This window comes from Aotus nancymaae, unplaced genomic scaffold, assembly GCF_030222135.1.
Source record: "Aotus nancymaae isolate 86718 unplaced genomic scaffold, 86718_ANA_hifiasm-v0.15.2.pri h1tg000032l_0, whole genome shotgun sequence".
NCBI lineage: Eukaryota > Metazoa > Chordata > Mammalia > Primates > Aotidae > Aotus > Aotus nancymaae.
In genome coordinates, this window is record NW_026988445.1 from 11,047,361 (window position 1) to 11,335,718 (window position 288,358).

General features: G+C 43.6%; 2 protein-coding genes and 1 non-coding gene across 7 annotated transcripts; 2 read left to right on the top strand and 1 right to left on the bottom strand.

Moving 5' to 3' along the window:
* Nucleotides 1-67,544: 67,544 nt before the first annotated feature.
* Nucleotides 67,545-218,090, bottom strand: SUSD4 (sushi domain containing 4). 5 transcript variants are annotated; one of them, XM_012459746.3, is made up of 9 exons: nt 217,970-218,090; nt 217,173-217,358; nt 145,744-145,956; nt 124,918-125,091; nt 121,108-121,296; nt 76,076-76,267; nt 74,473-74,617; nt 69,784-70,166; nt 67,545-68,748 (listed from the first exon to the last, which is right to left on the bottom strand). In XM_012459746.3, the coding sequence occupies exons 2-9, from the start codon at nt 217,321-217,323 to the stop codon at nt 68,720-68,722; spliced, it is 1,476 nt and encodes a 491-aa protein (XP_012315169.2). In that variant the 5' UTR covers nt 217,324-217,358; nt 217,970-218,090; the 3' UTR covers nt 67,545-68,719. The 5 variants fall into 5 exon arrangements, with proteins under 5 accessions (XP_012315169.2, XP_012315167.2, XP_012315168.2 ...); XM_012459744.3 differs by having other exon boundaries at nt 76,076-76,273; nt 217,970-218,044; XM_012459745.2 differs by lacking the exon at nt 217,970-218,090 and adding an exon at nt 217,745-217,829 and having other exon boundaries at nt 76,076-76,273.
* Nucleotides 218,091-221,551: 3,461 nt separating this feature from the next.
* Nucleotides 221,552-221,689, top strand: LOC135277625 (U4 spliceosomal RNA). The gene has a single exon (XR_010345236.1). It is a non-coding gene; the product is annotated as a U4 spliceosomal RNA (small nuclear RNA).
* Nucleotides 221,690-236,379: 14,690 nt separating this feature from the next.
* Nucleotides 236,380-238,422, top strand: CCDC185 (coiled-coil domain containing 185). Its single transcript, XM_012459748.2, has one exon. The coding sequence runs from the start codon at nt 236,440-236,442 to the stop codon at nt 238,303-238,305; it is 1,866 nt and encodes a 621-aa protein (XP_012315171.2). The 5' UTR covers nt 236,380-236,439; the 3' UTR covers nt 238,306-238,422.
* Nucleotides 238,423-288,358: the final 49,936 nt, after the last annotated feature.

A 288,358-nucleotide genomic window follows, 5' to 3' on the forward strand; every position in this document is an offset into this window, starting at 1 on the left:
CTTCACGAGATCCAGAAATACCATTTTCTCTCTGAAATTAACTCCGCTGCTCACTTCCATGACCTGGAGGTCCCTGTGTGCTTCCAGTCTTAAGGGGAGGCCATGTTGAGGCTGTCTTGGATGACTGCTCACTGCCCACAGTTAATAGACACAAAGGTTTATCCAGGCTTTCCTTCGAGCTTTCTCTTGTATCCAGTTCTTTATCTCTGGTCTCATCCACCTTGCCCTAGTCCAGGTCCTCATCTCTTCATTTGTTCACTTAACACCTGCTTATTGAAACCCAGCTTCGATAAATCTCAACAGTGATCTGAGCTCGAGAGCCTGCTAGACCTGCACTCAAAGCCCATGCTTATCTGTGTGACACTGATGGATTTTTCCATTTCTCTAAACCTCAGTTTTTGATCTGTAAAGTGGAAAGAATAATGCTCATGTGGTTTGGATATTTGTCTCCACTCAAATCTCATGCTGAATTATAATCCACAAATCTGGAGGTGGGGCCTGGTGAGAGGTGTTTGGGTCATGGGGGCTGATCTCTCACGGCTTGATGTTGTCCTCATGATAGTGAGTGAGTTCTCTTGAGATACAGTTGTTGTCAAGTGTGGCACCCCCTCTCTACTCTGGCTCCTGCTCCTGCTTTTGCCATGTGAAGTACCTGCTCCTGCTTCTCTTCCACCATGAGTAAAAGTTCTCGGAGGCTGTACAGCTTGCAGAAGTGGGGGTCAATGAAACCTTTTCTTTATAAGTTACCCAGTCTCAAGTATTTCTTTATAGCAATGCAAGAATGGCCTAATACAGAAAATTGGTACAAAGGAGGAGGACATTGCTATAAAAATACCCAAAAATATGGAAGCCACCTTGGAATTGGGTAACAGGCAAAGACTGAAAGAGTTTGGAGGGCTCAGAAGAAGAGGGATAAGGGGAAGTTTGGAAGTTCTTAGAAACTGTTCAAATGGTTGTGACCAAAATGCTGATAGTGATATAGACAGGAAAGTCGAGGCTGCTGAGGTCTCAGATGGAAATGAGGAACTTATTGGGGGGTGGAGCAAAGGCCAGTGCCATGCTTCCTGTGTGACTTGCAGAACTGTGAGACAATTAAAACTATTGTCTTTATAAATTACACAGTTTCAGGTATTTCTTTATAGCAATGCAAAAATGGCCTAATACAAATACCTACCTTATCATGCTGTTAACAGGATTAAAATAATATAATAAATGTGTATTAGTCGGGGTTCTCCAGAGAAACAGAACCCATAGGATAAACAGAGAGATAAAGAGATAGGCAGTTATGCAGATGAGAGAGAATTTATTAGCGGAACTGGCTCACACAATTATGGAGACTGAGAAGGCCTCACAATATGCTGTCTGTGAGCTAGAGACCCAGGGAAGCCCAAAGGGCAATAGTCTAACTCTCAGTCCCAGGCCAAAGGCCTGAAACCTGGAGGGCTGCTGCTGCAATTCTTGGAGCCTGATGTCCAAGGGCAGAAGAAGGGCGTCCCAGCTCCAGAAGAGAGAGAGCAAGAATTTGCCTTCCTCTGCCTTTTTGTTCTATCCAGCCCTCAATGGGTTGGATGGTGCCTGGCCACAGTGGGTGAGGGCAGATCTTCCTCACTCAGTCCACTGATTCAAATGTCAATCTCCTCCAGAAACACCCTCACAGACACACCCGGAAACAATGCTTTGCCAGCTATCTGGGTATCCCTTAGCCCAGTCAAGTTGACACTTAAAATTAACCATCACAGTATGTAAATTGCCTAGTGGGAGTCCGACAGGTTATAGGCACTCAATACCCTAGTTGTTGCTTATTGCTAAGGGCCAGCTACTGTGCTAGGCATCAGTTAGAAGTTTAAGGAGTCTGACCATCTATAAGGATGAGACGGACATGCATGCAGTGAGTGCTATACGGTGCTATAGTCAAAACAGTAGGTGATCCCTGGTGTCACAAAGCTCCCTGGGGAGGGTCAGGAAAAGCCTCAGGCAGGAGGTAACTGCTGAAGAGGTTCTTGAACAACAGGAAGCTGAGTCACATTTTCCAGAGCCTGCCATAGTCAAGCCTCATCATGTGTCACCAGAAATCGTGCTGAACTCCCAACTGCTATCTGCAGAACTTCTCTTTGTCCTCTTCAACTGATTCTCCGTGAGCAATCAGAGTGACCTTTTACAGCATAATTCAGATTGTGTCATTCCATTATGTAAAACCTCCCAATGGCTTCTACTTGCACTTTGAATACAATAAGACTCTTTTGCCTGGCCTGCAAGACCATATGTGACTGTCTCCTGCTCAATTCCCATCCCACTCTTGTCCTTTCTGTTCCTCTTCCCAGCCTTTGTCCCTGCAGCGTGTACTGCCCGGAATGCCTGGGCAGCTCCTTCTCATCCTTCAGCCTTCAGCTAAAACCTTCATTCCCTGTGGAGACCTTCTCTGTGCCTCTTCTCTAATGCAAAACCCTCCTTCACCAGTTCCCCATACCTATTTCTGGTCAGTGTCTTATTTATTCCACTTCATCTGAAATTAGCTGTATATTCATTGGTTTACTTGTTTAATGCTTATCTTCCCTACTCAGTCTAAACTCCTTCTTGTTTCCTGTGCCTGGTCCATGGTTGGCCCAAGGTTGGTGTTCAATAATCATTTGCTGAATACATCAATTAGCCATGGATATCCCTTTGTGGCTAGAAAGCTGACAAGGCTGGAAGGGTGGGACCTTTGCTTTCTCAGTCATTGGCTTCTCGCCTTGTTCTGGTCAATTCTGGAACCATCAGAGAAAGTTTTCTAGTGCCCACTGTCTTTATGGCACTTCACTTTGATAATATCCCATTGCTTACTGCATCTAAAATTATTCTTCTTGATTTTATTTAAAATTATGTTTTTTTCATTTCAAAATTGACATCTGATCATTATAAAAAGGTTAGAGAATTTAATAAAGCAAGGAAAGTGAAGAAATCACCCCTAGTTTCTCATCTAGTTATAACCATTTTTATGAGTTTCGTTCCAGGTTATTTGCTATGAACATTTTAAATGCAATCATCATATGGCAAATACAAAATTCAATACATTTATTTTTAAGAAATTTTTTTTCTGATTGTAAAAGTATACATTCAGCCATTGAATATTACAGAAAATGAAAATGCAAAGGAGAAAAAAAAATTACACATATTCAACTGCATTCTCACATTTTGTTTGTATACACACACACACACCCACACACACACCATACTTGGCATTTTACTGTAACCCGCAAAACAAATTCAGCTTTACAGCATATGAAGGACGCCCGAACATTTTATGAAAGATTTTATTGCAAGAAATGAAAGAGAATCCATTTCACATCCTATCCATCAGAAACATCACATTCTCCTCACTGTCTCACCCCTAGCTCTCTTTCCTGGGCACTGGAGTGTCGTGGGCAGTATAGTGATGGCTGTGAACACAGATTCATTTGCCAGAATTGCTTGGTTTGATCCCCAAGTTCTACTACTTATTAGCTATCAGAGTTTGGATGAGCGATTTAACTTCTCTGTGCCTCCGTTTCCTCATCTGCCAAGTGGGGATAATAATGGCACCTACCTTGCAGAATTGTTAGTACTCAAACAATGCTTAGGGCAGTGTCTGGCACATAAGGCATATTAGCTATTGTAATATTACTCTCCTCTTTTGCCTCCCTAATTTTTTCTATGTTTTGGAGCAATTCAACTGCCACGTCATGTTGTATCCCCCACTCAGCAAAGCAAAAGCTACATGGTTGGAAAAATTGCAACTACCAATTGCACTGTCACTAAATCACCTTAAGGCTCATCAAGGTAAACTTATACAAAGAGGAAATATCTCTCTAGAGAGAATTTCTGCTGCTTGGAAAATAAGATTCATGCTTGTCTCACTTTCTCAGCTCCTATAACATCCATGCATTAGTATGTGTATGTATAAATTACATAGCCAGGATCACATAACATACATTCTTTTTAAAGAAAAGGAATAATTAACATAAGAATGTACACATGTCTTAGATGGAAGATTATATTAACAGAGGCTAATGACATCGTAATTGCTTCTTGATATTTTATTACTTTTTAAAAAACAGGCTGGGGGCGGTGGCTCACGCCTGTAATCCCAACACCTTGGGAGGCCGAGGTTGGTGAATTATTTGAGCTCAGGAGTTTGAGAACAGCCTGGGCAACATGGCAAAACCCCATTTCTACAAAAAATACACAAATTAGCTGGGCTTGGTTGCAGAGGCTTCTAGTCCCAGCTAATCGGGAGGCTGAGGTGGGAGGATCACCGAAATCTGGGAAGTGGAGGTTGTAGTGAGCTGAGACCATGCCACTGCACTCCAGCCTGGCAACAGAGCAAGACTCTGTCTCAAATAAATAAATAAAAGTAAAAAACAGAGACAAAAATTTTATAGAACCCAAAATATACAAAAATCACCAGTCAAGTTCCTTATTATTATGTGGTCCTATGTAACATCCTTTATTAATGAAAGACCAAAAAAAAAAAAAAAGGATCCTAAGTTCAGTAATTCTCCTGACATAGCATTGTACAATGTTAATCATTTTTTATTGTTTGCAACTGCTGGAACAGAACAGCAGCAGTCATTGTGCCTATCAAGCATGACAAGAGATATCCTCACAATTATGGGGTGATACATGTGGCTCAAAACCATACCTCCTAGTGCTGGAAAAGGTGCATTAGCAGGAGAGAAAGTGGTTAGATGACTGCATGGTTGCTCTAGGTAGACATATAATTGGGCTGAGTTACTATGATTGGGATCTAAATCCAGCAATAAAGGACCCACAAATACTTTTAGATGTGATTTCGCCAGTCTTGTGTTTTAAATTTATCACTCGGTTTAATGGAACATATGTTCATGTAATTTTCTTCTGTAAAAGTTATGTTTTCCATGCCCATATATAAGAATATCTTTATGCTGCTTCCACATATTACAAATAATTTGGCCAGGAATAAAATTATTGAATCCTTACTTTCTTCACTCAAGTTGCTCTGAGTGTGACTTTTAAAAAAATATCTAGCATTGCTGAGAAGTCTGCCACGTAAAACCTGTTCCTTCCCTTATAATGCAAATACAAACATTTTCCTTGCATGAATACTTATAGTACTTTCTTGCGTTCCTTATAATTAGAAGCTATTTTCAAAAGGTTTCTCGAAATGAGTCAAATTATTGATTTTGCCTGAAATCCAGACCATGCTTTTATTCTTACTCAGGCCTATTATCATTTCTACAACATGTTCTTTAATTATGTTGAGTTATTTCCTCTATTTGTTCTAACGCATTCTTTAGGAACACCCATAATTCCTTCTCTTCCATTTCTGCTGCTTGGAAATAAGATTCATTTTTGTCTTTCTTTCTCATTCACACTCTCCCAAGCTCTCTTGATGTCTGTCTACATATCTGTCACCTTCTTTCTCGTAGAATTTCATCTTTGTTCTTTTCTTCTGCTCCCTAGGAGTGCTTCTTGAGTTTGTCTTCTATGTGACAGACAGGCTTTTCTACTAAGAGCAGTGGGTCCCCAAACTTTTCGGCACCAGGGACCAGTTTCATGGAAGAAAATTTTTCCATGGACCGGGGGGCCTGGGGTGGAGTGGTTTGGGGATGAAACTGTTCATCAGGATTCTCATTAGGAGCGTGCAACCTGGAGCCCGTGCTTGTGCTGTTCCAGTAGGGTGTGTGCTCCTGTCTGAATCTAAAGCCACTGCTGATCTGAGCGTGGCTGTACATACAGATGCGCCTCCCTCGCCTGCGGCTCACCTGCTGCGTGGCCCCGTTCCTAACAGGCCATGGTAAGGGTCCGTGGCCTGGGGGTTGGGGACGCCTGTAGTAGAACATAGTTCTGCTCTTTACTAATGCAACGTGAATAATTCAAGGATCATCACATAATTTCAATAAATTTTAATATTTCACCATCTGTTATTTATTTGCATATGTGGGCATGTTTAAAGTGCCAAACCGTTTGAAAATAAGTTGCAAATATTATAACATGTCTCCTTTAAGTACTTCAGGATGTATCTCTTAAAAGCAAGGACACTCTTGTTTTATATATCATGCTCACACCTGAGAAACTGAATTCCTTGATATTAAATGCAGACCATACTCAGGTTGCCTCAACTGTCCCCAGAATGTCTTCCTCACCCCCAAATCAGCATACAAGCAAGGTTAACCTGTTCCTCTTTGTTGTTTTGCCTCTTTAGTCTCTTAACCTAGAATGATCTTTTCCACCCCTGCTACTGTCACTGTATTCATTTATTAATTTTAGACTCTCCCACCTTCTGGATTAGTCTGATGTTTCCATTTGGTGTATTTAGTTTGTTGCTCCATCCCAGTATGTACTATAAAGTAGAAGCTAGGTTTGAAGGTGTGATTAGATTCTGCTTAACATTTTTGGCAAGAATGGTTCACAGTGCTACTGTATTTTTTATCAATTGTCCCATGTCCTATCATTAACGCTGATCAGTTTCATTGTATGGCTAAGGTGGCAGCAATCATGGCTCTCTGTTATAAAGCTCTACTTGCCTTTTGGAAATTAGGAGGTAGATGATCTGTGGGGTGATTATTTGGCACTGATGCGGATTTTAAATCTGCTGGTGCATGTTTCACTTTCCTGTAGGATTTTCTTATCTTCCTCTTCCCACAATAATACCTGCTGTCTTTTCATCACAGATCATGAAAGCCCTATCTTTTAGTAGCCTTTAGATACTGCCAAGTCTTGTACTCAATTTCCCCTTCGGTTTCTGTAAAAAATTACTTCCAGAGCTGGGGATGTCATCTAGGTCTTCATGATGATGGCTCTCCTCCCATATTCGATAGGAGGCCTTCATAGGTCCTGTTCTGGGTTTTGGTTACTCCTCTTCCCAGCAGTAGAGACTCCCCAGGCCTGGTGTACATCCACAGATGGGTGTGTGGCTCACCGTGGCAATTCTCTTTTTGTCCACTTAGCTACTTGCCAAATTACCCGTCCAGATCCATCTCTGGACAAGTCAGGGAGCAGAGCTCCCAGCCCAATCCCCACATCCCTCCACTAGAGGCCGCTGGACCAATGGCCTCTTCTCCAGCCCCTCCTGCCTGGTTCTCTGATATACCCAATTCAGTCTTCTAAGTTCATGGGCACCAGGGACCTTCCTGGAGGTGCCCCCTCTTTCTCCCTCCTCTCACTGTCTGCCTCACTGGTTTTAGAAATAGAACTCTCAAAAACAGATGCATAAAGAGAGGTGCAGAGAGGGGCAAGGGAAGGAGGGAAGGTGGAGAAGGCACAGCCTTTGTTTCCTTCTGTAAGAAGCTGCTCTGTGGTCTGACTGCCTGGTTTTCTGCTCCATACAGATTTTGTGTTTTGGAATCAAGGTCAGGCAGCGGAGGAAGGGATGAGGGTCCTATCTATGTTGAAATAGACTTCCTCATGTCTGCCTCTGATTGGGCTTCTCAATCCAGTTCTATAAACATGGCCAGTAACTGGAGGTAGAGGATAGTTAGACTTAGCATTTAGTGCTGCCCATCTGCCTGCCCACCTTCATCAGTGACAGTGGGAAGCTGGAATGTTGTATCTGCAGCTGGCATTGGACTGTGCAGATTACATCCATCTGACCATGAAGGCCCTTGGGATTCCAGCCCTGTTTCTCATCCATTTCCACTACACCCAGGACCTTCCACTCCAGTCAGGGTGACATGGTCATTGCATTACAAACACCAGGCTCATGCCTCGTTCCGGCTGTTGGTGCCTTTCCCCTAGAATCCCTTTTCCTCTACCAGCCTAAATCCTTAAGAAATCATTCTCCAGAATGTTTCCTTGAGTGTTTACTCCCTCAAGGGTCTCTCTTTCTTCTGAATTCCTAGAACACATTTTGTCTGAGCCACGCATTTCAGCCCCTGTTCAAGGTCCACTTTGCCTCTTTGCTTCATGGTGTCAGCTCTGTCACCTGAACTAGACTGAAACTCCCTGAGGGCAAGGACTGGGCTCTTCAAGTCCTCCTGGCCCCTCTGGAGCAGGAAGGAGGCTGCAACCCAGGATGGAGTGTTTGCGCCTGAATCACCTGGGAGGGGAAAGAGCAACGATTCACTGAACTTAGGATGGAACGGGTCCTGAATGCTGATGATGCTCCTTCTGGGACCCACATGCTGTCCCCTACAGCCGCCACTTACTCTGTGCTCCTGATCTTCTACCCAGCTGACCCCAAACACCCTCCTTAGGCACACAGCTGAGAGTCAGGCAAGGCTCGCTTTCTTTTTCTTTTCTTTTCTTTTATAGCTTCCAACTCCTAGGCTCAAGTGATCCTCCCACCTCAGCCTCCTGAATACCTGGGACTACAGGCACCTGCCACCACGCCCAGCTAGTCAAAAGAAAATTTGTTTGTTTGGTTTTTGGTAGAAAGGAGGTCTCACTATGTTGCCCAGACTGTTCTCAAACTCCTGGCCTCAAGCGATCCTCTCACCTTGGCGTGCCAAACTGCTGGGATTACAGATGTGATCCACCATGTCCAAAGCCTCTATTTATTAAAGCTTTGGTTTAAGTATCTGGAAAGCAAAATAAATAATGCCTTACCACCCAAGGTTGATATGAGCATTAAATGAGTTCAGGCATGTGGATGTTTTACTCAGTGCCTCACACACATGAAGCACTTGAAAGTATTTGAATCTAACCCGACATTAATATCAACTAATGCATTGTCTGTCCTGGAGTTAGTTACATAAACTGCTGTTTGCTTTCCTGTATTTTCATATCCTGTCTTTATGCCACCTTTATGCTCCCCCTATTCTTATGCTTCTTTTTTTTTTGTTATTTCAGATACTCTATATTGCTGAACTGAAATGGCATAATTTTTGGCTCCTACAGACTGTTTCTTTGACATTCTGAACAACTAGGGTCTATTTAAAAATTCTAGTGTTTTGGTATTCACTGCTGCTAAGTGCCTGCCTGTCAACAGTCTTCCCTTTGTCCTCATTCATTCATTCATTTGTTCATTTACTCATTCATTCATTCATTTGTTCACTTATTCATTCATTTATTTGGTCACTTACTCATACATCTGTTCATCGAATACTCATTCGCTTACTTTTGGCAACTTTGTAAATGAAAATGAATACATTGGAGTGTGTGTGTGTGTGTGTGTGTGTGCGCGCGCGCATACATATAAGTACTACAGCCACCCACTGGTCACCATGACAAACTACAGGATAAAGATGGGAGAAGAAGGATGAAGCAGGGAAGGCAGAACCCCTGTGGGCATTTCTGTATGAAAACAACACACACAATTACACACTACAAAAATACACTCTTATTTTACATATATATATATATATATATATATATATATATATATATATATAATTTTTTTTTTTGAGATGGAGTTTCGCTCTTGTTGCCCAGGCTGGAGTGCAATGGCATGATCTCAGCTCCCCGCAACCTCTGCCTCCTCGGTTTAAGAGATTCTTCTGCCTCAGCCTCCTGAGTAGCTGGGATTACAGGCATGTGCCACCACACCCAGGTAATTTTGTATTTTTAGTAGAGATGGAGTTTCTCCATGTTGGTCAGGCTGGTCTCGAACTCCTGACCTCAAGTGATCTGCCTGCCTCAGCCTCCCAAAGTTCTAGGATTACAGGCATGAGCCACCGCTCCTGGCCCACTCTTGTTATATTAAACTGTGTTCTTAGTTCTGAGGAAAGTGGGCTACATAGCCAGGTAGGAGCAGATGAGAGATGAGACTGTTGCTTACTTGGGGAAATAATGACACCAGCAGTCTGCTAAATGCAGCAAATAACTGTTTGAGTTGTGATGTAAATTAGAAAAAGTTTGGTGGGGGAGAAGGGCTAGGAAGAGAAAGCCTACAAGCTGTTGTGGTTTACGCACAGAGGGTGAGACTACAAGAAGAGACTAGAGAGCAGCAGAGAACTGTCCTTGGAGGTGGGTGGTGAGCCCATGCTGGGGGAAGAAGGCACCCAAAGACTGTCCTCACTCATCCCAAGATTCGAGTCTGCTGAGCTGCTGGCTGAGCTTGCCCTGGTGTTGGAGAAAGGGAGGCGACACAGCCCGGGAGCTGTAGGTGCCAGGTGACTTCAGGACAGAAGCTGCGGATAAGAGAGAAGGATAATCTCATTAAAGGCACCTCAGGGAATGTGTGAGCAGAAGCGATGATTTGAAGAAAATTGCCCTCCAGATGTAAGCTCAGCACATCATTCCTTATTGCACCCGATTCTAGGGACAGCTTGTCCCTGCAGCCGCCGCAACTCATCAGCCCTACATCCACAGACCCACCTGGGTCTCTTTGGGCCTCTTCTTACCTGGATGGACCCAGGACCTGTCCAGTCTCAGCTGTCCTGCTCCCCAAACCTCTCAGAGGAGGCCATGGGAAGACAATCCCCAGTGTGGATGTGCTATGATCTGAATGTTTGTGGCCCCCAAATTCATATGTTGAAATCACCAATGCAACAGTATAAGCATTAGTATTAAGAGGTGATGCCTTTGGGAGATGATTAGCTTGTAAGGGATCTGCTCTTATGAATGAGATTATCGCCCTTACAAATGAGGCTTGAGGGAGACTTTTAAAAAATTTTTTTGCCCTTCCACCACGTAACAGCTCAGCAAAAAGGCACTGTAGTTGGGGAATAGCTCCTCACCCAACAGAATCCTGGGCACTGCGATCTGGGACTTCCCAGTCTCCATAACGGTGAGCAATAAATTTCATTTGTTTATAAATTACCCAGTTTAGGTATTTTGTTATGGCAGTCTGAAAAATAAAAGAAGAGCCATCTTGAAGAAAGATTCAGAGTGCCCCCCAGCATGTCCAGACCTTCTTTTGTGGGCGGTCCTCACCATGCTCCACCTGAATCCTTGAACTTTCTGTCTTGAGAGATTCCTCACTGCCTGAGTCCAGAAGTCTTCCTCGGTCTGTTGGTTGCTGTGGCTGGAGGAGCTCCATTATCCCAGGGCTCAGGGCTGCCACCTGATAGTCAGAAGTTGCATGCAGGGTCTGAGCCTAGTGGAACCCTAGAAGGTTGTGCTGTTTAGGACTAGCCAGGGTGTGGGGGCTGGCAGTCTGCCAGCTGTCTTCCTCTCCTTCCATGCCCCCACCTTATCACCAGTTTAGTGCTAAAAACTTTCATACCCTTCCTTGGGATGTGGCCCAGGCAGTTTAGTACATACATATCCTGAAACTCTTGCTACTCCCAGACTACAAGATAGCAAAGAATTTCTCAAACGAGATGCCAGGCGCGATGGCTCACGCCTGTAATCCCAGCACTTTGGGAGGCTGAGGCAGGCAGATCACCCGAGGTCAGGAGTTGAAGACTAGCCTGATCAACACAGAGAAACCCCATCTCTACTAAAAATACAAAATTAGTTGGGTGTGGTGGTGCATGCCTGTAATCCCAGCTACTCAGGAGGCCGAGGCAGAATCACTTGAACCAGGGAGGCGGAGGTTGCCGTGAGCTGAGATTGTGCCATTACACTCCAGCCTGAGCAACAAGAGTGAAACTCCATCTCAAAAAAAAAAAGCCAAAACCATGAACTTTAGAGGGGAGAATTAATAAAGGATTTGAAGGCATTAAAAATCTTCAGTTTTCCTATGTTTCTATTTCATTGTAAATAAGTGAAAATACAACTCAAAGACTGAAGAATATATTAGTAATGTATATTGTTGACACAAGTATGGCATTCACAATATGTAAACAATGCCCACAAACCTGTGAGGTAAAGACAAAGAATGCAATAGAATAATGGGCAAATAATATGAATATTCAATGGAAAGTGTCAATAGCTAATAACTCATGAAAACTTGCTTAACCTCAGTAGTAATCAGAGAAATGCAACTAAAAGCAATGAGATGCTATTTCATAGTGGCTAGAAGAAAAATATTTCTTCCCTACTCCTGATGTTTTCTTCAGGAAAAGAGATTACACTTGACTCATGACTTCTTGTCTGACCCTTTCTCCTCCCCATGGAGATGGGACAAATTCCCTGGCTGGGGGGACTTTTGATTCACGTTTTTCTCTTGGGAGGAATTTATCTGAAAAAGATCCTTCATGTAAGGAGTTTGGTCTGTTTCTGCCTCTCCACCTTGACCAGGGAGTAAGTGTGATTATGCTGCAGATTCAGTCTTCCTGTGAGTAGGCTGTCCCAAAGTCAAGCAAGCCCTTTCTTGCTCTTACATTAACCCAGCTTTATTGCTGGTAAAGGCGATGTTTGCTTCTCCATCTCCTAAGTCCTCTGTCTTATTTCCCAACTGGCTCAAAACTTGGCCAAGGAAAGGTAGTCCTGTGAGTTAGGTTTCCCCAAAGCCTACCCACCAATGGACAAAAATGGAAAAAAAGAATCTAATGATGTCAAGTGTTCTCAAGAAATTAGAGCAAAAAGGCCTCTCAGTGCTGCTGGTGCAAGAGTAAACCGATTCACTATTTTGGAGAGTAACTAAGCACTACTGAACTCGACGATGTGGATTCCCTAGAGTCCAGCATTTCGCCTTTCAGGAAGACACCCTCACCCACATACACATGAGTGTTCAGTCAGCACTGTTTGTAAAAATGGAAAACTGAACACATCCTAGATGTTCGTCAACAGGCAATATGAATAAATAATTCATGATAAAGTCATGGACGGTAGAGTGTTACACAGTTACATTTATTGATAGGAAAAAACTTAAGAAAATATTGAGTGAATAAAAACAAGTTGCTAAAGGAAACATTTTGTATAAACATTTAAATAAAAGTTGAAAATCATATAGGTCCATGCTGTACACATACACACGATGACAGTGGTACTATGTGGTTTGTATGTGTAATGAAGAGTCATAATCTTCATCCTAAACCCTGGGGGCCAGGGTTGCTGCTGGTTGCTGTGGCTGGAGGAGATCCATTATCCAAAATATGTTTTGATATTTGGAGTTGTTCACATTTTAGAAAGGCCACGTGGGGCTGCATAGAACATCGCTAACAGGATATGGGGCACCAACCCAGGTTCAAATACATCAGTATCTCTTCAGTGAAATCTATGAGCAACCACTTAAAATGAGCCATAGAAAGTCCATAAATAAATACATGTTGGTTCAAGTTTTACTGCCAAATGAGTTTGTCACAAATTTATATAAAAAACGGTTCCTTGCAGCTTTTCGGATTTCAGAATTGTGGATAAGAGAGTATTGATCTTAGTATGAAAACATTCATGGGAATAAAAAACAGAAAATTCAAGTTATACTTGCCTTCAGGAAGGGAAGGAAGGGATAGGAATTAGTTGCTCTTCCATGACACCCCCTCCACGGTATTACGGGGCTGATGACAGAAGAATGTACACACAGCTCCTGGCATTACAAAAAGACATTTGTAATGTCTTTTTATAAGCAAGCAAATATGGCAAGATACTGATATTTGATAAAGCCTCATGGTGGGCACATGAGTACATATTATTCTCTTTTTTATTCTTTTTTCTGAGACAGATTCTCGCTCTGTTGCCCAGGCTGAAGTGCAGTGGCCTGGTCTTGGCTCACTGCAACCTCCGCCTCCCAGTTCAAGTGATTCTCGTGCCTCAATCTCCTGAGTAGCTGGGATTACAGACATCTGCCACCTCACCCAGGTAATTCTTATATTTTTAGTAGAGATGGGGTTTTGCCATGTTGGCCAGGATGGTCTCAAACTCCTGACCTCAAGTGATCCGCCCGCTTTGGTCTCCCAAAGTGTTGGGATTACTGGCGTGAGCCACCATGCCTGGCCTTATTATCCTCTACAAAGCTGTATTTTACAAAATGTGTCTTAATAAGAAATACTGAATATTCACATCCTCCCCTCTCATCAGGCTCAGAGAGATGAAGTGAGTTTTCCAGTTACTCAGGTAGTTGAGGTACAGCTGGAATTCAAATTCTATTTCTTTACTTGACTCTTTCCAGTAAAAGGATTGAGTAATACCTCTCTTAAATAAATGACTTTATGAATCAGTGAATTAAAGACAAGTTACTTTCTCTGAAAAATCTAAAGGGTAAAAGACACAAAGAGAAACCAGCACAGATTGGGAAGATGGCAGAGCGAAGAGGCATCAGGGACATGTGGACACCCTCCCCAAATTCCCAGTGGCAGAGAATTTACAATGCTCCCTCCCCATTTTCTTCTCTCTAGCGTCACCTCACTTCATTCCTCTGAGCTTCAGTTAAGCACTGTCTTTGCTCTCCTCTCTGGGGACAGCGAGTCTCTGAGTCGACCTTTCCAGTCTTTGGGAGTTGCCTTGAACTTCTTTCTTTTATTCACCAGAGCTGTTCTTAGGGTCACGGAGCTGGCAGGAAAAGGCATGCTGTGGGAAACCCCCTTTACCACAGTCCCACATTTTCCTCCAGGTGACAGGTGGATAAAATGAACATTCAGGACCTCAAAGGCAGAAGGATAATTCAATACGTCGAGACTACCTGATGTGCAAGGCTCTGAGCCAGGCACTGTGTGTACACTCTTCCATGTCATTAGCCCCATACTATTGTGGAGAAGGTGTCATTATGGATGAGCAACTAGGGGACACATGGCTTGTAAAGGGTAGAAAGAAGAGCAGGACTTGGATCTACAGCACCCAAAAGCTCACAGCTTCCTAGAAGACTTCACAAGGGCAGCTGGAGGAGCTGAGAAGGTGGATCAAGAGGAGTCACATGTTGGCTGCGTGTGATGGCTCATGCCTGTAATCCCAGTACTTTGGGAGGCTGAAGTGGGTGGATTGCTAGAGCCGAGGAGTCTAAGACCAGCCTGCACAAAAAGGTGAGACATCTTCCACTGTCCCCCTTCTTTACAAAAAATACAAAAATTAGCTGGGCATGGTGGTGGTGCCTGTAGTCCTAGCTACTCGGAGGCTGAGGGGGAGGATCACTGGAGCCTGGAAGGTGGAGGTTGAGGTGAGCTGAGATTGCGCCACTGCACGCCAGCCTAGGTGACCTGCCAGCCTGAGTGAGACCCTCTCTCAATAAATAAATCATAATAATATTAAAAGTAGTCACATGCATTTGAGCTTTCTCACGGGCAGGAGGCCTCAGGTCTTTGTTCTTAGCTCCAGCTGATGGTTCTGTCTCCTTCCCAGCCCTCAGCATGTCCTCCTCCCTTCAGCACCCTGAGTCAGGGACTCCCTTGGGAAGCATGATGAGACGAGAAGACTCAGAATTTGGCAATGACACTTTTGTAGAAGGTACAAAATGGAAAGAAGTAAAAGTTCATAGAAAACTGAGGAATACTGAAAATAAAAGAACCACAATCAGATGTAACAGAAACTTGAAAAACTGTCTTTTAGATGAATTAGGACTTTTATTTTTCTTTTGGTATAAGAATTTCAGAGATGAAAGAGCCACATGAAGGTATGATTCAAAGACTCACAGACGTCAGGGCCAAGCCCTGGTTAGTTCTTGGCATTTTCTTCATGGTTTTCCTGTGGTCACTTCCAAGCAGGAAGAAGGGTCAAGGCAAAGAGGAGGCTTCACTAAACCCACCCACCTCTCAGGAGTGCTCTGTGGCGTGCCTGGTGATTTCCACTTAGAGCTCACTGGCTAGAACAGGCACTTGCCCACTCCCTATTCAAGGAGAGCTGGGAAAGGTAATTTTATTTTTCAACTGGGACGTCCAACAAAATTGGATTCTGTTAGGAAAGAAGAAAGTGAGTATAGTCTCAAGTGCTCCATACAATTAGATTTTTTTTGAGACAAGGTCTCACTCCATTGCCCAGCCTGGAGTGCAGTGGCATGGTCACAACTCGCTGCAACTTTGACCTCCCAGGCTCAAGTGATCCTCTCACCACAGCCTCCCACATAGCTGAGACCACAGGCACGTGCCACCATGCCTGGCTAATTTTTTAATTACTTGTAGAGGTGGGTCTTGTTTTGCTGCACAGGCTGGTCTTGAACTCCTGGGCTTAAGCGATCTTCCTGCCTTGACTCCCCAAAGTGCTGGGATTAGTGCAGTGAGACACTGCGCCTGGCCCACAATTAGACTTTTTAATTTTAAAAATGAATTCGAATTTTACATTCAATTCCATATCTGCTTGTTTTAAAATAAAACCAATGTTTCAAATTATGTTTCATTTAAAGTATTTAACTCTTTATCCCAGAAACTTTTAAGTAGGATTTATACTTCATGAAGATGTCTCAATATTGCAGCACTGCTTATAGTTTCAAAGAAATGGGGGAAGGTGAGTTATTTAATAATGGGGAATTGGCTAAATAAATTCTGATACGTTTACTTCTTGGAATACATGCAGCCATTAAATATCATGTTCTTGAGGCACATTTAAGGTATATATAATGTACATATTTGCAAACATTTTATATTTTATACTCTAGAGCTGCCCGTAGAGAAATGTAACTATTCTAAAAGCAGAGTCAAGTGTACTCGACAGGAGGACTTTTTGTCTGTAAATTATTGATCTTTAGTGTCAATATATACAGGAAGCAACCACCCTCAGTTGTAGTAAGCGGATCTTGTGCAGGTCTGACTGCAGGATTATCATCTACAGCAAAACAGCATGTCACTGACACTTTTAAAAACCTAAAAACTTTATCTTCCTTCTTGCTTTGAAAAATCAACCAACCAGTAATGCTGTGAACACCAAGTTTTGAGGAAAAATGAACTCAGGAAACATTATATGAAAAAAAAAATCACGTGAGAGTTTGCATAGTGAGATCTCAATTTTATTTAAAAAACAAAACCTATATTCCTGTGTTTGAAGACATATGCATATGAAAAAACTGTCTGAAAAGAAATTCCTGTGTGTATTCCACAGCATACCCCTCTTGTCACTGTTGATGACATCTCTGTTATTGGGGACTTATGGTGGATGGGAAGACCAGAAAAACACATATGAAGAGCCAGACCATGACCTAGGGAGGAGTTAAACAGAGGACAGGGGTACTGGCCTTTGGTGGCTAGGCACACTGCTTTCAATCCTAATAGTCCTGGGTTCAAATCCAGATACTGTCACTTGCCAGATGAAACCTTGGGCACGTTACTTCTCTAAGCCTACATTTCTTCATCTGTAAGTATCATCTGAGCACAAATGTCTTAATATTGTAAAGTGCTTGGTAAAATGTTTCAGATCAGCTGGCTACAAATTCGGGAGTATCCAAAAACAGGGATCTTATAGCAAGAGCTCAGTAAATGGCATTTTTTAAATAAAAAATCTACTGCGTTGAGGTCTTCAGGGGTGCACACAATAAAATGTACTGGGCCCCACAAATTATGTAGCTGTAGCTGGTTCTACCATCACCGTAGTTTAGATTTGCCTTTTCTATAGTTTCAATAAATGGGATAATAAGTACTATTATTCCTTCTTCACTTGACCTAATAGCTTTGAGATTCACCTAGGTTGTTGCATTTACCATCAGCTTTATTCCTAATAGCCAAAACCTGGTAACAGTCCAAATGTCCATCAGCAGGTGAATGGCGTGTAGTGCAGAATTAACCAAATAGAGGTCTAGGCTTTGTCTCTGACCACTGGCAGATGATCTCTAGGCCTCTGTAGTGTTCTGCAATAGGAGTGTCATTGTTTGCCTGGGGGCTTTGGCCAGCAAACAGTCTAATAATGTGATTTATGACGGGCCTTTGGAACACACGGTATTAGCTCTGGCCTCTGGGAGGAGCCGCAGAATAAAGGTCAGGTGCTTGGGCAGTAGTAAAATCTCTGGACATCAGAGCTCAGCTGAGCTTCCAAGACCGATGGTACTCCGTGAGCATTGCCACATACTAACGACGGGAAACTGACATGCTCCTGGGGGTGTGGAAGCTTCATATTTGAAACTCTCCCAGGTTCTGCCCTACGCAGTGGAAGCTTTGGCTATTTCCAATTTGTAGTCTTTTCACTGTAACGAAACTGTAATTGTAAGTATAGTGTTTTCCCAAGTTCTGTTAGTTGTTCTAACAACAAAATCTGAACCAGCTGATCTGAAGTGAGGGTAACCCTGGGGACCCCCACACTTAGCATCTGAGGAGAGGACAGTCTTGTGGGGACAGTTCACCCAGGCTTTGCAGTTTAGCAAACTCATTGCAAATGGCTAAGCAAATTTTATCCATGGAATACAATGAAGGATTACTTAGAGACTGAAAAAAGAGGAAGAGCCTACTGATGCGTATGACACGGAGATGAATCTCAAAAGCATTGTGCTGAGGGAGTGTGATTTTTAACGCAGCAACTCGGCAACATGTGACAAGGGACCCCGTGAACTTATTGCACAAAAACCGCTGTTTTCACAGGAAATTGGAGTCACTATGGCCTGCCAAGCAGACGAGTATCAGACGGAAGTGAAACTTGCTTAGGGCCTGAGGGATAGAGATGGGGAGGGCAAGGGGGTGCTTTCCTCTTAGGCAGACAGAAGTTACCTTGGGAAAACAAGGCAGTAACACAGGTGCTCAGGAGCTGTGGAAGAGACGGCTGGAAAGGTGGAACATTGGGAGCTAATGGAAATTTTGATTTCCCCTGTAGGGCATGTGGAAGCCTGTGTTTTCAGAGCTGGAAGGGGGTTTCCCTACGACAAAAATAGGTTTGGATGAATTTGTTTTATAACATTGTACCAGACTGAAAAAAATTTCAGAAAAAATCTGCTGATTCTTTAATGGAGAGTAATTAGGGTGGTCAGAAAAAAAGTACATTAGCTCTGGTTATAGCAATAAACAATAAAACAATAAAGTGTATTTTGAACTTTTCCTGACAGCGACCCAATCAAAAAGTACATTTTATATCAATATTCAGTACACATGCATATCAACACATACACGTGAAACAAATTTCGTGAAACAATATTTCCTCTTCTTAGGTACAATGCACTAAAATGTTCTGTTTTGTTCCGCTGTGTTCTATTCTATTATGTTCTATTCTATTTCTCTTTTAAACAATGCTAGTCATGGGTGACTAAACGCATTCCCTGTCCTAATATGGCCACCCCTCCAGGAGACTGGGGGCACTCTCATTTCTGCAGAGGCATGGGTGTGGCAGAGAGCCAGGGATGGGGGTGGGAGAGCAGGTGTGTAGGGACTGGCTCTGTCTTCCGGGTTACGTGGCCTCAGGCATAGCTTATCACCTCTGACCTCTGACCCCTGTTATAGGCCCAATGCCTGTGTCCTTCTCCAAATTAATGTGTTGACACCCAATCCCCAGTGTGATGGTGTTAGGAGGTAGGGCCTTTGGAAAGTGATTTGGTTATAAGGGCAGAGCCCTCATGAATGGAATTTGTATCTTTATAAAAAAGGCCCCAGAAAACAGCCTCCCTGCTTCCTCCATGGGAGGACAGAGTGAGAAAACGCCATCTGTGAACCAGGAAGTGGACCCTTACTAGATACTGAACCTGCTGGCACCTTGATCTTGGACTTCCCAGCTTCCAGAACTGTGAGCAATAAGTGTTTGCTGTTTATAGGGCATCCAGTCTATGGCAGTTAGTGGTAGAATCCCAAAAGAACTAAGACAACCTCTTTGCCCACTCCTCGGAGGGGCTGACAATGTTGCTGAGACTCAGAGCGGCTCGGTGCCTTTGAGGGTAAGACATGTGCGTGAAAGGATCTTGGGAATGGCTATGTGATATTTCAGGGAAAGAGACTGTGTCCCTGTTTTTGCTCCTCTCCCTGCTGCCAGTTTCCTCAGAGGTCTGGCACCTACTGCAAGTGATGCTTATCACAAAGTGGGCAAGTTGATGTCACCACCTAAATAATTTCAAAAGTTCTGAGCATGCATTCTGAGCCAGATGATGTTACATGTTTAGATGCCTGGTCTTTAAACCTCACTAAAATATTCTTAAACTGGAAATTATTATCTTTATTGTATGGGTGAGGAAACAGAAGTTCAGAGAGGGGGGCTGCCTGTGGTCACAAGAGTGAGACAGATTTTGGAGCCCCATCTGTCTGCTTTTTATCCCAGCTCCCCTGCCCACACCTGCCTCCACCATGTAGCCTCTCAGGCTCCAAAGGCCAGGCTCATGGTATTTAGGGGTGGATTTTGGCACAGGTGTTCTTGTGGTGCTCTCACTCTGGGTCCTAGAGGCCCCATAAGACTATATCTTTTGCATGTGAAGGTCTTGCTCTGGTACTGGAAGCTTACTTTCCAAAATTATAATAACGACAATTACTAACATTTAGGGAGCAGCTCTGGCCCCCAGTGAGGCTTTATGCATGCATTGCCTCGACCCCGTGAGGCAGGCACTGTCTTCATGCCTGCAGGGCCAGAGGTGAGAGAACTCACCCGAGGTCACACAGTGAACACACAGCACACCTGGAACTTGAACTTGGCATGTCCCTAACCCCACCAGTGCTGTCAACCACTGAATTTTGGGAATTTGAGGAATAAGGAATGTGGAAGTGGCAGAGAGAAGACAGATGCTCAAGTCTGGGGACATTCTGAACATTTTCAAGCCCAAGAAGAAAAAAGAAATGCAGAGAAATGAAATAAAGCAAAGGCTGGCAAGCCAACGCTCACGACACGACCAAGACCCCAAGTTCCCAAAGAAAGGGCTTTATTATTTTCAAAATAGCAACATGTAAAGACGGCTTTTGCAAACAAGAAGACAAAAAGGCTAACCTTTACTGCTCCCCCAATAATGCCGATTCCCCAGCCCTAGCCCTGCAGAACCGTGGGAAAGCAGCCTTTGCTCTATGTAGGCTTTCACTCAGGACAGGTAGGTTTTTCATAAAGACTTTGTTTTTAATCCAGGGAAGAGTGTTAAATTGCACAGCCTGTGTTGGGGACTCTGACAGCCCAGGGGACCAGGAAGGAATCTCCATCCATCTCATCTCAGAGTCTCCAGAGCCACAGGCAGCCTGCAAGCCAACGGGAGACTGGGGAGGAGAGGGAGCGGCTGGAGAGATTTATATATAACGCTGTCCTCCCTCTGCCTTGGAGTCACAGCACCGCGAGAGGCTGTGAGATTAAATGAAGAGCAGGCAGGGCTGCTCCTGGAGAAGCTAAAGCATCAGTGGGAACTGTGGGTGCAGCAGGTGATAAGCGGGAGGTGCAGGTTAATGATGATGCCGGTACACAGGTGGCCCCAGGAGGAGGGCAGAAGCCCTGGGGCGGGTGCGTGTGTGAGTGTGTGAGTGCATGAGTGTGTGTGTGTGTGTGTGTGAGAGAGAGAGAGAGAGAGAGAGAGAGAGAGAAACCCATGATATCTATTTGTATTTTGGCCCCTTTTCTTTTGCTTTCTTTAAAAAAAAAACTAATGAAATTGATTCTCCTCTCCTACATAGAGGCTTGCATGGGCCCTGCTCTCTCCTTGCCAATTCATCAATCCCCTCATCCTCAAAATTTATCTAAACTACTTTAGAGAAAAGATTTCTTTACCTTTAACCCCCTGCACCCCACTGGCCAGGTATGGAAGGATGATTAGACAGCCTGATCCTAAAGAACGGGCACCAGCCATGACTAGACCAGCTCTTCCGGGGAGAGGAACATCTCTGAGCTCTGCAGAGCTTGGGAGTCCCTCTCTCATCTGTCTCAGTAAGTCAAGAAGATATGATGCAAATCCACTCCCTCCCAGTGTGGCTGTGAGCGAGAAGACAACTCCAGGCACTGTCTGGTGTAGGGAGCCCTCTTTGAGGGAGGGGTTCTTTTTCTTTCAGTGAGTTTAAGCATTTCCTTCACTAGCTTGATTCTGTAGCTGGTTCTTGGATCCAGCCACCTCAGAGGTCCCCTTCTCTGCTGAAACATCTCAGAGCTTCCTGCTCCCTCTGCCCTCAGCTCCTCCCTGGCTCAAGTTGACCATAGGAACTACTATGCGTGTTTGTCAAGCCCTTTCTATTTTTAAATTTTTTCTCGTTTACTTATAAATTACCCCAGATGAGTTTTCTATCGAACACCGTTTTTGTTATTTTTGGCTTCTGTGTCTCATTTCTTTCTTTTCTTTCTTTCTTTTTTTTTTTTTAAGATGGGATTTTGCCATGTGGCCCAGGCTGGTCTCCAACGCCTAGGCTCAAGTGATCCTCCTGCCTCAGCCTCCCGCAGCACTGGAGTTGCAGGCATGAGCCACTGTGCCTAGCCTCTGTCAGGCCCTCTCAAGTCAATGTAGCATTTATTGAGCTGCACTGCATTAGGTGCCAGGGAACGTCTATGTCTGAGATGCCGTGCCTGCCTTCAAGAGATTGCAGTTTGGTTAATGATACAAGAATGACCACGAGGGAAAGAGAGACATATATCTAATAAGGTTCCTGAATGGGAGCAAGTCTCTGAGCAGATCACTGTATTCTGAGCACATCTGCCCAAGGACCTCTATTACCAAATTCATGCAGCAGCAACCCCAGCCTCACACCACACACTTTCCTTACTCCAGTCCCTTGTAGCTAAGCTGTGTGACCACAGTGGTGTGAAGTAAAACCCTGCAGTCTAGGTGGCTTTTCCTAAGAGCTTGCCATGTGACCTTGATGAATGGCATCACACGAGTGAAGGTCACAAAATAAACCAATGACTCTTGCCCAGTGTCCACTGCAGCCGCATGGGGAGGACACGGCCTGGTCCAGGACCTTTCTATCAGTTTCATTCCAGTTGGATCCAGCCTCTTTCTCTGTGTGATTTGAAGGTAGAGTTGGTTTTGTCTTCTTGCTTACTGTCTCCTTTCGCTTGTCTAAATATTTACCTTACATTTTCCCTACTCTGACTAGTGGAGGCATTTTGCTAACTTAAAATAGCTGAGCAACATTGTCCTCCACAGTCCCTTCCAGAGATGTGAGTTTCCTTCGAACCCCTGAGATTGGGGTTTAAGCCATCTCTTCTGGAATTCTCTCTTGGGGAGAGAATTAAGTTCAACTGTTCCTTCATACCAGCACCAGGTGCCAGTTGTTATAGAATTAAGGAAAGTTATTCCAGAGAACATGTTGCCCACTTCTAGAAATCTGCCTGAACTACACAGATTTAGCCAGAGTCCATTTATGTAATGCTAAATGAGAGTTTCCCACATACAGGGAACTCTAACATCCCCAGATAAATAGCTCTGCAAGGAGAAAATGCAAATTATGACTTAAAGTCAGCTTCTACTTTTGTGCAGTGCATACCAATGTGGCTTTACCCTTTAGCTAGGGCAATGTAGCTACTACTTCTTTTACACAGATAGATGCCCTGCATGAATTTGTTTCCCGAGACTGTTGGAAAAATAAATAGACTATTAGCTACTTGGTTTCGTCTTTAGAAACCCAGCAGGCACAACAGGGAGAGACATTAGTCTTTAAGCACCAGATCCACGGGACAACCACACCATAGAGCACTCGTAGCAGGACCAAAAAAGGTTAAAATAAGTCCAGAGAAAGGCTGTGGGCAGTCAGATGGTTTAGCAGGTGCTAAGCTTGTGCCAGAGACTTTTATAATTGAGGCTTTTGCAATCACGATTTTGTAACAAGAATCCACACGCATGAGGAGGAAGTGCAAGAAATCAATGAAAACTTCAGAGAATGAAACGTGGAAGGCATAAATCACCACACGCTTAGGATACAAGGGGAAGTATTAGGCACGGAAATTAATCATGTGGAAAGTGCAATTGCAGGATCATAAGAGCTGAGGATGCCTAAAGGGATCACTGGATGTCTGTGGGCTGTAAGGGCAGGTGGATTCCCGCAGGGCTCAGCAAGCCCAGCTGGGCCTCGTGTGCAGAGGTGTGGGGTGAGACCATGTGGGAGGTGAGACTGAATGAGGTGAAATGAAAGGATTGATGGGTTTTAAGTAGTTGCCAAATAATTCTGCTGCATCCAACAGACTCTTCCTCAGTCTTAGAAGAAAACAAGGAGGGAGGCTAGAAAAGGGAGCACAGGAAATATAAGAGTGCGGGGCAGAGGGAGGGAGAGAAAAATGGCACTTAATGGGGAGTGCAAAGGAGAAAGTGAAGGAAGAATGAACATTAAGTCCTGAGAGCTGATATTAACATAAATGCGGTGTGTGTATGGGGGTGTGTGTATATACACATTTCCAGAATGATGGGATAGATGGACTTTTCCCTTTTCCTCATGCTAAAGACAACTAGAAACTCTGGCTTTGTTTATATAAATAAAAATAAGAAGATTCGGAAAGGCAGAGAAAAGGAGGTGAACCAGCCGGGAATTGTGGGACCTGAGAAATGACACAGTGATGAGATTCCTGTTTCTTTCTTTCTTTCTTTCTTTCTTTCTTTCTTTCTTTCTTTCTTTCTTTCTTTCTTTCTTTCTTTCTTTCTTCTTTCTTTCTTTCTTTCCTTCTTTCTTTCTTTCCTTTCTTTCTTCTTTCTTTCTTTTCTTCTTTCTTCTTTCTTTTTCTCTCTCTCTTTCTTCTTTCTTTCTTTCTTTTGCTCATATGCCCTGGGCCTGAAGCTGAAGAAGCCAGGAACAGGTGCAGAGAATGACAAAAAACATCAACAAAACACTATTCTCTCTAGCTAAAGGACAAGAAAAGAGGCAGCCTAGTAAGGCAGAAGACTTTTAGACAATAACCATTACCCTCCAAACACTACAGTAAAAACTGCAGCCTCATCCCTATCCATGCTAGCGAAGACCTGGTAGGGATCAGAGACTTCCACCGTCATGAGAATATGATGAAGTACTTCAACAACCCCTCCCAGGGTGGTGTCAGAAAAGACCAAATAGCAAGCCAGGGCTTTCATCTCCAGTAGCTGGTAACAAAAATTCTCCTACTGCGGTGTAAGTAGAGACCATATGGAAATCTGAAACCCTAACCTTCACTCATTAGTAACAAGGAGCCTCTCCCAGCTTGAATGTCAACAGGTGATGATTGAAGAACCTTGACGTCTACCCCACGTGGCAGTATCAAGGCAGTGCCTTCCTTCTCCTCTTCCAGGTTGGTGACACAGAAAGCCAGCTAAAACAGAAGACTTAAGGAAGATTTAGTTGCACAACATAATACAAAAACATCCAGGTTTCAATAAAAAAATCAACCTTCATGCCAAGAACCAGGAAGATCTCAAACTGAATGAAAAAAGACAATCAACAGAGGCCAACACTGAGATGACAGAGATGTTAGGATTATCTGATGAAGATTTTAATGCAGGCATAATAAAAATACTTTAGTCAACAATTAGGAACACATTTTAAACAAATGAAAAAATAGCCTCAGAAAAGAAATAGAAGATATAGAGAACAAACAAATAAGAATTTTAGAACTGAAAAATGCCGCAACTAAAACAAAACAACAAAAAGACCACAGAACTGAGTAGATGTTCTAGAAGAATGGAGGGAACAGGGGAAAGTGAACTGGAAGATAAGACACGAGAAATTATACAATCTGAATAGCAAAAAGAAAATAGACTCGGGGAAAAAAAAGAACAGAACCTCATAAACCTAAATTTATCTCACAGGAGTACCAGAAAGAGGATGGGACTGAAAATATTGTCAAAAAATAATAACTTAAAACTTTCTATATTTGGAAAGCAATATAAACCTACAGATTCAATAAGCTGAGGAAACCCCAAACAAGATAAAAAAAAATTTACACTGAGAAACATTATAATTCACTTTCAGAAAACTAACACCAAAGAAAAAACCTTGAAAGCAGCCTGTGAAGACAGCTGCTTTACCTAGAGGGGAGGAAAAATTCAATGACAGCAGATTCCTCCTAAAAAAATGTGGAGGCCATAAAGAAGCAGGACGATATTTTTAAAGCACTGAAAGAAAACAGTTGTCAGTTCAGAATTCTATACTCAGCAAAAATATTCTTTAGTATTGAACGGGAAATCAAGACATTCTCAAATGGAGAAAAACCAGGAGAATTTGTCACTGGCAGACATAGCCTAAAATAACAACAAAAGGAAATTTTGATTTTGACTTGAAATCAATGTATAAAAATGGTAATTAATATGACATTGAAACATTCTTTTTTTGTGACATCAGAACAATGTCTATTAATTTTTAAATCGGCTCTAAATCATGCCTAGATATGATCCAGTTGTGGCACTGTGTGGTCAAGTCCTTAATCATAAGAAATGTATTTGCTGGCCAGGCGTGGTGGCGCACGCCTGTAATCCCAGCACTTTGGGAGGCTGAGGCGGGTGGATCACGAGGTCAAGAAATCGAGACCATCCTGGCCAACATGATGAAACCCCGTCTCTACTAAAAATACAAAAAATTAGCCAGGTGTTTGGCACATGCCTGTGGTCCCAGCTGCTTGGGAGACTGAGGTGGAAGAATCGCTTGAACCCAGGAGGCGGAGGTTGCAGTGAGCCAAGACTGCGCCACTGCACTCCAGCCTGGCAACAGAGCAGGAGTCCGTCTCAAAATAAAAAAAAAAAAGAAAGAAAGAAAAAAGAAATGTATTTGCTTAATTTATAATCTCATTCTTTATCAGGGAATATGACTATTCCCTTTCTCTTATGCAAAATTTTAAACATAGCCAGAAGTACAGAGAACACTCTAATCAGCTCTCATGTACCCATCACCCAGCTTTTATATGCAGCAACATATGACCTGTCTCAATTTATTAGGTTGGTGCAAATATAATTGCGGTTTTGGACCGTGAATTCGAAATCATTATAACTAGGCTCAAACATATCTTTACTAATCGAAATAGAAACCATTACAATCAACATATTTTTGCCAACAAGAAATCAATTTGTTTCTTCCTGTAACATAAAAATCTGTTCTTCAGGATTCAACAAACTCTTGGAAAGCATTTTCTGCATCCTGCTGGTTGTGGAAATGTTTTCTCTGCAAAAAGTTACTGAGATGCTCGAAGAATAGTAGTCAGTTGGCGAGAGGTCAGGTGAATATTGCGGATGGGGCAAAACTTCATAGCCCAATTCGTTCAACTTTTGAAGCATTGGTTGTGCGACATGCAGTTGTGATTGTCATGGAGAAGAACTGGACCCTTTCTGTTGACCAATGCCAGCTGTAGGCATTACCGTTTTTGGTGCATCTCATCGATTTGCTGAGCGTACTTCTCAGATGTAACGGTTTCACCAGGATTCAGAAAGCGGTAGTGGATCAGACCGGCAGCAGAGCACCAGACAGTGACTATGGCCTTTTTTTGGTGCAACTTTGGCTTTGGGAAGTCCTTTGGAGCTTCTTCTCTGTCCAACTACTGAACTGGTCGGTGCTGGTTGTCCACTTTTCATCTCATGTAACAATCTGATCGAGGAATGGTTCATTGTTGTTGCACAGAATAAAAGATGACACCTCAAAATGACCATTTTTTTTTTTTAATTTTTGGTCAACTCATGAGGCACTCACTCACTGAGCTTTTTCACCTTTCGAATTTGCTTCAAATGCTGAACCACTGTAGAACGGTCGATGCTGAGTTCTTAGGCAACTTCTCCTGTAGTTGTAAGGGGATCAGCTTCGATGACTGCTCTCGGTTGGTCATCGTCCACTTCCTATGACCAGCCGCTATGCTCCTCATCTTCAAGGCTCTCGTCTCCTTTGCAAAATCTCTTGAACCATCACTGCACTGTACATGTACGTTCATTAGCAGCTCCTGGGCCAAATGCGTTGTTGATGATGCAAGTTGTGTCTACTGCTTTACAGCTCATTTTGAACTTGAATAAGAAAATTGCTTGAATTTGCTTTTTGTCTAACATTATTTCCATAGTCTAAAATAAACATACAATTAACAGCAGGTAATAAATCATTAGCAAAAATCTTAATGCGAGAAATGCCCACATAACCACATTTATTTAAGAACGTATTCCAGTGTCAGACAGCAAATTCCAACAATGCAAAAACCGCATTTACTTTTGCACTCACCTAATACTTGTTGACCCACACAGTTTAGCCAGAGCATTTCAAAGCAAATCTCATACGTCGGGGTGTTTCCACTGCAAACACTTGGTGTGCTCCTCTGAGAGACTTTTAAAATCATCATCACACTTTGAAAGTCAATAATATCTTAATACGATACATTTTGTTTACTTAGTTTATTTGAATCTGCATCCCTCACCGCCTATATACCACATGAAGCTGTGTCTTCTAAGCCTCCTTTGTTTTATAACCGTTGCTCCTCATCTTATTTATTCCACTGACATGTACAATCAAACGTCCCACAATCTGTGCTTGATTGATCACGCCCTCGTAGTGTACATACAAACTTTCCTCCATCCCCTGTATGTCCTATAAACCGGTAGGTTCAGAGGACTTACTAAAGTCAGGCTCAAGTATTTTGACAAATATACTTCATATGTGATGTTTCTCACTTCCTATTGCTTCCCATGAGACATCATGATATCCGGTTGCCTCATATTTAAGTATAAGATTTATCAGTGGGTTCAGGTGACGTTAACCTGATCCTCATTATAAAATGTCCAATCACACTTTCTCCTGATGATTTTAGGATGCATTGGTGATCGTTGCCTAGACCTATTGTTTTATTCAGAGTTGTAAAATGTGATTTTAGAATTCTATTATCAGTCTTTCATCTGTGTGCTTATTAGCTAAATTCTTTTCTTTTTTTTTTTTTTTTGAGACAGAGTTTCACTCTGTCACCCAGGCTAGAGTGCAGTGGCACAATCACAGCTTACTGATCTTAGCTGAATTTTTATAAATAACTTTCCTTCTTTCAACTAGCTGTGTTCCATTAAAACATTTTTACTGAGATAAAATATACATATATAATTTACCATCTTTACCAGTATATACTTTAGTGGTAATGAATACATTTATATTATTTTTTGCCTTTATCTCCCAACTTCCTGGCCTCTGGTAACTATCATTCTACTTTCTCTCTTCATGAAGTCCACTTTTTAATCTCCTGCATGTAAGAATATGCAATATTTGTCTTTTGGTGCTTGGTTTATTTCACTTAACATAATGGCTTCCAATTGCCACAAATGACAGGATTTCATTCTTTTTATGGCCAAATAATATTTCACTGTGTATATGTACCACGTTTCATTTATTCATTCATCACTGAAGGGCACTTAGGTTGATTCCATATGTTCACAAATGTGAGTACTGCTTCAGTAAACATGAAGGTGAGGTGAAGAAATTTTTTGATATGTTTATTTCTTTTTCTTTCTTTCTTTTTTTTCTTTTTGAGACAGGTCTTACTATTTTGCCCAGGCTGGAAGGCAATGGCATGCTCTTAGCTGAGTACAACCTCAAATTCCTGGAGTCAAGTGATTCTCCTGCCTCAGTCTCCCGAGTAGCTAGGACTACAGGCAGGCACACACCACAATGCCCAGCTAATTTTTCCAATTTTTTGTAGAGATGGGGTCTTGCTATGTTGCCCAGGCTGGTCTCAAACTCCCAGGAGGGAGGTTCAAGCAATCCTCCTGCCTTGGTCTCCCAAAGTGCTGGGGTTACAGGCATGAGTCACTGCACCCCACAAATTTCCTTTCTTTTGGATATATACTCAGTAGTGAAATTGCTGGATCGTATGAAAGTTCTACTCAAAGAAAATTTTTTAAACATAAAAAAAGTGATAAAAGAAACCTTAGAACTTTCAGAAGAAAGCAAAAATATGGGTAAATACCATAACATTTTCTTTTCTTACTGAGTTTTAAAAATTATGTTTGATAGTTGAAACAAAATTATAACATTGATGTGGTTCTAAATGTATGTAGAGAAATATTTAAGACAATTATATGATGAATAGGAGGGGAGGGAGAAGGGATACACGAGGATGTGAGATTTCTATATGCTTTTTGAATCAGTAAAATGAAGATACCAGCAGACTGGTTAGTTATGAATATATAATACAATGCCCAGAGCAATCACTAAAAATGCTATACAAAGACACTATAAATATAAAGACAAATACAAATGCAAATACAAATACAAATACAAATACACTATAAATATAAAAACACTGTAAATAAACTAAAATGGAATTCCAAACAATGTTTATGTGCCTGTAATCCCAGCTACTCAGGAAGCTGAGGCACGAGAATTGCTTGAACCCAGGAGGTGGAGGTTGCAGTGAGCTAAGATCATGTCACTGCACTCCAGCTTGGGAGACACAGTGCGACTCTGTCTCAAAAAAAAAAAAAAAAAAGTTTATGTAACCCACAGAAAAACAGGAAAAGGAAAAAACAAATGAGAAACAGAGAACAAACAGAAAACAAAGAATAAAATGGCAGATTCAAGCCCTAAGACATCAATAAATACGTTAGATACTTAAGGTTTAAACATACCAATTAAAGACAGAGATTGGCACAGCATTAAAAAATATTACCTACTACCCAACTCTCTGCTTCTATGAGAAACTCATGTCAAATATAATAATATAGGCAAGCTGAAAGTAAAAAGATAAAAAAATGTATAATGCAAACATTGATTAAAAGGAAGCAGGAGTGGTTATATAAATTTCAGATAAAGTATGCTTTAGAGCAAAGAAAATTACCAGAGACAGAGTGACTATTTAATGTCAAGAGGGTTAACCTCCAAGGAGACATAGTGATCCTAGGTGTGTATGCGCCGAACATCAGACCTGCAAACATATGATATAAAAATGGAAAGAATTGAAAAGAAAAATAGATAGATCAATAATAATAGTTGGAGACGTAACATACCTCTCTCAACAACTGAAAGAATGATTAGACAGAAATCAACAGGACTGCAGAAGAACTAACAACACTGCCGAGTCAACAAGATTTAATGGACACAGTAGAACATTCCACCCTCCAACAACAGAGTACACATTCTTTTCAAGATAGGCTGTAAAACAAACCTCAACAAATTAATTTTTTTATTAGAATTTTTTTTTTTTCAGAGATAGGGTCTTGCTATGTTTCCCAGGCTGGGGTGCAGGGACAATTGACAGGCGTGATCACAGCACACTATAACCTCAAACTCCCAGGCTCAAGGATCCTGAGTAGCTGGGACTACGGGTGTGTGTTACTGTGCCTGACCCTCATCAAATTAAAAAGAAATTGATATCATACACAGTGTGATCTCTGACCACAATGAAATCAAAGTAGAAATCAGGAACAGAAATAAAAGAGGAAGATTCCCAAATACTTGAAAATAAAACAACGTATTTCTAAATAATCCATGCATCGAAGAGGAAATCTCAAGGGAAATAAAAAATACATTAAACTGAATGAAAATGAAAATACAACAAATCCATTGTGGGACACATCTAAGCAGTGCTGAAAGGAAAATTTATAGCACTAAGCACACATTAGAAAAGAGGAAAAGTCTATCAATAATTTAAGCCCCACCTCAAGAACCTAGAGAAAGAAAAGGAAAATAATCCCAAAAGAAGCAAAAGTAAGGACATAATAAAGATAAGGGTAGGCCAGGCACGGTGGCTCACACCTGTCATCCCAGCAATTTGGTAGGGTGGAGCTGGAGGAGCACTTGAAGCCAGGTGTTCGAGACCAGCCTGGGCAACATAGGAAGGCCCTGTCTCTACTAAAAATTTTTAAAAAAGAAAAATTAGCCAGGTGTGGTGGCACTTACCTGTAGTCCCAGTTACTTCGGAGGCTGAGACAGGAAGATTACTTGAATCCAGAAGTTCAGGGTTACAGCGAGCTATGATCACACCACCGCACTCTAGCCTAGGCGACAGAGAGAGACCTTGTCTCTTAAAAAAAAAAAAAAAAGCTAAGAGCAGAAATTAATAAAATTGAAAACATAAAACAATCAAGATTGCTGTGGTCTTGGTGGAGGAACCGTCACATAGAACAGAACAGATAAGCCAAAAATAGACCCACACAAATGTGGCAGCTGATTTGCAACAAAGGTGCAAAAGTAATTCAGTGGAGGAAAGACAGCCTTTCAACAAATGGTGCTGGAGCGATCGGACATCCATAGGCAAAATACATGCACCCCAACCTAATTCTCACACCTTATACAAAAATGAACATAAAATGGGTCACAGACTTACACGTAATATTATGAAACAGAAAAAACAACAGAAAGAAAATCTTTGGGCCCTAGGGCTAGTCAGGCAGTTAGCCTTAAATGAAAAGCATGATCCATAAAAGGAAAAACTGATAAATTGGACTTCATCAAGATTAGAAACTTTGCTCTATGAAAGACGCATTAAGATCATAAAAAGATAAGCTAGGGAGGCCGAGGTGGGTGGATCACGAGGTCAAGAGATCAAGACCATCCTGGTCAACATGGTGAAACCCCGTCTCTATTAAAAATACAAAAATTAGCTGGGCATGGTGGCGTTCGCCTGTGGTCTCAGCTACTCGGGAGGCTGAGGCAGGAGAATTGCTTGAACCCGGGAGGCGGAGGTTGCGGTGAGCCGAGATCGCGCCACTGCACTCCAGCCTGGGTAACAAGAGTGAAACTCTGTCTCCAAAAAAAAAAAAAAAAAAGGGAACAATTCAAACAGAACGTGAGTATAGTAGGCTGCATCTCGGCCTGAAAGGTATTCAGGTACTAACCCGTGGGACCTGCGAATGTTACCTTATATAGCAAAATGAACTTTGCATACGCGACTCTGTTAAAGATCTTGAGATGGAGAGATTATCTCGGATTATCAGGCGGCCCCTAAATGTAATCCCAAGTGTTCGAATAAAACAAAGGAAGAGGGAGATTTGACTCGGAAGGCAGAAAGCGATGTGATGATGAAAGCACAGAGAAAATTTGAGGTTGCTGTGATGGCTGGATGAAAGACGGAGGAAGGGCTATAGGCCAAGGAATGCAGCTCTAGAGGCTGGAAAAATGAAGTGGATTCTCCCCTGGAGCTTCTAGAGGGAGAGCAGGTTGGTGGTCAGCAGGAGTTAAGGAGGAGGAGAGAACGTTGGCAAGAGGAAGGAAATGGGTATGTCTATAAAGAGGCAACTCGAGGACCCCTTGAGATGATGGATAGATCTGTTTCTTAGCTGTATCAATATCAGTGTCTTAGCTGTGATGCTGTACTGTAGTTTTGCAAGATGTTACTCGGGAGAAATTAGGTAAAGGTGCATGGAACTTCTCTGCATTATTTCTTACAACTGCATGTGAATCCATGATTATTTCAAAATAGGAAGTTTAAAAACGTGAGTGTGGGGAGGAGAGAGGCAGAGGTGTTTGAAAAGGCTAGAAATTGTTAAACAACAATTTTTAAATTTGACTCATAAACAAAGTAGAATTATTTAATTTCCCATTGTAACTAGAAAATGTGATGTTATATGCCCAGCACAATATATGTGCTTAATAAATATTTGTTGGAAAGATGCGGGGTGGAGAAAATCGCTGCAAATCCTGTCAGCAGGCAGTGTAGGGGCAGAGGATGAAGCAAAAAGAAAAGACAAAGAGAAAAAGAAGGAGGAGGAAGGAGGAAAAAGAGCAGAAGAAGAGAAGGAAGAAGAGAGAAGAGGAGAGGAGGAGGAAGAACGGGAGGAAGGAAGAGTAGGAAGAAGAGAAAGAGAAGTCAGACGAGAAGCACAGTGCTTTGTGGCATGTTGATGGTGGGCAAGGCTGTGGGTTTTCCTGAGCAGCCCTTGTGTGAAGAAAGGACATTCCAGGGTGCATGGCGCCTGCAGACACCCTGGCTTGGCTGCCCCCTAGTTGGGTGGAACTGCTCCCTCCCTCAGTGCTGGGCACTTCCTTTGTCCCCTGGTGGGTGGCTCCCATATGCATGCGGTATTCCAGCTCTCTGGGCCCTTTCCTGCTCACCTTGTACCTGCATAGCTCCAGCACCAGGCCATGGTCACAGACACTCAGAATGGATTGATGGAATCTTCCTGTTGATTTAAGCCAGTGAGACCTTGTTTGTCGTGGAAAAACTGCACATAAGAGAGGCAGAGGGAAGAGGAATTGCTTGCCAAGAATCTCTCTGATATGGGGTGCTCTGCAGGCCTCCTTTGTCATCCACTTCTCCTTGGGAAGGGGTTCCTGGAAAGGTGCTGGTGCAGGTGGGCATTGATGCAGCTAGGGGCTGGTGCAGGTGGGGGCTGGTGCGTGTAGGGCCTGGTACAGGTAGGGACTGGGGCAGGTGGGGGCTGGTGCAGGTGGGGGTTGGTGCAGGTGGGGGCTGGTGCAGGTGGGGGCTGGTGCAGGTAGGGACTGGGGCAGGTGGGGGCTGGTGCAGGTGGGGGTTGGTGCAGGTGGGGGCTGGTGCAGGTGGGGGCTGGTGCAGGTAGGGACTGGGGCAGGTGGGGGCTGGTGCAGGTGGGGGTTGGTGCAGGTGGGAGCTGGTGCATGTAGGAGCTGGTACAGGTGGGGGCTGGTGCAGGTGGGGGCTGCGGCAGGTAGGAGCTGGGGCAGGTAGGGGCTGGTACACATGGGCACTGGTGCAGGTGGAGGCAGATGCAGCTGGGGGCTGGTGTAGGTGGACACTGGTGCAGGTGGAGGCTGGTACAGGTAAGCACTGGGGCAGGTGGGGGCTGGGGCAGGTAGGGGCTGGTGCACGCGGGCACTGGTGCAGGTGGAGGCAGTTGCAGCTGGGGGCTGGTATAGGTGGACACTGGTACAGGTGGAGGCTGGTGCAGGTAAGCACTGGGGCAGGTGGGGGCTGGTGCAGGTGGACACTGGGGCAGGTGGGGGCTGGTGCAGGTAAGCACTGGGACAGGTAGGGGCTGGTGCAGGTGGACACTAGGGCAGGTGGGGGCTGGTGCAAGTGGACCTGCCAACTGGGACTAGGGGTCAGCCACAGCCAAGTGAGAAGGAAGGGCAGGAGCTGTCCTGGCGGGGGGCTGAGGGTGCCAATTTGCAGGTGAATCAGAAGCCCCAAGACCAAACATTTGGTTGTGTGCATCACCTTTGTGTCACCTTTCTGTGCTGGACTTGTGTTCCCCAGAGAGAGGCCATGATCCTCTCCCCATGTGTCAAATCAGACAATGGACACGGAAACACTGTGCTGGGGCCTCAGGAGGAGAATGAGGAACAGGAGAAGGGACACCCACCTCTCTGCCCAGGAAGACTCAGGGGTGTGCCTCCTAGCAGCTGTGAAAACGCTAAAGGATTTTGCAAGGTTCTTGCGTATGTGGGATTCGGAATCATTTCCACAGCTCTACCTGTGAGTAAGAGAATCTATTTAGCAACATAACATCATGGGATGGCAAGAGTGACAGCTGCAGAGGTGCCAGGTGTGGTCCCATTTCTGTCTCATTGTGCTCTGGCCTTCTCTGGCCTCTCTTTTCTAACCCACCAACCCCGTCTGGCTGGGATGTAGGCCTGGTTCATAGGTCCCCTCTGCTATACTCCACCCTTGTCTTAGGTCTCTTCCCTTACCCTTCCGCCCACCACCCACCTGGATTGGAAGCCCACCATGGGGGGGTTGTCTCTTGGCCTCCGAGCTCTCAGCAGGGCCCCTGTGGTCAGCAAATGCGCGGTGTGGGAGTGCAGATGACACACCCTGGTTGGGCTCTTTCTGTGAGAAAGTGGCATTGGGTATTTCTAAAAGGACCCTAATTTTCTATTCTAAGTGTCCTAACCACAAAAAATTTTATGAGTTTCTCACTGTGGCAGATCAAATAGAAATATGATTCATGCTTCACAATTTATGTAGCCAATATCATAGATATTTGGTAGTTCTATTATGTGTCTGACAGGTACATACATTTTTTTTCCTCTAAGAGATTGTTCCATGTGAATAGATAGAAACTGCTTAATAAAGCCTATTTATTACAGACCAAGAGCAAACAGTTTACGAAAGGGAAAAATGCTGAAGTCATTTCTATTAATTCGAGAACAAGACAGAGTGCCTGTTACCATCACCATTGATCTCCACAATAACAAATAACAATAAGACGAAAATGAATTGATTGGAATAAGCACTGGAAATGAAGACAGAAATGTCTTTATTTGCAGATGATTGAGCGTATACCCAGACAACCTACAGATCCTAATAAAATAATATTCAAATTAGTAAGATAATTTAGTAAGGTAGATAGGTGGATAAATACATAAATATAAAGATTTGATCTATGGTAGCAATAAACATCTGAGAAGGGAAATGAAAAAAAAAATAGCCCATTCATAATAACAGCAAGCACTATACAATTCCTAAGGATGCATTTAACAAGAAAAGGTAAACTATTTACAGAAGTCAAATGATAAAATTGTATTGAAGGACATTAAAAAAAAAAAGCTCAGCAAATGGATATGCACAACCCATGTTTCTGTGTGAAAAGACTTAACATCAAAAAATGCCAGTTCTTGAAAAACTAATAATACAAATTCAACACATTATAAATTTAAGGCAATCGTAGTTAGAATTTCACTTCTAAGAACTGGATAAATTAATTTTAGATTCTATGTAGATAAAATGATTATAAAAGAAATGTAAAATGACGGTACATTTCAAATGTGCAGAGAATAATAGTGAAGAAAATGCAAATGCACGGGGATCAGTTCTAGCAGACAATAAAACTCGGACTCAAGCAACCAATACCAAAACAGCATGATACTGACACTGGATCCAGCCAATGTATTAAGAAAACAGATCTGAGAGCCCAGAAATAGATAAGCAGAGAAACCTAAAATATAGTGGCAGCATTTTCAGTCAGAGACAAAGGGTGGTTCCATCAACTGTTCAGGTACAACTGGCTATCCAACTTTAAGAAAAACAAAACGAGATTCTACTTTAACTGTAGGTAGAAACAAATTCTAGGTGAATTAAAGATTTACATGTCAAAATAAGACATTAATATATGAGGATAGAATTTAGGGGCCTATTTATATAACCGTAGAGGGAGGGAGCACTTTCTAAACAAGCTAGAAATCTCAGAAGCCATCAACAAAGAGGGAGATATATGTTGGCTACATGAAAATCAAACATTTTATAAGAGAAGAAAAATCCAAGAGCAAAATCCAAGAGCAAACAATAGACTAGGAAATGTATTTCCACCACACAAAGATCTCTTAAACCATTGAAAGACTATGAAAAGGTAAATTTAAAATGTAGTAAGAAAATGATAAAGGACTATGAACTGCCAATTTGCAGAAGAGGTAATCCAAGCACCCAGAAAACACATGAAAGGAGACTCGGAGAATACAAATTAAATGCATGAGGGAATAGGGCCACCTAAGGTTTCAGGGTGACCAACTTGTCCTTGTTTGCCCAGGACTCTCCTAGTTTTGAAACTCCTTAGTCCCAGGCAAACTGAGATGCTTGGTCTTGAGAGAAGAAAGAAAAGCCAGAAACAGGAATTTGAACTTTGAATGGACCAAGAATGTACTCAATGAGATTGAGTTAACCCCCAACTTGAAGACTTAAACCCCAGAAAGAGACTAAGTGGCCTTCAAAGAGCAGCTTTGCATTTTCTTACTATTAAGGGATTAGGAGCTTCAGGGCAAGGCAGCAGCAATTCTAAGCGGAAAGGAAATTTACTGACATGACTGGAAAGTTAGTGTACAAAGGTGGTTTAGGGTCACATGGGGGCTGAAACCCAGCTCATGCTCTGCTTGTCGAGCCGTGTGTCCTGGTGTGGGACTGAGCCTGGCTGGACAAAGGGGTGCCCTTGAGTCTGCCCACAGGTGTGCATGGGTTAGAGGGACCCTGGTGATGGCCATCCTGCCACCTGGGCTGGGTAAAGCCCAGGCCCAAAGCATGGTGACACTCAGAGGACACACTCCTGCATCGTCCAAAGCAATGTTTCCGGGAAGCACCTCTCTGGGTGGAGGCCTAGCGGGCTGTAGGGCTTGAAGGTGTCTGTGAGGATGCCCTGCAGCCTCTGACCTCCCTGGAGATTGTACTGAGTGAGTGCCAGTCCTCCTGGTTGTCTGACTGGCTGTGCCTCATAGTTCTGCAGACCAGAAGTCCAAGATCAAGGGATCAGCAGTGTTGTTCCTCCTGAGGGTTAGGAGGAGGAATTTGTTCTATGCCTCTCCCCTGGTTTCTGGTGGTTGCCAGCAATCTTTGCCATTTCTTGGTTTGTAAAGGCATCATCACCTGATTTCTGCCTTGGTCTTCAAATGTTCTCCCTGTCTGCATGTTTGTGTCTAAATTTCCCCTTTTTATAAGGGCATCAGTCATATTGGATTAGAGCTCACCCTTCTCCAGTATTACTTCTTCTTAATGTGATTACTTCTGTAAAGGTCTTATCTACAAGTGAAGTCACATTCTGAGGTACTGGTTAGGACTCTAACATATGGCTTTTGGAGGCACACGATTCACCCCATAATGGGAGATGATAATGTCAACCACGCACCTAGTTCTAGACTTGACTTCTTTATCCCAGGTGATATGCTTGACGACTCTGTGATAAAAATGCTATATAATTTTTTCTAATTCTTCATTATAAAATTTTAAAAACATACAGTGAAGCCGAAAGAGTTTTACAGTGAGCACCTTTCCCATATGCCCACTAGCTACATTCTACTATTGACATTTTACCATATTTGCTTTGTCACATAATCTATCCATCTATTCATCCTCAATCCACCCATTAATCCACCTTATTTTCTGGTACATTTCAGAGTAAATTGCCAACATCAATACGTTTTCCCCTAAATTCAGCAGTCCATCATTAACTAGAGTTCAATATTTTCTTTACAGATTTTTCTTTTGAGGTACAATGAAATGCTCAAATCTTAAGTACACATTTATTGAGTTTTAAGAAAAGCAAACAGCTGTGTAGTCCAAATCCCTAACGAGATATAGAACATTACCATCACCACAGAAATTTCCCTCGTGCCCTTTCTTAATCTCTGCTTCCACCCCATGGAGGCAACTACCATTCTGATTTTTCCACTGTAGCTTAGTTCTGCCTCTTCTAGAACTTCATAAAAAATGGAATCAGATGCAATACACTCTCTCATTTCAGGCTTCTTCCACGGAGTGTAAGGTTGTCAAGCTTCATCTGTGTTCAATGAATGTCGTAGCATGTATCAGTAATTCATTCTTTCTTATTGCTGAGTAGTATATCATTGTATGGATGTGCCACACTTCTCCTGAAGAGCCCCTGGGCTGTTTCCAGCTCTCAGCTACTAGGAGTAATAATGTATTTGCACCTGCATTTTAGGCATAAGGAAGTGATGCTCAGGGAGTTTAAGTGGCTTGTTGAAGGTCATAGGTCATGAGGGGCTGAACCAAGATTTGAACTCAGCCAGATCTGTCAGATGCCAAAGCCTAAAGAATTTTCTTTTTAATTCCTCTGTGATATTTTTGCTTTCCTTGATGTGGGGTGGCTTAGGAAGTAAAGTATTCTATGGAATGTGTATTCTACCTTCATTTGACTGATTTGCATTATAGTCAGGCAGTCTGCAGAGTGGCTTCGAGTCCCTGCTTCACCATTTACCAGCCGTGTGACCATGAGACTAAACTTGCTTCTGTCTCTGCTTCCTAATCTGTAAAATGGGAAGATAACAGGATACAGAGGGTTGTTGTGAGGATTAAATAATGAATTAATATATGAAAGCCAAGTGACTGTGCCAGGCATATGGTAAGTGCCATATGAATATGAGATATTTGACAAAGATCTCTTGAGCATTTTCTCCAGGCCACATGCGTGTGCTTAGTATACAAGAATGATTAACGCATTGTATTGGGCCCCCCTTGTCTGTACCTCCCATCCTCTGGCTGGACCTTTCTTTTCCTGTGGCCATTGGTGAGACCATTAGCTTCAAGCAGGTGTACCTGTCGGCATCTTGCCTTGCGCTGTCCTTTCTATGAGGAACTGCCAAACCCTTCTCCACTGCGGCTGCACTACTTCACATCCCAGCAACAGTGCACAGGGGTTCCAGTATCTCCACATCCTTGCCAACATCCCTCTCTCCCTCCCTTTCTTCTTTCCTTCCCTCACTGCCTTCATCTTTCTTTCTCTTTCTTTTCTTTCTTTCCTTCTTTCTTTCTTTTCTTCTTTCTTTCTCTTTTTCCCTCCCTCCCTTCTTTCCTCCCTCCCTCCCTCCTCCTCTTCCTTCTCCTCCTCCCCTTCCTCCTCTTCTTCTTCTTCCTTGCTTTGTCATTTTTAATATTAAACTTTTAGCTATGGAAAACAGTATGGCTATTTCTCAAAAAATTAAAAATAAAGTTTCCACATGATCTAGTAATACTTCTTTTTGGGCATATATCCAAAAGAATTGAAAGCAGGGTCTTGATATACTTGTACACCATGTTTATAGCAGCTTTATTCACAAAAGCCCAAAGTTGGTAGCAATCCAAGTGTCCGTTGATGGATGACTAAATCAGAAAAATGTGGTCTATCCATACAAAGGAATATTATTCGACCTTAAAAGGCAAGGAAATTCTGACACAAACTACAACTTGTGTCACGCTACAACTTCCTAGATGAACCCTGAGGACACTATGCTAAGTGAAATCAGCTAGACACAAAAGGACAAGCACCACATGCTTCCATTGACTCAGGGTATGTGGAATCGTCAAAGTCACAGGGACAGAAAGTAGAATATGGTGGCTACCAGGACTAGGGGCAGCAGGGAAGGGGAAAGTATAGTTTCATGGGTATAGGGTTTCACTTTTGCCAGAGGGAGAGTTCTAGAAATGGATGGTGCTGATGGTTGTACAACAATGTGAATGTATCTAATGCTGATGAAATATACATTTAAAAATAGTTAAGATGGTTTTGTTACAAAATACAAATTTTATCAAAATTTTTTAAAATTTAATACTTTCAGAAAATTTTAAAATTGGAAAAATATTGTGCAAATTGTTTCCTTATTTACTATTGAAGTCAAAATAAAAATGTAGAGATGAACCAAAATAAAAACAGAGAGATGAATCTCTAAATGCAGAATTTAATTTGGGAAGAAAGAATTGCAATTCAGGCTGTACACACAGACGGAGTGGTCTTCTGAAGACAGTACATCTGAAGAACAAAGAGAAGGTTGGGGGTTTTATAAAAAAGAGGAACGTTACATGTGTTCTTGGGAGAAAGTTCACTGGTATTAACAAAGCCCTGGGAACTGGCAAGCTCTGACTGGTGAGCCATGAAGGTGAGCAAAAGCCATGAAGGTAGTCCCAGAGCTGTGGCAAATTAGCTCAGCAGCTATGTATAAAACTGTCCTCAGGTTACAGCAGGCAGCTTCAGCAGCCAGACTTGCAGAGATGTATGTTCTTGGAGCAATGTTATGTGTCCTGAGTGCTTTCCCCCACTAGTTTCTTGTGGTTTTTTTTTGTTTGTTTTGTTTTGTTTTGTTTTGTTTTTGAGACAGAATCTTGCTCTGTCATCCAGGCTGGAGTGCAGTGGTGCAATCTTGGTTCACTGCAATCTCCACTTCCAGGTTTAAACAATTCTCCTGCTTCAGCCTCTCAAGTAGCTGGGACTGCAGGTGTGTGCCAGCACATCTGGCTAATTTTTGTATTTTTTTGTAGAGATGGCTTTCACCATGTTGGCCAGGCTGGTCTTGAACTCCTGGCTTCAAGTGATCCGCCTGTCTTGGCATCCCAAAGTTCTGGGATTACAGGTGTGAGCCACAGTGCCCGGCCTCCCCTACACCTTGAGTTTCTTGACTATTTTAGTTGGGTATTACAGGAACGACCTTCTTCCTGTGAGCTGCTTTCACACAGCTGACACCTGCTTGTTGACCTAAATGATGCTCTTACTCTGCAAAACGTAGGCAGCAGCCAGGAGGTATTTCTGGGCGAGAGGGAACATCATATAGTCCACTTTGCCTGTGGGTCTGGATGGCCCTGCAGGGGGAGGAATGTGTGCGGCTTCCCAGGCCCTTCTCGGCAGTGGTGGGGAGAGGACCCACCTGGCAGGAAAATGTAGCCCCACATTTCCAGGATAGGCAGGAGGTCCAGGCCACCTTTTTTCATTCCCTCTTTCACCTGCTTGCTGTGTACTCCTTGGCTCAACATTCAACAGCCCATCCTTTTCATGCCTGTCAGGGGAGAAGCAGAAAAGCTCAGCACCATGGCCTAAGTCACACAGGCTGGATGGCTGGTGCAGCCTCCTTATTTGAGGGAGAATGGGAGGGTAACCCCTTTCTGGAGAGGACAGACAGATCTTGGAATTGTTTGATGTGGTTATCTGAAATCTGACTCAGTCCCCAGACACCATCTATGACAATTTCCACAGGCATCTTGCTATTTGTAATAGATTCCTGGAAGCACACAATTGCTCATTTATTCATTCAAAGAGCATAAACTGGGCATCCCACAAGTATAGATCTGGTGGAAACTGACCTGGCCTTGCCTTCCAGCAGCTTCCAGTCCAGAGGGGGAAACCAACATGGACAAACAGTGACACACAGCAGGGAGTGCTCCAGGGACAGAGGGCAGGAAAGACATTCAGTGATGTGTAAAAAATTGAGACCTGAAGACTGAGCAAAGTTCGCTAGGTGAACGGGTAAGTGGGGCAAGAGGATTCCAGGCAGAGGGACAGCACGTGCAATGCCCAGGGGTCTCCAGGGAAGGGGGCATTTGAGGATCCTAGAGAGAGATGTGGCGTTTTGGCGGAGTGTGGAGTGTGAGGGATCCAGCTGTGCCTGGCTAGGGAGGGCCTGTTGTGTGAAGTTTGGTGTATTCTTTGGGCGATGGGAAGGCCCTGCAGGGTCTGAGGGAGGGAACCGTAAGGCTGCTCTGCAACCAGTTTGGAGGTTTCATTCAGTGAGGGGACGCAGCCACAGCTGGCTGCCATGTGGCAGGCTGGCAGCCTGGGCTCTCAGCATCACCTAGCAGGCACCTATCCAGCCTTGCTGCCTCCCTGTGCTGCCTCACTTCCCCATCCAGCCAGTCTGGGGAGGCAGAGGACATTTGAATTGCTTCATCATCCAAGGGCCTCTGAGCCTAGAGCCAGACTGTGACCTCAGCACCTGCCGTATGGAAGCACGTGGAATTCCAAAGGATTCTGACTTTGCTGAAATCTGATTGCTTTGAGCAAGTCCACCTGGGGCAGCATCTCTATTACCTGGTGTGGCAAAGTGTTCCTCAGGACAGTGTTCCTTTATGCTTTTGATTGAGGACTGACGAAGACACAAGGTCAGTGTGATTATGCTGGAGCCACTCCGCAGCCCACCATCCTCACGACGCACACACTCAAGATCCGGTCCATCTCAGAAGGTGGGTTTGGCTGCCATACTCTAAGGGCTAAGAGGTTCTGCTTCTGTAAACAGCAAATGGTCCTTTGATGGGACATGCAGAAACGGCTTAGAGAGGGGAGTGCTGGGTCCAGGAGGGGCAGCAAAGCTCATCTGTCTACTCCAGTGGTTCCCAGATGTCACTCATTCACCATGCCCACATCTTTGAATAGGCTATTTTGCTGATTTTTTCTTTACTTGATTCACTTAAAGTTGTTTGAGATAATGGATATATTAATAACCCTGATCTGATCACTATATATTATATGGATCAAAACATCATCATGTACCCTTATAAATGTGTACAATTATGTGTCGATTTTAAAGATATTAAATTAAATGTACTCATTTAAAAAACAGATTGTGTTATTATCTATAATGAAAAACGTTTCTTTTCTGGAGAAGCTGGCAGAAGGGCCACAAGGAACAAGGGACCTGGGAGCCCCGGGGTCTGACCTTAGTCCCAGGGGATGGGAAACCCAGGATGGGTTTGGGTTTGGTGTGTTTGCCTCTTGGAAGGATTATTCTGATGATTCTGATGAGGGATGGGAATCAAGGGAGATGATCACTCTGGTCAGATCCAGCTGAGGGCTGAGAGGGTGAAGGTGGGGGTCACAGGACCCGCTCTGAGTAAGTGGGTCCAAGAGGGAGGGATGCTAGATCTCCTGGCTCCCACCCAAGCAGCAGGGCTGAGAGGCCAGTCATAAGAGCAGACAGGGCATGGTGGAGGGAACCCTTTATTCGGGCAATACCTGTAGGAACAAGTTATACTGTAGTTTCAGAAACTTCACAGAAATGACCTCTGCTATACCAGATATGATTACAAGCGGTGGCTCTTCCTCTGTGGCTGTCTACACTACGGGCTCCTCCTCCACCTACCGCTGCCTCTGCCAGGCGGCCCCCCAGGTTCTTCTCCACCTTCTGAGCACTCCCACCTTCTGAGCACTCCCTCTAGTCCCTGGACTGGATGCTGCTCCTCAGGGCTCAGCGCTGCTGTCTGCTCCTCTCAATCCCCACATGCTGGCTGGGTCCTCCTGCCCGTCACCAGGCTCAGAATGGCTTGCCGATGACATGCTCTAAGGGCTAAGTGGCCTGAGCAGTGGTTCTAAACCTTTCTTCCAAGGAAAATATATAATTGTACAATACTTAGCATACAATTTCAGAGCTATCATATAGCTCCTGAATCTAGCCATAGGACTCAAATTATGGATCACCCAGAGCTAACAGCTTGCTCCTAGTGTAATGCAGGCGTTCAGAGGCTCAGAAATTATACTGAGTCACTTGGGCCATGTTATGATTCTTGCGCTCATATGGAGCACACACTGAATGAAGTAGAAGCAGAGAATATCAGAGCCAGAGGGACCCTAGGAGCCATCAATGTCCACTCCTCTTCTCCTGATGGGGAAACTGAGGCCCAGACAGCTGAACCAGCGTGGGAGTCGTTTACCTGACTCCCCCTCCCATGCTATTCTTGCACCCAGGCTGCCTTCCCAGCTCCTTTATGAGGCACCAGACTGCCCTGGCCTATGGGGTTGGGGAGAAGGGAAATCAATAGAGACAATATCGGGCCAGGCTCTATCTGACCTCTGAGGAGTCCAGTAGGAGAGGGCTGTGTCTCTCCTTCCAGCAAATCAGCATTCAGAGGGGACTTGGCAGGGATCAGCCTCCCAGCCACGCCGTCTGAGTCAAGGAGCACGGTGCTGCCTTGGTGATCATGCTTGGGAGGTGGGATTGACCAGCATGCCGAGGGCGAGGTGGGAGTCAGGGCACCTGTCTGTCCACTGTGAGAGTGCCAGGTTGCAGGCCGGCCCTGGGGTGGCTGGGGCTCTTTCTCCTGCCAGGTTCCACTTCTTCTGTCTACCTCCCCTCCCTTTTTCCCTCTTTCTCTAGCTTTTCCCTCTCCCTTCCTCCCCCTTCCTCCCCCTCTGATCCCTCATTCTCCTTTCCTACTGCCTCCAGCCTGGGCTGTCCAGGCCATATGGAATCACCTTTACAAGCCGCTGTCCTTCGGGGATTCCTCTGATACTGCTCTGGAGCGAGCATCTGCTCCTTTCTCCTGGGTGCGGGCTGTGCGCTGGCCTCTGCCTCCTCCATAGTCTGAATGAGGAGCTTCAGATGCTGCAGGCTGTATCCCATTCCCCTGCGTGGTTGGGGGCTGTCTGAGTCCTGGGCAGAGGCAGGGATGGGGAGGGGAGGGTGACCGGGAGCCTTCAGGAGTTGAAACTAAGGGAAGGAGGGGGAGCAGGGCAAGGCGAAGGCGGTGATCCAGGAGGGAAGTGGGCTGGCTGGGACCATGGTCAGGCCCTGGCCAGCGGGTAGGTGTGAGTGGGCACTCTGTGGTTGTGCATGTGGGGAGGGTGGGAGCCAGACGGGCACAGGCAGTCAGAAGCCCAGCTCCTAGCTCAGGGCTCTGTCCATTCCCAGCAGCTCTGAGCTCCCCAGGGCTGGCTCTATGGTGCAGATCTGCCTGGCCCGTCATCTTTGAAACCATCCTATAGCCCCTCATCGGCCCCCTGCCCGGGAGAGGGAGGAGAGAGCTTGGTCAGTCTGTTCATGCTGCCGTTGGCATTTCCAGAGCAAGCCATGCAGGCATCTGTGTCTCCTGGAGTCAGTTCACAGACCCCGCTGTCTCTGCCGAGGGAGAGTAGAGGGCCACTCGCTGCACCCTCCGTGCTAACTGTGGCCCCGTGCCCGGTTCAGTCTGGCTCTGGACGCTTTCTCTCTGGGGTGTGTCTTACCCACTGAGCACACAGCAGAACTGGCAGGCAGGTCCTGCTCCCGGTGAGCTGGTGTGTGGCACCTTCTGAGGGCAGAGTGAGCTCAGGCCCTGAAACATCCGCAGAGAGGGAGTTAAGAACCCTCACCCATGTGGCTGTTGCAGCTGGAAGTTATCCAGTCTTCTAACCGGCTCATCTAGTGGGCCTGGGAGAGTGAGGGCAGTGAGGGTGGGGGTCGGGGAGAGGAGTGAGAGAAGATTTAGGGAGAGACCTGCTCAGGGTCATGCACTGCGTGACAGACCAAGGCCCAGAAACCAGGTCTCCTGGCCTCCCCAGAGAATGCCCTTTGTCTAGTAAATAAACAAACTAGAGAAATGGCATCAACGCCTAACTGAGCATAAGGTGCCCTCGAGGCCATCATGGGGGCCCAGAGGAGCCCAGGCTGAAAGGGGAGCGTGGGGATGGCACTAGCAAAGGCCAGAGGGACAGGTCATGCCATGGAGAAAATGCTAAAGTGTAACGGCATGCTGATTTTATTACTCTCTCCCTTCCTTTTTTTTAATGACTTTTATTCAGGCCCACGGCATATTTACCATTTACAGACCTACCCGCAGTTGTTAGAATTGAAGGAGATAACGGAATGAAAGTTCTGTGAAAACCTGATAGGCTCAAAAATGTTAGTCCTTATTAACACCTTCTTATCAGACTTGCATTCTTCTTAAAAGGTTGTTAATCCCATTCATAAGGGCTCCACCCTCAGGACCTAATCACCTCCTAGAGGCCTCACCTCCTAATGCCCTCATTCTGGGGATTAAATCTCAACGTATAAATTGGGGGGGTGGGGAGCGGATACAATAGTCCATAACAAACGGGATATTGCCATTACTATTTAAATACTCTGAGAAGGCCTTCAGCAAAGAAACCTGATTGGGTGGATGAAACTTTCCCCCAGAGTTTCCCTCAGGACCCTTCTTTTACCCAACATGTATTAACATCTTGCACTTAAGAAAACACTGTCACATAGAGACTTCTTGAGAGAGACGTAAGGGCAATGAAGGTCCCAGACCCCACAGGAGACCTCACAACTGTTTTCTCATCGGGATACAAGACACCTGTGGCACATCTTTCTCGGAGATGTTACATTCAACTCAGGCTGGTGTCAAACAAGTCCTGACACTCACTGGACACGGGCTCAGATTGGATTTAACATAACCAGACTGGTACGGTGGCTCACGCCTGTAATCCCAGCACTTTAGGAGGCCAAGGTGGGAGGATTGCTTGAGCTCAGGAGTTCGAGACCAGCCTGGGCAATACAGTAAAACCCCATCTCAATTAAAAAAATATTTAAAAGAAAAAGAGAACAAAAATAATTTAACATAACTTTTCAAGTTAGTTAAAGAAAAGCTAGATAGGCCCACCCTAGGAGTGGAGGGAGCTTGGGTAAATTGGGGTAAGAGGGGCATCCAAGCATGGAGGACAGGGACACTGTTCAGAGTTTAGAAAAATCGAAGACAGAATATCAGAACTTGGGCCAGTTGTGGTGGTTCATGCTTGTAATCCCAGCACTTTGAGAGACTGAGGTGGGCAGATCGCTTGAGGACAGGAGTTCAAGACCAGCCTGGCCAACACGGCAAAACACCATCTCTACCAAAAAATACAAAATTAGCCAGGCGTGATGGTACATACGTGTAATCCCAGCTACTTGGGAAGCTCAGGCAGAAGAATTGCTTGAACCCAGAAGGCAAAGGTTACAATGGGCCAAGCTCATGCAACTGCACTCTAGCCTGGGTGATGGAGGGAGACTCTGTCTCAAAAAAAAAAAAAAAGAATCACTACCTAAAAACCAAACTGCTCCAAATGCAGGGTGGTCCCTACAGCCTCAGACTTACCGCTGAGAATCCAGCCAAGCCGTACTGTGAGTGGCTGAGCTCCCGTCATAAGGACTAGACCTTCCCAGAGGAAAGATGTGCAGGTAGACACAAACGGGTCAAGCTGTGGCCGTGGAGGTAGAAAGACCTCCAGGCCTTTATATGTGGATAACAGGAGAGGGGCAAGGAAGGATCGATTGGTGCAGATTTCGTGAAAAGCCGCTTGACCAGATGTGAGAAATGGATGATGTGATGGACATCAAGCAGACACCACAGGTCGTTATTTTAGCTCTCTAGAATCTTGCAGAAAGTATTATTCAGCTCCTGACTTGCCTTAAGAATAATGATTACCCACGGTGCATACAAAATGGGCCTAATAAATGGCAGGCTGATAAAACTGGTACATAGGGAACTGGTCAAACATGCTCTAAAAAGCTTCCTGCTTCCAGCAGAGATAGCCGTGGCTCATGTAAATGGCCATCAGAAAGGAAACACTATAAAAGCTGTGGGGAACGGGCTTGTGGGTAAAGCTGCTAAGAAAGCCTCTATGAAGAAAGAAGTTAAGCTGTTCGGCCTAATCCCAGGTATCCCCAAGGTGGCATTAAAACCCCGATTTTCTAAGGAGAAGGAGAAAAAACTGGGCAAAATCGGGGCCACTCAAACTAAGGATTGAGGTGGCTGCTCCCTGATGGGAGAGAAATAAGCAAACCCATAATAAGAGAATCAATGTCTATACTGCATAAGGGCAGTCATTGAGGTCCCCAGGCCATGTGTGATAGGATACTAAAGAATTAGGGGTGTGTAGGGATTTATACCCTTGCTAAACAAGTGTGTGGGGGTTGCATAAACTGCCAGAGAATACACAAAAAAGTAGTTAGAAAACAGACTATCGGAGGAAGACCTCCTGGGTTAAGGCCATTTCAAAGCATTCCCGTATTTAGGCGGGACTGCTAAGCTTCCTACTGTGGAAAGCAAAGACCAATTTTTAAGAAATTATACACTGGCCATATCCTCCACCCTTACATCCTTAGGTTAAAAGAATTTCTGACTCAAACCCTGCCTCTCAAGTTCACCACTTCCAGCCTGGCTGGGAACCTGGTGCGAATTAAGACTTTGAAAGAAGACAAGCTCCATCCAAGCTGGGACTGTCCCTGTCAAGTGCTCCTAATCCCTAAGACAGCCATACAAACAGCTGAACTGGGGTAAATACATGACACTCGGGTCAAAAAATGACACAAGAACCCCTGGAAGGAAGGGAAAAGGGTAAATGGGAAGTGTATAAATCACCTAATGCACCTTTAAAGCTAACTCCAAGGAAAACCTAGAAGGAAGCTATAAGCAGGCAGCATCATTGGGGGCGAATATGGTTAGGATTAATCCTAACACAAAGGGTAAAAGGAGGCCTAAATATTAAATAGGGCCCAGTACTAGGGGCGGAAAATAGGGAATATCCAATCAAACTAATAGTCAGCATAACTAGAACCTGCACCCCCCCAGACCAGACCATAAAGTTTAATGCCTGCCAAGTCTTACATTGTGGGATTTTGGGAATCCAAAGGTAGCTGTCACAAGCAAACAAATATCTAGGTCCTGAAACAGGTCGCTTTTAGGGAAAGCCCTGTGCTAGCTGGAATGAGGTCTAGTGGACCACCCAGTTTCAAGACTGGGAGAGTCATTCTTCCAGAAACAACCCCTTAAAAAATAAAATACATTTGTATAAGGGCCCTATGTCACCTAACTGTAGAAATGTAAAATGCAATCCTGGATTGATTACCGTAACAACCCAGCTACTCTAGACCAGGAACCTCGGAGGTCTGGATTAGGAATAACTATCTCAGGAAGGGATCCCATGGGGTGGTGAGCTTTTAGGCTAGTCACCAACTCCACCCCGAGCCCACCCAGGATTACTCTACCCCCCAGTCCCACTACTTTCTTTAACCCACCGAACAATAACCCTAAAAAAGTAAAAGTAATTAAGGTAACTTAACTTAAGGCAAACTTCAGAAATTAAGACTGGCTATGGGGAGGTAAATGCCTGGGTTGTATGGGTCAAATTTTTGGTTCTAGCTCTTAAAAAGAGTGACTGTTAGGCATCCTCTGCTGGGCAGCCTGAGGTGCAGGTCGCTCAGTTTCCCCTAGGATGGAACACCGGTCCCAAAGGAATGCGTTGCACATTGCTCTGTACCAGGACAGGGATGCATGGGGAAATAAGACTTACAAAAGTCTGTTCTTATTCTGTCCTGCATTGCAGAGGTCAGATCCTAAAGCAATGCCCTCATTCTCCGTAGGGAATATAAACCACTCTCTTGTCTCTCGAGGCAGAGGGCAGAGTTCAACTCTCTGCTTGTACCCACATCGGAAATGTTACTGGTAAGTCAAACAAGAGCAACTACTTGGCTCTTCATACACCCTGGGGTAATGTCTGGGGGTATTGTGGACCTGTTACCGTCCAATTAAACTGGGACTTGTGCCTTAGTTTAATTGGCCATTCCATTCTCCTTGGCATTCCATAAAATCCCCGAAAATCCACATGGCCACCAAAGTTGGAGAGATCTAACAAATTCTTTTAATCCCAACATTTCTATTAACTCAATAGGAGCCCCTAAAGGAGTACCTAATAAGTTGAAGAACCAAAGGGCACAAAAATAAATGCTGAAATGGGACCAGTAGGGGTAAAAAGAAAAAGAGGAGGGAATTGAAGGACGTAATGTATACAGCAGTCCGTTTCCAAGACCAAGCACCTTAAATCGGCTTAGGTTGGCAGACTACAAAAGAAACTGAACATAGTAGGCCCCAGCTTGAATAGCCAATGCCTGCTTCCCCTTCCTCCCACTCCCTGCACTTAGTTGCCCTCACCCGAACAAAAAAGTTTAGTCTAAAATAAAAGTTTGCTAGTCTGCATAATAGCTCGCTTTGTCTGTTCTTATCAGCCTGCCCAGTTACTTAGTTCATAAGTCAAATACTTGAAGAGCCCCTGAGCTAACTAAGATTGCAATGCATTGTGGGCTGCAACAAAATGCAGCAGGACAACCCTAAAGAAAACACCTAAAGCCCCTAACAATCAATGGGTGGTGCTGTCCGAGAAGATTGTAACGCTATAGTACTCAGCCTATGAGGAACTGGGGGAAGGACCTGTGCACTAGGGGATAAATTGCCTGTTAAAACTGTGCTGGGTGTGCCTGCATGCCGAACACCAATCTTGCAAAACTGTCATTAAAAGTCTCACTTTCGCTGTTCTCTGGGTCTCTAAGTCCATTCTTCGGGTTTGAACAGGTAAGTTCGTTTCTCACAGTTTGAAGGCTTATTTTTGTACTAAATGTTATATTGAGTATTTTATGTTTGCTGTCTTATTTAATTCTCACAACAAACCTACAAAGCAGTGGCATTCCTTCCATTTTATGGATGAAGAAACTGAGGTTCACAGAGGTTAATTAACTGATACAGGCCAAATAGGTAGCGGATGGTGGAGTGGGCTGTGAATTCAGGTTTTCTTGTATCACTTGACCACAGGCTAAATGACAAGGGCTACTCTGGGGCCAATGACAGCTCATAAGTCCCGGAACCCATGCATGCCTGTCAGGGCAGAGAAATTGAGCCTATTTGGAAGCCAACTTAAGACTTAGGAATAGACGGAGGGGATCCAAGATGGCCGCTTAGGAGGAACTCGGGAATGCAGCTCCGAGAGAAAGCACAGAGGGTGAGTGGACGCCGTATTTCCAGACTGATTTTTACTGCCCACAGACCAGGAGATTCACACGCAGAGAAGCCACACGGGTCGCCAGCGCTGCTGGCGCCGCTGGCTTGAACGGCGCAGCCGCTGGGCCGGCACCCTGAGGCAACGGCTCACTGTACAAAGTGAGAGAGTCTGAGTCCCCTATAAGCCAGCAAGGGGAGCTGAAACGGGGAGCCAGGCCAGCGCCACGAATCTCAGAGCCGCGGCTTTAGCCAACGCAGCGGCTTCGGAGGCAGATCAGATGAGACGGTGTCCCCTCTTACCCAGCAAGAAGACCTGAAACACAACTGAAACTGGGACGGTCCAGCTCTGTGGAGGAGGGGCGTTCTCCATAGGCACCCTGCTGTTCCCAGGGCAATCTAACAAGGCAATCCGCCACTACAGAGACTCCTTCACTACAGGGGCGGGCCAACATCGCGGAAGCAGTTCTAACTACACCCAGAAGTTCACACGGAAGCTGGGTGGAGCCCACAGCAGCTTAGCGAAGCCTCTGCAAACTGAGTGTGACTAGGCTGCCACCTTGTGGGCAGGGAAAACAGCAACCGCACAGGGGAACATCATAAAAACGTTAACTCCCTGGGACAGAACACCTGGGGGGAAGAGCAGGGGGTTTATGAGTTCTGCCACAGCAGACTTAAAATTACCAAAATCAGAAAGACAACAACTACAAAGTCAACAGGTGGATAAATCCACAAAGATGGGAAGAAACCAGCGCAAAAAGGATGAAAACACCCAAAACCAGAACACTTCTCCTCCTACAAAGGATCACAACTCCTCACCAGCAAGGGAACAAGACTGGATGGAGAATGAGTGTGATGAAATGACAGAATCAGCTTTCAGAAAGTGGATAATAAGAAACTTCCGTGAGCTAAAAGAACATGTTCTAACCCAATGCAAAGAAACTAAGAACCTTGAAAAAAGACTTGACGAAATGCTAACAAGAATGGACAACTTAGAGAGGAATATGAGCGAATTGATGGAGCTGAAAAACACAACACGAGAACTTCGTGAAGCATGCACAAGTTTCAACAGCCGAATTGACCAAGCAGAAGAAAGGATATCAGAGGTCGAAGATCAACTCAATGAAATAAAACGAGAAGGCAAGATTAGAGAAAACAGGGTAAAAAGGAATGAACAAAGTCAACAAGAAATATGGGACTATGTGAAAAGACCTAATCTACGATTGATAGGTGTACCTGAATGTGACGAAGAGAATGCATCCAAGCTGGAAAATACTCTTCAGGATATTATCCAGGAAAACTTCCCCAACCTAACAAGGCAGGCCAAGATTCAAGTCCAGGAAATACAGAGAACACCACAAAGATACTCCTCTAGAAGAGCAACCCCAAGACACATAATCATCAGATTCACCAGGGTTGAAATGAAGGAGAAAATACTAAGGGCAGCCAGAGAGAAAGGTCGGGTTACCTACAAAGGGAAGCCCATCAGACTCACTGCAGATCTCTCAGCAGAAACCCTACAGGCCAGAAGAGAGTGGGGGCCGATATTCAACATCCTTAAGGAAAAGAACTTTCAACCCAGAATTTCGTATCCAGCCAAACTAAGCTTCATAAGTGAAGGAAAAATAAAATCCTTTGTGAACAAGCAAGAACTCAGAGAGTTCATCACCACCAGACCAGCTCTACAAGAGCTCCTGAAGGAGGCACTACACATAGAAAAGAACAACCAGTACCAGCCACTCCAAAAACACACGAAAAGGTAAAGAGCATCAACACAATGAAGAATCTGCATCAACCAAAGGGCAAAACAGCCACCTAGCACCAAAATGACAGGATCGAATTCACACATAACAATATTAACCCTAAATGTAAACGGACTAAATGCCCCAATCAAAAGACACAGACTGGCAAATTGGATAAAAAGCCAAAACCCATCAGTGTGCTGTATCCAGGAAACCCATCTCGCATGCAAGGATACACAAAGGCTCAAAATAAAGGGATGGAGGAAGATTTACCAAGCAAATGGAGAGCAAAAAAAAGCAGGAGTTGCAATTCTCATCTCTGATAAAATAGACTTTAAAGCAACAAAGATCAAAAGAGACAAAGAAGGACATTACATAATGGTAAAAGGATCAATGCAGCAAGAAGAGCTAACGATCCTAAATATATATGCACCTAATACAGGAGCACCCAGATACATAAGGCAAGTTCTTAAAGACTTGAAAAGAGACTTAGACTCCCACACAATAATAGTGGGAGACTTCAACACCCCATTGTCAATATTAGACAGATCAACGAGACAGAAAATTAACAAGGATATCCAGGACTTGAACTCAGACCTGGAACAAGCAAACCTAATAGACATTTACAGAACTCTCCACCCCAAATCCACAGAATATACATTCTTCTCAGCACCACATCACACCTACTCTAAAATTGACCACATAATTGGAAGTAAATCACTCCTCAGCAAATGCAAAAGAACGGAAACCATAACAAACAGTCTCTCAGACCACAGTGCAATCAAGTTAGAACTCAGAATTCAGAAACCAACCCAGAACCGCACAGCCTCATGGAAAATGAACAACTTTCTCCTGAATGTTGACTGGATAAACAATGAAATGAAGGCAGAAATAAAGACGTTCTTCGAAACCAACGAGAATGAAGATACCACATACCAGAATCTCTGGGACACATTTAAAGCAGTCTCTAGAGGAAAATATATAGCAATAAGTGCCTACATGAGAAGAAAGGAGAGATCTAAAATTGACACCCTATCGTCAAAATTGAAAGAGCTAGAGGAGCAAGATCAAAAAAACTCAAAACCTAGCAGAAGACAAGAAATAACTAAGATCAAAGCAGAATTGAAGGAGATAGAGACACGAAAAACCCTTCAAAAAATCAATAAATCCAGGAGCTGGTTTTTTGAAAAGATCAACAAAATAGACAGACCACTAGCCAGACTAATAAAAAAGAAAAGAGAGAATAATCAAATGGATGCAATAAAAAATGACAAAGGGGATATCACCACAGATTCCACAGAAATTCAAACCATCATCAGAGATTATTACAAACAACTCTATGCACATAAATTAGAAAACCTGGAGGAAATGGATAAATTCCTGGACAGCTGCCTCCTCCCAAGCCTAAACCAGGAAGAAGCCGAAACCCTGAATAGACCAATAACAAGGTCTGAAGTCGAGGCAGCAATTAAGAGCCTACCACCCAAAAAAAGCCCAGGTCCAGATGGGTTCACAGCCGAATTCTACCAGACATACAAAGAGGAACTGATACCATTCATACTGAAACTATTCCAAATAATCCAAAAAGAGGGAATCCTTCCCAAATCATTTTATGAGACCAACATCATCCTAATACCAAAACCTGGCAGAGACTCAACAAGAAAAGAAAACTACAGGCCAATATCCATGATGAACATAGATGCAAAAATCTTCAATAAAATACTGGCAAGCCGATTACAACAGCACATCAAAAAGCTTATCCACCATGATCAAGTAGGATTCATCCCGGGGATGCAAGGCTGGTTCAATATACGCAAGTCTATAAATGTAATTCACCACATAAACAGAACCAAAGACAAAAACCACATGATTATCTCAATCGATGCAGAGAAGGCCTTCGACAAAATTCAACAGCCCTTTATGCTAAAAACCCTCAATAAACTAGGTATCGATGGAACGTATCTCAAAATAATAAAAGCTATTTACGACAAACCGACAGCCAATATCATACTGAACGGGCAAAAACTGGAAGCATTCCCTTTGAAATCTGGCACTAGACAAGGATGCCCTCTCTCACCACTCCTATTCAATATAGTACTGGAAGTTCTAGCCAGAGCAATCAGGCAAGAAAAAGAAATAAAGGGTATTCAATTAGGAAAGGAGGAAGTCAAATTATCTCTATTTGCAGACGACATGATTGTATATCTAGAAGACCCCCTCATCTCAGCCCAAAAGCTCCTGAAACTGATAAGCAACTTCAGCAAAGTCTCAGGATACAAAATCAATGTGCAAAAATCACAAGCATTCCTATACACCAATAACAGACTTAAAGAGAGCCAAATCAAGAACGAACTGCCATTCACAATTGCTACAAAGAGAATAAAATACCTAGGAATACAACTAACAAAAAATGTAAAGGACCTCTTCAAGGAGAACTACAAATCACTGCTCAACGAAATAAGAGAGGACACAAACAGATGGAGAAACATTCCATGTTCATGGTTAGGAAGAATTAATATCGTGAAAATGGCCATACTGCCCAAAGTAATATACAGATTCAATGCTATCCCCATCAAGCTACCAATGACCTTCTTCACAGAACTGGAAAAAACCACCTTAAACTTCATATGGAACCAAAAGAGAGCCCGCATAGCCAAGTCAATTCTAAGCAAAAAGAACAAAGCAGGAGGCATCACACTACCAGACATCAAACTCTACTACAAGGCTACAGTAATCAAAACAGCATGGTACTGGTACCAAAACAGAGATATAGACCAATGGAACAGAACAGAGGCGTCGGAGGCAACACAACATATCTACAACCACCCAATCTTTGACAAACCTGATAAAAACAAGCAATGGGGAAAGGATTCCCTGTTCAATAAGTGGTGTTGGGAAAACTGGCTAGCCATATGCAGAAAGCAGAAACTGGACCCCTTCCTGACACCTTACACTAAAATTGACTCCAGATGGATTAAAGACTTAAACATAAGACCTAACACCATAAAATCACTAGAAGGAAACCTAGGCAAAACCATTCAGGACATAGGCGTAGGCAAGGACTTCATGACCAAAACACCAAAAGCATTGGCAACAAAAGCCAAAATAGACAAATGGGACCTAATCAAACTCCACAGCTTCTGCACAGCAAAAGAAACAGTCAATAGAGTGAATCGGCAACCAACAGAATGGGAAAAAATTTTTGCAGCCTACCCATCTGACAAAGGGCTGATATCCAGAATTTACAACGAGCTAAAAAAGATTTACAAGAAAAAAACAAACAAGCCCATTCAAAAGTGGGCGAAGGATATGAACAGATACTTTACAAAAGAAGACATACATGAGGCCAACAAGCATATGAAAAAATGCTCATCATCACTGGCCATTAGAGAAATGCAAATCAAAACTACATTGAGATACCATCTCACACCAGTTAGAATGGCAATCATTAAAAAATCTGGAGACAACAGATGCTGGAGAGGATGTGGAGAAATAGGAACACTTTTACACTGTTGGTGGGAGTGTAAATTAGTTCAACCATTGTGGAAAACAGTGTGGCGATTCCTCAAGGACCTAGAAATAGAAATTCCATTTGACCCAGCAATCCCATTACTGGGCATATATCCAAAGGATTATAAATCGTTCTACTATAAGGACACATGCACACGAATGTTCATAGCAGCACAGTTTACAATAGCAAAGACCTGGAACCAACCCAAATGCCCATCGATGATAGACTGGACAGGAAAAATGTGGCACATATACACCATGGAATATTATGCAGCCATTAAAAACGAGGAGTTCGCGTCCTTTGTAGGGACATGGATGAACCTGGAAACCATCATTCTCAGCAAACTGACACAAGAACACAAAATCAAACACCACATGTTCTCACTCATAGGCGGGTGTTGAACAAGGAGAACATATGGACACAGGGAGGGGAGCACTATACATGGGGGTCTGTTGTGAGGGAGTGGGGGGGACAGCGGGGGGGTGGGGAATTGGGGAGGGATAGCATGGGGAGAAATGCCAGATATGGGTGAAGGGGAGGAAGGCAGCAAATCACACTGCCACGTATGCACCTATGCAACAACCTTGCATGTTTTTCACATGTACCCCAAAACCTAAAATGCAATAAATAAAAAAAAAAAAAAAAAAAAAAAAGACTTAGGAATATAGTCTTTAGAGCAAACGGGTTTAACCCAAGTCAGTAGATAGAATTCATGGGGTCTATGAACTTGGATGAGAAACACTTCCACGTCATTTTCACAAAATTTTCACTGAATTTAGCACCTCCCTCACCTATCATACAGGCAATAAATCAGTGTTGGTCAGACCTGTAACTTTGTCATTAAAAGAAACTACAGATATTTTCATTTCACATTACAGTGTTTAGCAATATCTCCAAATATTGTTTATGTAATTTGTCATGACTTTACATTTATGACAGCTATTAGACCTGCAGCTGACCTTGTTATTTAATATGTTACACATAAAATGTATATATACAAAATCGTGTTATGTATTAGTTTTCAAAAGTGTTTTGATAACCGTGGTTTAATATAATTCATTGGTCTTATTTTATGCGCTTAAAAATATTCTTCTGGGAAAGCCTCCATACGCCCCACCAGACTGTCAGAGGACTCTAGATACAGAACGGTCTAGATGCCCTGACTCAGCAAGAGTGACTGAGCCAAATCCTGACTGTATCATTTACCAGCTGGAGGATATTAAGTTCTGTCGCCTCGTGGGATGTCTCCCCTAAATCAGGGTTTCTCAGCCTTGGCCCTGTTGATGTTAGGGCTGCATAATTCTTTGTTGGGGAAGGTATGGGGGTGGCTGTTCACTGTGGGATGTGTGACATTCCTGGCCTTGACCCACAAGATGCAATAGCACCCCATCCCCCAGTTGTGACAACCTAAAATGTCTCCTCCAGACACTGTCACATGCCCCCATGAGCAAAGATGCCCCAGTTGAAAACTGCTGTGCTAGATGTGCAATGTGATATTAGAGGGTTCTTGGGAGTTCACTTCGATCGTGCCTCAATGCCTGAGTGCTCAATGAGGTGCTCTATCCTGCTTTTGTTAGGACACACACCAGATTTCAGTAAGTTCAGGGTCAAGAGGGACTGGTCTCCCAGACTGAGATTCCACAAGGAAGTCCCTCTGGAGTGTCGGCAGCCCGTACCATGGTGATTCAGACTGGGAGTTTAAGGGAGCCCAGTCCTGGCAAGCTGATGATGGGATGGAGAAGAGCAGTGACTCAGGTGTGCCTACGGGTGCCCCGGATCTGAAAGATTGAGAGCAGAGGCTAACCCCAGATGGGCAGGAGTGTAGCAAATGCCTTTTCCAACCTCAGGGGATTCATAGTATTTTTTAAAGCCAGAAGAACGAAGATGGCAGGACCACACTGCTGCCCTAAAGGATGATGCAGTGCTGCAGGAGATTAAGAGAAAGGGGACATTTTAAAATTCCTTTGGAATACTGAAGGGGAAATAACAGAATGGTGAGAGCAGCTACTGATTTTGAGGGTTTACACCATGCCAAGGGCTGTTCTAAGCAGTCTAAGTCATAATGGTACTTCATTCTTACAGCCAACTAGGAGGTGGATGCTGTTGATGTCTTTATTTGGCAAGGGTCTGAGGCTTATATGTCCACTCTCTTGACTAACTTTGCTTCTATAAATGAGGGAACTGAAATTTAAGGCCAGGTGTGTCTAATTTCAATGCCCATGAGTTAAACCAGTAGGTAGCACTGCCCAAGTGCCATTCCAGATACCCAGAAAACCCAAAGCTGATATTGCTAAACAAAGGTTAGAGGCCCATGGGGAATTACAGAGGTCAGAATGCTCCTAAGAGACTGAAGGGGCTCAGCTGGGACAGTGTTTGACAAAAATGGAGGAGAAGGTGGACCTTCTGTGGACCTCCTGTGACTGATGGACTTGTGAATTCCTTACCTTGTGAATTCTGTGCCGATGCTAGACAAGCATCTGGATCAATTACTAAACCAATGGCTTGTCAGCCCTTAGATGCTGAATAGGTGGTTGGTAAGAATCACTGTAATTTTTTGACTTTTTAATAATAGCCATTCTGACTAGTGTGAGACTGTTGTGAATTTTTATTCTAAATAAATATTCTTTTTGATAACAACAAAAGAATCACTGTAAGATCATAAGTTAACAAAGAACAAGTCATGTCTGACCAACTTCATTCTTCTTTATGGTTCTGCTCTCCTGATGGCTTCGGGGGAGGTGGGGGACAAGGGGAATCTGCAGATGGCTTTCTACAGAGTATCTACTCCCAGTTCTCATGAAATCCGCGAAGACAGATTTGGAAACATGAGCTAGACAATACCAGGGCAGGCTGCTTTCTGGTGGGTTTAAGACCTGTGCCCCAGGGAACCTGATTAGCCAATATGGGCTTAGAGGAAGTCTCAGTGGCAAACTGGAGATGGTTCAACAATCAGAATGAAAAATGTCACCGTGACATGCTTGTGGAGAAAAGCAAACAGCACCAAGCAAGTAGATTTTCACTATATCTGAGATGTCAGCGAGGGGAGCCAGTGTTACAGAGTTGTCTGGATTTAATGATGATGATAATAGCTAACATCTTTAAGTATGTACTCTGTGCCAGGTGTGGTTCGAAGCACTTTACATAAATTAGTTCCTTTAGCACCTCCCAACAACCCTACAAAGTAGGTTATATTATTTTCCACATTTTACAGTTGAGGAAACTGAAGCAGAGAATGATTTCATAGCTACCAGATGCCTGAGATTTAGAGTCCCATTTAGCTCTGAGATTGTACTGGAAGGTGGGGAAAGAGTGGCTGTATGTACACAAAAAGATGAGCACAGTGTGCCGCAGGACTTAGCTGTCCGTCCCTTTCTCTGAGAGATTTTCTCTGCCTCTCAGGTGGGGTTAGCGGCTTCTCCTGTGTACTCACAAGGCACCCGGTACATGGCACTGTCCCCGCCCCTCCCCGAGGTTTATAATTTCCTATGTGCATGTCTGCCGCCCCTCTAGATTCATTTCACCCATTTAGGACCCTCAGCTTCGAGCACAGTGGCAATGCTGGGGTTTCCCTAAGTGTTGGTAAGGGGATTGAAATGAATGTAAAGATTATAAAGTATGAAGAAAAGATGGAAGGCCCTGGGGCCATGGGACATGGATGTGTGACAAAATCTCAACCAAAGACCACACAAGAGGGAAGGATAGAAAGAAGTTGTCATACCTGGAATATGGTATTGAGGGAAACTGTGGGATGGTCTTTCCCCGAGGCCTCAGATGGCCTGAGGGCAGACACCGTGGTAGAGACTCACTGGCCTCTCATAAGCTTCTCCAGCCCCATGAGCCAAGAAGTCTATGAAGTCTGTGGAGTCTGAGGTTCTGCACAACGGCCTGCTCCCCTTTTCCTTTTAGAGTAAAGGGATTAAGAAGACATGGAGGAAATGTAAACGTATATTGGCAAGTGAAAGAGGCCCCTCTAGGAAAGCTACCTACCGTCTGATTTCAACTACGTGACATTCTGGAAAAGGCAGAAGTAAAGAGACAGTAAAAAGGTCAGTGGTTGTCAGGAGTTGCGGGGGAGGGATGAATAGGTGGAACACAGGATTTTCAGGGTAGCGACATTATTCTGTAGGACGCTATAAGGATAGACGCATGTCAACGTTTAGTTGCCAAAACACTTAGGATGTAAAACTTAAACAGCCAAGCCTAATGTAAACTATTGACTTTAGTTAATATTATATCACATATTGGTTAATCAGTTGTAACAATTGTACAACACTAATGCAAGATGTTAAAATAAGAAAAGGGGTGTGTGTGCGTGTGTGTGTGTGTGTGTGTGTGACAGAGCGAGAGAGAGAGAGAGAAAGAGAGAGATGAGGTATATGGGAACTCTATTTTTTGAGCAATTTTTCCATAAACCTAAAATTGTTCTAAAAACTAAAATCTATTAAAACAACAAAGATCTCCATGATCGCACCTAGAGCACACCCGGGAAACACTGCTGCTGCACTCACATGCAGTCACGGGAACTGGAGATCTATACAGAGAAGGGCACCCTCCCCACTCCTTAGGGTAGATAGATGTAGAATCTATCTACCAGCCAACATCAACTGGAACTTGTTCACCTTCTTTCCACTTCCCTCCAGTAAGTAAGTATGCAGTAGAAGAACATGCTTCATAGAATGGGGAATGCTACACAATTATGAAACCTTGTGGGCCAAATCATTCTAAGAGATTTGTTTGGGCCTGTGGTTGCTGCAAGTCATTATACTCAAGCGGACTCCAGGAGGGGTAGCCTTAGCGTTTGCTCCTTCTGGCAAGTGCCAAATGGATTGGGGTCCCAGGCACAGCCACAGGAGGCCAGAATGGCTGCAGCTGGTGTCTCCTGTCCTGATCAGAGGATGAGGGTGGCTTCAGAGTTTCTAGAATGTGGACCCCATCCTAAGGGGGCATTGGGATGGGGCTGCTCCTGAGCTGGGAGAGGGAGCTGGAGTGAGTTTCAGGCAGTTGCTGAGGGGTAGAGAAGGAGGAGTGAGCAGATGCAAAGAGAGCTTGCAGGAGTGAAGCTGGGTGATGTTTTTAACTCTGGATTAAAAAAAAAAATTTTAAGCAAGCAAAGAGAATTTCCACCCTGCCAGAGCTGGGAGATCCTTGAGACCATCTGTTCCCTCTCACTTTACAGCTGAGAAAACAGGGCCTGGAGGGATCCCCCAGAGACCCAGTGGCAGTCCCACGTTAGGCTGGGCTGTCCCTGACTCCAAGGCTCACGCTTCACAAAATTGAATGGGCCTGCAAAACAGCTCTGAGGCCTACGCACTTCTGCTGTCTCACCTGAGTAACTCCTCTGCCTTGAGTCTTTCAATGGCTTCTCATTCTGACAGGCACCGCTTACTTCCCCTACCATGGTATCTCAGGCCTTGAGGGGCTGTCCTTCCTGTCTCTCCAGTTCCATGTCTCTCCCCTTCTACCCAGCTCCCACCCCACCCAGCCTTCTCTCCACCCCCACCCCAAGACCCTTAAGGCACTGAACACCCCTCCATTTTCCCAGCCCACGCAGATGTCCTTTGTCTTGGGACAGGGTGTGTGCTCTTCCATCCCCCACTCATCCCCAACTCTGCCTGCTACCAGCGGGGCTGCCATTTCCAGGACAGCCTTCCCCAAGGGTCCAGGCCTTGGTCAAATGTCCTGTACTACCTCGATTGTAGCTGTCTGCCTGCCAGCCCTTATTTCCCACTGGGCCAGAGTACCGACAGAGCCTGGCGCAGAGGAGGTGCTTCATAAATATTTATTGACTGAAACAGGGTCTATAAATATTTCTTATAGGTTACAAGCAGAAAATATTGGTCTCAGTTCCCTCAGGCTCCCTCTCATCCCCTCTCCCCACCTCTCCATTCATCTGCTGCTGTTTAGATTTCTTTCCCCATGGCCCTGGAGAACCAGCAGGCCAGGACCCCATGGGCAGCCACAGTGGCTCTGAACACATGGATGGGACGAGGCTCTAAGTACAGTAGGTTCATGGCTCCTGTTCAGGTAGCTGGACTACTTCCTCCCTTGGCCATTTAAAAATGTGTTGCAGGCACCCAGGGACTGGTTTTTATCCCGGTGTGGAGACGTACATGCCCACCACGGCAGTTGAACATGGCTGGTTGATGCGCACACACCGTGCCTTAAGTTTTATGATTTCAACGCCACCGTGCTCAGTGTTCGCCTTCCCTAACAAGTGACTGCTGCTCTCCGGGACTCTGTGCTGCCTGCTAGACCAGTCATCTTTACTATGGTCTTTCCCCTTTATCACCTTGGATGTGTATGGGCATTAACTTTTATGCTTTAAATCCAACATAGACAATAAAATTAGGGAAGCAGGATAGTGTTAATCTACAGGGTTGCCTGTGGAAATAATCTGAGTCCTTCAGAGTCCTTGAGGGAATTTCTGAGGTTCCCCTGCCCTTCCTGAGCAAAACTTTCTGTAGCATGCCAAGAAGGGCTGTGCTTGGAAGGAGGGCAAATGCCCCATGGGCCAAGGAGTGAAAACTTCCCTTTGCATGGCAAACTCAGCACCTAGAAGCCAGGGATGGGCTCCAGGAAGAAGATCCCAGAGGAATGGGGGTAGCACATGTTAGTCCATCGGCTTTGGGCAGACTCAAATAAGCTTCACCTGCAAACACATTCGAGGGGGAAGGAACCAAGGCAGGTCACAGGTGACTGGTATGCACACGGAGTTAATCAGCCACATGAATCCTCCTGCACACTCGGGGCAGCGGCTGTCATTTATTAAATGCCCACTTTGCACTGGGTGCTTGACTTGTATTAGCTGTCATCTTGCCACAGCCCAGTGAGGAAGGCAGAGGCAAACCTCTAATTTCTATATGAAGACATTGAGATACGCAGCCAGCTGGTGGCAGAGGTAAGTTGTGAAGCCAGGTGATGTGCCCGGTCTAAAGCCCATGTGCTCTCATGATTTTGCACTGCCTCTGCAGGGAATTCCTAGAAATTAGACCATATTAGGGGAGGGGGACGGTCTGACTGCTGGGCATGGAGGGAGAGAACAAAGAAGTGGGAGAAGTGTCTAGCATCTGCATTTGACAGTCCTGGGCCTGCTGTGTGGCTAGGGGCAAATGCTTCTGCAGGAACAGGAGAGGCAGCTTTGTCTGTGCACCAGCTGCTGAGCAGGGTGTAATTAGGTGGGAAAGGCTCTAAATGTTCCACTCGGGCAAATCACAACCTTGCAATTAAAAACAGCTACATGGAAGTGGAGTGTGAAGGCGCCTGTGACTTCTGCTGTGCTTATCATGGGGAGCAAGTCAGCCAGAAAACTGCTGCTCTGCGTTTCCTTGGATCCAACACTTAGCTGAACCTCTCAGGCTGACTTGATGGCACGGCCTTGGCTTCACCACTACACCCTCTTGAACGCACTGCTGAGGGGCAGCCTTCTTGCCCTCTCCCAAAGTAGAGGGCACTATGCTGGGCATGGTTCTCTCACAGCACACTGAAAAGGCACAATACACAACACAGCCCCACCTGTTCCAAACCTCCTCATTCCGGAGCACTGTGAGAGAGCTTGGTTATGTGTAGGCAAATCCAGGAGGCCTCTGGGGATTTTTTAAACGAAAGGAAATTGGGATCATGACATGCTTGGAATATCGTGAGGATTTTTTTCTGCCACGTAAGTGCACTATAATGAGAAAAAATAATCACTGTAAGCAATATTTATGAGTGAGACTGATGTGGCCCCAAAGTAGATGGATCTAGGGGAGGGGCCCAGTGACTTGATTAGACACTGTCTGATGCTGCAAGTAAGCAGGCCCTGCCTTCCTACCAGCCTCTGTTCAGGACAATGCTGACACTAATACCTTGATGTATGTGGTACCTGTGTGCTGTAGTTTGGTTGTTTGTCCCCTTTGAGTCTCATATTGAAATGTGATCCCTAGTGTTGGAAATGGGGCCTAATAGGGGGTGTCTGGGTCACAGGATGGCTCTCTCATTAATGGCCTGCTGCCATTCTTGCAATGAGTGAACGAGTTCTTGTTCTATTAGCTCCCATGACAGCTGGTTGTTAAAAAGAACCTCATACCTCCCTCCCTCTCTCTTGCCTCCTCTTGCCATGTAACCTCTGCACATACTTGCTCCTCTTCACCTTCCGCTATGAGTGGAAACAGCCTGAGGCCCTCGCCAGATGCAAATGCCAGTGCCGTACGGCCTACAGAACCTTGAGCCAAATAAACCTCTTTTCTTTACAAGTTATCCAGCCTCAGAAATTTCTTTATAGCAACACAAATGAACAAAGATAGAAAATTGGTGCTGAGGAGTAGGGCATTGCTAAAAAGATGCCTGAAAATGTAGAAGCAGCTTTGGAACTTCACCTGGTAATGGGTGAAGGCTGGAAGAGTTTAGAGAGCTCAAAGGAAGAAAAAAAGATAAGAGAAAGTTTGAAATTTCTTAAGGATTGGTTAAGTTGTTGTGACCAAAATGCTGTTAGAAATATAGACAGTAAAGGCCATACTGACGAGGTTTCAGGTGGAAATGAGGAATTTTTGGGAACTGGAGTAAAGGCTAGCATTGTCATAAATTGGCAAATAATTTCGCTGCTTTGTGTCCATGCTCTAGGGCTTTGTGGAAGACTGAATTTAAGAATGATGACCTGGCTGAGCGCAGTGGCCCATGCCTGTAATCCCAGCACTTTGGGAGGCTGAGGCAGGCAGATCATGAGGTCAGGAGTTCAAGACCAGCCTGGCCAACATGGCGAAACCCTATCTCTACTAAAAACACAAAAATAGCCAGGTGCAGTGACATGCACCTGTAATCCCGGCTACTCGGGAGGCTGAGACTTGCTGAGAATCACTTGAACCCAGGAGGCAGAGGTTACAGTAAGCGGAGATCACACAATGAGCTGAGATCACACAGTGAATAGGCACAATACACAACACAGTCCCACCTTTTCCAAACCTCCTAATTCCAGAACACTGAGAGAGTCTGGTTACGTGCAGTCATATCCAGGAGGCCTCTGGGGATTTTTAAAACAAAAGGAAATTGGGATTATGACATGCTTGGAATATTGTGAGGATTTTTTTCTGCCACATAAGTGTACTATAATGAGAAAAAATAATCACTGTAAGCAATATTTGGGCAACAGAGCAAGACTCTGTCTCAGAAAAAAAAAAAGAATGACAACCTAGGGTATCTGGCAGAAGAAACTTCTAAGCAGCAAAGCATTCAAGAAGTGACACAGCTGCTTTTAACAGCTTATGGTCAGATATGAGAGCAAAGGAATGACCTAAAGTTGATATTTGTAGTTAAAAGGGAAGCAGAGAATTAAAACTTGGGAAGTGTGCAGCCTGGCTATGTGGTAGAGAAGGAAGGAGCATTTTCAGGAAAAGAACCCAAGGCTAGAGAGATTAGCAAGGAGAAAGGGAGCAGGGTGCTAATAGTCAAAACAATGGGAAAAAGGCCCCAAATGCATTCAGAAATCTTTAAGGCTGCCCCTCCCATCACGGGCCCAGGGGCCTAGGAGGACAGAATGGTTTCAGGCAACAGGGCCCTGATGTTGCTGCCCTTTACCACCTTGGGATGCTGCTCTCTGCATCTCTGGACTCTAGTTCTAGCCAGGGCTCAAAGGGTCTCTGGTACTGCTTGGCACTACTACAGAGACAGAAGCAGTAAGCCTTGGCAGCCTCCATGTGGTGCTAAATCTGTAGTTGCACAGAATGCAAGAGGGGTGGAGGCTTGGCACCTTCCTCCTAGCTTTCAGAGGATGTGTTAGAAAGCTGGGGTGCCCAGACAGAAACCTCCCTCAGGGGCAGAACCTCTTCGGGGAGACTCTACTAGAGCAGTGCCTAGTGGAGCTGTGCAATGAGGTTGCCATGGGTATCTCAGAATTATAGAGCCACCAGCAGTAACCTCAGCCTGGAAAAGCTGCAGGCACTAGAATCCAGTCTTTAAGAATGGCCACATGAACTGTGTCCAACAAAACCACTGGGGCAGATGCTACCTGAAGCCTTGAGAGCTCACCCCTCACCTAGGATGCTGGACATGGCATCAAGGGAGATTATTTTGGACCTTTAAGATTTAGTGTCTGCTTTGCTGGGTTTTGAACTTGTTTGAGTCCTGTTATCCCTTTGTTTTGGCTGATTTCTCCATTTTGGAATAGGGATGTTTACTAAATATCTGTTCCACTATTGTATCTTGGAAGTAAATAATTTGAATTTGATTTTACAGGCTCACAGCTATAAGGAGCTTCCCTTGAGCCTCAGATAAGATTATGGACTTCTGAGGTGATGGCTGGAACAAGTTAAGACTTGGGGGATGAATGATTGTAGTTTGCAATGGGAAAATCACATGAGATTTGGGAGCCTGGGGGATAACACTATTGTTTGGTTTGTTTGATTTCTCTAAATCTCACGTTGAAATTTGATCCCCAGTGTTGGAGATGAGGCCTAATAGGGGGTGTTTGGTCATGAGGGATCTATGGCTTGGTGCCAGACTTGCAGTAATGAGTGAGTTCTGCTCTATTAGTTCCCACCAAAGCTGGTTGTTAAAAAGAGCCTGGCCCTCTCCTCTTTCTCTTGCCTCCTCCTGCCATGTGATCTTCTGCACATGCCGGCTCTCTCTTCCCTTTCTGCCATCAGTGGAAGTGCCTTGAAGCCCTCATCAGAAGCAGATGCTGGCACCATGCTTCCTGTACAGCCTGCAGAGCTGTGAGCCAAATAAACCTCTTTTCTTTATACATTACCCAGCCTCAGATATTCCTTATAGGAATACAAATGGACCAAGACACTGTGGTACCTGTCTCCCCAAGTGCTGTGGGCTGGAGAGGCATCCCTGTACTCGGTCTGCAGGTGAGGTGACTTGATGTTGTTTCTGTCTACTTTGTGAGGGAGAATATCAGAGATGGCCCCTCATGCCTCTTCTGAACTGCCTGGTAGAAAATGAGGCACTTGCCCAGGGGTCTCTGAGAAAACCTCCATTTAGAAGGTGAGCACTCTGTGTTATCTCCTTCTGCCTCTTGTTCTTAATCTTACATTGAATCTCATCACCCATGACCACTGTCACCACCCCACCCCTGCCCACCCGATTCTACTGCACTATTAAAGTCACGCTTCAAACTGTCATTTTCTTTTTAATTTTTAATCCGTCTGTGTCAAGAAGAAACAAGACTTGATCAAGCTTCCAGCCCTCACTGCTCTATCAGCATAGCAATTTTATGGATCAGAGTTTTGTTTACATTTGTCTAAAACCAAAAGAAAGAAAGGAATCAACTCCACAGATCAACATGTATTTGAAGAGACACTTTGGGAAATTTTTTAATCAATCAGTTTCTTAGGAACAATTCCCAGTGGGCACCATGAGACCCTCACAGTAGGAATGCAGGAATGGCAGGCAGGTGAGGTGGCTGAGCTATCTGGGCTGGGAGGCCAGCCTCCTGACATCTTAGGACAAATAAAAGGGGGAAAAAAAATCCAACCTCACACTTCTTTTGAAGGTGGAACATGTTTACAGAAACAATTTCTGTTTTGGAAAATAAAAGTATGGTTGAATTTGGGGGTGGAGGCAACAATGACAGTTGGTCAGCTGGAGAGAGGCTGATGATTCTGAGATACATGTTAAGTGGAGTCTTTAAAATGCTGAAGCAAAACATTACCTTGCTTACTGTCTCCATCACGAGATGTATTTGAACACATTCTGACCATGTGTAAAAACCACCAGATTTACTCAATGCCACAGATCCATGTGCCATACCATGAATACAAACACTGATGATATGTTACCAGAAGACAGCACAGAGTTCGTGAACTCTACTTTTTGAAGAAATTTCCAGAAAGCAGAGTCTGCCCGTCTTTACTTTCCTTTCTCACTGGAACTGTCACATCCTGCTTTCATCTTGCTTCAAGTAGAGTTATCTAGATGAAGGAAGATTCTCCAAATGTCACACAAGGACCTTTCCTTTGGGAGCCGGCCCCTCTCCGAGGGTGCAGGAGGCTCTGTTGTTCTTCCAGCATCTCAACACAAACTTTCTGCAGAGAGGCTGACCCATCCGAATTTGGAGTCCAGAGACAGTTTGAGCAGATTTTAGAAGCAAATTTACATAATGTGACATGCTTTCAGAGGGGGCAGGGAGTACTTGTAAGTCAATGGGATGTGTGTGATTCGGTGGGATGTGCGTGGAATTGTCCCATGTTCCACAGCACGAAACACATTTAACACTTCCATCCAGGACTGTGCGACGGCTTCCCCGCTGCCCTTGGTTCCCCATGGGTCTTGGCGAATCCTCAAATCTCATTTGAAAGCACTGCCATTGCAGTCTGTCAGCCTCACTGTGGAGCCTGAGATGCACAATGTGAATCTTCCCATGTAGATAAGTTAGACATTTAGCCCCCAAGCTCTGTCCTTCTGTGACCTCGCTCCAGGATACAAGGTCCTTTCCCCAAGGGAGCAGGAGAGTCATCTGGATCTTGTCCCATTAGGGATCTTCTTCCATTAGAGGAATCTCTGTAAAAGAAGAGACAGTTATTAGCTTAACATAACCAGAAAACACCATGGTGATCTGGAATTATATGCCTCATTAAAATACGTACAATTGCTCAAATCAGTGAGGAGAAGAGAATGTTAAGTTCCACACACCAGTTAATCACCAAATAAATCAACCCCCTACACAACATCTTTCTGTAACAATTGTTTTTTGCTGGAAAACAATTACGATCTTATTTCCAGTTTATAAAGAACAAAATGTTACATTTTAACCACCAGCCCTAACGGTCACACAAGCCAGAAAGTTGCAAATTCAAGTACAGAAAGGCAGTGTGGTTTGCAGAAAAGGAACTCCATGGTGGCCCAGGAGACCTCTGTTTCCATGTCATTACTGCCATTTACTCTCAGTATAAGCCAAATTAGTGCTCTCATTTACAAAGTTGCACTGGGGCTCCCCTCCTGTAGGAAACAGAGACCTAATCAATCTGACACATTTGTCCTATTTTCCCACAAACTACAGTCTGCCCTTCTTTGTGACAGGACACATGCATCTTTTACTTCACATCTGGTAAAAAATAACTTCTACATACACAGAACCCTGGGGCTAGAACATACCGCTGGGCCCTAGTGCGTGCCTCTGGATCCTTCCTCCTGGCATGCATGTGCCATCCTGTCCCTAAGCCCCGCTTCCAGAAGTCCTACCTAATTAAGGGATAAAGAAGAAAAACATTCCAGATCATACGGACACTACAAAAACAAGGCACCGGCCACTGTTGCCTTTCTCCTCTGGATGGCTCGGTGCCTTTCAGTGCCTCCTGAAATTCCCATTAATGGGCTCATTACTTGCAAGATGGTGATCATTCCTTACAATAATTGGCCTTGCCCAAGGCCTCTACATGGAGACAGAGCATGAAGCAATTTAAGCTGAGTGAGAGGTAAATAGATTGATCTGACTCTGTGCTGGGGGGGTGAAGGGTGCGTAGCAAGGAGCTGGCTTGAAGATGCTGGTGTGGAGGTGTTCGCAGGTGTGGCTTGGGACTTGGGGTAAGCACTTACCATCTGCAATGTCAATGCCTGGGCTGGTGGATGCCACCTCCCCCGCCGTGCTGGCAATTGTGTCAGGGTTGTCTGAAGCAGGGTGGGTGCTCTCTTGGCACCTGGGAGGTGAATACAGACTCTGGAGCAGCTCGGAAGAGCCTGAGATGCTGTCACAGGTTTCCGACTCCCCTGGGCCTGTGTCCGTGTCCCCTGAGCCGGGGTATGCCGGGGGGCTCTGGTCGTCCACGGGTAAGGGGCAGCCCTGGCCCACAGAGGCCAGGTACCCGGGGCCTAAGGCACTCAAGCCGCCACTCACAGCCTCGTCATAGGACGGGAGCATGACGGGCACGCCGTCCACCACCACAAAGTCAGGCTCACTACTGGAACTCCGAGGAGGCCCCCTGTGTAAAGGAAAGATGTACCAACGTGTCAGAGCCTTGCCGCCCTAGGGATGAGGCCACCCACGCTCCCTCCTGCACTCGGGGTCCTCAGGGCCCACGATGGGCGCAGAGCCCAGCGTGGAGGATAATGTGGAAGAACCAGCTTCCTTTCAGGGACTACTCTGGAAGATGGTGCTGCCATCCCAGCTGCCCATGCTCTGGAGAGACGAGGTTTTCTTCTTGTCACTCTCACATGTCCTCCTGCTTCTGGGTCCTACTCTGTCCTCATGCCTTTCCCGTGCTCCTTTGACTGTGGGCTTTGGCCTTATAGCCGTAAGCTCCTTGGGCAGGGGACAACATAACCCCTTCTAACAGAGCATGCCCGTGCACCTGGGCAGCATCCTGTCGGATGGGGTTCAAAGTGGGATAGCACTGTTCAAAGTACAGAAAATAGGCTGATCCGAGTGCAGTGGTGTTTACAACTAATTGATCACAACCAGTTACAGATTTCTTTGTTCCTTCTCCACTCCCACTGCTTCACTTGACTAGCCTTAAAAAATAATAATAAAAATTAAAAAAAGAAAAAAAAGTATAGAAAATAGGCCAGCTGGTGGCTCACACCTGCAATCCCAGCACTTTGGGAGGTCAAGGCAGGAAGATCGCCTGAGCCCAGGAGACCAGCCTGGGCAACATAGTGAAACCCTGTCTATACAAAAAATAAAAATGTTAGCCAGGTGTGGTGGCACATGCCTTTAGCCTCAGCTATTCAGGAGGCTGAGGGAGGAGGATCCCTGGATTCCAGGAGTTTGAGGCTGCATGAGCCATGATCACACCACTGCACTCCAGCCTGGGTGACAGAGTGAGACTTTGTCTCTTTTAAAAAAAAAAAAGGTAACTGTGGACCCCGAGTTCCCAGAGGGACTAGTTGGCCCTATGCTTATCATGTTTCTTTGTTGTTTTCTGCTGTAGTATAAAAATCACTACATTTTAGTCTAGATTAAAAAAAAACAAACTCAGGAAAGAAGAAAAACAAGGAAAGCTGTGAGCACCATGTCATTACCCCAGTCGAGCTGCACAGGTTCACCTTCACCTCCTGACCCCTGCCACTCATCTAAGCAAGGCGTGGGCTGCCGTGGGAAGGCTGCAGGAGCTGCGGCGAAGTCAGTCCGCGTGTCTGCAGGGAGGGCTCCCCTGGCACACAGCTCCTGGCCCGCCCCCTTTGCTTCTCAGCACTCTGCACATTCAACACTGCCCGATTGGAGCCTGGGGCATCTGTCACCACAGCCTGGGGGCCCTGTGACCACCACACTCTGCTGCTGGCCTCAGCAGGAACCCAGGGTGGCTAATAAGTAGCCAATGGAACTTAGTTTCTTATTGTCTCTGCTGGGAACTGGTGCTGAGGGAGGAGGCCAAATGGTAAAATATCAGGAAGAGAAGACCCAGCTGGGCGGGCAGACCCTGAATCTCAGTCCTGGCAGCAGGGGCTCCAAACCCAAGAAAATGAAATGTCTGGGCATGTAGGGGAAGCACAGGCTGTGTGTCTCTCTAATGCTCGAGTCTACTGACTTTTTGAAACATCTTGCAAAGGCTTGGAGATTATGGTGTGGACTCCTTATCTCACAGCGCTTTTTTTTGAGACGGAGTCTCGCTCTGCCACCAGGCTGCAGTGCTGTGGCACGATCTTGGCTCGCTCCAACCTCCGCCTCCCAGGTTCAAGCGATCCTCCTCTCTCAGCCTCCTGAGTAGCTGGGACTACAGGCAGGCACCACCACGCCCAGCTAATTTTTTTGTATTTTTAGTAGAGACAGGGTTTCACCATGTTGGCCAGGATGGTCTCGATCTCTTGACCTCGTGATCCACTCGCCTCGGCCTCCCAAAGTGCTAGGATTACAGGCATGTGTCACCGTGCCTGTCCTGTCCTGCAGCTTTTAAAGGCTGCCAGAGAGTGCGGGAGACCACCAAGACCACACTCTCCAGAAGGCAGGAGGCGGGAGGAAAGGAGGAGCTTGCTCTGAGCCAGAGTGCTGTCCCTCCACAGCCACCACTAGTCACTGTGTCCTTGATAATGATGCTCCCTTCCTCTCTGGCCGCTTTGCTGTCTTGTGCTGGCCTCCCCTTTTGACTCAGGACTCCCTGCCTCCTTACCGTCCCTCGCACCTCCATGTTGTGAGCAGACGCCTCCCACCTCCATGTCGGCCAGGGTGAGCAGACGCCTCTCTTTTCTCCATTTCTCCCTAACAGTCCACACCCAGGCCTCAGCTCCCACATCTGGCAGCTCCCCCTCCACGCGTCCCAGCCATGCCAGTCAGCTCCCATGTACCCCTTGTCAACATCCCGGCAGGGTCCACTCTTGGGGGGCGTGGAGGAAAAATGTCCGTTCTTGGTTTGCCCTTGAGATTCTTGTCATGTATTGGGATAGATGAGTCCAACCTTCCCAAAACAACTCAATATAAAATGAAAGACTCATGGGCTAAGAACATCAGGTGAAAGAGTTTTGAGAAGATTTTTAAAAAATCTTAATGTTTAGTGGATATCCTGGAAACTTTTCTTCCAAGAATATGTAGAAAAATAGCTCTGTGGGCCCTTTTAAAGTACTCAAGTGCACTATCAATCACAGCCCCGTGGGTTGGCTTTCTCTTTATAATCCTTAGGCCTTTTTGAGATACTGTAATTGCTCAGTGATAGAACACGGCCCCTTGATGAATATATAATAATGTGGAAGATGGAGAGTGAATGGCAGGTTGGAGAGGAAGGAAGATTTCAGTATCTCAGCAAGAGCTTGCGTGGCACCAGGATGGCACCGATACACCTCTGGGGATGCAGGTGACATCCACATCTAGCACACATTTGTGGCTGGGGAGAGAGGCATGCACCTGTCAGGTTGTGACCATGCAGGGTCCCTGATGCCAGGCAGGGGAGAATTGCTATGTGAGGGAGGCCACCCTGTGGGGTGTGAGGTTAAGGGCAAAGACAGGCAGGTGCTGTCTCCAGCAGCTCTGCTCACTGCCTTCACTCCTCTCACAGTGGGGAGGTATGAGAGACCCACTGCATTTTCTTGGAGGGAAGAAAGAAGTGGTTAATTCCAGGAGCCTCCTCCTCCATAAGCAAGAGTCCCTTTTTCAGGTACGTATGACTCAGGCTACTAGGCTGTCCCTGTGGGCAAAAGACAGATGTCCTTTTCTGAAGCATTAGGTTCTAAAATGAGAAGACTCTGCCATGGCGACAGAAGGCAAGGAAAAGACAGCTTGTATCGGTGGCCCCTGGTTAGTGTTCTGAGATGTTTTGCTGTCCTCATCTCTTTTTTTTTTTTTTTTGAGACACTGTATCACTCTGTCACCCAGGCTGGAGTGCAGTGGCGCCATCTTGACTTATTGCAACTTCTGCCTCCCGGGTTCAAGTGATTCTCCTGCCTTAGTCTCCAAAGCAGCTGGGACTACAGGCACCCGTCACCATGCCTGGCTAATTTTTTATTTTTAGTAGAGACAGGGTTTCTCCATGTTGGCCAGTCTGGTTTGAACTCCTGACCTCAGGTAATCTGCCCACCTCAGTCTCTTAAAGTGCTGGGACTACAGGCGTAAGCCACCACACCCAGCCCTCATCTTCTCTTCTTAATGCTCATAAACTTATCCTTTTGCTTTCTAAACTACCTCTCTCTCCAGGAACAATGATTTGCCAGCAATAGTGCTGGGTGGCTCTTCTTTGCTCCTAAGGATGCTGGTGCAGTCCCCTTCAGTGATGATTTGAGGCTGAAGACACCAACCTGAGCTGAATGGTGCAGCTGAGAAGGATGGAGAAGTTCAGATCGGACTTCACGGTAGACTCTCACTAGCCCTTTCCTGATTCTCCCAGCCCAAGTCTTTCCTCATTCCTGAGGCTTCTCAATGCATAACACTTTTGCTTACACACCTCTGACCTGTGTCCCTGTCAGCTGTGTGCACGTCTAATCCTCCCTATGGACTGAGCTGCGTGGTGTCTCACTCCAGGGCCACATGCAGGATGACCACAGTGGGAATGGCACCGCTGGGTGGAGCGGTGCACAGCTTGCAGCCCTAACTCTGTGATCCCATTGCTAGCCCCCCATGATGCCTGCCTGCAAATGGTCTACTGCAGGAAGGAGGAGAGAGGGAAGAAAGAAAGAGGGAAATGAGGTCTGTCTACAGCTTGGCGCTCTGACCTGACACCCCAAAACACCCCAGAATGTGGTTTTTGCTCTCCCCTATTTCCCTTTAGAGCTCCAGCTTTTCACTCGTCGCATGTTCTCTCTGCTGCTAAAGATGGCTGCACTGAGCCAGACCTTCAGCCACAGCTACCAAGACATGAAACTGACCTGGGGGGAAAGTGGGCCTTGAACTTGGTCTGGAACATCCTGGCCAGGATGACGAGCAGCAGCACCAGCAGCACACTGGTTGCCGTGAACGCCACGATCTTCCATGTGGTTAGGAGGGTCTCGTGGGTGCTGGGCCATGTTTGCTCTGCATGAGAGAGAACAAAGCTGTACATGAGGCTCCCAGACTGTGAGGGGTGCCAAGGTTCCCCATAGGCTCATTTGCTGGATTCATCTGGCACAAGAGTTGTGCGTAGGGTGCCTCTGACCCCCAGGGCTTGGCTGAGATACCACGGGCCCCTGCAGCTCATGTAAATTGCATCAGGATCCACACAACACTGAAAACCTGTCTCCAGCGTGGGCTCTGCCAGGTTGCAGACCTGCATGCTCACATTCCAGTCCCAGGCACAGGCCTGGCACAGGCTTAAATAATGAATCTGCTTCTTGAGGACAAAGAGGGGCATCCCTCTTGCCTGGAGAAGTTGTTCTGAAATGGACCAAGGGCTGGGGGAGTGGGAAGCTGGGACCTTTGTGAGTGTTCTGGGATATGCTGTGGGGTTGGGTAAAGCAAGGAACAGAGGGCAAAGGGGACACCTGTTCCATAGCTCTCACGCCCTACCACCTCTGCCATCAACTGCCTGCCAGGTCAGGGGCAGCAAGAGCAGGCCCTTCCAGAAGAGATTCTTATCCTTGGGCACAGGCCACCTTAGGCATCTTAGATGCCTCCCTGCCTTGTCATGCCCACCCTCTTAGACACTCTGTCTGCACTTCACCCCTCGCTGGCTCACAGGACCATCTGTGTGCTGCTAGAGACCCAGCTAACAAGTGCTTCCTTGAGTCCAGGCAAGAAGCATGCAGTCATCACCACTGCTCAGGGCAGCATCCCCAGCCTGGAAAGCGCTGGGGAGAGTGGGAAGGAGACAGTGGGTGTATGCTGGCACCCCAGTCTGCATCCTATGGTCACTACCCAGGTGCACTGAGGCCAGTGGGGAAGGTGGTTTGAAAGTAAGTCATTTGCTTTTAACTATGAAGCCTTGAAGCTTGCAAATGGCCTATAGTTTTACAAGTGAGAGCAGGTGCTACGCACGATATTATTTGTATTCTGATATGTGTCCTTGAGTGAAAGAGAAAGGTAAAGTTATGCATCATTTGGGTCCAGGGCAATGCATGTAATTCTGGTTACACCCATGGACCTGTGTCCTTACCAGTGGAAAGGGACAAGGCTGGGAGAAAAAAGAGTGCAGAGGCTGGAGGTCCTTCCATGGATGCTAGGGGTCTAGGGACTCTGTTTAGAGGGTCAACATTTTAATTTGGGAATGGGCAGCTTAATACTCTGACCCTCTGAACAGGGTCACTAGACCCCTCACATCCATGGAAGGACCTCCAGCAGACGAGTTAATACTCTTGACCCTCTGAACAGGACCAACAAGCATCTGGCACAGAACCCAGCAGCAGCCCCATCGACCCGCAATGCTATGTTTCGATATCCTGTTCCTGACACTGCGTGTGGGAGGAGGAATACAGCTTGGTACACAACCACCACCCACTATGTGCAGATAACCCATGGAGGGTCCGTCTCCTCCAAGGGCGAGGCCTTCAGTCTTACCTGATTTGATGCAGTAGACTTGAAAGGAAGGAAACCACTCTCCATACTGGCAGGTGATATACTTGTAGTCGCTGGTGAGGCTGTAGCCAGGATCGCAGTAAAACTCCACCACAGTTCCGTGGTTGTAGCGCTCGCAAGGCCGCGGGTGGCAGACGAAATCTCCGTGACTCACCATTGGAGGCAGTGGACAAACTTGGGCAGTAGGGGAGAATAAGAGTTTCAGAACCACATGCTCACCTTTGCCCGAAGCCCTGAAGACAAAGAATGGCCTAGGAGAACTCAGTTAAATGTGTGCTTATAGATTAATCACCAGGCTACTGAGTTGCACTAGAGATGGCCTCTTCTTTACTATTTTCATGGCAGGTCGAATGGAAGCCTGCTCTAATATTCTGAGCACGTGCTGTTGTGACATGCCATTGTGAAGTACATCGTAAAAGAGAGGCTCGTTTTATAATGCAAAGAGTATGCCTATTTAATAGAGAGTATTAAGCTACTCTATTAATAATGCATGCTATTATGTGCCAGACAACCTAGTAAATAAAATTAAGATATTTCTGGACAAAATCTCTACTGAAAGGCATAGCTATCCCAAGCCGGTTTCTGTGACCACGGTAGTAATTTGGGACTATTAAAATCACAGGGCAGTGTCCCTGACCTGGTCCCCTACTGCCCTGCTGAGGCTTGGCCAATGACGAACATGGAGCAGCTCTTCCAGCTCCACTTGCAGAGCCAGGGCACAGCCTCCAGGACAACCAGAGTTAGGAGCCCTGGGCATGAGGCTTGGTTCTGCCACCACCACCCTGTGTGACCTTAAGCAGATCCCTTAATGTCTTTGAGCCTTGATTTTTCTCCTCTGTAAAATGGAAGCTTATGCTACCCTAGGATGACACCTTAGGGTTTTTCTGACTCTAATATTCCATCACATCAGGGGAAGAAAAAGTTGTTTTTAGTGTTCTGTCTTGGTACTGCATTCTAGGTTGCAAGGTAAGAATGGTTCCATCTCTGTCACCAGAAAGACGGCTTCAGTGGGAGTTTGGTGCTGTTCCATCTCATGCCACAGGGAGCTCTTTCTTGGATGAGGACTCAGAAATAAACAGCACTGCTGCTTAAACATTCTTCAAGAAACAGTCAAACCACAGATTCTACCAGTGCCAGCTTCAAACCCACACTCATGGAAACCGGTAAGAACTTTGACCAAAAAAACCCTCAAACCAAAAAGTTAATTTTTGATTCCCTTTCTTGGGGCAACCAAATACCCTGGCCAGTGCAGAGCAGGCACTGCCCACTATACAGGCTGGAAGAAATGCCTCTCCACACTGGCCACTGAAACGACTCACTGGCAGCAATAGGTGCCCACTGAGGCTGGATAACAAGATGGTTCTCCCTGCAGAGCAGGCCACCCTGCTGGAGGTGGGTGAAGCAGTGGGGAAGGCACTCTACAGGCACTCTCTGTTGTCCTGCAAACAACACTGTGGTGTAGATCTTGGTTCTTTCAGGGAAGGGGAAACGCAAACAGAAGCAACTAGAGGAGGAAGTAGAAGCCCAGGCCTGCTCCAGACAGGCCCAGGTCTGAATTCTGGCTGAACTACTCACCAGCCGAGTGACCCCAAACCAGTCCCTGCTCATCCTTGAGCTTCAGGGTCCTCAGCTGTACAAGAGTCTCTGAGGGCTATTTTGAGAAATGCTGGTGAGGACTTAGTTCAGAGCTGACAAATTGTAAGTGATTATTCAGAGAAAACCAGGATTCAAGTATCTAAAAAGATGGAATATAACGAGATGATGCAAAGTGGAGAAGCCAGCAGGAACACCCCAAGATTAGCGAGAGCAGGAAGTCGCTACAACTCCTGGGCTGGTGGGATGAAGGGGTCTCACTGCTGGGGTCCCCAGTGGAAGGTGGAACCATGGAGGGCTATCCTGCAGGAGCTGGAGCCCGGGCAACTCAGATCCTGCTGGAGATGCCCCCAGGGCAGGAAGAGTGAGAAAGAAGTAGCCCGGTTTCTCCACCTGCCCACCCTCTAGGCTCCCTCTGGACAAAGCCAGTGGGGAGCCAGGTGACAATGGGGTCTGGGAAATGAGGTCTGCGGTGGACAGCCTGTCTAGATCTGGTGCAGTGCAGGGAAGGTCCAGGGGTGGATCTGAGGCTGGCAGGCCTAGGTGTGCTCAGTAAATGGCGGCTGTCAGGTGGCTGCTGTGTGGATCCCACAGGTGGACACTGGCAGGGACAGGCTTTGAGCTCCAACTCTGAGGCTCAGGAGCTTTCTGCTGCCCTGCCCCAGGGTATCTCCTGGGCTGGCAAATGCAGTCACATAACCACTTGCATTTCTACAAACTCTTTTTCTCTTTTCAAATTCACTATCACCAGGGTGCTCTGGGAGCATCCCCAGGAAATAAAGCAGAAAGAAGCAAAGGGAAGGGCAGCTGAGGAGGAAGAGGGAGAGAGAAAAAGGCACTGGCCATGTTGTTGAACTGGTCCTGGGAGATCCAGGGATGTGGCAGTGAGGGCTCTTCTCTCCTTGGAGGCCCTCCCCTATGCTGTTTCTCTTCCACTCAAGTCTTGGGAGAACACTAGGAAGGGGTCTCCAGTGGCCCCAGGACTGACTGGGGGGCCCCTCTCCTGCACCACTGGAGCGTTCCCCAGTGCTACTGTATACTCAGGAGGCCAGCACCTTCTGTGGGACAGGAGCCCCTTTCTGTGGTCAAGGGTATGGCAAATGTCCATCGATAGATGAATGGATAAAGAAAATATGGGCAATATACACCATGGACTACTATTCAGCCTTAAAAAAGAAGGAAGTTCTACCACTGAGGACACCATGGATGAACCTGGAGGACAGTCTGCTAAGTGAAATAAACCAGGCACAGAAATACAGATACTGCACAATTCACCTACATGTGAAATCTAAAAAAGTTGAACACATAAAAACAGGGAGCAGAATGGTGATTACCAGGGTCGAGGAGGTAGAGAAAATCAGAAGATGTAGGTCCAAGGGCAAAAGGGTACAGTTCTGTATGATGAAGTCCAGAGCGCTGATGTACAGTATGCGGGCTCCAGTTAATAATACTGTATTATACAGTAGAAATTCACTAAGAGGGTAGATTTCAGGAGATGGATTATCTTAACTTACTTGACTATAACAATCATTTCACTATGTAAATGTATCTCAAAACATCACGTTGGACACCTTAAATATATAACATTTTTATGAAAGAGAAAAAGGGGTACACAGGGCAGGAAGGCACTCCTCCTAAAAGGCTCTCCAAACAAGTCCCTGAGGGGTACTGCAGGATTAGAGAATTACCAAAACTGTTTTCAAAGCACAGAAAACGTCATGAAAGAGGCCACACAAATGGATGCGTTTGTAATCAGCAGCAATTTTTTCTCACTGGGCCTGAAGGACGAACGACTTCAAATCATTGCATTCGCCCCGAGGCAAATGGTCCCATGGTGTGCTCAAGAATTTCTGTACTGTACAGATCAACCATTTAATCAACCATTTAATGAGCAAAGGCAGGCAGCACGGAGTGGCGTATAGGGGCATGGGCTGGGGAGTTACCCAAATTTGTGTTCAAACCCCAGCTCTACCACTGATGAGCTTCAGGGTGTTAGGCAGCTTGTTTGACTTCTTGGGGTCTTAGCTTTTTCATCTGTCCAATGAGTGAAACAATTCCCAACTCCTCCCGTTGATGTGAGGATTTGAAGATGTACGGAAACCACGTAACACAAATGTCAAGGACATAGTAGGCACTTAATAAATAACAGCTATTAGTATCACTGGTGTCCAAACTTGCTGGGGTTCCCATGCTACCCTTCCCATACTGGGGCACTGCCAGGCTCCTTAGGCAATTAGGATAGGTGGGATTGCACCAGGGAAGCCCCAAACATTCAGAGAATGTGACTGCATCTCATCACCACATTTTCTCAGAGGTCAGATAAAAACCATCCATTGTAGAGGCTTTAACTCTGGGACTGTCATAATCGGCTGGTAATGGAGATGCATTTTCCCCCTAAGTAGAAACATTTATCTTCACACCTTGCAGTGTTTCTGATGATTGCACCTGGCAGGCCATTAGCTTTGCTATAAAGGAAAGCCCCATGTGGGGTGGTAGAGGGTGGGAGTGTTTCTTTTAACTCGGAAGCAAACAACAACAAAAGTATTATTAATTACAAACTTAGAGAGTCTTATTTTAAAATCCCGATATAAAAATGCCCATGGCTTAGGGACTTCCACCTCTCACCCAACACAGCCTCTCACTATGGAACTCACTGAGTTCTGCTACTGTCTCCTCTCCACATCTTCCCTAACACAGTTCTACGCAGACAGACAGACAGACAGACACACTGACAGACACACTCCCATACCCAGAGGGCTTAGACACATGGCAAACAGCCCCATGAACAATGGCCACGTGGCTGGCATTTGAAATAACCTATGTGTTCCTAGAAATTCCGGTGAGTAAAAGTGGACCAGCTATAGCACTTTTTTCTGTTCTTATCTTAGAATCCTTTAGGCTCAGCCTGTGACTCACATCCTGTCAGTTGCTAGTTCTAAGGAAAACACACCCGGGGAAAACCTGTGGGTGATGAACAAAGATCCTTCCACAACTCCATTTTTCTTAATCTTACTTTAGACATTATTAGCAACAGTTAAGGTTTTTGTGAGGCTTGGAGTCTGGACATTCGGTGGTTACAGGCAGAATCCAAGCAGGGCTCTGCTAGACTCAGCCAGAAACGGAAGATGATTCCTGTCCCCCAAGTGTGAAGTCTCTGCCCCTTGTTTCATGACAGAGGGTTACGGCTCTTTCAAACTAGCCGGAAAATTCCTACCTATCCAAATGGCTGCAGAGTCCAGTTTTTACCATATTTAGTCTCTTATGGAACTTCTCAGAGGTGGGCCACATGGGGGGAGGCGGGACCAAAGGATGGAGTGCCGAGGCATGGGACCTGAAGTCTTCCCTGTGGTGTCCAAGAATGGCCCGAGCCTGGCTGGGTGCACCTGCTATAAGACTGCAATTTCCCCAAATAAGCCTTCCCCCTGATCCAGCCTCCTCTCAATTTAGTGTCCTTTCTTCACCCTCCCTCTGGCTATTTCCTCCTACGCAGATTTAACTGCAACACAAACACCAGCCCCTTAGGGAAGCCTTTCCCAAGCGCACAGGCAGTGTGATCTTGGAGTTCCTGGGCACTTTGTGCATTTTACGAGCCTAATACTTGTACGGATCTGTTAACTCTTTGAAAGTAGGGATGGCGTCTCTAGAGTTTTTCTAACTCCTATAGCATCCAGCATGATTCTGGATAAACATTTGCTATTGAGTGAATGGAAATGTCAAAGTTTTCACAATAAACCAGAGCAGTTCCCTGTCCGCTTCTCTCCTCTTGGCAAGGATCTGCAATTTTCACGCTGTGTCTGGTCCTATTTTTTAATGAGAAAAAAAAGGGAGACATGATAATAGTTTTATCATAGCCTCACAGCTTCACCCGACGGACACTACACACAAGGATTTGCGTACATTTTAGGGATGGCTTGGTGACGTGAAATAGAGCTTCGCCAGTCCCACCTCTGAGATACAAACTAAAATAAAGAGGTCAGTGTTTCTAACATCTGCAAAACAATGCCAGTTGGTTCTTTCCTTGATGCACTAACAGGTGTGCAGATCATGGTGTAATACGGTGTATGATAAAAATGGAATGTTTAATTCAAATGTCCTTTATTGCAGGAGAACCACATTTAGAACAGAGATGTGGTGGTGCTAGTTAAGGAACAGGTAGGTGCTGGGGTGGGAGAGGACTTTAACAGGGCAAAAATAAAGCACAGCAGCTGCCAACCTGACGTGTGGGGAATAAAGGACAGGGAAAAGATGTTCAGGTCTTCCTCCTGAAAAAGAGAAGTGTAAATATGAAAACATAAGACTATTTCTCTTGATTGAAAAAAAAAACCCTAAAGCCTTTTTTCCCCAAAAATAAAGACTTTATTTTTTAGAGCAGTTTAGGTTCACAGCAATATTAGCAGAAGGTACCGGAAGTTCCCGTATGCTCCCTGCTCCCATGCAAGCACAGCCTCCCCCATTATCCACATCCCCACCAGAGTGGTACATTTGTTACTGTTGCTGAACCATCACTATCACCCAGAGTCCGGAGTTTACATTAGGGTTCACTCTTGGTGTCGTACATGGGTTTGGATAAATGCATATTGACATGTATCCACCATTAAAGTATCATGCAGAGTAGTTTCACTGTGCCCCCGCCAAATCCTCTGTGCTCTGCCTGTTCATTGCACCTACCCACCCCAAAAAGCCTGGCAATCACTAACTGTTTTGCTGTCATCATGGTTTTGCCTTTTCCAAATGTTATATAGCTGGAATAGTACAGTACCTTTTCAGATAGGTATCTTTCACTTAGTAATATGCATTTAAAGTTCCTTCATATCTTTTCATGGTTTGATGGTTAATTTCTTTTTAGTGCTGAATAATATTCCATTGTCTGGATGTACCACAGTTTATCCATTCACCTACTGAAGGACATCTTGGTTGCTTCTAAGTTTTGGCAATTATGTATAAAGCTGCTATAACATTTATGTGCAGGCTTTGGTGTGGATATAAGTTTTCAGTTCCTTTGGGTAAATACCAAGGAGAAAGATTGCTGGATCATATTAAGAGTATATTTAGTTTCGTAAGAAGCCACCAAACTGCCTTCCAAAGTGGTTATATCCTTTTGCATTCCTGCCAGCAACAAATGAGAGCTCCTGTGGCTCCACATCCTCACCAGCATTTGGTGTTGTAAGTGTTCCAGATTTTGGTCATTTTAATAGGTAAGCAGTGATCTCTCTTGTTTTAATTTGCATTTCCTGATGACATCTGACATGAAGCATCTTTTCATATGTTTGTTTGCCATCTGTATATCTTCTATGGTGTTAAGGTCTTTGGAACATTCTAAAATCAGGTTGTTCGTTATTTTTTTTTTGTAAAAAGTTTTTTTTTTTTTTTTTTTTTAATTGTGTATATGTAACATTAGCCAAAATTATTTAGAGTCAATAAATTTTTAGAGAGAGAGATCCAAGATGGCTGATGATTAGCAGCTCGGGCACGTACCTCCCAGTGAAAGCGCAAAGAACGAGAGGACGCCACACTTTCAGACGAATATTAGTTGTTCACGGACCAGGAGATTCCCAGTGAAGGAGCTCCACGGGTCGCCAGGGCGACTCTTGTGGCCGGCGCGGCGGTTTTGCTGGTGCCTTAGCACGCCAGTTCTTGGTGCAGAGTCCGGAGATTCCCGGGCAGAAAAGCACCATCAATCTTAACACCGCTGTTTTGGCCGGCTCAGTGGATTGCTCAGATTTCGGCGCAGGGAATCAACAAGTTGGACGTCAGAGACCCAGTTAGAAAGTCGGTAATTATAAAGACGACAGACGGACAAATATATAATGAAGGGAAGAAACCAGCGTAAAAAGGTAGAGAATACTCAAAATCAGAATGCCTCTCCCTCTACAGGGGATTGCAGTTCCTCATCAGTAACGGAACAAGGCTTAATAGATTACACGTGTGTTCCAATAACAGAAGCAGGTTTCAAAACGTGGGTGATAAGAAACTTCTGTGAATTAAAAGAACTTGTTCTAACCCAATGCAAAGAAACTAAGAACCTTGAAAAAAGGTTTGATGAAATGTTAACAAGAATGGACAATTTAGAGAAGAATATAAGTGAATTGATGGAGCTGAAAAACACAACACGAGAACTTCGCGAAGCATGCACAGGTTTAAACAGTCGTATTGATCAAGCAGAAGGAAGGATATCAGAAGTCGAGGACCAGCTCAGTGAAATGAAACGAGAAGACAAGAATGCAGAAAAAAGGATGAAAAGGAATGAGCAAAGTCTCCAGGAAATATGGGACTATGTGAAAAGACCTAATTTACGTTTGATAGGTGTACCTGAATGTGATGAAGAGAATGAATCCAAGTTGGAAAATACTCTTCAGGATATCATTCAGGAAAATTTTCCCAACCTGGCAAGGCAGGGTAATATTCAACTCCAGGTAATTCAGAGAACACCACAAAGATATTCTTCAAGAAGACCAACCCCAAGGCACATAATCGCCAGATTTATCAGGGTTGAAATGAAGGAGAAAATACTAAGGGCAGCCAGAGAGAAAGGTCAGGTTACCCATAAAGGGAAACCTATCAGACTTACAGCAGATCTCTCAGCAGAAACCCTACAAGCCAGAAAAGAGTGGGGACCAATATTTAACATCCTTAAAGAAAAGAACTTTCAACCCAGAATTTCCTATCCAGCCAAACTAAGCTTTATGAGCGAAGGAAAAATTAAATCTTTTGCGAACAAACAAGTACTTAGAGAGTTCACCACCACCAGGCCTGCTTTACAAGAGCTTCTGAAAGAAGCACTATACATATAAAGGAACAACCAATATCAGCCTTTCCAAAAATATATCAAAAAGCAAAGAACTTTAACACAATAAAAAATTTATATCAACTAATGGGCAAAACAGCCAGCTAGCATCAAACGCCGGTATTAAACTTATATATATTTTAATTGGATAAAAAGCCAAAACCCATCGGTATGCTGCATCCGGGCCCATCTTACATGCAACAATACACAAAGACTCAGAGAGAAGGAGGAAGATTTACCAATCAAACAGAGAGTAAAAATAAACTAATAAACAAAAAGCAGGAGATGCAATTCTCACCTCTGATAAAGTAGACTTTAAAGCAACAAAGATCAAAAGAGGCGAGGAATGACATTACATAATGGCAAAAGGATCAATGCAACAAGAAGAGCTAACGATTCTATAGATCAACGAGATAGAAAATTAACAAGGATATTCAGAACTTGAACTCAGACCCGGAACAAGTAAACTTAATAAACATTTATAGAACTCTCCACTTCAAATACACAAAACATACATTACCACCTCACACCTATTCCAAAGGTGACTATATAATTGGAAGTAAATCACTCCTCAGTAATGGCATAGCATTTCATAGGTTTAAATTAAATATTGGTTGGCTGTTTGTTTGTTATCTTCTTCCCTTATTCCTTCCTGACTACATCATTAAGTATAATTATCAGTATAAAAGAGGTTTTCAATACCCATTACTAAATTGCATTCTAGCCTGGGCAAGAAAGCAATACTCTCATTCTCTCTCCCTCTTTCTTTTCCTTCTCCGTCCTCCCCATTCTCTTTCTCTTTCTCTTCCTTTTTCCTCCTTCCTATTCTCTCTCTCTCTTTAAAAAAATAAATAAATAAATAAATAAATAAATAAATAAATAAATTTTTATTCAAGGAATTCCATGTTGTGATTTCTTTCACTGTCCCTCAGGGTCACTTTAGATCCTGTAAAGAGCTGGAGTGAAAAGATTTATCTTCAAGTTAGCACTTTTTAATGAAACCGATGCTTATTTTAATCCAGTTGTCCTGTCAGCCCATAATTCTTTTGAGATGGAGTTTCACTCTGTTGCCCAGGCTGGAGTGCAATGGCTTGATCTCAGCTCACTGTAACTTCCGCCTCCCAGGATCAAGTGATTCTCCTGCCTCAGCCTCCTGGGATTACAGGCATGCACCACAAGGGGTTTCACCATGTTGGTCAGGCTGGTCTTGAACTCCTGACCTCGTGATCCACCTGCCTTGGCCTCCCAAAGTGTTGGGATTACAGACATGAGCCACCGTGCCCGGCTTTGTGTTCTTATTGTAGACTTTTAATAGTTCATTGTATATTTGGATAACAGTCCTTTATCAGATGTGCCTTTTATAAATATTTTCTACCAGTCTGTGGCTTGTTTTCTCATTCTGCTAACATTGTCTTTTGCAGAACAGAAGTTAATTTTAATGAAGTCCAACTTATCAATTATTTCTTTCACACATCATGCCATTGGTGTTGGATCTAAAAAGACATCAGTCTACACAAGGTCATCTGTATTTTCTTACATGTTATCCTCTAAGAGTTTCACAGTTTTGCATTTTACATTTAGGTCTGCGATTTATTTTGAGTTAATTGTATGAAAGAATGTAAGGTCTGTGTCTAGCTCTTTTTTTTTTTTTTTTTTTTTGTACGTGGATGCCCAATTATTCCAGCATTATTTGTTGAAAAGTCTGTCTTTTCGCGAAGCATGCACAAGTTTAAACAGTCGAATTGATCAAGCAGAAGGAAGGATATCAGAAGTCGAGGGCCAGCTCAGTAAAATGAAACGAGAAGACAAGAATGCAGAAAAAAGGATGAAAAGGAATGAGCAAAGTCTCCAGGAAATATGGGACTATGTGAAAAGACCTAATTTACGTTTGATAGGTGTACCTGAATGTGATGAAGAGAATGAATCCAAGTTGGAAAATACTCTTCAGGATATCATTCAGGAAAATTTTCCCAACCTGGCAAGGCAGGGTAATATTCAACTCCAGGTAATTCAGAGAACACCACAAAGATATTCTTCAAGAAGACCAACCCCAAGGCACATAATCGCCAGATTTATTAGGGTTGAAATGAAGGAGAAAATACTAAGGGCAGCCAGAGAGAAAGGTCAGGTTACCCATAAAGGGAAACCTATCAGACTTACAGCAGATCTCTCAGCAGAAACCCTACAAGCCAGAAAAGAGTGGGGACCAATATTTAACATCCTTAAAGAAAAGAACTTTCAACCCAGAATTTCCTATCCAGCCAAACTAAGCTTTATGAGCGAAGGAAAAATTAAATCTTTTGCGAACAAACAAGTACTTAGAGAGTTCACCACCACCAGGCCTGCTTTACAAGAGCTTCTGAAAGAAGCACTATACATATAAAGGAACAACCAATATCAGCCTTTCCAAAAATATATCAAAAAGCAAAGAACTTTAACACAATAAAAAATTTACATCAACTAATGGGCAAAACAGCCAGCTAGCATCAAACGCCGGTATTAAACTTATATATATTTTAATTGGATAAAAAGCCAAAACCCATCGGTATGCTGCATCCGGGCCCATCTTACATGCAACAATACACAAAGACTCAGAGAGAAGGAGGAAGATTTACCAATCAAACAGAGAGTAAAAATAAACTAATAAACAAAAAGCAGGAGATGCAATTCTCACCTCTGATAAAGTAGACTTTAAAGCAACAAAGATCAAAAGAGGCGAGGAATGACATTACATAATGGCAAAAGGATCAATGCAACAAGAAGAGCTAACGATTCTATAGATCAACGAGATAGAAAATTAACAAGGATATTCAGAACTTGAACTCGGACCCGGAACAAGTAAACTTAATAAACATTTATAGAACTCTCCACTTCAAATACACAAAACATACATTACCACCTCACACCTATTCCAAAGGTGACTATATAATTGGAAGTAAATCACTCCTCAGTAATTGCATAGCATTTCATAGGTTTAAATTAAATATTGGTTGGCTGTTTGTTATCTTCTTCCCTTATTCCTTCCTGACTACATCATTAAGTATAATTATCAGTATAAAAGAGGTTTTCAATACCCATTACTAAATTGCATTCTAGCCTGGGCAAGAAAGCAATACTTCCATTCTCTCTCCCTCTTTCTTTTCCTTCTCCCTCCTCCCCATTCTCTCTCTCTCTCTTTCTCTTCCTTTTTCCTCCTTCCTATTCTCTCTCTCTCTTTCTCTAAAAAAAAAAAAAAAAAAAAAAAAAGAAAAGTCTGTCTTTGTTCCATTGTATTGCCTTTTATCCTGTGCCAAATACCGGTTGACTATATTTATGTAAGTCTATTTCTGGGCTCTGTATTCTGTTCCATTGATCTATTTGTCTATTATTTCACTAATACCACACTGTCTTGATTACTGTAGCATTATGGTAAGTCTTGAGGTCAGGCAATGTCAGTTCTCCCACTTTGTTCTCCTTCAATATTAGCTGGCTATTCTCAGTCTTTTGCTTCCCCATATAAACTTCAGAATTAGTTTAATAATACCAAAAAAAATAACCTGCTTGGATTTTGATTAGGAGTACATTGAATCTATAGAGCAATTTGGGAAGAATGAACATCTGGACAATATTGAGTCTTCCTATCCATGAACATGGACTCTCTCTCCATTTATTTAGTTCTTTGATTTCTTTCATAAGAGTTCTGTAAATTTCCTCATACAGATTTTGTAATATTTGTATCTAAGCATTTTATTTTAGGGGGAGCTAATGTAAATGACATTGTGTTTTTAAATTTCAAATTCTACTTGTTCATTGCTAGTATATAGGAATGTGATTAACCTTTGTATATTAACCTTGTATCCTGCAACCTTGCTATAATTGCTTATTAGTTCTAGGAGGGTTTTTTTTTTTTTTTCGGTCAATTCTTTTGGGTTTCTTACAGAGATGATCATGTCACCTGTGAAAACGATAGTTTTACTTCTTTCTTCTTAATCTGTATACCTTTTATTTCCTTTTCTTGACTTACTACATTAGCCTAGAACTTCCAGCATGATGTTGAAAAGGAGTGGTGAGAGAGAACATCTTTGCCTTGTCTCTGATCTTATGGGAAAGCTTCTAGTTTCTCTTCATTAAGCTTGATGTTAGCTGTAGGTTTTCTGTAGATATTACTTATACAGTTGAGGATATTGCCCTTTATTTCTAGTTTACTGAGAGATTTTCTCATAAATTGGTGTGGGATTTTGTCAAATGCTTTTTCTGCATCTACTGAAATGATGATGTGCTTTTTTTTAGTCAGTTGTTGTGATGAAATGCATTAATTGATTTTTAAATGCTGAACCAGCCTTGTATACCTGGGATAAATTCCACTTGATCATGTATATAATTTTTTAATACTTTATTGGATTAGATTTGCTAATATTTTGTTGAGGAATTTTGCATTTATGTTCATGAAAAATATTGGTCTGCAGTTTTCTTTTCTTGTAATGTCTTTGTCTGGTTTTGGTATTAGAGTAATGCTGGCCTCACAGAATGAGTCAGGAAGTATTTCTTCTGCTTCTATCCTCTGAAAGAGATTATAGAGGATTGGTATAATGTCTTCCTTATATGTTTGGTAGAATTCACCAGTAAATACATCTGGGCCTAGTGCTTTCTGTTTGGGAAGGTTATTAATTATTTATTCAACTTTTAAAATAGATATAGCCCTATTCAGATCGTCTGTTTCTTCTTGTGTGAATTTTGGCAGATTGTATCTTTCAAGAAATTGGCCCATTTCATCTAGGTTATCAAATTTGTGAGCATACAGTTGTTCACAGCATTCCTTTATTATCCTTTTAATGTCCATGGGATCTGTCATGATGTCTAGTAAATATTACTAATATTTCTGATATTAGTAATTTATGTTCCTTCTCTTTTTGCTTAGCCTGGTTAGAGGTTTATTAATTTTATAAATCTTTTCTAATAACCAGCTTTTGGTTTTGTTGATTTTCTCTACTGAGTTCCTGTTTTCAACTTCATTGATTTGTGCTCTAATTCTTATTTCTTTTCTTCTGCTTACTTTGTATCTAATTTGCTCTTCTTTTTCTAGTTTCCTAAGGTGGAAAGTTAGATTACTGATTTTAGATCTTTCTTCTTTTCTAACTTATGTATTCAATGCTAGAAGTTTTCATCTAGGCACTGTTTTCACTGCATCCCACAAATGTTAAGTTGTGTTTTCATTTTATTTAGTTAAAAATATTCTTCAAATTTCTCCTGAGATTTCTTCTTTGACTCATGTTATTTAGAAGTACACTGTTTACATTTTGAGATTTTCCTCTTATCTTTCTGCTGTTGATTTCTAGTTTAATTATACTGTGGTCTATGAGCAGCACGTGAACTATCTTGGTGAGTGTTCTATATGGACTTAGAAGAATGTGTTTTCTGCTGTTGTTAAATGAAGTAGTCTATGTATGTCAATTATTGTTTAATGATTGATAGTGCTGAAATCAACTATGTCCTTACTGATTTTCTGCCTGCTGGATCTGTCCATTTCCAATAGAGGTGTATTAATCTCTATCTATAATAGTGGATTTATCTATTTCTCCCTGCAGTTCTATCAGTTTCTGCCTCATGTAGTTTGATGCTCTGTTAAATGCATACACATTAAGGACTGTTAGGTATTCTTGGGGAATTGACCACTTTATTTTTATGAAATGCTCTTCTTTATCATTGATAACTTTCCTTACTATAAAGTCTGTTCTGTCTGAAATAAATATGCAGTAGTTACTGCTCCTTTCTTTTAATTACTGTTAGCATGGTACATTTTCCTCCATATACTTCCTTTTAATTTATATTGTCTTCATATTTAAAATGGGTTTCTTATAAAAAACAGACAGTTGTATCCTTTTTAAAAATCTACTCTATCTCTGTCTTTTAATTGGTGCATTTAGACCACTGACATTCAAAATGATTACTGATACAGTTGAGTTATCTACCATATTTGTTATTGTTTTTTGTTTGGTGTCTTTGTTCTTTGTTGCTATTGTTATCTTACACTTTTTCTTCCACTTCCAGCATTTCTTTTTGGTTTTAATTGAGCATTTTAACTGATTACAATTTCTCTCCTGTCTTAGCATATCAGTTATACTTCTTTTTCAACTTTTTTTAGTGGTTGCCTTAGCGTTTGCAATGAACATTTACAATGAATCCAAGTCCACTTTCAAATAACACAATGCCACTTCACAGGCAGTATGAGTACCTTATAATTACAAAATAATCCTATTTTTCCCTTTTTCCCATCCCTTGTATCATTGCTGTCATTCATCTCACTTAGCATATATGTGTATACAAATATATGTGTGTGTGTGTGTGTGTGTAATACACCTAAGCACACATAATCAAGTACCTTGTTACTATTGTTTTGATATTATTATTTTGAATAAACTGTTATCCACTAGATCAATCAAGAATAAGAAACATAAAAGTTTTAATTTTACCTTCACTCATTCCTTCTTCATTGTCCTTTCTTTCTTTATGTAGACCCAACTTTCTGACCTATATTACTTTCTCTATCTCTAAAGAACTTCTTTTTAACATTTCTTGCAAGGCCTACTGGCAACAAACTTTCTACGTTTTTGCTTGCCTGAGAAAGTCTTCCTTTCTCCTTCACTTCTGAAGGTTAATTTTTGTGGGGTATAGAATTCTAGGTTGGTGAATTTTTTTCTCTCAACATTTTAAATGTTTCATTCCTCTCTCTTCCTGCTTGAATGGTTTCTCAGAAGAAGTCAGATATAAATAATTCTTATCTTTGTTCCTCTATGAGTAAGGTGTTTTTCCTCCGGCTTCTTTCAGAATCTTTTATTTTTGATTTTTCTGTAGTTTGAAAATTATATTTCTGGTTGCAGTTGTTTTAGTTGTTGTTGTTTTGTTAGTTTGTTTTGCATGTATCCTGTCTGGTTTTCTGACATCAATTTGAGGAAATTCTCAGTCATTATTGTTTCACCTATTTATTCCTTTTCTTTCTCTTTCTGGTATCCTCATTATACATATGTTTCATCTTTTGTAGTTGTCCCACAGTCCTTGGATATTCTGTTCTTTTTTTTTTTTCTTCAGTTTTTGTTCTCTTTGCTTTTCAGTTTGGGAGCATTCTACTAATATATCCTCAAGCTCAGAGATTCTTTACTCTGCCATGTCCAGTATACTAATAAGTCCGTCAAAGGGCATTCTTTGTTTCCATTACAGTGTTTTTAATATCTAGCATTTCTTTTTGGCTCGCTCTTAGGATTTCCATCTCTCTGTTTACATTGCCCACTTTTTCTCACATGCTGAATATTTCCTCCATTAGAGCCCTTAGCATATTGATCACAGTTGTTTTAAATCCACATTTTGAGAATCCCAACATTCCTGTCATGTCTGCTTCTGATGCTTTCTCCATCTCTTCAAACTGTGAGGGTTTTTTGCCTTTTAATATTTCTTGTAGTTTCTTCTTGATAACTGAACAACGTGTACCAGGTAAAAGGAACTTCTGTAAGGGGACTTTTGGCAATGCAGTGGTTGCCATGCAGAGGAAGGAGAAGCATTCTGTAGTCCTAAGATTGGGTCTCAGTCTTTTAGTGAGTGTGAGCCTCTGCACTGTGAACTTCACAAGTGCTTCTCTGTTTTGTTTTGTTTCCCCTCAGTGCCTTAGCACAGGATGTCTAGAGGGGGCTGGAGTTGGGTACTTCCCTTCCTCCATCAGTTAGGCTCTGACAATACCCCAGCAGTTTTGGCTGTGGCTAGCAAGTTTCCCCTGAGGACAGACGACGTTAACAGGCTACTCTGGCATAATTCAAAATGGCTCATTCTCCTTCCCCTGCCAAAAGCACAAGGGGATTTTTATGTGAGAAAAATGCTTACTGTGAGAACCTGGTAGAGCTCCTGGAGGTAAAACTCACAAAAGTGTGGGGGTCCCCCTTGACTGGGTCCCCCAGAGCTTTTACCTCTAGAGTTGTCTGCACTGAGGCTGAAGCAATTCATCAATTGCAGTCAGGTTCTCTTACACCGTCCCCAACCCCTGTCTTGTTTCCCTTGGTGGTTTCCATGTGTGAATCTCTGCTCAGGTAAGCCGTGACTCTCTGTACTTGTCTGTCTCTCCATACTGAGAGCAGCAGTTTGCCCTGTGACCTTACTTCTCGTATGGATCCCAGAAGAGTTCTTGATTTTTCAGTCTGTTCAGCTTTTTACTCATTGTTAGCACAGACTGGTGACTTCCAAACTCCTTACGTGCAGAACTAGAAACTGAAAGTTCTCCCCCAAAGGCTTTTCAAGGGGTTACTGAAGATTTTAGATCAGTGATGGTTGTGGACAAACAGTCCTCTCTGGATGGGGCCTCAGCCAATCTCTGACTTAGGAGCTGAGTGCTTGCCTGGGTGCTCTGAGTCTGACCAGCGATTGAGAAGTCACTGCCATCCAGTATAAACGAAAGGGGTGCCTTTCGAGTCCTGGAAATGCTCCTTGGTCTTCTTGGGGAAGACAATCCTACCACCTCCCTTTTATAGTGGGCTGGCAAACTACTAATAATTAGAGTATCTATCTATCTATCTATCTATCTATCTATCTATCTATCTATGAGACAGGGTCTTTCTCTGTCACCCAGGCTGGAGTGCAGTGGCATGATCATGGCCCACTGCAGCCTCAACCTCCTGGGCTCAGGTGATCCTCTCACCTCAGCCTCCCAGGTAGCTGGGATTACAAGCACATACCACCACGCCCAGCTAATTTTTATATTTTTTGTAGGGACAGGGTTTCGCCATGATGCTCAGGCTGGTCTTGAACTCCTGGGCTCAAGAGATCCACCCACCTTGGCCTCCCAAATTGCTGGGATTACAGTCATGAGCCACTGCAACCAGCCAAAATTAGGCTTCTTTCTTAATATTATGCAGCATCTCAATGAACCCAGAAAAAGTAAGCATAAGGGTTTTAGGCTGCAGAGTCTCTCTGGTGGTGTGGTGGCATTCAGGCCAGGCAGTCATTTTTTGAGTGGGACTGTCAGTGTCTTGAATGTTGTGGGGGTTTAACAACACTTCTGCCTGCCCAGGAAATATGAGCAGCATCTCCAAGCCATTGGAACAACCCCAAATCCTCCACTGCCCCACCCTTGCCATGCTCCCAATGTCCCTGGAATCACCCTTTGGAATTTCTACCTGCCCCTCACTTTCATCCCTGGCCCAGGCCCATCCCTGTCCACCTGGCAGGATGCCTGGCAGTGTCTAGGGGGCAGATGAGTCAGGGTTTGAAGGCCAGCTCTGCCACTCACTGGCTGAATAACCACGGTCATGTTAGTTACCTCCTCTCATTCAGTTTCCTCATCTGTCTGATGGAGAAAATAATACCCACTCACTAGAGCTGTTGTGAGGGCTGCATGAGCTAAGGGCCTGAGCCTGTGGCTTGCTAATGGAGGCTCACATCAGGTATCAATATTGGTTTGTTTTCCGGGATGGGAATCCATGACCCTGGCCCTGCCACAGGGCAAAGCTGCTGGGGAGTGTGGGGAGAAGAAACCATCTGTCAGTTGTCTCAGTCCCCAAATTCCTCACGTCCCACTTTTAGCCTAGGCAGAAGTGTCTGACCCTACTGCTTCTCTGTCTTATTAGGGATGCAACCAAAGGCAGATCCTCTCCTTGTCCCATGGCATGGTCCGATTAAGTGGGTGAGCTGGAAGGGTGTCCCCCTGGCCAGATGCTTCCCATGATGGGCTGCCTGGTGATGGTGGCCACAGGGGGCCCTGCAACAGACTTCTCCCTGGAGCACACTGGTCAGCTCTGTGGCCATTCCAACATGGAAATGCCACAGCACCTTCCAGAGAGACAGAAGTTGCCCTGGTCCAGGGAGGCCTACGATGTACATAAGCCCCATAGGTTTAAGGAAGCAGGGCTGGGCTGCCCGCCTTGCCCTGGACGAACCTGGCTGGTTTCTTCTGGGAGGTGAACCACACCATCCTTTGGAGAGATGGGGCTTCCCAGGCACACAGTCACCCAGTCTCCCTGTGTACTGGCAGAGCACTCAGAGTCACCTTCTCCCAATGACATCATCCTTCTGTCTCTCCAGCTCTTTTTTCTGCAGGTGACTCCAAGCTCCTTTTGGTGAGTGCTGTTCATGACACTGAGGTTGGGTGGCTCAGACGGCCCCCAGGGCCAGGCAGCAAAGGTCACCTTGTGTTTTGTGGGTGTCAGCAGCAGAAGCCCATGCTGTCTACACTACCAGCATGTGGCTGGAGCATTTTCATTTGCTTACAGCCAACTAAATCTCAATCCACTTCCCTCCTGTCTTTAGATACATCCAGGCCCCCATCAGCACTGTTTGAGCTCAAAGAAGGGCAACTAATCCTATTGCCCAAAGCAAAATGAAGCCAGAAAGAAAGCCTGATTGATGTACTAAGTAGAAAGAAAGAAAGAAGGAAAGAAAGAAAGAGAGAGAAAGAGAAAGAAAGAGAAAGAAAGTAAAAGGAAGGAAGGAAGGAAGGGAGGGAGGAAGGGAAGGAGGGAGGGAGGGAGGAAGGGATCCTCCATGGTCTCTTCCTGCTTTGAGTTATCAGCACTACGGCACCTCCTCCAGCATAGATAAGGGAGACTATTATACTTGGGCAATCTGCATTTTGGATTTTCTGAAATAAAAGACTCTTTATTCTCTTATCTAAGTATAGTAATTGTGTTCTTTTGCTCGTTTTTAAATTTACTTATTTAACAAATATTTTTTGGACAACCACTGATAATACCTTGGTCCCATCCTCAGATGATAAATAAGTAAACACGTGGATATTTATGTGGCTGGATAGGCCTTCTCCTCTATCTGCTGAGAAAAACATTAATAGCACAATCTCACACATACAGGAGTTGGGATGGAGCTCTCAGGTACCACATATCCCACTGGGGCTTGGAAGGCACCTGGACCAAAAGGAGGCAGATTTTTTTAATGCACAGGAAGAGCTAAAATGTATGCTGGTCCTAACAGGGAATTAGATAACTAGGAGTCAGAAGGTTTAAAAAACTAAAGGCCAGGCTTCCTCTGCAATGGAGATGGGCCAGGGTGAACAGCTGCCACGTGCACTCCATGTGGGAGAAACAGGATCCTCCAGACACAAGAGGAGGCCAGGAAAAGGGCCTGGGCCTAGGGAAGGTGAGAGGTGAAACTTCAAGGGCCCAGTGCAGCTGGGGAGCAAGGGAAAAGAGAAAATAAACAGGAAGAAGGAGAGTCTGTGGGTGGAGCAGTCTCCATCAAGAGAAGGCAGGTCACGTGGAGACATCTCATGGTCTTGGTCCCTCAATGTAGATAATGCAGGGACCCTGCTGAGTATCCAGCCCCACCCTGATGCTACAGATTGGATTCTACCACTGAGAACTGGTTGCTAAAATCTGCTTGAGTCTCAGTGTAGGCTCAGGTGTTGTTTCCTGATAGAGGGTGGTATAGAGCTGCTCTGTCTCCGCAGTTATAGGCAGGTGCCCAAAGTACCTTCAAAAGGGGATATGGGTGGTCAGAGAAATGGAAGCAATTACTCACAGCTAAGCAACAGACTGATTTCAAGATAAGAAACTGCTCACGTTACATCTAATCACAAATTCTCTGTGCCATGCTGGAGACCAACAGGAGGTACAGAAGACAAGACTAACAGCATTGGGTGTGTGTGCAAGAATCTGCTTTAGATGAGCTGTCCAGGAAAGGCCCCTAAATAGATGACTTTTAAACTGAAATCTAGAGCAGTCCTATTCACAGTGGAGTCCACAGACCACTGGTGCACCCTACTGGTATACCAACTGTTTGCTACAAATCCATGACAAATAAATAGAGAAACTGATTTGACTTTGTCACAACATCCATGTGTTTTCAATTTCTATTTTGATAGACATTTTCAATATCTAAATTGCATTTAAATAATACAATTTGACTACAGTTGAATCTGATAGTTAAGGAGAGTTAGACTATAGTTAATCTGATAGTTAAAAATGGGACCTGTATTATGTCTTTGTCTTTTTATTTTATCTAGAATCTGTTTTTTATTGGATATTATTGGTCTGCAACATATTGGAAAACAACAACCAAACCACCGGTCCCTTCACTACAGAGAGATGAGAGGCCCTAACCCAATCATAAATGCATATAGGAATGCACAATGCAGAAAGACTAGGAAGGACTCGGTCCAGGAAGTGCTGGAGGAGGACGTGCCTGGCAGGGGGGATGGCGCATGTGAAGATGGGCTGCAGGCACCGAGAGGCCTGGATGGCGGCTGAGTGTGCAGGAGACAGAGGGCTGCACAGCATGAGGCAGGGAGGCAGGTGGGACAGTGTGTGTGCAGCTCCATGGTGCCACAGCAAGCAGTCGGGATTTTATCATAGTGTGAAGGGACATTTTGAAGAGCAGGGACTGACATATTTTTAAAAAGCCAGCTGGGTGGAGAACAGGCTGTTGTACAGCAGGGATAGACATGGCAGGACTGCCAGGAAGTGGCCGCCATGCTTGAAGAGATGATGGCGGCCAGGACCAGGATGGTGGCAGTCAACGTGGTGGGAAGGAGAGTGACTTGAATGTTCTTCCTCTGTTTCTACAATAGGACTTGGTGATTTGGGGGCTAGGAGAAGATGAATCAAGGATAACTCCCAGATTTCTGACCTGGCTTGATTGTGGTACCAATTTCTACATTAGGTTTTTTTTTGTGTTTGTTTGTTTGTTTCATGGAAGGGAGTGGTACAGAGCTTGGTTTTGTGCTCATCAGGTGTGAGCTTCCAGTGGGAAAGTCATCCAGGTCAGTTAGGCAGCTGGAGAAAGAGCCCGGGATAAATGCAGAACTCAGGAATCATGAGCATAGAGATAATCTTGACAGGCATGGGACTGCATGCACTCACATAAGGGGAGAGGGCAGAGAGAAAAGGGAATGGGACCCGGTCCAAATGCTGAGACATCTTACAGGGATGAGAGAGACTGGCAGAGTAGCCTGGGGTGCTTCACAGAAGCCCACACAGGAGGCTGTCCCAAGGAAGAGACAGCAGTTCCTCACAAGCGGAGAAGGATGGAAACAAAAGAGTGGCCACTGGATCTGGCCATATGGAGCCAGTGGTGATTCTAAGAAAAGCAGCTTCCATAGAGTGGCAGAGGGGAAGCCATTCTGCAGTGAGTTGGGAAGGAAAAGGGGTTGGAAACCTTAGGTGACTCTTTAGAGAAGTTTGCTGCAGGGAAGCAGTAAAGTGGATGGCTGGAGGGCCCAGGGAGAGCCCCACCCCTACCCCAGAGCTCTTGATCTTGTTAACAGGTTGGCAGGAGTGGTTCAACACAGAGTACAAGGTTGGTAATCCAGGCAGGAGGGCAGTCATTCAGGAGGAGAAAGATGCGGTCTTCCACAAGTGGAAGGAAGGGCTGGCCTTTGACAGGAGTAGGAGGGGCCGGAGGGGAGTAGGAGGGGCCGGAGGGGAGTAGGAGGGGCTGGAGGGGAGTAGGCGGGGCTGGAGGGAAGCATGAGCGCTGGACACAGGCATCAGTAGATCGGTGGCCAAGGTGGTGGAGGCATGAGTAAGCTGCCCTCTGAAGGCCCCCCTTTTCCAAATGAAGTGTGAGGCAAGGCCACTGCTCAGAAGCAGTGGGGAAGCTGACTTGAGAACTATGTATCACTTCTCACAGTCCTTAACCCATTTATATGTTTCACTACAGGAATAAAATGAGTTTAAAACCAGTCTGTGTGCCTTGTAACTATCCACACAAATAATTTCAAGGCAGGGGTTGGGGGGATGGGAGAGATAGAAGAATGTAGAATATTTTTACCTATGAAATCCTTCTGAGCCACTGAGCCCAGGTGCTTTGACTGGCTATTTTCATTCTTACTTCTTCCAAAGGTCTATACAGCCCCTTGGGTGTTCTTCATGTAGGAAAGACCTGCCCCTTTAGTCTGTGCACCCAAATCCACCCCACACAGCTGGCGGAGGCTGCTGGCTGCTCACCATAATCCATGTTCCCCTCTTCCTCTCGGGCACCTAGCTGGTCCACGTTGCCCGCTGTCCCTTGTTTCTCTAGGTTCTTGCCAATGGAATATGAGTAGAAGTGATAACTACTACTTTCAAGCCTGATCCATGAAGCCCTTCCACGCTTCTGTCTACCTAGAATGGAGATGATCCCTCCTAGGAGACCTCAGAAGCCAGCAGAGCTTCCACTGGCTCCTCAGTGACTGTGTGGAGGAGGCACTGGCAGATCAACATTCACGCAATATCACTACATGAAAATAAACTTCTATTTTGTTTGAGCCATCATCCCTTTTGGGGAACCTTCTTACAGCAGCAGTCTACCATATACAGTTGGTATAAGGAAGAAATAACAGATGTGAATCCGCTTTGTGAAACAGCAAAACATGCACGCTCCAGGTGTTTGTTGCTATTATTACTGCCACACTCATCTCTTTCTGTCATGTTAGCGCTGCATTTGAAGAATGTAATAATGACTTAAGCCACTGGTTCCTCAACCCTGGCTGCACAGAATCACCTGGGGAGCTTTGCCTAATTGGTCTGGAGTGGGTGCTGGGCTTGAATAGATCTTAAAGCCCCAGGGTGATTCTAACGAGTAGACAAAGTTGAGAAGCACTGCCTCCTCAGTTGCAATGGTCAGGGGGATGCCCTCCATCCCCTACAAGCTGAAGATGGATGCTTTACAACATTGAGTGGAGTCAGGATGCAAATTAAATTGTCATGGTATTTAGTCTGGGTTTTCACCTTTCACTGAGCTCTTGCTACATGAATTACAGTCCATGGACTGTTCATTTTGGGATCAGTTAAGTGCTTATTAGAAATCAGTACTCTCCAGCAATACCTACTGAATCAGAAACTTGATTTCAGCAAGATTCCCAGGTGGTTCACATGCACAGTGCAGTTTGGGAAGTGCTGTCCTGGATCATAAGGAAACTCTGTAGCTGAGCTCAGTAGTAAAGTTGACTCTTAATGCCACAGTCTCAAGTCTCAAGTCGGCCTTGAAGAGCATGGGAAAATGGTGGGAAAGCCAGCAATCCTGTATGCTCAGTGCAAGGGCTCATCTCAAGACAGCCCAGTGTGTTGTCTTTGTGGCTCTGAGAGGGAACAGGAGGACAGGGACTCTGTTCCCATATGTACAGAACCACCGAATCTCTGCCTTCAGGAGTCCTGCTGAATTCTAATCATCAAAATTGCCATTGTACGAGCTGTCCCCAGTCCGATCTAAGTTTGGGTAATGATTCCAGGAAGTTGCATGGAATCCTCCATGCCGAAGTCCGGGCTGTCTCCAAGGTTATGTCTGAAACTTTGCTTTTAGCTCAGGGAAAATCAATAAACATTATACAGCACATTACATTTTCCACTTTTGTTCTGTTGTAACAACACAGAAGGCCAATTCATGTGTCCACTGAAGGAAGCCAATGATCATGAGGCTAGGGCTTTGCTTGTTTCAAAGCCGGATGGAGCATGGTGTTTACCTGCTCAGAGATGTGCTGACAGATCAAATTTAAGATCAATATTACCCAGCAGCACTGAGGGAGGGGCCCTCATTTGCTTTCCATCTCTGAGTCACCACATTAGGATGTCCCTGAAGGAATACAAAATGCATGTGATGACAACTGTGAAACTTCAGAGAAAAAAAATATGGCTTCACATAAGAAATCAGAAGTGTGACTGGTTTTGAAGCCACAAGGAAGCCACGGAGGAGCACAGAGGTGAGGGAGCAGGTGTAAACTCGTGATTTCCTCTGACAGCAGCGGGGAACTGCTGGTGCTGAAATCAAAAGCTGACACGTGTTTCTGTGTTCTGATGAGGCTGCTTGCCTTCTTTGCATTGATGGGAGCCCCAGTGGCTACACTGAGGACAGTCTTCACCACCACAAGGTGAAAATAAATCGCAAGACAACCACGGCGTCACTGTTCTGATGTCTGTGAACCTTTTCCAATACATGATCCCCCTACAGTCAGGACTCCTAAAGGTAATCAGGGCATCTGAATTTTTCGTAAGGAAAGGAAATCAGGGGCACAAGATTCAAACGGAGTGTGTGTCCCACCATGTAACCCAGGAAGCCCACAGGCAAGGGAGCATTTACAGCAGATCATTTCTGACCCTCTCTGCAATCAGCAAGTCCTTCCACCATCAGAGATGACACTGAAGTTAAATGTTGCTAGTGTACTCACAAACTGTACCAAAGTGCCACACAGACACACATACATTCATGTACCCAATTTTCTAAGCCTCAAGTTTTCCTCTCATAAATTTTTAGGAAAATGCTTAGTGCCTTCTTATTCTTGTCTATTAGCAAGTCCTAACAGATGAAAAAATACATAATTGAGTAGTGAGTTAAGAATAGTAGGAAGCAATTGGTCATGCTTTGTTCCTAGCTGTGCTTGAGTGTATGTGTGTATGCACTTATGGGTTCTATATTATATCTACTTCCATAATAAGTTCTATATTATACATAGAAAATAAACAGCCACATTTTCCACTAGCAAAGGTAATTCTAAGGTTTACATGATAGAATTAATTTTATCAGTATTTCTTAGTGTTCTGCAAGAAAAAAATGCATTCTTCTGCAAAATGCATCATGCTTCTCTGACATCTGAACAAATTTAAGAAAGACTGGCTTAGAAGACATGGACGGTGAAAAGAGAGGGAGAAAGGGAAAAGTCAACTGGGAGAACAGAATAGGAGAAAGCGTGAGTGTGAAAAAGTGAGAAACGACAGGCTAAGAAGACATAAAAAATCAGTGGATTGATGAGAGACCTTAGAGAGGCAGCTTCGCACTGCCTCTAGTGCAAAGGTGCACTTTCCTGGGTTCAAATCCTGGCTCAAACACTAAGTGACCATGATCTTGGGCATTTTACTTTCTCATCTTATTTTCATTTTCATTCATTTTATTTTCATGCTCTTTCTGAGCTTTGGTTTCCACGATCTGTAAAGTGAAAACAGTAATACCTATTGCAGGAAATTTATAATAATTAGAAATAATATCCATAAATCAGCAAGCACAAAGTGCCTGGCACAAAAGTAGGTGCAAAATAAAAAGAGACAGTGACTATTACTAGCTACATTATGGGCCAGTGAGATGACATGTGAGCAGTAAAGCAGTAGTGAAGTAAATGCAGTAAAGTCCTTCATTTCCCAAGAACCTGCAGTGAGGCAACATACGCACACTGTTTCACTTAATCCTAACAACAATTTTGCGGAGCAGGTGTTGCTACTGTCTCATTTGCACAGATAAGGGAATTGAGGCTGAGAAAGGTGAAGTTATTTGCCCAAGGTCATCTAGCAAACAAATAGCGAGCTGGGACTGGACCTTACATGCTGCTGACTCCAAAGCTGCTGTCTCTCATGAGTCATGCCATGGGTTTTAAGTGAGCACAGGAGAAAGGGAGCATACTGCCTCCCAAGAGCCAGGTGGAAGAGCAATGATTTCATTATCTGCTAAGACATGTATTATGCACAATGCGGTTAGAGTTCAGAAAAGCCTTGAGGCCTCCAGAGCTAGAAGAAAAGAGAGCTAGAGGAACCCTGACAGATACAGGGAAGCCTCTGTTTGGCTCAGCTGGTATAAGCAGGGTGCGGTCTACCGGGCTAGAGGAGAGGCTAGCTCAGGAAAGGGCTGTGGGCAGGCCAAAGGATGCTGGCCAACTGGGGTTTGGGGAAGATTTGAAGACAGTCCTTTAAACCTGGGAGCAAGAGCTAGAGGGAAGACAGAAGAGAGTTTGCTTCTTCCAAAGCTAAGGCAGGAAGAACATGTGTGGTGGATTGAATTGGGTACCCCCCAGATTCTTACGTTGAAGTCCTGGCGCCTGTGAATGTGGGCTTATTTGGAAATAGGGTAACTGTAGATGTAATTAAGACAAGGTCATATTATAGTAGGATGGGCCCTTAATCCAATCATTGTGTTGCTATAACATAATACCCGAGACTGGGTAATTTATAAAGAAAAGTAACTGGCTCACAGTTCTGCAGGCTGTACCAGCATGGCTCCATCATCTGCTTCTGGCAAGGGCTTCAGGAAGCTTATAATCATGGCAGAAGGCAAAGGGGAGCAGGCGTGTCACATGGCAAGAGTGGGTTCCAGGCATGGGGGGAAATGCCACGTGATTTTAAACAACCAGATTCATGTGAACTTGGAGCAAGAATTCACTTATCACCAAGAGGATGGCACTAAGCCATTCATGAGGGCTCCACCCCCATGATCCAATCACCTCTCACCAGGCCACACCTCCAACACTAGGAATCATATTTCAACATGAGATTTAGAGGAAACAACATCCAAAACATATCAACTCGTATCCTTATAACAGGAAGGGGTGAGAAGCACAGAGGGAAGACAGCCATGTGAAGACAGACACCAAAGAACTCCACGTGACGATGGAGGCAGAGACTGGAGTGAACACCAGGGAATGAGGCAGCAGCAGAAACCAGGTTGGGGACAGCAGAGTCCCCCACAGAAACGCCAAGGGCCACAGAGTCTTGAAAAATGTCAAGCAGGATGGCAGGCAAAGGTCCTACTTGCATGCTGCTTTAGCCATGGTTGGCTATAGAATTCTTGGATTCCCAGCTTCCTACAAATTAACTTTTCTTCCCAATTCAAAAAAATTTCCATCAGAATAATATACTTACAGCACAAAAATACAGACTGACGTAGGCACAGGTAACTTGTGATAGCTTAAGCTAAGGACTAGTTTTAAAATCTGAATTTCACTATAACTGTTTTTTTTTTTTTTTTTTTTTTTTTAAAACTCTAGTCATGCTTCCCCTTCTTAAGACCTGGACCTGTGAAATCCCTTCCTATGAATGGAGGAGATGGGGTTAGAAAATGCACTAGGGGGAGGGCACAGTGGCTCATGCTTGTAATCCCAGCACTTTGGGAGACCAAGGCAGGTGGATCACCTGAGGTCAGGAGTTTGAGACCAGCCTGGCCAACATGGTGAAATTCCATTTCTACTTAAAAATACAAAATCAGCTGGGTGTGGTGGTGCACACCTGTAGTCCCAGCTACTCGGGAGGCTAAGACAGGAGAATCGCTTGAATCAGGAGGCAGAGGTTGCAGTGAGCTGAGATCGCACCACTGCACTCCAGCCTGGGCAACACAGCAAGACTCCGTCTCAAAAAAAGAAAGAGAAAAGAAAATGCATTAGGTTCTCATCTGTCAAAGAACAAACTGGCCAGAATGTAAACAAAGTCCTAGACTTTTCTTCAGAAGCCACAAGAAAAAAGAGATGAGCCATCGGATGAAGGCACTATCCTCTCTGCACACTCTAACTGTAGAGGAATGTGGGCATGGTTTAGAGTCAGGGATTATATTTTTACAGAATCTAAACCAAAAACAACAAAAGACTTCCTCCAGTACAAAAAAAAGAAAATAATCATGAAATAGGCATTATGGTTACCGTTTCTATGAAGAAAATAAATGAAAGGTATGACTATTTTGCCCACCCATCACTCCAAATGTCTAATTGCTCTGCGAGAAAAGGCAAGGAATTACGGCAACGGTTTTTGAAGAAAAGTGGAGATGGGGGTGGGAACTGGGGTGGAGAAGGAAGGATGGAATGACAGCGAGGAATGACCCTAAACACCATGCCGAATATTGCCGAGTGACTCCCAGCCTGAAAAAGGCCCCTGAAGTGACGGAAGGGATTTATTACCTTCTGTGTTCCACCTGATTGCAAGAGGTTTTATTACTATGAAATACAAGTCACCTAACTTCCCAGAGAGGAAAGAAAGAAATAAATCCTGCCGGGGGCAGGGATGAAGAAGGCACTCTAGAGTTTAAGGACAAACACTGAGAATTTCCCATTTGTACCGGTCATCTATTTTCTGAGCATAATGAAGTCACGCTCTTGGCACAAGCTAGAGGCTCATACCCCTGGTCATAGCTTTGCTGTTGCTTAGCTCTGCACTTCCTTCAGTAACCTGACATTTAAGCATCACAAAATAAAGACCTCAGCTTGCATGTCTGTGGATTGGCAAAAACAGGAGGGGGCTACAGGGCAAAGGACGATTGTATTTTGGTGAGAACTGTGAACCCAGCGAAAGAAAAGGACTTGTTCCCCACACCCTGCTGCAAACAGGGAAGCTTTCCAGGCTCATGCAGGCCCGGGACAGGCTACCTGCCCAGGTGAGAACCAGGGGATGTGGGCTTGGGTGGAGTTGCGCTTGGGCCTCGTGAGATCCCATCTCTGAATGGTGGGGCGAGGGGGTTATTTGAATCCTCCCTTAGGTGTTCTCTTCATTTCTTGATTTGGTGGGAGAAGTAGTTCAAACCAGTGAAGGTTTCAGCTTTGTTTCCCCTTTGGTGGGAGAAGAATCAGCTCTCTTCCTCCTTTGACCTCAGTCTCGATCTCTGTACTTACATGAGATTTTTTTTTTTAAGGATATATTTAGGAGTCCAGGAGAGACAGAGGGTGAATGGCTGTGTGTTTCCACCAGGGCTAAAAGGAAGGCAAGGTGCTGAGGCAGGAGTCTACTAATGGGCTTAAGCTAGTGAACAGTGGATTTGGAGAGAGAGGATGAGGACCATCTATCACGTCGGGAATCAGAAAACTCAAGAGAAAAAGAGTCTAAAAAGTAATAGCAGGAACGCCTGAGAACTTAGATCTACTTGAAGAAGAGGAAACCAAGAGGTCTCTTGGTTTTCTTAAGACAAAAAGATCAGTGTTTCTGGATTTGATATAGAAAAAAAAGAATAATGATACTTTTTGATGCCATGACACAATCTATCCTGAGTACATAAGAGATGTGTGACCAAGAAGCAGCAGCAGCTACAGTGGCAATTACTTACTGTAAAAGAAAAAGAGAAAATTAAGCGCAGCGATCCTTGAGAATGCTGCATGGCATGCAAGCAGCTATTTTCTGGTAATCACTCTGCTGTAATATATGAACAGTACATGGAAACGATATTAGAATAATTTACTATTGCTGGTGGACAATAAATTAACAGGATTACTTGCTATTTTGCATTTGCCTCTAATAAAACACCTACCAGGGTCACAGGCAAGGTGGTGGTAACACAAACAGCACCAGATAGAGAATTTTCACTGCCAGGAAACAAAATGGCAAATGAGGATGGTATGTACTAACATATGTGCCCAGGTCATAGAATTCATTTTGAGTTCACAAAGGGACCTCTGTTTGTTTCAGACATGGAGAAACACATGAGGGAAAGGGCCTGAGATTTTATCTTTCCTAGGCCCAGGGAACGCACATTTATCTTCAAACAGAACAGAAGATTCTTTTGTTTTTGAGAATAAGATCTAAAAATCTCATATGACTTTGACTGATGTAAGCTGGATTCCTAATTAGGATTATAAATTAACTATCTACTTACATCCTTGAAGGCTGGGAGTCTAAAGAGATGGTGGGTGGGAGGTTTGTGTGACCCAAGCAAACCATTTCATTGCTCTGGTCTCAAGTTCCTAAGGAGGCAGAACCTGATGAATGATTTCATATTTCATGCTGGCAAGCTCTTCCTTTAAGTAAATCTTGAGTAAGAACATAGTATGTAGAGTGAGTCACGGATTCGATCCAAGATGGCCGCTTAGGAGGAACTCGGGAATGCAGCTCCGAGAGAAAGCACAGAGGGTGAGTGGACGCCGTGTTTCCAGACTGATTTTTACTGCCCACAGACCAGGAGATTCACACGCAGAGAAGCCACACGGGTCGCCAGCGCCGCTGGCGCCGCTGGCTTGAACGGCGCAGCCGCTGGGCCGGCACCCTGAGGCAACGGCTCACTGTACAAAGTGAGAGAGTCTGAATCCCCTATAAGCCAGCAAGGGGAGCTGAAACGGGGAGCCAGGCTAGCGCCACGAATCTCAGAGCCGCGGCTTTAGCCAACGCAGCGGCTCCGGAGGCAGATCAGATGAGACGGTGTCCCCTCTTACCCAGCAAGAAGACCTGAAACACAACTGAAACCGGGACGGTCCAGCTCTGTGGAGGAGGGGCGTTCTCCATAGGCACCCTGCTGTTCCCAGGGCAATCTAACAAGGCAATCCCCCACTACAGAGACTCCGTCACTACAGGGGCGGGCCAACATCGCGGAAGCAGTTCTAACTACACCCAGAAGTTCACACGGAAGCTGGGTGGAGCCCACTGCAGCTTAGCGAAGCCTCTGCAGCCTGAGCGTGACTAGGCTGCCACCTTGTGGGCAGGGAAAACAGCAACCGCACAGGGGAACATCATAAAACCGTAAATCCCTGGGACAGAACACCTGGGGGGAAGAGCAGGGGGTTTATGAGTTCTGCCACAGCAGACTTAAAATTACCAAAATCAGAAAGACAACAACTACAAAGTCAACAGGTGGATAAATCCACAAAGATGGGAAGAAACCAGCGCAAAAAGGATGAAAACACCCAAAACCAGAACACTTCTCCTCCTACAAGGGATCACAACTCCTCACCAGCAAGGGAACAAGACTGGATGGAGAATGAGTGTGAGGAAATGACAGAATCAGCTTTCAGAAAGTGGATAATAAGAAACTTCCGTGAGCTAAAAGAACATGTTCTAACCCAATGCAAAGAAACTAAGAACCTTGAAAAAAGACTTGACGAAATGCTAACAAGAATGGACAACTTAGAGAGGAATATGAGCGAATTGATGGAGCTGAAAAACACAACACGAGAACTTCGTGAAGCATGCACAAGTTTCAACAGCCGAATTGACCAAGCAGAAGAAAGGATATCAGAGGTCGAAGATCAACTCAATGAAATAAAACGAGAAGGCAAGATTAGAGAAAACAGGGTAAAAAGGAATGAACAAAGTCAACAAGAAATATGGGACTATGTGAAAAGACCTAATCTACGTTTGATAGGTGTACCTGAATGTGACGAAGAGAATGCATCCAAGCTGGAAAATACTCTTCAGGATATTATCCAGGAAAACTTCCCCAACCTATCCAGGCAGGCCAAGATTCAAGTCCAGGAAATACAGAGAACACCACAAAGATACTCCTCTAGAAGAGCAACCCCAAGACACATAATCATCAGATTCACCAGGGTTGAAATGAAGGAGAAAATACTAAGGGCAGCCAGAGAGAAAGGTCAGGTTACCCACAAAGGGAAGCCCATCAGACTCACTGCAGATCTCTCAGCAGAAACCCTACAGGCCAGAAGAGAGTGGGGGCCGATATTCAACATCCTTAAGGAAAAGAACTTTCAACCCAGAATTTCGTATCCAGCCAAACTAAGCTTCATAAGTGAAGGAAAAATAAAATCCTTTGTGAACAAGCAAGAACTCAGAGAGTTCATCACCACCAGACCAGCTCTACAAGAGCTCCTGAAGGAGGCACTACACATAGAAAAGAACAACCAGTACCAGCCACTCCAAAAACACACGAAAAGGTAAAGAGCATCAACACAATGAAGAATCTGCATCAACCAAAGGGCAAAACAGCCACCTAGCACCAAAATGACAGGATTGAATTCACACATAACAATATTAACCCTAAATGTAAACGGACTAAATGCCCCAATCAAAAGACACAGACTGGCAAATTGGATAAAAAGCCAAAACCCATCAGTGTGCTGTATCCAGGAAACCCATCTCGCATGCAAGGATACACAAAGGCTCAAAATAAAGGGATGGAGGAAGATTTACCAAGCAAATGGAGAGCAAAAAAAAGCAGGAGTTGCAATTCTCATCTCTGATAAAATAGACTTTAAAGCAACAAAGATCAAAAGAGACAAAGAAGGACATTACATAATGGTAAAAGGATCAATGCAGCAAGAAGAGCTAACGATCCTAAATATATATGCACCTAATACAGGAGCACCCAGATACATAAGGCAAGTTCTTAAAGACTTACAAAGAGACTTAGACTCCCACACAATAATAGTGGGAGACTTCAACACACCATTGTCAATATTAGACAGATCAACGAGACAGAAAATTAACAAGGATATCCAGGACTTGAACTCAGACCTGGATCAAGCAAACCTAATAGACATTTACAGAACTCTCCACCCCAAATTCACAGAATATACATACTTCTCAGCACCACATCACACCTACTCTAAAATTGACCACATAATTGGAAGTAAATCACTCCTCAGCAAATGCAAAAGAACGGAAACCATAACAAACAGTCTCTCAGACCACAGTGCAATCAAGTTAGAACTCAGAATTCAGAAACCAACCCAGAACCGCACAGCCTCATGGAAAATGAACAACTTTCTCCTGAATGTTGACTGGATAAACAATGAAATGAAGGCAGAAATAAAGATGTTCTTCGAAACCAACGAGAATGAAGACACCACATACCAGAATCTCTGGGACACATTTAAAGCAGTCTCTAGAGGAAAATATATAGCAATAAGTGCCCACATGAGAAGAAAGGAGAGATCTAAAATTGACACCCTATCGTCAAAATTGAAAGAGCTAGAGGAGCAAGATCAAAAAAACTCAAAACCTAGCAGAAGACAAGAAATAACTAAGATCAAAGCAGAATTGAAGGAGATAGAGACACGAAAAACCCTTCAAAAAATCAATAAATCCAGGAGCTGGTTTTTTGAAAAGATCAACAAAATAGACAGACCACTAGCCAGACTAATAAAAAAGAAAAGAGAGAATAATCAAATAGATGCAATAAAAAATGACAAAGGGGATATCACCACAGATTCCACAGAAATTCAAACCATCATCAGAGATTATTACAAACAACTCTATGCACATAAATTAGAAAACCTGGAAGAAATGGATAAACTCCTGGACAGCTGCCTCCTGCCAAGCCTAAACCAGGAAGAAGTCGAAACCCTGAATAGACCAATAACAAGGTCTGAAGTCGAGGCAGCAATTAAGAGCCTACCACCCAAAAAAAGCCCAGGTCCAGATGGGTTCACAGCAGAATTCTACCAGACATACAAAGAGGAACTGATACCATTCATACTGAAACTATTCCAAATAATCCAAAAAGAGGGAATCCTTCCCAAATCATTTTATGAGACCAACATCATCCTAATACCAAAACCTGGCAGAGACTCAACAAGAAAAGAAAACTACAGGCCAATATCCATGATGAACATAGATGCAAAAATCTTCAATAAAATAATGGCAAGCCGATTACAACAGCACATCAAAAAGCTTATCCACCATGACCAAGTAGGATTCATCCCGGGGATGCAAGGCTGGTTCAATATACGCAAGTCTATAAATGTAATTCACCACATAAACAGAACCAAAGACAAAAACCACATGATTATCTCAATTGATGCAGAGAAGGCCTTCGACAAAATTCAACAGCCCTTTATGCTAAAAACCCTCAATAAACTAGGTATCGATGGAACGTATCTCAAAATAATAAAAGCTATTTACGACAAACCGACAGCCAATATCATACTGAACGGGCAAAAACTGGAAGCATTCCCTTTGAAATCTGGCACTAGACAAGGATGCCCTCTCTCACCACTCCTATTCAATATAGTACTGGAAGTTCTAGCCAGAGCAATCAGGCAAGAAAAAGAAATAAAGGGTATTCAATTAGGAAAGGAGGAAGTCAAATTGTCTCTATTTGCAGACGACATGATTGTATATCTAGAAGACCCCATTGTCTCAGCCCAAAAGCTCCTGAAACTGATAAGCAACTTCAGCAAAGTCTCAGGATACAAAATCAATGTGCAAAAATCACAAGCGTTCCTATACACCAATAATAGACTTAAAGAGAGCCAAATCAAGAATGAACTGCCATTCACAATTGCTACAAAGAGAATAAAATACCTAGGAATACAACTAACAAGGAATGTAAAGGACCTCTTCAAGGAGAACTACAAATCACTGCTCAACGAAATAAGAGAGGACACAAACAGATGGAGAAACATTCCATGTTCATGGTTAGGAAGAATTAATATCGTGAAAATGGCCATACTGCCCAAAGTAATATACAGATTCAATGCTATCCCCATCAAGCTACCAATGACCTTCTTCACAGAACTGGAAAAAACCACCTTAAACTTCATATGGAACCAAAAGAGAGCCCGCATAGCCAAGTCAATTCTAAGCAAAAAGAACAAAGCAGGAGGCATCACACTACCAGACATCAAACTCTACTACAAGGCTACAGTAATCAAAACAGCATGGTACTGGTACCAAAACAGAGATATAGACCAATGGAACAGAACAGAGGCGTCGGAGGCAACACAACATCTCTACAACCACCTGATCTTTGACAAACCTGATAAAATCAAGCAATGGGGAAAGGATTCCCTGTTCAATAAGTGGTGTTGGGAAAACTGGCTAGCCATATGCAGAAAGCAGAAACTGGACCCCTTCCTGACACCTTACACTAAAATTGACTCCAGATGGATTAAAGACTTAAACATAAGACCTAACACCATAAAAACACTAGAAGGAAACCTAGGCAAAACCATTCAGGACATAGGCGTAGGCAAGGACTTCATGACCAAAACACCAAAAGCATTGGCAACAAAAGCCAAAATAGACAAATGGGACCTAATCAAACTCCACAGCTTCTGCACGGCAAAAGAAACAGTCAATAGAGTGAATCGGCAACCAACAGAATGGGAAAAAATTTTTGCAGCCTACCCATCTGACAAAGGGCTGATATCCAGAATTTACAACGAGCTAAAAAAGATTTACAAGAAAAAAACAAACAAGCCCATTCAAAAGTGGGCGAAGGACATGAACAGATACTTTACAAAAGAAGACATACATGAGGCCAACAAGCATATGAAAAAATGCTCATCATCACTGGCCATTAGAGAAATGCAAATCAAAACTACATTGAGATACCATCTCACACCAGTTAGAATGGCAATCATTAAAAAATCTGGAGACAACAGATGCTGGAGAGGATGTGGAGAAATAGGAACACTTTTACACTGTTGGTGGGAGTGTAAATTAGTTCAACCATTGTGGAAAACAGTGTGGCGATTCCTCAAGGACCTAGAAATAGAAATTCCATTTGACCCAGCAATCCCATTACTGGGCATATATCCAAAGGATTATAAATCGTTCTACTATAAGGACACATGCACACGAATGTTCATAGCAGCACAGTTTACAATAGCAAAGACCTGGAACCAACCCAAATGCCCATCGATGATAGACTGGACAGGAAAAATGTGGCACATATACACCATGGAATATTATGCAGCCATTAAAAACGAGGAGTTTGCGTCCTTTGTAGGGACATGGATGAACCTGGAAACCATCATTCTCAGCAAACTGACACAAGAACACAAAATCAAACACCACATGTTCTCACTCATAGGCGGGTGTTGAACAAGGAGAACACATGGACACAGGGAGGGGAGCACTATACATGGGGGTCTGTTGTGGGGGAGTGGGGGGGGACAGCGGGGGGGGTGGGGAATTGGGGAGGGATAGCATGGGGAGAAATGCCAGATATGGGTGAAGGGGAGGAAGGCAGCAAATCACACTGCCACGTATGCACCTAAGCAACAACCTTGCATGTTTTTCACATGTACCCCAAAACCTAAAATGCAATAAAAAAAAAAAAAAAAAAAAAAAAAAAAGAACATAGTATGTAAATATATAAAATAGAGCCACTGGGGCTGGCGGGGTCTGGAACAAAAGCTACCTGAGGCCTTCCTTGCTTCCCAGGGAACTCCCAGGTCCTTAGAGCCTTATAATCCAGAACCCCTGCTGAAGCATTACCTAACCTTGTATTAGGTAGAGGAGGAGAGGGAAGGACAGAGCTTAGGGCAAGCAGATAAATCAGAAGCCCTCCCTCTACTGTCCCATGGAAAGAAGCCCCCCTGCTATATCAAGTAAAAAAGGTATTTGCTGCCTTTTTTTCCCTTTTCTGCCAATTCAATTTTATGCTGGGTCCAGCTGCTGACAGGATCACCGATAAGTCTGCAGGGAGCCTGAGGGCCCAGAAGAGGCTAATCGAGAGCATGCCTCTGGTCAGTGGGTTTATTCAGAACTGTGGGAGGCCGAGTGAGTGTTCAGTGTCCAGGTGATCACTGCTATTATCATTACGCAGAGGTGTGCAAGACTCAAATCTCTAATAGCACTGGCCACTTGGCATACTGTATATCCCTGGTTGGCACCAGAGCCTTACCTGGTAAGGAGGGAGGGAGGGAAGGAAGAAATGAAAATTCCCCCATTGCTCCCCCTTGTATACAGTGAAGCTTAGGGCAGATCACATGGTATTTCCCTCTCCCTCCTCCAAAACCTTTTACATGATAAAAATTCAGGTTCCTGAGAATATTAATGGAAAATAAGTCATCAATGGGTGGCTGCGCAGATTATTCAGGTGGCCGGGATGGTCTGCCCCACGGAAGACAGTCAATACAGGAAGAAGTGCAGCCTGGGGGTCGGGTCAGGGCTGGTTTAGAATCTTAGCTCTGCAGCCTACTCCCTAACGCCAAGGGGTGTGACCAGGCCCGCTTCCTATCTGAAAGGAGAGGATAGTAATACCTGGAGTTGCCTAGAGGCTGACTAAAGATAGCAGGTGAAGTGCCTGCTACCAAGATGACCCTCAACACACATCTCTTCCTTTCCTGCTGCTCCCCTCCTGCGGATGGCTCCAGGCTCACAGGTTGACTGCATAAACGAGTTTCAGGGAAATTCTGTTAGCCAGCGTCGTGGGGAGAAGCTCTCCTAGCACCTCTCCCCTTCATTTTGCCACCTGCCTCCCAGAGCCAGCCAGGAACAGGGTAGCCTCTCTGGGAATAGTGTGGATTCTAGTTAAGAGCAGAATCAAAGAATGTGACCACCAGGAAGGAGCCTCTAAGATCAACTCTTCCAACTCCTTTCCATTCCATCTGAGGAAATGGGCAGAGCTAGGATTAGAACCCAGATCGAAACTTCCAGCAGGCAGTCTGTGTTTTAGAAGGGCGAGAAGAACAGTGTCAGTAGAAGGTGTGGGCTCAGGAGGCACAGGGGCTGGGTTGCGCTGGGCAGAATGACCTTGGGGAAGGAGCAGCGGGGCTGTCTGAACCTCAGTTTCCTCATCTGCAGGTTGGCACCATACTTGCTTCTCGTGACTGTTGTTAGAAGGAGAGGTCATGTAATAAACCACCTGCATGGTGCCCGGCATAAGGTAGGCATCCAAAAGTGTCAAATGAATCAAAGGAAGTTTTAGTTACAACAGCTGCAATGTGTAGGATATAAAGCATGTGTCGGGGCTAGGAGCGCAGGGAGGAACGAGGTGCTTTCTGCCGTGGATCAGTTGTTTACAGGAAGAAGAAATTTGAAAGATTATTTCTCCCTGTACAAGAATGTAGAAGAGGGGCGGGCTGCGGTGGTTCTTGCCTGTAGTCCCAGCACGTTGGGAGAGGATTGTTTGAGGCCAGGAGTTTGAGATCAACCTGGGCAACGTAGCAAGACCAAGTCTCTACAAAAAAATGTTTACAATTAAAAAAAATGTAGGCAAGGAGTGAAGATCAGGTGGCATGGGCCTCCCCTACTCAAGGCAGCCTGATGGTGCCAGAGCCCAGGGCGGATGCAGGACCTTGACTGGTGCTCCCAGGCCACGACCGTGGCCAAGCCCGCTCCTCTCTGGCACCGCCCATTCATCTCTACAAGGATACACCGGGGTACGGCAGGTTGGCTTAGGGGAAAGGGAAACTGGTGATGTCTAAGCTCTGTATTCTGCGATCAGTAATTCAAAATCAGTGGCATGAAATCCCCAATATGACTTTCATTCTGTCATTTCCCATGTGCTACTTCAAATCCAATGCAGAATAGTTTTATCAAAGGATAGATCCGAGCCAACACTTTCTTACTGTGATCACCAGGCAGGGAGCTGAGAGCCTCTGCATCTCCCCCACATGCTTGGCGACAGGTGGCAGGAGGAAGATGGGAACTCATAGGGAGAATAGAGTGTCCCTGACACGGGTCTGGGGAAGTGACTGAAGTGACACTGGGCCTCATCATGAACAGGAATTTACCACCTTCTTGGGAACAGTATGGACTCCTCTTTATGTCTGGAGTTTCCATTTGTAAAATGGGAGCAGCCTGTCCCAGGGTGGGCCCTCATCACACCCCTTTTGAGTGTCCCCTGCAGCCTGCCTCTAGGAGCAGGGTAGGCTCTGTCATCCAAGGAGGCCTGGATTCTCTGCTGTGTCTTTCCTGTTCCCTACACAGGATTCACTTTGAAGTTCTGAGGCACTTCTGAGTGCAGGCAGGATTCCTGGAGGGAGAAATCACTTCAGGCGCCTCTTATACCAGGCGCCTCTTGTACCTGAACGTGTTTTGACTCAGGAACAAAGTACACTGCAAATGCAGCTGGAGAGCTAGGGAGCCCTCCACATCCAAGCCGGCTTTGAGTTTTGATCCCAAATTGGAACCTTTCAAGTCATTTCACATTTGGCCAAACAAGGTTCTTCAGTTTCTTATTTTTCCTCCTTTTCTTATAAAAGGATACAGACCTAAAAGGACCCCTGGGCACTTATAGGTTCTTAGGAAATCACACTGCTGCATTCCCTGTGGTGGAATTGGATGCTCTCTGATTAAAACTCCATCTCTGTCCATGTGCGCTCTGAGATGAATGGGGCTGAGGGGAATCACTTGGGGTATTCTGGGTTTGGGGACTGGTCAGATTTCAAAACCAAAACTTTCAGATGTTTGGCTTCTAATAGGGTCAGGTTTACTTGTTCCTGGGAGAAATGCCAGCCACGAGGCTGAAAAAGTCTTTTGAAAATGTCAGCATCAGGGAAGCCACTGCCCAAGTCATTACAAATGAAACCTTAGGTACCTGCAGATCCTAGAGTGATTTATTCCCCTATTTGGGAAAAGCAAACAAACAAGCAGACCAGACTCCCTGGGGCTCTGGGACCGTGCTCACTGCCTTCCCTGAAAACCCGGCTGCCTTCTGAAAGCAGACCAGGCATCACGTCTCAGAGCCAACCCCACAAAGCAAAGAGTGACTTGCCAATCCAACCCTCCCAGTTATTTTGAAACCATGGAGACCTTGCTTTAGAACTCCTTCTAGGTGGCCTTCAGTGTAGGTAACAATCTTCTCTACTGCAGGAGGCCCTGGACAACTTACAAATGGAATATTTAGAACCTAGCTCTGCCTACGTGTAGAGTGCAATTTCAGGAATAGCAACACAGGCTATGTGAGTCCCAGGGAGGCAGAGACTTTGCACAACTCGTTTGCCAGTGTTTGCACTGGATCTTGCAAAATATTCAGCATACAGGCATAAAAAAGTTTGCTTAATGAATATACACACCTCAGAGGCACTTACGTGAAATAGCATATACCAGTGGTTTTGGTTTCTTTCTTTTAAAACTCTAATCTCCCTGGGTCCTTTCTAGATTTGATTCCATCTTTTTATCTAGAGAGTTGTTGAAGGAAGGACTTCTGGATAAAGGATCCAGGATCCTAAGTCCTCTAATTTAGCACTTAGCGAAACAGGAATCTTTAAGAGGGTGGCAGCTACAATTAAGGACCCCAAATTCCAAGATTTTGCTTCCATCATCTGTTCTTCTGACCCTTGCAACATGCCTCAAAGAGGCACAGTGCTGTGATCTCCGCTGTTGAAAGTGCTGCCCCCAGAAATTTCTATAACTGGATACCCAGCACCTCTGTGCCGCTTCTAGGCTGTTTGAAAACCTGAATGTAAAGAGAATGTTCTAGATACTAAAGGGTTTTGGGTGGTCCTATCCCCCGTAGAGAAGAGCCCTCTACTGCAACCGCTCATAACCAGCGGCCCTCACAGCCCCACCCATACAGCATCTAGGGGATTCTGGGCAGTCAGTACCATTCTTCCTAGACTGCCCCATGTGTGTCTGCGTCAGACCTGCAACTATGTGCTATGTCATTGGTTCATTTACTTATTTTTATGCTCCTCAAACCACTGGGCTGGAGCCTCTCACACACGCGAAGGCAGGCAGGCTACCGCTATGTTGATGAGCTCTGCCATGTTTCAAAATGCAGAGTCCTTCCATAGGAGTGAGATGTTCAGACCTTCTCTTTTCCCAAGGCTCAAGTGGAGAAAGAAAAGACAGAAACATACTATTGTTTGGTCTCTGGGGAAAATAAACAAAAATGCCATCAATCCCTGGGTAGAAAATTTCATTTCGCAATTGTGACATCACCTCCTGAAACTGTCCTTCTACCCTCTTCAAATGCAGAAGCCCCCATGTGCCCCTTGGTAAAAGTAGCTGTGTGTGTACGTGGCTGCCATCTGTAATGATGCTATTCTCTAGGTAACGGACTTTGTCATCTCATTCTCCCTGCTAGACTGTAAACTCTTCAAAGTAAGGAATTATGTCCTTTCCTTCCTATGTAATTCCCCAGTGCCCAATTCGGTGTTGCTCTGAGCCTAGCAGGTGTTCAATAATCACTGGTGACAACATAAACTGAGTTCTTAGCACTTAACAATGAGAAATTCCCCACATTTATTGTCAGAGCTTTTTTTAAAAAAGATTTCTTGCATTCAATGTGCGCATGTGTATGCACACACAAAAGAGACAGATGGAAGTGAGGGCCACAGGGATGAAGGGAACCCAAGAGTGGAAGCACTAAGATACACACGGACGAGGCGAGGCACCCAAGTCCACAGCAAGACAGGGCCACAGAGACACACAGGGACCCACGAAGCACACAGGCCCACAGCAAGACGGGGCCACAGAGACACACAGGGACCCACGAAGCACACAGGCCCACAGCAAGACGAGGGCCACAGGGACACACAGGGGCCCATGAAACACACAGGCCCATAGCAAGATGGGGACCCACAGGCACACATGAAACTCCTTCCAGCTCCAATTTTATACAGTCATTGATTTTAAAACATTATAGCCATCCTTCTGGTTCAACGCTTTGAAATATTGGGTGCTTTATCCCACGACACAGCTATGGGGATCCACAAATGCTCCAGAATCTTCCCATTATCCATGGGTGCAACTGCACAGGTCTCGAAACACGTGACCCACACCTTCGTACTGGGCTTTGGAACTCTTGCCACCTTTGATGACGCTGCCAAAGCGTTTCCTTCTAAATTATCAACTCTTTCATGAAGCCAGGTATCAATTATGAGACTGTTGACATGTGAGTGTGATAGTTGTCACTCAAACGCTGACCCTCACAAAGTGCTTTCCACTTCACTAGGGAGAGGAGGTGCCATGCGGCAGAGAGCATGCGTCAAGAATTGGAGGGGCGGGACAAGTCATGGCATTCTCCAAGGGGTCGTGTCCTCATCTGTAAAAGGAGTCCAACAACCTCTGCCTGGCTCACTGGCTGAAGGGGGGTTCCACCGCCACGTGGGAGACGAATGGTCACTGTGGGGTGGCAGCACTAAGAGCCTGCAGCCACCCAGGGGGCAGCAGAGCCTCCCCCTGCCCTCATGGTCCCCTGCTGCTGGGATTTCTCAGGGAGGATACTCAAACTAGAAAGACAAGATCTTTCCTATGCAGTAATTATTATCATTATTATTTGCTTTAAGAAAATGCCTATAAAAGTATCAAATTACTTTCCCCATTAGGTTGTAATCAGAACATATTAAATAGACAATGTGATTAAGAACATGAGCTTTGAAGTGACAAAGACCCATGCTACAGTCCCAGCTCCCGCTCTTCCTAGCTGTGTGACTTTGAGCAAGTTACTGAACCTTTAGAAGGCTGGGTTTGCTCAGCAGCTAAAGGGGGTTAGTAGTATATGCTTCCAAAGGGCAATACAAGGATTAAAGATGACACTGTGTCAAACACTTTCAGCAGTAGCCTGACACCTACATAGTAAGCTCTCAAAATTAATGGTGGCTGTTCTTATTGTTCAGTATTTCCTCTTGTTTTCTGAGAGTCATCTTATATAGACACAGCTAAGAATATGCAAAATAGCACCTGAACAACCAAAATAGTGTCACAAAGTACATGTCTAAAAAGCCTGGACACTGTATTTACAGAGAATCATGCCAGATTCCCTCCTGTTTATTGTGACTTTATATAAAACTCTAAGTACATTAATAACAACGGACAAGTGATTGACCACATACTATGGGCTGAGCACTTCAATACATGGGTAGATTTGTTACCTCACTGACTCCTCCCAGTCCCATAAAGCAAGTGGGCCTCATCACCCCCATTTTACAGAGGAAGAAATGGAGGCTGATAGAGGCTACCTGGCTTGCCCCAGGTGAAAGTGATTAAGTAGGACAGCTAGAATGTGAAGCCAGTCTGTCTGAGGTCAGCCTGCACTGGTAATCAACATGCTATGCTCCCTCCATGATCAGCCTGGTGAACCTATTCCTGGCTCATAGCAGTTTAGAAAATAAATTGGGGGCAAGGGACACCTGCAGCAATAGGTACCTTGAGTGTGACCGGCACATTGACAGCTGATGGACTGATAGTGAAAGAGGAACGAGAAAGGGACAGAAAACTCAAAGAGAAAGACTTCCATAGAGAACTGTCCACACCATTACTGCAGGGGTCAGAGAGTCCTAATATATTTAAAAGCTCCTTAGAGCATCATAATTCCAGAGCCCAGTGCAATAATTTTCACTATGTCATCAAGAAAAATCAGATTGTGCAAATTGTATGCTTAGGAAGACAGAAAGAAAAGGGGTTAAAAGTGGGGGTGATCTATTAAAAGGGTCGATTCCCTTGTGACAGTTCGTCTATGTTGAATACCCTATGACAACATTGCATAAATAAGGCGCTGTCTTTTAAAAAGATGATACACAATTAAAATGAGAATAAAAGACATGCTAACTCCAGGCATATTCAGAAAACCTGTTCACAAATTCTTACTTCTTATTTTAACCTACTGCTTAATTTAACCCAGTTTCTATCAAGTCTTGAAAGAAATAATCCTTTAGTCCCCTCTGTGCCTCCAAGTTTAGAATCACTGCTTTGTACCTTTAGCCAGTGTGGCATTGAAAGGAGCCATCAGATAATTTAAAGGGATGTCTATTGAAAATGGAGATGTAAACCTTATTAAAAAAACAAAAACCCTAGGGAAAAATGCATTAAGTGGCCTTCCTGGAACAGGCAGCTGTCAGCCAGAGTTTTCCCACCTATCCACAGTGGAGGATGGCAGAGGAAAGGGAACATGTTAGGCCAGAAGGCTCATTTTCAACCCAAAGCCACTCTCAGCTCCCTGTTTATAACCTTAGAATTTGTTTTATGTCTATCCATATCACATTCTCCAGGCTCCATAAAGACTGCTTTTCAAGTCCCAAAATAAAGCTTATCAGAACCTGACTGCTTGAAACACATTTAAACCAAATTTGAAAAGATTTGAAAACAGGCATTTCAAGTTGATAAAATCATAATAATGATATCTTTAAAGGGCCCTCTCTGTCTGGTTATTCGAGCAGGGAGAAGCCTCCAGAACTAAGGAAGAGCCCCTTCCATCAGACGTCCATGGCCTACCAGCAGCACCCAGATAACAGGAAGCCTATTCCCACTGGAAGCAAAGAGGATGACCTTGTCCCTTGAGGCTAGGGTGACCAGATTTAGAAAATAGATATTCAAGACACTCAGTTATTAATATATTTGAATTTCAGATAAGTGAAGAATATTTTTTATACTAAGTATGTCCCATATGATATTTATGACAGGCTCATATTAAAACATTATTTATTTATCTGACATTCAAATTTACCTGTGTATTCTGTATTTTATCTGGCATCTCTAGGCTAGGCTCCAATTCCCTGGGGGTTTTTGGATGGGTGGGAAGTGGGGTGAGGGGAGTTATAATGACCAGCCTAGGAGTATGGCGAAACCAATGGGAAGGGCTGGCCTTTTCACTCCCTTCCCTCCTTTCCCCACCCTTCTCCAAAGAGATTCCATGGCTCCAGCCAACCACACTCCATGTCTCTAGAGACGCTGTCTCTGATCCTTCTGAGCAATAGTTATCCTCCACAACACACGTCCTACCCTGACTTCCTCCCACACGGAGGTGCACACTTGCAGAGGTGCTGTAAACTTGCAAGAACTCATTTGCTTCCATATTCCATTGTTTTGCTTTGTTTCCCAAACAAGGCTGCAAATAGGCTTTGAAGGGGCTCCTGATCTGAGTTTCTTTTTCTTTCCCCATACAGACCCCTCCTACCCACTATACTCAGATGCCAAAAAACACATTGGAGTTTGTTCTCTTCGGGCATAATTTCAAGACCTGACTTAAGGCACAAGCTGAACCAGCATATCCAACTTGCCTGGCAGAAGTGTTTATGGACTTTTCTCCTACAGACACTGCCTCGACTCTGCCAATGGAAGCCCCGTCCCCCTCACTACTTCATACTACTGATTAGAGGTCTTTAGTGAATCGCAATCCATAGTCATACAGATTTAATAAAAACAGAGACGAAAGAGCTCTTGCTTTCAGGCGTCCACGGGTGTGCTTGCAGCAAAACATTTACAGCTAAGCCATAAAGTGCATGGAAATATGGAAGAAACATCGACACAACAATAAAACGAGGGGTGAGATTAATGATGCCATGATACAATCTGTTTTCATTTGGTGGAGAGAAAATTAATTTTTGAAGACATTTCATTTAACTTTGCAATATTTTGTAATTTAACCTTTGATGCTCGCAACTTTTTCTTTTATCTGCTCTCCTCTTTCAGACTAAAGATGAGGGAGGCAAGTTTTATGTCTAGTTTTATGTATGGCTTCATGGCAGCTGATCTCTGCTCTAGACAGAGGTGAGAAAGATGTACTCAGAGAAGAAAAGTTATTGCCGACCATAATTTGCAGCTCTTCCTCCTATTGATCTTCTTCCTCCTTTAATAATACAAAATATAACTTCCGAAAGCATAATATGTGTTACCTTCCAGAGAAAGGCACCGGGGTGGGCTGGATGACCAGATAAGGTTGTGTAAGCACTCAAGATACTGAGATCCGTCGAGTTTAAATCCAGGAAAGCAGTGATAGGCGATCACAGTCCCCACTGGGAAGGAGGCCTGGAACTCGGAGATGTTCACATAGCCATTAGAAAAGGCTACAGGTCTCAGGCAGCCTGTGGAAGGTGAAAGAAAAAGGGAAAGATTCCACCGTGTCATCTCCGTACATCAAAAAGTCATACAGAATGCTGGAACATTTTAGGATTCCCCCACTGTGAAAATGGCACCACCTCTGAAGAATGAAGCACCTTGGTCCCAAATACTCAGGTTCTTATTCTAGTTATCATGCAGGTATTTGCTCTGCTATTTGCAAATGGCACCAAGAGGGTCAGATGAGTAGTTAGGATGGAGGGAGGGTGGTGAGTGTCTGACTGTGGATTGCACACCCCCAGGCAGAGTATTCTGGCTCTGACTGCATTTCAGCAACACCTGAGAAGCTCTTACAAAACAGCAGTGCCCAGGCCCCATGCCCAGGATCTGCAGAAAGCCTGGGGATCATTATCTTTTTTTAAAGCTCCCGAAGTAACTTGATGTGCTGGCCAGGTTGAGAACCATTGAGGTGCTGTAAGAGGAAAGAGACACCATCAGTGGTTTCAGTGGTGGTGAGAGCAGCTTGGGAAGCTTAAGTTCCAAACTCAATTCCACTATAGTGGATTATGGGACAGAAATCTGCCTGAGATGATGCCCTTACATTTCTGAAAATTCAGTTATGTTTTATGTGAAATAGATGAGGAATCCCGCAGTGTAGTGGTTCTCAGACTCGAGAAGAGGCAGAGGGAGCCTGATGACTGTACTGCTAACATCCAGGCTCTGCTGCTGCTGCCACTGCCGGTCATGGGACCACACTCAGAACCAGTGCTGTCCTGAGTCTGTGCATCGAGCACAGCATGCTGTGTGCAATCAGCGTGGAAGTGGGACCTGGATCCCACACTCCTTCTGTGAGACACTAAGCTGCCTGTTTGCCCCCCGAAGCCTGTGCAGCCCAGCAGAACACTACCGGTGGCAAAGAATTCTGTTGCGTGTGGCATCCACTGTGATCACGCCATTTCTTATTGCTTCAGCAATTTCACTGGAGGGAATAATGACACTGCAGAGTTGGTGCTCTTCCAGGAGAGAACTAATTGTGTGTGAAGTAAATAATGTATAATGAAAACACCCACTTTCCCTTCCAAGTCAGCAGATACAGATTGTATGTGTCCCATGCACGGCAGTGGATGACCGAACCCTTCTCCTAAGCTGACTTTGTTGGATGCTGTAAGTATCTTGAAGGGATCTCTCAGCAACTGCTTTGGTTGACACCCCAGTATATGGTGTCTGTGCATCAGAGCAGGTGGGGGTGAGACGGGTGCAGAATTTGAGGCACTCACTGTCAGGGTCGGGCAGCGCCAATTCTGCACTGCTGTGTCCTGGGGCCATGGAGCTCTGCAGACCAAGGAGACCATAGTCTTGAACTGGCCAACATCTGGGATGCACCATACCCTGAAAGGTATGGAACTCAGCCATCTTTGTAGACAGGCCCATACCTTAGATTATTATTGGTGTTTTTTTATTTTTTGAGCTATAAACGGACAATGCTCATAATAAAGTGAAGTGTATGTGTGTTTATGTGGCAAGGAGGAGGTTGGGGATCAGGAATAATAAACAGACTCAATAATTGAGAAAAAAAGATAAGCACATTAACATGAACAAGTGAGCGCCTTAGAACCCTTAAGCGTAGTTCCAATCAGTGAGCACAAATGATTGTGCCTGCTCTTCTTCCTAGGAAGGAACTGTAGTTCTAAACTACCCACACAGATAAGCTGGTTTCTCTCAAGTAAAAACTAACTCTGACTCAGAGTGGGGTTATAATTCGTGCAGTTAATCAGAGTAGAAGGAAAGATATGCTCACTCTTGGTTAGAGACAGCCTGTCCTAAATATAACGGTTGAAAACTGGCTTCAACTCAATAGTTCAACATGATTTCCATTTGCACTTCTAGATAATAAAGAGAGGCCTCCTCAGGCTTTAGCCCCTGGATCTATAGGTGCAAATAATAGTTAGAGAATGAAATGTCACTCGTAGGGGCCAATTATATTCCCCCTGGGGGCTCAGAGGGGTGTCAGGCTATCCAAGGCAACTTCAGTTCCTCATTCCCTATGGTGAGCCAGGCAAGCAGCCAGTGAGCAACACTGGAGCAGCAGCAGCTCCAGCAGGCAGGACCTATCGTTCTGTGCAGCAGGTGTGGGGTGCAGTAGAGGGTAGGGCCCAGGCCAGGGCACCCACCCACCCGCTTTGTGGGACAGAGGCTTGCATCGGTGTTAGAAGAAGCATACCTCTCCAGGATAATGGGCTGGCTCTGTTGCTGTGGACCTAGAAAAGCAATGTCTTGACTGGGATTTGAGGAAGGGGAAGTGGAATGGGGGCAACAGTGGCTAGAAAGAGCAATAGAAAAGCCTGGGTCTACAGCCTCAAAATGACACTTCGAGAGGCACACCAACACAGGGTATTTCTTTTTTTAATCACTGGGAAAAAAGGAACTCCTAAAGGAAAATCCTGTATTTAAGTGACAGGAACGGAAACAGAAAGGATGGCGGAACAAAAGGTTACGTGGGAAACAGGAAGGGAAGAAGTGGCTGGAGTCTGGGATGGTTGTCCTGGTTATCACTCTGACCCTGCTGGAGGACTGAAACAGATCAGCGGGTAATAGTTTATTTAAATAAGTAGCCCAACTTAACAGCCAGCTGCTTGTTTTGTAGACAGTCTCTGAAAATGTAAATAAATCATGTCTCCTTTGAAAATGCAACACAGAACATGCTTAGCAACACCGGCAGTCTCTGGGAGAGACAGGGTAGTGTGATGGTCTGGGCTGCTTTCGTCCTTCTCATGCTCAAGCCTCTGTTCCTTCAAGGAGTCACGACTCTTAAGCTCTCATGTAAGGAAACTATTTATTTCCAAGAACAGGGCACCCAAAGCAATATCAGCGTCTGCCAGTTGTGATTTCCAAGCACAAAGTTAACATTCGTCTCTGCTTGAGCACGCTGGTACTTGTGGAGCAAATGAGATTGCTCTCCTTCTCCCTCACACTATGAATTATGCATGGCTTTTTGGTTCTTTGGTCGAGGTCACATGTCAAAAAATAAAATCAGAATCACTCTGAACTTGAGGGCTTATTTTCACGAACAGGGCCCTTTATGATAGGCCCGGGCAAATCTAAAAAATGCAAAAGAATAAATATTCACCAGGTAGTTTGGATGAAATTTGAATTTGATGATTTTTCTGTTCTTCATGCATTATATATACAAAAAAAGGATACTATTAAGAGAAAACAGCCTCTGTTTAAGATTGGCTTTAACTATATTTTTGTCACTACTGACATAAATATAAATGCCCTGTTATTTCCATTAAATATATAACAGTTCATCATTGTGTTAGCAGCCCAGTTACAAGTCTCCTGATTTTTAAACTACCTTTGATATGTTGGACTAAAGGAGACATCCAACATTCTAAAAATGAGGTGCTTCCTGCTTATTGTTTAAAACTGGGTACATGGAGCTGAGCAAGCTACGAGGAGTGGTGATGGAGATTCCAAGAACAGAGCTTTGACAACTGCAGTAAAGAGGCAACTGGGTCCGAGTGGGGTAGATGGCTTTGCTCATTTTCCCCATCATCTCTATCATGTTATTAGATAAACGTGCACAGTCTACAGTAAAGTCCAACAGAACAACAGCCCAGCTGAGAACTGGAGCATCAGTCCTGTACCTTGACAGATGGGCAGATTATCCCACGTTCCATCATTGCGACATAATGAAACCATATTGTATAGGTCGGGGTACCGGATCTTGAATCCTTCATGACAAGTGATGATTAGCTTACTTCCATATCTATACGTCTTGTTATGAATCTCAGCATCTTCAATTTGAGGGATACCGCAATCTGCAATTTTGAAAAGGTACACATTATTTTTGGAATTTTAAAATGGTTGTGGTTCACAGCTTCACAAGAAAGCTCTTGTATTCAGACTTGGTCTCAACCTATAAATGATACCTGATAAATGCTACCTCATATGTCACTAGGCTCAGGTGCCAATGACAAGCAGAAGAGCTGGCTTCACGGGAGTAATGAAAAGGTGGCTCAAAAAGAGGGACCCAGGGCGTGGGGATCCAATCACAAAAAGAACTTTATTTCCCGCCTGTGACACTTCAAACCATATAGTTGATCTTATGAACAATTTTGGAAGTAAGTGAAGAAAGACAAGCGTTGAGGATTTACCTGAACGATCTGGTTACATACTTCACTGTGTTTGTGGACAGAACAGAACACAGTGTGGCCTGATGGGCTGATCTCACAGATGCCCAACTATGCCACCTCTGCCTGTGGGGCCTGGCCCTAAGCGTGATAAGAATATGTGCTCTGCAAAACAGCATAGGGGTTGAGCTGTGCCTGTGTTTGCCATTAGCATTTCCCATCCACCTTATCTGTTTTAAAAGAGATAACAAATACAGCAGCACATACTATTGCCAAACTCACAAAGGCTCAGAGCGGGCCACTGTACTGCCTCCTAAAAATGGAGTAAGAGCAACAGGCATGTGTACAGGAGGAGAAGAGGCAAGCTTGGGCACTGGGGGAGGAATGAGGAGCCCATGGCATGCAGCAAATGATAGAAAGATTAAATAAAACAAACAAGTTATAATTATCCACTTCCAACTGCGTCTACTTCCCGTCCACTGTCCAGGCCACTCCACTCCTTGCTGCCCAGTTGGGATCCCGCTTCCACACTAAACACGCCCAAGTCATCCCATCTGGTCTAAGGCACATGGATCACGATGTTTCTCTCTCCATCTCTTATGAGCACACCTCTGTTTAATGTTTCTGGTTTTATATGCATATGTGTTTGTAAGCATGACCTACAGATGGGTTATGTTCCAAAGTCGTTGATCCTTAACTTTTTAAAACAAGGCAAAAACCAAGAACAGCATTTTGTTAATCATAGAAACTTCCTCCAGAAATTTCTCAATCCTTTAAAACATTGTAGGTCTCTTATCCATTCCCCAAATCCTACTGAATCCACAATATGGCCAGAATAGTACTAACAGGGACCCTGACCTTCAGTTGCTCTAAGCTTTGAACTGTCAGCTCTGAGGCACTGGGCCCTGGGAACCCTGATGTGAGTGGAAGAGAAGGGAAAAGCTGTGGCTAGTGGGTGGATGGCTCTGACGGCTTGAAAAAGGGCACATCCCAGGAGCTACAAAGTGGGGTTGGGGCTGGGTTTACTGGGAGAAATGGGAAATATAACACAACAGACTTCAGAAAATAGGATGTCAACGATGGGAAAGACTTAGGCAGATGGGGGCTTCCAAGTTAGAGGAGAGCCTGGCGGCTGGGATGCAGGGGTGGTGCTCGTTCATCACCTGCATGGGTCACCTGAAGTCAAATCCTTATAAGCCCAGGTCTGCCCTTATCTCAACCTTTGTCACCAACATTAGCTTGAGAGTAGGGACTATGCTGCTCACTTCCTCTGACCCTCCTGCCATGCTTCTGACCTGCACACACACCTGGCAAAAGAGTGCTGAGAGGAACTGTGTGAACCTCTGCCCCAGCACGCTGCGAGCGCACAGCCCGCCTGGCTAACAGGCCTGAGGCACGGCCCTGCAGCTCACCCTTCCCTGAGGACACCTGTCATCAGACCGTCCCTTTGCCCGTGATTTCAACAAAGAGAGCCTTGGCTGAATGACTGTGTTCTGGTTTCAGTTTTACCTTTCATGTTTGTGTTTCAGGCCATGAAAAGGGGTTTTCTAACTGTTCGTGTTTAACCAACAATTTTCCTGCTAGCATAGTTGAATTTCCCCTATCAACCCCAATCCCAGAATAATCCTGACTGGGGTCACAGGATCACTGACAATTTTTTGCACACTGCTGGTGCCTTCTTAATAGAAAATGTGAATTATGTTTTTTCAATGGTACTGTACAGAAATTACAGCAAATAAAAAACACATTTATCAAGGCATCTGTAAAATCTTGGCTGTAAATAGGTACTGTGGCAATAATTTACACATCTAAACAACTATTTTCATGATTGACTCAAAACTTTTTCAACAATTAGCTAGTAGACTCAGGAGGTGGCCAGCTATAAAGTCAATGGACAGAAGTATCCCTTTGGGCATTATGGACACGTGGACATTGGCTGGCTGGGACCAGAAGCACCCAAGCCTTGTTTCTAAGGGTGATTTCTCAGCACAGTGTTGTCTAATGTAGAATGCTTTCAACTTCTAGTTAGAGCTCAAGTTTCCCCAAACAGGGCACCGGGACAATTGCAGAGCATATGACACAGGGCTAGCGGGAATTCACAGCCTCTGGAATCCCAGTGATGATGTGCCCTGCTCAAAGAAAACTCACCATAAGGAGTGATGCCAGGCCACTTTACTATGTGGGAGGAGCCACATATCAACTGGGAAGTAAGAAGTAGGGTTCAAATCCCAACAAGGGGAAGAGGACAGGAGGGGCAGTGCCTCAGGAATGAGTACAAAACAAACATAAATCAGCTCTATCAAAAACTTCACCTTGACAGAGAAAACATCATCCAGAGCCTTTTTGATTTCTTTACCCACCAAGTCTGGCATCTGATCCTCCCCCTGAAGGAGGGTGAAGAAGGAAGAAGAGGAAATCTGGAAAAAAGTATGTGCCTGGTGAATTCTCTGTGGTAGTGAAAAACCATGGACCTTCTTTCGATAGTAAAAAAGAATCTTTAGTATCTTTAGTATCTTAGAGTAAAAGGATCTTTAGTATCTGACAGTAAATGTCCAATCTTCACCAATTCTGAAATTTCAAACAGAAATAACACAATTTTCTATAGCATAAGTTCATCTAATCAATAGAAAAAATTTTGATGGTGGGGTGTGGTGGCTCACGCCTGTAATCCCAGCACTTTGGGAAGCCGAGGCATGTGGATCACCTGAGGTCAGGAGTTCGAGACCAGCCTGGCCAACATGGTGAAACCCCATCTCTACTAAAAATATAAAAATTAGCCAGGTGTGGTGGCACATGCCTGTAATCCCACTACTCGGGAGGCTGAGGCAGGAGAATTGCTTGAACCCAGAAGGGGGAGGTTACAGTGAGCCAAGATCATACCATTGCACTCTATAAAAATATTTATCAATATCTGGCTCTGTCCTGTTGAATCTGGTCAACAATTAGAACTTACGTATATGAGGCATAACTAGGCCTTTCAGGATGTAACATGAGGGATATCAAAGCCTTCCATTCTGGAAATCACCTTTCACCAGCCCAACACTGACATTATTTCTATACCCTGCTTCCAGTCACAATGGGGATTTAATATAGTGAATAAATAAAAGAAGGAGTAAAAGATCCTAAGGCAGCATTGCATATTTATACCCAAGTACAAATTAATTTATCAGATTAGTTAGCGGAGAGCAGTGCCTAAGGGATGGAGCAGAAATAGTAACAGTAAAGAAATCTTACAGGAAATGTGCCATACATAGGATTTACTATTCTTTAAAAGTTAGTTATACATGAATATGAATCCAATTCCTTCAACACACCAAGTTTTGACATTAATACTCCCTCGAAACTGTTCCCAGGAACATGAATACATAATACACCCACAGAGATTCACAATCCAAAAAGTAGATTATAGGCTGGGAAGGTCTTACTGTAAAGAATTCTACTTAATTTTGTTTAAACCAGCATTTGTAAAGCTTGTTTATTCATCCAGCTGTTCAGTCATCTATTTTGTGAATTACAAAGCACTTACTCTAGGCTCAGTGTGTCCTGGGTGCTGAGGATACTGAGTCAAGTGCCTTATTCTTACAGCACTTTAATGGATGAAGACTGCCAATAGACAAGTTAACGGATAAAGGTGCTAGAAAGTTAAGGCAACACTCACTGCCATGATGAACACACAGCAAGGTGACATCATAGGGACTGACTCAGGGACTCTTTTAATTTGGGTAGATAGGAAAGGGGCCCCTGAGGAAATGACATTTATTAAGCTGAGATTTGAATGACTAGAAGAATTCAATTATGTGGATCTTGGAGAACATGTTAGGCAGTGGGAACAGCTAGTGCAAAGTCCAGGAAAGGGCCTGCTGTCCTTAAAAACATGAAAGAAGACCTGTGTATTTGGAATATAGTGACCAAGAAGGGGAGGGACAGGCCAGATCATGCAGGGCCTTGTAGATTAGGGCAGGGAATTATTTTAGTGTGATAGGGAGTTACTGGGGCTTGTGAAGCACGGGTCATGGCATGATCTGATTTATATCCTCAAAGGGTTTGCCATATGTACAGCAAAGGATTAATTTACCCAAGGAGAGGTTTAGGCATTTGCCCTCAGCTCCTGGGAGGTAACCTTTAGCCCCCGGAATGTCTGGCCTGAGATAAGTGTCTTTGTTTGCCTGGAGGCTCTGGGCCATGCTAGACAGATTATGCCAACAGTATGAGGTATGGCAGTGGCCTTGGCCATGCCATCTGGTCCATGCTAACGTGGATTTAGGTTAGTCCATGCTAACGTGTGATTTAAGCTTTGGGCCTTGGGCCGTGCAGTATCATCAGCTCAACTTCTGGAGGAACAGAAAACTAAAATCAGCCACACTGTGGCCAACCATGCCCACATGACCAAGCCCCGATTAAAACTCTGGACACTAAAGCTTGGTGAGTTTCCCCGACATCATACATTGTTGCTGGAAAAAAGAAGTGCTGTCCACATAGCCCCACAGGAGTGAACAACTGAAAGTACATGTCTGGGGACTCCTGGACCCTGCCCTATACACCTCTTCCCTTGGCTGATTTGATCTGTCTTTTCATTGTAAAAAGCCTTATCTGTGAGTAGAATAGTTTTCCTGAGTACTGTGAGTCTGAGTTCCTGAGTCCTTCTAGTGAATTACTGGACCTGATATTGGTCTTGGGGAGCCCAGACTTGTAGCTGGTATCAGAAGTGAGGGTTGTCTTGGGGACTCTGAACTTAGTACCATAGAACGCTTTTTTCCCACTTACTACTGACTAACAACCCTCAGGAGCACTGTTCCGTATCAGTGCCGTTTCACCCTTCTGCTGTTTTAAGGAACTGCCATTCTAGCACAGCTCAGAGAACACTGTTCTAACCATCAGTTTACTCAGGATCAGGCTGAAGCAGCTGAATGGAACCAACTGAGACAAATGATTTCACCATCAGCAATTAACAAAAGGCAGAGAAAATGAGGGGCAAGAATGGATGCTCCTCAGAGATGACTGGAGAGAAAGGATGTGTCATAGAATAGGAGGCACCACCATGTGGGATAATTTTGTTTCAGGAGCAGGGCTGGTCCAGGTTGTTTCTTTCTTATTTAAAGGATACTGACTCTTTGAAATCAGAAAAAGCACTGGAACCGGACACTCAAGACCTTGTGGCTTACAGATGAGGGTAGTTAGGCCCTGTCTTAAAACTACTGAGAAAGAGCCCTTAGAAAGACAGTTGGCCAAAGAAAAGTTATTATAATAAGCATGCTTCTTGTACTTAGTGTCTTTGTCTGGCATATAGACTGGAATATTTTATTTATTTGTGGTTAACAAAGGCAATTAGTAGATTTGTGTTTTATTATTTAAAGCATTCGTTTCTATATTTAACACATGGACAGCAATTATTTGTTCTTAGTCGTTCACTTGGAGGGACTGAGACTGCTTACACATTCTTCTAAGCACATGTGGAACATTTACAAAAAATGACCATAGCTGGACAATAAAGAAAGTCTCAAAAAATTTCAAAAGAACAAAGTTATAGAGCTTTACTTTTTTCTGGCCACAATGAAATTTAGATAGAAATGAATAGTTAGAAAATCTCCATATGTGGCCAGGCGTGGTGGCTCACGCCTGTAATCTCAGCACTTTGGGAGGCCGAGGCGGGCGGATCACGAGGTCAAGAGATCGAGACAATCCTGGCCAGCATGGTGAAACTCCGTCTCTACTAAAAATACAAAAAAATTAGCTGGGCATAGTGGCGCGCGCATGTAGTCCCAGCTACTGGGGAGGCTGAGGCAGGAGAACTGCTTGAACCCAGGAGGCGGAGGTTGCAGTGAGCTGAGGTCGCGCCACTGCACTCCAGCCTGGCGCTTGGTAACGGAGTGAGACTCTGTCTCAAAAAAAAAAAAAAAAAAAGAAAATCTCCATATATTGGGAAACTGAGTAATACCTTTCTAAACAAGCTGTGAGTCCAAAAATAAATAGTAACAGAAAATATGTTGAACTGAGTAACAACAAAAATACTACATATTGAAATATATGCTATGCAGATAAAACTATAGCTGTATTTCCCTGTAAGCATAAATGCACATATTAGAAAAAGATAAATATCTAAAAATCAACAATGTATATTGCAGTTGGTTAGGTCAAGTTTGGTAATCACATTGTTCAAGTTTTCTAGATGCTTATTTTTTTTTTTAATTTTTCCTGCTCCAAAGAGAACAGGGGTTAACGTTCTCACTGTGATTATGGATTTCTCCCTAAAGTTTATTAATTTTTGCTTTACATACTTTGAAGCATATTATTAGATGTGTACAAATTTAGAATTATTATTAAGTATCAGAATAAAGAATTCTGCAAGAAAGTTAGAGAGAGGACAATTAAACTCAAAGAAAATTACACATGGAAATAAATAACAAAGACAAGAATGAGCATTAATGAAACAGAGAGAAAACATGGATAAGAGAGGATCGACAAAACCAAAAGTTAGTTCTTAGAAATAAAAAAAATTGATAAATCACTGGTGAAACTGATCAAGAAACAGAGACACAGCACACATAACCATGTAAGAATAAAAAAGGACACCATCACAAATCCTATACTTAAAAAAATGAGAGAATGTTACAAAAAGCTTTGTACCAAGATCTAAGAAAATTTAAATGGAGTTAAGTTCCTAAAGCAAATAAATAAATTAAAAATGTATAATTTACCAACATGGACACAAGAAGAAACAGAAAATAGTTACACTCTTATAAAATGTTAAATAAATTGAATTCAAAATGAAAAGCCTTCCCACAAAGAAACTCCAAGTCTAGGCAGCTTCTGAATGAATTTTACTAAATGTTTAAGGAAGAAATAGCACCATTCTAATACAAACTCTTTCAGTGTCCTATTTTGAAGGACGACACCAACTTATTTTATGAGTGCAGTCTAACCTTGATTGTAAAACCTGGCAAGAACATTACAAAGAAAGAAAAATTCAGGCCAATCCATCTTAACATAGAAGCAAAACTTAAAAATAAAATATTTGCAAACATAATCCTGCAATAAACAACAAGAAAATATATCACAAGTTAGATGTATTTCAAGAATGCTAAATTGGGTTAACATTTGACAAACAACAAATATGACTTGCTATATTAACAGAATAAAAAAAAGTATCTTAATAGATGTGGAAAAGTATTTGATAAAATTTAACATCCATTCATGATATTAAAAAGAAAATAACTTGTAATGAGCTAGAAACTGAAGAAAACACCCTTAACATAATAAAGGATATATTCTTAAAGACCTTTAACAAAAATATTGAAAGCATTCCATTTGAGATTGAAAAGAAGACCACAAAGCTCACTCTTCCCACTTGGACCCAGCATTACACTGCCATTCTTAATCAAAGCAGAAATGCAATGAAAGGAAACACAAGGTATTAGTGTCAGAAAGAAATTAAACTAGTATTATTCACACATCACATGAATCGGTATGGAGTAAAACCCAAAAGAATTTATACAGATAAACAGTAAAATAACGAGTTTAGCATATATAAATTTCTACATGTTAATTTAAAAAACAAATTTAAAATATTTATCAATGACATAAACGAATTTGAATTCCTAAGGCATAAATCTAACAAAAGGTATGTAAGACCTTTGTACAGAAAACTGGAAACATTATTGAGAAAAACTGTAAAAGCCCTAAATAGGGGAATATTCCATGTTCCTTGATTGAAAAACTCCATATGGTAAAGGCATTATTTCCCCTAATTTGGCTATAAACTAAATAATTTATATTAAAAATCAGATTCGTTTTGACAATTGACATGCTAATTCTAAAATTTATATGGAAATACAAAAGGCCAAGAAGAACCAAGACAGTATGGAAGAAGACTTGCTCCACCAGAATTCAAGACTATTATAAAGCCATAGTATTTAAAACAGTATGGAATTGATGCAAAGACAGACAAAGACCAATAGACCAGAACAGAGTCCTGAAAGAGGAAATCTGTCTTATGAATTAGGGGCAGTAGGAGAAAGCAGGCTTTTTAATAAATGGTGCTAGATTATATTACACACACAAATCATGTCTAAGTGGACTGCAGGTATAAACATGAAAGTCAAAAGTGTGACATTCTGAGAAGATTGTATAGGAGAATGCCTTCATGATGTCAGCATAGGAAAACATTGTTTAAAGAATACCAAAAAAAGTGCCAACATAGAGAAAAAGATTGATAAATTTGACTACATTAAAATTAGGGTCTTCTGCTCATCTAAAGACACTGACGATGCAAGTAAAAACAGAAAAACAGAAGACTTTGCAGCACCTGTCACCAAAAACTAAAAATCAATAAGGAAAAGACAGGTAATAGATAAATGGGCAAGTGAATTAAACAGGCACTTCGAAAGCGAGAATAACAAGCTGGCCAAAAAACACAAAAAGATGCTCAACCTCAATAATCACCAGAGATATGTACATTAAAACCAGGAGATACGACTACATACTTACCAGATGGCTAAAATATTGACAATACGAAGTGTTGGCAAGCAGCGTATTCCACTAGTAGGAGGGTAAATTGGTACAACCACTTTGGAAAGCTGGTAGTAGCTATTAACAAGAAACAAATACATCTCCTATGCCTCAGCAACTCCACTCTTAGATGAATAGTCAACAAAAATGTGAGTGTGTATTCACCAAGAGGTGTGTTCAAACATGATCATAACAGCACTATTTGTAACAAAAGCCAGTTGGAAAAAACCCACATTTCCATTAATATCAGAATGTTCCAATTATAGTATATTCATAAAATAGAACACAATGCAGCAATGAAAATGATCAAATTACAGCAACATGCATTAACATGCATGGATTTCATAAACTTAAAGTAATCCTTACTCTATAATTTCATGTATACAAACTCAAAAATAAGGCAAAAGCACATTCAACTTAAAATAGTAAGATGTTTTAGAGACACATGCTGCTGGACTAAGTATCATAGGAAGTGATCCCTGTGACTATCTCCCTCTGAGAGAGAAGAGGAAGTGATCCAGTGGGGGCTTCTGGGGTACCAGCAATGTCCCATGTCTTCACCTGAATAATAGTGACATTGGTCTTGCTTTGTGACAGTTCATTGGACTGTTCAGTGCTGTGTACGCTTCTATATGTTTCATTTCATAAATTTTTTTAAAGGTTAAAACAACAATAAAATTAATCCAGAAAGAAGCACAAGGAAATCACTGCCTATGTAGCTATCTTTCCCAACTCATCTGGAGCCTCTGCGCCTGGCAAGTAGACAGTGCTTAACAGAATTTTGGGGAATGAATGACCAAACATATTGGGGGTGGCACTGAAATTTTCAAAAGCATAAAACCTCAGTTATTTGCCAGAAAATTTTCAGAAGACAATTTGACCTCTAATGTAGGTTATGTAGGTTGTTGGAGAAACTGGGTTTGATTCAGAGTTTTGTCCTAGAAGGTAAATCTAATCTGATTTCTTGCTATTCTCTTAATAAACCCAACTTTAATTATTTTATCTTTAAAGAAATGTTAAGGTCACTTTTCACCTTCTGGAAAGTTCAACAACAAGGAAATGACAGAAAGCACTTGGAGGCCAGAACTCACAAGAAAAATAAAAGAAGGCATGTTAAATGCCCTTCTTGTGGGCTGATGACTTCCAGAGGTTCTACCCCACATCTTCATGCTCTGCTCATAGAGGGCACATGGTAAGCATCTGAAGGAATCCTCTGAGGCCTGTCAACGTGAGAATCACCTGGAAATGCACATCTTTGTGCATACAAGCATCTGAGCTTGGGGCCTGGAAATGTACCTTTTTCATGTCCCCACCCCACCCCAGGCAATCACCGTGAAGTCAAACATTGAGAACCACCATGTGATGGGATATGCAAGGCCAGTCTGGGTGACTGAATAAACTGAAGAATAGCAATCAAAACTCAAAGCCTGGCTCGGAATTTAACAAGCCTGGGCCCATCTCTTAGCAGCTGTGTCAGGCAAATGTAATAAAGAACAGAATCTAATCCAAGGAAGCTGGGGCACCAAGGCACGCCGAGACCTCACGCTCTTGCAGACCCAGCATGGGGTTCCAAGGAGATCTGAATCAGTAATAGGACTCACAAGATGCTGACTGGGAGCCTCAGTCAGCCCCAAACTGCTCAAAGACTGGCATGAGAGAAGATGAATTTCATCTGCAGTGGGTTTGGAAGGACCCCGGTGGGGGTAGGTCTGCATTTTTCATAAGCAGCTAACATAATTCCGGATAGTTTCAGTTGCAAGCTTGTGAAAAACTGCTTTCTGGGGAAATCCCCCCAGGTCGGTTTGTTGTTCAAGGTTGTTAACAATCACTGTGTGACCTTTATACAGGATCTGACAAGGATCTGTGTATGCACTAATGATGTTGTTCCCCATTTGCCTGACAATTCTGGGACTTCGAACAACTCCCTACCTCCACAGCCCCTGTACAGAAAGGGTGAGGTCTCAACACTCACGTGTGCAAGACTGCGTGAGGCAGCTGGTTGAGGAGTAACAGCTGCCAAGATTTCGACATTCCTTCTGCGCTTATTGGGGGCTTGGTTGCACAGGCTTGAGAACAGTTGTCTGTGGTGGTCCACCTGTCATCTTGCAACCATAACTAATCATTTCTGTCACTTATCTTTGTGGGATCTGCCTTGACCTGACCTGACGTTATTTCCTCTGGATTTTTTTTTCCCTTTCAAGTCAGGGCCACATTTAAGTTAAAGAAATCCTCTAGAAAACAAAAACTAAACTCACATGGAAGCCACAAGGGAGCAAGTACAGGAGGGCAGTGGCTTCTGTTAACAGCAGAATAAATAAGAGATGACAGTGGTCCTAGGGACAGGTAGAAGCATCCCTCTGCTCCTTCCCTTCTTAGAAGGCAGAAAACGAGGACTGAGTATCTTGGGGGAAGACATGCAAATACTTGCCCTTGTGGGCATAGGCTGCCGTTTCCAATAATCCACATCTAAGGCAAGAAGAAGGAAATTTTAGATGATAGAGAATGCACACGAGAAAACAATAATCCCAAACAAAATATTTTTAAAGCATCCAATTGTTTGGATGAAGCCTCTGGAGCTGGGAGACAGCTCAGTTAATATATGAGTAACTGGAAAACATGAGCATGACCACCCCGCTTTTGAAAAATGCCTGCACCCCACAGTTTCAATGAATAAAGGAGTTATCTGCCAACTTTACTGCCAGCTTTAGCTTATGAGTTGAGCTGAATCTTTTAATTAAAAATTTATAATGTAATAATAATACTTAAACTCATATTGCACCTTTTCCCCAGGAAGCTCAAAGAACCTTCTTAACATCAAATTATTCATCTTTTATAGCAATCCTGGTCAGGTCTATAGGAGCCAAAATATTTTAGCAAGTACTTAAAAATAATGTTTAATGAATGATTTTTTTTCCTTTTTGCACTCTGCAAGGAACAAAGACAAAGGAAGGTTAAGCATGGAGACAGAGCAAGCTGGAGCTGTGGCAGGAACAGCTCCTCCTCCTGTGCTCTATGCCACCTTTAGCCACAATCAGGTAACAGGGGAGCCTGAGACAAAAAGCACAGGTGGGAGGGATCCCTGACTGCACACTGAAATTACCTTGGATCCCCTGAAAACAGATCTCTGGTTGTGCCCAAGCATAGGTTGAAATACCTAAGCCTGGGCTCCCAATAAACAAAACAACTAAAATAGAGTCTCTTGAAGTGGATCTCAGGCACTTTCATTTTTAAAAGTTCTGCAAGTGATCCTGACAGGCAGCCTCGGTTGCACACCACCAGGATATTGAAAGACCACTGGACGGCTGGACACTCACACCTGTAATCCCAGCACTTTGGGAGGCCGAGGTGGGCAGATTATTAGGTCAGCAGTTCGAGACCAGCCTGGCCAACATGGTGAAACCCCATCTCTACTAAAAATACAAAAATTAGCTGGGTGCGGTGGTGGGTGCCTGCAATTCCAGCTACTTGGGACGCTGAGGCAGGAGAATCACTTAAACCTGGGAGGCGGAGGTTGCAGTGAGCCGAGACCACACCATTGTACTCCAGCCTGAGTGACAGAACAAGACTCTGTCTCAAAAAAAGAAAAAGAAAAAAAAGAAAGAGCACTGGACAAGGAGTCAAGACACTGGTCCAATTCCCAGCTTTCCTGCTGTGTGACTTCTATAAGTAACTAAAGCTCTTATGGGCTTCAGTGTCTTCATTTGGAAAATGACACCACTGACATTTCTGATTCTCAGAGTTAATCATCTCCAAGGATCTTTGTTGAACACCAGAGAAAACTGTTGTTGTCCCTTCTTACAAAGCAATATCAGACCATATCCCTGAATCAGTGAGTCTCAAATTTTTTATGTGTAAGACGCAGCTGGGAGATTTTTTTTTTAATGCAGATTCCTCGGCCCCACCCTTAGCATTCTAGTGCTGGAGGTCTGAATATGTACTTTTCCTGAGTTCTGAGGTGGGCAGTCCTTGGCACATACTTTAAGAACCAGTCCCCTGCATGAACAGGTTCTTACCAAGTGTGTTGGTAACAAGATCCCTCCCTAATAGGGTATGGGCCTGGGGCAGTTATAATGTGTCACCTGCCTTCCCTCCCTTCCCCTCGCCTGGGAAAAATCATGTTTGGTCAGGTGAGATGACCATACTGAAAAGAAAACTCAGATTTGAATCGCAACTCTGTCACTACCTAGGAGACCATGGGAAATTCAGTCTCTCAGAGCCTCCACTTTCTCACCTATAAAATAAGGTGATAGAACCTACTTTGTAGGGTTGCTGTAGTAATTAAAGATGATGGATATAAAGCATAAGCACCCATGTTTATCGCAGCACTGTTCACAATAGCCAAGACACGGAATCAACCTAGGTATTCAACAATAGATGAATGGATAAAGAAAATGTGGTACCTAAACGCCATGGAATACTATTCATCCATAAAAAAAGAATAAAATCTTGTCATTCATGGCAACATGGATGGAACTGGGGGACATTATGTTAAGGCTTATTTTAACAACCCAGGAACAGAAAGTTAAACACTGCATGTTCTCACTCATATGTGGAAGCTAAAATAGGTTAATCTCATAGAAGTAAAAAGTAGAAAAGAGGATATTAGAGGCAGGGAAGGGTAGGGGAAAGGGTGAGAGAGGTTTGTTAAAGGATATAAAGTCACAACTAGATAAGAGGAATAAGTTCTAGTGTTCTATACCTCTGTAGAATAACTATGGTTAACAATAATATATTACATAGTTTTAAATCACTAGAAGGAAGATATTGAATATTCCCAACACAGAGAAATAATAAATAATTGTGATGATGGACATGTGAATTGCCCTGATCTGACCATTACACATATATGTATTAAAACACACTTTGTACGTCACGAATATGTATAATTATTTGTCAATTTAAAAACTAAAAATAAAACAAGGGTACCCAATCCATATGACAGACAGCTCCTTAAGACACTGCAGTCTTGTTGGGGAAAGGAAAACAAAGGTAACATGCAGACCAGGAACAGGTGCCCATGTTGGGGTGGGCAGGAACAGCAAGGGAGGCTTTGCCTTTGGTGACTGGGGATGGGGCCAGGTTCTGGACAGATGTCTAGGGATATTCCTGCTCCTTCAACTGCTGCCTCTCTGAATCCCTGTCCATCTTTGTCAGTATCCCCAAAATACATGACTTGGGCCAAGCAACTCAATTTACAATGCCCCAAAGAGAGCTCAGATTCAACTGTACTGACAGTATTGTGGCCAAAGCAAAGATAAAGTATGTACTAAGCCCATCAGAAATGTGGAAGGAAAGAGTACCCACGTGCTTTCCTTGTGTGTAAATGATCAACAGTGGCTGGAGCCAATGGCACTGGAAACCCAAATGTCAGCAAAAGCAGTAAAAGAAAAGGCCAGAAAACATGGTTCACATACATCATGGAATACTATGCAGCCATAACAAAGAACAAGATCATGGACTCTGCAGCAATATGGATGGAGCTGGAGGCCATTATCCTAAACAAACTAACACAGGAACAGAAAAACAAATATCGCATGTTCTCACTTACATGTGAGAGCTAAACAATGAGAACGTGTGGACACAAGGTGGGGAACAATCACACACCAGGGATTACTTGAGGGTGGAGAGTGGGAGAGGGGAGAGGATGAAAAACTACCTATGGGGTAAGATGCTTGTTATGTGGGTAACAAAATAATCTCTACACCAAACCTCCAAGACATGCAGTTTATCTGTATAACAAATCTGCACAGGTATCCTTGAATCCAAAATAAAAGTTAAAAACAAAAAGTCTGGGGAAGAAAATCAGCTGAAGGAACTCAGTGTGACTATGGCAAAGGCCCACCTGGGAAAAGCTGGGACTACAGGTGTACATCACCACACCCACTCACTTTTTGTATTTTCAGTAGAGACAGGGTTTCGCCATGATGACCAGGCTGGTCTAGAATTCCTGCCTTCAAGGTGATGCACCTACCTCAGCCACCCAAAGTGCTGGGATTACAGGCATAAGCCACCATGCCTGGCCTGAGAAATGCAAATCTTAACCAGACCACCTGTCTAAAGGTTGTGGGCAGCATCCGGCAAAGACAGAGGCAACGGGCTCCACCACACTCATGGCCAAGTGACTAAAGAAGACAGGCAAAGATTGGGCTTCCCTTTCATGGATGGGAATTGCCTGCTCGGATATGCAGGGAATAAATAATAACATCGAGCAAGCGCCTGGGGCTGGCCATCATATGTAGAATGGCTCAAGTGTGTCATTTGTGCCTATGTCTCCCTTTCAGACCAAGGAACCTCTCCCTAGAGAAACACTGCAAGGTCGTATGAGCTTGTTCTTTGCATTGCTAGGTGAATCTCACAAAGACAAGCCATGGTTTCCCTCCACTCCATGGACACATCTTGAAGCCTTGCTCTTCTGCAGTGCTAAAGATTGGACCCAGGATTTCGAGCAAGAACCTGTGGCTACATTGTTGGGTGCCTGCTTCTCAGAGCAAGGAAAACCATCTCAGGGATGGGCTTGACAGAGGTAGGTTTCGTAGGTGTTTTTTTTTTGTTTTTTGTTTTGAGACGGAGTCCTGTTCTGTAGCCCAGGCTAGAGTACAGTGGTTCTATCTCGGCTCACTGCAACCTCTGTCTCCTGGGTTCAAGCAGTTCTCATGCCTCAGCCTCACAGAGTAGCTGGGATCACCAGCATGAGCCACCATACCTCGCTAATTTTTGTATTTTTAGTAAAGCGGAGGTTTTGCCCCGTTGGACAGGCTGGTCTCAAACTCCTGGCCTCCCGTGATCTGCTCACCTCGGCCTCTCGAAGAGCTGGATTACAGGTGTGAGCCACTGTGCCTGGCCCAGAAGTAGCTTTTGAAGGTGTGGTTTCAGCAATCCTTCTGTTTGATCCCTCTGCTCCTCTCCCACTAAAGGGAATTGAGCGGCCAACTACAGAGGAAGAATTTCCTGAAAAAGTCTTCTGCTCAGGCAGTTCATTTTAAAGCAAGCGCCACTCTGTGGAGGCCCCATAAATTCTCCTAAGGACATTATGCTGGAATTAAGAAGAGCCCTGAAGTGGCTTTAAGGTGTTCTGGGAACCCGCTTAAGATTCTCACTTAAACAAGCTGTCTGACAGACCTATAGATTCCAGCTTCATGAAAGTACTTTATCCACTTAATATGGATTTATCTGAAGTTCGCTGTAAACCACGTGACCAATGAAACCAGTGACTATTCTCAGAGCTGCTCAAGGAAGATGGTTAGGAAAAAAGAGAAAGGGTCTTCTTTCACCTCACAGAGAAAAGCTCTGTTAAAAAGCCCTCCGACATTAAAAACTCATTTCATAGAAATTTAAGTCTGCAGCAGGCTCCAGATTAGTTTCCGAAAGCACACCACCCCCACCAAGAGGAAACTTAAAGAAGAAAAGAAAGAGCTGTCTTTCTGCACAAGGAACATGTTGTCTATACTCAAAGGTGCTCAAGGAACATCTTGAATCTACCCAGGTATTGAAGCTCCTGCTACGGGGATTTGAGCCATCATAACCACCTGATATGATTTGGCCCCTGTGTCCCCACCCAAATTTCACCTAGAATTGTAATCCCCATATGTTGAGGGAGGGATCTGGTGGAGGTGATTGGATTAAGGGAGCAATTTCCCCCATGCTTTTCTCATGATAGTGAGGAGTTCTCATGAGATCTGATGGTTTTGAAAGCACCAGTTTCCCCTGTGTGCTCTCTCTCTCCTGCCACCACGTAAGACGTACTTTGCTTCTCCTTCGCCTCCTGCCATGATTGTAAGTTTACTGAGGCCTTCCAGCCACGAACTGTGAGTCAATTAAACCTCTTTTCTTGATTAATTATCCAGTCTCAGGTAGTATCTTTATAGCAGTGTAAAAATGGACTAATACATCACCCTTCCCAGAAACAGAATCTAAGGGAGGAGGAATCTGGGTCCTGTAGAACGTTATCTCATAGCCTACGTAAGACTCTCACCCAAACCAGGAGCTGTGTGCAATTAGTTACTTGGTTCTCTATTTAAGAAACAAAAAGAAAAACTCCTATCTAGCTAGTATAGCCAATGCCACAAGGGCTGAGATGAATTCTGTAGCCCAAAAGATGGTTAAGTAAGGAAATATTTTCATCAATGATCACAATTAACAGATATTGGCAAGAAATAGGTTGATTCTTCTCTCCTTTCTCTCATAGAATAGTTGTTCATAATATAAACGAATCCTAAACTGATTTCATTTTAGTCTCTTTAAGATGTTTAGTTTTTAATTGCTCATTCTTTATGGTATGCAAACCAGAGTTCATCACCACACAAAGTCTGACTGCTACTCCTTGCAGCAAGGGCTTCAGCAAGGATTCAGCATCTTTTATGTCCTGATGACGTATGTGTTGAGTAAGTGTTTGTAAAGTAATTTCAAGTAAAGTAGATCTTGCTTCACCTCTGTCTTTTCTTATGAAATGTAGGAAAGGGGTGTATTTACTCCGGAAAAGTATTCCCAAGTAGACATAACTGAGTTGGTTTTGGAAAGGAAGCAGCCCAGACGGTGGCCAGCACCCTGGCCTTTTGTCACTGTACTTACTAGGTCAGCAGCCCTGTGCCCACAGGGTGTATTTTCAGTCCTTTGCCAATTCTAGGGTCTCCTCTCCACCATATGGGTCACCTCCTCTGTTCCCTGGGCCATAGACATTTTCACCCATGCTTGGGGTCATGCAGGCTCCAGTCTTGCAGAAGCAGGTTGAAGAAGCACAGACATCTCTCAGGTTGGAGACTTTGGGGGCCGTAAAGTGAATTTATTCAGTTCTGTACATCCAGACCTCTATAAATTGAGTTCACTTGGAATAAACAATTTGAATTGGAATAAGGGGGCAATGTGAAAAGGGGGAATGGCTGTACACATGGCAGAATGAGGTGGGAATTAAGGATCTGTGCGTGCCCAAGAGAACAGTTGCCTAGTACCACCTTGCTTCTGTAGCGCACTTTACTGTCATAAAGCATTTTAATGCATAGGAACTTAGTTTTTAAAAAATCTGCATCTCAGACAGGACTGACCCATGGAGTGAAAGGAATCCAAGTAACAGTGACAAGTTCTGGGGCTGCAACAGGTCTGTCCGTAAACTGTCATTTAACTCTGGGAAGGCTCTTACCTCATTCGAGACTCAGTTTCTCTATAGGTCAAACAAAAACTAAATTGGAATGAGGGCTTGAATTATATGATTTCTCTGAATCCCTTCAACTCCAAACCTGGATGATGTCATTTATTATAATAAGGTGCTCTGTGTAACAGATTAGAGTGGGGCTTTTGTGACATTCTAATTAGTTAAACTCCATGTATTTAGAATCAACCTTGTAGAGGAAAAAAAAAAAAATGCTGGCTTGGGATTAATTCCAGCTGGGCTGCTTACTCATCAGCTGTGTGACCTTAACAAAGTGAGTACCTCTCTGAGCCTCGGTTTCCTAATCAGGAAATGAGAACAATAAGACTCATCTTGTAGAATCATTGTGCATGTTAAATGAAATACTGAATCTGAAAGCACTTTTAAACTTTAATGACCTATAACAATGTGATAAATTATTATTGTTACTATTACTACCATCATTCCAAAAATTCGTTAGCCTTCTAAGAATTACCTGGCAAGGAAAAAAAATGAATTCAGCAGCCCTTACTATTTGCCCAGCATAAATCCTGAGCAGGGAGCACAGGCTATTTATAAAGCAGAAAAGAGAAATTCTCAAAGTTTGGCTTTTTCACTGCTACATGACATCAGTGGTATAGACTTCTAGGTCTTCCTCCAGCCCCCCATAAACCACATAGAACAAAGAAAGCCTAGGGTGTTAACAATCACGACTTTCTCAGCATCAGGGCAACACAAACAATCTCTTTATACAGATCTTTCAAAGACCAACAAAATTACCATTCAATTTAAAAATAAATATACCATTGTACTCAGAAAGGCAATGTCTGCTCTTCCAAACTTCCAAAAATGACTGGAGCACATCATGACTGCAATGCAAGGACCTGAACTGTCCTTTGGAAACACGTGGTCTTATTTTAGGTTGCATAATAAAAAAGCTGACTCCCTGCTGCCATGCCTATGTACAAGCCCCTCCCTGCACATCTGGGGCTGAGTGTTAAGAATTGTACATGAATTCCATTAAATAAGTAGAGAAAAAAGAAGGATACGTGCGGACCTGTACAATACTTGAAGGTGATTTCTTACTCCCTTTCTTGGAATTACTACATAATACGTAGTTACATACAGGAATGGAAAGAAGCTTAACAGAAGGACTTCATCCCAGGGCAATATTTAGGAAGGCTGTTTTGGTTTTCTCTGTTCTCTGATGTTCCTGAGCTTGACTGTTTTTACAGCACCGGGTAACGTAGGCCATAGGTTTTGGCAGGGAAGTCTATATATATATATGAACCAAGTAAACTTTAAATAGAATCTCAGGGAAACCACAGCTTGCATAGGCTGCATGCAAGAGGAAAAAAATGAATGTATTTTTACAAACCATAAGTCTTTGTCATATTTATTATGACTTTTTCTTATACCTTGAAAATAAAAGCAAAGATAGCAAGTACTTTAAGGGCAAGATGCCATCGTATCCATCCTTTACAATTTTGAGAAGGAGGAGCAAAATAGGCGCTTAAAAAATGCTTATCATGGCCGGGCTCCATGGCTCATGCCTGTAATCACAGCACTTTGGGAAGCTGAGGCAGGTGGATTGCATGAGCTCAGGAGTTTGAAACTAACCTGGGCAACATGGTGAAACCTCATCTCTATAAAAAATACAAAAATTAGCTGGACATGGTGGCACATGCCTATAGTCCAAACTACTTGGGAGACTGAGGTGGGAGGATCAGTTGAGCCCAGCGGAGGTTACAGTGAGCCAAGATTGTGCCACCGCATCCAGCCTGGGTGACAGAGGGTGACCCTGTCTCAAAAAAAAAAAAAGTAAAATGTTTCATAAAGGAAGTATACACTAAATCATGACAATAGTTTCCAGATTATTATAAAAGCTTCATTCCAAAATAAAATCAGTTACGGTGTTAAGAGACTGAAACTAATTTCTAATTAACTCAATGAAATATAAGTTCTTTGCTTCATGGAAATTTGGGACCAGAATTAATTTTTAATTCATCCCTATTCCAACTTCAGCCCTGCTGGTCTTCTGAGATATATCATCAACAATTTGACATTCTAATTAGTTAAATTTTTTAAAAGTCTGAACGTATCTACATAAAGTAAAAACAAAACAAAAGCTGTTTCAGCCAACACATGTGGGGTAATTGCTAGAAGTAAATGAATATCTTGTCACTACCAATACATTTAGGGATAATTGCTAGAAATAAATGTCTACCTTGTCAATCTGTCACTGCTTGTCACAGTTCTTTCTTTTCCTAAATGAATTACATCTAACACAGAACTGATATATAGTAATTGATTTAATCCTCTGAGTAACGCACACCTTCTGTATGACTAAATACAGTTTTGCACAGTATATTTACTGCACTTTTTATTGAGTAACATGGAAATGAGTGCTGAGTTGGTAGGCTAATAATAAATAGCCCTAATGTTATCTGAGTTGCTCTCTTGCATTGACAAAAATGGTGATAAATTAGATTGTAATTGCGATAGAGAAAAAAGACTATCACTCCTAATGCAGAGATTAATTAACCCTCTATCCCAGCCCTCATTACACACTCCTGCTTTCTGGTCAGCATGCAGATGCAGCCCTGCATCAGAAAGAAGAGCCCAGGGTACTGAGCTGTCATTCAGCCCTGCACCCCTGTGGCCGTGCAAGCTGAGCCACGTGAGTAGCTTCCATGGAGAGGTAAACACTTTACCTTCTAGCACACAGATGGACTTGTCGCTTGGGATCCAGCCTAGGGTTCCATTAAAATACTTCACACACAGTCTCTTTGGAGAGCCCTTCAGATTGAATCCGTCTTGGCAGTGAAATCGGGCTACAGAGCCTTCAAAGAAAACTCCTCCACTGGGGGTCCTGAAGCCATTCTCAGGGATGCCAGGGTCAGCACACACATGAAGGTCATCGAACCCTACATCAACAAAGAGAGGAAAAGGTGCTTCTGAATATGTTCACCCAATGCCAAGGGCCTTCCTACATAAATGGCAGACCCTGCATGATGTTATACGCCTTGGACACATCCTTACTGAATGGGTACCAAGAACAAATATGCATAACTCTATGTAGATGGGGATTGGTGTGCCCATCTGCCCCCACTCCCAGCACGGCCTGCTGGTGCCAGGTTAGGCTGGACACCATCAAGATGTGATGGGGAAGTCTCAACCCAGACCTAGGAGATAGTAAGTATCACTGGGGCTCTTGGAAAATGTACCTGGTTTCCAGGTGATGCTCAGATATCAAACTCATGAGGTATCTGATTTTCTCTAACATACTGTGCTTGCAAAAGGTCCTCAGCTGTAGGTGAATTCCCCCACTTCAGCTTTTATGTGCTTGTGTAGGATTCACTGGCTTCCCTCCCCACCTGGCTTGTGATGCTAGACCCCTCTACCAGTGTTGCTGTGCTGAAAGCCACACAGCACCGGAGGCATGGCACTGGCAGGATATCCAGAAGTCACTGTTACAGTGCTGACTTTGTGCAGAGGTGACAAAGAATTGCAGTGAGGGAAACGCCATTCGAAGGCAGGTAGGAGGAGGGCACAGCATCCACATTTGACACTTGTACTTACTAAGTAGAAGCAGGTCTGATATTTTACCAATGATGCTTCTACAAAAGAGATATCATCCAGCCTTCTCAGCCCTCCTGCCACCACCCTGTTCAGATTGAATACCCCAATAGCACAAGCTGTGTTGTAGCCCACAAAGGGGTATTTGAAAGTCATTAAATGATGGCTGCATGTTTTTAATTTGGGGGAAACTATTCTAGATTATCAAGTGGTTCCTAAACAATGAATGTCCATTTCCTTAAATCTGGAAGGAAGGGCAATCTCATGCCCATTCCATTGCTGCTGGTTTTTCCACCTCAGTATGATTATGAATACTGAAACATATATTCATGATGGTACTGAGCCATGGGGTCCAGGCTCCCCTTGTCAGCTGACCGGATGTTGGGGTGAGGGAAAGTTCTAAGAGACTTTGTGCCCAGACAGCTGGGATGAAGGCGGATAAACAAACATGGGTGTTGTGAGCCATAGCTAGGGCCAAGAATAAGGGAGCATTCGCTGTGTACATGTATTGAAACATATATTCATGATGCTATTGAGGTGGAAAAATTAGCAGCAATAAAATTCATGGTTTTATACAGTTTAGAAAGCCTAGCAGCACAGATGTCCAGAGCCCTGAAACCTGGCTAATCTGGACATTTCTAGCTGCCTACAGGTGAAAGTCATTCTCTCTTATATGTAAGTCAAATAGACCCAGTGTCAGCTCTCATAATGTTGGGGACGGGTACATGTATCAGTCAATGGGAGGCCACAGAAGGGCAATATGAGTGTGCTGTACAGAGGATGGAAACCTCTGCAAGGCCTTGAGTGCGATTCTTGCAAAGACCAGACATCGGTCAGCCAGAAGGGAGGAAAGGTGCTGTGGGTGCAGGCTGGAAGGCACGAAGGTGAGAAGTTGCTGAGCACCTGTCAGGAAAGAAGTGGTTCTGCTAGCTGGGGAAAGGGTGCCTGCTAGGGGTGGGCTGCGGGGATAAAGGAAGGGAAAGAGATGGAGGCAGACTGTGACAGCTCTGTGTGTTAGCTCAGGGTTTGGATTCGATGTGGGAGAGAGGGGCACGGGAATTAAGACTGAGAGGTTTGAGCAGGGAAGTGATTAGGATTAGATTTGCATTTTAGAATGATCTCTCTGGTGCCCATGTGAAGGACTGATGGCTACAGACCAGGAAAAGGGTGGGAAGATAATCTGAAATGGCTCCTAGGCCACCAGCTGCACCTTAGGATCATTGGGCATCTTTATCAAAGGACAGATCAATTAAGCCCGGCTCTCTCTGTGTGGGGTGTGGTGGGGCTGCTTTTGAACAGCCAGTCTAGCACTTGTCTGAGGACAGGCATTTGAGAACTGTGGAATTTTATGGCTCCTGCAGCACTCCAGGTGAGTCAGAAACAAGGCAGAGACAGTGGAATGGAGAGGGCCACAGAGACATTAAGAACACAGAGTCACAAAACCTGGTACTGCCTGGATAAGGGCCAGGTGTGAGAGTGAGAGAGGAGAGAGGCATCCAGGATGCCTTCCTTGTTCCCAGTTCTGGCATCAATGTCAGGGTAGATGGTGGTGCCATGTGTTCAGATTGACAGAACAAGATGAGATGAAGAGCTGGCCTAGGGAGAAGGGGAAGAGTTCAGTGTGGAGTGTGGTGAGTCTGAATTCTTGGGGATGACAGGCATAGATGTCTAGCCATCAGCTGGAGCATGAGCCAGAAGCTCTGCATGTCCTGTGCTGTGCATCCATGTACAAGGCACAGGTGGGCATGACCTCCTGGAACTAGCACAGTGTGAAGGGAGGAGCAGCTGAGAACACATAAATAAGGGACACCCAGAAAGGATGATATGGTTTGGCTGTGTCCCCACCCAAATCTCTTCTTGAACTGTAGTTCTCATAATCCCCACATGTCATGGGAGGAACCAGGTGGGGGGTAACTGAATCATGGGGTGGTTACCTCCATGCTGTTCTTGTGATAGTGAGTGAGGTCTCATGAGATCTGATGGTTTTATAAGGGACTCCTTGCTCTGCACTTCTCCTTGCTGCCACCATGTGAAGAAGGACACGTTTACTTTCCTTTCTGCATGATTGTAAGTTTCCTGAGGTCTTCCCCATCCTGTGGAACTATGAATCAATGAAACCGCTTTCCTTTATAAGTTACCAAGTCTCAGGTATGTCCCTATAGCAGTGTGACAATGGACTAATACAAAGGGCATAGAAAATCTAGGACCATCCAGAAGAAAGACATAACCAGTGTCCCCAGAGGAAAGAAAACAGTTTTAGGAAGGAAAAAATGGATAGCCACATCAATGTGACCCATTGGTCAACTAAGCAAAGATCTGAAAGCATCCACTAACTGAAGACAGAGAACACTGGGACCACTGCCCAGGCAGCTGCAGGGACAGTAAAGGACTGTCCCTGGGGAGGAAGCCTGTCTGCTAACATCTGGAGAGGGAAGGGTGACACAGTATGTGTGGACTGCTCTTTCAGGATGCTTAGTGTGAACAGAAGAACATAGGGAGGTGGCTGCCCATGGACTAGGGTCAAGGGAGGGATTTTATTATTGTTGTATTAAAGTTTTAAGATGAAAGAGAACTGAATGTATCTCTACACAGCAGGAATAAAAACACTGGAAAATAAAAGGCTGTGGATGAAGACAAGTGACAGGGAGACAGGTGGGGTAAGTTGTCCCCACCTGAATGTGGGCAGGAAGGGGGCCCAGGCCCTGACTAAAGGATTTGTCTCCCACTGAACCAGGGAGGGAAGTCACACCAGAACTTCTACCAAGTGACAGTTCTCCCAGTAATGTGTTCATCATTCAGGACACAGCTGAAATCATGCCTCTTTCAGAGAGCCTTCCTTCCCCTGCAGAGTCTGAATAGAAAGCCTCTCTTCTCATCAAGGCACCCTGGGCTCACCCCTCTCAAAAGGTTCCTCACTCTGACCATCATCACTGCTCTACTCCATGATCTCCCCCACTGGGCTATGAACTCCTGTAGGGAAAGAGTAGGTCTTATTCTTCACCTTCTTAGTATCTGGCATGGTGTGTGGTATATGGTAGACATTCTACAAGTGTTACTAATGAAGGATAAAGCAAGGGATGGATGGATGGATGGATGGATGGATGGATGGATGGATGGATGAACAGATAGAAGGATGGGTGGGTAGATGGGTAAATGGATAGATGAATAGATGAATAGCCAGCTAGTTGGCTAGGTAAATGGATAAATGGGTAGATGAATAGATGGATAAATGGATGAATGGGTAGATGGATGCATGAATGGGTGGACGGATGGATGCATAGATGAATGGCTGGATGGATGGGTGAATAGATAAACAGGTGGATGGGTGGGTAGATGGATAGATGGATGAATGGATGAATGGATGGACTAAATTGGATGGATAGATAAATGGACAGATGAATGGATAGACAGATGAATGGATGAATTAAATTGGATGGATGATAAATGGATAGATGAATGGATGGATGGATGGATGGATGGATGGATGGATGGATGGATGGATGGATGGATGGATGAATGGATGGATGGATGGAGCCTCATGCCAACTACCATGTTGGATCCATCTGGAACCATCTCCACCCACCAAACAGCAACACTAATGGCACCAATAGTCCCAGGAACTTATGAGTTCCACAGACAAGGGAGATGTGAAATGCCCTCCTATAGCATAGACACACTCTTTCCTAACACCCTTTCATCTTCTCTCTTCTCCCAACCTAAGTAGACTATATTCCTTAATTATTTTTTACAAACTTTTTTCAATCTACAGCTCCAAACACTTCATCCCTCTTCCTCCTTCTCCAGTATGGGGGCCAGAGGTAGGTCTATGAGAGGGATTTGACTGAGACATCTAGGTTCCCCCAAAACACACTTTTTGGCCAGTCACCCTCTGCTAACAAACAAGGCACGCTGAAAGCTGAGTGCTAGGTACAGACCCCTCAGCTGGTCATATCCCCTGCTCTTTGCCATAAAACTGTTTTCTCTCAGAGAAGGACAGACAAGGGAGGACTGAAGATCCAGCCCTGAATCCATCAGAAAAATGACTCCTGCACTAATAAATAAATGATGAGAGTTTGAGTGAAATTACAACGTGAGAGCTGCACAATTTTCTCATGAAATTAATTCTGTACTTTCTGTACTTATTCCTTTCCTAAAGAACATTCCATGTACTTCCTCTGTTTTCACGTAAGAACAGTTAACCTCTGACCATGTTTCCGTTCCTGTGTCAATGCCGAGGATCAGGAATGCTGGCAGCTGTGGGCTCCGGCCATTGGCACAGAACAGGGAACTAAGAATAAGTGGTGAAAAGAGAGCCATCAGAAGATGGGATGGTACAAGAAGAAAATATTCTTCATCTTGGACAACTAATCCCATCGAGCAAGACAGTAATTTTCTAGGGCCTGCCAGAGCTTCAGATTCTATTTTTCAAATTATCCCCTAGCAGATCAATTCCAGCCTGGGTCATTTTTCTGAAGAGCTGTTCTGTTAGTGATGATGATCATAATGATGATGATCAGCCCCCTCGGATAACATATCCATTAAGGAGTGGGCTGGTGTAGGTGTTAGGGAAGCAGAGTGGAAAATCATTTGCATGTAGGCCCATTCAAATAATCTTATCCTAGAAACCTGCATTCTCGAAGTCCCAATCTATTTCCTTCCTATTCTTCATATTCTGCTCACGCATGAGAACTAAGTAGTCACAGCTTGGAGAAGAGAAAAGAGTTCACAGAATGATTCCAATATGTTTGTTTTTGGGAGGAGTGGGAGGAGAAGAAAACATTCCATTATAATCAGCCCTCAGAAGTGGCATTCTTTAGCAGTTCTTCCTAAATTTAATTCGGAGTGGAGCACTTATATATAAGAGATAGCCTTTTTAATGGTTCATTTTATGTGTCAGCTTGACTGGGCCGCAGCGTGCCCAGACATCAGTCATACCTGATCTGGGGGTGTGTTTGAGGGTGTTTCTGGATGAGAAGAACATTTGAATTGGTAGACTGAGACAAGCAGATTACCCTCCCTAAGGTGGGTGGGCCTCATCCAATCTGTCCAATGCCTGAATAAAACAAACAGTTGAGTGAAAGAGAATTCTCTTCTCTCTGCCTGACTGTCTTCAAGCTGGGACATGGATCTTCTCCTGCCTTTGGAGTTGAGCTCAGAAAAGAACTTACATCATTGGCTCTCCTGGGTCTCAGGCCTTTGGACTTAAGCTGGAACTATACCACTGGCTCTCCTGAGACTCCAAGGAGATATCTATCAGTCCTTCTACTGGTTCTGTTTCTTCAGAGAACCCAGACTCATACAGTCTTCCTAAAAATACTGGGGTACTTTAAAAATGCAAATGACACATATACTGATGTCCCCCCACCCAGAGGATGCTCTTTCTCTCTGGATCCCTGAGTTCTGGTGAGCAGTCATCCAGTGGGGAAAGCATCTCAGTCCTGGGGTCAGAGCAGCCCAGGAGTAAGGTCCTGGCCTGCAGTCCCCCCTGGAGCTGACACACCCTCTCCTCTCCATTACTGGCATCACTGTCATTGGCACCCATTTTCCTGCCCAGCATTTGTGACCTTAGGAACAAATCAAAGGCAGTGTTGTGATTTGGACTCTGGTTCTCGATGAAGGCTGAAATCCAGTCTTTCTTTTCTCCTAACCAAAAACTGCATGAGTAACAGGGATCGAGAGTGCCCCTCTCTTCTCATGCAAAGAAACCCTCGGTTTCTTTATGAGGTCTTGACACTTCTGGTTTGGTTACTCTTGAGCCTGCTGAAACCTACCAGACAGTTTTACTATAAGCAACATAAGAAGTCTTTAAAAAGAATCATAAAAATGAAAGAGGTGTGAAAAGCAATCTTTTGGGTTATTATAACTGAAAAGTTATATTCTAGGGAGGAAGAGTGTATCAAATGTAGCCAAATCAATTTAGAACTAAGGCTGGGTTTCCATTTCTCTGTAAACTGCTATATGAGGCTTTGGAGGAAGAAACAGGATATACACACAAAAATTGATTTTGTATGCACTGACTTAGTGATAGGGTCCTGGGGCTAGTAAGAAAGAGCATCTCTGTGAAAGTTTAAACAGACAGGTTTGCAAATGCTCACTGGAATCAAGACCAACCCCAATGCCCATCTGCCATCCTGCAATAGCACTATCACTCACATGGTTGGCATTAAAGCCATTTTAGAGGTCATCTAGTTTGACCCCTTTGTCTCCCAGAGGAGGACACTGAGGCTGTGAACAACATAAGAAGGCTTTTAAAAGAATCATAAACATGAAAGGTGTGAAAAGCAATCTTATGGGCTATTCTAACTGAAAAGTCACTCTAATGGCTAATTGTGGGGCTGGGCCTAAAGTCTGAGGCTTCTGACTTGCAGTCCAAAATGTTCTTGCTGCCAACAACGTTGTCTCCACTTAAAAATGCGAATGACACGTACGCTGAATGTCCCCCATCCCAGAGGATGCTCTTTCTCTCTGGATCCCTGAGTTCTGGTGAGCAGTCATCCAGTGGGGAAAACACCTGGGTCCTGGGGTCAGAGCAGCCCAGAAGCAGGGTCTTGGCCTGCAGTACCCCCTGGAGCTGACACACCCTCTCTGTTACTGGCATCACTGTCATATTTCCTGTCATATTTCAGTTTGTGAATGACTCAGATCCTCATATTATATAAACTCTTTGGGGAAAGAACAGTTTAAAATGTTTTTGAGTCCTTATATCTGTTAATACAGGGCTGAGCAAATAGCAATGCTAGAATATTTGATGATTCAATACAATCCTCATGTTTTCCCAAAAGCCCACACCTCCCAGCATACAGTCTCCATGTGATGGGGCCTGGGATACTGACTTGTCACTTAAAACATCCCAGAATCCAGGCAGTCAGTTCTCAAACATCGAATGACCACAGTATGGTCTATACCATATTCCTGGGGATGAGAGGTATTCTTGGGGAGAATACAACCTAAGCCCGATGTTGGTTTCATGAAATAGAGTTAGTCCTAGAGACTGGAGTGTGCATGGCCCTCAGCAGTAAAATAAAGAGAGAAGGATGCGGTGAGCTTGAAGACGTCCCTTCTTGACCCACGTAAGTGCTTTCCCCTCGTTACTGCTAATTATTCTAATCTAGCTTCCCACAGGTTGAGATCTGCCTTTTTCTCATCACCAGCAACACAGGTAAACCACCCAACTGATAAAATATCTCTGTGCATCAATAAACCTTTATACTGAGGAGGGAATCTTTCTGTTCCATGAGAGAAAAACTTCAAAAAACCTTGCCTGTTTTTAAAGACAAAGTTTAGTCATCTGAACGTGTTGAGTAAAGGATACAAACTAAAATGAATCGTGTCAGTTCCTGAGGCTCTGTTGATGAGGCGCCTTTCAGCCATCTCCTTATTGCCAACACGCACCTCGCCTTATACCACTTTGGATTTCCCACTATCTCAACATCCCTTGCTCTTAGAATGACCTGATACGGTGTGGCTCTGTGTCCCCACCCAAATCTCACGTTGAACTGCAATCCCCAGTGCTGGAGGTGGGGCCTGGTGGGGGAACATGGGGGTGGTTTCTAATAGTTCAGCACCAATCCCCTAGTGCTGTCTCGTGATAGAGTTCTCACAAGTTGTTTAAAAGTGTGTGGCACCTTCTTATTTGCTTTCTCTTCCTCCTGCTCCAGCCATGTCAGATGTGCCTGCTTCCCCTTTGCCTTCTGCCATGACTGTAAGCTTCCTGAGGCCTCCCCAGAAGCAGAAGCCTGTACAGCCTGAAGAACCATGGGCATAATTAAACCTCTTTTCTTTATAAATTACCCAGTCTCAGGTATCCCTTTATAGCAGTTTGAGAACGGAATAATACAGGCCTTATGAACCAATGTCCAATGATAGCATGACTTATCCAGAGTAAGACAAATGCCCAGCAACTATTTGAGCTAATAATGTACCTATCCCAAGGCATCAGCAATGAAAAGAAGAGGAGGAGAGAGGCAACAATAAAGAAATCACATCAGGCAAAACCTATTAAACAAATAAACCAAGTCTCTAATACCAGTATTTCAAAACACAGTGCTCCTGGCTATTTGTGGTCTGAAAACACAGAACTGTCTGGCATGCCAGAAGTTTCCAGCCACTCTGCAGTCAACTGTACTTCAGGCTGGTCCATGCTCTTGCCACCACGTCCATCCTGACATTGCTTCCAGGTGTGTGTCTGCACCAACATCAGATGGAGGATTCATCCTGAGCCCAAGTCTAGAGAAGTTCTACATGTTCTGGAGATCCACCCCGAGCCAAGGTCAGGCTCCAACATCCCGAGGGCCCCCGTCCCAATTATAGGTAGCTCAGATGCTGCCAAACATCTTTCAGAAAATGTCAGTAAGACTGACTAACCCAGACCTCAGAGTTGCCTGGGAATACCTCAACTGTCAAAGAGATGGAGCAGAAGGAAAGCGCATCCAAACTAACCTGCCTCTGGAGAAGACGCCCATGTGGGCCAGGAGCATAAGAGAAGGTCCTAGAACCAGCAGGCAGTAGAAACAGCAGGAGATACAGACACACTGTAAAAATTACAACTAACATCAATGAGGAAATGTGATTGTTTTATAAAAATTCATCAATTTGCTTGAGTCTAGGAGTTTCAGACCAGCCTCGGCAACATAACAAGACCACATCTCTAAAACTAAAATTAAATTAAATTAAAATTATCAGGGCATGGTGTCGTGCTCCTGTAGTCTTAGCTACCTAGGAGGCTGAAGTTGGAAGATCACTTGAGCCCAGGAGTTCGAGGCTACAGTGAGCTATGGTCTGATTGTGCCACTGCATTCCAGCCTGGGCAACAGAGCAAGACCCTATCTCAAAAACACCCCAAAAATCATTGATAACACATATGTCCATAACAAGATAATTATTAAGTATTTCTTGACCTCTGTTCCAGCCTGAACAATCTCTGTGTGGGAAAACTTCAGCTCTTGGTTTTTAAAAAGAGAAGGGAAGGAGAGAAAACAATTTTAAAACATAGAGATGAAGAAAGAAAAATTATAATCTGTTTATATATTCACTCAATAAACAAACAGTGCTGGGCACTGGGGAAAAAGAGTGGACAGGCATTCATTCAACAAACAATGGGAACCTGAGGCTTCCAAAGAGTGAGCTTACATCTAGGACATTCAGTAGTTTTTGATCTGCAAATTGTGACCTTATAGTAGGTCCTGAAATCAATTTTAAGGGTCACGACCGGCACTCTTTAGAAATGAAGTGGAACAGAAAGGAATAGTCCAAGTGCACTCTGCGCAGTGACAATGAGTATTGTTTTGTGTGGTTTTACTAGTTTTATTTGCATACAAGCTAGTTTTCAATGTAAACTATATTTCAGTGGGTCAGTCAAAAAGGTTGGAAAAACACTGCTTTCAATACACTCCACCCTTGTCATGATATTTGAAACCATATGTACTTTCAATAATGTAGCTGGTGCGTATAGGCACAGGTTTTGGAGTGAGAGTGTATACTTTGAATTCCAATTCTGCCATACTCTAGTTGTGTAACCTTGGGTAAGTTCCTTAACCTCTCTGTGTTTAGGTTTCCTTATATACATAATGGGTATCATAAGACTAGTACCTACATCTAGGGCTGCCATGAAATTTGAGATGAAATACAGGTAAAGCAGTCCATGGCACATAGCAAGTGCACAATAAATATATGCAAGCTGCTATGTGATTAATATTCAACCAGTTCCCTGAAGAATGAAAATATATCACTTCATACAGAGGCAAGTCCCTAAATTCCTAGAGCCACATGAATATCAGAAAACATTCAAGCCTATCCTTTCTCCTAACTTTCCCTGGAATAAAGTGTCTTTGACGATGACAATTGAACTTAGGAGCAATAACAAATATTTCTAAATAGAGTCCTTCTCTTGGCCACAAGGTTAAGCCATGAAACAGTCGATGGTAACCCACAAACCTCCAGAGAATTAAAGTGATTTCTTCAAGAGCCAGGCTTGCAGGGGAAATCTAAGGGCCAGCAGCCTTTCATGCACAGGCAGCTCTGGCCTTTGTTCTAAGAGACAGCAGCAGCTCCTGAGGGAAGCTCTGCAACAGTCTCTTTGGGGGTGTGCAATCAAGTTCCAAAGAACTCCCTGATTTGGGCACAGGGATGTGTGTGTTCCTGGGTACCCATGAATCTAAGTAAAAGCAAAACCCAACCACCAAATGGGAACACCAAGTATTCTAAGATTTATGGGGAAAGAGCTCGGAGCAAAAAAAAAAAGAGGTTGAAGACAAATTTTCCAATAAGAGACGATACAAAAAATTCAACAAAGAAAATCAAGGGTTCCCAAATTAATTTTCTTGTTTGTGAATTTGATGCTATGTCATTCCTTCAGTGATATTGTCAGTTATATATTTAAGAGGTGGTGGGGGAAGCTGATTACTGTTGCCATTTATTAGGCTAAATAGATTTTTCACTGCAAAAGCAGTCAGTACCCCTTGGGAAATACAACAAAAGAAAACCAGAAAGCAAGACTGGGCTAGTTACTATAGTCACTATAGTCATATTTCTGCCATACCAATAGCACAATATACTATTTATTATAGCAAATTTATACCAACAAGGCACACTTAAACCTATTTTCTGGAAGACATGGGAATGGGTTGAGGGATGCAGAATTCATCTACGTGGGCTGAAGGCTTAGTATCTGGATTCTATTACCCAGAAACTACACTGAACACTGTACCCGTGATTGTAAACATAGTATCAACTCTGAATATTTGGATGCTAATCAGATTAGGTAACTCTTGCCTAGAAACAGTGAGAATGTTTTAATGTTTCAAGAAATATTCAAAGATGAATATAAAGTCGGCTACCTCTGAACAAGTAAACGTCACAAAAATAAGTCTTAATAGCATAATTTAGACTTGATTAAAATGGATAAAGACCACAGATGTGGAAGTCATTGCAGTCCCCATTTGATGCCAGAACTGATATTTTCCCCTCTCTTGATTTAATTCGCTTTGATTACCCAATTATTCCTAAATCCTTTCACTCAGTTTCAGCTCCAATAAAACTGATAACAATGCTAACTCATAATGTGATTTTCACTCCAGTCTCATGAAACTGCTCTATAAAAGCATGCCCAGCAACATCACAAAATTATTCCAGATTGTGATATTATAACATGGGAAAACAGAATAAACCTTCATCTATTCAAAATCAAGCAAGCACAGAAAACCACTCATCAGAAAAATGTGAGGATTCACTTTGTCAACAGGAAGATGGCGGCAGGGAAGTCTTGCATTTGTAAGTTTTAAGATTATCAATTGTCAAAACATTTGAACAAGGCACGGACAGTATTTTTTTGAGATGGGGTCTCACTCTGTTACCCAGGCTGGAGTGCAGTGGCACAATCTTGTCTGACTGCAGCCTCCACCTCCTAGGCTCAAGCAATCCTCACACCTCATCCCCTCGGGTGGCTGGGACTATAGGTGTGTGCCACCACGCCTAGATACTTTTTTCTATTTTTGGTGGAGACAGAATTTTGTCGTGTTGCCCAGGCTGGTCTTGAACTCCTGAGCTCAAGTGATCTGCCCACCTTGGCCTCCCAAAGTGCTGGGATTACAGGCATAAGCCACCAGATAATTTTTTTTAACTGATTAATATGGTTAAAGATGTGGTTCTTTTCTAAAGCACATTCTTATCGAGTATAATGAAGACCGCCTGTCTAGCTAGCTCTGTGATGCTGGACAAATAGCTTGATCTTTCTGGGTGTTAGTATCTTATCACTAAATGAGGCATATGGATTTTTTTTTGCAGGAGTCCCTTCCACTTCTAATTCTATAATTTATAGTCTTTGCTTTTTAAATTATTTCAATTTTATTTTTATAGAGACAGGATCTCACCACGTTGCCTAGGCTGGTCTCTAACTCCTAGGTGACTCCCTCCTTAGCCTCCCCAAGTGCTGGGATTTCAGGCATGAGCCACCTCATCCAGCCAGCCTCTTCTTGATAAAAATTGGTAAAAAAACTCCCAAAGCACAAGTCCTTGGACTAAAGCAGCCCAGAAGACAACGCATGGGGCAATCTCAACATGCCTATGGCTATTTGTTGTTGTTTTTTTAATATAAAATCAAATTTCCTTTCTTTTCTGTGTGCAACAGCTTTAGTGCAATACTAAAATATGTTTTCCACATGGATACAACTTCACAGTTTACAACGCATTTTACATACACAATCTCATTTCATCCATACAACAACCCCATGAGATCAATGACAGTTTGATAGGATTAGTTCTCACAGTTGCTTTACGAAAATCCAACTGTTAATAGTAGCAACTTTCAAACACTCTTTTTTAAGTGATACTGAATATTCCCTCCCCTACATAGTTCATTCGTTAGCATCGAGTTCGCATGTGAGGTTTTCAATCTCTATGCAGACTCTCAAGTGCAAACTGGGACTTTTGCAGGGGGACTGGAGATGGGGAGGAAGAACAAGACACTATGTGAAATAGACGATACTATGGGAAATAGCACTGGCTGACTTCAGACGCTGTGTGCAAGAAGACTGTTATTTCACCACTTGGGTTATCTGTAGTGCTGGTGACAGGTGAACCTCAGTACACGCTTAGTCAACTAACAAGATTAGGGCTCTGGGTTTTGTTGCTGCTGTTGTTACTTTGTTTGTTTTAAAGTTTAGCTTGAGGAAAATCTCGCTTCTATCACCTTTATAAATTTGTCATAAAAAACATTCCCAGATGTTCTGGTAGCCACCATTTCTGTTCTTTCCCCCTAAGCTTTCCTTGGTCAACAGCAGCTACTTATTGATCAGTTACTGGGATTTGTGACAGCAGATCCTTTATCTGAACACGGTGGGATAATTTATTTAAATAGTAATATATTTTAAATACAAAGTGTTTTCAACATTTTTTTTTTTTTTTTTTAATGAATGAGAGGTTCTCATATTGCCCAGCTTGGCATTGAACTCATAGCCTCGCCTCCTCAAGCACCAGGACATCTGGCAGGAGCCACTGCGGCTCCCTTTAACATTTTTTTACAGGGCTATGTAAGTTGAATGGGTTCTTTCCAAGAATATTCTGAAAACTATGTAATACAGTTTGGATCTGTATCCTGACCCAAGTCTCATGTTGAACTGCAATCCTCAGTGTTGGAGGTGGGGCGTGGTGGGAGGTGATTGGATCATGGGGTTGGGTTTCTCTTGAATGGTTCAGCACATCCCCTTGGTGCTGTTCTTGTGATAGTGAGTTCTCTTGAGACCTGGTTGTTTTAAAGTGTGTGGCACCTCCCCTGCCCTCTTGTTCTTGCTCCTACCATACAAGACATCTGCTCCCCCTTCACCTTCCACCATGATTATAAGTCCCTAAGGCCTCCCCAAAAGCCCAGCAGATGCCAGCATCACACTTCCTAAACAGACTGCAGAACTGTAAGCCAATAAAACCCCTTTCCTTATAAATTACCCAGTCTCGGGATTTCTTTATAACAATGCGAGAATGACCTAACACATTAAGAAATAACATGTAAACATAAATAAGTGAAACTGTTCAGGAATAAAGAAATTAAAGAATGTTATTGCTGGATAAAAATCTGAGAATTCACTTAAATTTAATTTCCCTTATTTTGTAGTTGAGAAATTTGAGATCAAAAAATTTAAACAACTGTGCCAGCTCCCATAGCTCTGAGAGAGAAGAGGGACTAGATCCTGGGAGCCAGATCCCTAATCCAGGTTTCCTTCTATTCTGAGGGCAGGAAAACAATCCTGAGGTGGGCTACGATACTTTTCCCCCTGCTGGAGTGGCATTTGACCTTACGGCACTTGTACTTCAGACCATTACCAAAAGTTGTCTCCCAGAAAAATCACAAAGACCTGAAATACAAAGAATTCCCTCTAAACAAGGATGAAATATAAAGGATTTACTTATAAGGATGACTATATAAACTCATCCAAAAAGACTTGTAGAGAACATGTCATTCTCTGACTATTAAAAATTCGGGGAACACTATTCTTCCGATGCAGGAGAGTTGTTGTTTTCCTCTCTCTTCCAATCAACCATCTCCAAGTTTAGCAGGATAAGATATAAAAACAAAAACAAAAACACCTTGCTGTAACAAACCAACAGGGATTCAAAGTAAAATTAAAGAGGTAGCATAGTTACATATAAAGAGGTAGCGCAGTACACACCCCTACTATCTTGGAGATATCTGCACACCACTACACGTGGATCAGCCTCCTTCGAGTGGCTGAAAAGTATTGCACTTACATCAGCACTTTGCTGTCTACCTATTCATCATTAGTTATCTTTGTTGGTATAAGAAAGCTTCTTCTGGGGGGAGCAGAATAGAGGACAGAGACCCTGGAGAGCTTCTCCAGGGATAAGAGGGGAGCAATAGGACCTCTCTAGGTTCTACTCACAGGTCAGAGCACTGGGCTTGAAGTGGTGCTCTGTACTAGGGAGGGGCTGCTGTGAGTAGGAGTGAGTGCCCTAAGGGGCAACCTGAGCCCTCTCAGCACAGCAGTGCCTCAGAAGCCGACCGGATTACATTTAATTTAGAGAATACAGGAATGTGGCATTTATGCTCTCATTCTCCACACTAAGCATCAATCCTGGTGTGTAAGTTTGGTGTGAACAGGTATGAATTCTGGGGGCTGCTATTCTAGAATGCCTGAGGCCTGGATGAAAGGCATTCCTGGGGACAAGACGCATTCTACCAAAGACTAGTCTTTTTGGATAACACCCTGACATATCTTTGACTAGCAGAGACTTATCTGACCTTATTTTATCACTCATAAATCATGGAATATTTGGTTTCTCCTATGTGACCTATCTGCTTAGAGGGTTCCACATCAAATCCACTGGAGTTCTGTCTCTTTGTTCTAACATCTGGTCTACACAAGAACTCCAGCACCAAGGCTGAACAGGACCAGGGTGTGCCTGGGACTGATAGGTGGACTTCACTGATAGCCTATTGGTGATGAGTTGGACCTGGCCACTTTCAGGTGCAGGCCTGAAAAGGCTGCTCATTTTATCTCTTGCTGAGTCCCATGGTTCTGCAGGGCCATTTCTCTCCCTAAGCTGGACAACCCTGGGACAGTGCCTTTAACCAGACAGAGAGGTTAGTGACCTGGATGCTGCTCTGTGTGGAAGAACCAGCCTCTGAATCCAGTGCTGTGATTCTTACATAAGCACAGCTGTGATGCTATGACCCTGAGCTGCAGCAAGGGTGTGACCTCCCTGTTATGCCTCCACTGGAAAGCCTTAAATAAAATCTCATTGCACCCTGATTCTCAAGCATTGCATCCTGATTCTCAGGAGGACCTGTACATGAGGCACCTGAACCAAAACAATTGCTAAGAATCTATTCATATGATAAAATGCTCGGAAACCACTGAAACTATGTTTTTGAAGATTTGCTGATCATTAGTGTTAATGATTATGAGACAATTCCCCATACATATTTAACTAAACAACAAAAACAACAAAAGAAACACAATACGAAAGTACATATCACATAATTCTCTTTTGAGGGAATAAGCAAAAAAGATGCATGCATATGGAAAAAAAGGAAAAGAAATAAACCTAAATATTAACCTGCTATTTAAGACTGAATGTTGATGGGCAATTTTTTTCCTTGCACATTTCTGTTTCTTCCAATTTTCCACAATGAACATTCATAATCAAGAAAAAAATGCTATTTTTAAAAATGAACTCTAATGGCACAGACTGTTCTGACCACTTGATGGTGAGTCCCAAATGGTCCATGTGACCCTCTATAGACACAGTCTCAAAGATTCAAAACGAAGCAGTGAGATGCCTCTACAGGCCTGTGGCACAGAGGACTAGCTGTATTTTGGTGGGTCTTAAATTCCACAGAGGAGCCTGCAAATAACATAATGTCCCTTTAGTGGCCCCGTTAAATCATCTTCCTGCCTGAGGAGTGGCATTCACTCTGAGTCACCCAAGACTCTGAAGGTCTGCAGTGCTGACACGTAGACTGTGTGGGTGTGCTTTACAGCTCTCCTCCCCAAGAGGGTAGCCTGCGTGCTGCAAATAAACGGTGCTCACATTAGGCAGGTACCATGAGACAAAGAGAGAAATAACACAGAAGGATGCTGAGGAAAAAGCAGCCTTCTGTTCGGGATTGATAATGAACCGTTACATCCCATCTGAAGCTACTTAATTTCTGAAACACTGTATTATAAATATGCTGTCAATGGAGTTAGTGGGTTTGTGAAGAAAAGAAGTGAATCAGAAATGGGTGGACGAAATACCACCAGTTCCTAAAACAAATATCTTTCTCTCTGGTCTCAGCCTAAACACTACCTGGAGGATAAAAGGAAACACATATGATGTAAGATGCTCTCCAGGCAGTCTATGCTGCTGCTGAATAGCTTTGCTTCCAAAATAGTGATAATAATACCAATAATGATAATCACAGTCACTGAAGGGCATGGAGGCACTGGCCCTTTTTATCTGCAGATTTCTATCCTAATTTATGGTTTAAGTTGTGATGGAGGTAGATGGTGTTTGTGAATAGCCAAATATGGTAATAAATTCATGTAAGATGATGCAAGAAAAAAATTGCAAACAGATTCTTGTTTATTCAGAAATAGGCTCAGATTTTTTGTTGTTTGTTTTTCTGGCAAAACATTATAAATCCTCAAACATAGAAGCAAATAAGTCTTCCTTTCTCTAGTGTTGAAATGCAGGCTGTACTATCATTACAGGGCAGAAAACAAAACAAAACAGTAAAGTCTGCACTGAGAACTTAGGCAAAACCGGGGCTTGCGTTGTATCTCTGCGTCCTCTCATTGCTGAGAGCAGCGTAGAACATTATGCTCTAGGATTCAGCTGTTTGCTGGTTTGTTCTAAACTCAATTCATTTTCTAATTTCATCTTTTTGATGTTACTCCAGTGAGAAGTCTCAGGTAGTACCTCCACCAGGAAGATATTATTAATTAGCAGCCAACAGGGTGAGCAGAAATCACGTGCTCCATTTGCACAGTTAATGATTCGGTTCATGAATGGTTCTCAAAATATTTTACACCAGCCAATCTGAAAAAACATATGATTCTGGTTAAATTTAAGGACTCTCGGATCCTGCAGGCCCAGATATTCATACCTTGAGCAGCCATGCAAATGAGAACGTCACCATTTCAAAGTTCAACAGGAAGAAAATGAAGCAGCTGCTATTTAATTTTTTATGGAGCCTACAATTTGTCTCATTAGTGGGCAAATAGGATAGGCTGGGAACTAAAAGCTGTCCAGGCCTCAGCTCTGCAGGAGAGAAAAAGTGATCTGTATCAAATCACTCACTCGGGCTCTCTGGGGATAGGATTAGACTAGCTGGTGCTGGGGAAAGAGTGCCTGGCTCTAAATCCCAGCTGCTAGGCGGGCTCCATCACCTCACTGATACGTGACCTTCAGCAAATTACAGAAGCTTGCAGAGCCTCGTGACCACATCTAGAAACAGAGGAATTTGGCATTACCCTGTCCATCTCTCGGAGCTGTGGAGCACCTGGGAGGTAAGAATCCCTGGTGCTTTGAAAACTCTGAAAAGCTGTTCAAATGCAATTTAAGAATGACCTGGATGCCTGGATTGGTAAACTGAGGCCCAAGGACAACAGATTTGACTGCAATCACGGAGGTACAGCCATGAGGCTGGGCTCCCTCATTCAGGATTCAAGGAAAATTCCTACATTTTCCTCTCCCTCTACTCACAGTGTCACCCATCAGCCAGTGGGTTTTGTCCAGGAAGGTGAGGCAGGTGAGGAAAGGGAGGCTGAAAGCCAGTATGTTTCCTAGGTCATTTCCAGCTTAGGAACACAGTGATGGTACCTGGTGACAAGTTGCTGATAGAAGTCGAGACACCAAGCAGAGCAAGTCTGAGGAAGTAGGCCAGGGGCAAAGAGCCCATAGAGCCCCACTGTGTAATAAAGACTTTGGCTGGCCTTGTCCCTGCTTCCCAAGTTTTGTCTAACTCCTTGGAATTTCCTTATAGAAGTATCTTATTATTCGTGGTGAGCCCTGATAGTTTATGCTTACAAGGTGACTGACGGCAATCCCCAGATAGTTTATGCTAAAGAGGTGACTCAGGATGGGAGCTGGCCATGCCAGAAAAATCAGCCATGTGATGAGAGGGTTGGGGCTTTGAGTCATGTGATATCAGCCTGACCTCGACGAGGAGAGGCGCCATGCGGATAGGGTCCAACCACGTGGCTGATGAGTTAATCAAGTATGCCTATGTAAGGGAGCCTTGGGAGAAACTCGACACTGAAGCTTGGGTGAGCCTAGTGATAAGCATGGATGTACCAGCAGCGTGATGCATCCTGAGGACATGAAAGAGTTGCATTTGGGACCCTCCCAGACCTTACCCTATGTGTGCCTTCTTTGGGCTGGTTCTGATTTGTATACTTTATACCCTTTATCTTCCTGAGTTCTGCAAGTTGTTCTAGAAAATTATCAAACCTGAGGGAGTAGTAGTGTCAGAGGCATTTGAACTAGAGTGACTCCATCTTGAACAGGGGCTGGGTAAATAAGGCTGAGACCTACTGGGCTGTATTCCCAAAAGATTACGCATTCTAAGTCACAGGACAAGATAGGAAGTCAGCACAAGGTAAGGTGGCAAAAACCTTGCTGATAAAAGGATGCTGTAAAGAAGCCGGCCAAAACCCACCAAAACCAAGATGGCCATGAAGGTGTGACCTCTGGTCATCCTCACTGCTTATTACACACTAATCACAGGCATCAGCATGCTAAAAGACACTCCAGCCAGCACCATGGCAGTTTACAAATGTGACGGCAACATCAGCAAGTTACCCTATGTGGTCTAAAAAGGGGAGGAAGCCTCAGTTCCAGAAACTGCCCACCCCTTTCTGGGAAAACTCATTAATAATCCACACCTTGTTTGGCATACAATCAAGAAATAACCATAAAAATAGCCAACCAGCAGCCCTCAGAACTGCTCTGCCTATGGAGTAGCCATTCTTTATTCATTTACTTTCTTAATAAACTTGCTCTCACTTTACAAATTCACCTCAAATTCTTTCTTGTGCGAGACCTAAGAACCCTCCCTTGGGGTCTGGATCAGTAACAGCCTTACCATCACTTAGCTTTGTGACTTTATGCCTATTACCAAAACTTTTCATCTCCCCAAACTCACTCTGGCAAAAGGAGGAAAGCAATACCTGACACCTGGAGTAATGAGGACTGAGTGAAATACCACACCAGGTCCTGGATGAACCTTCAGTGAGCAGAAATGACTTTAGTGGGGTGGGTGGAGCAGAGCTGAAAGTTATGTAGCTCTACAACTTGCCTCATGTGTAAGACTCAGGGTTGGGTGCTCACTGGTGAGCAGTGATGATGCCATGACCCACAGACAAGGGGAGACATGAATGGGACAAAAAGACTTCAAAAATAGGAAGATGATCTGAAAATGCTCCATGATACGGTTTGGCTGTGTCCCTACCCAAATCTCATCTTGAATTGTAGCCCCCACAATTCCCACATGTTGTGGGAGGGATCTGGTGGGAGGTCATTGAATCATGAGGGCAGGTCTTTCCCATGCTCTTCTCATGATAGTGAGTAAGAGATCTCATGAGATCTGATAGTTTATAAGGGGGGATTTCCCTGCACACATTCTCTTCTCTTATCTGCCATCATGTGAGACATCCCTTTCACCTTCTGCCATGATTGTGAGGCCTCCCTGGCAATGTGGCACTGTTAGTCCATTAAACCTCTTTCTTTTGTAAATTGCCCAGTCTCAGGTATGTCTTTATCAGCAGCATGAAAACAAACTAATATACTCCAGAAATCTTATCTGAGAGCATCTGATGAGTTCTCTACCTGCTGAGAACTTTCTCCCCTAGAACAAAGGTTATTATTTTCAAGCTCTGCCTCAGATGGGAAAGCAGAGGCTGAGGAAGTGGAGCTCTGAGACCACCACTTAATTTATGTTTTCTATACTAGAGTCCTGAAACCACCTTTGCAAAATTATGACAGTAGGGGAAATCTGACATGGCTGACCCCATCTTGCTTCTAGCCTTACAGGCTGGCTGTCTTTGCTCATTCCTGGGTGTAAGTCAAACTATGTTTGGGAGACATTTAGTTTATAGTTTAAATGATAGAAGATCTTCCCCTAAAACTCAACTGCCTTTGCAGAATTAATGAAGGGCCATCAGGTTAAGAGGATTTTAGAAGGTTGAATTCTGCTAAGGTATAGACATAAACCATTACCAGCCATTATTCTGGAGTTCAGAAGATAGGCAACTTCTCTAATTACTCCTGCAGATAACATCACTATTGCAGAACTTAAGATTGGCCTTTTGAGATGTCTTTTCAAGTTTTTGCATTTCTGACTACCAATGGCTCCACCTGGACCCACGGACCCTGCCAACTGGTCCTGTGGCCCCACCCACAAGCGGACTCCCTTGCCCGTCAAACTATCCTTGAAAATCCCTAGCCTCTGCATTTTCAGAGAGATTGATTTAAGTAATAACTCCATGTAGCACAGCTGGCCTTCTGTCTATTAAATGCTTTCTTTATTGCATTGCCGTGGTCTGGTTTTGTCTATGCAGGGGGCAGGAAGAACCCATCAGATGGTTATAATTCCAGGTAAAATTCAACTGAAAAAAAACTTTCCGCTATTTCTTTTTAAGTTGGTCTCAGAGAACAGATCTGATTACTATGGCAGCTGCTCCTCAGTACCTGAGCCTGAGTTTCAAGAATTAGGCATCAAAGTTAAAGTGACAAGCCCTTGGGAGGAAGAGACTGCTGATTAGAAGTCTTGATTGCAAGGGAAGGGGATGCTAGACGTATACAGTCTGTCTTAAAAGCCTACACTTACAATGGCAGGTTTTCAAAAGGTCAAAGAAAAATAGGGCTGATTCTATAGTGTGACTCTAGAAGAAAAGGGGACGTACAAGTGTTGAGAAGCTCTGCCATCCAGGGAAAGTGGCTCAGATGTAAGACCCATGGACGAAGCCTGCAAGGAAGGGCACCAAGGTGACCAAGGATGCAGAGAGGTGCAGCGGGGCTTGCAAGGAGAGTAATGGGGCAGAAGAGAGGCTACAAGCCGAATGACTTGGAAAAATCTTAAGCATCAAAAAAAAGTAGGGGGATGGGGGTCCTCATTGGTGCATTTATCCAGAAATCAGTTGCCTGGGGGCACTTCTGGGGAGAAGTGAAGGAGAACATTTTTCCTTTTTATATCATTCTGATGGGTGCGTCAGAATAATACTGCCTTGCTGTATCCCACGGCCTACAGGGTTATTGCTTGGATGGCTCCTTCAGTCTTCAAGCTCCTCCTCACTCTTCTCCACACTCCTGGCCACATGGAAACCTGAAGGAAAGGGGCTGGGACAAAGCCAGGACAGAGAGCAAGCAGGACTGGACGTCTCTCCTCACCCCTGACAACTGACCCTAGAGAAGTCCCATCAACCTGCCGCCTCCTTCTCTGAAGATAAGTCTGTCCCAGAAGGCTCCTCAATCCCCCATTCAAATGGACTTCTGCCAGGTCCAGGATGGAACTACTAGGTCAGAACCATGCCCAGTGGAGGACAAAAAAGAGGCTGGGCTGGGGCTCACATTCTCATACCCATTTTATAAGCAAGGAAACAGAGGCTCAGAGAAGTCGAGTAACTTGCCTAAGGTCCCCAAGTTAGTAGGTCACAGGGCAGGATCCGAATGCAGGTCTGTCTGCATTCGGACCCATACACAACTGTCCCTAGAGGCCTTAACTGTAGAATCTGGTTGGTCAAAAAAGGCAAGAGAGGTGTCTGAGGCTGGGAGATGCACCTAGGAGAGAAGGGGGGCCTTGGAAATGATGATGAGATGGGCAGCACGGACCTTGTAGGGGCATCATCAACCAGAGGTTAGGCTGATGGAAGTCTCAGAGGCATGTGAACTAGAGCAACTCCATCTTGAATAGAAGCTGGGAAAAATGAGGCTGAAACCCACTGGGCTGCATTCCCAGACTGTTAAGGCATTGTAAGCCACAGGATAAGAGAGGAGGTCAGCACAAGATACAGGTCATAAAGACCTTGCTGATAAAACAGGCTGGAGTCAAGAAGCCGGCCAAAACCCACCAAAACCAAGTTTATGATGAGAGTGACCTCTGGTTGTACTCACCGCTCCACTCCGACCAGTGCCATGACAGTTAATGAATGCCATGGCAACATTAGGAAGTTACCCTATATAGTCTAAAAGGGGAAGCATGAATAATCCACCCCTTGTTTAGCATAAAATCAAGAAATAACCACAAAAAAGGGCAATAAGCAGCCCTCGGGGCTGCTCTGTCTACGGAGTAGCCATTCTGTTCTTCCTCTTGCTTTCACTTTACCCTATGGACTCTCCCTGAATTCTTTCTTGCATGAGACCCAAGAACCCTCTCTTGGGGTCTGGATTGGGACCGCTTTCCTGTAACAGACGAAGGTCTTCAGGTCAAGCAGCAGAGTCTTTGGATGTTCTTATATCTCAACCTGGTCCTGGAAGTACTTTGTTTTGAAACTGCATTTAGTCTTTCAGAAAGTCTTCAAGAAACCTGGGTAAGCGGTCTTTGCCAACAGCTAATATTTCTCCTTTCCTCTCAAAAGGAAATTTATTATTATATTTATGATCATTATTAAACTCAAACAAAGGTCTCTCATGAGGCCAGGAAGCCCATTTGCTCCAGATTCACTGCCCTGAGCTGCTTTGACTCCACTGGGAGCTTGTCAGTGCTTGCCCTTCTCAATGCAAGATGAACGAGCCCAGCAGGCTCTGCCCCTCTCGGCAGGCTGGGTTAATAACCTGCTCACAATACACCCCCTTACTCCACTCCTGGGTCATCTGCATCCACCCAAAGCACACACTGAAAATTCACCAACACACCAACATGAGACAACAGGGAACACAAGACAGACTGGTTTTCATGGGTAGGAGGGAGTTAAGTTGCTCTTTCAACAGGATCAACTTCTTTTCTAGGGGCATGTTTCTTCTTGCTGAATCTTAATCCACGGTTTCTTTATGTTTGTCAATGAATCAAAAGTTTCACACTGACACTTACAACTAGCAAAGAAAGTAAAGCTCAGGAGCACACTCCCCCTCCCTTACTTTTTTCATTGCAGAAATATTGGTGGGAGGGGTGGATGGTGGGAAAGGTAAGGGTTCGAAGCCAATTAGATCTGGGTTCAAATCCAGTCGTACCATGTATTAGGAAGGTGGTCTTGGCCGGACAAGTTACCTTCCTCCTACGACTCCATTTTTTCATCAGCAAAGGCAGGTGAACATCCACTGTGTTCTGATGAGGATTAAAAGAAGTGCTCCTTAGAGCCAGCATAATGCCTGATGCAGGGATGCCTCCTAAGCCCCCCTGACACTTCCCTTTGTTCTTGCTCATCCAGGAGAGATTTTTTTGTTAAATGATTTCTTCTAGGAGTTACACTTTTGTCCTTTAAAAAGAAAAAAAAAAGTAGGTGAATGTAGAAAAAGCAACTTTTCCTCTCTGTCCACAACATCTCAATAAATATCGCACATTTAAGAGACAGCAGTGCCTCTTGAGGTATCTGCCTTGTTCTGTTTGTAATGTGGCGACATCATCAGGGGAGGGAAGGTGGGCATGGGGTGGTCCTTAAGAAGCACTGTGCCTGCGAGCTGAAATGTACTCAGCACGTGGAACCAGGACACTGGACGCTCCCTCTGGGCCTGAGCTGGCTGCTGTCCTTCCACACAGGCATACCCTGGGTGGCTGTGTCCCTCTGCTTCTTGGGGTGTTGCACAGAGGCCCCCAAGGACATCCGGCTAAACATGGGTGGTAGGAGTGCGGGCTATGGGTTTGTCTGCTAACATCAACATCTTCCTTGAGTGGAGGAGAGCAAGGCTGCAGCAGACACATAGAAAGAGTTCCTACCAAAGAAAACAAAGGATGCTGTGCGATCCAGTTCCCTGCAGCTCACACAGGGAGAGGGACACCTCTGTTTAGTCTGAGGGTCTCAGAGCGCTACAGTTACAAAGGTATCTTTGCTTGCTCAATGCCCTGAGCTCGGGAAGAGCCATCCCAGGACAGTGCCTCATCTCCACAGGCCCCAAGCTGAGGAGCTGGCTCCACTAACAACTCTGTCATTCACAAATTTGCCCCAATCCTTTTTGAAACCAGTTAAATTGTACCTGGACTTCTATGTAAAGTGATATTTCCTTTAAGTTTTTTCTAGATTTACTTCTTCCAAGTTTCAAAGGTACTATCCTCATTCTAACAGCCTCTCATTCCACATGTGGTATGATCTTCTCAACTTCGATCCTGACCTCTCTCATGCCTCATCTGTCCAGACCAAAGAGTCCTAGTGTTTGCAGATGTCTTTTCAGTGACAGCCCCCTTCTCGTCTGATCAGGCCACTGCCCTGCTCCACAACACGTGCCCACTCTCTGAAAGAAACACTGATACTGCACAGCCAGTGAAAAGCAGAGACAGGCCTGCTTCAGGCTCAGGTACCAGCCCCGAGGGCTCCTTCCTGCTTTTCTTCAGCATTTTGGGAGGCAGTACATGGCAAAGACAGATGCAGAGACCTGAGTGCAATCCTGACTCAGTCTGTTTCTAGCTGTATGACTTGGAACAAGTCAATGAATCTCTTTAGGTCTCAGTTTTCTCATCTATAAAATGGAAATAATAAAGTACTTACTGCCCAGGGCTGTTATGAGGTTTAAAAGCGATATTCTATGTAGAGCACTGAGAACTCTGCCTAGTACATGGTAAGTAATCAATATCTGCTCAACCAGTGCCCTTCATCTCTTCTGCAGAGGATTTGCTGACTTCTCTGGGCAGCATGTGTTTCTTCCTTTGTGCCTTTCTAATGCCATGTTTCTATCCCTATTGCTGGAATCATGTGTTTGCTGATCCAATGAAACCATGCATTCTAAACCTTTTGAACCTTGTGTGCCTCTGGCAATCTGGTGAAGCACATGGACCCTTTCAAAATAATGTTTTTAAATGCATAAAATAAAATGCATAGTATTATGAAGGAAACTGATTATACTGAAATATAGTTATCAAAATATTTTTTAAACAGATCTGTGATATGGCTTCTTTATTAACACATCAAATAACAATGTTTACTTTGGGTCTAATACAGGTAGAGAGAGTATCCCTTATCTAAAACTTCTGGGACCAGAAGTGTTTCAGACTTCGAATGGTTTCTGGTTTTGGAATATTGATAGTATAGTTACCAACTGAGCATCCCAAATCAAAAACTCCAAAATCCAAACTGCTCCAGTGAGCATTTCCTTTGAGCATCAGGTCAGCACTCAAAAAGTTTTGGATTTCACAGCATTTTGGATTTAGGATTTCTGGATTGAAGATGCTTAGCCAGTAATAACACTAACTGATGATATAAATGAGATCGTGAGATATTTATAACAACTGTAGGTGACATGAAAATACCCGTGACTCCTACAGGTGACAGAGTCACAGGTACTGCTCAGGTTACTCTGGTCAATTTCCTACCTCCAGAAGAAAAGGAAAGGTTAAACTTCAGTTAGAGATTAGTAAAATTCAAATGTAATTTTTTTTCTCATCTAAGCTCACAGACCTCTCGAATTCTGTTGAGAACGTTGATATAGACTGTGAGTTTCTAAGAGTTCATGTCCTATTTATCTAACTTCAGTGTCAAGCACACAGCATGGTACACAGGAAACACTTAACACATTGGTGTTTTTAATTAATGAATTTAGGACATTGCGCCAGGTGCTACAAAACAGACAAGGTTCCTGCCCTCTAGAAGCTAAAATCTGTACACAAATAACAGTGATACAAGATAAGAGGAGGCAAATGCTATAATATAGGAGATTAGAAGGGTAGGCAGCCCTGAGGTGGGTGTGTGTGTGTGTATGGTGACTGTGTGGTGTGTGCATGTGTGTCTGTGTACACGTAGGTGCATGTGTTATGTGTGCATATGCATGTGAGGTGGGGAGTAGAAGACTGCAATAGGAACAGTGCATTCACCAAATTATCTTGAAATTATTCATCATGAATCTATCTCCTTGACTAGGGTAAGCTTTTCATGGAGAGAGACCATGTTTTATTTATGCTTAGGCAACAGGCATAGTATTTTGAAAATATTAAACTGATATGTCTTTCATTCCCTTACAATCATGTTCCTTGCGGTCTTTACACAATTACAGCTAAGCCTTTCCCTCAGGAAGAAGAGCAGAGCACTGAGGAGGGCCATAGAGGAAACTGCACAGGATATGATGGAGAAAGGCTGGCACTTGCCCCCAACAGGCAGAGGAAGTAGAGAGCCCTTCCAGTTTCGCCTTCAGGAAAAGAGAAAGGGGGTGCTGCAAGCAGTGCTGAGGAGCCTGCGCCTGCTCCTCCTCTCCTAGGGGCTGATCTCTCCATGAGGGAGAGTGAAAGCAGGGAGGGAGAGTGACAAAAAGGAAGGAGGAAGGAAGGGAGGGTGGAAGGAAGGAAGAAAAGGAAGGAAAGAAAGAGAGAAGGAGGAAAAGAGGAAGGAAAAAAGGAAGAAGAGCAGTTAAGTGAAGAAGCTAAAACCTGTTTTCTGCATCCCGTTGAGACTTTGGGTGCATGAAACCACCATGAAAATGCCTCCACATCAACATGAAATAGCCCCAATAGACAGAAAATGGTGGTGTGCAGAGTTCTGATCAACAGGGCCCCAGAGAGCACTCACAGGAGTCCCTTGGCTTCCACGTGGCATGAAGGGATCCAATGGGAGACATGTAACAGAGCTGAAGACTGAGGGTGGGGAGTCCTGCCATGAGGCTGCCATAGAGAGTGGAATGGGGGCTTCATAGCTAAATGGCAGGGCAGACCACCCAGGCCAGGGACAGGATGCAGGGTGGGGCCAAGACTCAGAGGGTAGAGACCAGTCTGCCAGCGACTGTCCAAGAGACCTCAAGTCTGAGAGTCACAGCAGCTGTGAACTTCGGCCCTGAATGCCAGCAGGACGCATGAAGACAAAAGGGCAAGGACTGGGGAAAAGCACTCAAGGCCAGCATGCCCCAGCCCACTGCTATGAGGGCATCGAGGCTTCCTCTACTCCAGAGGCCATTTAAGGAGGAAGCCAAAGGGAGAAACTCTGAGAAGCAGAAACCCAGATAGAAAGTCTGAACCTGGAATTAATCTGCCCAAATATTTACCAAAAAGAAATCTTAATTGAAGCAGCTAATTTAGCCTAAAGAAAAGGGATCTTTCACCATTTGTAGATGTGAGGCTTCACTGCCACATGAAAAGCCACAGGAAGTAAAGAGCACATCTATTTCTTATCTTTACTTTTTGGCACATCCAACTGAGTACAGTGTGTAAGTTTCAAGGTCCATCCCTCCTCATTGCATTGTAACTCCAGTGTCTAGCATGGCTTCAGGCACACAGTGGGCACGCAGTAAATGCTTATGAAGATGAGCTTAGCTTAGGTACACAGGAGGCAAGGACAAGTGACAGCTAACAGATGGTCATGAAGAGAAAGGAAAACAAAATGCAGAATCAAAGACCTAAGGGCTTTGTGACAAAGGCAGAATTTCTTGGGGCCACTGGGTATATGGGCAGATGGCTATTGAGACTGTCCTCCATTGGCTGATAGAACCACCTCATAGAGACTGTTCACAATGAAGACCCAAGACATCAAGATTTCCATATTTAAGAAGGTAGGAAAATACATATTTTACAAAGATTCCCACCCAAAATGGTTATTTTAAAAAGGTATCTTAAAGGCTTGAAACATAGTTCATAATAAAATTAATTTCCATGGAACCTACCACTCCTCCAAATATGCTTGATCAATAAGACACAAACGCACTTGGCTTCTCCTCTCAATATCAGTCCGGAAATGCAGTTACCTCCCTTTCCAGGATCTATTTCACATGACCCTTCATGGATATCCAGCTCTATCTAGTAGGGCAGCAAACTTTCTTTAGAGGGGCCTGCAGACTTTCTTTAGATGGACAAGACACCACTCACAACAGAACTTGGGAGGTAAAGGCTGAACCAGGTCTCTGCATGAGGAAAGGGGAAGCAATGGACACTCAATTGGGCATAGCCTAACTGTAACTGTATCTGCTGTTCTCACTAGCAGGGTCTTTATTTGTAAACATGTACTTACATTCCCCCCACCTCCACCCTAAGATCAATGTACCATACTCCAGGAAGGGGTACTTTACTTGTGTTTCTCTATGATACCCACTCCACAAAGCAGCTGAGATGGGCCTATGACTCTTCTGCCTTCATTTTGCCAAGTGAGAAAGAAACCAAGGCATTTGGAAATTATTATGATTTGGTTAGGTCATATCCAGTGAGGACTGGAATGAAAGCCAGTTCTCATTATGTAGCTTGGCGTCAGTATCCCTTCTCTCCTGTCTTTCCCAGAAGAAAAGAAAAACTTTCCAATGTGCTGAAGTATTTAAGCAAAAAGCAAACAAAAAAATAACCCCAAGCAAGTTAAAAAAAAAATTTCCAAATAATACCATCATTTTTTCCCATGATCCATGAGAAGAAATTCAGAAAAGACATGATTCTAACAGAATTATTGAAAGTGATGGGGAGAGTAACTTTGGAAGTTATGGTAATTCTATCAAATTCCAAGGAAATAAAATTCATAATTCATACCAAGCTTCATCAACACACACAATGTTCTGTAAATCGGGTTTAATTCATCCTGTGGTTTCACCCATTCACCACAAAGAACAAAAGATAATGACTTTCCCTAGCCAGAGCAATTAGGCAAGAGAAATAAAGGGCATCCAAACTGGAAAAGAGGAAGTCAGACTATCCCCATTTGCAGATGATATGATCATATATCCAGAAAACCCTAATGACTGTTCCAAAAGACTCCTGGATTTGATAAACAAATTCAGTAAAGTCTCAGGTTACAAAATCGATGTACACAAATCAGTAGCACTGCTATACACCAACAATGACCAAGCTGAGAATCAAATCAAGAACTCAATCCTTTTTATAACAGTTGCAAACAACAACGAAACCTAGAAATATACTTAACCAAGGAGGTAAATGATCTCTCCAAGAAGAACTACAAAACACTGCTGAAATAAATCATAGATAATAGAAACAAATAGAAACATATCTCATGTTCCTGTATGGGGGGAATCAATACTGTGAAAATGACCATACTGCCCAAAGTAATCTACAGATTCTATGCAATTCCCATCAAAATACCAAAATCATTTTTCACAGAAGTAGAAAAAACAATCCTAAAATTCACAGGGTACCAAAAAAAGAGCCCATATAGCCAAAGCAATCCTAGCATGAAGAACAAATCTGGAGGCATAACATTACCGGACTTCAAATTATACTACAAGGCTGTAGTTACCAAAACAGCATGGTATTGGTATAAAAACAGGCACAAAGACCAATGGAAAAGAATAAAAAGCCCAGAAATAAAGCCAGTTACATACAGACAACTGATCTTCAACAAGACACACAAAAACATAAATTGGGAAATGGACACCATATTTAGTAAATGGTGCTGGGAAAACTGGCAAGCCACATGTGGAAGAATGAAACTGGATATGTGTCTCTCACCTTACACAAAAACCAACGCAAGATGGATCAAAGACTTAAAGACCTAAAACTATAAAAATTGTAGAAAACAACATTGGAAAAACTTTTCTAGGCATCAGCCTAGGCAAAGAATTCATGACTAAGACCCCAAAAGCAAGTGCAACAAAAACAACAACAATGACAAAAATAAATGGGACTTAGTTATACTAAAAAGCTTCATACAGCAAAAGAAATAATAACCAGAGTAAACAGACAACCCACAGAAAGAAAGCAAATGTTTGCAAATTACACATCTGACAAAGGACTAGTATCCAGAATCTACAAGAAACTCAAACCCATTAAGAAAAAAACACAATTCTATTAAAAATGGGCAAAGGACATGAATAGATATTTCTCAAAAGAAGACACATGAATGGCCAAGAAACATGAAACAATGCTAAAATTACCTGTCATCACAGAAATGCAAATTAAAATCACAATGAGATACCACCTTACTCCAGCAAGAATGTCATTACTAAAAAAATCAAAAAACAATTGATGTTGGTGTGGATGTGGGGAAAAGGGAATGATACACTGCTGATGAGAATGTAAATTAGTACAGCCTCTATGGAAACCAGTATGGAGATTCCTTAAAGAGCTAAAAGTAGATCTATCATTAAATCCAGCAATCCCACTACTGGGTATCTACCCAGAGGAAAAGGAGTCATTATATGAAAAAGACACTTGTACATGTATGTTTATAGCAGCACAATTCACAATTACAAAAATATGGAACCAATCTAAGTGTCCATTGATTAGATGGATAAAGAAAATGTTGCATATATACACCATGGAATACTACTCAGCCATAAGAAGGAACAAAATAATGTATTTTGCAGCAACTTGGATGGAGCTGGAGGCCATTATTCTACCTGAAGTAACCCAGCAGTGAAAGACCAAAAACAGTATGTTCTCACTTACAAGTAGGAACTAAGCTGTGAGTATCCAAAGGCATACAGTGATATAATGGACTCTGGAGACTCAGGAAGGGGGAGGTTGGGGGGGGGGATAGGGATAAAAAACTACCTATTAGGTATAATGTATATGACTCAGCTGACGGGTGCACTATAATATCAGAATTCACCACTATAAAACTCATTCATGTAACAAAAAACCCACTTGTAACCCAAAAGCTATTGAAATAAAAATGTTTAAAAAACAGAGAAAATGACTTTCCTATTATATGATTCAAACCTGACTGTGTGACCCTGTCATGCTTGAGGCCACAAGGCTGAAGGAGCTCCTGGAGAAAGGCCCTAGATTTTGCAGACTTCATGGTTCTGATAACCCAGGGAGGGGCACAAGGCCACTTCTGGCCCATAGGGAGCCTTCGAGCATTTAGAAAAAGGCAGATACAGTTCCAGGTCAGGGCCCAGGCATGGCCCAGGCATAATGAGCCAAGCCTCTCCTCACCTGCACCTTAGGCCAGTTGCCATCTGCATAACCCTATCACAGGCAGTTGTCACCTGCCTCAGAAATTCACTAAGAGGTTGCATTTATGTACAAAATCTCTTTGGTCAAACCCTCTAATCATTTGGAAAGCAGTAGTGTGCTGAAAGTGTATCTTCCTGAGGGGTAATGTCTTGTTTGGCTCTCATCCACAGGATAAGGAGAAGAGAGTTCCCAACACCTGTTCAATCTCTTTATACACAAAGGCAACATTTTCTTCCATACTCAAGAGTGAAGAAACAGCACTACAGGGGTAGTGTCATCTGTCATTCCTAATTAGTGTTCTCTAAAAAAAAAAAAAAATCTTTAAAAGAATATTGGAATTTTTCAACTCTGTTACTAGACATAATAATCACAATGTCAAGATGTCCACGTGTGATTATTAGTAACAACATCTTACATTTGTTGGACTCATGTTTTATAAAGGGGTCTCCGGTACAGTGTCTCACCTAATTCTTCCTACTCAGTTCTTACAGCTTCTATTTTTTTTTTTATCATTATACTTTAAGTTCTGGGGTACATGTGCAGGTCATGCAGGATTGTAACATAGGTATACACATGCCATGGTGGTTTGCTGCCTCCATCCCCCCATCATCTACATTAAGTATTTCTCCTAATGCTATCCCTTCCCAATTCCCCCACCCCCTGCTATTCCTCCCCTAGTCCCCCAACCCCCACAACAGGCTCCAGTGTGTGATGCTCCCCTCCCTGTGTTCATGTGTTCTTATCGTTCAACACCCACTTATGAGTGAGAATATGCAGTGTTTGGTTTTCTGTTCTTGCGTCAGTTTGCTGAGAATGATGGTTTCCAGCTTCATCATGTTCCTGCAAAGGACATAAACTCATCCTTTTTTATGGCTGCATAGTATTCCATGGTGTATATGTGCCACATTTTCTTTATCCAGTCTATCATTGATGGCATTTGGGCTGGTTCCAAGTCTTTGCTATTGTAAACAGTGCCACAGTGAACATACCTGTGCATGCATCTTTACAGTCTCTATTTTAAAGGTAAGGAAGCCAGGGCTCTGAGATGTTAAGCAGCTTGCTTAATATCTCACAGTAGATGGCAGAGCCAGGACTAAGCGCCACCAGTCCCCTTTCTCCTCTCTGGCCAACCAATAGTGAGGGCAGGGTTGCCCAAGCTGCTCTGAAGTAGACGATACACCTATTCTGTTACTAAAAAGTTCCTAAATCCTCTGGTGAGATTTATCAGGGACTTTTCCCTGTCAAAACATACCTCTGTGTTTATTTTTCCACCTGACTGCCCACACCATTCAAGGACACATTATAACCACCCAGGTGAAGGGAGGCAATGCTTGCTGCTGCCTCTGCTGCTCATCAAGCCTCTCGTTATTTCCCCAAGTTCTGACTTCAGGAGTGTCTGCAAAGCTCACTGGTTTGTGTCAGCTTGATTCAGCCAATGATACCAGACCCATGTGTCAGCAGCTACACCTCAGGGGCAGGCTCTGCTTCCTTGGCTGGTAGACCAGCTGGCTCCTCAGAATCCATCAAGGTTTCTGCCACTCATGGTCAAATTTGGCTCCCTGGTGGAGGCAAGTCCTGGCTGTATCTCCCCCGACCATGACTCCACAAACTTTAATTTTGGCCTGGAGTCTGATGACCATTAGCACCATCCTCCATCCACAAGACTTCCAAATCTCTCTGTCACTGGACAGCTTAGGGCCAAAAAAGCAAAAATTAGTCACTGTGTTAAGTCCTGCCCACCGACTTTTAGATGTGCAAAGTTGAAGACCCCGTCCTAAGATTCGGATGTCCTAGGGCCTCCCTCCACCAGCATCTTCTCTTCCTTTCCAGCTCCCTGAACTCTCTGGGGGTAATGCTCACTTTAATTCACAGCTTTATCAATGGGCATAAAGAAGAGGGAGAATGGGGCGGGGACTGAAGTACTGTGTCGTATTTATCGTCATGGAGAAGGCTGAAACTCACGCGCAGGTAAAATTTGGGATTACCAATGGCCTTCATTTCTATCCAAGTTGTCCTATTCTTGATCAATAATGAACAAGGACATAGCTGTGGGTTGTCTGTTCTGACTTAATAATTTATCATCTCATTTCAAAAACACTTTTGCCTGAAATTGCCCTGCCTTTCCCCATATGTGCACTCTCTAAGTGAAAGCCCAATGTCCCTTTCCCCGAAGTTCTAACTTTCCCTCCTCTAGCTTTTCCCAGCATGCCACCTACATATTCCTTTTTGCTTTCTCTATTTTATGGTCATTTGTGATCTGTGTTCATCTCTTCCTCTAAGCTCCTGAAAGGCACACACTCCTGATTTTGGCTCTGCATCCCTAAAGTTCTTACTTCTGGGCCTTTCACAGGCGCAGAGCTCAGCGAAAGATGATTTAGGGGCAGATGGACAGAAGGATAGATGGATGAACCGATGAACAAATGAACAGATGGATGAATGACAGCACTGGAGTTCAGTGAAAAACAGTGAGTGGACAGATGAACAGAAGCATGGATGATGAACAGACAGATGGATGGATGAATGAATAGATGGACAGATGGATGGATGATTGGATGAATGGAAGAACAGATGGACAGATAGAAGGGTGGCTGAATGGCAGTATAGATGGATGGATGAACAGATGGACAGATGAATGAATGGATGTATAGATGGATGAATCGATGAACAAATGGAAGATGGATGGATGAATGGACAGGTGAATGAATGGCAGTATAGATGGATGGATGATAGGTAGATAAACGGAAGGAAGGAAGAAGGGACACTCCCTTCATGCATGCTACTACAACCTCCTCTCCTTTTGTACTTCTTTGGAAAAGCAACTCACATTCATCCTCATTATCACCCTCATTTGATTTCTAAGCACGTTCTCAGCTGGGGAGGTTTTGCAATTTCTCTGCTGCCACCACTAAATTAAAAGCACACTGGCATACTGTAGCAAGGGAAAGCTATAAAAGGTCCAAAACTTGAAGGGCTAGATTTCCAGCTGAACCACAATCCACATATCACTGTTCTCACTCATATTTAAGAAATAAAAGTTTTCTGTTTGGAAAATTCCCCAGGCCTTCCTTCTCTCACCTGCTTAATATGCCTTCCAAGTTCTGCTGGAATATCTTTATTCTTTCCTAAAACTCTCATTGCCTATTTTCATCAACTTTTAAGTCATAAGCAAGGAGATTCAGAAAACAACAAACAAGAAAATAAAGTCCACACAAAGAAAAATAAAATAGGTTAGTCAACGGCGAAAGGAGTATCTGCCAATAACAACACCATTTGTCTTGGTTACTGCTTTTAACTTGCTCTCTCTCCTGGCATTAATAGAAATAAAACTGCATGTCTCCGGCCTCATGCAGCTAATGTACAGTTAGCACCCCAGGCAACAGGAGCCACAGAGTTCAAGTACAGTGGAGACGAATTCGAGTAAACAGATTGTAGACACAATTGATGGCAGCAGTTAGTTTCATGGCACTATTCACCATAGCTGGTGGGTTTCATGTAAAAACAAGGGAGTCCCATGGTGGGACAAGCCCCACGTAGCCAGCTAGGGCCTCCACATCACAGAAGTATTCGTCTATCAGAAGTAGAAGATGGAAGGATGGCAGAGAGAAGGGAACAGAATGAAGAGTGCTGTCGAATGGTGATTTGGGACCTCTGTCCTAATAAAAATGCCTTGTACTTACATACTCCTTTTGCTGCACCCTCCCCACCCACCTCCGATTGTCATAATCTCTGGCAGAGGTGCACCAGCTGTCTCATGGGTGAAGGCATTTCTCCCCGGCAGGCCTACCCAAGCCCTGCAGTGCATCCACTCAAAAGTCACCTACTAAACTTGTTTGTTTATACTTTAATAGCAGAGTCCTACTATTTTCTCTGATGGAATTAGCAATATAACTGCTCAGAGTGGTAATGACTGCCAAGAATCTGAAGAGTAATTTTCATGACTTAGATTCAATTTTGGGATGCTTTGGAGTTCACAAGGTGTTTTCACATTCCAGTATCCCAGAGAGACCTGCTCCTTAGCACAGAAACATCGCCCTGGGCCACTGAGGTTGCATCTGCAAGCCTTGCCTTTTTTCTTTATTCTTCCTATTCCCAGCCAGCTGTGAAACCTTGTGTGCCAACAAAGCTCTGTCATTTCCAGCAAAAACACAGCTGAACCTGTGTCCCCATGTGGTTGGGGTTGAGCACAACTAAAAAGGCCTCCAAAAAACAAACGCGAGCACAGCCTGGCAACCACAGTCTTGCCACTCTGTCTACTTAAAAGCCCTCGGTTGATCTCCAAGGCCTTTGATGCTATCTGCATAAGTTGGAAAATGAGAGGCTCAGGGCCTGAGACTTTTAAATAGCAACTTGCCCAACAAACTCACACATTTTTCAAGGCCTCAATGCACAGGACCTTTTGTCCCCTTCCTAACCAAGAGAAACAGACTCCATCTGACCAAGCCATCTGCTCAAGAATGCAGGGCTCAAGGCTGCACCCCAACCTGGTGTTATCAACTCAAAGACACTAAGGAAGACATGTGTTCTCCTCTGCCTCCCCCGAGAAGTCACCTTGCAAACCCATTAAAGTCCAATTATGAAATGTCTGGGTTGTACTGGAAATAACAGCAAGAGAAAATTTTAATCCTAAAGGGATGGTTTCAAATCCCAGTTACCCATCCCTCTCACCTGTGTTCTGCTTCATGAAATCCCAACGTGGCATTTCTGAAGGGCTCCTTGAACCCGTGCAGAGGAAGCTGAGTGATGGGGCACAGTGTGGGCCTGGTTATAAAGCCCCCTATTCTCCAGTTGCTGAATTCTAGTCCTCTTGGGCAAATGCCAATTGCTAAGTGAAACAGCACTCAGGGTGGTGTGTCAGGAACACTCTGTGTAGCCATAAAATACCTAAGATGTGGTTCATAAAATATTTGGAGGGTGCTATCAGGAAGCATGGCTAGGCTACCTCAAAGCAACTTGTTTTATACATGCTTATAAACACATATCTAGAAAATATCATAGTATATGTATAAATGACATATCTATATTCAGACACGGTACCTGAATTTCCAACAAGCTTCTAAAGGATTAAATTGCATTGGTGAGGTCTCTTGCAAAAATTGGATATTTACTGCTGCTGGTATCTGTAACAATTTTCAGGTACTAGCATTATCTAACACCAGCTTTCCTAGTTCATTGCACAGAGATATATAAAGTTTCTTAGGATCTGTCCATTTAAACTAGAAGTCATTAGTTATTTTTAATGCTGTAATTTGGATTCAAGACTTAAAAAACACATTTCAGGCACCGAAACATGGCCTGACTACACTGTAGTGAGTAATTCTGCAATTCTCAGTGACTTGGGGGAGCTCTGGAGAGATCGGTGCCTCCTTGAATAAGCCTCTCCTTCAGGGTGTGTGTCACAGGGAAATGGAACCGAGGTAAAACTTCCTGCTGAGGCTCAGAGGTCTGAGGCTTGCTCCTTCTCTGTCCTGCCCCACCTTTATGCCTCCTTCCAGCTAAGGGGGTACTGAGGAGGGTGGGGCCATCCTAGGAGTGCCTTGAAATGGCCATCTTCCCATTTTCTGCCATGTTCTTTCTGGCAGAATAAATGGTCACCTGCTTCTGACACTCTGCATGGACACTGTTCCAACTGCAGACCACACCCATCTCCCACGCAGCTGTCCTAGGGAAATGACCTCAGCACCAGATGCAGGACCCTCAGACCCTCTTGGCCAAACCCTTCCCTTAGGCTTCTCCATCCACAGCCCAGCATGGTCTTTCTTCTTAAAAGACACCCAACCATCCCAGGTATTGACTGTAACCCCCGCTGTTACAGTGACAGCATACTGATGCACACACCCTCCTTCCTGAGAGGCAGTGCTGGGAGCAGAGGGTGCAGCTTAGACCTATGTGCATTCCAATCCACACTCCGCCACTCACCACTCTGGGTGGGAAGTTACTCTACCTCTCTCTTCCTAGGTTTCCACACCTGTAAACTGGGGCTATCAGCACCTTCTGAGAGCAACGGTGAGGATCCAAACCACCAAGAATAGTGCCTAGTCCTATTACTCAATTTTTAAAAATTTCTGAAACAAATTAAAATTAGGGCTTCCTATTTAACATGGTAGATTGAACATGTGATCATATTTCTCTTCAAAGCTCCAGTGACATAAGAAGAAATAATTAAATGGCACAAACCCCCAACAACATAAAAAGTAGGAGAAGCAACAATGCAGAAGGTGTCTCTGCTTCTTTAGAAAATGAGAAATGGATAAAGGAGTGAGCAGAACAGAGAAAGGTTAAGTAGGAGGCACCCTTGCCGAGCCATGGAGTCCCAGAAAGGCTGGGGATCGGAAGCACCAGGTTCTGCAGAGGTGGGGAGGGGCACAGGGCTGAAAGCAGAGGGACTGGCTGAAATGTGTAGAGGTAATTCCACCCCAGGTCCTCTCTCCTGGCTGGGGCCTCTAAATGACCTCCTCTCCCCCACCACAGCAGGAGAGGAGAGGTTCACTCTGTGGAAGCCCCCAACTCGGAGAAAATGAACAGCCTTAGAGAAAAGCCCTATAAATGTGGACATTAGGGAACCACCTCCCACACTCCCCTACCTCCTATCTCCAGTAAAATGGCTGAATTCCAGCCCGGTCAATTTTCAGGATTGCCCAGGAATAGACAAGACCCATCCATGAACACAGAGCTTCTCTGCTTGACTCAGTTTTAACTGTAATGATCAAGGAAGCCCCCAATTTGAAAGGCAAACCATGAGGAAATATAAAACAATATAGAAATAAAATACTATAATTAATCTCCTCAGAGATACAAGAGAATATAATGCATCTATGAAACAAGAACAGAATGCTGTTTTAAAAGGAAACAAGAAGAGTTCCTTATAATTAAAATATGGTAGCTGAAAAGATTCAATTAAAAAACCTGGAAGAAAAGTTATAAAAATTCTTCAGAAAAGACAACAAAAAGGCACAAAGAAAATTGGAGAGAAAAGATAAGAACAATTTAAGGATCAGGAAAGGAATTCCAGCATCCTACTTACAGAAAATCCAGAAAGAAAAAAGAAAAATGAAGAGGAAATTATCGAAGAACATTTTTTAATTTCCCAGAAATCAAAGGCATGAGTCTCCAAACTGACAAGGTTGTAATAGATGAAGAGACCCCATACCATCTACCTTATTGGGGAATTTCAGAGATCCAAAGATAAATAGAAAATCTGGGGAGATGCCAGGTCACATATAAAAGACTGGAATCAGGGTGACATCATATTTCTTATTAGCAAAACTAGAAGCTGGAAGACTACAGAGTAATACCTTCAAAATTATGAGGGAAATGATTTTTTTAAATTTTTTATTTCCATAGGGTTTTGGGGAACAGGTGGTATTTGGTTACATGAGTAAGTTATTTACTGGTGATTTGTGAGATTCTGGTGCACTCATCACCCAAGCAGTATACACTGAACCCAACTTGTAATATTTTATCCCTCACCCCTTCCTGCCCTTTCCCCCTGAGTCCCCAAAGTCCCTTATGTCGTTCTTATGTCTTTGCATCCTCATAGCTTAGCTCCCACTTATGAGTTTTTGGTTTTCCAAAATATTTGGTTTTCCATTCCTGAGTAACTTCACTTAGAATTACAGTCTCCAAGCCCATCCAGGTTGCTGCAAATGCCATTAATTCATTCCTTTTCATGGCTGACTAGTATTCAATCATATATATATAAATGCACCACAATTTATCCTCTTGTTGACTGATGGGCATTTGGATTGGTTCCACATTTTTGCAATTGTGAATGTGGTACTATAAACATGTGTGTGCAAGTATTTTTTTTATAATGACTTCTTTTCTGCTGGGCAGATACCCAGTAGTGGGACTGCTGGATCAGATGGTAGTTCTACTTTTAGTTCTTTAAGGAATCTCCACACTGTTTTCCATAGTGGTTGTACTAAATTCCCACCAGCAGTGTAGAAGCTTTCTGAGGGAAATGATTTTTAACCTAAAATGCTATGCTTTGCCAAGTTATAAGTTCAGTATGAACAAAAGGCATTTCAAACAGCCAAATCTCAAAATATTTACCCCATATCCCCTTTTCAGTCAACTGTCAGCAATGCCCAGGAATAGACAAGACTCATTCATGAACGCAGAGCTTCTCTTCTTGTCTCAATCTTAACAATAATGGCCAAGGAAGCCCCCCAACTCGAAAGGTGAACTACTGAGGAAATATAAAACAATATAGAAAGAAAATACAGTAATTAATATCCTCAGAGACACAAGAAAGCTAGTAAAAGATGTGTTCCATGGATTCAGTGCATAGTTCAAGAAATGAGAAGACACAGATTCCGAAAACAGGGAATCCAACACACAGCAGTCAAGCATCAAGATAACCAGGCAGCAAACCTAGAGAAGAGCCAGTCCCAACCGAGACGGCGATTGGAGGACTCCAAAAAAAATGTCTACCGGGAAAAAGCAGAATCACTAGATTACTGGTTGCATTTGACCACAAGAAAATGGTGTTAAGAAAAATTTATAATTATTTGATCAATTTAGGGAAGAATTCATTATGCTGTAGAAAGAAAATACTGCAAAGCAACAACAAAGTAATTGTTAACTCCTGGAAGAACAAAAAGTTATTTTTAAAAGAGAGAGAGAGAGAAAGAGAAAGAATGTCATTATAGTATACTTTTTGCCCCAGCAGTGAAAAAGTACGTACAAAGTCAAGATGTAAATAATGACTATCTTTTTTTTTTTGCGACGGAGTTTAGCTCTTGTTAACCAGGCTGGAGTGCAATGGCGCGATCTCGGCTCACCACAGCCTCTGCCTCCTGGGTTCAGGCAATTCTCCTGCCTCAGCCTCCTGAGTAGCTGGGATTACAGGTGGGTGCCACCATACCCAGCTAATTTTTTGTATTTTTAGTAGAGACGGGGTTTCACCATGTTGACCAGGATGGTCTCGATCTCTTGACCTCGTGATCCACCCGCCTCTGCCTCCCAAAGTGCTGGGATTACAGGCGTGAGCCACCGCGCCCGGCCCAATAATGACTATCATTTTAAACAACAATTGGGAGACAACTACCTTGAGACAAAGAAGAATGGGAAATGGGGAAGGAAACTGTCGTCATTCACCATATTAAGAAATCAATAGGTGATAACTAAAATTTTTAGTATCTAAATTTTATAAATCAAGAAATATCAGTATAAGCAATTATTAAGAAATGTGAAGGTAGCCTCATGACCAGTCAGAAGTATTGGAAGTGGCTGCCTCTGAGGTGTGAGTAGGACTCAGGACTGGAAGGACAGCACCAGACACTGCTCTTTCTCTTCTGAAATCTTTTCCCAGAGGTCACGGTTTGTGTGTCTTATTTAACAGGTAAGAATTTTGGTAAATTCCTCTATGGACTTGTACGAACTGGCTTCATTTATGCCGTAGTATCTGGGTGACTGTAACCGAGAGCTTTAGTCCTTTTTATTTTTAAGGGATTTGACAAAATTCACAAAGCTGATGTTCCAAGTGTGCTTGGAACCTGGCTCTTCTGGCTCCAAATCAAATGCGAATTCTATCTCACTGAGTCCTATCACAGCATCTGGCACATTAGAAGTATTCAAAGAATATCTGGTGAAATGTGATGATTATGCCACACTCGTGATTCCAGCCCACCTTGCACAGCCCAGAAACTCTCCCTTGAAGAGCATGGAACCTGGGAGAGTGAGCCACTAAGATGGTGGGAAAGGACACGACCACCAGCCTTCCCACAGGAAGGACTTAAGTACTCTTCATGCATTGTCATTAACTTGTTTTCTCCTACTGCACACTGGATAAGGGTAGGAGCTATATCCCTCATAGTCACCATAATTTGTTCAGTTCTAAAATATTAGAATGCATGAATGAATGACATTTTACAGAGCTCAAGTATTTGTTGAATAAATTAATGAATGCCACCTTTCAGAGCTCAAGTGTTAGTTGAATGCATGAATGAATGAATGAACGAATGAACTAACGACACTTTATAGTGCCTACCCACAGACTGTGTTGAGTGGATGAAACCTCAGATGTCTAAATTTAGCTTGAGGTGTGAGGGAGAAATATATCTAAGTAATGAACTCCTGTAAATAGGGGTGGGGAGGTAATGGAAGTTCTTGCTGCAACTGGGTGTTAACAGCAGAAGCTCTACTGCAACCTAACACCACGGGAGTAAGCCATCTGTTCAAAAAGTGGCAATTAGGACACCGCAGCCTGGATGCCCAGACTCCAGTGCCTGCTTCTATGAGCTGTGTACCAAATCATCAGGATACACCATCCCCGCCATCACCTGTGTCCACTGCATAGTTACCTGCTACATGGTCAGTTTACAGAACCATCCCTCAGGGTGGCTTTTGTTCCCAAGAGGAAGGGCTGTTGCTTTTAGTATAAACAGAGGCTAAAACAAGGGAGGCTTAGAGGGAGAAAATGAGGCCAAAGTGTACCAGATCCCTTAAGGAAGACATGAGGAGCCTCTCAGAGTCTGACAACTAGGGGCCACCCAGCCCTCTGGGCAGAGCCTCTTTCTCAAGCAAGGCTCAATCTGTTCCATTCAAGGTCTCTGGACTCTTAGGGAATAATTGAGCTATTTTTTTATTTCTTTAAAAAGGTGAATGGAAATAGTACATTTATCCAGGACAGATCTGCACAGGCTAATGTGAAAATTCAGGTTTCTCTGTCTGGATTGGAAATACAGTGCAGTAAAAAACTTCCCTCATGTTGAACACAGTGATATTTATGTAAACATACGTGTTTCACCAAAAATAGAGACACAAATTATCCATTACTTCATAAAGGTAGTCAGGCTCTTTTAAAACAGAAGGTCAGGGGACCAAAAATAATACAAGGGACCCCGAGGAGTGAGGCCGGGAGCCGCTGTTCTCAGGCGAATTTCTGGGTCCTCTGCTTTGTCATCATACTCAGGGAACCTTCAGTCATTTAGTATGGCTGAAAAAACGAGAGAGACAAAATGGGGGCCAAGACTGAGGCAGGAGAGAGGCAGGGTGGGTGTCACAGAGGGCTTTGTGTGCCACGCTTTGGAGTTTCTACCTCCCCGTGCAGAAAGGGGCACTTAGCAGTAAAAGGATGCAATCAAATACGTGTTTTGGAACAACTCTGTCCACCACAAGGAGGATGAGCCGAAGGGGGCAATGCCAGAGCCAGACAACCTGCCAGGAAGCTTTTCCAGTAAGAGAGGCTGAACAAGAGCATGGGGAGAAGGAGAGACACAGTTATGGGAGGGAACTGCCAGGGCAGGCTGCACATGCAGCTGTGGGGTGGCTCCAGGCCTCTGATTTATAGGATGAGGCAGATCTTAATGCCATTCACTGAGATGGGGAACTTGGAGGGAGAAGCAATTTGAGGGAAGAATATAACTCAGTTTTCGACAAGCTGAAGTATGTGGAGAGCAACTCAGAGATGTCCAGTAAGCACTTGCATCTATGTTCTCATCAGAGCCAGTAAAAATCTGAGCGGGAGAAATATATCCAGTTCCAGGTGGTAATTCAAACCACGAGGGGAGATGGGGTCATGTGGGCAGACCGTGTGGTAGAGATGAGAAGAGGCCAAGACAGAGCTCTGAGGACAGCGTGGAAAGAAAAGCAAAGGAGACTAGAAAGGACTGGTTAGAGGAAGAAAAAGCAGAAGGGAGTAATATCCTAGCAGTCATAGGAGGAAACCATCGCAAGAAAACCAAGTAGCCAAGTGCTACAAAGGGGCTGAGAAAGATGAGAACTACGAGACCCACTGTGCACATGGGTTTGGCGTTTGCGTGTCTCTGAAGGTGACATTTACCAGGATAATTTCAGAGGAACGATGGGGGTGGAACCATATTGCTGTGGGTTGAAGAGTGAGTCGGAGATGAGGAAAGAGACTAAATGTGGACTATTATCTCTAGGAGCTCAGCTGTGGAGGGAGGAAAATGTTAGGGCAGGGCCAAGATCAAAGGAAGGTCCCTTTGAGAGGGGAGAGGTTGTATACATTTGCCTGTAGAGAAGAAGCCAGGGGGGGTAGGGGTGGGGCAGGGCAGAGGGACCCATCCTTCCAACCCACCATCTCCCTTCTCACCTGCCATGCTCCCGAAGGTCTAATCCCTCCGCCGCCAGGTCCCTGTCAGATCTGGTGTGAGACTGAGGGAGTCACGGCCACAGGGTTAGCAAACCCAGAGAGCCACCCATCAGAATCTCATGACACCTTTTAAAGGCATGATTTCTGCGATCCACCCAGACCTACCTTCTCAGAGTCTACAGGGGCAAGGCCAAGGAATTATCTTTGCAGAAGTTCCCCAGTGATTTCTGAGACATTCAGAGACCACTAACTTAACAAGCTTCCTGTGTATACACCTGAGGCCCCACAGGAAGCAGAAGGCTGGGCCCCCACTCCCCCAGGACTGGCCAGGCCTGAGGCCTGCCCACCACTTTTCCCCTTACACACACACAGCTGTTTCCAACAGTCTGAAAGGCAGACACTAATATGCCAAGTTGAAGAAAAGGGAGCTCTCTTTCCACCGGCTCTCCTCTGGCAGACCCATGACACTCAACTCCTTATATCCTTAAAGTCACCTTACTTCACCCTGCAAGCCAGGAAGAATTGCGGGGAATAGAGCCCTGGAAGCAGCTGCTCCAGTCGCACTCCCTGATGATGACCACACGCAGCCAGATCCTGCAGGAGCACTGTGGCTGGTGCCATGGACTTTAGTCTAGGTCCAGCATCCTGAGAAAAGTGGAACAACACCCACAAGTTAAACACCCCATTGTCTGAGAACTAGGGAGGCTCATGTGTGCCCATCACTTCTTTGCTCAGACAGCTCAGCTCTTGTGAAACTGGTCCTATCTCCTGGAACAGACAAGAATTCAGGGGCTGGCTTGTCTGCCCTTCTGAGGGGCAGAGGGCACAGGTGGGTGTCTGACAGATACAAAGGGATGCCCTGACCCAGTGAGGCCTCTGTTTGGGGTGCGGAGCTGGGCCAGCACTCCATGCTGCAGCTGCGATGAAAAATGAGTCACCTTTGTGTTAGAGAAGAGACAAGAAAAGTGTCCTGGAGAAGGGAAGGCTTTGAGAGTAGTGTGCCTCGATCAAAGGTAAGGAAGGGGCTGTCAACACACAGTCCTTTCCATCCCCCGCTAATCCAAAGGCAGCTTCTGTCCGCAGTCATGATATTCAGCCTGCTTTGACAGCTAGGGAGCTGGGTTTAGAGGCTCTGGGCAAAAGATCCAGGTGGAGGTCAGGTGAGCTCTTCTCCACAGGAGGGGAAATGTGTCCCTTCTCAGCCCTGTGACCTAGTTAGACAGGTAGTCAGAGAGAGAGAGAACACATGCGAACAGCCCCTCACTGATGGAGAGTATGTCAAAGGCTGCTGAACTCCCCGGAGGAACATCTCTTAAATCTCTATTGTTTCAGAAACATAGTAAGCGCTTAGCTGAAACTGACCTCTAGAAAAAGACACACTTGACCTCATCCACCTAATCCCCTGTGTGTTACACATACTCGTTTAATGTGGTTTGCATGTCAGGTGCCGATTGTTCTAAGAGAGAATAAAAGCAACTTTGATTGCTAAAATATACATGTTTGATATGGAAAGTCCTAAAGCTTTCTTCCTGCTCTCGAAACAGACACTGTAATAATCGGTGTTCTTTGGGGAGGTGTTTTTATTTTTCTTTTTGTTGCTGCTGTTGTGAATTTTTTATAAAGCCCAAAGGTAACAAGAACCGTGATGGTGCTGGGCCTGCCTGGTATTCCTGTCGTGGGGAGCCCATCTGTCCCCACTATAACACGGGAACCCAAAATGCAGAACCAGATGCCTGTCTGGGTACTTGGCAGGCCACAGGCAGTGCTGCAATTAGCAAGCTGGATCATGATTCAGCATCCGACGCGGGCAGCCTCCACCAGAGCATAGCGGACAGCTTAAAAATAGCAAAGCCGCGGCTGCATCTCTCTAGCCCAGGTTCCACGCAAGGCAGGGCAGCTGCCGCCAGCAGAGCCTGGAGAGGGTCCCACCTCCCACCCACCCCCTCTCTGTCCTCCCCAGATCCGCCTTCCAGCTGTGAAGGCTGAGTGGGAGGCAGAAGGAGCCTGCTCCCATCAAGCTCCCCCACGCAGAACCCGATGCAGAAATGCCAGCAGTCTCCAGATCCACCAACAGGGCATCCGGGTGTTCTCAGGTTCAGGTCTTGTTTTAAATACACAAATGGAGGGACAATCAGCATGGCTCCCCCATGCCACAGGCACCATAACAACTGCACCTGCAGCTACACCCATGGGGGGTGCTCCCAACTCCCCCATCCCAGTTCGTGACTGGTAGCGAGGGTGGGCATGGCTCTCAGCCTGAAGAAGGGAATGGAAAGAGGTGGACTTTGTGCTCAGAAAGGCATAGGTACAAACCCATTTCACCCATCCGCCAACAGAACCACCATGCCTCCTGCTCGCCTATCACCACTCCTGTCTTCACCAAGTTAAGTAACTTCTCGGGGCCTCAGAGTCTGGTATGAAACAGAGCTAATAATTGCTCATTTGCTGGTCATGTCGAGTGTAAATGAGGCAACACGCAAAGCACTGAGGAGGGTGCCAAGCCTAGACGAGCCTCCAAAAATAAACATCCCTTGCCTTTCATATTTCCTTCCCAGTCACGGCTGAGGTCTGCCCTGGTGGACCACAGCCACAGTGAAGCCAGGGCCAGGAGGACAGGCGGGGGCCTGGGTACCCAGGACAGAGAACTGCAAAGGGCCCTCAGTGTCCTGCTGTTTGTCTAGTGTTCACTGCAGTCATGTTCTCTGGGTCAGTGATATTTTCTAGATGAAGCTGCAATGTCCTCAGGGCTGATGTTGTCTTTAAAAATGTTCTTTCTACCCAGGAACCCAAAAGGAGATTTAAAATAATGGAGATGGTTGCCATTTTTCTGAAAATACCAGTATTGAATAGTTGTCCCTTCTCCCTAAATTCATCTACAAAATTAACAAAATGATTCCACCATTTATCTGGAAGAATGATTTCATAGGACTAGCTGAGAACATTTTGAAAATGAAGAGTAATGAGTGGGGATTTGCTCTATCCGATTTTAAAAGGTACAAGTAGTAAAATAGTGTGGTTCTGGCACAGGAGGAGACATCAAATCAATGGAATATAATAGAAAGCCAAGAAACAGTCCCAAACATCTATACAATGTTAGTATATTATGAGGGTGTTATTTCAAAACATTGGGAAAAGGATGGACTATTCAATAAATACTGTTGGTAGAACTGGCTAACCATTTGGAAATTAACAATATCCTTACATCTTTCAGGACACAAATTGACTAAATGTTTAAGTATAACAAATAAAATATGAAAAATAGAGTGGCTATTTAAATAAACGTGGGCTGACAAAAACTTTCTAAGCATAATACCAAATGGCAGAAACCATAGAGAAAAAGTTGACCACATTATCATAAATGCAATTAAAGGCCAGCAAAAACTGCAAGAACGATCATTGTAATATATGTGAAAGGTCAAATATCTGAAAAGAGTTTTTACAAATGAATAAGAGAAAGATAAAAACATTAGCGGAAAAACTGACAAAGAACATGAGCCCACAATTTGAAACAATAAACACAAATAGCTAATAAAGAGAAGAAGACTTTCTGCACTCTAGGCACACCGGCCTTCTTTCAGGTTCTTGAACATTCTCTGCTGCCTCCCGACAGAGGACCTCTGTGCTGGCTGTTCCCTCCACTGAGAACACACTCACCCTTGATCTTCATCTAGTTCAAATCTATCACCTCTCCACACAAAGCTAACTTTCACAGGAAGCCTTCCTTGAGCACCCCACTCACCTGGACCAAGTGAGACTGTCCCTCTTCTCCCTTTTAAGCTCTTTCAACACCAAGTTGCTTGCCTTCATGGCACTTTTTACAGCTTGGACTTATTTTTCTGATTATCAGATTGTTTAACTTCCCCGCTGGACAAACGGCTTCTGTTTTTGCTGACCAGTGAATGTGCGGCGTGACGGTGAAATAAATTATAGGGTATGCACAAAATAGAATATAATATGGTGATTACAATGATGATATAAAAGATTTATTTTTAAAAGATTAATAAAAATATTATGATATATTGTTAAGTAATAAAAGTAGGTTACAAAACAACGTGTGTATATATGCCATTTGGGGGAGAATAAAGGTGTATAGAAAAGAGACATACATCACTTTTCTAACAGGGGGTTAGTGTGACATCTATTTCGTTAATGTTGCTCATCCATATTTTCTAAAAAATTCAACAATGAATACACATACACATGCATCTATATAGCTGTTTTTAATAAGGGAAAAAGATTAAAACTAGCTATGGTTTCCCTCTGTAAACCCATGGAGTCCCTGTGCAAATGCTATAGGAACCACAGTGGGCTCCCTTTACTTGTCTTCTCCCTGACCCTTCCCTTCTTCTCCACCTTTCCAGCGTTACTTCCACCACCAACAGAGTAAGAGAACATGACCCGGATCCAAACCAACATGTCAACCTCCATTGAGCCACCTCCAAGTCCCAAGTTAGCCATTTTCAGAAAATAAAAACTAATGTAGGAGCATACTGTACTTTGGGAAAACCTGAGATTTCCACTAAATAGCTAGACTTCCAAAAACAGTTAAAATGGAATGTGAGTCACAATTCTTTAGAAACCTGTCTATGCTTAGCCTTCAGATCTGTCTTCTCAATAAATACATGTAGACAGCCTGACCACCTAAAAAAATGGAGCAAGGGCATTTGCAGGTTTTAATACTGCACAGCAAAGATCGTTCCGACAGTATTTCAAAGAGATGGGGGATATGATGTGTTTGGCATACATGGTGTACAAGATAAGCAAGATCTGGGGAGGCAACGTCTTCGGCTGCTAGGGGTAGAGTGGAAATGGGACGCGCCCTCTCAGGTGAGCATCTCACACAAAAATACATTTCATGAGTGTTCAATTACCCCCACCTGCCTGGCATGGTGAACACAGTGAAGCTGTGCTGACGTTGCACTTTCCTGGGGCCTCCTTTCTTGAGAATAACACTGGCCTGCTTATTTGTAGCTAAGGGAAGAGTCAGTTTGCACTTAATGCACTGAAGGAATTGCTCAGGGATTGCTCATCCCTGACAAAGGCTTAGCCTTGAAGGACTGCCAAGGACAATGTTCTTTTTCCTTATTAGTGTGGGCTCAGTAGGTTCAGCCTGCTCAGAGTGAGACCAAAACTTCAACCCCAGAAAAACTCCCCACCACTTCCCCTGTTTTCCACACTCCGCGGACCTCATTTAATTGAGATGGACATTTCCCACTGAGGACTGAGTGCGCTGTTCCTAAATCCAAGCAGGCCTCCCTAAAATGACGTGCATGCGTGGAGGGCAGGCAGATTGCTTCCTTGGGCCCATCTGGACAATTTTCCTGAGTTCAGAACACTTAGCACTCCTTCTTATGTTCAAGGCTAGGAGTTTGGAAGCTGAAAGAAAAGCAGATCCTGCAGAAATAATCAAAACTTCCTCTCTGGCCTCTCCCCACTTTCATTTATAACTTATCTACTCTTCTCTTTCCCGCTCCTTCTCCATAGCTCATTGCTCTTACTTAAGGGAAAACTAAAGTTAATATGAGTAATTTGTTATTAAGTCTACATATTCCTGCTAACACTGTAAAGAAAATAGATTACTGGGCACTGTGGTAACACCAGTGAGGGTAACTTACACTGAAGCGGTGCTCACAAACTACAATGAAAATGCTGTGCCCAAAGTCACTTGGGGGCTGAGAACACAAGGCGGTCTTTCATTCTCAAGCATCCCCCAACCGAGTCAGAGATCTGCACCGCTCACCCCCTCTCTGAAAATCTCACGTCCCTGGCTGTGGTAATGCTATATCCTGGCTCCCCACCAATCTTTGTGAATACTCTCTTGGTATCTTGTGAGGAAATTGAGGCAAAGAAGTTCAAGGACGTGTCCAAGATCATGTGCTTATTAAGAGATGGAGCCAGGGTTCAGATCCAGGCCCTGACGCTCCCTCTCCTGCATCCCTCAGGGGGATCCCTCACAGACCCTGTGTCCCTCAGTCCTCTCCCAGGACCACTAGGGAACACTGATCATAATTACCGCTGCCCATGAGATGGCTCCTACATTGCATTTATAATGCTGACATCTGGCTTTCTACCCCTTATTCTCAAATGCCTGCTGGGCAATTCCACCTGCATGTCAAAATTTAAATATCTTAAGACCAAACTCATCATCTTTCTAAAATGAGCTTTTCTTCCTGACATCTCCATTTTGGTTAATGACTCCATGCTTCTCTCTCATGCCTACACTAGAAACCAAGGCTATAACATCTTCCTTGGTCTGCCCTCTGCCCTCCAGAATTCAGCCTTTGAAACATGCACCCTGGCTTTCTCTGCTGCCAGTACCTCCTCCAGGCCTTCAGCACCTCTCACCTGGAGCTTTGTCTCCTGGATACCTGCTTCCACGTCTCTCCTCAGCCTCCCCTGCCTATCACAGTGGCCAGGCCAATCACCCTAGGGCAGGGTTGCCTCAGCCCTATGGACACTGGGGGCTAATCATTCTTTGTTATAGGGGCTATCCTGTGCATTATAAGATATTTCACAGCACTCCTGGTCTCTACCCTCTAGATACCAGTAGCACACACCCTCTACTCCATCCCTTTACCCCAGTTATGACAACCAAAATTGTCTCCAGACATTGCCAAGTGTCCCCCAGGGAACAAAATCACCCCATTTGAAAATCAAAAACCTAAAGCATGACTTAAACATGCTCCTCCTTTCAGAAACCCTCACTGGCTCATCAATGGCCTCCTAAGGAGTCAATAAGAAGGAAATAGTTTTCAAAGATTAGGAATTCATTTTCCTATTTATGATTCCCTTTCTCTTGAGGTTCTGGGCTTAACCACATTTGGGCTAGGGTTCAAGGGGTACTAGAGAAAGAAGGTCTAAGAGGAAAAGCAGATGGCGCTAGCTGACAAATTCATCCATGGTCTGACATCCCAGGCTCCCATGGCTGAGTGCCCCCAGCCTGGAGGCAGTGAGGCAAGGAGAGGTGAATACCTGGGCAGGCTCCAGGGCCTGATAGCTTGAATTTGGGACCCAGCTCCACCACTTCTAATTCTAGGGCCCTAGATCTATCCTTTAGCCTCTCTCTGCCCATTTTCTCATATGAAAATAGGAATGAAAACAGTACCTAATTCATAGAGTTGTTGTGAGGCTCAGTGACTTAATTTATGTAAAGCACTTGAAAAGTGCCTGGCACGAAGCAAGTAATGGATAAACACTACCCATTAATATTATTAATATTGTTACTACATTTCCTGCTATATTGCCAGTCTGTCTCCAAAATATACTCTTGGTCCAGGCCAAAGTCAGTCCTTCCCTGGCCATGAACCTTTCTGATGCTGACCCCAGCAAGGCTTACGTTCATGCTCTTTCTGCTAAAACCCTCTGTGGTTCACTTCCTCCTGTTGAAATTGCACACATATTTTTTTCATTCAACAAATGCTTATTAACTGCCTACTTTTTTTTTTGTTTTCTGTGTGAATGTTAATTTTCTTTTTTAAAAAAATGCCTTTTAATCTTTGTGGGTACATAACAGGTGCATATATATATGGAGTACATGAGATGTTTTGATACATGCATGCAATAATCAATAATCACATCATGAAAAATTGGGAATCCATCCCTTCAAGCATTTATCCTTTGTGTTATAAACAATCCAATTGTACTGTTTTAGTTATTTTAAAATACACAATTAAAATTATTTTTGACTACAGTCACCCTGCTGTGCTATAAAATACAGGTCTCATTCATTGTTTCCAACAATACGTCTTGTTTGTACCCTTTAACTATCCCCACTTCCCTCCCACCCCACTCCCCTTCCCAGTGCACACGTCTTTCAAGGCCTAACTTAAATGTCATCTCTGTCACAAATTCTCCCTCCCGTCTTCAAACAAGTGAGAACAATCTTTTCCGTTCCTGAACCCACAACCCAGCCCTATGGTAGAAGCTCTATTTAGGGATCAGTCAATCCCCTACAGAACCTGGCATATAGTACTTTGGAAGTACTTAGTAATTCTCACTGAAATGCAGGCATGAAATAATTAAGCTGCTATTTTACAATACTGTGATTTCTTGCCTGAGACAAGCATTTTAAGGCCTATGAATACTCAACTTCTGCTGGACTAAGCTGCATATTCTTGCTAACATATATATGTAACAGAAAAGTTTTCAAACTTTCACACTTCTTAAAGGTCTGAAACATGACAAATACCATTTCTCCACTTTTTAAAAGTATGTTAAGCGTTGCATTAATATTCTCACATAAACCATTAACTGCTTCATCCTGCTTTTGCTTCTGGGTTGGCTTTGATGATTTCACCATAGTAAGGCATTGTAAAACCTCACAGCTTGTGCTCACGAATGTGAAGTTTTGAACATGAAGGTCCCTCATTACATCTGTTCCTGCAACAGAGTCTGGCTCAGGAACAGTTTATACTACACAGTGTTCATGAAACAATGGGCTCCTGGCCATCAGGGAACCCCAAAAAAGGGCCTGAGAGTTTGGGCCTCTGTTCTCTGGAGATAGCAGAAACAGCTGTCAATAATGTTCTGAATAACATCAGAAAGGAACCTGTCACTCTGGCCTTGGGCCTGCCCACATGCCTGGGCAGCTGTCTGCCAGTGCTCCTCAGCCAAGCCTCAGGGAACTGCAGAGTCCCAGCCAAGGGAGACTGAGACAGACAGAAGAAGTGAGGAGACAGAGGGGCTGACAGGGAGTGACCTTCCTAAGGAGGTGAAGTCTGAAGGACAACAGCTTACTGAAACTCCATAAAAAAGTGCAAGGCACACCTGGGTGTTCCCTATAACCAGGGGATGCCGTCTGAAGCCAGATGAAGGGCAGATGCATTTGAGGGGAATTGAAATAAGGAGTTAGCAGATCATACATATATGAAATACATTCACCAAGCAGTGACACGGGGGCGGGGAAGAGCCTATTCAAAAAGGGTTTATTTACACAATGAGATCGCATCTTACCCCAGTCAGAATGGCCATTATGGAAAAGATTTTAAAACATCATAACAACTCATACATCATTGGTGGAATTGTAAATCAGCACAACCTCTATGGAAAACAGTTTGGAGATTTCTCAAAGAACTAAAAATAGAACCATCATTTGATCCAGCAATCTCATTACTGGGTATCTACCCAAAGGAAAAGACATCATCACATCAAAAAGACACCTGCACTTGTATGTTTATGGCAGTACTATTCACGACAGCAAAGATGTGGAATCAACCTAAGTGTCCATAAACCAATAACTAGATTTTTAAAAATCTGGTATATACGCATAGCAGAATACTACTCAGCCGTAAAAAAGAAGAAAATCATGTCTTTGCAGCAACTTGGATGAAACTGAAGGTCATTATCTTAAGTGAAATAAGCCAGGCACAGAAAGACAAATATTGCATGTTCTCACTCAGAAGTGGGTGCCAAAAAAGTTGTACACATGGACCTAGAGAATGAAATAATAGACTATGGATACTCAGAAAGGTGAGGGGTGGGAAGGGGGTGGATGAGGAGAAATTACTTAACGGGTTCAACATACATTATATGGGCGATGGAAACCCTAAAAGCCCTGACTTGACCACTCTGCATGCAACAAAATTGTACTTGTACCCCATAAATTTATATAAACAAATAAGAGTTTGCATGAACTTAGGGAGCACAAGATTCACAGGCAGTAAGAATAATACAAGCAATATTGGCTAGCCTTCATTGAGCTTGTGTTCTGAGTCAGACCTTCTGTAAGTACCTTTCCTTGTATTATCTCATTTAATCCACATAACCCTCAGGAGGTGGATCCTGTTGTGATGATTCCCAGTTGTCTGGAGGAAAGCAAATGATGTTATAGAGAAGCCCCACCTGAGAGAAGATACCGGGGTCCCCGTCCCAGCTCTGCCACTAACCAGTTGTGACACCAGCACCTCACTCTGCTTTCTGGGCCTTCATTTCCTTATCACTAATTAAGGCAACCTCTCCGGCCCCTTCAGCTCTAACATGACAAACCCCAAGCCCAGACTGAGTGGACCACAGGTCTAAACAACAGGAACATTCGTTACACTTCTAATATTCAAATGGGGAAAAAAAAAAACTTTGTTCATATGCAACTAAACCATCCATTTAGAACACTAGAAGCAGTAGCGTAATCACAGTTATAAAGTCGATAATGTTTCAATATGTCATAACAACATGCTGAATTACAGAGATAACTGAGACAAAAGCATCGTTTTTGCCTGTTTATTGGAATATTTCTCATTATGTTCATATTTTCAGGGAGAGAAAAACAAAGATGATTTTTTTCACTCATAATTTTCTATAATAACTCAGGCTTTTAAATCTTAGCCATCATTCATCTCCGACTCTCCCGTCCTGCCTAGCACAGTACCTTGCATATTACAGACTCCACATACATTTGCTGATCAGTCTACCTGTTCTGTATCTATTGATTCTTATGCCATGTAGACAGAAGCCACTTTCTCACACATTTCCAAGCCAGTTGTGGCAGGAAACTTTTCTAAATTGCACGGTGTTTTCAATTGCCCTGGTGGGTGAAGGGTTCAATTAAAGGGACAGCTCTGATGCCTACCAGTCCGAATGGAGTTGCTGGCCAGCACCGCCCACTTTTCCCCTTTAGGCTTTCCCAGTACTGCACCAACCCTAGCCCAAAGGTGCGTAAGCCCCAAACCTCAATCTCTTGAAAACTGTTTCCTTCTTTGTGATCTGTATCAACAGTTTAGGTACAGATTTACTCTAAGCAGTTTGTTCTAAGCTTGTGATTTTTTTAAAAACCTTTTTCGGTTAATGAACCCATCTGAGATTCGCTGAAAGCCACAAACCCACTTCAGAGAAATGCACATACAAGTCTTCATCATGTTCAGGGTGGGGGGGGGGGATGGTTCAGAGACCTCCAGGAGCTGGTCCATGGGCGTGAAGCTAAGAAGCTCTGGGAGGTACTGAGCAGAGAGGGGCAAGCAAGGAGACTGAGACCACAGTGGACTTGGCCACCACGCTCTGCCAGGTGGCATGGGGCCCCTTCTCCAACCAAAAGGGCTGCAGGTCTCATAACATGGCCCCATTAGAACGGCCCGATGACCAAACCTGGAATCATAAATCGTTCAGATGCTCCATATGTTTTAACTTTAAATATCAGAAAAAGAACAAAAAGCAAAGAAAATATCTTGACTAGGAGAGAAGAAAATGTCCCTTAAAACATAAATTCAAAATGACTTTTAAAAAAGAAATCTGTGATGTCCTCCGATTACTATGGATATTAACCCATCACTTCTCCGCAGGCTAACTCCCCATAATAATTTGATATTTACCTGACCTAAACCAGGGTGGGCTCAATGGATGGCCTGGGGTGCTACTTGCAATTGATTTTTAGTGGCCAGCAGCTGTAATCAAATAATGTGAGTGTCTAGCAGTAGTTTGATTAGATTAGAGCAAATGTTATGGCCCTGCAATTTGGGAAATTCTGCAAATTTGAGCTTCCAGCTCATCTCTGGACTCTACCATCAGTGTCTGCATGAATAGCAGACACTTAGGAAACATTGACGAATGACTTAATGAAATGCATGAATAGGTAAGCTAATGGTTCATAGCCCCTGCCGCCCTCACCTTATACAAACACTGGCAGTTTCATGTGGTTTCACCTTTGCTCCTATTGCTTCCTTCTCCCTTCTTCACCTAATTTCTGCTTCCTTCAGAACTGAGCTCTGGCATCATCTCCTCCTAGAAGCCTTCCTAGATTTCCCCCAGCTGGGATAAGAGCTCTGGGTTCCTTACAGCAGCTTTTCCTCAGAATTAACATTTGTCTTCCTTTGGTATCTGCTAAAAACTGAATTGTGTCCCTCTAAATTCATACACTGAAGCCTTAACTCCCAATACGACTATATTTGGAGATAGGGCCTTTAAGAGGTAATGATTAAGGTTAAATGAAGTTATAAGGGTGGGGCCCTAATCCAACACGGCCAGAGAGCACTCTCCCATCCCCACCCCTGCACCCACACCAAGAAAAGGCCCTGTGAGAACATAGCAAGAAGGCTGTGTCTACAAGCCAAGAGAGCCTTCACCAGAACGCAGCCCTGCTGACACCTTGATCATGAACTTCCAGCTCCCAGAACTGTGACAAAATAAATTCCCGTTGTTTAAGTCACCCGGCAGGGCATTTTGTTAAGGCAGCCCAAGCTGACTGAGACAGCATCCCACATAGGCTCAAGCTCTTGAGGGCTGGGACTGTACCGTGTTCTTATTTCTAGTCTTAGCACCTAGGGCAGCTCTTGAACGTAGTTAAGGGCTCAATAAATTCTTGTTGAACAAATGTAAGAGTAGATGAAGATAAGAAGCCAGAAAGACTTCCTCCCTTTTCCACCCTTAGTTAGGACTGACTGCAAAGCCATGTTTGGACCTTCATCACTGTCGGTGAAAAACTCAATACTCCAGGTGCTGTCACTCCCAAGAGAGGGGCAAGGCGCAAGTCAAGGCCAGACATCAACCCTCTCACTGTCCTCCCTGCCCATCACTGTAGCTGCTGTTGCTGCCTGACCCAGATGTCAGAAGCAAAGAGGAAAAGATGGAGCGTTCAGAAATAATACAACCCTTGTCTCCACAGTGTCCTTAATTCATAGAGGAGCGGACCTTGCAGTTAAACTTGGCTGTGGAGTGCTTCAACCCTCTAATCAAGCTATGAGTGCTCAACCAGGACTACATATGTATGCTGTGGTTTGAGAGAGAAGCAAGAGGAAAGTACAGTGCCTGCCCTCGAGGAATCTAAGGTGGCTGCAGAGGTCTGACATTAGGGTTTGCTCTCAGTCCTTCCCATATTTGTAAGTTAGTAGACAAAGGCTTACTGAGTATCTAGAACACACAGGCCACAGTCAGGTGAGAAAAGATGAATCGGTTGTGGATCCTAGCTTTAAGGAGTTTATAACTAAAAACATAACAGTAACAATGAAGACACCAATATGTGTGTGTTTCGCACTCTTCTGTTTCTATAGATTCAGCTTATTTAATTCTCACAACAGTTCTATAACATGGGTACTATCATCCCCCACCTTACAGAAGAGTAAACTGAGGCAGAAGCAATTAAGCTGTTTGCCCCACATATAAAGCCACCAAAGTGGTAGACCACGGATTTCCACCCCCCACCCCCCGAGGATTGTCGCATGGTGACAGAGCCCTTCTTTCTCCTCATCTCTAGAACGATATGGCTGCGCCATGTGCAGAATTTCCATATGCTGGTGAAAGGACATGAGGGGGCCCAACATCTAAAGCAGGGGCACAGTCAGGAGGGAGCAGGTGTGTCCGGGGCAGCTTGCTCGGCCAGGTGCCCTCAGTCCCCACTCTGTCCAGGAAAAGCCTGCAGGGGAGCAAGGGGGTCCATGTAAACCCCGGGCCCATACCCTCTCCCGGGCTCTCTCCAGCTCACCATGCCATGATTCTAGTGCTCTATGAGTTCTGAGAGAGTTTTCCTGGAGCTGGGGAGGAAGCCAAGGACCATCTGAGAGTCACAGGTTGTGGCAGTGAGATGGAAGCTGACAGAGCGGTGCCCAGACACAGGAACAGCTGTGGAAAGGCCAGCTGGAGGAGACAGCACAGAGGCTGAGGGCAGAGTCAATGAGTGGGGTCAGCAGGGCTAACGGGAATTTTGCTCCACCCTGGCTTTTCCAAGTCCACGCATCATCCTGGGTGCACTCACTCACGTGAATGTGAGGCCATCGCACTCTTCAACCTTATCAAAGTGTGTGTATCTTAATCCAGTAATGGTACTGAACGAATAGTTTCAGTGTCAACTGAATGTCCAGGAAGAAATGGGCTTGTACAGTCTTTTGCATTTCCATGGAAGTTAGCTTAGGCCACATCACCGAGAACATGACCCAGTTTAGCAGCAACATCAACACAGCAGGCACTAAAGAAAATGCCAAGTATTAGAAGACCCAGGCACGTAGGCAGCAAGATGCACACAAACCATGGAGCAAAGTGAAGGCAGAGACCAGTAGCCAGCTCTGCTTTTGACTGAAGCCCCTGTAAACCACACTGCATGGAGGAAACTGAGAAAAGGCAATTTTAACAGCAGCAACGACAGAGTAGCAGGAGTCTACCCTTGAGTGTAGCTGCAGTATTTCACCCAAGATGCAAAGGCAACTGCCACGGAGATAGGACAGGTTCACTCCCAGCTTTAGAGACTCTGTGTGTTTGAAGAGCTCCCAAAGAACCGGGTCTTCCTTCATCTGGAGATGACAAGGGGCAAGAGCTCTGTGCGCTCATTTCCATGTAAATGAAAACTGCAGCGGCAGATTTTCAGCAAAGCCGCTCTCGAGGGAATAGATAAACGCCCTGCTACCTCCTTAAACCACACAAGACCCTCCTTGATTAATTCAAAGCTCATTGAACAGACTGCACTTTAAGGAATGCTTCCTCACATCAGGCCCTGGCATTCCAGGGGCCCATACGTAGCAAAGATCTAGGAAGGTCTGGGGCCGAGAAGAGGCTACAGCAAGGTGCTCTCAGCAGGCTACCAGGCTGCTTTCCTGAAGGGCTCTGAGGCTGGAATGCAGAGGATTTCCAGGCATTCCCACAAAGGACTAGGAATCCCAAGATCTCCAGCCCACAGACACCAAAAAGCAGTATCCTACCTGCAAAGCTATAAAGAGGATTCCCAAGAGTTGGAGACAGCAGGCAGCTGGAGGCGAGAGGAGGCAGTCGACAACAAGGATAAGCACTTAGTGAGCCACTGGATTCAAATGCAACTCCCAGGTCGCCCACTGTCCTACCTGAGCCCGTGGGGGTGAACTCACGGTGCCTGCACACTTCCAGCAACAGAAATAGCATGCTGGATAAGGGGGAGGCAGAGCGAGGGACGCGTGGAGCACCTCCCTCTCTCACAGACCTCGGGAGCACCTATAACAAATCACATGCCCCCTCACATGTTTAATTTCTTTTTCCTGAGGCTTCTGTGAGCACACAAAAGGAGCCGACTGGGCTTGGGCCAACAGCTATTGAGAAGTTCCTCTCAACGCCACAAGGACCTTCTCCATCTCCAGACGCCACCATTCACTGAACATGCCAGCAGCAGGCACTGAGAACAGACTGGCACATCCCATTTTGCAGCAAAACAGCTCCTCCAGCTGCCTGACATCATGTCCACACACGATGAGCTTTCACGGGGTCAGGACCCGCACGTGGGGAGGCGTTTACATGCTGCACAGAGCATCCCTTACCCTCCCTTCGTACTTAAGGAGGCAAAAGGCAAAAATAGCCCTAGGCACAATGAAGAGATGTCTCCCTCCAGACACGCAATAATAACTCTGTTTCGTATTTATCAAATGCCCATGACACTGTCTCCTGTATACCAGCACATCCTGTGTCCCTGTGAAGTCCAGAGGAACAAGCCTTATGGCCCCGGATTTACAGATGAAGAAACCAAAGCGTGGCGAGGTTAAGGGACTTGCTTCAGAGGTGACAGAGCTGGCCACAGGGGGTGGAGTGACGGAGAGATCACTCTCTAACAATCGAATACTTTGAAGATGAACTGACAACCAGAGAAGACTGAATCTTTGAAAAACTCAAGGACAGGGCTGCCAAAAAATTTGTGCAGGGAGAATTTGTATCTGGAGCACTGAACATATTTTTAAAAATCCCAGTGCCCCAGGAAAAAGGAGGGGCAGCAGCAGGAATGAAGCCCCCTGGCCACCGTCACTGCAGTGTTCAGGTGACAGACCCATCTGCTCAACGTCCCCAGGAAGGGAAACACCCAAAGCCACTCACGACCACACTGACCCTGCTGTACTCTTCTCCTCCTCTTAGCTTTGTCCTCCTGGTGAAGGCCAGAAAGCTACTCGGGAGGCTGAAGCAGGAGAATTGCTTGAGCTGGGGAAGCAGAGGCTGCAGTGAGCCAAAATCATGCCACTGCACTCCAGCCTGGGCAACAAGAGCTTACAATAGCAAAGACTTGGAACCAACCCAAATGCCCATCAATGATAGACTGGACAGGGAAAATGTGGCACATATACACCATGGAATACTATGCAGCCATAAAAAATGATGAGTTCGTGTCCTTTGTAGGGACATGGATGAACCTGGAAACCATCATTCTCAGCAAACTGACACAAGAACAGAAAATCAAACACCACATGTTCTCACTCATAGGTGGGTGTTGAACAATGAGAATACGTGGACACAGGGAGGGGAGCATCACACACTGGGGTCTGTCGGGGGGAACTAGGGGAGGGACAGCAGGGGATGGGGAGTTGGGGAGAGATAGCATGGGGAGAAATGCCAGATAGAGGTGATGGGAAGGAAGGCAGCAAACCACATTGCCATGTATGTACCTATACAACAATCCTACATGTTCTTCACATGTACCCCCAAACCAAAAACGCAATAAAATATTTAAAAAAAAAAAAAAAAAGAAAAGAAAAAGGTTCTGACTCTTCTGCAGCTGAGCCTCGGATATCTCTTATGTGGATTTTCCATCCCGTAATCATAGGCTTCCTTCCTTCTGGCTCTGCCAACTTTCTGTCCAGTTGATATGGGCATCTAGAATTCAGATTACTTAAACATTAACCTAGTAATATACACATAAGTCTCCTGCCTCCAAATAAGAGGGGCAATCAGTTGCTAGAATAAACTGTTGTTTGTTTCTCTAAAATTCTTATTATGACCAATGCTGACGGTCAGCATAACTCCTCAGCCTCCCTACTGGCTTCTCTTGACACTTAAAATGTGAGTGTCCCCTGGGCTTCATCCTGAAACTCTCCTATTTGCTCATTCTACCCTTGCTTCCTGGGAAATTCAGCTCCTCCTGCAGCTCTAGCGACCCTCTCAATGTAGATAACAAATTTTCATGGCCAGCCCGAATCCCTCTCCTGAGTGCCAAACTGAGTTTTCAACTGCCTGATAGACAGATGGTGCCCAAATGGATGTCCTGCAGGTGACCCAAGCTTCCTCATCCAGAATGAACTCATTAGCTTTCCCTCCGAATGACCACTGCTGGAGCTCTGCTAATTCCTCCTCCTCCTCCTCCTCCATCCCCATGTCCAGCCAGCAGTCTGGCCTCCATGAATTTTCCTTCTCTGAATCTTTTACCTTCATTTATTGTTCTCCAGTGAAAGCTCTCATCACGTCCCTCTGAGTCAATGCAAGAGTTTCCTAAGTAGCCCACACTAGAATATAACTTTCCTGAGGGCAGCGCTTTGCTTTGTTCCCCCAGTGTATCCTCCACCCGTTCACTAACACATGCACAATAAGCACTCGATGACCAAAGGTCTCTCTACTTCTCTTCTGCTCCCACATTGTTAAAGCATTATTTTCTGAAACAAAGATCAGACGACTCCATGCCCCTGAATACATATCTTGTAGGCTCCCAGCTGCTACCGTATAAAGTTCAAATTCCTAAGCATTCTAGTTAGCTGGGCATGTGAGGCCAACCTGCCTTTCTGGCCTCTTCTCTTCCCAAGCTATTGGCCCTTTACTAAGGCTGCCTTAAGCTATTCCTTGTCTTCAGTACATATTCTTTATCATTCAAGTCTCTGCTTTCCCAGTCTTCTCTCCTGAAAAATATCACCTCCGACACCTTCTCTGCCTGGAAAACTATTTTATTGTTCAAAGCTTAGCTCAAATGTCACATTCTTTGGTAAGCCTTTCCCTACTCCTCCCTCTCCCCATTCTCTGAAATAAACCTCCACTATAGGACCTATCATGCTAAATCATGACAGTTAGTTCCATGGGACTATTGAGGCCAACGATCACTTCATTTATTCCACGTCTATCTTGGCCTGTGCCATTGGGTATTGTGATGCATTTGTTAAGCTATACCCCTTCAGGACGAAGGAAGCTCTAGGTAGGGCTAACTCCAGCACAGTGAATGTAGTACAAATGCATTACCAGTTTGTTGGTGGTGATGTTGGTACCTCAAATAGTTATGATACTTCCCTCAGTGATGCCCCTGATTCTCACAACCATGGAAGGCAGATGGTCCAAGTATTGTTGCCTTTTCACAGATAATGAGACTGAGGCAGTAATTAGGTTACGGTCACTCAGCCAGTTGGTGACAGTTGCATGGAAAACTGGCCCTATGTGTTTTCTACAAGACCCTATACTTCTCCAAGTCTTTGCCCCCAAAAAAACTTAAATCAAGTCATTATTAAAAGCAAATTATCACACCTGTAATCCCAGCATTTGGAGAGGCCAAGGTGGGTGGATCACTTGAGGTCAAGAGTTCAGCCTAACCAACATGGTATAACCCTGTCTCTACCCAAAAATTAAAAAAGTAGCCAGGTGTGGTGGCACACACTTGTAATCTCAGCTACTAGGGAGGATGAGGGAGGAGAATCGCTTGAACCCAAGAGGCGGAGGTTGCACTGAACCGAGATTGTACCACTGCACTCCAGTCTGGCAACAGAATGAGACTCTGCCTCCAAAAAAAAAAAACCGGAATGAGCACCTCCCATCTACAAAGCAATGGTGTGAACAGAAGGATGATAGAAAAAGCCCAGTCCACCATTTACAACTCAAAGGGAAAAATCTGGGCAAGCCTTTTAAAGGTCACAGAGCAATCCAGAACCATATTGTTCTAAATCAGAGGAACTGTACATTTCTAAGAGATTACACCCCCCATTTTGTGTAAGTATAATTTAAACACTGAGGTAGCCTTCATCAGACACTGAGTATATGCTGTCATGCTATAACCAAAATGTACAGATGAGACCCCCCGACACACACAAAACATTAACTGAAAGAGCATCTTTGGGTTAGATTCTAACACTGAGACTCAGAGTTGGTCAACAGTGGTAGCTTAAAAGGACGGTTGAGAGCCTCTCACGAGATTAACTCTAAACCTATTAAATTTTTACAAAACAAGCAGATCCTATTGTTTCTCACCTGGAGAAAATCAGGATCTTCTGGGTTTAAGTGTTTAGGAAAGTTTGAAGGATTCTTCTATGTACTGAGAATCTGAATTTGCAATTATTTAGAACAGGAACAGCGCTGTGTACATGAAGATGTCAAAGAATCCACAATATTCTTATGCAGATAATGCATAACAATACATTTTCTTTCTTTTTTTTTTTTTGAGACAGGGTCTTGCTCTGTCTCCTAGGCTGGAGGGCAGTAGCTCGATTTCAGCTCACTGCACTTCTGCCTCCTGAGTAGCTGGGTCTACAGAAGCCCACCACCACAACTGGCTAATTTTTTTTTTCAGATGACGTATCACTCTGTCACCCAGGCTGAAGTGCAGTGGCACAATCTTGGCTCACTGAAACCTCCACCTCCTGGGATCAAGCAATTCTCCTGTTTCAGCTTCCCAGGTAGCTGGGATTACAGGTGTGTGGCACCATGCCCGGCTAATTTTTGTATTTTTAGTAAAGGCAGAGTTTTGCCATGTTGGCCAGGCTGGTCTCAAACTCCTGATCTCAAGTAACCCACCCGCCTAGGCCTCCCAAAGTGCTGGGATTACAGGCATGAGCCACCATGCCTTGCCACACCCAGCTAATTTTTGTATTTTTGGTTGAGATGGGATTTTTGCATGTTTGCCAGGCTGGCCTCAAACTCCTGGCCTCAAGTGATCCACCCACCTCCGCCTCCCAAAGTGCTGAGATTACAGACATGAGCCACCACACTGGGCCCATTTTCTTTCTTTCTTAAAAAGAATCTCCCTCTTACTGACTTACCCAACTCAACCACTATGTCTTCCATAAATACAATCAGACCCAAAAAATAAGGTCTTTTTATATTTTGTCACTCTGAGAAAAAAGGAATATAATGCATGAGTGACCCTCCTTGCTCATCTCCACTTCCAGGCTGGTAATTCTGGAAGATAAAAGTCACAAATTTCAAACAAAACATGAGATAACCAAGTTACACCTTCATTTTCAAAGAACGTCACCCTTACTCATCCTCTCTTGAAATGCTCAATGGATTGGGATGATGACAAAATGATCACCGATCAGGTTTACCCAGTTCTGCAATTCTTCTCACTCCTAAGAACCAAAATCCACTCCTGGAGATTGGGCGCACACACAGAAAGGGTGATGCTTCTGTCTGCCTGCAGGCCCTGACCTGCTGGGGCCTGCACATGCCTCTGGTTCCACAGGGGAGGTTCACCTGTAATGGCACTCCCAAGTTTACTGTCCTTTCCTAATCATGTCAAGAATTATTTTGTTTGATTTCTCTGATGTTCCCAGTTTACCTTGTTTAATATTAAGAAAGCAATTATAATACTCGCAATTAAGAAGCTATTTGAGCAACTCACTTAATTATTTCTATTTGTTTTTCTTCTTGAGTGAACAGTTTCTTTTCTCTTAGGGTAGTACAGTATCATTCTGAGAGAAGAGGAAATATTGGGCCAAATTCTTTCCTAAAACACAGCATCTTCAGCTCATACCATCAAACATGGCTTTCTGAGTATATGACCCTCAGATCTCACAAACTATCATGTTAACTTTACTTCAAATTTAACCTTTTTCTTTTTTGAGATGGAGTCTTGCTCTGTCACCCAAGCCGAAGGGCAGTGGCATGATCTCAGCTCACTGCAACCTCTACCTCCAGGGTTCAAGCAATTCCCTGCCTCGGCCTCTCGAGTAGCTGGGATTACAGAAGCCAGCCACCACGCCTGGGTAATTTTTGTATTTTTAGTAAAGATGGAGTTTTACCATCTTGGCCAGGCTGGTCTTGAACTCCTGACCTTGTGATCCACCCAACTCAGCCTCCCAAAGTGTTGAATTTACAGGCATGAGCCACCACATCCAGCCCAAATTTAACCTTTTGGAGGAAATTTTTTACACACACTCACAATCCTTAGATTTCTTTCTCTCTCTCTCTTTTTTTTTTTCTTGTTGCAGTGACAGGGTCTTGCTCTGTTGCCCAGGCTAGAGTACAGAGGCACGATCATAGCTTATCATAGCCTAAAATTCCTGGGCTCAAGTGATTCTCCAACTTCAGCCTCCCAAAGTGCTGGTATTACAGGCATGAGCCACTGCACCTGGCCAGATATTGTTTTTCGTTTACCTTTTGACATATACTAACTAGATTATCATCTATATCTTACAGCTGAGAAGATAAGTTTAAAGTCTGGACCAAAATGATGAAGAGGAACGTCTTGACCAATAGAAGCTATTACACCTAATCTGTCTTTGTCTGATATTTCTGGACCCCTGGAACAACAACCTCACTAAGAACATCTCTTTAAATTTAAAAACAACAACAAAAGGCAGAAAGCAAAAAAGAGAGAGAGAGAAATACTCAAAATCTCTTCCTCATCTTACTAGGTTGTTAAGAAAATTAAAGGTGGTAATACAGGTAGAAACATCTTGCAAACTGTATACTTGTTAAGTGCTTGTCCAAATTACATGAAAAAGAACCATTCTCAGGAAGGCTCTCACTAAGGGGGCAACAGAGCTCAGAGAACCCTCAGAAGGGAATGGTGATGGCAGTGACAGTCACTAGCAGAAGGCCCCAGAAACCAGCCATTTGTTTACTCACCCTTGGCAAAGCAGGTAAGAGTCAGACACGACCCATTCTGACTACCTTCCTCCAACAGCCACAAAAGGACAGGCACATGGGTTTCTGTCCTCTTACCATTCACCATTCAGAGCCAAAGGTTCAGGTGCTCTGGACTTCACTTTGTCTTGGGTTGTGGGGTTTTGTTGTTGTTGTTGATTTGTTTGTGTGCGTTCTGCTTTTTGCTCACACCACAAGAGAGTTCCCTTCTATTAGGGCAGGGGGCGTTTCAAAATATTTGGTAACTGTAGCTTATAGAAAAATCTTGAGTCAAATACAACACAAAGAAAAAATGTATTTAGGGATTGGGATTTCAAGCCCTGGCATGCTAAAAGAAAGATTACCCTTAAAAGGATAATCTGGGTCACCACGCCCACTTGCAAGCCAGGTGACCTTGGACAAGTTGCTTAATCTTTCCATGCCTTCTTTTCTTCTTCTATAAAATAAGGATAAATAATAGTATCTATTTCATACAGCTGTGAGCGATTAAATGAGTTACTATCCACAAAGTGTGAAAAACTGAGTTGGTACATGATAAGCACTTTTTAATTATTATTGAAGGATTATTAGCAATTTGGAAACTTGTATCAATCACCCAGATGTTGGCCAATTTAAAATTTTCCCAATCTTCCCTTTTCCCAATCTTCCATGGTTAACAATAGCTGAACAGCTCATTCTTATGAGAATGGACCAATAAATCAATAAAATACATAAGAATATACATCTATGAATCAGTCCTAGATACTATGATTAGTTTCTGTGAAGTGGGACCATATTTGTATACAAATTTGAAAGCCTATCCTTTCACCCCTTTCTTTCACTCAAGTCAGAGGCAATGATCCCAATGATCTATTTAGACATACTGTTACTATGTGCAGTTATTTCAATTGTCAAACAGCAAATGACCTTTCAAACCAGGGCAAGGATAAAGAAGAGCGGTCTGCAAAATCACCTTCTCGTCAGAATCAATAAATAACACTCACACTAAGTTTTAAATCAGATTTAAGATATGTGTGGAAAAAATAATTTTGTGCATGCTTTTTGCTTTTAAACTTTTGAGAAGACACCAACCCTTACTTGTACGTTTTCTCAGAAGCAAGGACTGTGTCTCCTTATCTGTGTACCCCCAGGGTGTACAACAGACACTGGAAGAAGATGGATGGATGGGTGGGAAAAAGAGAGCGGCTTTACCCAGATTTTAGAATCCATCAAATTCCTGTAATCCAGAATCAAATATTAGTGATATGAAAGGAACTGAGTCAAGGGGAAGTCACACCACTTGGCCAAAGCCAGGTGGCAATTTAAGGACAGAGGTTGAACTTTGAGTTCTGTCCATCCTATAGAGAATGCAGAGCTCTTGTTTATACCAGAGCTTCCCATCTAAAGGCAAGCCATTTGGTCTTTTGCAAGCTTTGGAAATATGTTTCTGACACCAGGAACAGAATAATTTAGGTGCTTTTCTTCACGTATCTAATCAGTATTTATTGGAGAGAGATCTTCACTACATTCTTCATTATATCCAAAAATTAAAGGACACTGATTCTCTGACTTGCCTCTTCAGGCCTGAGATGAGAGATTTGCTACTTGTTATATGAAATCCTTCTGCCTCCAAAAGCTTTCACATTTCACCCACTGGATAAATCAAAAGAGTTTCCATGATGCTTAAATTACGGTAGCCTTTTGCTGAAGAAACATACGTTAGAGTTTGAGGAGATGGGACTTTGTGTACAGATTAAGTGCAGTTTGAAATTGTGAATTTTAGATGTAGCATTGAATGAAAAGCTTTCACTCTACCACGTAAAAAAAGGTTTCTCAATAAAACCAAGGAACTTGACATCTAGAAATCAGTAAGTCAGTCAGAAAGCATCTGTTTCTACCTGCTGGCACACAGCACAACACTACAGCAACATGAACCAAATGAGACCTCCAGGAGCTTAATTCAGCTGCACTAGGACCATAACTTGGGTACAGAGAGGGCAGCTGGACTGGGGATTTACCTGAGTCAGAGACCTAGAAACAGAGAAAGGAAGAGCCAAGCTCAGATGATGTTTTGCTCCTGCTCTCAACCCTCCCATGGGTTCCCCACTGCCTGCTGTGTGACTTTCAGAACCCTCATTGGGGCTTCTGGGACTTTTACAATAAGGTTCTAACCTATTTTTCCTTCTAACCTACTGATTCCTTGTAAGTATACTATATTCTAGATTACACAGACCATTTTCTGCTCCCTGAAGAGTCCAGTCACGTAACCACTTCCACACCTTTGCACGAGCTATCCCTCTACCTGAGATGCACCCTCCCTCCCCACCATCCTATCCTAAGTGCTAGCTCTTCTCTAGAGCCTTTCCTGATTTTTTCCCAACCTCATAGACTACCATTAATTGGATGTAGCCCCAGCTATTATGAAACTTTTGCAGTTCTATATAAAGTAACTCACTCATAGTAATTATTTTCTAAACGGTGTGGCAGTAATATGGGAATTTGTTTTCTTGCTCTCAATCAAAATTAGCTGAACATCTACTGTGTGTCAGATGTTGTGCTGGGTACCCGAGACACAAAAATGAATAAAGTCAGGGTTCTCGCCTCAGTGGGCTTGTGGTCTAGTAAATGAGACAATATTATGATAGAAGGTTATAGTTAGTGCAATGGGAGCCCGGGCAAGGGAAGAACTTGCTGACTAGGGAAAAGTTGGGGTTAAAGAGAAATTGGAGAAAATGTGCTCATGTGGGAAAAAAAATGAAGAGTAAGAGAGAGTTCTAGGTAAAAATCACATTTATGCAACAGTGCATAGCTCAGGGCAGGGGATAGGCACTCAATGTTTATTGAATGAAAGGTCTCCAAAATTATGACACTGTCTTAGCCCCCTCCTCCCTACTACTACTTACATTTACTAAGTGCCTACATGATTTCCATCCTTCATGCCAAGCCCGTAAATTAGACACCATCATCCTCATTTCATAGATGAGGAAGCTGAGGCTCCCAAGGCCCAGGACCCCAAAGCTATCAAGTGGCAGAGCCTGGTATGAGTTATTTCTAATATAGAAATGTGCTAAAGAATTCACCTTAAAGGAGTTGCTTGTTGAGCAAACTCTTGGCTCTCTTCCTTGAAGCCTGGGGGTGGGGGACACTCTGGGCATCCCTCAAACCCCAGCAGGTCTCTGGTCACGTGTGCCGGAGCAGAAAGGAGAGAAACAGCTGAAGCCATGCTCCATGCAGATTCCATGCACTCATGGTCCTGTATCTCCCCACCAACCTCATGTTAGTTGTCGCACAGCATTTGGTCTCAGTGGCCCCAAATGAGGACCCTCTTCCTTCATGACAAAAGACAACCTGGAGAGAGCCACCCAAACATCACCTCAGGACAAGTCTGGCTCATAAAAGCTTCCCTAGGGTTCAAAGGACTGAATCGGAGCTCTGGCTTTCTAAGACAAAGCATTTCATTTTTGATGGAGTTCTTGTTCCCACTTTTCTTTGTCTAATCATTTTCTCAATTTCTGCCTTTCTAGTTCAGGCTTTTACTTTAATATCATATTGGGGACATGCTTTTTTTTCTCCTAGCTGAGATGATGATACCTTGTCATTGTGGTGTTCCTTTTCCATTGAAAGCAATCAAAAATAAAAATCCACATTTCAGAAAAGTGTCTATTAAATAGACACCTTTTTGTGGATGAAAAAAAGCACTCCCTGAGGGCTGATTTTCAGCTCTGTGTATCACCTGAAGATTAGATATCAGGTGAGACTTCTGCCCCTCACAGGCCATTTGCATTTAGTAATTGAGAGTGATGGCAGAAAGTCTGGAGTAGAGTAACTTATTTTAAGGAGTGCCTTAGTCTCAAGCATTGTTAATCAAAGTGTGGTTCTTGGATCAGTGGTAACTGCTTCACCTGGGAGCTTATTAGAAATGCAGAATCTCAGGCCCCATTCCAGACCAAATGAATCAGAACCCGCCTTTTCAACAAGATCCCAGGTGATTTGTAGCCACATTAAAGTTTTAGAAGCATGGGTCTAGAGCTAAGGTGAATTTGCTTTTATTGCCTTACTGTAGCCTCCATGTGAGTTTCTTTCCTAAGAAAGAAAATCTCTGTATAGTGAACTCCACAGGACACCCCCCACCACCCTTGCCTGCCCAAACTGTTTATTCATAGAGGAACTGTGAAGTGATAAATACTCTTTCAGAAATCACACTCTCAGCCTGAAGGAGTTCAAGGTGATAAGCTGATGGCTAGCTTTCTGCAGCATATGAGCACCTAAAAAGAAAGAGCTCTGAGACTGACAGGTGACAGGCAACCCTTACTCCCATCCTCTTCGCCAACACTCTGAATATTTCTGCTTGGCATGATCCCCGCTGGGAAGGCAGGGAAAAAAGACATGCCATAGGAACCTTACAGGTGACTGCCACAAGACTGAGGTGGCCATGATGTACATTGAGCTCTGAAATACTGAGGAGGATGCTCTGTAAACACGAACGAGCAGAACTAAGAGCACAAAACGAATCTCGGCTGTGCTCAGACCTCACCCATCCAATAACAACAGTCAAGACAAATGTAAATGAACCTTGATTAACTAGTCTGTCATCTACATGAGAGAAATGGACCAAGAAGATGGAAAATCACGTTGACCTGGTTTGAGAGAATGAAAGCTAGAACTGGGGGGCCAAAGAAGAGAGGAGGGCAGGAAATGATCCAGATGCACCCAATACTGTTCTGCCCGTTTATTCCTCGTCTGCGAAGCAGACTGGTGTACACGGCAGATCAGAGGCTGTGACCTGAGCCCTGGCAAGGCCACACAGGTGCTGGCCTGGCCTCACACCTGACCTTTTCCTCCATGAAGAGGAAGTGTGCCTCAGAGAAATCTCTATAAAAAATACAAGCACCCAAAAAGTTATTCCTTCTTAAAAATAAAAACCAGTGTCCCCCCTAAGCAAGTGTTTTTGCACTAATTTTGATAGATATGCACATTGTAATAAACACTTTATGCTCTGGTCATCTTTCAGATGTCGAAGTGGAATGCAGGGGTTATTGACTGCTCTGTGTTAAAGCCCAACTTGGTACATCTCTCCTCCACTTTTGCTAATTTTCACTCTTTTTTTTTCCATTTTCACCTTCGAATTCTCTGAAACAGCAATATTTTAAAACGCTAAAATGGTTTATTTATATCAATCAATACTTGCTTTTCAACCAATTATAATTTATTTATATATTAACAGTATTTCAGCTCCTTTTAAAGTCCACATCAGCAAGCTCGAGAACGTTTGCAATGGACAGGAATGATGGACGGCAATGAATAGTGGAGGCAGGGAGACTAGGCTCTGAAATTCAGACAGAACTCCATCTGTCTTCTTCTACCACAACCAAAAGATCCCCCTCCCCCAGAACCAAATATGTTATAGATTAGCCGCCCACGGAGGCTGAGGCTATCCATTTTATTTCAGCTAACTTCTACTTCATAGAAGAGCAACTGACTTTATTCCCCTATATCAGACCTCAATGAGCAAAGCAATCTGTCAAAAACACACCTAAAGAATATCTCTGCACCCCCTACCCAGCCCCAGCATACACAGACAGGCTACACACACAGGGAAAGGGAAAGTTAACTTTCAAATAAACCTGCCCCTCAGCCAGTCTGACCACGTTTCCAGACCCTTCACGTTCTCAAGGTGGTTCTTACAACTCTTGCTTAAATGCAGAGGCTGAAATCTGACCTGTCTGCTGAAGACATTGGCAAGGGTCAGAGGTCCACAAATACACCACTTCTCCCCCGCCCCTCTTTTTCTTGGCCAAAGTAGGAATAATGAGCCAGGCTTTATTGTCTTTCCTTGGGAGAAGCCAGGCCCCGAGGCTGGTGGGAAGCTCCAGACAGAATGTGGGTGTGTGAATCTGTGCTGGCTCCACAGGGGAATTTTCAAGGAACTCCAGGGGTTTTGGAGAAGGGCGGCCATAGGCTAGGACGCAGGCACCCTCGCATTGTCAGGTCCTCCTGAAGTCTGGGTATATGGGGGAGGGGTGCAGGGCTGTCCTGGCAGCTAGGCTATCTCTCCCCTCTGGGCCATCCCCGGGCCCTCCCGTCACAGCGGGGTCACTCACCACCCGTGAGCTGTGCAGGGCCGAAGCACAGCGCCAGCTGAAACCACAGGATCACGGCCAAGAGTCTCTGAGGGGACTGAGGTTGCTGCTGCTGCTGCTGCTGCTGCTCTAGAAATCCATCTCCATTGCTCGGGTTCATTCCATGATACATCTTTCATCCACAGAGGGCATCCAGCTTGCAAGAGTCTGCAACCAGAAGCGGAACACCACAATAAGCCAGACTGCCCGGGCTTGGGGGCCACGCTTCCCCTCCTCCGCTCTGGGACCCGGCGCCTCGGCTTCCCAGGCTCCATCCCGGTTCCTCCCCCGCGCGGCCCCCGCCCCCTTTCCCACGGCGAGGTCCCCCGCCTTCCCCCAAGCCGGGTGCACTGAGTAACAGCCGCCGTGGGATGCTGCGCGTGCTGGGGAATGGAGGACAGGAGGGAGGGCAGGGGTTAGCGCACAGTGGCTCCGCGCCGGTCCCCGGGATTCAGCAGCTGTGCCCACCACGGGAAAGTCTAAAGCCTCCCGGCGCCTCGGGGCCGAGAAGACACTTTTCCCTGGGCCTATACATTTCTGTCTGGGAATCTCACAATGTGGCACCGTCTCCCCAAGCTACTTCTCTGGTTTTCCTCGGGATTGGGATGGATCCTACTGCCCCAGTCCCCAGTAAGATTCCTCTGCGCTGTCAAAAAAAAAAAAAAAAAAAAAAAAAAAAAAATTCTCCCTTGGGGAGCAGCACCAGGCACCAACTCCCTCTTCCTGGCCTGCGCGCGCCTCCCCAGGTAGGAAGCCCCTTCCGGGGCTGTCGGTCTTACCTGTGGGTCTCATGCATGCAGCTTCCTTCCCTCCTCCGCCTCCTCCCCCCGCCAGTCTAACCCGCATCTGTGCGCGACCTCTGCTGCCGCCGCTGCGCGAGCGAGCGAGACGGAAGCTTCGGTGGCGGCGCCCGGCTCCAGTTTCCCCGCCCGCGCGCTCCCTCCCCAGGCGCCCCCGAGCGAGCGGGTGCGGGGGGAGGACGGGAGCCCGGCCGCGCGCCCCCGCGGAGGCGCCCGCGCGCCCGCTACCTGAACTTGCGAGCGCGCGGCGGCGGCGGCGCGGAGAGAGGGAAGGGGCGGGGACGGGGCGAGGTGGGGGGGCGGGACGGGGCGAGGGGCGCGCGGGCGCGCGAGCACGCGCCTCTGCCAACCCATCCAGCGCCGCGGCTGGGCCGGGGACTGGCGAGGGCGGGGACGGGGACGGGGCCCGCCGCCGCCGCCGCCGCAACCAATGGGAAGCCCGCGCGCCTGCACCTGTCGGGGCGCGAGGCGCCGGCGGCCGCTCTCGCACACGCACGCAGCTCGGTCGCCCCTTCCCCGGCGCTGGACTGCGGCCCCTGCCCCGGCTGCGCGCCTGCCCCGCTGCCCGCCTCGGCCTCCTCGCGGCCTCCGGTGCCCCCAGCCCGCGGCGCGGCCCGGCGCGGGAGAGCGCTCCGCCCTAGAACTGCTGCCGCGGTGGTGGCTCCAGACCCGGAGCGAGTGCGCGGCCGGCTGCTCCGCACCCCAGAACGCTCGCCGCAGACCCGGTTAACTTGAGCACCGCCAATTGCTAAAGTCTTAATTTCCCGCGTTAACCCCTCCTCGCCCCCACCTCCGCCGAGGCTCTGCGTGTCCTCGGGAGTCGGAAGGACGACCTGAAGCAGCTGACAGGCACTCTCCCGCTCCTCAGCACCCTTGGTATTTTCCCTCTGCCAGCCGCAGGCGTTGTGAGTGAGGACCCCTGTCCGGTCTTGGAGACGCGCGGGCCCCTCGGAGCCTCGGCCTGGGAGACGCTCCCCTGGGCCGGGAGGCGGAGGTGGCGGGTGCTCGGTGACACGCAGAAGGTTGGGTATCTGGAGGAGGGGAGGCTTCCGGGGTCGTAGATAGGAAGCCAAGGGGACTGGGGTGATTGCCCTCCCAGCCCCAAGTGGAGAGAGTTCGCCTGATCGTGCCCTCTCTCTGCGCCGATTCTCGTATCCGAGCTCAGCCCGCAGCGGGTGCAGCTCTCACTCGCCGCCTGCTCTAACCGCCCGCGGTCGGTTTCAAGATTGGGAAGCCCACATTCCAGCCACAGTGATTAAGAGATGTCAGCTAATGAGGTGGTGACCACCGGCCGCACTATAGAGCCAGTGACACTCCATGATTCTCCAATTTGTGGATATGAAAACCATGTTCCTGATACAGCTACCAAATCATCCCTTGCTTCTATCGATTTTCCCAACATCTCACATACCGATGGTAGTTGGGAAATTACAGCTTTTACTGTGTCAATTCTTACTGGGAGTAATTTTAACAAATTCTTTCAGAATAGATTAGCTTTTAGCAGATAAGTCAAGTTCCATTATTTTGGGGGGTATGTGTGTGTGAAATTCAGATGGCACCTTTGCACAAAATAAACAAGATTTTGACCAGCACAAGTCCAGTTCTGCTACAGGTTATACTTTGGGACCCCACAAATCTTAGTAGGGGACCTTCTACCTTCCTGAGATCCTGTGACTGTCCTCTACAGTTTGAATATTTATTCCATTTTTTTTCTTAGTAAATTTTCTAAATCTGTTTAAATATCCACCAAATCAACAATGGTCAGAAATATTTGTTGATCATGCACATGTTCTTACAATCATAAGTGATATATCCAAGTGCTGTTGAAATCTGTTCTTTGGCTGGAGTACAATCTATTTTTACAGAGAATGTTGGGACTGAAAGGAACATTCAAGTTTATCTGATCCAAACATGGGATCTATGCTTGAGTCTCCTCTCTGACAGTTCTAATAAGTGGTCTTTCAGCCCCCATTGAATACTTATCAAGGTAGCCTGTTTATATTTGTCAACAGGTCTCTTAGAAAAACCTTTCCTACATTGAAATCTACTTCCCTGAAACCTTTACCCACTGATTCTGGCTCTCCCCTGTGAGCCCACGCAGCTAAATCGAATTCCTCTTTCTTAAGAGAGCATTTCATGGCTTTAGAGATGGCTTCATGTTCCCTTGAGTCTTCCCTTCTCTGGGTTACACATAGCCATTTCCTTCAGTGTGACAATTCCCAGACTTTTCGCCAGCCTGTGGCCTTTCTCTAACCCTGTTTCTCAGTGGCCATCCACCCCCAACAATCAAAGTTTATTTTCAGAAAGGGGCCCTACTCTGTAGTTCTCACCAGTACAGGCCAGTACTACCACTTTCTGTATTTTAAACAACTTGTCTCTATTATTTAAACTGAAGAAGACAAGCATTTGGAGGGCAACCACACATAACATATTGCTATTATTATTACATATGTTATTATTAATCGTTTTATACATTATCCCATGTATTATTTTTGTAGGGCAGCCATAACAAAATACCACAGACGGGGAGGCATAAACAACAGATATTTATTTTCTCAAGGTCCTGGAGGCTAGAGGTTCAAGATCAAGGTGCCAGCAGGTTGGTTCCTTCTGATGTCCCTGTACATTGCTGGTAGACAACCACCTTCTCCCTGTGTGATCACGTGGTCTTTCCTCTGCTGTATCTGTGTCCTCATCTCCTCTTTCTATAAAGACATCAGTCATATTCAATTACGGAACACCCTGACAACCCCATTCTAACTTCATTGCCTCGTTAAAGACCCTGTCTCCAAATATGTTCATGTTCTGAAGTAATGGGGGTTAGGACTTTATGAATTTTGGGGGGACACAGTTGAGCCTGTAACATCTCACAACAAAAAATACAATATATTTTATAAAGTGTAAAATATAAAACAAAAACATACTCATCATGGGTGAGGATGGTGAAGACAAAAGAGGTCAGTCCATTTTTTGGAGATGACCCAGCTTATAATGAAAGCCTCAGACTTGAAGTTAAGGCAGTTCAACTTCTTCCTAAGTTTTTCTGCCATTCCACAGCTATTTCTATGAATACCTTCTACCTAAGGGAGTTTACAAAATAAATTATCCTGAATTAATTTTGTTACATGTTTTTCTCAAGAAGGGGAAGGAAATGAGAGTAGATGGAAGGTAGAAGAGAATATGGTTTACTTCCTCTTCAGTGGGGGCAGGTACGGAAACAGGACTTTATCTCTCTTCCTTTCTCAACTCCAGAACCAATACCAATGGGGACAGGAACTAAAGCAGAGCCTCAGAGTCCTCCTCCCAAACACAAGAGAGCACCAGGGGCTTTTTTCTTAGAGACTGTACTCCTCCTCTGATTACATGCCTTCTCTCTACCCTCCATGCGTGAAGTTCCCCACTGTTTTCACTTTTCTTTCCTCGTGGCATGGATTATGATTTCATTTTTGGTGTCCAATAATGGTTCACTTGCTGTATATTTGTTGAGTACTTACTATGAACTGGACACTCTACTAGGTGCTGGGAATGCAACAGTGAACAAAGACAAAAACCCCTGCCTTCAGCTTTGTGCAGTAGCAGTATCATAGCCAGTGAAGTTTATCTGAGGTGATTATTGCTAATTGAAAAATCCTGCCTTCCAGGAACTATTCTAGTTAAGGAAGACAGATGAGAAGAAAAGAAGGAAAACATTTTATATGTTAGATGGTGTTAAGTGCTAAGCAGAATAACAAATTTGGGAAGAGGTAAAGGAAAAATGTAGGTTACAGTACGGGCTAAGTTGTAACGAAGTGTTCCAAATATATAGAACTTAGATAGAAGTTTATTTCTCATATATGTAAATTTCTTGCCATTTGAGGTAGGGGGCATGGTAAGATGTCTGGGGCATCTCTGCTCCAGAGTCATTCAGGGACCTAGGTTCCTTCTCTTATTACTCTGTTATCCCCCGAGGTAAGATCTTCATTTGCATCATTGAAGCTGGATCACTGGCATGTCTGGGGTTGAGAGGGGCGGTGCAGGGAGAAAGAGAAGAAAAGTCTAAGGCAACAGTTTTCTTTCAGGCAAATGAGAAAGAAGTTATACAAAGTAGTTCTCTCACATAGCATTACTGAGAACCTAGTCACATGGTCATACCTAGCTGCAAGGGAAGCTGAGAAATGTAGTCTTTATGGGGCAGCCTGGTGACCAGAAATAAGAGAATGGATTGGAGGGGACATGGGAAATTGGCAGTCTATGGCACTTTCTGTGTGAAGATAGAGATGGTGACTTAGTTTTCTTAATTAATATTCAAAGGGAAATAAATCATTCCCATCAATCTCTTCCTGACACTGAAAACCAAACTGGAGCCAGTTGTTCTTCTCTTCTGGATTTCCTCAATCCTGCACATCCAGAAATGCACACAACCAGTCACAAACCCTTTAATGAGCCCAGAACATACCAGAACATGAACCTAGAATTGTACCAAAATCTGCGTTTGAGTGCAAATCTAGAATTCTCAAAGTATCTGATTTACCCATTGCCTCTGCCTTGGAGAGACTGCACACTCAGCAAGGAGACAAACTTCAGGGGCTGGAGAGGGAACAGGATAAATAAGCTCATTCAGTCACACTCCCATCCATTCTTCCTTCCATTCGAAGTGCACTTACTGTGTACCCAGCATATTTCAGTCATTGTGCCAGATATGGAGGATACAAAAAAACACAATCCTTATCTTTAACAAGTTTATAATCTATGGCGAGAGTTGAAAGACAAACCTGCAATTATAGTGTCATGGGGTAATTGCTGTGACTGGAAAGTACATAAGAGAAGGTGGCAGGAAAGGGGTCCAGGAAGGGTGACCTCATACGTCATATGAGTAGAGGAGTTGTGTGTGTGTATAGCAGAAATGAAGGGGAAAGGACATAAAGTGAGTTTTCTAGGCAGAAGGAACAGCTTGTGCAAAGGTCAGGAGGGAAGGGTGGGGACAGAGACCAAGGTTAGAATTTAGAATGCAAGTTGGGAAATGCCAAGAGATAAAACTTCTGAGAAGCACTCAGACCATATCAAGAAGGGCTTAGAAAGCCATGCAGAAAAGTGTAGTTTTTGTCTGCAGACAAATGGAGAAGACCATGGAGGAGTGGGAAGAAACTGGAGAGGAGAACCAGAAAGGGACTATTGACCCTTAGCCCATAGATAGATACATGAAAGGTGCTCAACATCATTAATTAATTGGAGAATGCCAATTAAAACAAGACACTGTTGTCACCCATCAGTTGGATTACAAATACTATAAGCTTGATAATATCAGGTGTTTGGTGATAATGCAGGGAAAAGGAAGTTCCAATATTCTGCTAATAGGAGTGTAAATCACTGAGTATTGACAGTGTCTTTTATTTTCTGTATTTTGATGCTTTGACATTTAGGACCTTGATGATCCTTAAGGGGCTGCCTTTCCCGGAACTAGACAATTCCTAGAGATAGTAAACCAGAGATCACACACCCTTCATCCTCCTCTGTGAGCTGTCATACTCGGGCCACTATTCTCCTGCCCTCGTCACCCCAGGTCCAGGTACCAGACAACTAGGCACAGCCCCTATGCCCCAGAGGCCACTGAAACCATTCAAACTAGCCCATCTTAAATCTGTTTACACTGCCTTACCTGTTCCTTCCCAGGAGAGTACAATAAAGGCTCTTGTCCGTGTTTCCCACCACACTTGCACTCCCTCTGACTCTAGACCTACCTAGTGCTTCCTCATGTGGCCCTGCACGGTATGCCATGCCGCTCCCTCTAGGTATCTCTGACTCTAAAAACTTTTTCCTTCATGACACTCATTTCTATGTCTGTGTGTCTTAACATACCCGATTAAAACAAATCCTAGGCACTTTTAGAACAGGCCACCACTAGCAAGGAGGGGAAAGTGACCCTGCAATTGCACTGTTCAGCATCTACCCCTAAAGAAACCCTGATGCATTCACCTGGATACTTCATCTACTAAACAGAGGAGGTGCCAATGCTTACTTCACACAACCATCGAGGGGATTACATGACATCATTCCTTAAGAGCACCTGAAGACCACCAAGCACATAGTAAGTGCCCAGGAAAGAAGGTCCAAAGATATTCACTGCAGATATTTTTCTAACCATGGAAAATTGGAAACAACCTGAATGATGGAATGACTAAATTAATTGTGGTCTAGTCATACTAAGGAACACTGTGTTGCCATTAGGAATAAATTAGATTTCCACCTAAGAACAGGAGAGCTCCGTGTAACACTGTTGCTGAGCAAAAGAAGCAAATTATAGAACAAAATGTACAGCAAGATACAATTTATGGAAAGGCTATACCATAGATTTTCTATGGATTTTATGAACACAAAAGAAAAAGTTCTGAAATGATTCACAACAGTGGGTTTACATCCAGGTTAGCGTAAGCAGATTAAATTGTTTGGGAGGGGTAGTCAAAAATAGTTTAGTTTTATTGCTATGACTTCTATTTTATTATTTGGAGGGTGGTGAGGAGATTATAGAATACTAGAGTAATTAGGGACTAATTTGAAATGCACAAGAGTCGAGAAAAAAGGTAAACAAGGAGGGTAGAAAGTGGGAATGAACTTGGTGCTTAATGAGATGGAGTTAACTTTGAGAATACCATGAAAATAGAAATAATATGATCTGTCTCATAAGGAGACAGAGTTACAACACAGTTGCTTTCTGCCTGGGTTCCTCAATGACTGCTGTACCCCAACTCCACTCATCCCCAAATCCCCAATTCATGCCCCTCCATCATCACCCTGGACTGTGCTATGAGAAAGACACTTCTGTTATGTTGGAGTCATTGCATGTTTCGCCTTATCTGTTATGGCAGTTTAACCCACCCTGATATCACAGGAAACCAACAACTCACTGCTAAGGATATAGTGTAGGATGAGGAAGCTTCCAGGGAGGGACAGGGGCTCCTATCCCACCTCCTCCTATGAGGAGGGGATTGACTGAAGGAGTTCCCTTGGAAGAGGAAGGGAGAGATGTGCAATAACGTTAACTGCTAAACTAGTTTACCATTTTGTTAGAGATTAACCTTGAGATCCCCCCAGAGCTTCCCCTCCTCACAGGAGGTGGGATAGGAGCCCCCGCCCCTCCCTGGGAACTTCCTCATCCCACCCTGTTTCCTTAGCAGCGAGTTGGTTGGTTTCCTGTGATAATTAGGGTGGGTTAAACTGCCACAACAGGTAAGGCAAAACATGCAGTGACTCCAACATAATAGAAGGGCCTTTCTCTCTCATAGGAGAGTCCAGGGTGATGATGGAGGGGCATGAATGAGGGAGTTGGGGATGAGTGGAGTTGGGGTACAGCGGTCATTCAGGAACCCAGGCAGAAAGCAACTTTGTTTATTCAACACTTGGTTTCCAAGAGTTTCTGGTCTTTGCCATTTCAGCTGTTTTATAAGATTTAAAGATGGCTGGACATACCACAGTAGCATTTGAATAGATGAAAGGCAGAATTCTGTGTTACTTACAGCTCCAAACAAGAAAAGACTGCCACACAGGCCACACACGGATTGTCCCAGGGCTGTCTGGGCCAGCTTATGTATGGCAAGTGGAATGGCATTAGCTAGGTTTTGTGGACTCCCTGTGGACTGTCTGATTTGAGTAATTTGAGTAATTTCAGGGGGCTGTGGAACATAGCGGTTATCCCCAGTTGTCTAGTACCTGGTCCTGGGGCAACTAGGGCAGTGTCCCCATAAGAGTGCCCAAAAAGGGAACGGAATGAGTGACTGGGGTTGTGGACGAAATCAGCTAATCAAGAAGCAGAACTGACCAGCCTTAAGCCAGGGCCTTAAAACTTTGGTCAAGACAGGATTATATTTATACAATACATATAAATATATGTGTATATATATGTTATATATATTACAGTATATATAAGTATAACATGTTATATATCACAGTATAATTATATATAATATGTAACATAATTGTTACTGTATAACTACCTATAATTATATAAATATAATTTTATAATTCTATATAATTATAAAATATATAATTAATATATAACACATAATATATTTTATATAATTTTGTATACTATATATTATATAATTTTAAACAAAAATTATATATTTATATAATTTTATATATTATACATAATATATTATGTGATGTATATATATTATATAATATAAATATATATTATACATATTTATATAATTAGACATAATACATATAATTAGATATGTAATGTGTTGTTGTATACATATAATTATTTTTCTTACATCAACCCACAGGGGAGAAAAGATAAGGCATATATAGGCCAGGCCCCAAAGTGGCCCACATCTATTCTGCCCTCATTCCATTGACTATAATGAGGTCACATGGCCAACTAGTCACATGGTCTCATGTAAGTGCAAAAAGACCTGGGAAATGTCATCCCAGAGACAACTGTTCCTAAGGTTGGAGGGAAGCTCAAATGTCACTGGGCAACTAGCCAACTCTACCAAAAGGCTGTAAATTAATCTACACTCATATATTTATTTGCTTTTTTTTTTCTTGCTTTGTTCATATTTGTTTCACCTGTTTACATGGAAAGCCCCTTTAGGGCAAGGACTATGATGCTCTCTTGCTATTGATGCTGTCCCCAGCAATTAGTTCTGTATCCAGTGAGGTTCTTAATGGATAAGCTTCTCATTACACAAACCCCAAGTAATTTCAATATGCAAAGGTAGCTGCCACTTCAGAGTCGGTGTAAATATCTGATACTTAGAATATGATTTCACCTAGTTAAATTTATATCACTGGGGTAAAAAACAGCAACAGAAATATTCTCTGGGCCTTTCACTTTTTTATTTAATTCTGAATTGGATAAAATATTTTCAATAACTTAAAGCTTTGGCCACTGCGTAGCAATATTTGGTTCTTGGATTAAATCAGACAAATATTGCTAATGAGATGGTGCAACATCATCATCACCTGTCGTCATGTTTTTCATCTCAGCTGACTACCAGGTGAAGGTAAACCAGTGCTTTAAAAAAATACTTTCAGTAGCTAATTACATTTTAAAATGTTATTTTCCTAACCTTTTTCTTTCATCTCATTTTATGTCACTGTGCCTTCATTTTCTATCACACTGCCTTTCTTTTTTTTTTTTTTTTTTTCCTTCTTAGACTCTTACCTTTAAAAACACTATCAGCTTGGCACGGACATTTTCTTCAGGATGGTTAATACTTAATAACACCAAGGAAAGGGGTGAGAAGAAAACAAACCTGAGCTCTGAAATCACTTACTCAACTTTCATCCAGAATTTATTGAGTGCCTAAAATATGCTGAACATAATGCAAATCCATAAAAATGCAAATAAGACATCATCTCAGCCTTAGAGAAGCTCACAGTCATAAACCCAGGCCTATGTTTCTTTTATATACATTTTTAAAATTCAGCCACCTATTCATTCAACAAATATGTATTGAGTTCTACTATGTGCCAGGCACTGTTCTGCATGCTAGAAATATACAACTAAACAAAGCAAAGATTCCTGTCCTCCTAAAGCTTATATACAAGTGGAGAGAGATAGGCAATAATTTATCTCCACTCCCTACATCTCCAACCCAGAAGTGATTTGTCCTCAGTCATGCCAGCCATATTTCATGTGCTCAGTAACTACCTGTGGGCTCCATATTAGATAGCAAAGATATAGAGTATTTCCCTTATCTCAGAAAGTTCTGTGGGATAGCACTGCCCTAGAGCTAAACTGTAAGTGTCATAGGAGATAGAAGTCACCTGAGCATAATTGGAGAGAGAGAGAGAGAGAGAGAGAAAAAAAAAAAAAGAAAGAGGAGTCAAAATAGGAAATGCAGGAGACAGCAAGAGCCTGGGGAGGATGCACAAGAAACAAAGTAGACGGAGTGGGCTTTGGCAAGAGACAGGGTCAGTTTCCACCCTGTGTCATAAAGGAGGAGAAAACGGATGAAGACCCAGAGGAAGGGGAAGTTGAGGAAGTTTGCTTTGATGACCTTGATCTTGTTTAAAATTTAAGGGCTGGGAACAGGAGCAAAGAGTGAGTGGGCAAAGGTGTGGTCAGGGGCTTGAGTCAGATAGAAAAGATTAGAAATCATCACTGCACTAGGTGCACATATACAAATAGAGGCACTGACACCTACCACTGACTAGCTCAGCAGTGCTTAAACACTGTGAATTTTTATTTTTCATATATTGATTTTTTAAGACAGAGTCTCACTCTGTCACTTAGGCTAGAGTGCAGTGGTACAATCTCAGCTCACCTTCTGCCTCCTGGATTCAAGCAACTCTCCTGCCTCAGCCTCCTGAATACCTGGGATTACAGGTGCCTGCCACAATGCCCGGGTAATTTTTGTGTTTTTAGTAGAGATAGGGTTTCACCATGTTGGCCAGGCTGGTCTCGACCTCCTGACCTCAAGTGATCATCCCTCCCACCTCGGCCTCCCAAAGTGCTAGGATTACAGGCATGAGCCACCGCACCCAGCCTTTAGACTGTGAATTTTTAGTGCAGTCCATCATTTATTTCATTCATTCAACAAATATTTATCAAGTTACTGAGTGGGGGTGAAAAAAGCAGGTGAGATCCTTACTCTCATGGAACTTACTGGAGGATGACTTGGTTAATCAAATCTTCACAGAACTCTCAAGTGTAGGCCTGCAGTGAACACGCCCACCAAATAGAGAAGGTGCTACTCTAAAGGAGCTATGAGAGTGTAGGAGATTTCATCTGATCAGGAATGACTTTCCCTGAACCAAGACTTCAAGAAGGAACCCCATTCCATGCAAAGAGGAGAAGAGTTAATGACTCTCCCCAGAGGTATGGCCGTGCAGAGACCCAGGTAGGTGGACAAAGGTGCTTTCAAAAGGTTCTTACGGACAGAATTGGTTGCTGAATGCACAGACAGGGCCACCCATGGTTGTTGAATTCTACTCCAGCCCCATGTGTGGGTGGCTTTGAGTGAAAAGAACACTATGAATTGCCCACTGAAAATTCTTTCATAGTATAATAAACCTACTGGATGCAGAGGCTAGAATTTAAGTGGGCTGAGGGTGCCTTCCCCTGCTGATAACATCAGCAAAGGATTCACAAAGCACAACATATTACAATATATGCACAGTCAGCAGTCACGGCAAACCATCCATCACCAGACTTCTATTGCAGTGCTATTTTTCCTCACTTCTCTCTTTCTGAAAAACAAATTTCCTTTAAGGTTGAAAACGTCATGCTCAATTTTAGCAAAAACAAAAATTTTTTTAAATGAAACTTTGAAAGCCTCACACATTTTTTTAAATTTTCAACAAAGCACATGTAATTACAAACAACAATGTAATGCCTATGTGGTGCTAAGGATGAAGGAACTCCAAATTGGATATGTTATTAAGTGAGACTATTTCCACAAGTTTCCAGTGGGTCAGTCTTCCTATGTTTTAACATTACAAACTATTTGTAATCACATGTCAAAAATCAGCGCTGTTTTGTGTTTCTGTGTCACCGTTGAGTGATCCAGTAACTGCAGCTCAGTCCTGTATCTCCCTGTGGAACTCAACTCACTGTCAACGCTAAGCATACTTATTTTGAGTTCTTCTCTTCTTCATAAGAATTGGTTAATTATCATCTCCTGCTTTTAATTGCATGAAGGTTACAAATGTGAAAAACATTAAAATCCTAAAATGCAGCAAAACTAGAAGTGTTTAAAATCCTCTCTGCTCTCCTGTCTACACGTGATTTTTCTCTGGCTATAATTATGCAGTCCTACCACAGAAGGCCATCCAACATGAGGTTGGGGTGAGGGCCCAGGGTCTGACCCTGACTCTACTGCCAACTAGTTTCGTGATCTTGAGCAATTCTCTCTCTGTGACTCAGGAAAGAACAGTTCCTACTTCGCATAGTTGTGGTAGGGTTTGCACATAAAGCACTTAGAGCAGTGCTCTAACACCCGCTCAATATGTATCTGCTATCAGTTACACATATAACCTCTCATACACATGCAATATTTGCATTGTGGGTAAGTGATTGTTTCCATGGTAACAACTTTCCTATTTCTAGGCCCTTATCCCACTATTTTCTTTTTTTAAAAAAGAAGTTGATAGGCTACAATTTTCATTCTTAGCACCACATTAACATAAGTTTTTCATTTATTGCCCTAGGTGTTTGCATACTTTTTTTTTTTAACTGTTCTGTGGGTCTGATATTTTTAACTAGCCATATCTCCTAGGTTCACGTAGAGAGTGGCCCTGTACTGTATTCTCAGATACTGTTACTTAGGGGCATCTGTTTTCCTGTGTAGTGAGGAAAACGTGGAGGTGGGGCATAAAGTAACAGAAAGACTGAAATTGTACTGCAAAACTGATTTTTGAAAATTAGTAATTGCTGGGTGCTGTGGCTCATGCTTGTAATCCAAGCACTTTGGGAGGCTGAGGCAGGTGGATCACTTGAGTCTGAGAGTTTGAGAGCAATCTGGACAACATGGCGAAACCCTATCTATACAAAAAATGCAACAGTCAGCCAGGCATGGTGCTGCATGCCTATAGTCCCAGTGCTCAAGAGGCTGAGGTGGGAGGATAGCTTGAGACGGAATTCAAAGCTGCAGTGAGCTGAGATCGCACCACTGCACTCCTGCCTGGTGACAGAGCATCTCAAAAAGAGAGAGAGAGGAAGAAAACTTGGCCGAGCGTGGTGGCTCATGCCTGTAATTCTCAGCACTTTGGGAGGTTGAGGCAGGCAGATCACATGAGGTCAGGAGTTTGAGACCAGCCTGGCCAACATGGTGAAACCCCGTCTCTACTAAAAATACAAAAAATTACTCAGGCATGGTGTTGCATGCCTGTAGTCCCAACTACTTGGGAGGCTGAGGCAGGAGAATCACTTGAACCTGGGAGGCGGAAGTTGCAGTAAGCTGAGATTGTGCCACTGCACTCCCATCTGGGTGACAGAGTGAGACTCCATCTCAGAAAAAAAAAAGAAAGAAAATTAATAATTTACTCTTATCATCCAACCATTAAGAAGAAAGAAAAAAAAAGTCCCACACAAATATTATTCTCTTAGAAAAGGTGGTTTCAAAGCAATACAATTATATAGAATAAAAATTACCTAAATGTTAAAAGCTTTCACTTACAACATGAATATTGGAGAACCTCAATTAATCTACAGCAGCTCCAAAGGAAATATACTATGTTATCTATTGTATATGCACACGTGCAGTTTTTATTAGTAGCCACTTTAAAATAAGTAACAGGAAACATAAAATTAATTTCAATAATACATTTAATCTAGTCCAATGGGTTCAAAATACTATCATCTCAACATATAACCAATATAAAAAATATTGAGTTATTTTACATTTTTTTATACTGCTCTTGAGATCCAATGTGTATTTTATATTTACAGCACACATCAATTCAAATTATTCATGCTCAAGGGCACATACCGTGTGTGAGTATGGGCTGCCGTATTAGACAGTAGCTGTAGCTTTTTCCTCCCATTTGACCCATCCAAGAATTAGGTGCTCTGCCAAGAGATCAAATTTGAAGTCACCACAACAGCTAACAATGTGTTCTGAGGAAGGGCATGAAATACATTTCAGTTCCACAGATGAATCTGAATTGTGGGGTCAGAGCACACATTTTGCCATATTTTCCAAGTCTCCAACAAATTAGGAGGCCCAGGTCTTTATTTGGCAGAAGGCCCACATTCTAAGGCATCCAGCGAAATACATTGAAGATTTTTTTTCTGTCAAATAAAAATGATAATTCTTAGTATCAAGGGAAGGCTTGGCAATGTAGCATTTGCAAAACATCTCTTTCATCTGCCCCAGGAAAGAGCTGACTATACCTTCCAGCCTGGGATTCTCCAAGGGGGATCTATAAGATGCTACAGATGCAGGTGAGGAGGATTTTCTTGGCTCTGTGACAATGTGCTAAGGCTTGGTGCTTCCCCACTTGGCCCCTCAAAGGAAAAGGTTTGTCTTTCAAGTTTTGTAGGTTTGCTCCAGACATTCTATTTGCTGTTCTGTGTGAGGTTCACTTGTTATTACAACTTCTTTTACCTAATTTCCAAGATTGCTGTCTTCAAGGTCACCTAGACTGAGATCTGCTATCACTGCCACTTGGATTAGAAACTCTCCTTCTCCATATCAAAGTATCCCCATGACATGAACCCTCAAACTCTGGCCTGTTCCCTGAATCCATCCCATCCCGTTCCCTGGCCATTGTCCTGGTTTATGTTTCCTTGTTGCCCACCCAGACTGCTGAACCAGCCTACTACCTGATCATCTACACTGCTGCCAGAGTGAGATTTCTAAAATATAGATCCCATTGGGTTACTTTCCCAGTTTCAAGACTTTTATTGACTGCCCCCTGTGATCTATGTAGTGGATTTCAACCTCATAAGGATTGAAACAAGAACCCCAATTTTTTCAGTGAGGTGTTATAAGGAGCCTCAAGATATAAAACAGATAAAGTCTAAGCTGCTCTGGGTAAAGCAAGGACAGAGGCCTCAGAGCCTGCCCTGAAGTCCTCCAGCCCTGCCCCTCTGGGTCCAAGGCAGCTCCGAGGAATCCTGGAGCTCTTCTGGACACAGCTGGGATGCTGCTGCCCAGTGGGAGGATGTCTATGCTTCTTGGCTTGGCATAGCAGGCCCTACAGAATCTGCCCCAGCCCACCTTTCTGGCCTCATCACCTACCACTTCACTGCACACACTCCCCATCCCCCTGCTACACAAATCATACATTACCCCAATATGCCAGGCATTTGAGGCTCCATGCTGCAGCCCATGCAGCTTCCTTGGCCTAGTGTCTTCCTGCTTATCCCTGTCTGGACAATCCTAATTGTCCTTCCAGGTTTCACTCCAATGTCATCCTGTATGGAGCCCTCTCTTGTAAACAACTCAGACAGAGCACACCCCACCCTCCCATGGGAACTCTGTTAGGGTGAACTATTTAACCACTTATGACATCTGTTACCTAGACCTGTTTCTCTTAGTAATATCATCTTTCTAATCCTGGCCCAGATTATCAATAAATGTGTGTAACATTACAAAGTGAAGACTGTGTCCTTTATTCCTTTGTCAACAGAGGTGAGTGAGCCATACACAATTCCCTGAGGAATCCTGAGAACCTTCAGAGGAAGCAAGAGGCCAAAGAGTCCCGAACTGGAAATCTGAGCTCTTGGGTTCTCATTCTGGCTCTGTCCCAAACTAAGTCTTTAAATTCAGCTCTACGCTGCCATGGTTTTAGTGCTCTTGGCATAACGATAATGACGATTCTAATGGCTAGTATTTATAAAGCAGTTACCACACACAGACAGACACTGCTATAAGCGTTTTTCATGGATTAACTCATTTTTGCTTTACAGAACAAAGGCTGAATAAAGCATTTACTAGATTGAACCCTTTCTCCAGCTGCATTTGGGACTGAAAGAGACTTTACAGGGATGAGGAAACTGAGACATAGGTGAAATGACTGCTCAGGTGACTCAGCTGGTGGTGGCAGAACTGGTTGATGGCAGGTATCCTGGCTTTCACGTGGATATGCTTTCATCCACATAACACCACTCTGTGGGAGTAGCCTGGGTATTGACCAGAGCCACACTTGTCCCTGCAAAATGTTTTACAAAGCTTCAACAGAGAGATATGACACTCAGCTGTCGGCACAACTCAATACATGTAGAAATATTTCCTAACTTCAAAAGTTAAATGATTTCATTCAAATTTGGTTTACTTTTTAAATTACCATATAGTAAGGACTATATTCACATAAAATAATTTATTTAACAAGGATACACATGGTGCCAATAAAACCTAGGGTAGAAAAACTTCTTATCCCCAGCTATAGACATGCTGGTGAGATCCCATCCAGGCAGAGTGGCTCCTTTCACTGTAGTTAAGGCTGCCACCACGTGGCTTCAAGGACATGGTGTCCATGACCCTCTGCTGTACGTCAGATCATAATTTTCTTAAAAGCATGGTTCAATTTAAAGTGCATTTCTCGAGAGGCAGGCAGCACGATATCACGGAAAGAGAAGTGAATCTGAAGTCAAAACTCCTGCCATTGACCAAGTGACCCTGGGGAAATCAGTTAAAATGGCCAAGTCTCAGATTTGTCCAGTGGAAAATATTATCAAGTCCATTGGTCCTTCCTAGCTGGGTTGCTGTGATACTTCAAGGAGATGTGAATGAAGAGGATTGATGTGGGTAAATACTCATTTTTCTTCTTTAAGGAATGGTCACACTTGTAGAATGCTATCCAGAACTGTTTCCTCATTGCAACCCTGCCTTAGTCTCTTCTGGATGCTATTAACAAAATACCACGGATTGGGTGGCACATAAATGAAAGAAATTTATTTCTCACCATTTTGAAGCCTAAGAAGTCTGAGATCAAGTACCAGTTTTGGTGTCTGGTGAGGATCCTCTTCCTTGTTCAGAGATGGCCATCTTTTCACTGTGTCCTCACGTGGCAGAAGTGATAAAGAAGTTCTCTGCAGCTCCTTTTAGAAGGGCACGAATCCCATTGATGAGGGCTCCACCATTATGGCCTAATCACCTCCCAAAGGTCCTCCTCATACCATCACCTTGAGGGTTAGAATTTTCACATATGAATCTGGGGGAAACACGAACCTTCAGACCATAACAACCCCAGGGAAGGGAAGTGACTTAGCCAGGATCCACAGTATGGTGTGGACATAACAGAGCTTGGGGTCACCCCTTTCTAGCACTCTATCCTTAAACTATTTAGGATTACATTAATTTCATTCTTTTCTTAAGCTAGGAATCTACAGAAATATTTGTAAATTCATATATTACTTTAAGTCATAACACTTTGTTTTTGAGACAGTCTCACTCTGTTACCCAGGCTGGAGTGCAATGACACAATCATGGCTCACTGCAGCCTCAAAATCCTGCACTCAAGCAATCCTCCTATCTCAGCCTCCTGAGTAGCTGGGACTACAAATGCACCCACCATGCCCAGCTAATTTGTAAAAATTTTTTATATAGGCAGGATATCTCTATGTTGCCCAGGCTGGTCTAAGTCCTAGGCTCAAGGGATCCTCTTGCCTTGCCTTCCCAAAATGCTGGGATTATGGGCATGAGCCACCACCCAGCCCAAGTCTTAAAACTTTTAACTGATGCTTAGCATGGCACCAAAATAGTATTTATTGAATGTATTCTGGTGCCAACCTCTGGATGCATAATTTCACCTGACCTTCACAACAGTCCTGCAATGCTGGTATCATCAGGCCCCCCTTCCCATTCCACCTTGCTGGAACTGGAGGTGGGGAAGGTTAGGGAATTTGCCCAATAGCCCATGAGTGAAGAGTGGTGGAGAACATCCAAATTCATTTTCTCTACCAAATCCAGTGCTTTTCCCATTAGCCAAGGGTGCCTCAACAAGAAACAAGTATCCCACAAAACTGGAGAAAAAGAACAAAAAATAATGTGATTTCAGCATGGTGTTCATTGATGCTATTGCAAAAATGTGCATGTGGCATTCATATTTTGACTATAGCAGTAATTACCACATTAGGGAATAGAGTCATCTTCCTGTTCTAAAAATCTTAAAATATAAACATTAAAGCACACTTTGGGCTTGCTAACTTAAAACGGCAAAAGGGTGGTGTCCCTTTTTTGTTTTTTTTTAGACAGAGCCTTGCTCTGACGCCCAGGCTGGAGTGCAGTGGCCCTCGGCTCACTGCAACCTCCGTCTCCCGGGTTCAGGCGATTCCCCTGCCTCAGGCTTCGAAGTAGCTGGGACTACAGGCACCCGCCACCACGCCCGGCTAATTTTTGTATTTTTAGTAGAGACCGAGTTTCCTCATATTGGCCAAGCTGGTCTCGAACTCCTGACCTTGTGATCCACCCGCCTTGGCCGCCCAAAGTGCTGGGATTACAGGCGTGAGACACCGTGCCCGGCCTGGTGTCGCATATTAATGTGCGTCCAAGCCTTTCTGTTTGAGCACATTGCAGAGGTACACGCATGGCGGACGGTGATTCTGCAGCTAAGGGTACCTCCTCCCTGAAACTGTGCCTCGGCCCTTCTACCCACCCCTTCCATTCTGAGGGTGACGCCTTCACCTGGGCTCTCTCAAAATCCTGATATTTTTGTGCAAATGCGAGTTCAAACTTCTGCCTGAAACACTGGTGGGGGGACACTATGCACCTTCAGCTTTAAATGTCACCCTGATTTCCTACAGATCCCCTCCTCCAATCTGCAACCCCTCTCTCCCCCACCCCCACCCCCATCCTCAGCCTCCTGTCCTTCCCATTCTGGGTTGCTAGCAAGGCTGGGGTGGGCGGCGCCGGGCAAGGGCTGAGGACTGTGGGGACCCAGCTGCCAAGCGCATTGTGAAGTGGCTGGAGCGTCACAGGCGACCTAGACCTCGGGATCGGGGGGCGGGGCGGGTGTCTGCAGAGTCCTCTGAAGGTCTCAGGCCCCTTGCACAGACGCTGCGCGTGCCCAGAGGGAGGATGGCAGGCTTCAGTCACTCCTCCCCGCGACCCTACCTGGACTTCTGGGAACCCCCACGGCCCGGCGAAGAGCATGAGTCCAAGCAGCGGCTGCGCGGACAGAGGTCCGGAGCCGACCCTGCCGCGTGCTCCCGGGCCGGGACTCGCGGTGCGGAGAGCGAAGATGGGGCGCCCTGGCTGCACCCGCACTGTTCGTTCACCCCATGCCCTCGCAGGCGCAAGTGCCCAGACTCACCACGAGGCAGCCGAAGCCTAAGCGACGTGGCCTGCAGGCCCCTGGACCGCGCCAGGAAGCACGGACCTCGCAGCAGGCTCCTGGAAGATGCCTGGGGAGAGGCAGGACCCAAGCCCCGCCAGGCCTGGCAGCCGCAAACCCAGCTGCCAGGCCAACGGCAGCAGCCCTGCCCGCATTACCCTCTGGCCCAGGGAGACTCGCCCCCGCCTTACCGTGGAGGAGCTGGTACTCCCCTGAGTGGCACATTCAGGATGGAAAAGGATGGAGACCAGTGGGCAGTGCCGCTCGGCAGACGTCTGGGTCGTTGGTTCCCTTCCTCAGTTCTCTCAGAGCGGTCTTCTGTGCCCTCCCAAAAGTTCAGGCCGCACTCAGCCTGCGTGTGCGCCCAGAAGAGAGACAGCAGCGACCAGGTTGAGTCATTAGCCAGCCAGGACTCCCAGCCCTCGGCTTCCAGCAAACAGATGCGGAGCCTGCACACCCAGGTGTTGAAGAACAAGCTGGAAGAGGCGGTGATGTCCTCCCAGGACCAGCAGATTGTGGCCCTGGTGCTGACCCGGCTCAAGAAGGCCCGACGGATGCGGGAGCTGCAGCAGCAGGTGGCTGAGGCCTGGGAGGAGCTGAAGCGTTCAGATCAGAAAGTCCAGATGACCCTGGAGCAGGAGCGCCGGCTGCTGCTGCAGCAGAGCCAAGAACAGTGGCAGCAGGAGGAGCAGCGCAAGACCCTCCCGAGCCGTGAGCAGCGCGGCCGGCGGCGGGATAGCCAAGGGAAGAACGTGCCCCCTGGGGAAAGCCCGTGGAAGGAGCAACCGGAGGACCGGGAGAACCCGTGCCAGGAGAAGCTGGAGAAGGCGCGCACCCAGGCAGAGCACCGAAAGCAGTGCCAGGTGCGGCGCCTCTGGGAGCAGGAGAGGATGCTGCGGAACCTGCGGGAGCAGCATAGCCTGCAGCTGCAGAGGAGGCTGGTGGAGGCCTGTCGCAAGAGGCACCTGCATGCCGCAGAGGGCCAGAAGAAGGTCCAGGACACCAACCTGAGCTCGCTCATCAATTACCAGGCCCGGAAGGTCCTCATGGACTGCCAGGCAAAGGCCGAGGAGCTCCTTAGGCAGCTGTCCCTGGAGCAAGGTTTCCAGCGGTCCCAAGAGATATACCAGGGCCTGATGAAGGAGCGGCACCGTGAGCTGAGGGAGAAGGCCCAGAAGGAGGAGGAGCAGTTGCAGCAGGCCAAGTGGCGCGCGGGGGAGTCCAAGGAGCAGAGGAAGATGCACAAAAGGATTCTGGTGGAGCTGGCAGATGAGAAGATCTGGCAGGCCAGGAGTCATGTGCACAAGACCACCAGGGACAAGGTGCAGCACCTCTGGGAGCTCAACCACCTGTGTGGGAAGAACTACCACATCCTGAAACTGAAAGCCGAGAAGGAGGAAGAGTGCCACATTGAGGGCATGGAGGAGGCCATTAAGAAAAAGGAGCAGAGGGTGCGGCACATTACCCCAGGGAAAGACCCAAACTTACAGGAGTTCCGGAAGCTCCCGCAGGCCTCCAGGAGAGAGAACAGAGGGCCTCGCAACAGCTCCCTTGATCAGATAGAACTAGAGGCCCGGCTCCCTGCCTGTCAGCAGAATGGGGGCTACTAAGAGCCAAGGACGCCAGGCTTAGAGGGCGCAGCCAGAAGGAGATATGGCAATGTGATTCCTTTTATAATCTGATTATATTGAACATTGATTTTTAAAAAGCATATAAAATTGCTGCAATTTCCTCTCATGAACTGGTTTATTGATTCACTTGGATATTTTAGAGGGTCGGGGAGAAAATTTTGGGAATTTTTATGAAAATAACTTGGCTTTGTGAATTTTGATTTGAATAGAAAATACTCATTTAGCTCTCGAGTAATCTTAGAAACACACAACGGGCACATTTTGGAGACACCAGAGAAAAATCTATAGTCAGGGATACAGTTCTGTGATATGTCTTAAGTCTCTTCCTGTCCCAGAACTTACGGAAGGGTAAAGTATAAAGTACCTGTCATAAGAAATCTCCAAGACAAAAAGAAATTTTAAAAAGGGTGAAGTGGGAGGATTCCCGTGAACAAGTAGATTTGGGAACCCTGCATACTATATCCTCTCTTGGGAGTTCATAATGCAATTTAAAATGTTAAAGGCTCTGAAAAAGCATGCAGTAAAGAAACTTATTTGTTTAATGTAGTGTTTTTCACAAATTATGGAGCACCCCCTCCCTTTATCTTCTCAGATAATTTCATGGAATTGATGTTCTGTGAAACATTTTTGGAAATGGCCCTCTAAAGTTTTTACCTGATTGTCAACTTCTTTGGCCTTCCCTCCCTGTGTTAATAGGAAGTGTTTATAACTCCATCAGCTCTATGTCTTGACTATTCCACCATAGGTACACCATCTGATATGGTTCGGCTGTGTCCCCACCCAAATCTCATCCTGAGTTGTAGGTCCCATAATTCCTATGTGTTGTGGGAGGGGCCCTGGGAGATAACTGAATCATGGGGGTGGGGGTTTCCCCTATATTGTTCTCATACTGGTAGTGAATAAGTCTAAAAAGATCTGATTGTTTTGTAAGGGGAAACCCCTTTCACTTGATTCTCATTCTGTCTTGTCTTTCAGCTTCCACCATGATTGTAAGGCCTCCCCAGACACATGGAATGAATCCATTAAACCTCTTTTTCTATATAAATTACCCAATCTTGGGTATGTGTTTACCAGCAGCATGAAAACAGACTAATACACCATCTAAGAGCTCATTGAAATCTCCTTGGTCTGCTTGTTTTTTTGGTCAGTCCTATTCATTCTTATGAATAAAATTCTAGTGGAATCTTTCTCTTTCCCTCTATTTCTCCTCTGTCTCTTTTGAAGGAGGTATGTGATGTCATTCTGTCTACGCACACTGTGTCTAATTAACCTAACCAGGACCTGAATCAATGACTAAGTATGACTCAGTAATATGACATTTTAAAAATAAGGAGCCAAAAGTTAAATAGAAATTAACCCATCATATCTCAGAGCCTTTATTGAAATCTCTGAATATTTTCTTCAAAAAGCCCCTAGTGTCACATTTGTATTAGAGAGAGAGAAATAGAATAAGCCCCATTGGGAGGCTTATATCTTATTAGTAATTCTAAAGCAACATTAAAAGTAACCTGACAAGGGATTTTGTGCAGAGGTCAGTTTGAGGTCCACTTTCTTGGCTCTTATTATGGAAACCAGGCCCTCTTCCCCATTCTGTTTTCTTCCCCTACCCCAGATCCCTTCTACATGGTATCCCCAAAGAGGCCTACTGTGGGACCCGTACTTACTCTTCTGCTCAAAAATGTTCAGGGATACCCCTCTTGCTCAAAATGGAAGGGCTCACATATCTTGTCTGAATTTCCAACCTTATTCTCCTCTTGCCCAAGTTAATCCTCTGTTCAAGCCAAATGCCATGTGCAATCCAAATATTCAAGAGTAATACTTAAGACATTTCAGACAGACTTTGGCATGAATCCTAGCTCTTCCTCTTAATACAGTTGTGTGAGCTGGAGAAGTTACCTTTTTTCACCTGTTTCCTTGTTTGAAAAATGGAAAATAATTCATACTTCAAGGGCACGTTGCAAAGGATGATAAAAACTAATCCATGTAAGGTATCTGTGCACCCTATAGTTAAACATTGTGGGTTTTATTGTTAATAACACTGACCTTGCACTTTTGTCAGTTCCATTCTCCCTACTTCGGTGCCTTTTCCCAAGCTGCCCCCTTCCATCATATCCATGCCTGGGTTTTCTGAACTTGGTTCACATTCTGCCTCTCACTGGCTGCCTCATCTTGACATCATTCTTCACTGACAAACTGCATGGCTCATGGAGTACTTAGTAGTTACTGCTTGTATGGCATATCTATTTTGCAATCCACATCTTGGCTTCCTAACTAGCCTACATGCTACTTGAAGCCACTGTCTTAGACTTCTTTATACTGTACTTAACATGGTGGTCAATACATAGTGAAAATAAAGTCCATAAAACAGGGTGTTTTGACTTCACATCCATATCTCATGCATTTCCCCCCAATGTTCTTTACTTTTTGTTCCAATAAATAAATATAGACTTGTATTTTTTCCAATTCTTTGTGAATATTACTGGTAGAAATAATCTATACAAAATGAATTTAACAGAAATGGAGTAGACTTACTTTTTCTTATTTTCCCCTTAAGTACAACTAAAAGCCCTGAACACCTCATATAAAACAAACATCGGAACACTCTGAAAGGTGGAGAGATGACAGACCAGCTGGTGATCTCAGGACCCAAGTAGCCACACGGTGGTAAATTTCCTGGGCTTTTTTTTTTTTCTTTTTGGCCTCATATATCCCAGACCTAGAGCTGAAGAAAAGAATAACTCGAACACGCCAACAAGTGCAGAAAAAAAAAAAAAAAGACCCAGCACAAGTCTGCTCTTTCCAGCCAAAGGACCAAGAAAGGGGAGACTACCAAGAAAGAAACATTAGACAATAACCACTCTACTCCAAGACACCATGGAAAACTCCACCCTTACCCATGCCAGCAAAGACTGAGTGGGGAACCTAGACCTTTACCCTCGCAATCTGAAACCAGGAGCTCCCTCCTCCTGCCCTAGCGATGCCAGCAGAGACCACAGGGGAGCCTAGACTTTCAACCACTGCCTCCCCAGGCATCTCTCCCCACCTCCTCACTGGATGGTGTAAAAGGAAGATGAGTGGAGAGTTAGGACTTCTATCAGTATCCAGCAGGAACAAGGCTGAATACCCCTTTTGTGGCCCCCACCCTGCCACCCTGTAGAGGCCACACAGGGAGCAGTAATGAGGCATTCCTATACCTCCCAGCCAGGGAGGTATCAGTAGAGGCCTGAAGGGGAGCCAGGACTCCCACTCTGATCAGCAGTGATAAGGTGCACGCACACACACCTCAGGTGACAATGGAGGTGGAGTGGGGATCTGGATTTCCGTTCCCAGCTGGTAGTAATAAGGCAGTGCCCCCCTTTCTTTTCTGAAGTGGTGTCAGAGGAAGTCATACAAAACAGGAGGTTTAAATAAGTTCTAGTCTCATAATATTCAAGATGTCTAGGTTTCAACTGAGAATCACACCTTATACCAAGAACCAAGAATATCTCAATCTGAATGAAAAGATAATCAATAGATGCCAACATGATGACAAATGTTAGACTTACCTTAAAAAGAATTTAAAGTCACCATAATAAAAATGCCTCGATAAGCAATTATGAACACATTGAAACAAACAAAAAAGAAAATCTCTTCACATAAATAGAAAGACTCAGCAAATAAATAAGAAGTATAAAGAAGAACCAAATGAAAATTTTAGAACTGGAAAATATAATAACAAAAATCAAAAGCTCAGTGGATGGAGGGACTCAACAACTGAATAAAGGGAAAAAGGCAAGAATCCATGAACTGGAAGACAGAACCATAAATACCCAATCAGAGAAACAAAATATACTGGGAAAAACAATGAGCAGAGTCTTAGGGACCTATGAGACTATAACAAAAGATCTAACATTCATGGTATGGGAATCCAGAAGAAAGGTACAATAAGGAGAGGGCTTGAAAAGTACTCAAGGAAACAATGGCTGAAAATTTTTCAAATGTGGTAAAGTATTAAACTCTAAAAGGGTAAACCCATAGAAATCCATAAGATACAACATAAACTTCTAAAACTAAAGACAAAGAAATTATTGATCAAGAATGTGAAAAAATAAGCCACAAACTGAGAGAATATTTGCAAAAGAGTGATTATATTAAAATCAAATATAGTATACTTCAGAGCAAAGAAAACTACCAGGAACAGAGAGGAACACTATAAACTTATAATAGGGTCAATTCACCAAGAAGACATAGCAATTCTAAATATGTATCAAACAACAGAAATACAAAATGTGTGAAGCAAAAACTAATAGAACTATAGCTGGGTGTGGTGGCATGTGCCTGCGGTCCCAGCTACTCAGGAGGCTGAGGTAGGAGGATCACTTGAGGCAAGAGGCAGAGGTTGAAGTGAGGCAAGAAAAAAAAAAAAAAGAACTGTAAAGACAAATAGATAAATCCACAATTATAGTTGAAGGCTTCAGTAAACAGCAAAACAGCAAGGATGCAGAAGAATACAAAAACACTATTAACTAACAAGATCTAATCAACATTTATAGAAGACCCCAACAGCAGTAGAATACTCATTTTTTTTTTCCAGGCCATGAAGCATATACAAAGATAGAATATATCCTGGGCTATGAAACAAGTCAAACAAATTAAAAAAAAAACTGAAATCATACAAAATGGGTTTTCCAATCACAACAGTATCAAAATTATAAATCAATAACAGAATGATAACAAGAAAACATCTACTAGTTGGAAATTAAATACTTCTAAATAATCCATAAATCAAAGTGGAAGTCTCAAGGGAAATCAAAAATTCACATTGAACTGAGTGAAAAATAAAACATGTCAAATTCATGAGACACAGCTAAAGCAGTGTTAAAAGGAAAACGTATAGCATTAAAAGGCCATACATTAGAAAAGAGGAAAGGTCTCAAAGCAATTATCTAGGCTTCCACTCAAGAACCTTGAAAAAGAGCAAAATAAACCCAAGGCAAGCAGAAGAAAGAAAATAATAAAGAGCAGAAAACAAGGCAAAAATAAAAACCAATAGAGAAAATCAGTGAAACAAAGATCTAGTTCTTTGAAAAGTTCAATAAAATTGACAACCCTCTAGAAAAACTGACAAAGAAGAAAAGGATGACACAAATTACCAATGCAATGAATGAAACTGGTACATCACTAAGGACCCTGCAGATATCAAAAGGATAATAAGGAAATACCATGAACAATTTTATACACATAAATTTGACAACTTATGTGAGTGGACCAAATACAAATTACCACAACTCACCCAATATGAAATAGATCATTGAATATCTCCATAACTACTAAAAAAATTAAATTCACAATTTAAAAACTGCCCCCAAAAATCTCTAGCCCAAGAGCAATTCCTAATTTATTTCATGAAGCTAGTATTACCCTAATACCAAGCCAGGCAAAGAAAGCATAAAATAAACAAAAACTACAAGTTACTGTCCTTCATGAATATAAACGTAAAATTCCTAGCAAAACGTTAGCAAATTGCATTAAACAGTATATAAAAAGAATTACATGCCACAATCAAATGGAGTTTATTCCAAGAATTCAATTTAGATTCCAAATTTCATATTCTAAAATCAACCATTTTATTAATAAGCCACGATATTAACAGGCTAAAAAAGAAAAATCACATGAATGTATCAGTTGGAGCAGAAAAAGCATATGACAAAATTCAGTACCCATTCATGGATAATATTTTCAGAAAAGTAAGAATAGAGGAAACTTTCTCAGCTTGTAAAGAGTATCTTCAAAACAAAACAAAACCCTACAGAAAACATCATACCTAACAGTGAAAGCCTGAATGCTTTCCCCCAAAAATTATAAACAAGGCAAGGATGTTGATACTGACCACTCTCGTTCAACATAGGGCTGGAAGGCAAGAAAAGGAAATAAAGCCATACACATTGAAAAGAAAGAAAGAAAACTACCCCTATTTGCAAATGATAGGATGGCTTATGTAGAAAATTTCAAGACATCTACATAAATCTTCTAGAATGAATGCATTCAGCAAGGTAGAAAGATAAAAGATCAACATTTAAAAATCAATGGTATTTCCATATGTTATCAATGAACATGTATTTCCAAAATTTTAAAATACAATACTGTTTACAATCATCAAAAAGAAATACCTAGATGCAAACCTAACTAAACATGTATAAGACTTGTCTGCTGAAAACTATAAAATGCTGATAAAAAATAAAAGAAGACCTCAGTAAATGGAGAAGCATACTGTTCGTAGATTAGATTGAGTCTTTAACATAATAAACATGTCAGTTCTCCCCAAACTAACATACAGATATATTTCAATTTCTATCAAAATCCCAGGCAGAGTTTTGTAAATATAGAAAAATTATTCTAAAATATATCTGGAAAAGCAAAGGAACTAAAATAGTTAAAACAATTTTGACAAAGGAAAGTGGGAGGAATTAGTCTACTCAATTTTATGACTTTTACTATAGCTACAGTAATCAAGACTGTGTGGTATTGGTACAGGGACACACACATGAGAGGAACATAAAAGAGAAACCAGAAATAGACCCAGATAAATATGTCTGATTAATTTTCAACAAAGATGCAAACGCGATTTGATGGAGAAAGATAACTTGTTCAGCAAATGATGCTGGAACAAGCAGATATTCCCAAGGTTGGGGGAAGCACAGGGAAAGTCTCACATCTTATACAAAAATTAACTCAAAATGGATGATGGACTTAAATGTAAATTGTAGTACTACAAAACTTAGAAAAAAAATATGAGAACATCTTCAGGATCCAGGGTTAGGCAAAAAGTTCTTAAACCTGACACGGACAGTTCAATTCATTTTTCAAAAACCTGATAAATTGGACCTTATCAGAATTAAAAATGGTTACTCCATGAAAGACTCTGTTAAGAGGATAAAATGACAAGCTTCAGAGTGGGAAAATGCAAATTAAAACCACAGTGAGATACCACTATTCACCTGTCAGAATGGCTAAAATAAGAAATAGTGACACCACCAACTGCTGACAAGAATGCAGAGAAACTGGATCACTCACATATTGCTAGTAGGAATGTACAGTGGTACAACCACTCTGGGAATCAGTTTGGCAGTTGCTTCAAAAACTAAATCTCTAACTACCATATAACCCAGTGAGAAAACTCGTGAACATTTATTCCAGAGAGATTAAGACTTATATTCACACGAAAACCTGTATGTGAATATATATAACAGCTTTATTTGTAATAGCCAAAAACAGGGTTAACTTAGATGTCCTTCAATTGCTGAAGGTTAAACAAACTGTAGTCCATCCAGACCATGGAGTACCACTCAGCAATAAAAAGAAACCAACTTTTTTTTTTTTTAAGACAGAGTTTAACTCTTGTTGCCCAGGCTGGAGTGCAGTGGCATGATCTTGGCTAACTGCAACCTCTTCCCCGCCGGGTTCAAGTAATTCTCCTGCCTCAGCCTCCCAAGTTGCTGGGATTACAGGTGCTTATCACCATGCCCTGCTAATTTTTGTATTTTTAGCAGAGATTGGGTTTCACCATGTTGGCCAGGCTGGTCTTGAACTCCTGACCTTTGGTGATCTGCCCACCTCAGCCTCCCAAAGTGCTGGGATTACAGGTGAGAGCCACCGTGCCTGGCCTCAACTACTGATTCACCCAATAGCTTAGATGAATCTTGAGAGAATTATGCTGAGAAAAAAAAATCCCCAAAAGCTACATAATGTGTGATTCTATTTATATAGCATTAATGAAAAAACAAAATTGCAGAAATGGGGAACAGATTAGTGGCTTTCAGGGATTGTAAATGGGTGAAAGTGGAGGATAGTAGGTGTGGTTATAAATCAAAACATGAGGGATCCTTCTGGTGATGGAAATGTTCTGTATCTTGACTTTATCAATGTCAATATCCTAGATGTGATATTGTATTGTATTTTACAAGAGTCTATCATTGGGAGAAACCAGGTAACAGGCATGCAGGATCTCTCTGTATTATTTCTTAAAACTGTACATGAAACTATAATTATCTCAAAATAAAAAGTTTTTGAGGCCGGGCGCGGTGGCTCAAGCCTGTAATCCCAGCACTTTGGGAGGCCGAGGCGGGTGGATCACGAGGTCAAGAGATCGAGACCATCCTGGTCAACATGGTGAAACCCCGTCTCTACTAATACAAAAAATTAGCTGGGCACGGTGGCGCGTGCCTGTAATCCCAGCTACTCAGGAGGCTGAGGCAGGAGAATTGCCTGAACCCAGGAGGCGGAGGTTGCGGTGAGCCGAGATCGCGCCATTGCACTCCAGCCTGGGTATCAAGAGCGAAACTCCGTCTCAAAAAAAAAAAAAAAAAAAAAAAAAAGTTTTTGAAAACAAAATAAAACTGTCATTACTAAAACTGCACATTGTGTAATCCTGGGGAAAAAGGGCAGAAAGAAATAACATTTCATTGTAAACAATAACATCCTCAAAAACTGACACCAGAAAAACTTGGTTTGGTAGAAATTAACACAAAGTAAACTCAATTATGGCTAAAACTGCAATAGTAACATTTGTGACACCCTAAAATGAATGATCGAACCAAAGTTTTTATAACACTTTGATATGCAGAATTCAACGTGGGAAAGTTGAACTTGTAAGAAATAATTGCCACAAAGAAAAGCCCACAATGGCAGAGGCTGTAATTGGTCACATTTGATATTGCCAAAAACACTAATAAAGAAATTCAATTCATATTAACACAAAGAAGTTTTTGTAAATTGAAAACAAAAATTAAAAAATTGGAAGCAGAGACTATACCATTTAGAAAACTGATCACAGAATTGAATTGGCTTAAAGGGATTTGTGTTGAAAAATATTCTCTCAATGCTCAATGAAAATGTATTAGCCTTGGTTTTCTGACTTAAACATTTGTGTTTAAGCACATACCAGATGAAAGCTATGAGATCAAAACATCGTACCCTCTAATAGCCAAACCTTATCAAAGGCCTACTATATGCCAGGCACTTGACACATACTAGGCTTTTTTACATTCATTTATCTCCTTTAATTTCATAACTTCTCTGTGGCATATATATTACAGTATTTCACAGATAAGGAACTAAGGCTTAGGAGCGAGTTTAAGCAAGATTTCTGATATGCTGCTGCTACTAAATGATAGAGCTGGAATTTTAGACCCAGGTTTTTCCGACTCCCAATGCAGTCTTCATACATTATGTGGCCTTTTAACAATTAAAGGGAAGTAGGACACAATGCTTAGGACACAAGATCTGAAACCACACTGCTCATGTTAAAATCCAAGATTCATTCCTTAACTAATCAGTCACTTGGAGCAAGGTTCTTAACCCGTCCATGCATCAGTTTCTTTATCCAACTAAAGGAAACAAAGTCCTACATATAACTCACAGAGTTGTGATGATTAAACCAATTAATACACGTAAGGAATTTAGAACAGTGCCTAACACATGATAAGAACTCCATGTTGGTTTTTATTATATAATTTTTTCTTGAGTCTACTGCTGGACACAAATTTTCATTTTTAAAAATCTGAATTGCAACTGCACTCAGAATATCAGAGGAATGAATGGCAAATTAACCTAACTCTTGTGAAATATTAAAATATATATGTCTTTTATGGTAGAAATTTAAAGACTGACAGTTATGTCGGTTGCATTTAAATTGATAGGCCTCAGAAGTTTTAAAGAAGTTACTTGCAACTTTAGGGGATGTAAGTGTGTTTCTTTTCTGACTGTGTAACTGAATTAATTCGACATTGGAACAGCCTTTGTTCATGTTCTCCCTCCATCCTAATTCTATAGCAGCAATTCTATGTTGGGGGGAATGCTGACCCAATTGAGTACACTCAGGCATGAATCCTTCCTTCCTAGGTTTGGAATATCATTAAAATTATCTGGAGCTTCATTCTTCTCCTTTTTGTATGTCTTACATAATCAAGAGTCTTTAAATCATAGGCTTTCAAGAATTATTTTTGAGACATCAAACACTTGCCAATTGATTTTGTCTTTTTCAGAAGTCAGAAAGTTCTGGGTATTTTCCAATTCTATGTCTAGTTCTAACCAGACCCATTTCCCTTCTAATAGCACTTGGAACCAGAATAGTTCTATTTCCAGCTAATTTCCCTGTGCTTCAGAAGGAGTTATTGTTTCACTTTGGCATTGCAGATGTTCTAACGCAAAGGAATGAGGAAGTCAGATTCACTGGCAAGTTTATACTTTTGTGGTTTAAGTAGAAGGGAGCTAATTCTCAAAAAAAAAAAAAAAAAAAAGGTGAGCCACTTCAAAAGGTTCTAAGTCTTATTTTCTGCATTGGCCTAATTTTATTGTGTGGGTGATGGCACTTGCTAAAAGTCATGTCTCTTTTATTGACTTGAAGGTGGCAAAGGGGCAGAAGGTTTAGGTCCCAATTGTAGCACAGTGAGGGAGTCCTCCTGTAGCAGTCTGAATGTATGTGCTGTCAGTGACTAACCCTCCTTCTTTATAATCATTTTTAAAATATCTTCCTTACAGCCTAAGCTCAGAAATAGACCCATGTGTTAATCAAGGCTAAAGATGGACACTCTCCATGTGGCATGGAAGATGGCCACTGAAAGCCTCAGGCTTATGTGCATCCCATTTGCAATGCAAGAAGAGAGACTTCTTTGCCTCTGATATGGAGAATTCCAGAAGAAAACTTGGATGGGGCCAGCTTTGGTCACAAGCCCTTCCCTTGGACTTGTGTCCATTATAGTATCATAGCATATATGGTCTAGTCTGCAAATTGGGCCATGGGGACTGTTACCAGAATTGGGTAGAACTGGCAAGGGTGTTCTTAAGATGCTAAATAGAAGGGTATTGGACAGTTTCATACATACAGAGAGCCTGAGAACAATCATAAGATGAGATGTAGGAAAGTATGTGCCACAAATAATAACTAACATTTATTTGGGGTGGCTTTAATGGCAATGAAATGTTTCCACATTTCCCTGGATTTTCATACTCCCTCTCCATTTAATGCAAAAACAGGCCCAAACCTGTACTTCTCACAGTGTGGGGATTAGCTGTCTTGAGGGTCCTCCTGCTTTCAAACAGCCATCTGCTTCCTAAAATACAATTTATTTGCATTGCTGGGATTGTGGAAGTAAGGGAAACCTCCACAGGGACTTCACATACACACACACACACACACACACACACACACACACACACACACACACAAACACACACACACAGTCTGTATATAAAAAGGCAGAATGCTTCTGAGGACAGTTCCAAATAACAATATAGCAATAAGGATAAGCTGACTCTGAGATTCCGAGTTTAGACCAGAGACCCTGAAAGGAGATGACATTGGTCTAGGGTAATTGTGTCCCTGGCTCCTGGCACAAGCAAACACCAATCCACTCTTGAGGCAAGCATCCTCAATTTAAGCTCTCAAGTTTTTCACAGATTAAGATCAGTCAAATATAAGTTTTCAAAGATCATTCACACAAATAAACAAATCATAATGAGTGATAATCAATAGAAATAAAAAAACTAAAACACATATAGGCTTTGAATATTAGAACTATCAGAATCAGAACAGAGAAGAACATATATAATGTTTAAAGAAAAAATATAATCAAAAACTGGCAAAGCAGAAGAAAATAGCATATATGACTAGGCATATTTGAAAAAGAAATGTAACTTTTCTAAATAAAAAATATAGTTTTTGCTATTTCAAAAACTTCAAAGGGTGGCAATAAATGGCATACTAAACACAGCTGAAGAGAGAATTGGAGAACTTGAAGATAGGTCTATAGAAATTTCCCAGAATACAGCATAGAGAAACAACATATAAAATATGAAAGAGATGTAGAAGATAAAATAAGAAGTTCCAATAGCAAATCAGGGTTTAGGAGGAAGGAATAAAGAAAATGGGAGAGAGAAAATATTATAAGATTTCTTTCTAGAACTGATGAAAAATGAATACATCGACACAGTAAGCATCTTGACAGTCTCTAGACAATACAAAGACAGTAGATCCAACTGCAGGCATATTGAAAGTAACAAGCTGAACACCAAAAACAATCTCTTAAAGGCATTTTAGAAAGAAAATGTATCACCTACATAGAAATGACAGATTGGCCACAACTTTCCTAACAGCAAAAACCAAAGCAAAGAGACAGTGAAATAATACCTTCTAAATGCCAAAAGAAAATAACAGTCATCCTAGAATTGTCCACCCAGCAAAACTATCTTCATTCGTGAGAGTAAAATAAAAACATTTTCAGAGAAACAGAGACAGAATTTACTACTAGCAGACCCGAGCCAAAGAAATATTTACAAAATGCACTCTGGAAAGAAGAAAAATGATCCTGCAAAATATATAAATAAATAAATAGGTAAATATTAACAAACATCGTCCATAAAAATGACCTCTAATTTCCACATCTAATTTATGGAAATAAAACTGTTTAAAAGGACAAAATCAAAATAGCAAAAGACAATAGAATGAAAGTTGGGAGAAGAAATAAAGTTGAGTGGCCTCTACTCACTTATTAGTGGGGGCTAAGCTATGGGTATCCAGAGGCATACAGAATGGTATTATGGACACTGGAGACTCAAAAGTGAGAAGGTGGGTGAGGCGTGAGAGATAAAAAATTACTCATTGAGTACAATGTACACGATTTGAGTGACAGGCATACTAAAAGCCCAGACTTCACTACTATACAATTCATCCATGTAACCAAAAACCTCTTGTACTCCTAAAGCTGTTGAAATAAAAAAAGAAAAAGAAATGATTACTTGGTTTGATTGGAGGGTTGAGATTCTAATGTTAGAATTTAGTAGATTTGCATGGTAAAATTTCAAGGGAAACTGTAAAATAACAGAAATAAATATGGCATAACTTCCAGACAAGTAGAAGAAAAAATGGAATAAGAAAGCAACCAAAATTCAAAGTTTTAATAGTCAAAAAGAGAAAAATAGGCATAGTAAAAATGGAATAAATAAGACACAAAAAGTAACAAATAGTACAAAGGAATACAGATGCATTGGTCACCACAGTGAATGAAAAAGACTAAATTTACCACATAATAGACCAATATTGTCACACGAGATATTTTTAAAATTCAGCTATGCCATTCACAAGGGACACATTTAATAAACATAAGGAAAAGGAAATGTTGATAGTAAAAGATACATGAAACAAATATTAACCAAAAGAAAGCTTTCTGCGGTCAGGGAAAACAGACTTTAATACAGAAAGCATTATATAGACAGAGAGGACCACCGTATAACAACAAAATGATTGATCTAGAAACTGAAGCAATTCTAAAATACCTGATATATATATAAAGCAAAATTAATAGAACACACAGAGGAATTAAACTCATCATCAGAGTGGGAGATGGTCAAGATACCGCTTTTATTTATTGGCAAACAAAAAAGTCAAAATATAAAAAATTGGCAAGTTTGGTTTATTGGACATGTATAAAGTCTATATAACATTGAAATATTTACAAGATTTATTATGGGATAATAAGAGAAGTATCAAGATTTTCAAATATTCAATATCCTATGGACTAAGTTTTCTAATCACAACGCAATTAAATTGGAACTCAAAAACATTAGCTTAGAATTTTAAAATCTCATTTTAAAATACTCCGTGGAATAAAACATCATTAATATAAATTTTAAAGTATTTAGAACTGGACGATAATAAAAATACCATGGCTTATGGCATGTAATGAAAAAGGTAATGTAAGAGAAATGTAGAGACTTAAATGCTTATTAACATAAGAGAAGAAAAACTGAAAATTAATGAGCTAACCACCCAACTTAAGAAATTAGAAAAAAAAACAACAGAATACATACAAGAAAGTAAAAGAAAGATAATTATAAATATAGACATTAATAAAATAGTAAAGATGTGACAGAGTTGATTAACGAAACCAAAAAGAAACACAAATAAAATAACTAAACTTCTAATGGGATTGTTAGACAGCTATGGTTTTTATCAGTGTTACCAGTATTATTCTTCATGGTCCTCTCTACTAAGAATCTAGTGACTTGTACCTGGGCGTGGTGGCTTATGCCTATAATCCCAGCACTTTGGGAGGCTGAGGTGGGCAGATAGCTTGAGCCCAGGAATTCAAAACCAGTCTGGGCACATGTTTATCTATATAACAAATCTGCACATCCTGCACATGTACCTCTGAACTTAAAATAAAAGTTGAAAAAGTTTTTTTGAAAAATTATCTGGGCGTGATGGCTTATGGCTATAATCTCAGCCACGCAAAAGGCTGAGGCAGGACTGCAGTGAGCCACGTTTGCACCGGTGCACTCCAGCTTGGGTGACAGAGTGAGACCTTGTCTCAAAAAAAAAAAAAAGAAATGAAAATAAGAGATTCACAATATTAAAAATAAAGAGGGATATAATAAGAAATCCAGCAGTGACCATAAAGATAATAGTGTACTATTAAAAAAATTATATGCCAAAGAATGCATAAAGAAGCATAAGTTTAGAAGAAACATACATATTCTTTAAAAAAATAACCAACTCAAAAAAGAAATCACAAAGTCTAAATAGTTCATAACCATTAAAACAAGTGACTCAATTGTCTAATTTTCCCACAAAAAGAATCACTGGGCACAGATGATTTTACAGGTAAGCTCTACCAAGTATTCACAGAATGTATCATCTAATCTTATGCAAACTCTTGGAGAATCGGAAAAAAGAAGGGCCGGGCACAGTGGCTCATGCCTGTAATACCAGCACTTTGGGAGGCCAAGACAACTGGATTACTTGAGCTCAGGAATTTGAGACTAGCCTGGGCAACATAGTGAGACCCCATATCTACAAAAAATATAAAAATTAGCCAGGCATGATGGTGGGCACCTGTAATCTTAGCTACTTAGAAGGCCAAGGTGGGAGAATCACTTGAGCCCAGGTGGCAGAGGTTGCAGTGAGCCAAGATTCCATGTACTGCACTTCAGCCTGAGCCACAGAGCCAGAACCTACCCCCGCCACCCCCAAAAAAAAGTCAAAAAAAAGAAAAAGAATAATCCCCAACTTTTTATATGAGTACACTGTGCTTTGATACCAAATCTCAAAAAAATCCAACAAAGAAAAGTGCTAGGAAAACCTCATTCATTAATATACAGGCAATAATCCTGCACAAATATCAGCAAAATGAATCCTGTAGTTTATGAAAAAAGATAATACTGTACAACATGACTAAGCTGGGTTTATTCCAAGAATACAAGGCTTAACTTTAGAAAATCTATAATTTTCATTCACCACATTCGCATATTAAAAGAACCAAAACAATATTGTTTTTCAATAGATGGAGAAAACACATATGATGAAATTCAAAATACCTATTTATGATTTTTTTAATTAACTGGCTTAGATTAAAAAGACATTTCCTTAATCTGATAAAGGGATTCTACCAAAAACCTACAGTCAACATTATTTTTAATGATAAAACAGAGAAGGCTTTTAAAATCAGAAAGAAAAAAGAAAGGAGGCTGGGTGCAGTGGCACTTTGGGAGGCCAAGGTGGGCGGATCACTTGAGGCTAGGATTTTGAGACCAGCCTGGCCAAAAAAGGTGATACCCTTTCCTTACTAAAAATACCAAAAAAAAAGTCAGCCGTGATTGCTGGCATGCACCTATAGTCCCAGCTACTTGGGAGGCTGAGGCAGGAGAATCGTTTGAACCCAGGATGCAGAGGTTACAGTGAGTCAAGATTCTGCCACTGCACTCCAGCCTGGGCAAGAGAGTGAGACTCTGTCAAGAAAGAAGAAAGAAAAGAAAAGAGAGAGAGGAAGGAAAGAAAGATCAAGAAAGAGAGAAAGAGAGAGGGAGAGAGAAAGAGAAGAAAGAAAGAAAAGAAAGAAAGAGAGAGAAAGGAAGGAAGGAAGGAAAAGAAAGAAAGAGAGAAAGGAAATAAAAATGGCAAGGTTTGGAAAGGGGGTAAAAACCCTTAAAACTCTCATTCATAGATGATGTGATTTTATCCACAATCTTAAATGTTTGTATGCTATATTCATAAAAGCACTTTTTGTGATAGCCAAAAACTGGACATCACTCAATGTCCATCAATGGTAGAATGGATAAATAAATTGAGACACAGTCACACAATGAAATTCTATAGAGCAAAGAGCATGGTCTACAACCATATTCAATCACATGGGTGAATCTCACAAATTTCATGTTGAGTAAAAGATGCCAGTCACAAAAGAGCACCCACTGTATGAATTCATTTATATAAAGTACAAACACAGGCATAACTAATCTCTGCATGGAAATCTGGTTAATGGTTCCCCTTGAATGAGGGACTAATGGACAGAGGTGGTACAGGAATGTGGGGTGCAGTAGTGGGGTAAGTATGGAATTTGGAGTCAAGCAGTGTTTGGTTTAAATATCAGCTCTGCTGTTTACCAAGTGACTGACCATTAACAAGGGACAACACCACTGTGAGACTCAGCTTTCTCAAATGGAAAATGAACATCATAATGCTGCTCAGCTCACCAGATTGGTGTGAGGCGAATGAGATAATGTATGTGGAACATCTGGCTCAGAAATTTCTAAAAAAAATGGCAGCTGTGGTTGTTATCAATTTTATTATTCCTCATGGTCCTCTCCATAAAGGATCTAGTGACTTGTAGCCATGAATGGTGGCTCGCACCTATAATCCCAGCAATTTGGGAAGCCAAGGTAAATGGATTGCTGGAGCTCAGGAATTTGAGACCAGCTTGGACAACACAGTGAAACCCCATCTCTCCAAAAAAAGTACAAAAATTAGCTGAGTGTGGTGGTGCGTGCCTGTAGTCTTGGCTATTCTGAAGGCTGAGTTGGGAGGATCACCTGAGCCAGGGAGGTCGAGACTGCAGTGAGATGTGATCATGACACTACTTTCCAACCTGGGCAACAGAATAAAACCCTATCTTTAAAAAAAAACAAAAAGATAAAAAAAATGAATCTAGTGACTTGTGAGTAGAAAACAAAGGTAACAAGTAGAGAGCAACTCAGCAGATGGCTTTACATTTCAACGTGTTTCCTCCAAAGACGCTTTGGGAACACTCCACATCCCAGATATGGCTTGTTCAGCATGCACTGATACTGTCTTGTTTGTCATTGAAACTCCTGCCAAGGTTGCACGCACCAATGCCAAGTGATAAGTTCAGCATGGGGAAGGGCAGAGGCCTCTAGAGACATTAGTCAACTACTGACTTTACTCTGCTTCCTGCAAATCTCAGAACCAGCACAAGAGACCTTTCATTCTTATCTTTATGGTAAGAGCTGCTTGAGTCTAGGGCATTTCGGTTTGGAGCTGAAAGAGGCTGTGGAATGCCTTCTCAGTCCATTAGGGACTAGTCAGGCAGCCTCCTGCGCCTACCCTCACCCCTGCCCACCGGGGCACGCGCATTTATCATGCAAAGAATGTAGTACCTGTTTCCGCCCCCTCTATCCAGCCCTGTCAGATTTCCTGTTTTTTTTCTAAAAGCTTCTAAAACAGATTTTGGATTGTAGTGTTTTCCTCCAATGTTTCTCCAAAGTGTTTCTTGAATAATTATTTGTGCTTAGTGTTTGAAAACTAACCTTGCTCAAAAAGTAGAAATATAATGTACCTATTTGATACAACGTACATTAACGGGAGCAGCCCCAAGCAAAGTAAATGAAGAGGCAACATGAGGAGGATCAACATTTGGGCTCCCAGAAGGGAGCCCTAAGAAACATGATCAGCCAGACTTTAGCGAGCAGTGCTCACTGAGCCCCCTTCATTAGACAGGGCAGCTGGAGAGCACAACCAATTTACACACAGGTGCACAGACACACATGCGAGGGACATAGGAATGAGCAATTGGTCCAAGCATCCTACCAACGTGACTTCTGCTTCATCCCAACATGAGTTTAAGTAGTGTGGAAACTAGGAAATGCTCCTGTAGTTCATGAAATAAAACAAGAAAGGAGCATCCAGCGAGGTGCACTTGGTAGAACGGCCACACAAACCCCAAAATAGAAACAGCACCTCGTCAGCCCAGAAGGAAAGCAATCCTACTCCTTGCCCAGGCTGAAGAAGACACCATCCAGAACATTAATCCTGCCACCCTTTAGTGCATCCAGAGCTTTCCAGCAGAAAAAGTCCTAGTAGAAGTAATTTTTGCATATTGAACAAAAAAGAATACGCTTTGAAACAGACGAGATCGAAGATAATAGATGTGAAGGTTCTCGGGAAAGTTAAAGGGTTTATATAAAGGTAAGAGATCATTGTTATTAGTGTTGTGTTTGCTTCGAAGATGCTGGAATATTTCTTTTCAATCAATGATCTTGACACCACAAGGGCCAATTGTCAGGATGAGGAGAGCATTGAGCCTGGAGCCAGAAGGGCCAGACTCCAGCGTGGCTCTACCACTGATGAACCACCAACTACCAGCAAGCCCTTTGCTTCTCTGGCCTTAAGGTTCCACCTCTGTAAATGGGCCCTAATCATGGGTTGATGGAACGGCACATAGCTCAAAGTGTCCAATACTCAGGAAGCACTTAAAGCAGCTACTATGTACTGAGCTCTGTTTACTTTGCTCTAAACATGATGCCGGCATTGTGTGTTCATTCTCTCACTAATCTTCACAAGAAACGACAAGATAAGAATTGCTGTTTTTCAGTTACAATGAAGACACAGACATGCCACGAGGTCAAGCAGACTGCCCTAAGTGACAGGATTTCAGAGCCCAATGCAAACCCAGTGATTCCAGTCCCCGGCTCTGTTCACTCGCTACCATGTTTTTCTCAATAAATATTTGTTGAATCCTGAGTTGATTGTTCATCTTTTGACGGCAGGTACTGTTTGTTCTTCCTGAACTCTCATCCCAGAGCATCTGCTCCAGTGCTGGCTGCCAATAAAATTTACTGAAATTGAAATGTTACAGCTCTGTGAGAATGGCCCTGCTGGCCAGGTCAGGGCTCTCTGACAGCTGTTTTGTGAGCTCCATGTGACTCCCCGATCCAGGTGGGACGACTTCTGCACAAAGGGGCCTTAGAGGCCCTCACACACACAGCTTCCAAGGGCAACAGATCAGCTAATTGTAAAGAGGGAAGCTGACCTGACCTGTAAAGAGGGAACCACCTCTGGTACACTCCAGGTGGCCAGACAGGTGTATGAGACACTGGGACACCATCTAGTCCTGTTACAGGAGCGCAGCTTTAGCTTATCTCAAAGTGTCAGCAGAACAACTACAGAAGTAGCATTTGAGAGCATGGCTATCCTGCTTTGTAAATCTTGGCATGTTTTTGAAAGCTTGATGTAAAGACTGTATTGTAGAAAACACTGCACCACCAGCAACTTCCAAGTAAAAATGACTAAAGCGTAAACAATGAAAAATGCACCCAGCATTTCAGATTAAGTCTTCCTAATGTCATAGCTCTTCATTCTTAGAGACAGGTGCACTGGGCTTGATTTGATGTGATACTCAAACACAACGGAACTGTAATTTATGAAGCTCAAGTTATCTTTGAATCAATGATAAATTAATACTGTTGTAAATTTTCTTTAGGATACCTTCTTCACATGCCAGAGATAATAATGTTCTGGTCTTCAATTAAATGAAAGATGGGATTAAATAATTCCCTAGGGAGCTAATTGATAGATTCAGTGAAGCTGCTTTTCTTGTGCAACCACATAGCCTCATGCTCTCTCTTCCTCTCTTTCTCATGCTCTCTCTTCTTATTTTCTTTGACACAAGTCTTTTTATGCATTTGCCACTCTAAGCAAGTGCTTAGCTCAGAATCGGTTCCTTTGGGGGTATATGTAGTACTGGAGGAGAAGCATTGTTATGTTGCCATGCAAAACCTAAGGAAGGACCCATGAATGAGCAGGACACAACCTAATTGTGTTGACAAGCATGGGATGCTGGCAGACGGAGCCACTTACCAATTTGGCACCATGCTCTGAATCAAACCCAAGTCCTGCCTCTATTTTGATTAGTTAAAAATTTCAAGGACTGTTTGCCAGGCCAAAGCACAATATGGATCAGAATTTGTGCCCCATGGTGTCTCCAGCCTCTGGCATGAAATGCCCCTCAATTTTAATTGGCTTTGGTCTCAGCCTGCTCACATAGATCATAGGCTCCTGCAAAGTTGCCCCTGGAATTACGCAGGTGAGGCCCCTATGTTCATGAACTGGATAGTGGGTGCAGCCATCATGACTGACATGTTCTGCCTCTTTCCTACTCCCATTCTCCTGAAAGTAAGAGTGGCTGGCATGGCCAGAGTGAGATCCCAATGTCCCTGTTCTCCTGCACTGCCACTGCTACTGGTCTCTGATGTTCTACACTACAAGGTGCTGTGTTTCCAGAATACGTATAATGAACATCCCTGTCCCCCACAGTGAGTCCTGCTTCATCATAGGGACACACACACTTGCTGCTCATATGCTTAGACTCCTAGTCTTTCATGCCAGACAGTGTCTTCAGCCTTCACCTGCTGCCATCTCAACCCTCCCCTGGTCCAGAAACCCAGCACAAATTCCCCTCAGCCACACTCAGGGCTCCAGTGCAATTCACATCTTGCAAACTGACTCCTCTCACCAGCCCATCAGCTCACCAGACAGGCCTGGACAAGTTTACTCTCACTGAGGGATCAAGGAAAAATGCTCACACCAGGATTAATTGTATACTGACAGTTTTGTTTTTTTTTAATATGAAGGAATAAATTAATAAATAAACAAATGAATAAACAAAATAGCTTTTCCTTACAGTACAAAGTCAACAAATACATGTAAAAGAAATAATATTGAAAAAAAAAGACAACACAGCATTTGACAACCATCATCATCATCATCATAGATTCAAGCCAGAACCATCAATGGACACTAAAATTAGTGGGTACAGTTTGGAGGAACATATTTGTAATCTCAAAGTATCTTCCCACAAGATGCTTATTAATTACATAGTAACTTTACAAAGTAAAATAACATTATTATTTTACAAAGTAATATTACTATGGAGAAACTTGGCAGATACTACCTGTCGACAAAAAAAGAGTCAAACTCTGTAAAATCTTTGAAGAGATTTATTCTGAGCCAAGATTTATTCTGTGACCATGGCCCGTGACACAGCCCTCAGGAGGTCCTGAGAACAGATGCCCAAGGTGGTCAGGGCATAACTTGGTTTTATATATTTTAGGGAGGCATGAGACATCAATCAAATATATTTAAGAAATACATTGGTTTGGTTTTGAAAGGCGGGACAACTCAAAGCCGGGGTTGGGGGCTTCCGGGCTATAGGTAAATTTAAACATTTTCTGGTTGACAATTGGTTGAGTTTATCTGAAGACCTGGGATTAATGGAAAGGAATGTTTCAGGTTAAGACAAAGGATTGTGGGGACCAAGTTTTATTGAGCAGAGGAATCTCTCAGCAGATTTCAGAGAGAGAGAGCGAGCAGTTATAAAATACTTCTTTTCAGACTTAAAAGGGTTCCTGGTTCTTAGTTGATTATCTCCTGGATCTGGAAAGAAAGGAAGGAAAACAAAGAGGGAAGGGGATGCTCTATAGAATGTGGAGACTTTGCCAGGCAATTTCAAGGCATGGCAAGGAAATATATTTTGGGGTTAAATATTTTCTTCCTTGTCTCATAATGTTATGCCAGAGTCAGATTGAAAAACAAGTCACAATATACAGGGTCAAATAAAACCCATATGATGAGAATCTATGGTTTGCAGGACATGACTCCCCAGACCCTTTAGATAGGAATTTGGGTAAGATAAAAAATCAGAGCTTAATCCTCATATCTTAACCAAAGGATCAAAGTTAACATCACTAGTAATGACACAATGGTTCAGCAGGTGCCTCCTGATAAGCTGCACCGAGAGGAACTCAACACCACTTCTGCAGCATTGCCACCCAAAGCACACAACCCAGTGCAATCACAAGGAAACGTTGAACAAACCCCAATTAAGGGACATTCTACGAAATAACTGGCTGGTACTATGAAGAAAAGTCAGCGTCAGGAATATGATGAGAGACTCAAGAACAATTCCATATTAAAGGACACTAAAGAGATGCAACAGTTGAATACATAGTCCTAGGTTTTCTTTGCCTATAAAGGAAATTCTCAGAAAAAAAAAAAGAGGAAATTTGAAGAAGGTCTATAGATTGGAAAATAGTATTGCAGCAATCTTATCAGTTGTTACATCAATAATCAATAGATACGGTGAGAGGAAAAGGGATAAGACAAATGTAGTAAAATGTTAACATTTGAGGCATTTGAGTAAAATGTTTTTTACTATTTTTGTAACTTCTCTGTAATTTGAAAATTATGGCAAAACTAATTTTTTAAATAAAATAATAAAATAAATAAAATAATCTGGGCTATTCTTTGAGTTTTCTAAAGACATGTGTATCTGTTGTGAAACCAGTGTTGAGGGGTGGGAATGTTTGCTACTTTTGAAGCAATAGCCAAGTCTGGTCTTCTTCTTGGATATGAGAGCACAGCTGGCTTCTGAGACCTTTGTGAACCAAGCATCACCATGTGACCGGAATTTGAGCCAGTTCTAAACCTTTTGTGGTTGTTTCAAAATAGCTTAGGAAAAATTGGTGATGATCGGGAATGGTGGGGAGGAGTGGCTGCATTTCTAAAAGAACACATGCCCTATATACCCCTGCCCAGTTCCCCCATAGGATGTTCTTGGCTTCTGAGAGGGAGAAATTAGAAAGTCAAGCACCACGTGCTCCTGTCTCTAACCCTGTTCAGTGATGGCTGAGCCAGAGACTCAAGCCTTAGGAGCTGACTTGTAATGGCCCTAAAAATAATTCACAAGTAGCCTGAAGCTGCTGACTCATCAGACACCCTGAGGGCTCTCTTGCTGGCATCAGGAAACTGAGAAATCTAATTAAACTTCTATTCAACCCCCTTTCTGAGAGCACAGACTAGTGGAGAGCAAGTCTGGTTCAGCTTGGATGTCTCCTGAAGGTCGGGGGAGGGGGTGGGGGTGGCGGGGAACAGCCTCCAATCCCAGTGAGGGAGCATGGGCAGTGGGAAGACCCTGCAATGCTGGCTCCCTGAGACTGGGTCCCAGGACAGGCTCCTCATTCCACTTCATGTCAGGCGCAAAGTGCTCCATGTCCATGCATTTCTCTGAGCCTGCTCAGTGACTGGTGAATCAAATAAAATCAAGACAATATTTAATATTCATTGAGTATCTATTTTGTGCCCGGCACTGTGCTAACCACTCTAATAGACAATCTCACTTAATCCTATGTAGAAAGTGTTATTAGTCCCATTTTAAAGTGGAGGGTACTGAAGCTAAGAGAAGCAAAGCAATTTACCAAGTCTCCTTTGAGAGACCAGAGGAGCAACTAAGTTTACCATTAAACAGGGAAGCAAGTATAAATAACCACATAAAATATGAAATAGCAATGAAAGAGGCACCTTAGAAAAGGCTTTCTTCATGAACTTTTCATCAATGACCTCATCCAATCTCAAGCCTCTAAACATCTCCTCCATGAGGGGGTCCTAAGAATTCTAGCTCTTGGTCCAGCCTCTCTTTTGAGCTACATAGACTCCTTATTATTAGCTGTGGGCCTGACCTTTTCTCTAGGCAGTTCTGTCTGGAGCTCACACTCAGCCTGGCCAAAACTGAGCTCATGTCATTTCTCTCTTCTTCCCAAACAAAACCCCACATTCGATGTTTCTATTTCTGGCCCAGTGACACTATTCTCCTAAAGACTAAGGTTTGAAATCTTGAGATTTCTCATCGCTGTTCCATTACATGCTGCCTAATACACTTTTTTTTTTCTCCTTTTTCTTCCTTTCCTGTACCTGCCCCATTCTACCACCACCCCACCCCTACTCCACCTGCCCGCATATCTATCTAAGGAAATTTGGGTTCTCTTAGCAGAGGAAGATGATATAAATCCTTCCTTATCCATCCCTCAGGGTACATACTACAAAACTGACCCAGAATAATATTTTGAAAGTTGATCAATCGGAGAAGGAAAAGGTCAAATCCTGGACACTCACTTTGTGTAGATCTGATTTTAATGGCTCACACAAATACTTTTATTTCCAAAAGAAATGAGATGGAGGATACTCAGAATTTTTAAAAATAGCATTTCTTTAGAATCTACCATAAGCTGAGTCTTGTGCTAGTTGTTTTCACACACATTATGTATTTAATTCTTATAAAAACTTTGCAAGACAGGTAGTAAAAAACTCGCTATAGACAAGTTCAAAACCAAGCTCATTTTGAGACGCTAAATAACATGCTCAAATCATACAGCTGGTAATTTGACTTCTCCTTTTGCAATCTCTCCCTAAGTGATTTCCTCCAGATTTAAAACCCATCCATAAACTTCCCAGATTAGTTCTACAGCTCTGTGTTCCAGACTCTACATAAACACCTCCTCATGTCTCCACTTAGAGGGCTGATCCACCCAGATGACTTTACACGTCCAAAACGTAAGCCTTGATTTTTCCTTCCTCACTGAAATAGATCCTCCCTTTTCTCCATATTTCCCACCCAGTTAGTGATATCGTCATTGACTGGGCCAAAAACCTAGAAGTCATCCTTGGTTTGCTTCTTTCCTCCTCCATGCACACTTAGTCTGTTTGGCAAGGCTTTGGAGCTCTATTTCCAAAGCGGGACTTTTGTCCAAATACCGCTCTCCATCTCCACAGCCAAAACCCTAGACCAAACCCCTACTGTCTCTGGGTATTTGACTCCAGTGGTCTTCCAACCCTGCCTGCCTCCACTCCTGCCACCCACCTTCCCGCTCCATAGCACCTCCTCCCCTCCGCAGTGTGAGTGATCCTTTGACAGCAGAGTTTAGGTCATGTCGCTCTCCTGCTTAACGCCCTCCATGACTTCCCATCACCACGGCCTCCGAGGCCTGCTGAATTTCCTGCCTCATCTGTATCACTCCCTCCTCTGCCTTCCAACCCCTGGCAACCGCTGATCTTTTTGGAAGCTGCTCAATCAGATCAATTTGCCTTTTCCAGAATGTCATACAGTTGGAATCATGCAGTATGTAGCCTTTGCAGATTGGCCTCTTTCACTTAGTAATATGCATTTAAGGGTCCTCCCTGTCCTTTCATGGCTTAATAACAAGTTCCTTTATTCCACCCTTTGCAGCCAGTTTGATTCCAGGTAAGATAAGCTAAGGTGGGTGGTGGCGAAAAAGCAGGGGTCCGAGGTCTGCTTTAGTGCTTCACAGTCAATCCCACCTTGAATGATCCATGCTTCCATGGCAGGATGGATATTGTGGCATGGATCCAAACCCCTGATTTCACTCTGCTTTAGATTCTACTGTTGGCCTTCTCAACAGGTATTCCCTTCGTCCTAAGATGCCAAATTTTTTCCAAGGATAAAATTTATCTCCTTTCCTCAGCTTACCATGTCCTTTAGGGGAGGCACATCCCCAGTCCCAAAGGTCCATACTAGTCTAAGCCAATCATAGTGGTCCCATTTCCCTTGCCTGTGACTGGCTTAGCCATACCCATGGCTTGCATCTCTGGCCAAGACATATAATGGGAAATCTGAGGGGCTTCTGTGAAACATTCCTTCACTTGACCAAAAAAGACACAAGGAAGGACAGTTTCTCTTCTTCCACAGAAATAGTGTGTCACTGTGTCTGGGCATGACACATGGAACTAAAGCAGTCATCTTGACCTCAGAGCAAAGCTCACCTGCTGAAGAGGGCAGAGCAGAAGAAAGAAAAGGAACTGGAGCCTTGATGGCATATTAAGACACTGAGTTAGCCAATCCCTGAAGCCCCTACCTCAAGGCTTTTTTTTTTAATGTGAGAGAATATATTGTGTTTCTTGTCCAAACCATTCTAAGCTGGAGTTTCTATTCTTGCAACCAAAAGCAGCCTTGAGAAGACATGCCCTGTTGAAGCTTCATCAATCCACTTCTTGGCTTAGCTTCAGCCTTGTATTAGTCACTCTCAAAAGGTGCTCCAAGTCAAATTGTTGCTGCCTTTAGCAACAAAGTGATCTGCATTTGGATTTCCTTGGTCTTGAACTGTTCTCACTAAATGGAATCTTTCCAGATAGAGAAAGGCCAGGTGCAATGAATAACAATTTTGACACATATATTGCACTTTGCATTTTATAGAATTTTCAATCTTTCCTTCAATAAATACTTCTAAAGCACCTACTGTCGGCCAAGCACAGGTGAGAATGATGCAGTAACGAACAAAACAGACAAGGTCACTGTCTTAATGAAGCTTATAAGGAAACAAGTACAAGATTGTGGTGAATGACAGGAAGGAAATAAATAGAACAAAGAAAGAGTAAATAAGCAACTGGGGTGAGGTGAATTCTTTAAATTAGGTGCCCAGGAAAAGCCTCTCTGAGAAGGTAATGTGTATTTTTCTGGTATAATTAAAAATGTTTTATTGTTGCAAAGTATACATAACATAAAATGTATCACTGTAACCATTTTTAAGTATACAGTTCAGTGACATTAAGTACATTCACATTATTGAGCAACCATTACCACCATGCATTTCCAGAACTATTTCATCATCCCAAACTGAAAATCAACAAACAATAACTCCCCATTTTCCCCTCCTAGATCCGGAAACCACAATTCTACTTTTTTTCTCTATCAATTTGACTTCTTTAGATATCTCATATAAGTGGAAGTATACAGTATTTGTCTTTTTGTGACTTGCTTCTTTCATTTAACATAACGCCCTCAATGTGTTCATCCATGTTGTAGCATGTGTCAGAATTCCCTTCCTTTCTAAGGCAGAATAATATTCCATTGTATGTTTATACCACATTTTAAAAAATCCAGGTGTCTGTCAATGGACATTTGGGTTTGAGAAAGTGACATGTGAAATGCGGGCAAAGGATGAGAAAACCTAACCACAGGAACTGCTGAGGGAGAGGTTTCTTGGCAGATGAAACAGTGGTTTCTTGGCAGATGGAAAGATAAAGGCCTGGCCAACTCCTAAGCTTTCCTTAAGACCCAATGCCAATGCCAGCACATTACGTTTCAAAGTCTTCTCTCACTTTCCTGAGCAATTTGTCACTTTCTGCCTATGCTTCCAAGAAACATTACCTGTATTTATCCCATCACACTGTTGTCTCCCCTACCAGGCTGTGGTTGCGTCTTAGCTATTTTGTGTTGCTGTAACAGAATACCAGAGACTGAGTAATTTATAAGTAAGAGAAGTTGATTCGGCTTATGATTCTGGAGTCTGGGAAGTCCAAGAGCATGGCACAGCCTCCTGTGAGGAACTTTGTGCTGCATCATCCCATGGCAGAAGGCAAAAGGGCAAGATAGGGTGAGAGCAAGAGAGCAAGAGGAGGCTGAATGTGCTCTTATAACAAGCCCAGTCTCTTGATAACTGACCCACTCCATCAATGACAATGTTCATCCATTCATGAGGGCATAGCGCTCATGACCTAATCACCTCTTATTAAGTTTCACCTATCAACACTGTTGCATTAAGGATTGAGTTCCCAACATCCGAGCTTTGGGAGATACAATCAAACCATAGCAAGTTCAATCACCCTTCCCTAACAAACCTTTTTCTAACAGGTGCAAACAAACTACAAAACTGGTGAATTAGAGCTGCCAACAAACTGCAAAAATGATGGACTGGAGTTTCTCTTTATCCTTAGTCCCATAAGGCAGAAGAGATGAAGAACAAGGTGAAATACCAAATGTGGGCAGCAAAGGAAAATAAACAAAGGGCCTTCATCATCTGCTAGTTAAGTCCTGAATTTAGAACCATAGCTTCCGGGAGCTGGAAGAGATATTAAGGGATATTGAAGATCACCTAATACAATGCATTTGCTTGGTCCTGGGGTGAAATGTTTTATACAAGCCTCTGGAATGGACATGATTGGTTGGAAGCAGAGAAGGTTCTCAGCAGTCCTGGGAGGTGCTTAAAGTGAGTTTTCAATGCCCCTTTATATCCTTCCAAGGTCCCCCAATAACTGAACCCCTTTATATTACTCCAGGATTGGATGGCAGGCTGATGGGACAAAGGAGTCCTTGTAGAGCCCCACCACTCATACCAGCAAGTGCTACAAACAGTCCCTGATAGACATGATTTACTCTGGGCCTTTGCTTGGAGGGAGGGAGGAGAACACAGCTGTAAACACCACTATCCCAGAGATGATGGATCCCAAAAAGTGGGGCAGACTTGATCTTTCCCCAGAGGACACCACTCTGTAAGCAGAAATGGGCTGAGAGAGGGTAGCTGTTGGTGACGAGGCCTCTGGTGCATGCTGGTGGTAGGTGGGTGGACAGAACATCCTGGAAATGACCTGGCATAGCCCACTCTTGACTCATCCTAATGGGCCTGAAATTGCCAGGGTTGCCACTGTGCTTTGCATGAGTCTGCCCTCTGCAGCCCAAAATATCCTTCTCTGACTCTGTGCCATGAGCTGATCAACAGTCTCTCTTGGAATAATTCCCAGGCCCCTCAATCTTTTTCGCAATCTATTTTCTTGCTTTACATAGGACACTCTTTAAATGAGGACAGGGTAATATAAAATAGTGCCAATGCTGGATTCTCAGAAAACAGCCAGGTATGAGATCTGTACTTATTAAGCCCTCACATAAAAATAGGAAGATCCTTGCCTTTAATTTATAGTTCATCAATCCAAAAATTATCCAGAACCTACCACGTGCTCAGAACTAAGCATTTTGGGGGAGAAAGTATAGCATGGCATGATCCTGGCCCTTCACAGATTTATCAACTTCCTTGAAATGACTAATATATGAAACAATGAGGAAAAAAAAATCAGTGCTATGGTATGTGGCCCTGAGTCTTTGTGCATAACTTATGGGCTGCCATCCACCCGTGAGAGGGGCTTCCTTTCTATGGGATAGGGTTCTCCTGGAAAATTTTTGCAGGTTAACTATGCACTGTTCTTCCAAATGTGGCATTCCTTCCAAATACTCTAGCATATTGTTATATGAATAATTTTGATCCACAAGTGATACTCCATAATCCTTAGTACAAACACCAAGAAGGTACACCGTGTATAAACCCTGAGGGCTGGGAGAACATCTCAATGACAGCTTGTAATTTGGGCCTGGAAAGCCAAGATGCCAGAGCCCCCACCAGCTGCCAGCTTGGGCCACTTTTCCTCTTTCCTTCAAGGCTTCCTGGTGTGCTGGCTCTGGGTCTCTCCAAACAACTGTGTGTTGTGGCTCCAGCCGGCATGATTGCCACTTGTTTTCCTGGGGCTGGATCTTGCAAACCTCACACCTTTGTTTCTGTGTTACAGAGAATGTCCTTTGGGTTTGTCCGTCTGAGCTGACTCCTCTTTGCAATGACCACATGCCATTTTCCTCTTCTTCCCTTTTTGCTCGAATCACAAATTTTAGGGGAAAAAAAATGAAGCAATTCCTCTCTGAGAAATTCTACACTTGGCTAGTTCCTGCCCCATGTGATGGGATCAAGCCAAGTCACCATGTTTGTCCAAAATATGACAAGGACAAAGGAACCCGGAGGAGGGAGCAGTCAGTGTGGGATAAAATGGGCTGAGATGGCTGCATGGAGGAGGCATGAATGCTAAAGGAGGGAAGGAGGACCCCAGCAGGGTGAGGAACTGAGGCAGATCTGAGCAGGCCAGGTGGGGCCAGCTGAGGGTGACACATTGGGCCAGAGGGGAATGGGGTGACCAAGGGAGGTGAGTAAAGTCCCTTCAGCGGCTAAGAGTGATAGAATGGTTAATTTCATGTGTCAACTTGATGTCCTAAGGGGTGCCCAGACAGATGATAGACATTTCTAGGTGTTTCTGGGAGAGCTTAGCATTTGAACCAGTGGGCCCTGTAAAGGAGATTGCCCTTACCAATGTGAATGGGCGCCATCCTATTCATTGAGGGCCTGAATAGAGCAAATAGTGGAGGAAGGGAAAAGTGTGTCTCCCTGTGCTGGAGCTGGGATATCCAGCTTCTCCTGCACCCAGACATCAGAGCTCCCGGTTCTGGGACCCTTGGACTCCAGGATTTATGCCAGCAACCCCATCTGTACCCCTTCCCCTCCCTGGTTCTCAGGCCTTTGGCCTCAGACTGAATTACACCACTGGTTTTCCTGGGCTTTCAGTTTGCAAATGGCATTTGACTTCCATAATCATGTGAGCCAATTCCCATAATACGTCTACCCTTATAGATAGCTATACACATCCTTTTGGTTCTGTTTCTCTGGAGAGCCCTGGCTAATATGAGTGAACGCCTACTATGTGCAAGCACTGAGCTGGGGCCTGAGAACACAGTGGGAGACAAGATGGACAAATCTCTCTGTTCATTATACCAAAATGTAATGCAGCATACATCCTGGTGGGCAGAGACATGCAACAAATAAAACAGTAAGTAAATTGTACATTATTCAGAACCTGATAAGTGCTGTGAAGGAGAAAAAAGCAGGGAAGATGAAAAGGTGACCTGGAGAGGATAAGAAGTACCAAAATGTAAATATAATGGTTATGTTTATATAAATATTTATGGTTACATGAGAAATATAATGGTTCTATTTCTCAGGTCAACTGAGAAAGCGGCATTGAGCAAAGATTTGAAGGAGCTGATGGAGTGTGCTATCTTAAGACCCAAAGGAGGAATGATCCAGGTGGATGAACTAGCAAGGGCAAAGGCCCTGAGGAAGGAGCGAAATCTGCATATCTTCAGAAGCACTGGAGTGAAACAAGCAAGGGGAGACTGGTTGATTAAGCTGAAGAAGTAATGGGGAGACATTGTATGTGGCCAGATAGGCCACTGAAAGGACTTTCTGGCTGGGTGTGGTAGCTCATACCCGTAATTCCAGCACTTTGGGAGACTGAGGGGAGCAGATCACATAAGGTCAGGAGTTCGAGACCAGCCTGGCCCATTGGTGAAACACTGTCTCTACTAAAAATTCAAAAATTAGCCTGGTGTGGTGGCTCATGCCTGTAATCCCAGCTACTCAGGAGGCTGAGGCAGGAGAATCACTTGAACCAGGGAGGCAGAGGTTGCAGTAAGCCAAGATTGCACCACTGCACTCCAGCCTGGGTGACAGAGCAAGACTCCATCTCAAAAAATAATAATAAAATAAAAAGAAAGGACTTTTTTTTGCCTTTTGCTCTGAGTGACATGAGGAGAGCTTTAGCAGGCTCTCTCTGTCTACTGGGCTGGCACTAGGGAGGCAGCAGGAAACCAGGTCAGGAAAGAATGTAAGAACCCAGGTAAATGAACATGATGGCAGGACCAGCAGGGTGGCTATGAAGGTGAGAAGTAGGGGAGGCTGAGCATGTTTTTAAGGTGGGCTCAACAGGTTGACAGTTGCCTAGGATACAGCCTGGGATGTAAGAGAAAGAAAGCACTCAAGGAAGACTCTAGCATTTCTGGCCTGAATAGCTGGAAGAAAGGAGGTTGCATTAAGGGAGGTGGTTAGATGGTGGGTTGTGGGGAGGACTTGGCAAGGAAGGTGGTGTTTCAAGTATAAAAATTCTGGATTTTGCCCTGTAGGCAACAGAAAGGATTTAGACTCCTGTACAGATGAATTTGTTTTCATGATTACATTAGTGTTGTAGAAAGACAAATCTGGCCTTTATACAAGAGGGACTGCAGCAGACAGAAAGACAATAAAAAGACAGGCTTGGAAACTCTGTCTTCATCTAGACATCAAGTGGTAGCTATGGGAATGGAAACTGGAAAAATCTAACCATAATGCAAACGTGCAATGGAGTCACATTTGGGATTTAGTAAAAATATATTCAACCCTCCTATATCCCCCAGGAAGTCCTATGGCCTCCCTGGCATCTCTCTGATTGCAAAGGCTTATGCATGCACAGCCTTTTCTCATGCTGTTTGTTTGAACTCATGCACTCACTCTGCCTCACTTCTTGTTTGTTTGTTTATTTGTTTGTTTGAGATGGAGTCTCACAATGTCACCCAGGCTGGAGCACAGTGGCGCAATCTTGGTTCAGTGCAACCTCCACCTTCTGGGTTCAAGCAATTCTCCCACCTCAGCCTCCCAAGTAGCTGAGATCACAGGTGTACACCACCATATCAGCTAATTTTTTTTTTTTTTTTTTGTATTTTTTGGTAGAGACAGGGTTTCACCATGTTGGCCAGGCGGTTCTCAAACTCCTGACCTTGAGTGATCTGCCCACCTTTGCTTCCCAAAGTGCTGGGATTACAGACATGAGCCACCGCGCCTGGCTTCTGCCTAACTTCTTGGAGCTGGTTCCTTCTCTCTGACTCAAGTAGAACAATCCCAGAAGTTGGCTTGGCCACTTCCACATGTCTACCACTGGCTAGAACTGGGGCAAAAGTTCATCTTTAGTTGCAAGGGAACTGGGATTTGCCATCTTTCTTCTGGGAAGTCCTGTGCCCAGTCAAATTTGGGAATTTTTTTTTAACAGAGAAATGGGGGAAATGGGTACTGGGGACAAGGCCTCCTTAGAGCTGTCTCACCTCTCAGGACTTTCACTCCCCAGCCTACTCCAGCCACAACCAGAGGGCCTTGTTTTCCAACCAGACACACCCTTTTTAAAATAAAACATAATAATTTTAATTAATTTATTAATTTTAATTTTTTTTTTTTTACTGCTCCTGTGGAGCAGGGCTACCCTATAGGCAGTGTGCCCAGAGTAGTCCAGGCATACCTTAAATTGAACTTCTAAACAACACTGTTCTCTCTCTGAGAAGGGCTCTATGCCAGCCCCATAAAGCAATGATTTTTCTTTCAACCCACAGAAGAATGATCATTTGAAGGAAGAACATTTGAATGACAGGACTTGGTGATGATGACAGAAAATTTAGGTTTCTGTCTTTAGGAACTGGAAAAATTGGAGCAGCACTATTAGAATTAAGGTAATTAGGAAGGAAGGAAGAGTATAAATAAAAATAGATGACAGGGGCCAGGTGCGGTGGCTCACACCTGTAATCCCAGCACTTGGGGAGGCTGAGATGGGAAGATCACTTGAGGCTAGGAGTTCAAGACCAGCTTGATCAACAGAGCAAGACCCCACCTCTATTTAAAAAAAAAAAATATATATATATATATATATATATATATTAGACAGACAGATAGAGATGGTGGGGAGGTGGGACAGGGATGGGAAGAGAATGTATTTTAGGAGGAAATGATTATGTGAGGTTTGGACATGATACATCAGAGGTAAGGGTGGGCATTAAGGTAAAAATGTACTCTAGGATCTTGAAAACAGAAAAAAATGTCAGGTTATAAAATCAGGCTGAAGAATGAACATCGTCTCTGTGTGCCTCGGTTTTCTCATCTGTAAAGTGGGGGTCATAATAGAACTTTAAAAAAATTAATTAATTAAAAAAATTTTTTTAGAAACAAGGTCTTGCTCTGTCACCCAGGCTGGAGTTCAGTGGTGCTATCATGGCTCACTGCAGCCTCAAACTCCTGGGCTCAAGGGATCCTCCTACCTCAGCCTCCTCAGAAGCTGGGATTATAGGTGTGGGCCACACCTGGCCTAATAGAATCTATTATAAACAACACACAGCACGTGTTAACGATGTAGACACACAGAATGGGACCCAGCATGCAGAAGTGTTTTGTAAATGTTAGCTGCTTTGCTTTCATTATTCACAAGTAATCAGCCAGCAGGCAACGGACAGATGGTGCTCACCTACAGAGGGACGTTTGAGAGAGAGGAGGGATGAGTGTCTTCTGAGGAGTTGACCAAGTGGAAGAGAGGAAGAAAGAACATCTGAGAGGCAAGAGAAGAGCCTGGGAAAGCACAGAGCTGTGGAGGCCTTGGGAGAAAGAAGGGTCCAGGAGTTAATGGCCTTTATGTCAAATGCTGCAGCCAGATGAAAGATGATAGGGACAGAAGAAAAGAACCTCTGGATTCAACGAGCATGTCATGAGTACCTTCTAAGAGGAGCTTCACTGGCATATTAGAGACAGCAGCAGCCAAGACCACGGGGGATAAAGGAAGACACGCATGGGTACAAAGTGAAGGCAAGGGCAGGACTGGACTCTAAATGGCCACCGAAACACAGGGGCTAGGTTGGAGGGAGCCACAGAAAGATGAGGCTGGGCATCTGCTCAGGTCTGTGGGAGCAGTAAACCAACTCAGGTGGGACCCTGGGGTTCCTGCCATAGCGGCCTAATCTCTAAGGGCAGCAAGGCCCAGGAGAAGGTTAGATGTGCTGAGCAGAGGCCCCAGCTCACAAACGAGCCCTTTCTATACCTCTAACCTTCTTGATTCTATGAGCAGGATAATTTTGAGGGCCGGCCTGCTAATCTCAGAGAGGCAGGTGCTCTTGTGGGTGTTTCGGTGCCCTCTTTGTGTAAATGTGCTACAGGGAAGTACATTCAGAATTGATTGGGGCTTTCTGCCTATGTTGGTATCTCCAACTCATTCACTTCACAATTTTCTCATCACACAGGAATTTAAAAGATGCAGTGAAGCAACCTGGCCAAAGTGCCATATTATTTCTTTTCCTCTCTTTGGTATTTTAGGGGTGATGCATAAGAATGTGTCATATTATTTATAGTAAATGCCACACGTACAATCCTTCTGACATTCAAATCTGGACTTAAATACCATGAAACATGCATGACCTCCTTAAAGGATTGCTTCTCTGAAAGCATATAATTCACCGTTATCTCTACATGACCAGGTATAATTTGCAGAACCAGAAGATTCATTTTCCTATTTAAAACAATGAAGGGGGTTGAGATCCTAATTGTATGGTAGCTGCTTTAGGCTGCCAGCTCTAGATATTTTCTTCTTTGATCTAGGCTGGTGTCTGTTTCAGAGCAAAAACAGCCACGAGCAGTCAGAAAGATAAGCACATGCCAAGCGAGAACTTTTGCCAAGAGGGAAAATCTTATCTAACCTGTATGGCACAAAGCTGTGTTTGTCCCCTCGCCCAAACTGAGAAGAGCCTTGAGGTCAAGGAGGAAGGTGGAAATGCCCTGGAGGTCACACAGGCCTTGCTTCTGTCATAAGAATGGGTCGTACCATCGAAGAGTTCTTTGGGACTGTGTTAGTCCAGGTCCTCTGGGAAGCAGATGGCAAGAGATTTACTGGGGGAAATGTCAGAAGGGTAAAGAGGAAGAAGCAGGAGAAGGGAGGAGAGACTTCAGACCATGATGCAGGCCTGGCCCCTGTGGAGGAGAGAGAGAAGGAAGGATGATTGTTTGGGCTGGAAGAGTCGCAGACTTTAGTGCTGTTTTAACAGAGATTCGACCAGGCCCATTATGAGTCTCCAAATCAAAGTGGCTCCTCAAAGGAAGCCCCTGTCCTGCAGTAATGGGTCTGCTTTAGCACCTCAACCTTGCTCAGTCATTGCTGGAACCAGCCTGGGGGAAGCCAGGCCTTGGTGCCAGGACAGCGATGGACCCAGCTGCAGCACCAGTCAGCCTTGCTCCATGCAGTGGAAAATCCAAGAGGCACATTCCCGTGGCTGCCCCAAGGAGGATTTGCAAGAAGTCATGTCTAAAAAGCCTGATAAAGATCCTGTGAGAATGTTCATGACTCAGACACCAATAGCAACAAATTCTATTCAAACTGACCACTGCTGATTTAAATGATTCTGAAAGTCGAGGGACAAAAATGTGGAATCCTACATGTGGGGAGGCAGGGACTAAATCTGGCTCCAGGTTTTGAGCTGTGTCCTGCACTATAAACTGTTTTTACGACACCACTCCTGACAGCAAATGGTTGGGATTTTTCCGACTAATTCTCTAACTCTCTAGACTCTAGCTGGATGTCCAATGCTTCAATTCAGTTCTGACAGTAACCCTTTGGAGTAAGCACAGACACCACAGGTTCTAGGGCTCAGTCCCACAAGACTTCTCTTCAACTTAACACAGTCACAAGTCCTGGGACTCCCACACTTTTGACAAACTGGCTATAAAGTTGGGGGTTCCCATGACTCCCTCTCAGGTCCAATAATTTGCTAAAATGGCTTACAAAATTCAAGGAAACATTTTACTTACATTATAAAGGATATAACTCAGGAACGGCCAACTGGAGGAGATGTGTAGGGCAGGAGATGGGGACGGGGTAACTGGAGCTTCTGTGCCCACTCTGATGCTCCACCCTCCCAGCACCTCTGTGTTTACCAACCTGGAAACTCCCTGACCCCATCATTTAGGGGTTTTTAATGGAGGTTTCATCACATAGGCATGATTGATGAAATCACTGGCCACTGATGATGAGCTCAATCTCCCAACCTCATCCCCTTCCGAGGAGGCTGGGGTTGTGGCTGAGAGTTGCCACCCTCTAACCATGCCTTGGTCTTTCTGATGATGAGCTCCCAGTCTGAAGCTATCAAGGGACCCAACAACAGTGGTCTCATTAGAACAAAAAAGACACTGTTATCATGCAGAAAAATCCCCAGGAATTTAAGAGCTCTGTGCCAGGAACCAGAGACAAAGAACAAAGTCATATTTTTTATCTTATCACACACATACTATCAGTGTGTCTCTGAGTTTATTGTAGTAATAATAGTAATAACAATCCCTACAACCTCTGCAAAAGACAGAACTGAGTTCTCAAGCTTGCTAAGAGTGATACTTACCATAAAAAGCCACAGCAGAATTTTCTTACTCTCTTGTATAATTTTCAAACCCTTCCAAATGAGGATAATAGCCTGTACCCAAGGCATCCTTTAATAAGAGAGGGACAGGGCAGGTGGTCAGGAGGGGGAGGAAGGCTCACTGGCCAAAGAGGCACATGGGAGAAGCTGATGCAGTGTGCAAAAGCAGCAACTGACAACAGAGAGACTCAAGGACCTCCGTGACCTGCCCACCCTTCTGTCCCACACACCCTGGGGATACCTTCCTCCAAGATTTCAACCAGGCAGCCTCCCTCCACTGTCTCCCTACCGCTCCCCTACTGCCCCAGACCTGCCCTGACTTCATTTCTGAAGGAGCCTCTGATAGGGATGGGACAACTTATGTTTGCAGGTTTACTATATATTAATTTGACCAATTAATTGCTATTTAGCCTTTTGTATCTGCCTAGATCCTTTGAAACACAAACTGGTTAATTCTTACATTCTCTTTGTTTTTTCATCTGGGCCTAGGCTCATGCTGTGAACATATTAGATGCTCAGTGCATGCTTACTGACCAGTTTGTTAATTCTGTGAGTAAATACTAATTAAACAGCATCAAGAGCCCTTGCAGCACAGTGATTGCATCACAGAACCAGCGCTGCTTACAGATTGCCTTTATCTAGAATGTTTCAGTTATGAGTATATTGTCTTCCAACTGGACCAGAAGGAACTTAAGGGCAGAAAGAAGTGCGGACTACTCCACCATCTTTTTTTCTGCAACTCTAGAAACCAAAAAGCTCTGAGAATGAATGTGATTTTGTTCAAAAGTTGAGTGAACTCCCTTGGTCAGTAAAACTTGACCTGAACTGATATAAGCCTACAGTCTGCATTTATCCACCTAGAATGAATATGCATCCATTCCACTGCAAATATTAATGTGGTGCTTGCAGAGTGCTGGCCCAGACCCCACTTGTGGCATTACGTAATGTATAGTGGGGAGGTGAATTACCTTTTGCTACGCGGTCTGAATGTGCCCCAGCATTCACGTGTTGAAACTTAATTGCCAGTGTGACAGTATGAAGAGGTGGGGCCCTTAGGAGGTGATTAAGTGATGAGGGGCCTTTAGGAGGTGATTAAGTGATGAGGGCAGAGCCCTGATTAAAAAAAAGAAAAACTCAAGGGAACTAGTGAGCCCCTTTGCCCTTCAGGCTTCCCCCAAGTGAGATGCAGCAACAAGGAACCATCATGGAAGCAGAGACCCCTCACTAGGCACCCAACTGCCTGCGTCCTTCTCCTGGACGTCCCAGCCTCCAGAACTGTGAGAAATAAATCCCTAATCTTTATAAATTACCCAGGCTATGGTGTTTGTTATGGCACCAGGAACAAACTAAGACACCTTTCTAAATCTGAAAAATTCTGACTTAGAAATTTGCCTGGCTCTAGGGGTTTTGCATAAAAGGTTGTAGTCCTGAATTCTGCATCAATCAATATAGTCGCAGATGCAAGTAACTGATAGTCCCACTCAAATTGGCTTAAATTATAAAAAGAATGTATTGACTCAGACAACTAAAAAGTCTGTAAATTGTGTGGCTTTCAGGCATGGTTAGGTCAAGAGGTTCACTGTTATTAAAGCCCTACATCCTCTGTCTCCAGTATTCTTGCCTCTACCCTCCTCTGTCTTCTGGCCTTATCCTGGATTATCTTTACACATTGGAGCAAAAATGATTGCGGTAGTTACAGGCCTTGCAAGGGGCACCCCAAGTGGCTCAGAGGAAGAAAGAATATCTTTGTCCTGGCACTCCAAGGAAAAGGTCCCATGGCCACACCTGAATGGCCACACTAGGTGTGTTGGGGTGGGGTTGGGGTAAATTGGGCTGATTAGCTTTGCCTAGGACAAGCCTGCTACCTCTAGGGCTAGGGCAAAATTAATTGACCTGAAACCACATGGATCTCCAAACTAAATCAGGAATGATAGGGAAGGGGAAGGGAAAATGAATATTGTGTAGGTAACAACCACCTTATTACCTCTTACTCTGAAGTCAACACACTCCTGTGCACATTAAAGACACTCAACAGAGACTGGCCTGTGTTCAACTCAAACCCGATCCCCAATGGTCAACAGGGATTCTGTTTTGCTTATGTTATTTTCTTTCTTTCTTTCTCTCTCTTTCTCTCTCTCTTTCTTTCTTTCTCTTTCTTGCTCTGTCATCATCCAGGCTGGAGTGCAATGCCACAATCATAGCTCACTGCAGCCTCCAACTTCTGGGCTCAAGTGATTCTCCTGCCTCAGCCTCCCAAAGTGTTGGGATTACAGGCCTGAGCCACTGTGTCTGGCCTCTTTATATCAGCAGCTTTCTATGCTGCTTTATGATCCTATGCAGTTTCTCTTGTGATTATCTTACAGTATTTATTTTATTTATTGTATTCTACCTTGTATCAGTCATTTCTGTAAATATCATCTACCTTATTGACCTCTAAGCTCTTTTAGGTGGGGTCTACCTTGGTTCTGTGTCTCCTTCCATGCTTAGTATATGTCTTGAAATGACAATCAATCAACAAGTGTTGGTTGAACCAAGTCCATTCCCCACCTCAGATCAAAGTAGTAGCAATGGAGAGAACTCAGTAAAGTAGGGAAGGTGGGGTAGAGATGGATGGAGAGAGAATGATGCTCTCTTTACATGTTTCTCATTGCAAACCTATCTAAAACTCCACACACATCACACTAAGGTAAAGTGATTTGAGGAGCAAGAAACAGAAAACCCAGATTGAACTGTCTTGAATAATAAAGGTGATGTATTGGTTCACCAACTGGAAACTTTTGAGCCAGGACAAGCTTTGGACCTAGCAGCTCAAGATTGTGAACATAAACCCAGTTATCTTCCTTATTTTCCTTTCTCCAAGACCAACTTCCTCATGGTTGCCAAATGGCTGAAAGCAATTCCAAGCCTCTTATTTACACACCACACTGTCCAGAACGCATGCACTGATGAATGAAAAGGCGGCCAGGGGAGTCTCACTTACACACCACTGTCCAGAACTCATGCACTGATGAATGAAAAGGCGGCCAGGGGAGTGGGAAGCCAGATGAAATTCATCTTTGGAAACAGGGATGGGTCAGCTTTTCCCTAAGAATTGCATAGTGTATTCGTTTTCTAGTGCTGTCTTAATGAAGTACCACAACCTGGGTGACTTAAACAACAGAAATTTATCACCTCATCCTTCTGGAGGCCAGAAGTTCAAAATCAAGGTTTCCACAGGATTGGTTCCTTCTGAGGGCTGTGAGTGAAGAATCTGCTCCAGACCTCTCTCTCTCTCTGGCTTGTAGATGGCCATTTTCTCCCTGTGCCTCTTCCCAGTGTCTTTTTTTATGCATCACTGTCACTGTGTCCAAATTTTTCCTTCTCTAAGGACATCAGTCATATTGAATTGAGGGCCCACCCGACTCCAATATGGCCTCATTGTAACTTAATTACATGTGCAATGACCTCATTTCCAAATAAGGTATGGAGGTACTGAGGTTAGGTCTTCATCATATGAATGTGTTGGGGATGGAGGGGAACATTTCAACCTTTAACACGTGGGAAGGAAGAGTGAATGGGATAGCTAAAGGAAAAGAAAATCAGGATTCTGTTAGGGAGAAGAAACAAGGAAATGGATGCTGGGTCAGCAATGGTAAAGGTCTCGTAGCGATCTCTATGAGATCAGTTATACCACAATGTGAATGTACTTAACATCACAGAATTGTAAAATTAAAAATGGTTAAAACGGTAAATTTTATGTTGTGTATATTTAATCACAATTAAGAAGAAAACAATTTTAAAAACTCATGATGCCAAGCAAAGTATGTCAGCATGTTATCTCAAAACATCCATCTTAACCAGGAAAAAAAATTAATGTTCTAAGTATCTTCAAGTGCAAAATAAGAAACAAGTAACTTTAAAAGAACAGTTACATTATCAAATCAAACTCAAGGAGCTACCTAAAAGTCATGCAATTAATAATTAAAAGCCAAAATGCCTCATATTATTCCATAATGGCTCATTTTACTCACCTGCCCAAACTGTCAGCCCTGCATTTGGGACCAGTGAGGCAAAGGAAATGGAAAAGGAGCCACTTATAATAAGTGCACCATGGAATTTTGGATGGCAAATTAATGAATCAAAAGGTTTCTGTTGCAGGTTGATATATCTACAAATATTAGTAATTGTGCTCAATAACCGCATTGGCTAAGAATCCCTGAAGAAAAAGGCTTGGAAGAACCTTATTTGTTTTGCAAAGGAGTACCAAAGCAAACCACAGGTGATGAAATATTCAAAATGATAGATGGAAGCACTGAAACAAATAATATCATAACCCTGCATAAATTTGTGCACAGATGATATAGCTACAATGACAGGGAGGTGTCAAGGTTGTACATCAAGAGTTCATTCTGAAAACCATGAGATGCAAATAATACATTGTTTTATTCACAGGGAAGCCCTCATATGAACAAGTTTGCCTATAGATCTGAATTTCGCGTGAATGATACTATAAAAATGGTGAGTCTAATGAAATTCAAGCTGCATAGTCCCATCAGTTTTCACCTTTATCTAAATAAATAGTATCATAACATCCATATCTAATATTTCACACTGAAGTGCATTGGCTAGCCAGAGAAAATATTGTTTCAGTAATCTACGAATAGAAGGAAGAATTAAAAATTGTTTTATAAATCATTCACACCATGCAGATAAACTAAAAAATAGTAATGACTTTTCTAAGTGGTTTAACTAACAATTTTGAGCAACTGATTGAAATTCATTAAAAATTACCCGAACTGCATGAAAACATATAAATGTGTATGACAAAGTTTATGCATTCAGAACAAAAATTTAACTTAGGAAAAGTGAGGTTAATATGATTTACCAGTAATATTAATCAGGAGTAACGTATCAACTCTAAAAATGATTAGAGGCCAATAGAGAAACATCGGTTCAGGTTTAGGGAAAAGCTTCATCATTATTTAGAAATACTCAATATGATCAAGTTTGATTGTATTCTAAATCCATCAATATTATCATAAGATATTATACAATAAAACCAAAGGCAGAGCTTCTGGTTTTAAAGAATTATTGTGCCCTTAAAATATAATTTAAAGAGATCAAATTATCTAAATTCCTACTAATGATGAGGAAGAAGTTTCTGCCAGTTGAAGAATAAGAGATACTATTGTCAAATTTGCTATCACGTATGTGTGCAAATAAACTTTATTTCCAGTGCTGACTATTAAGATCTTGGTTAAGATTTATATGTATTCATTTCAAACATAAAAACTGATATTAAAAAGTAAAGTCTGTGAAAGCAAGCTCAAGTTTATTAAAAATTGTTTTTGAAAAGCAAGACTTTGTGTTTTATTTTCTAATCATAAGTATATAATACTTTTTCAAAAGCAATATAGGTAAATATAAATCCCCTCCTGTTTACTCCAGTGAGTCATAGAAAGAGAGTATCATCATTTTCCATGTGTGCAGGGATGCAAAAAATGCTGGGAAACAGTAACTTAATATATTATGTGCACCATGTGTATGCAAAAGGGTACTACAGTATGTAGCTTTTCCCAAACTTGCCCAGTCATAGAACTTTTCTTGCATGTAACAGTGGTAAATGTCTTGTGTGGCACTGGTGTTTCATGGAGTACAGCTTGGAAACTGATGTAATCTAACCTGTAGTTACGCAGCTGTCCAGACAGGGAAGGTGAATTGCCTAAGGTCATGGGGCAACACAGTTCTCTGCTTTCAAACCATTTGCTCTCTTACATGACTTCCCCAAAGAGGCAATCTAAATAGGATTTGGAGAAATGCATAAACAAGTTCTTATTGTTTTTTTCTTAATAATGAACTTTCATCATTTTAACTTTAGCTCCGTAGCAACTAGAGGTGCATTTATCCTGTGATTTTCTGTCATTTGTTTTGGAATCCTGTTCTTCTTTTTTATTATTGAGTTTACGATTAAGTCCCATGACTGGTTTAGATTGTATACTTCCTTGTTTGTTCAGTCATTTGGCTAATTTGGCTCACCAGAGATAGCATTTTTCATAGAATTTCCTCTCAAGTTCATCCAGAAACTGGAAATCTGAACAGCCATTACAGAGTTCCTTAGCCCTAAGATTCCACAAGCCCTAGGTATGGGGTGGGGATCAGGCATCAGAATTTTCAAGCTTCAAATCTTCAATCCTGATCTTTAACTTTTTTCTTCTTATACTTTCCATAAGATGTTAAAGAGAAGCACATATTCCATCTCTTGGCCTTTGTCACATGTGTCTGGAAGATGGAGTGGCAACAGGAAGTCTATTGAGCTGTCCTCCCTCAAGGGAAGGTGAAGGCAGCAGGGCTGGGATGGGTGAGGATCTGGGCCGAGACAGAGATGCAACCAAGGCTTCAACCTACCCCACAGGGAGCTCCAAAGATGGGACGCCCTTTGTACAGGGCCCCAAGCCATTGTACCTTTGCATCATCCAGTCACTGGATGCCGCTGGCTAGTCCCAGGAAGGGGCATGAACTTGGGTGAGGCAGCTTTCTTCTTTGAGGGTGATTCCTAGCCCTCACCTATAAACTGGCAGCTGCTGGGGGAATCAATCCATTCTTGCTGGGGGCATGTGGATTTGGCAGTGCCACACAGCATCTGCCATCACGGGAGAATTTCTCTTGACCTTAGTCCAACAACCCATCTGCTAATCAAGCGATTACTAGCAAATGCTTGAGAAACCTAAGGCCTACCTTCCTCCCTAAGTGAAGGAAAGTGCCAGCCTTCGGAACTAGCTGAGGTTCAGTGTAGTCAAAATTCAGGAGACCTGGGAAACCTGGATGCTTTGCATGGCATAACCCATGTTTAGCTGGCTGGTGCCACTTACCGGACCAGTTCCCCTGTCCCTTGCAATGTGCCTCCATGTATTCCAGGAGATCCAGGGTTATCTCATTTGGCTTGGGAATCTGCTCTAGCCCTTTCCTCTGGGAACTGCTGCATTCACCAGGCACAGCTGTAGCCACCTCCAGAGTACTATAGCCCTCAAGGTATCAAAGCAGCTGGCTATAAGCCCTGGATCCTACTTCACAAAGCTTGCTGCACTCTCTCCCTCTTTCATCACCTAAGTACTAAAGCTGTGCTGACCTGTGCCTCAGAGTCTATGTGATATTTCATGAAACAACTTTCAGTCTTTACTTTGGGCTCTCCCTGCATGCTCCCTATTCTCCCAGCTCCACCACCGAACTCAGATTTCAGTCCTTAAGATTTGGCTGGAAGACAGGTCCAAGTGACAGTTGCTATACTAAGCTTCAGAGCAGTGCAGTCTTTGGGTTTGAAGCCCAGGACTGCTACTCACTGGGTGTTCTTAGAAAAATTACTGCTACTCTCTGAGTCTCAGCCTTCTTATCTGTTAAATGGAAACGTATCTGTTAGATGGATACTTTCTATCTCAGAGGGTTGGTGGGAGAATTTTTGAAATTAATATATGTAAAGAGCTTAGAACAGTGCGAGTCACAGAGTAAGCACTCAATAATAGCACTTTCTTTCAGAACCGACCTCCCCTCTGAGCACCAGGCCACCCTTGTCTAACTGGCTCCTCTGGAACCCCTGAGTTCTGTCAGCAGCTTTCCAACTGGCCAGCCTGACTATCTTGCTATACTGGCCTCAGAGATTAGCACAGTGCAGTCCCAACAGGGACCGACCCCGCACCTCATGGCACTTGTGAATGGACTTCATTAACTCTGTTTAGGTGGTGGGACCCTCCAGAGCTGGGTCTCTGGCCACCCATCCACCCTCACCACACAGGCCTCTGTAGCTTTAATTTTGCCCAGTTTAACCCCTTGGGAGAGCTCAGCAGACCTCAGCAGCACCTCTGATCTCATGCCATGGGAGCTCCATCCCAGCTGCATGACCTCCTAGACAAATGAGAAGGTACCCAGAGCCCCAGATGACTTGCATCTGTTTCTCTCTCCCAAGGCCAGAGGACAGCGACACCACATCTCTCTTCTTAATCCCCTTCCCATTCCCTCATCACTGCTTGTGCCACGCAGAGCATGTCCCTGGAGACAGAGCAGGGAGCAGGTTTCCCCCTGCCCTGGTACCTTCTCCGCTGGAGCCCATGGTTAGGAGAATCTGCTTTGAGAATCTACTGGGACCTGCAATCCCCCTCACTCACAAACAGGCCTCTGTGGGCTGTTCTCAACTGCCTGTGCTCTGGCCAAATTTCAGCCCGGATTCTGTTCCTGGCTGACTTTGGCCAAGTCACTTTACTTCTCTGGACCTGGCTGGGTTACTTATCCTGGAAACATGGGAGGCAAGTAAGATGATCTCATTGTCTCCCTCCAGCTCTAACAGTCATGAGTCCGTCACTGGGGGAGAGCAGCGAGTGGAGGTCTAGGCATCAGAAGCATGAGTTCTAGTCCTGGCTTTGCCACTCCCTCTCCATGTGGTTTTTAGCAATCTCTTTAAGGCTTCGTTTCCTCATCTTTGAAAAACAAACAAAGGTCTCAGCCTAACAACAATAATGCCAGTCCGGATTGAGACATGTGCTGAGTGCTTTACATACAGTATCCATATCCAACTCATCCTCTAACAATCCTATGGTACAGGTATTACTATCCCCACTGTACCAATAGGTAGTCGGAGCCATCAAAGTTAAGCAACTTATCCAAAGTGGCAGAGTTAGAAAGTGTGTCAAGTCAAAGTGCGTCAGGAATCCAGTCCAGGACCATCTGCCCGTGCCCTGAACCACACTATACACTGTAGCCCCTTGAGGTCTGACAAAGGCATCAACATTCATGAAAGTATTTTGCACACCATAGCTCACTATTTGTCTCTCTTTGCATTCACCAAAAAGGATCCTGAACTTAAACTGTAATTCTTATTGTTGAGCATAAGTGTGCAAAATACACACATACATGCATACACGCATATAACTTGCATAGAATGAAGTGTGCAAATTTTAGGGGTTCAACTTGGTGAATTTTTATATATGCCTCTTGTGTTACTACCACTCTGACCACGAAGGTTTTTAGCTTCCCAGAAGGCTCCCTCTCATCCCTCATATCAATATCCTACAAAAGGTAGCTAATATTTTGACCTCTTATTACTACAGGTTATTGCTGTTGTTTTGGCTGGTTTTGAACCTCATATAAGTGGAATCATCAGTTAATTTCACTCAACATTGTTAAGCAGTAAGTTGCTTCCTACCCATTTTACTGTTGATGGACATCTGGATTGTTTCAGGTCTTTGTCTATTACGAATAACATGGTTATGAGCATTCCCTTTCATTTAGCTATTATGAAAAAAGTAGCTATGAGCATTCTTTATTTTAACTTTCATTTTAGGTTTGGGAGTACATGTGCAGATTTATCACACAGGTAAACTCGTGTAATGCGGGTTTGTTGTACAGATTATTTCAACACCGTGGTATTAAACCTAGTACCCGATTTTCTCTGCTCCTCTCCCTCCTCCCACTCTCCACCCTCAAGTAGACCCCAGTGTCTGTTGTTCCCTTCTTTGTGTTCATGACTTCTCATTATATAGCTCCCACTTATAAGTGACAATATGTGGTATTTAGATTTCTGTTCCTACATTAGTTTACTAAGGATAATGGCCTCTAGCTCCATCCATGTTCAGCAAAAGACATAATCTCATTCTTTTTTATGGCTGCAGAGTATTCCATGGTGTATATGGACCACATTTTCTTTATCCAACCTGTCATTGATGGGCATGTAGGTTGATTCCATGTCTTTGCTATTGTGGATAGTGCTGCGATGAACATTCACAAGAATGTGTCTTTAGAGTAGAAAGATTTATATTCCTTTGGGCATATATTCGTTATTGGAATTGCTGTGTCAAATGGTATTAGGTTGGTACAAAAGTAAGTGAGGTTTTTGCACCAGCCTAGCAGTTCTGCCTTTAGCTCTTTGAGGAATTGCCATACTGCTTTCCACAATGGTTGAACCAATTTACACTCCCACCAATAGTGTACAAGTGTTCCCTTTTCTCCACAACCTTACTGGCATCTATTATTTTTTGACTTTTTAGTAATATCCATTCTGACTAGTATGAGATGGTATCTCATTGTGGTTTTGATTTGCATTAATGAATATGAGCACTCATTTTTATTGAGTATACACATAGAAATGAAACTGATGGATGGTACATTACACCTATGTTTAGTTTTAATGATGAATGTCAATAGTTTTCCAAAGGGGTTGTAATAATTTACATTCTCCTGTATGAGAGTTTTAGTTGCTCCACATCTGTACTAATCGTACTTTCAGACATCTTCATTTCAGCCATTCTGGTGGGTATAGTTTTATCTACTGTGGTTTTAATTTGCCTTTCCATCATGAGTACTTGTGTTGACTCCATTTCCACATGCTACTGACCATTGGATATCCTGTTTTGTGAAGTACCTGTTCAAGTATTTTGCCTACCCTTTTATGAAGTTAAGTTGAAGTATCTACTTTGTATTTTGATTTACAGAGTTTCTTTAACTATTCTGTATGTGAGTTCTTAGTCAGGTAACTATTCTGTGAATACCATCTCCCAGTCTACACCTTGCATTTTCACTCTGTTAATGGTATGTTTTGGAGAATACAACTTTCTACTACCAATCTTCTTTTTATGGCTGCTGCATTTTTTTAGTCCTGTTTGTCTACCCCAAGATTATGAAAATATTCTATGTTGTTCTTCTAGAGACTGTATTGTTTTTACCATTTGTATTCATATCTACGATCTGCCTCAAATTACTTTTGGAGGTCATGGGTCAAGGATTTTTTTTTTTGGATGTGGATATCCAATTGACCCAGCACCACTTATGAAAAAGACAGCCCTTGCCCCCACAGAATTGCAGTGGCACCTCTGACTCAAATCAGGTGACTATATGTGTAGGCCTGTCTCCTAATTCTCTGTTCTGTTCCATTGGTCTATTAGGCTATCCTTGCCAATCCCACATAAGGAATTTTGGTAGCTACTAGTATAAACCCTCACGCTTTGCTCTTTTTCTCTAAGATTTTCCTTAGCTAGTCAAGATCCTTTTAATTTCCATATAACTTCTAGGATCGATATGTAAATTTCCCCAGAATAAATCTGCTAAAAGTTTTTTTCCCTTTATTCTTAGGGTATGGTCCTTACTTCTGAGTGTGACCTTTCCAGGGGCTCTACTGAAAACCTGGGGTGTTTACAAAGGCCCTCCACCTTGGCAGAACTTGAACTCCAACCTTTGTATCCCTAGCACCCCCCAAGAACCAAACTCTCTGCTTCAGCTCGTTCTCTTCCTAGTGGTTATTTTTGTTGGAGTTCCCTGAACCTCTGCATGCAGTTTAGAAGTCAGCAACAACTTGAGGAGAATTGGTGTGCAGATCTCAGGGGCTCCCTCCTTGCAGGTTTTTCACTCTCAAATCCTAGCCACCTTGGGAACTAACCTCCATCTTCTCGGCTCTGTAGATACCACTCTCTGCTGGGGCTCTAATCCCATTTGAAAGAGCTGGGGTGGGCCAGGGGCAGTGATTCATGTCTGAATTCCAACATTTTGGGAAGCCAAGGTGGGAAGATTACTAGAGGCCAGGAGTTCGAGACCAGCCCAAGAAACAAAGCAAGACACCCATCTCCACCAAAACCGAAACAAAAACACAACAACAACTTATTTTAATTATCTGTGTGAAGTGGTTCATGCCTGTAGTCTCAGCTACGCTGGAGTCTGGGACAGGAGGATCACTTGAGCCCAGGAGTTTGAGACTCAACCATAGTTCACTGCAAACTCCCAGAAGTTTGAGGGTGCAGTGAGCTATGATTGTGCCACTGCATTCCAGCCTAGGTGACAGAGTGAGAATCTGTCTCAAAATGAAAGAAGAGAAAAGCAAAGAAAGAAAAGAAAAGAACCAGGGAGACTGTGGGGCTTGCCTTCTCTCAAGGATTGTGGCAACTCAAGTCTTGCCTGCCTTGGTTCTCTCAAATGCCTTTAATCAGTTATGTATTTTGTCCAGCTTTTATAGTGTTTGAGCAGGTAGGAGTTAGTGTGATACAATCTACTCTGTCATGACCAGAACCACGATGGTAGTTTTAGTTGCTAGTTTCAATCAAATGTTTGGCCATGTGGAAGGTGTCTGACTTGTGATGTCATGGCATAGTTTGGCACTTGACCCTCTAAGCAAATGTTGGCCTCTGAGGCCTTTTCCCAACTCATTCTATCACCAATAATTAAATGCTTGGAAGGAAAGTGAGAGTGAGCCTCCATCTTGGTTGATGACCCACACATGGCCAGGCTAAACAGGACATGCCTGTAAAGTGGTCCGATTGCATTTTCTGTGTGACTTGTGGAAGCCAGTGCTAACACTCACTATGTTCCCCCACGGAACCCCCCCTCTTACTTATCAGCGTCCTCTCCATAAGGCTCCACTCTGCCCAGTGCACAGGTTGACTCTTGGTTACCTTTGATTCCTCCCAGTTCCCTCCCATCTCATCAGCTGTCTGGGCCTTAGAGGTTTTCTACCAGTGTCTCCTCTCCCTTGTTTCAGCTTTCTTGTGGCTCATCAGTGCAACTGTAATACCAAAGACATAGCAGACCCCTGCTTCCTCCCTCTCCTGCACACAAAAGCCTCAGATATCAGCCTCAACACGCATCCCCCATGAAATCCTCTAATCCTTCTCTGTTACTCTCTGAATAAAGTGCAGTCTCCTTGGCCAAATTTCTTTCTTCTCTCTCTCTCTCTCCTTTTCTCTCTTTCTCTCTTTCTTTCTTTGACAGAGTCTCACTCTGTTGCCCAGGCTGGAGTGTACTGGTTTGATCTCAGCTCACTACAATCTCCGCCTCCTGGGTTCAAGCAATTCCCTGCCTCCGCCTCCTGAGTAACTGGGATTACAGGCACCCACCACCACACCCAGCTAATTTTTTGTATTTTTAATAGAGACGAGGCTTCACCATCTTGGCCAGGCTGGTATTGAACCCCTGACCTCATGATTCACCCGCCTCAGCCTCCCAAAATGCTGAGATTACAGGCATGAGCCACCATGCCTGGCCTAAATATGGTATTGTTATTCCCCCATTAAGCCACTGTAACACTAAATATCTGTCTTTCTAATGCCAGTCTACCTTGCATTAAAATCTTATCATAGGGTGGGGACTTCACCCCCATAACCCATGCCAACCCAACACAGGGCCTTATGCATAGCAGCTTCACAACGAACATTAGACGACTTGCTTGGCAGAACAGAAACAATGGCTTAAGCATATCCCTCATCTCTGCAGTCCTGGCAACATGCACAGATTTTAGGAGACGCCCTGGAGTGCACAGAGGGGTATATTTTATTGGGAGGGTACAGTAGGTGGAAGACTTGGCAGAATTTAATTTGGGAAACCAGAATTCACATCTTAGCAGATTTAAGTAGCATAGAATGATTCAGGCTCTTGACCCTTCCAACTGGCCACCACCACTACACGGTACAGAATTCCAGATGGTTCCTTAGAGGGTTTTCAGAGGCCCTCCTCCATGTTACTCATGTCTGCCCCTCCTTTTTGGAAAGAGCCCAGGAGGCCCTGGGAGACAGGGCTGGCTC

Bases quoted from the DNA above. Each gene is read 5' to 3' on its own strand.
- SUSD4 (XM_012459744.3), bottom strand. From the start codon at position 217,323: ATGTATCATGGAATGAACCCGAGCAATGGAGATGGATTTCTAGAGCAG. The intron at 121,297-124,917 runs GTACAGGACTGA...CACCTTCCACAG, and splicing joins TAATCTGCCCATCTGTCAAG to GCTGCCTGAGACCTGTAGCC. The intron at 74,618-76,075 runs GTAAGACTGAAG...TCTCTCATGCAG, and splicing joins AGTCTACTGCATCAAATCAG to AGCAAACATGGCCCAGCACC.
- CCDC185 (XM_012459748.2), top strand. From the start codon at position 236,440: ATGGCAGGCTTCAGTCACTCCTCCCCGCGACCCTACCTGGACTTCTGG.